General features: G+C 40.8%; 2 protein-coding genes and 4 pseudogenes across 6 annotated transcripts; 3 read left to right on the top strand and 3 right to left on the bottom strand.

Moving 5' to 3' along the window:
• The first annotated feature begins 19357 nt into the window (after positions 1-19357).
• LOC150021885 (ATP-dependent RNA helicase DDX18) lies at positions 19358-41017 on the top strand. 3 transcript variants are annotated; one of them, XR_016511384.1, is made up of 15 exons: positions 19358-19540; positions 22435-22812; positions 24868-25005; positions 26387-26522; positions 26905-27005; positions 27124-27323; positions 27417-27531; positions 30113-30252; positions 31154-31315; positions 31642-31794; positions 32459-32572; positions 36197-36253; positions 36785-36962; positions 38727-39396; positions 40196-41017. XR_016511384.1 is itself a non-coding variant. In XM_090279399.1 (14 exons), the coding sequence occupies exons 1-14, from the start codon at positions 19456-19458 to the stop codon at positions 38867-38869; spliced, it is 2100 nt and encodes a 699-aa protein (XP_090135525.1). In that variant the 5' UTR covers positions 19358-19455; the 3' UTR covers positions 38870-39437. The 3 variants fall into 3 exon arrangements, 2 of the variants coding, with proteins under 2 accessions (XP_090135525.1, XP_090135528.1); XM_090279399.1 differs by lacking the exon at positions 40196-41017 and having other exon boundaries at positions 38727-39437; XM_090279402.1 differs by lacking the exons at positions 36785-36962; positions 40196-41017 and having other exon boundaries at positions 38727-38781.
• Positions 41018-70638: 29621 nt separating this feature from the next.
• Positions 70639-85915, top strand: LOC150021884 (5-hydroxytryptamine receptor 5B-like; annotated as a pseudogene).
• Positions 85916-100568: 14653 nt separating this feature from the next.
• Positions 100569-204725, bottom strand: CCDC93 (CCC complex scaffolding subunit CCDC93). Of its 3 annotated transcripts, none has more exons than XM_090279390.1 (25): positions 204546-204725; positions 197649-197762; positions 196085-196179; positions 185685-185796; positions 181670-181768; positions 180826-180882; positions 173549-173649; positions 172920-172937; positions 161709-161745; positions 158679-158771; positions 158357-158407; positions 157437-157523; positions 136222-136338; positions 131008-131070; positions 126543-126616; positions 122474-122555; positions 121469-121543; positions 120172-120225; positions 118556-118618; positions 115747-115855; positions 111693-111775; positions 109679-109716; positions 108121-108205; positions 105382-105495; positions 100569-100670 (listed from the first exon to the last, which is right to left on the bottom strand). In XM_090279390.1, the coding sequence occupies exons 1-25, from the start codon at positions 204585-204587 to the stop codon at positions 100617-100619; spliced, it is 1917 nt and encodes a 638-aa protein (XP_090135516.1). In that variant the 5' UTR covers positions 204588-204725; the 3' UTR covers positions 100569-100616. The 3 variants fall into 3 exon arrangements, with proteins under 3 accessions (XP_090135516.1, XP_090135513.1, XP_090135519.1); XM_090279387.1 differs by having other exon boundaries at positions 136222-136335; positions 204546-204644; XM_090279393.1 differs by lacking the exon at positions 172920-172937.
• Positions 204726-228558: 23833 nt separating this feature from the next.
• Positions 228559-229291, bottom strand: LOC150021882 (RWD domain-containing protein 1 pseudogene; annotated as a pseudogene).
• A 39311-nt stretch (positions 229292-268602) lies between these two features.
• On the bottom strand, positions 268603-269002 carry LOC150021881 (noncompact myelin-associated protein pseudogene; annotated as a pseudogene).
• An 11421-nt stretch (positions 269003-280423) lies between these two features.
• Positions 280424-281863, top strand: LOC150021880 (uracil-DNA glycosylase pseudogene; annotated as a pseudogene).
• Positions 281864-288358: the final 6495 nt, after the last annotated feature.

Raw genomic sequence — 288358 nt, 5'->3', positions numbered from 1 at the left:
CAGCTTGCTAACTACAGATCTTAGGATTTGTCCGTTTCCATAATCATGTGAGCCAACTCCTTATAACAAATATCTTTCTGTATAAGAGATAGATAGATAGATATAGATAGATGACAGATAATGATGATAGATAGATAGATGATAGATAGGTAGATAGATGGATAAATGATAGACAGACAGATAAATAGGTAGGATCTCCTACTGGTTCTATTCCTCTGGATAAGCCTGACTAATACACTTTTTGACTCCAGGGTACATAAATCAGGCCCCACCAGGACAAAGGAGTCAAAAAAAAGACAGACACAGAGAGATGGGGACAGACAGAAAAAGATGCAGACAGTTACAGAGCAAAGACACACAGACAGAGGCAGGTAGAAAAAAATAGAATAGACAGGACAAAAATAGAGCAGACATGTAGGTGCATAGACATACATACAAACAGAGCCACCAACACAGACAAAGAAAGGAAAGGGGTGAGAAAAATATAGTATCTCATAATGCACTCTTATAGTTTCCTCATGGAGCTTTATTTCTCAATTTCAGGAAGCACTTCTGATAGGAAAACGTGCCCTTCATATTTTGATCACACCTCTGCCTGGTCAGAATCAGCTGTCAAAAATACCTGTCAGCAACCTACCTGAGTACAGTGCCCAGGAGGAAAGGATCAGCTCCAATACTTCACAGATACTCGGATACTAACCCGCAATCACACCCAAATCCTGACACCTACCTGGTCTTGCCTCACGTCAACAAAGCTGCCCACTAGAGTCACCTCAGACCTGACCCAAATGGACCAGTTAAATCAGAATTCCTAGGGCTAGAGCATTGTTATTTTTTACAAGCTCCTCAGAGGAACCAGGAAGCAAAGAGATCTGGCCATATGCCTAGGTTGCAGAGTTAAAACTTGAGAGCAATGCCAGTGGCCAGGTTCAGTGACACTTGTCACCTGGACACATGACAGTTAACACTTACAACCCAGGAGGTCTGTTTTCTATGTCACTTTCAAAGCATGGACCACAATAGTACGTTGTCACCCTTTGGTGCCAGACTCTCCAGATGTTGCCTTATTTAACCTCACAACACCCTGTGTCATATAGATACTATCTTTGTTTTCTCAGGTAATGAAACAAAGGTCAGAGATGTTAAACAGTTTGCCAAGATCAAATAGCCAGTACATGGCAGAGGCAGGATTTGTAACCAGATCCTCTGCTCTGCTGCACAGAAAACACACTGAGGGGAAGCTTTTGGTTTTATTCCCTCCTGCCCCATGCTGTCTCCCACACAGATGGTTCTGAGAATAAAAACCAGCACTGCCTTCTGTGTGGAGTACAAGCCACACACGGGAAGGCATCGAGGCTTCTGTCAGGGTGATTTTATTCTGGCCACGCAAACAGTACAATGCATGTCACTTCAGCCTGGTCTGAGAAAAGATACAATTAGAGGAACCGCCCACCAAAAGTAAGACAGTAGGCGAGCTTAAGCTTCTTCATTGAGTTTAATTAAGCTCACCAGAGAAGTAGACCACAGGGATTCTGCAGATTTTTCTCTGGTTTTATTTATATTATTCTTAATTCTAATTTAATAGAAAAATATTTTTCTCAAACGTACTCCATCAGCTCAGAGCTTTCTCTATATCTTAAGAAACAGCGCCATCTACTGATGCAGATCCCACCGTTCTTGTAAACCATGAAAAAAATAACTGTTTTTGATGCCTTAACTACAAACACTTTCCAAGACATGGCCCTCCTTTCCAGATATCTGTTCTGCACTTAAAACCATATATATTATTTTCTTTTATAGCCAAAAATTACAAATTGGTTTGAAATCACCCTAACACTTGTAAACATACGTCTCAAAAACAGAGTCCACAAATCAGGGCTTGATGAAGTGGGGCAGCCAGGTAGCAGGTGTTTAGATGTGAAGCCAGGAGGCCAAGGTGCCCTGCAGAGCAGTGACCACTCATGAAAATTTCCTCCTCTGCCTCAGGAACAATCAGATCCCAATTCTCCCTCCTCCTGAGGAGCCTGACTATTTCAGAATGGACAAAGGTGAGGCTGACTGAGATTTCACGTCTGGTGCCCCAGCAGATGGCAACAGCTGTCTCCCCAGGGTGCAGATGGTGACCAGCACAGGCCCTGGACAGCAATGTAACAATGGTGGAGGAGGACAGTACAGCTCAGTCTCCACCATTCCACACTTGACCATAGTTCGTTGACCCTTGATGTAGAACAATGAAAACTCTTGTGCACTGCAAGTAAAAATATCTGTACAACTACTTTGGAAAGTTGTTGCTATTATCTATTAAAATACAAGTACAAAGTATACTCATGCCAAACAGACATGCATATATGTGTGCAGACAGAGATATGCACAAGAATGTTCATAGGAGCATTATTCATAAAAGCCAAACTGAAAATGGCCATCAAATGCCCACCAGCATTAGGATAGAAAAATAAATGTTAATATATTCACATGAAGAAATTATTTATAGCAATGATCAAATGACCACCTCCTGTACCAGTGATGAATCTGATAGAGAATGCTGGGGAAAAAATACTGTATGACTTGATTAACATATGTATGTTTGCAAATAAAACTATAAAAAGAAGCAAGGGTTTTTATAGCATAAAAGTCAGGATAGGAGAAAGAAGTTAGATTTGGTGTTTGGAAGCAGACACTAGGATGCTCCTGAAATGCTGGCAATATTATATTTCTAGTACTGGGTAGTAGTAACACTGGGGTTTGTATTGTAATAAACCATGGACTGGCAAACCACACCTGTGGCCCAAATGTAATCTAGCACCTGTTTTTGTAAATAAAACTTTATTAAAATATAGCCCCATATTAGTTTGCATATTGTCTGTTTCTGTTTTTATGTTAACAACAGCAGACTTGAGTAGTTGTGACAGAAACCATATAGCCAACAAAGACTAATATATTTACCATCTGGTCTTTTTACACAAAATGTGTTGCCAATTCCTGTATTAAATCATTGAGCAGTACACTTCTATTTTATATATACACATACATTTATGTACATAGATGTACCGATATATAAATATGTTATATTTACATACATGCATGTTGTACTTTACAAGTTTAACTGTACATATATACATATATATATACAGAAAACTAGATTCCATGTTTAGCTCTGCCTCCTTCTTGATTTATAGACATTCAATGCACACAAAAATAATCAAATCAATTACCTTTAAGAAAATAAGCACCCTTTCCTTTAAGTAAACATATCAATTATAAAGACAAAATAAACTGCATTTGCCTTCTGAGCTGATTTTAGTCTCAATTTCCACATTTGCAAGAAAATGGATAATCGAACTTCACTCTACATACTTACATGATATATTTCTTAAAGATGTTTTAAAGACTGCAGAATGATACTTGAAGGCACTTTCGACAAGTGCCTTGCCAAATGTTGTCACTTCTCTTTTTGAGTTGTTCCTAGAAGATTGAACCCAGGTACCTATAAACACAACAAAATTCAACAAAGGAGAATTTTCAGTCAAGTTTTATTCACATAAGTAAGGCACATTCAGTCACACTTTATTTATTCAGTGATGTGGGGAAGGCAACCTTTCTGATATATTGAGTTTCTCTGCATGTAGTAATTCAACCATTCAACAAATATTTATTTAGAGCTTATCATGCCAAAACTTTTATTTTTACCATTTTAATGCAAATGTCCCTGAAACATTTTATATCTTCCCTGCCCTTTTCACAAAGAATGCTGAACATAATTTAGTATTTTCTTCATGAATCAGCCTCATTGTGGAACCACACTATAAAATGTTGACTTTCAAATACACATTTTAGCTGAGAAGGCCTTTTATAAAATGCGAACATACAAAATAGAAGAAAAGAAAAGTTGAAGTGAGAGATGGTGGTGTGGCTGAGTCCCACCCATGTGGCATCCCTGGAACAGCACAAAACCCTAAGGCTCCAGGCATCATCCTTAGAAACCACTGCTGCCATCATTAGAAACCACTCTCAAAGGCTGCTGAGAGATAGAGGACCACTCCTACACTCAGCAATTCTAAATTACGGTCCAAAACTGCTGTCGTTTTTAAAATCTGAATGTGTTTTATGGTATCCTTCTCAATGTGGGCAATCACTACCTGCAGCCTATTAATATGGCTCCCTGTATCTGCTCTCTCCTTCACCCACCCAGCCCCAACATCTGTGATTTCTGTAGAATGGAAGGTCAGTCACCAGTCTTCAGAACAGTGTGGGTAAATCAGGAGTCCAGAGACTTGCAGGGCTCAAGAGGCTCTTTCCTGAATAAAGGACATGAACTTTACATTCTAGACCTCATGTTATCCATCTTAACAGTCAAACATGTTTTTCTGTCCAACTTCAAAATTGCCAAATGTCTATTAGAAGTGAAGTGACCTCTAACAAGTAAGAAAATTATCTACCATCAAGGTGAGATTGAATTAGCGTTGTAAATGGTAATTCACTTTCTCAAATGAGGAACTAGTTTTAGAACCTTTAAGTCTAAGAACCATTATCTGCTAGTAAGTTTCAAATGCAAATATTTGGATTGACTTCTATACCTTTATATAGACTTTTATAAAATTCATATGCATAAGTACACACACATGAACACAAAATATGTGCTCTTCACTTAACTCCAACAGTCTTGGAGTGCACTGAGTAAAAGAAATTACCTCCAGACTGTTAAATCTATTCATCTTAGAATGGATATGTTCACCCCTGGCATTGTAGAGCCCTACTAATAGCAGTCATCCTACCAAATTGACATCATTTGCACTAGAGGCTCTTTCCCATTGGGTAAAAGAATGCATTAAATGCATTTATTAGAGAAAACCTAAGACATGGACATATGCAGTGCACAAGCAAACTGTAAGGGTACATGGAGTCAGTTATATCTAATTACCAGTTATAAAAATAAAGTCAATTCAATCACTTAATCCTGACAAGATATTCCCCCAGGGGCTGTAAGCAGTCTTCAAATTAAAGTTCAAGTTTATTTCACATCACAAAAACATTTGTCTATAAAGAAACTGTGGCGACCCAGCCAGGTGGCTCAGTTGGTTGGAACATCATCCCATACACCAAAAGATCGCAGGTTTGATTCAGGACACACACCTAGGCTGGGGGTTCAATGCCAGGTCAGGGTGTATACTGGAGGCAACTAATCAATGTTTCTCACATTGATGTTTCTTTCTCTCTCTCTCTCTCTCTCTCTCTCTTTCTCTCTCTCTCTCTCTTTCCCTCCTTCTCTCTCTCAAAAAAAATAAATAAATAAACATATTCTCAGGTAAGGATGTTAAAAAAGAGGAACTGTGGAGGTTGGAACCACAATTTTAAAGGAACTGAATGTAGTATTTGATTTCACATATATATTGGGTTGGTCAAAAAGTCCATATGGTTCTTTCTGTAAAATAAAAGATGCATTTTTCATTTTCACGAATAGCTTTATTGATTTGACTATTTTGAGTATGTCCACTATCTCCTACATGTATAACATTGGTTGTTCTCAATTAATGTCTCGATTTGATCAGTATCAATTTCAATTGGTCTACCTTACCATGAAGCATCGTCCAGCAAGAAATCTCTAGCACAAAGCTTTGCAAACCACTTTTGACATGTTCAGTCACAGCACCTTCTCCATACACTACACAAATCTTTTTTTTCTTTTGCGTTTCAGTTGCATTTTTGCCTTTCTTGAAATAATAAAGCATAATATGCAGAAAATGTTGTATTTTTCTTCCATCTTCAATATTAAAATGGCTACACAAAAATTCACCAATTTTGATGTTTTTTTCTTAAAAGCATGCTGATATGACAATTGTCATAATACAATCTAACAAAATTGTTTTGAATGAAGTCAAAGACAACTAAGGTTACTAGAGGCACCTTACAGAAAAACAAAACAAAACTTTTTGGCCAACCAATATAAGGTCTGAAATGTAGACAGAATCTTAAAGAAAATCTCTACTTACCAGATTTATCATGTTTGAATCTCTCCTGCCAATCCCTGCCAAATTTTTCAATTTTTACTAGAATATATTCATCTATTATTAAATATCTGCATTTGGTACAACTTTAATTTTGAATTCAATGTAGGTTTCAGTAAAACTATAAAGTTCTTCCTAATACTTGAGAATAATTATGCCTCAGGTAAGTAGTGTTAAACTACAGAAGTCAATTTAATAGGTAAGCAGATTAAACAGATATTTTTCACTTCTTCAAAATAATAGAGCCTTATGACCTATATTGCATTTTAAATAGTGTGAGTCCTTTCTCCCCAAATGAGATCATTGAAATAAAAAATGATAATTATTTTGAAACATGCATAATCTATTAGTACCTATCTAAATATGAGCAATATTTTGCTAAAATTTTAAATTATTATAAAAAATATTTTATGGTCACAAATCATATCACCATTGAACAATTAACAGTTGCCTTGTAGTTACCCCCAAGTAACTGTTAACATGAAAGTAATCTAGGGTTCTTGAAATAGAAAATCTAAAGAAAAATTTAAGACCAATCTAGCACAAAGAATGAACTGTTAGGAAAACCTACCACACAATAAGCACAGCCCTTGCAGACCCCCAGTTATTCTAGTTCAGTGAAAGAGTAAAGAAATATAGTTTACTTTTTATTTTTGCCTTTAAGAAGAAATGAACCTTTTTAAAAACTACATGAATATCAAATTTACATAAAACCTTAGCTCATCAAAAAACAAAAGCCAAGCATAAAAGATTATTCAACATTATAGTAAAAAATCAATAAAAACCCCAAACTACATCAAAGCCATTTCAGCAGCTGCTGCTACATTCTGGGTGAAAATGTCCATGGAGAAAGCTAAACTTTAAATAGGCACAAAGGCACCCCTCTAGTTTCCACTGGGGTATTTAATCTGCTGCACTCACTAAAAAAATTAAAAAAAAATAAAATAAAAGAAGACTATGGTCTTTGAAATCTGACAGAAAAGTTTTCAGGGCCCCCTGATGGTAATTTACAGACCTTGGAGTCATGAAAAATGACCATGAATCAAGTAAGCTCTGGCAGGTAAGGCTAAGACCTGGTTCTGAAAACTAGGATCTCCTCCACATAACTCTTAACATTTTTAGGGCATATATTTTATCTATTTCAACCACAGTTGAGTTATCTCTATATACATAGTCTCCTACAAAAGAAATACAGAAGTTTTTTTCTTACCTCTCTATGTGTTATAACAACAACAAAAAAGAACATTTAGTATCTTGTCACCTTCTTTGTCTCCCTCTTCAAATAATCTTAACCAAAAGCATATTGTACAACACTGTTGTTAGTGTTGTATAATACACACTTATAAATCTGCATGGAGCCCCTTATTCTTAGAACTGGCAAAGCATTGCTGTTGGCTTTAATCTTTTAAGTGTCAATATGTTGTTTAAAGTGGTGGATTTAACTGGATAGAAAAGAGTACAGTTAGTTGTCCCTCAGTATCCACAGGTGATTGACTACAGGACCAAATTCCACCATGGATAGAAAAATCTACAGATGCTCAAGTCCCTTATGTAAAATGGCATATCAATGTATACAGTCATCCCTCTACATCTAAAGATTCCCAACCACAGGTCAAAAATACTATTTTCAATCTGCCGTTTGTTGAATCCTTGTACATGAAACTAGGGGTTCAAGAGGGGTGGGGGTAGGGTTGTGGAGACAACTATATATAACTGATTTGCCTCAGAAACTACAACCCAAAAAAGAAGCTACTCAATGGCCTACGAAATTTGGAATGCTCTACCTAACCAGGTGAAATTGATCTAAAAACCACTGTTCTAAATCTACCCGAAAGGTAGATGGCCCAATTAGTAGAACATGAATTCACCAAAGAACTTGCTCTAAAGTACTCAATGCTTAGTTAAACATTATAATCAACTAGGAAGTGTTATCCAAAACATTAATTTAAAAGAATATATGCACTGATATCTTCATAGCAGCATTATTTACAATAGCCAAGAACTGAAAACAGCCCAAGTACCTGTCAATAGATGAGTGGTTAAAAAACCTGACTACTATATGACTGTTAAAAAAAAAAAAAGGAAATCTTACCTTTCATGAGAGCATGGGTGGATCTGGAGGCTATTTTGCTAAATAAAATAAGCCAGTCATCGTATCGTATCGGCAGCCGTCCGTCTCGAGAGACGATGGTGTAGCTTCTTAAGAGTCTATCTGCACTGCCGAGAATGGCTGTGCAGTCCGACTCGGGAGTGACATGGTATCTGTCTCCTCCCGTGTTGAATCGACATCTTGCGATGACGCTGGAGTGTCCTCTCCAGTGAAGCTGAAGCTACAGAGCCTGGGCGGGGTGATATGGAGGGTCTGCTGTTGCCCATGCAGCAGACCCCCCCTCTCTTCGCAGCTGAAGGGTCCAAGGGAAAGACGGAGTCAATACAGCTTGGCTTCAGGTGCGCCGCAGGAGTTGCCGGTGTTGACTACAACGTCAAACCGCCTTAGGGACTCCGGCTCCGGATTTTCTGTCGGGGTTTACTCCCTTAGCCTTTCCCCTGAAGAGGTATGCCGCAAGGCAGCGGAGGTTTTTTGGAGTCAGAGTTTTCCTTCTCTGATGTGCCCTAACTGGAAGGATCGAACCAGCGACACTTAGCTCGCAGGCCGACGCTCAATCCACTGAGCCAAACCAGCCAGGGTCAATACGATTAATAAATACACAATATAAAATATGCCCAGCATGCGCTGGACAGAGATGAGTAATTAATGCCTATGTGACAGATGAGATGGGCAATAAATACCATGATTTCAAAGAAAAAATTATTTCTATTTGAGCAACCATTAGTATTTCTTTTGGGCTATCCCAGGTCAAAATTTTCATGAAGAGTGCTTAAGAAATAACTTTTAAGGACAAATAGACTACTGTATTAAGTTATCAAAGAAAATGTGTCTTTTTGTCTCTTTTTTCCATAAATAATATTTTAACCTGAGGTGCATGTTAAGGCAAGGCTCGGGGCTCACAGGATGAAGCTTGGAGATCCCCCTAATATTGGGCCTAATTGTCCTTTCTTGATCCTGAAGGCACTGGGTCTCTTTGTCTTAGTGGTATCACTTTCCTTGCCTAAAACCAGGTATGTGATACCTGTTTCACTGCCTCCTTTCAATATGTGTGGAATACATAAGAACATATATTCCAATATTTCTGTGATCGGCAAGCCTGATGTTTGTGTCAGAAGACACCAAGCTGCCCCATCTCCATGCCCCATCCCCAGGAGGAAGGCCTTCACAGTTCTCCCTGAGCCTCTACTCTGGGAAGTTGATGGCCCAAGATTCCTTCCAGCCCTGGTATTCCGTGAATCCTTCTGGACACAATACCTCTGCCTTTCCTATTCCAGATCAGGTCCTCAGATCCCCTGTTTAGGAATATAAGTCAGACATTCTGGTGAATAGGACAAGTTGGTCTCCGCACATCTTTATATAAACCTAAGCAAGGAAACCTTTGGAAGTTTGCAGCAGACTGTTCTCTGTCATAGGGAGAATCAAGCCAGCTACTCATAAATTTCCTGTTGTTAGTATAATGTTTAACAAGATATATGAAGATACTCCTTTTGGCTTTTGATAACCATATGTTTTTCTCTGTCTTCTACAGACGGATATACAGCATCAGTTTGCAGCACAGGTTTCAAGAATTACAACCCTAGACCCTAGGCTAACACATTCTCTTTCCTTCGATACAGAAAGGTGATTTGGACTTGGCCATGTGTGTATTCCTCCCAATTAGCTGTATGAATGTGATTAAGTACTTCACCCAAAATTTCCTGTATGAAATACAGAAATTCTTCAATGAGATGATTTGCAATTTAATTAAACTTACTCAAAAGTGATTACATGAATGTATGAGAGCTCCATTTCCTTGTCCCTCCCCCAGCTCAAGGGCTTCCCCACTGTTATTGGCTTTAACTGGCTGTCTCTGTTCCCAGCTAACTCTCCTTTAGTTCTGGTCTATGCACATGAATAATAATAACAGTTGTCATTTTAAAAAAGCTAAGCAATAAGCTAGATGTTTTTAACATATGTAAACTCATTGAAACCTCACACAATTCCAAGAGTTGATTATTATTACTATATCCCTTCTGCAGATAAAAAATTAAGGCTAAAAAGAGGTAACTACTTGCCCAAAGTAACATAGACAGCAAATGACAGAGCTGGAATTCAAGCTTATATCTGTCTTACACCAAACCTAAGCCTTTAAACATTAAATTTAATTTTTCTCTTAGAATCAAAACATTTAGCATTTTATAGTTTTCAAACTGAATGTATGAGTGTAAAGGGTTATATATATGCATGTGTGTGTATATATATAATTTATGCATATATAAAATTTTATACATAATTTATATAGCATGTTAATTATATACTTATGTATATTATATATTACTTTTTATATTATTTAAGCATATGTCCTATGTTAGTATATATTATTCACATATGATGCTGTTCCAGATGAAACTTATTACTATCAAAAAACTCACCATCTCCATTGTATTCTCAATGAATACACATTTCTATAAGTGAGAGCTCTTCTTCCTTTAATTTAATTAAGCAGTAAATATTACCAATTTTATCTCCCTCCAAATATACCTTTAATTCATTCCTTTTTCCCATTCTCTCTGTCATTATTTTTTGCCATTAATTTACTGAATGTCTACTATGTGCTAGGCAGAGTTCTGGAACCCAAGGATAAACCTCTGTCTTTGAGTAGCTCATAGTGTACCAGAAAGAAAGATATTCAAGAGAATACACTACCATCCAGTGTGAAAGGAGCATCAGTAGAAATCATACCCAACACACAGGCAGTCCTGACGAGAGAGGGAGGGAGGGAGCAGCCCTAGAGGAGGGGGTTGAGGGTCAGCTTCCCAGAGTGGACAGCATTGAAGCTGAGTCTTGAAGGATGAGAAGGAGATTGACAGGTGGACAAGAGTGAATGAAGACAGGAAGGAGGGGAGGATGTTCTATGCACAGGAGGCCACATGCGGCCTGGGACAAGTACCAGGAAATCTCATCACTTTCTCCTTGGATTACCAAAATAGACACCAGCTGGTCTCAGTTCTCTTCCTCATCCAAGTCCACATGAACACTGCTGAGAAGTTCTTCAAAAGCATAACTTAGATCACCCCCAGCCCTTTTCAAGAGCCTATATTGTCATGAACATCAAATTATGTCCAGGCAGCAGCTTCTTATTTAAGGGCGTTATTATGATCTGTTTCCAGATTTCCTTACCCTCATGATTGCTTACCTCACTCCCCTCAAGAACTTCTGAGTCTGCTCCTTTGCTGATGGGAGGTTCAACCCTACCTTGCACCTTTATGATACTATTCCCCAACCAAATTCTACCTATGCTGCAGGCCAAATCCCTGTGACAAAAGTTCCTGGTCCTCCCTTACCTGCTCCAGCTGTCAAAACTTCTGGGAAATTGGTATCACCAACTGAGAATTTTATACAGGAAAACCCTTAGCTCAACTTAGCCCATCATTCTCATATGTCCATAGTTTCTTAAGCAGTGATCCATCCTTTCCTACCTTCACTCATTCAAGACATATTTGTGGATCATCTATTACATGTAATTATTCTCAAATACAATGGTCCCTACTCATGTTCTCTTCTGCCTTCCTCCTCTCTACCACAATCCTCCAAACTTTTTTTTCATGTACCTGTATTCTATCTAATACATCCCAAGCTTGAAATTTCAGAAGCATTTTTTACTCCTCTCTCTCTAACTCCCACATCCAATTGGTTCCCAGTTATGTTTATTCTTTCTCAGAAAATATATCTAACTCACTCTGTTCTAGCTCTATAACCTTCATAATGCCTCTGCTAAATTCCTGCAACAGCCACCTAATTGATCATCTCACCTACATTCCCTCCACTGTTGTTAGAGAGGACTTATCAAAACCTGGTATCAAACATTTATTGAGGGACTACTTAAATACTTAACTCCAAGTACTGTGCTGGGCATGCGAAGTCTAAAGAGAAGCAAAGATATCTTTGATTTTCCCCACAAGTGTGAGCATTTGAGGGTGGGTGCTTTGGCTAATTTAACTTTATATTGCCAGCACCTAGCCAATTACCTGGCATATCATCATTGATTAATCCACACCAGTTTGAAAGAATGAATGAATGAATGGAAAGTTCTAAGTGTGGGTGGTCTCTAAAGATGAATGAAATAATGTTCCCTTCTTCAAAAAGGTAAAATTAGCTGAGAAGTAAAGTATAATACAATTAGGTAGTTTGATTAAGTGCATAAAATTAGTTGGTGAAGAGTCAGCCTTCTCCATAGTTTTCACTGCAGTAAAATATCCAGGTAGACAATTGACATGTAGTATCTGCTTCCCTAAACTCATTCTCCAAAACTAGTCCATTTTCAAACATTCTTAAAGAAATAAGTTAACATGGTGGTTAAAACTACTTTGAAAAGACTATAATGTAAACCCCAACACTACCTTGGGAAAGTATGGGGTAATTAAGCATGGGGGGATTGGAGAGGGGAGATCTTGGGCTATACTTGTGTAAAATTTAAAAGTCAGTAAAAATAGCAAGTTATAAGCTAAGATATGAAAATTACCAGCTTCTGGAAAGTAGCCATTCCCCTTAGTTGTGCCTTCACACAGATTGCTTAGGAAATGGTAAAAATCATATTTCAGAAAATTCTCTACATGCAATGTGGTATCTTGGATAGGATCTTGGCAGGGGGAAGGATATTAGCAGAAAATCTGGTGAAATCTGTAGCTTATTTAATAGTAACTTACTAATATTAAGGTCTTAATTCTAACAATTGTCTATAGCTACACGAATTGTTAATGTAACATTAGGGGAAACTGGGTGAAGGATACTATCTTTGCAGTGGTTTTATAAATCTGAAATCATGCCAAATAAAAAGTGTATTAAAAATAAATCCCAATTCTGAAACTTATTTCTACAACATACTGGATAAGCAAGGGTCAGTCTGTGATTCAATCATCAGTGGTCAGACTGGGTGACTTAGGGGGAAAGTAGTCAAAGGAAGTTGTCTCTTAAAGTTCTCACCCTCCCCCAACTCCTTCCCATACTCAAGCCTCACTCCCCAAACCTGGCCCAGGGACAGGGCCTCTCTCCCCGGCACAGCTGCTCTGTGGTTCTGTTACTATTTAGTGGCATATTAGGTGTGTCTTTGCCCATCCTCAATTCATTGCATAGCTGACTTTGTCTCCACATCAGTACTTCCCACCCTGAGTAGCATGCTGCCCTGCCCTCCTATCCATCTCTCTGTTATATTACATCATCTTGTTTTAATGTCTTCTCAGCATTTAGGTCGACATAAAATTATCTTGTTCACTAACTTGTTGACCCGATTAATATCTGTCTCCCCCTCTCTAGGGAGTAAGCTCCCTGGAAACAAGGGCCTTGCTTGTCCTGTTCACTGCAGATCCCCAGCACCCAGAACAGTACCTGTCACACAATAGATATTCTTTTACAGTAATAAATGAGTATACTTTTTGAGAGAAAGGTTTCTGTTATATACTTCTGGACCCTCTCCAGCTCCTAGAACCACTGCAATAATTCAGGGAATTGTGGTGATGCTCCCTAAAATGATGTCTCATTGTCACATCCATCAGTTCACTGAGGAAGACATTTCTTAAGCACCTGCCATCTGCTTGGTACAGTGCAGAAATACAGAGAACCAAAGTCTGGTCCCAGAAAGTCAAGCCACAAAAAGTGAGCAACATTTCACTTGTTTACAGTAATATGGCACTTTTTAAGTTCATTAACATTATAGAGAGGTTAACCTAACAGAAAATAGCATTTGGAAATTCCCAGAAAATCACCTCAAAAGTCCTAAGGCAGTGATTGAACAGAATCAGTTATTTCTTCCTCAAATTATAAGGGGTTTGTGAAATAGACCGATGTCTTTTCCCGATGAAGTAAGATTTTATTTTGAATGAAAAGAAACTACTCATAAGTCTGCTTTTTATTCTATAAACACTTGTTCAAGGTTTAGGGATCTGAAACTGAAAGAATGGTATGGATAAGGCATAGTCCGTATTAAATTTAAATGTTTCTGGTAGGCAGATAAAAGGCAGCATGTCCATCCCTTGCTCTGACTGCTCATAGCTCTGCCTGTGCACAGTGGGTATCAAATGAAAGACTCCATTCCCAACCCCATCCATTCTCAGAGTAGGGTGTTTCCCAGTCATATGCTTCCCTTACCATTGCATAGTTTACCTTAATTGTTTATGTTCCTGTCTTCCCCGTGGAAGCCCTGGAAGCCCCATGAAGGTGAGTTGTGATGATCTTATCCACCATTCTATTCCCAGTACTTAGCACACACCTATCACATACTCCTAGCATAAATATGCTCAGAGAATAACTTCTAAATAAGTGAATAATTGGCAACTGAATGTATTCTGGGGCAGGACATGTCTGGAATGGGGAGCCCATGCAAGAAGTTATAAAGACTTAAACATACAGAATTCCCTCACTTATTATGGGTATTACGTTCTAGACACCACCACCCCCAACGAAGTAGGAATCTTACATTTATTCTACACTCTTAAACCTACATAGCTTTAACAACATACATATACAGTACCACAAAATCCCACAATATAGTGAAAAATCCACAATAAATAATTAAATATAATATTTTTTTAAATCCCGCGATACAGTGAGGCTGCGATAAGTGAACCACGATATAGAGAGGGACTATTGTATACTGAATAGGTAGATACTAAGATGGGTTGTAGCAGTGAGGGAAAATAGGGGTTTCAGAGGCATGTTATTAATTACTACTTTCCCAAACCTCCCATATATGTTCTGAAATACAATTTAATGATACTCACTAGTTTACCAGACTTGATCTTGGAAATTCTCTATTAAAATAACTCCTAGCCCCGATTTTGAGAGTTGATTCAAGGTTATCACCTCTCATTCCTCCCCTAAAAAAAAAAAAACAGAAAAACTGGCATCAGTAGCCTTACATGCAAGGTCTGTCCAGAAGGTACCCAGCCATGTACTATGAAAAATAGAGACATATATTGAAGAAGATACAAGACACAAGAAACATTGTACATAGGACAATGACTCCTCAGTCCCCTTCAAAGTAGGCACCTTGGAATCTCACAGTTTTCGGAAAAGCCATAGTTGCAGGGCACCAAATCTGGGCAGTAGTGGGGCTGAGTCACCTGCATGATTTGATGTTTCACTAAAAAAACTCCACAGAAGACATGATGCATGAGCAGGTGCATTGTCATGATGAATATGCCATCACCAGTTGCCCATAGCTGCAGCCTTCTGAATCATCTGAATAGTTTCTGCAGAGGAATGTTCAAGCTTAATGCAAAATTTGATGGAGATTCATTGCTTTATTCACTCAGTCATTTTGAATGTGACAGCCACACAGTACACAGGGTCACTCAACAATATCTACCATGCCCACTGACTAGTACAGTGAAGTTGTCATTGTTCACGCATGTGCATTCCAGTCAACTCTCCTTAGCTGTCAGGTTACATCAATAATGCACAAACCATTTTTGTTATATTAGCAATGTCTGGACTTTTCCTGGATGGACCTCATATAACTCTTGAAATACTATCAATACCTAAAATAAATCATTTTCATACACCTGAAGGGACCACCTTTCCTGGTCTAAACATCTTGAATACACTCAAACTCTGGGTTCTATGGTCTTACGGAAATGACTCTGCCAACCCTCACTATTAGCTGGAAAAGACCACATTCTAGAGAAGAGGGACTACTTTCCATTACTACTACCAAGGCATTCTGAGACCCACAAATTTAAGTTACAACAGAAAGGAAAATAATAATTTTGAGCACTTCCTATATGGAAGATATGCTAGTTGTTTCACCTAAGAGTACTGGATGTAAATTTCAAAGTCACATACTCAATGCTCATGTGGAATCACATGAATGTATGTACAGATAACTATAGATGTAGGTAGGTATTGTGTGTTCTTTGCTCTTTGGTGTGATAGGCAGTCAGGCGTGACCACAAGAGGAGGCAGACACAAGAGAGGCTCAGGATGTTAAAGATTACTATACTCACAGGTTGAAGAAACAGTAGTCACACCACGCCATGGGAAAGCACCAACATCTGTTAGGAGGCTGAAGGAACAGGATCAAGAGGAGAACAAAGGTCACAGCCTTTACTGGAGTTCCATTGGGAAAGTCAAAGTAGTGTTACCAAGCGAAGGCAGTTCTTTCACGTGGTGCCTCGGTGTAAAATCCAACAACTAGTGTTGGGGAAAACAGGTCTTTATTTACGATATTCCAACCTGGGGAGGGCAGTGAGCACTTCAGCTCAGAGCCCTGTTCTTCCACAGGATCCAGCACTTCCCTTGCTCCCCAAAAGACTATAAGCCAAAAACATGCCCAGAAGTTCCCCATCCCTTATCTGTCAGCTGTCTCCTTCAGGATCTGGGGTATTATGTCATCAGCCTCTGTATGACAGTCCAGGAAGACATGTGCCATGTTGCACTGAATCATGCATGGTTCTCTCTCTGCCCTTTCAAAGCCACAAGGACCTCTTCTCTCTGCAAACTGCGTGGTTCTCCTTTCCAAAATGGCTGCTGCCTTATTTTTAAATCCCTGACTGTGGCCTGTGATGCAGTGGGCAGGGTAATCAGTTCTGACCATTCACAGAATCTTGCACAGGCCCTGTATGCTCTCTCTTCAGCATTCCATAGTCAAAACCCTTCCCATCTCCTTGGGGCCTTGGAAGAACCAAAGCCATTTGCGTAACTAAGATACTAGCTACCAGCTATAGATATGCAAAGGTATCTTGAAAGCTTCTCTCTTCCTCCATCCCCCAACCGCAGGCTCTGGGGATTTTTTGAGGGGGACCTGCTCTATAACACTAGGGCAGGGTAAACAATTTAAATTAGATTGGCTAGTTGCTTAGTACCTGGCCCTAGAATGGTTAAAGCGGAAAAATATTGCCTCCTGTGAGAAATGTTCACAATAAAACACCAGGACACAGGACTTTAGCAGTAACAGAGGCAGTTGTTTATTCACAGATCTGCAGTTCTGGGCACAGCCAAAAAGCCAAATCAACAGTGCACGCCAACATACTGAGCAGGCCGCTTTTATCCTAATGTGCGTAAACCCTCCCTTCCTCTCTCCCCCTCCTTCTCCTTCTCTGTTTTTCCATGCTGGATACTCAGGAGTTACAATTTAATGTGATTAACTAAATTAGCTGAGGGTGATAGTTAACTTGGGGTGATCTGGTTATAGGTCCGTCTCCAGCTCTTCTTTGTAATTTCCCTATCTTGTTTGCTGGGCTGTCTAGCTACATTTTCCCATTTCCTGAATTTGGTGATAAATACCCACCCCCCACTTTGATCTCAGATATCCTTTGTCCTCAGAAGCATTTGTGGTGAGCTGCGGAATGCCCCTTTCCGAACTTGTAAGCGTGCTGATACTGTTAACTCTGGCTCAGAGATCCTGATTCAAGATTTAATTACATTTGTCCTTTGCTGCTAATTATTTTCTACTGGTTCGAGAGTCGCCATTTCCTTGCCCCTTACACTCCTGGTGTGCACAAGCCAGATAAAGAAAACATGGCCCTGGAGTGCAATTGGTTCAAAACCTCAGGAGTTTCCTGGGTGAAATATGAAATTGGCCTGTACACAGAGGGCAAGGAGAGATGGAAGAAAGAAGGAGACCACTCCAGATTGGTAGGTGGCAGGCTTACCAAGCAAGGGAACTAATTTACCAGGTTTGTCTTAGTTACCCGGAAAGTGCATCACCCGTCGGAATCTTAAAAGTTTATGAAGTGCCTTAATTGGGTTCAGTCATTTACATCATCCAGATGGTCTCACAACCCACTGCTCTCTCCACGATTCATCCTGGAAATGCCTCCTTCCACTGTGGAAATGTTGAGCAGAAATACATTCCACGGCAGTGGAGGGGATGAGGAGCTTCCAATTGCCTTCTTTCAGCTCCAGGGTCAACAGGTGGGTCAAGTTCTCTCAATGACTTCCTCCAACAATTGGTTAATTTGTATATCAAAGGCATGCTCCTGGCTGAGTCTTTCCCTATCTCTAAGAATTGGCTAGGCCTTGGAGGAAAATCTCCCATGAGGAAACATTTTTTTAGTAACAAAATATCATAATATACAAAAAATTAAAATATAAATAATACAATGTATACACATATATATTTAAACTGTTATCTATTTAAACTGTGATATATGTGTGTATATAGGTGCAGCTGCGTGTGTGTGTGTGCAGGCCAGTTTAAATTTGTGACTCACGTTTTAGCCTGCCTATTCATGAGCGATCTAGGCACATCACGATTTGTTTGTCTTTGTTTTCCAGCCCAATTCAATGTGATTTTTCAGTCAATTTATTCATCTTCTGTTTAAACTTCCCCCAAGTTCTCCCTCTCCCTCCCTATGATCATGCCTACTCCTCATCAGCTCTTGCCCTACCTCTCCAAGTACACAAATTAACGCAGGTTTCATTGACCCTTCTCATTATTGTTCAGCCCAAATTGGTTACTGCCAAGGAAAATTGGGGCAGCTTTTTAAAGATCAATATTAACTTCTTTAAGAACTGTCCCAATTTTTTTACAGTTGTAACTATTTTTTTAAATTAAACATTTTATACACCCCTCTCCCCACCCCCCCAAAACAGTAGATAAATAAAATAAAATAAGAGGCCCACTAGCTGGCCAAACTATAATTTCTGTTCTGGACTCCTAGAGAGTACATGGATGAGCTTTGTGGATTTATAAACCTGTTTTTCAAACTGCAGTCAACCCATTAATATCACAGTGATATAAATTTAAAGGCATAGTGATGCAAATTTTTAATGGCTCAGAATAGAATAATTAATGATAGAATGAATGGAATGGAAAGAAACATGAGTAAAACACAAGAGTAAGGGTGTTGCTTTGAGAAATGTTATATTTATGTGACCATGTGTACCAAGTGACATAGAAAGTGTATTTCTAAGGAGAGTGGACAAAAAAGTTTGTAAATATAATATAAAATTTGGACTTTATTCAATTTCCCTAATTGTCCAGGGTCCAAAGACAGCAAGTATATAAACTGGAGAGTCCCTAAGGGCCTTCACTGGGTTTTGTTTCTTGGGTCTCTTTGGGGGTTACTCAAATTCTGCCAGGACTCCCAATCGTTTCGATGCCCTGCCTGCCAGCTCTGCCACAAAGTGAATTCGGCCTCCACGCCCCCAGTGGGCGCTGCATACAATCTGGTCGCCAAGGGCAGCACGGCGCACGCGCCCGGAAGCGTTCCACCCGGGACATATTTCTCGGTACACAAGCGTTGAGCGTTTCCTGTGATGTATTACCTGTTGGCCGAGCTGCTCACGTGCTGCCCGAGAGGAAGGAACGTCATTGCCGAGACAAGAAGTCGAGCTGTGGCGCGGCTCTGAAGGCGATCCATCAATATGTTTCACCTACCGATGAAACTCCTGCGCAAGAAGATCGAGAAGCGGAACCTCAAATTGCGGCAGCGAAACCTAAAGCTACAGGGTGAGTGAGATCTGCTACGTTTCGTGGCGCCTCGGTCGCTGTGGGAGCCCACGCAAGAGCCGTGGCGCTCTTCGAATGTCACCGGGACTCCGGTGTGCCGCGAGCGGCGTCTCTTAGAGCACGTGTGTTTGTTGAGAGTGAAAAGACAGCCCGAGGCGTGTCCCGAGCCGGTGCCCACTCGGCTGTGGCCTTCCATCTGCCCGGACTTGCTGACCAGCCATTTCCACCTCTACTTCCCATTCTAACTCCCCCGCCACATTAAGGTCCCCCCTTCGTCTCCACCTCTCAACCCATTTCGAATCAGACACTTGAAACTAACTCCATGCAGTTTGCATTTACATTATATGTAATATTTAATGTCAATTTTTTTTTTCAAAAGAAGCTCATTGCAGAGGCGGATTTAACGGCAGGCGCACTGGGCGCCCGCCCTGGGCCCCGACTTCTGAAGGGCCCCGCAAAACCCAACTTTACACTTTTTCCTAATGACACCAAGTTTGGTTTCATATGTGCAATTTTAATTATGTACAAGTTTATAATCGGCAGTGAAACCTGATAGTATGTTCATTATTTCCTAAAATAATGAAAATTATTTTTATTATTTCATTACTACACTGCATACTATACGCATACTACACTGCATAGGCTTATCGCAGCGATAGGATCGTATTTGCTACTTCGTACTTACAAAGGTTCTGCAGTGCAGACTTAAGATATATGCAAATACGCAGGGATGTAAATTAGTTGGTGGATATGTACTTGTTTCATTTACGGTTTTAAAAATAGTTTTCTGTGCCTATAAATAAATATTCAGGTAAGTTGAAATTATATTAAAATAAAATTAATTCCTGTTGAAATTATATTAAGATAAAATGACTTCCTGTTACATCAGTGCCTGGGTTTTTGTAGTTTATGAATAATTTTTGAATTTTAATTAATCATTAATTTATTGCTCTATAACGAAAAATCTCTTCTCTAGTATTCTAATCATTCAGACTATTAAATTTTCTATTTTTTCATTGGTAACTGGAAAAACTTTGTGATTATTATGCTATTATTAATTATACATATATTCAAATTTTACTGGAAATAAAACATTAACGGTACATAATATTTTTTACTTATTTAAAAATATGGTTAACATGTATTTTTATTTTCCCTGTCTATATTTCTGAAGGGGCCCAATATTTTCTTTTGCCCCCAGGGCCTCAACCAACCTTAATCCGCCTCTAACTCATTGTCACCTTTTCACAAAGGTTTCCTGATACCGTTACCTTCCCCTACCCAAGTTCACTGGCTCTCTAATCCTGTTGCACTTACATATTTGCGATTCTGAAAGTGTCTTATGCAAGCACACTGAACAAGCACACTTAGAACGCAAAGCCTCTCTCCAGCCCTATCTTCCCATCACTTACAACTTGAGTTTCTAAATTCCTTAAGGGCTTCTACATATTTGTATCTTTCACAAAGACACATAAACAAGAATTTTACTTGAATGTCACCTTGCTTAACTAACTTCCTGACAGTAAGCCAGAGGCCTTGAAGATGTTCAGAGTAAGCGTTTTGGTCCTGTATAATAAGATGTAAACCCACAAAGGCAATTTTTGAGGTCTGATGCTTTACCCCTATAGGTTTTCAACAGAGATTAGTTTATTGGAAGAAGTCTTGGAGGAGTGGGGAGGTTTGTGGGTTTTAGAAATAATGTTTTTGAACTTCCCTTATATTTCCAATTACTAACTACTTTTTGGTAGTTGGTGGAATGATTAAAATAAAAGGTGGTGCTATCTTTTTCTATATATAAACATGGAAATTTGTAAAGACATTCTCAGGTAGTTTATATGAGAATTGGGTTAAGTGTATGGTTTCATCAACAATTTTCAGTTCACTAACATCTAGGAAAGTTGAGGGTAAAGGTTTTAAAGTTGTATTTACAGTAGTCCCTCTCTATATCACGGTTCACTTATCGCGGCCTCGCTGTATCACGGAATTTTAAAAAATATTTAATTATTTATTGCAGATTTTTTTGCTATATCACGGGATTTTGAGGTACTGTATATGTATGTTGTTAAATTACATAGGTTTAAGAGTGTAAAATATGTTTAAGAACATAAGTATAAAAGTGTGGAGAAGGTTAATAAGGGAGTGGGGAAGGTTAATAAGGGACTGGGAACGGTTTATAAGGTGTGGGAAGGGTTTATAAAGCCTTAAAATATATATAAATACTAAAATAAATGTCACGTTCCATCTTCACGGATTTTCACCTATCACGGGGTGGTCTAGAACATAATACCCACGATAAGTGAGGGAATAGTGTATATGAGAAGCAGTAGTTGTGTGAATAAGATGTAAGTTGTTTCTAATCTGTTAGTCACATATATATCAAATACCTAATATTAAAATGTATCTTTTGTAACTACCATTGTCTCACCCTAGCTGTTTAAATATTTACCCTCATAAAGTTTTCCTGTCATAGGCTTTAACTCAAGGACAAAGATGGTGGTTTTCTGAAGTAAGAAATACAGCTTTCCCTTTTCCAGCATTTTCCCTTAAAAGAAATTTACTTGTCCTGTAGTACAACATCATAAAATTGCAAATGGTGTTAATAATGAACAGCAAGCCCTCAGTTAACATCATTTTATTCAGTGGCGTTGGTTAGGAACTTAGCTCTCACTTATATCAATTAGCCTATGGTAAAATTGGTTTTGTTATACGTGGTTTCATTGCAGTTCCAGGAACCTATCAATGACATTAAGTGAGGACTTAAGTGTTTATGGAAGGGAAGTAAAAGCTAAGTCATTTCAGTTCTAGAAGCCACAGAATTTCTCATTTGGGATTACAATGTTTCTAAGTAAACTTCTTCTTTGTTACAATGTGGTTTGTGTCTGTTTTTTAAACAGGAGCCTGGAATGTGAGCCTTTCAGAAACTCAAAATGGAGATGTGTCTGAAGAAAGAGTAGGAAATGGAAAAATTAAAAAAACCTTAAAACAACCTATGAAGGAAGGCCTATCAGAAGACCAAAATGGAGCTACATCGGAAGAAATAGTGCGAAGTGGAAAAGTTAAAAAACCCATAAAGCAGTCTATGAATAAGGTCTTCACAGAAGCCCACAATGGAGACATATCCAAAAAAAAGGTGGAAAATGTACAAGTTAAAAAATCTCCCAAGGAATCTACCATATTAACCAATGGGGAAGCAGCAGTGCAGTCTCCCAAGTCAGAATTGAAGAAGAAGAAAAAGAAGAAAAAGAGAAAAATGGTGCATGATCATGGGTCTGGTAAGTACTTCATTTTTTAATTTAAGCTGTTTAATTTTCAGTTATTCCTCCTTTTCTTCCTTTTTCTATTATTATTGTGCCCACGTGACATTCAAGAAGTCCCTATATGCACTAGTATGTCAGAAACTAGGCTGGTAGCTAAAGGAAACATTGAGGGGGGTGGGTGTTAATTTAACTTTTCTCAAAATATTGGTCAATGTGTCATGCCTTTACATCCGCTAACAACCTTCAATAAAACCTCACACTTGAAGAAGAATCTCCTTAGACATCTAGAAATTTGCTGTTCTGTTGCTGGGCTTTTCGTGATAAACAGAACATACTGTGGCGTAGTATTTCCCTATTTACAAACAGAATTGTGGAATTATTGATACTAAAGAAATCCGGGCTGGTAGTAGAATCTACCTTATGTGACCTTTATGTATTCAGGGACTTGGCATTAATGATTCTTTTCACTTCTGTCTTTTTTGCCCCATTCCTTTTTTCCTACTATGAATTTCTTCCTTTTAAAAAGAGAATCAGTGATAATTTGAACATGCAAAGTGTACAGAATAGCAGTTAGCAAACTTTTTGATAAATAGAATATTAATTTCCAAATGAGTATTGGAGGGGTAGTGAAGTTTTCCTTTGGAAGATGATTGGATTTGAATAAGCTTAGGTGAAAGCAGAGGCACTTTAATTGAGATCTGAGCAAGCAGAGATTTCAAGGGGGGACAGAACAGAAGTCAGCAAACTATTCAGCCTTCCACCTATTTTTGTTAAAAAAACAAAACAAAACAAAACAAAAAAAACCTATTGAAATGCTGCAATACCCATTTGTTTACTTGGTTTTTGTGGTGACAAAGACCACATGGCCTGCAAAACCTAAAATGTTTATTATCTGGCCCTTTGAAGAAAAAGTTGCCAACACCTGGGCTAAAATTTTCTGATTATGTCTTATCTGAAATAAAGCTTTTGTTTAGAAAGAAGCTTTGAACTTTTCCAAACGTACACGGCTGTCTCCATGCTGCCTACGAACTGATACACTTGCAGGTTATGAAAAATTGCATAAACAAAAAGTGAAATAAGATAGAGAAAAGCATGAAGATAAGACATTACACTTTTTATTTAAGAGTGATTGTCATTCTGTACTAAAGTTATTAGTGCCTTTAGGTTTCTTTTTCTAAATAAGCCCAAGGAAGTGATTTATTTCTACTCTCAAACATTGAATTGCAGGGCTAGGGATTTTAAGGACTATTTTAAGGAAAATAGATAGGTCATGAAGACCGTATCCATGTTTTTTGAAAGTGTGGGTCTTGCAGGTTGACCGTTTCCCAGAAGGGTGGTAGTAAAGTCTTAAGGAAGAGGGCAGTTCTGGGCTACAGAGTCCTGAGTTCTGGTTTGAGGGAGGTCTGTTCTAGCCAGTATCACTGACTGCCATAAATTGATAAAAGTCCAGGATGGTAGTTAACCCATCTGACCCAAAGTAACATTGGAGAGTGTAATGAAAGCTGTCAATACAGAAGTAAAAAGCCAGAAGGCCTTACCTTTTCTTCCCTCACCACTTACATTCAAGGGACAGGCCAGTTTCTTTTATCCAGCTACATGGATTATTGCTTCTGCTTTATAGTCTTTATCTTTGCTGACAGGAAGATCCTTTGATGTTTCTGTGCATCTTTAAAACAAAATTAGCTTTTATAGAAAACATTTAATGGCATGGGAGGAAAATTAGTGCTTTGTTATGAGTTTTGTTTTGTTTTTTAATTAATGATATGCTTTCTTTTTCCCTCAGTGAAATATATAGAACTTGGTGCAATTAGAATACTTAAATTGTTTAGTTAGATTTTTTTTTTTTTAATGGTTACTTAAGAAAGTTTTGTTGGCAAATCTGGATGTCCTGCATTTTTTAATATAACTAAATCTTTAATTATGAAAAAAATTCTTAGCAAATTAAAACTGAAAATGTGTTAAGCTTTTAAAAATATGCCTCTTTTCATCATGCATCTTTTATTTTGTGATCTCATTTCGTATTTTTACTTCAAGAAAAAAAATGGGGTGTTTTGTTTTTTAAAACCAAAGATACCAAAAAAGCCAAAACTGAAGACAAAGGTGAATCTGAAGCAGGTGCCCAGGCTCCTAGAGAAACAGAAACCAGTATGGAGAAGCCAGTGGATGAAGAGGACAGTGAAGCGCCCTGCCTGCCCCTGGGGCTGACAGGTGACTCCAGCAAGGTTTCCAGATAGATCTTAAAAATGCCATATGTTTCTGGCTTATAAGATTTGAAGTTTCAATTGTGACTTTTACCTGGAAAAAGTAAGGATTGACCAGAAATGTTTTATATCTTAAGTGCTGCTTTTTATATTCCATATCGTGTGTCATAGTTTTTGTTGTTTCTTTCCTCTATTTTTTCTTTTTATTCCTAATAATATTTTAATAATGCACACTAACAGCTTCTGGGGTTCTTTGTTCCTTTGGTTTATTATTTTCTAAAGCTCATTCCATGTTGTAGTAGGAAAATCTTTGGCCAGAAATCTGGAGATTGGAGGTTTAATACTAGCTTAGTTACTAAGAAAGGAGGAGGAAGGAATTAGCATTATTGAAGAACCTGTGCCAGGTTAACCTCCTTTGGTCCTTGTTTCTATATCTGTAAAGTCAAGAGTTTAGACTAGAATTAGTTGCTCATAACCAAAAATGTCTGGGAGTTAGCTAAGTTGTTTGGTTTGGGTTTTTTGTTAAAATATTGAGGCTGAATGCCCAGACCAGCATAGTCAGAATTGCAAAGGTTACGGCAGTAGTTCTCCACCAGGGCAGTTTTACCCCAGGTAGAGTTGATGCTTCCCCTGCTGAAGAACTGCGCACCTGATATGTAGGTTCAATCCAGCATTCTGGCAGTGTCTGACACTGTTGTATTTTGGGAATGAAATTAACCACTCTTTTTTTTTTTTTTTTTTTTTTTAATTATTTATTTATTTATTTATTTGTTTGTTTACTTATTTATTTTTAGAGAGAGGGGAAAGGAGAGAGGGAGAGAAACATCACTGTGTGGTTGCCTCTCACTCGCGCCCCCAACTGGGGACCTGACATGCAACCTAGTCATCTGCTCTGACTGGGAATCAAACCAGCGACTCTTGGCTCGCAGGCCGACGCTCAATCCACTGAGTCACAGCAGCCAGGCCTTAACCACTCTTTTGATTGACTTCACACTTGGTTATTATTATTCTGATGGTTTTTTCTTTTAATTTCAGATTTCTTAAACATTTTATTTCTGAACTCTTGTCCCTGCCCCGACCCTTGGCATTTTCATTACATAACAAGTCCCTTGATTGTACCTCTTCTCCATCCCTCATTATTTTGTTATAGTATGGGCTCTGGACTTTAAATTACACCGCCATCAGCAGTGGAGAAATTTTTTAAGTATAGGGTCTTTTTCTTAATATTACATAGAAATGGTTGGGAATTAGTCTTAGTGGAAGAAGCTTTTGTAAGCTTGACTTCAACCCAGTAATGCTTTCAATCAGCAAAGCTAAGTTAGGCAACTCTAGCTATATCAACTATTAACAATGATAAATGTGCTAACAATAAACTGTCTTCCGTTTAGGAGCTTTTGAGGATACTTCATTTGCTTCCCTCTCTAATCTGGTCAATGAGAACACTCTGAAGGCAATAAAAGAAATGGGTTTTACAAACATGACTGAAATTCAACATAAAAGTATCAGACCACTTCTGGAAGGCAGGTATGATCTACATTGATTGATGTCTGACCATTAGTATCTCTATTTTTAGTGCCAGGAGTTTGGAAAAAAAATACCAGTATGTTCTGTTGATTTTGCACTGTGTTGGTTTACATATCCAACCAGCCTTTAAGGGCTTTAAATGATTTACTGATATTTGAAGGAAAGTGTTTATTTCTGTTTCATATTACTATTCTTACTTCTGATTTAAGTATTTTACCCAAGCGGTTGATTTCAGTGATAGAAAAGGTAGGAACTTTGTCTTTCTTAATGCTGCTCTATCCTGGAAGCCTAAAACCTATGTGATTGTGTCTGGTAGCTATTCAGTGAGTATTTGGTGAATGAGTAGACTGAGGGTCTCCTTCTTTCCCTTTTTCATATTCAGGGATCTTCTCGCAGCTGCAAAAACAGGAAGCGGCAAAACCCTGGCCTTTCTCATCCCTGCTGTGGAACTCATTGTTAAGTTAAAGTTTATGCCCAGGAATGGTAAGCCTTTGATCCGATTGTTTTCTGCCATTGTCTCACTAGAAGTTTATTGTAGCTTTTACGAACTTATGGTGATAATTAGTTTTCCTTTTACCATATATCATTTTTTCCTTTTTAGGAACAGGAGTTCTTATTCTCTCACCTACTAGGGAACTGGCCATGCAGACTTTTGGTGTTCTTAAAGAGCTGATGACACACCATGTTCACACATATGGATTAATAATGGGTGGCAGTAACAGATCTGCCGAAGCACAGAAACTCACTAATGGGATCAACATCATTGTGGCTACACCAGGCCGTCTCCTGGACCACATGCAGGTAAGAGAACACTAGTATGTAGTACCTGTCTCATTGTCTTGTGTGAAACAATCTTGACAACTAATAGTGTTTCTTTGTCCTTTGTCTTATTAGAATACTCCAGGGTTTATGTATAAAAACCTACAGTGTCTGGTTATTGATGAGGCTGATCGTATCTTGGATGTTGGGTTTGAAGAAGAATTAAAGCAAATTATTAAACTTCTGCCAAGTAAGTTGGTAGCATCTGCATGTGGTTTACAAAGTAGTTGTTAGAAGAAAGTGAGGGTTCTTTATGAAAAGTATTAATACCAGAATTTTAAATAGCAAGTAAAGTGGCTATGCCAATGAGCTTTAGAGGTAGTTTAGTAGGATGCAATATAAGCAATTCAGTGGGTTTTTCATTCTAGAGTCTTAACGAAAGTCAAACAGTCCAAACATATGTCTTAGTCCCATCAGCCCCCACCACCCCATCTTACTTTTTCTTCTGACATCTCCCAGGTTGCCATAGACTTGTTGCCCTCTATGTGATATTTAAGTTGTACATACCTTGATTATAGTACTTGTAACATTATAAACTGCTTATATCTGTAATAAGGCCATTATTATATTAATTATACAATTTGTTTTTTAATGCTTTGCTGAGATAATTGACATAGTCTGTACATATTTTAAATATATAATTTGATAAACTTTGTTGATGTTACACGTGTGAAACCATCATCACCTCTATATAGTGAATATCTCCATAACTCCCAAACATGTCTTCATACACCTTTGTAATCCCTCTCAGCCTCAGTAGGAGCAACCTTCACTTACCTCCAGCAGCTATTCACACACAAAGCTCTCTCTCTCAGGCAACTGTTGATCTGCTTTCTGTCACTGTAGATGAGTTTGCTTTTTCTAGAGATTTATAAAGTTGCTATGAACATTCATCTTGGGTACCGTTTGAGAAGTGGAATGGCTAGTGTACATTCAACTTCTACCATTTTACATTCCCATCAGCAGTGTACAGGAGTTCCAGTTCTGCCTATTAAGTCTTGAAATTAGGTGGCGTTAACTCCTTTGTTCTTTCAAACTTGTTCTGGCTATTCCTGTCCTTTGCGTTTCTATATAAATTTTAGAATCAGTTTGTCAGGTTCTCCCTTAAAATCTGATTGATTAGTATGTTCATGATAGATCATTGGTGGAAGACAGTATTGAGTCTGTTCAACCCATGAATAAGGTACATCACCAGTTAATAGCTCCTTGACTTCTTTCAACAGTGTTTATAGATTTTCAGAGTACAAGTTTTTTCACATCTTTTGTCAGCTTTATCCCTAAGTATTTCATTAAAATTTCAATTTCAAATTGTTTATTGTATGTACAGTATTCCCTCACTTACTGCGGGTATTATGTTCTAGAACCCTCCTGCCCCCCCGCGATAGGTGAAAATCTGCGAAGTAGGAACCTTATATTTATTTTAGTATTCATATATATTTTAAGGCTTTCTAAACCCTTCCCACACACTTGTAAACCGTTCCCAGTCCCTTATTAACCTTTCTGACTCCCTTATTAACCTTTTCCACGCTTTTATAAACACTACTTATGTTCTTAAACATATTCTACATGCTTAAACCTACATAACTTTAACAACATATGTATACAGTACCTCAAAATCCCACGATATAGCAAAAAATCCGCAATAATTAAATATAATATTTTTTTAAATCCCATGATATAGTGAGGCCACAATAAGTGAACCGCGATATAGAGAGGGCTACTGTACACATACAGTTGATTTTTGTGTATCTATCCTAAGTCTGGCAAGGTGATTATTTCTATGTCCAACTGGATTGTTCAGTATGACCCTTCAGATGAGGCTAGTCATGTCATATACAAATTTAAAAAGTAAATTAAGTTCACATAATATTTCTCCTGCCTAAGTGCACTGGTGAAAACCTCCAGTACAGTCTGAAGACTTCTTTATCTTATTACTAATTATTAGAGGGGAGTCTTATTCCTGATATTAGAAGGGAGAGTGTTCAGTCTTTCTCCATAAAGGATGATGTTAAGTGTAGGGTGTTTTTGTAGATGCCCCTCATCAGATTGAGGATGATCCCTTCTGTTTCTAGTTTGCTGAGATTTTTCAAATCAGAAGTAGATGTTAAATTTTGTCAAAAGCTTCTTCAGTGTCTGTTGAAATGATCAGATATTTTTTCTTCTTTAGTTTGTTAATATGGTGAATTATATTGGTTAATTTTCAAATGTCGAAGCAACCAACCCTGCATTCTTGGAATAAGCCCTACTTGGCTATGCATTATCCTTTTTGTATATCACTAGATTCAGTTTGCTAAAGTTGTGTTTAGAAATTTTGCATCTGCTCATGAGTCATTGTTGGGTTTTGGTATCAGGGTAATGGTGGGCTTCAAATAATAGGTTGGGAGTTAAATTCTCTTTAGTGTCTGGAGAGTTAGTGAAGAATTGGTGGTATTGTATTTCCCCCTTAAATGTTAGAACTCAACACTGGAGACTTTTGGGGATGGAGTTTTCTTTACATAAAGATTTTAAGTACAATTTCTTAAATAGATACAAGGCTGTCCAGGTTTTCTGGTTCTTCTTGAGTAAGCTTTAGCAGTTTATCTTTCAAGGAAATTGGCCATTTCATCTGAGTTGTCAAATTAAGATAAAGTTGCTCATGATATTTACTTAATATCTATAATGATATCACATCTCCCATTTTCAATAGTTCTACTTAGGAGCATTTGTAGTTGTGAAGCAGTTCTAAGGATTCCATGCAATATTTGGGTTATTTTTATGTGTATCTGTTTCAGCACGCAGGCAGACCATGCTCTTTTCTGCCACACAAACTCGAAAAGTTGAAGACCTGGCGAGGATTTCTCTGAAAAAGGAGCCACTGTATGTTGGTGTTGATGATGATAAAGCTAATGCAACAGTGGATGGTCTTGAGCAGGTACTTTCTGTCGGTGTCTTAAATGTTAAGGATTTTTTTTTTCCATTAGTATGCCCTTGTAATTCTTCGGAGTATGTGCCAGAAAGCAGGAGGGCTATTGAACTTTTAATTCAAATATAGTGAACTTGGGTATTGGGTCTCTGGCTCTCCTAGTATAACTTTTCTTGAACTTGAACTCTGAATAATATAATTAGCTGTCTGTACTGTCTCTTAATACCACTTGCCATGTAGGAAGCATTATGAACCACTACCGTTTATTGGTGCAGTAAAAAAGGAAATTTGTTGTTTTAATAATATCTTGTTCTAAGATGAGAAGTGAGTTAGAAGATGGAGAGACTGGTTTCAGGCATGTAGCTGTGGAAAATCAGAAATGAGGTGACAAAGATCCAAACTAGGTTGATTAAAAATAGAACTTTAAGATAGAGTCTTTGATGAATAAAGTATTTTCTGTAACAATTTAGCTTAAAAACTTTCATTGGTTTTTAGTTTTTAAAAATATATTTATCCAGCTTTGTTATCTTGTTTAGGGCTATGCACTGAAGCTATGGTTATTTGAGATCTTGTTATTAAAGACCTTTCAAAAAATGAATCATTGATAGATCTTGAGAGTTGCAGTTAGTAAAGGTGTTAATATATTATGGTTGCAAGAACTGTTGAGAACCAGTAATCTCAGTAATATGAAACGAATTTAGTGTCCAGTGATTACAGTCTGTTAAAGGAATCAAAAGAGCTTAAAAAAGTCTTATTTTAGGAATGCTTTGTTAGGATGATGGCATAGCTTTACTACAAGTAAAGCTTGACTGTGTGTGCAGTTTGTCAGTGCATTCATCAAATTATTGACTCATGCAGCCGAAAATATCCATTTGGTTACTTTGTATCTGTTCATTTGAACTATATCTAGGGATATGTTGTTTGTCCTTCTGAAAAGAGATTCCTCCTGCTCTTTACATTCCTTAAGAAGAACCGGAAGAAGAAATTAATGGTCTTCTTTTCATCTTGTATGTCTGTGAAGTACCACTACGAGTTGCTGAACTATATCGATTTGCCTGTCTTGGCCATTCATGTAAGTGATAATGAAGTTTATTAAAAACTGGTTGTGCTTATCAAGGTATACAGGTGGTGGGTGGTTGAGGTATTACTCTCCTCTAAACATAGGTTAGTCAACATTGGGTGATTGATCCTGTGTGCAGGGAGCTTTGCTGGGTGTTGAGGGATGAGAACCACAAAGGAATAAGAGACACCACCTACTTAGAAAAATAGGATGTAGGCCAGGGAATGAACTTGAAATAAAGTAGCTTCACAGCTCCACAATTTTGGGGTTCTACATCTAGACCTCCCCAAAACAGCCTCCAGTTTCCAGTTCTAATGGATGTTTTGATTTGATTCTAGGGGAGACAGAAGCAAAATAAGCGTACAACCACATTCTTCCAGTTTTGCAATGCAGATACAGGGATATTGTTGTGCACAGATGTGGCAGCTAGAGGGCTGGATATTCCTGAAGTTGACTGGATTGTTCAGTATGACCCTCCAGATGATCCCAAGGTAACTGGTATCTGCAGTTTCTCATAATGGTTTCATTAAGGAGCACACTTACTCTCCCGGTTCCCTGAGAAATACTACATTTCACATTCAAAGGTTTATTCCCTTAGTTATGCAAATCATATGTTATCGTACAATGACTTTTCAGTATTTCTCTGGTGCTGATAGTATTTAGGACTTTTGCAGGACCCAAAGGGTGTATGTAAAACGAATTGAGAGGCATCAGTGGAACTTAAACTAGGAATGTTATGTGCTTGCAATGATTTGTTAAGAGCAGCAGGTGTCAAATAAAATTTGCTTACAGAGATAGATAAGACTCTGTAGTATATGTAGTAAAATAAGTTAAGTATTTTCAACAAGTAATAGATTATATAAATTGTCAGCTGGCATTTAAACATGTTTCAGAAAGCCATTTGGAGGATGAAGCACACTTACTGATCATTTTATTAGATCATAGAGTTCATGTGAATAACATGTTCAGCTTTCCTTTGGCCTGGATATGGAGCATGAAGAAGGAATGATGGACTCAACTTTGGGAACAGCCCTAGGGGAGGGGCACCATCTCATAAAAGAGGTGCAAACACGCTTATGTCCAGTGCCACACAAGTCCTGGACGTGCAGTCTGTGGCAGTCAGTGTGTGAACCTAGTTCTCTCTCTCCACCTAAGGAATACATTCATCGTGTGGGAAGAACAGCCAGAGGCCTAAATGGAAGGGGGCATGCCTTGCTCATTTTACGCCCTGAAGAATTGGGTTTCCTTCGATACTTGAAACAGTCCAAGGTATAGATCTTTGCTTGGATAATCTTAAGTTGGAAACAATTTCCTCTTTGTGTAGAACTTTTTGGCCAGTGTGATGGCGTTCACTGTTTCTAGAAGTGTCTGAGGAATCATGATTTTATTGCAGTGCTATTAGAACCGTTGTTACAGAGGTAAACAAATGAGATTTCCTGTGGGTCTGGCCCAGAAATGTAAACAGAAAAGCTACCGATGTGGCTCAGTCCTTGAGCTCTGTGTCAGCAGTGCGTCTTGTGTTCTCTTCTCTCCTGTCCCGTCCCCTATACCGTTTGAAATCACGTCCATTCCTTTAAAACTCCATCACCCGTGATCATCTCTGCCTACTACTCCCCTCCCTACACTCTTCTCTGCATCTTTTTCTCCTGGTGTCTTTTCCTCTTACCATACCCAAAGCAGTGGGGAATCTTTATTCACCCCTTCCTCTTCTTCCTCTCCCTCATTCATCGACTCTGCTTTTCCTTCAGTCTCTCCCTTATAGTTAGCTCTTTACCATCTCAAGTCTTTCACTAAGAAAAATAACTTCAACCCTAACCCCATTCTCCCATCACCACCTCCAGTGTGGCTACTGCCTGTTACCTTTCTTCAGTCTGCCATTTTGAAAATGATTTCTATTTTCTCCATTTGTTTTCCACTCACCCAGTTGTCTACCCCATTCTGATCTGACTTTGGCTTCATTCTACCTCACCAAGTCTGAATTTCTTAGAATTGTAAGTGTCCTCTTTGTTGCTAGATGTTGTGAATATTTATCAGGCCTTATCTTCCCTGATAGCTGCCTCCTGTGGGCTTTCCCAGCACAGTCTTGCCAAGTGCATTTTCTTCCATACATCAACTAGGTGTAGTTCTCAGAAATGGTGCTGCACACTTTGCACATTTCCTTTCTTTCTTTCTTTTTTTTTTTTTATCTTTTATTGATTATGTCATTACAGTAGTCCCAATTTTTTTTCTCTTTGCTCCCCTCTGCCCAGTACCCTCCTTTCCTCCAGCAATCCCACCCCCTCCCCTTGGTTCATGTCCATGGGTCATGCATATAAGTTCTTTGGCTTGACCCTTTCCTATATTATTCTTAACTTCTTTCTATTTTGTACCAACCAAATATGCTTCTTAACCCCTGCACCATTCCCCATTCCTTCTCCTTCCCCCTCCCAGCTGATAACCCTCCACATGATCCCCATACCTATGATTCTGTTCCTATTCTGGTCTACTTAGTTGGATTTTGTTTTAATTTTTTAGATTCAGTTGTTGATAGTTGTGAGTTTCTTGTCATTTTAATTTTCATAGTTTTGATCTTCTTTTCCTTAAATAAGTCCCTTTAACATTTCATGTAATAATGGTGTGGTGATGATGAACTCCTTTAGCTTTACCTTGTCTGGGAAGCACTTTATTTCCCCTTCCATTCTGAATGATAGCTTTATTGGATAGAGTAATCTTGGGTGTAGGCCCTTGCTTTTCATCACATTTAATACTTCCTGCCAGTACTGTCTTGCCTACAAAGTTTCTTTGGAGAAATCGGCTGATAGTCTTATAGGCACCCCTTTGTAGGTAACTTTTCTTTTCTCTTGCTGCTTTTAAGATTCTCTTTATCTTGAACCTTTGGCATTTTAATTATGGTGTACCTTGGTATGGTCCTCTTTGGGTGTAGCTTGTTTGGGACTCTATGCTTCCTGGATTTGTATGTCTGTTTTCTTTGCCAGATTTGGGAAGTTTTCCTTCATTATTTTTTTACATAAGCTTTCAATTTCTTGCTCTTCCTCATCTCCTTCTGCCACTCCTATGATTCAGATTTTGGCACGTTTAAAGTTGTCCCAGAGGTTCTAAGCTTCTCATTTTTTTCAATTCTTGTTTCCTCATTCTATACTGATTGACTGTTTTTTTCTTCCTTATTTTCCAAATCATTGATTTGAACCCCAGTTTCCTTTCCGTCACCATTGGTTTTGTGTAGATTTTCCTTCGTTTCATTTAGCATAAACTTCACTTCTTCCCTTTTGCATTTGCCGTATTTAAGTATTGGTCAAGCCTGTGAGCATCTTTATCACTAGTGTTTTGAACTCTACGTCTGTTAGGTTGGCTCTCTCCTTATCTGTTAGGTTGGCTATCTCCTCATTGCTTAGTTCTCCCACTGAAACCTTGAGCCATTCCTTCTTTTGGGCCATACTTCTGTCTCCTCATCTTGACAGACTCCTGTGTTTGTTTGCCGCTGTGTCTTGGGTAGAGCTTTTGCTCCTGTTACATTGTAAGAGACGGAGCCTTAGGTATTTGTCAGTACGGGGCGACCCGTTTCACCACGTTGTGGCACTGTATGTGGGGGAGGGTCTGAGAGGGAACAATGCCACTTGCTCAGCACTCGCCCCTTTTCCATGCACTCATCCCACTTTCCGTATGGGACTGGCACCCTTCTAGCTGTTGCCCTGACCATCGTTCCCAGAGTGGCTGGGTCTGCAGACATTCTAGGACTGTGGGGACCCTTTAAACAAGGAGACTCTACTGAGAGACATGCAGTTTCTTCCTCCACCCCAACTCACGCTGGTTTGCACAGTCAGGAGCAATGAGGCTTTATTTTACCTGGCAATGGGACCGTAAGCTGTGCAGTCTGGTCTGGTGCTGGGAGCACTCCCCAGGTGTCCCTCTCACCTTTTTAAAATATGTGACTGCTCTTTCCACTGGCCTACTGCCACAACACCACATCCTCTCCGCCCCGGCTCTGCCCCTCCTACCTGTCTGGATGAGGATTTCTTCTTTTATGTCTTTGTTGGATTTCCTTGCAGCTTGATTTTCTGGAACTTCTTGTTGTCTCTAGTTTTGAGGTAGTTGTTTCCTTCTTAGTTGTGGAGAGAGACACAGCGTGTCTGTCTAGGCCTTCATATTGGCCGGAAGTTGCACATTTTCTATGAAATGCCCTTTTCCTGGTTCTCTGGATTGCCTCTGGTGTCAGGAAACTGTTGTCTTCTGGGAAGCCATCACTGACCCTCTGCCTTCCTTCATGTTCCTGCAGCAGAAGTGCTCATTGAGTTGTTGCCTCATCACTTATCTGTCTCCCCGTAAGACTGCAACCTCTCTGAGGGCAGGGCCCATGGCTTGGGTAGCTATCTCTCCTCTAACACCTAGCACAGACCTGGCACTCTTCAGTTATCTAGTAAGTAATGGCTGGTCAGAAACCCTTCCTGTAGGTGTCTGTGGTCCTCATGGCCTCTGGTGTCACAGGCAGTGTTGTGTCACGGCAGCTCTCCTGACTAGAAGCTTTGGGCTGCCTCATCACCAGAGAGATCCTCTTTAGAGAAAAGGGATCCATTGACTCATCTCTGTAAAATTCCTCACCTTCCTTTTAGGAAGGTTCTTCAGTCCAAGCTAAGTCCAGTTTGCAGAAGCAAGATAAAACTTTCCCATTGGCATTGAGAGGCAAGGGGGAGCAGATGTCTGTGCCAGGAAAATTCCATAGACAGGTTATCTTGTCACCTTTTCAACACTTTGTGACCTGCCCTGATATCATTGCTGCTTGGCTGCATTATGTCCCAGCTGCTTGTAGGAGTTGTCAGCTTTTCACATGCCGCCTCATCTGAAAATCTGAGTGCTGATCCATCCTAAGTTACTAATCTTCATACTTTTGTTTTCTAGGTTCCATTAAGTGAATTTGAGTTTTCCTGGTCAAAAATTTCTGACATTCAGTCTCAGGTTTGTTTGTTTATTTGTTTGATGACCTCAGCTTCATTCCAGCATTGCCTCTGTTGTGTTCCATTGTCAAGCATTGTCCTCTTGGTCTCTCTTTTTTTTTATTTATTTTTTAATCCTTACCCAAGGATATGTTTATTGATTTGGGAGAGAGAAACACCAATGTGAGAAACATCATTTGGTTGTCTCCTGTAAGCACCCCAACAAGAGATCAAACCTGCAGCCTTTTGGTTGACCAGATAACGCTCCAACCGAGCCGCACCGGCCAGGATGCATCTCCTTTTTTATTTAATGAGAAGTTTGGACTATGTGATCATTCACGTTTCTTGCTATGCTGATTACCACATTTCTATCTCTATGTTGTTTCAGGCCATACTGTACTGGAACTTCTTAATTAATCTTCCTGCAGCATGATTTTGCAAATGTTACAAAGCTTGGAACAAGTATATTGAGACAAGTGTTTTTGTAGGGTGGTTTTTCTAATATAAGTGAAATTTGCTGTGTTATTAAAACCAATGTTTATTTCCATTTCAGCTTGAAAAATTGATTGAAAAGAACTACTTCCTTCATAAGTCAGCCCAGGAAGCATATAAATCATACATTCGAGCATATGATTCCCATTCTCTGAAACAGATCTTTAATGTTAATAACTTAAATTTGCCTCAAGTTGCTCTGTCATTTGGTTTCAAGGTGCCTCCTTTTGTTGATCTGAGTATCCTTTTCTTTGTTGTTAGGACTTCAAGCAGGAATTAAGGGACAAAAGCTTGGCTGGGGCATTTGGGCTTAGCACTGGGTTGGTGTGTGCTCTGGCTGGGAACTGGAGGAATGGTATCCAGCTTGATCACTGCTTCTCAGGAGGCAGGGATTAGTTACAGGAGTGAGAACTACACGGACAAGACAGGTTATGACTTCGGCCTTAAAAAACAAAAAGGAATTGGCTAGCAGACAGAGCCAGACTACTGTACAATCCGAAGAAAAGCACAGAAGAGGGAAATTGCAAGGCTCCACTGTGTGAGGTCCTCAGGCTATTCCAAGGCTTTGTTGTTGGTGGAAGTCAGGCTCCTCCATGGGATTGTGAGAAAAACATTCTAAGAATCCATGCAGGAGACTATGGTGTGGAAGGATGGTTTATTTGTGTGGAAGGCTGCCCCTGTCTCTCCTCCCCATCCATCCCACCATGGAAAAAGGCCCACTGTGTCTCAGCGAGGCCAAAATAAAAGCCAGTCTCCAGAGTTTCTGCTTCATATTAAAGCTTAGTCTTTTGGAGCCCACACAGTCTATCCCAGGGCCCAGTAGCTGCTGGACCCACAAGGTCGTCGCATGCTCCTGGGGAAGAGAGTATATGAACAAACTGGACTAGTGTGGGTTCCCGAGTGGGGGAGAGGCTGAGCGAGAGAGCAAGTACACGTGAGCTTTGTTCCCCTGGGATTGTATTAGCCTGGGTTTGCGATGGATCAGGTGATTTTTCAGAAGAACCAATCAACTTCCCAAGCTTTCATGTTTTTTTTTTTTTTTTTTTTTTTTTTGATGGGTCCACCCCCTAGTTAGGCTTCACTGTGTGAGGTCCTCGGGTTGTTGGGAGACGTCACTCTGTGAGGTCTGTGGAGGAGCAGGATGCTTGAAAACTGAAAAAAGAAGATAGAACCTGTCAGAGGGCTTTTATCCTTTCAGAGCCGCTCATACAAGGAAGCTGCATAATCAGCAAAAGAAAACTTAAGTGCTACTTCAGATAAAAAGAAAAAGGAATATCTCCAGTTGATTCTGTTACACTTTATTAGTGCTTTGTTACCACATTTTTTTTAAATTTATTGATTGATTTGAGAGAGAGAAACTCTGATTTATTGATGCATTCATTGATTGCTGCTTGTATGTGTCCTGACGGGGAATCGAACCGTCAACCTTGGTGTATAAGGATGATGCTCTAACCGACTGAGCTACCCAGCCAGGGCCATTATCACATTTTCAACAGAAGAAACTGAAGCAGCTTAAGTGAGGTTTATTCAATAATGCTATGGTTTTTAACTCCCAAAAGAGAATTTGGGTTGCCAACCCATCATAGGCACTAAGTAAATGCCTACGTGTTGAATTATATGAAAATAGAACTCCACTTTTTTAAGCATTCCTGAATCAGCCTCAAACAGAAGTGAAAATCATTTGTTTTGACACAGGGAGTATTTTTTGTGTTCCTTTAAACTTGATGATGTACCTCCTGACTTCTTATAAGTACTTGTCTTGAGTTTCTTGTGTGGAGAAAATAATGACTGTTATACTGGACTTAAAATCAGCTGCTAATTTTAGTCCACAGTCACATGAACACTCCTGATTTTCTGAAAATATGTTGCATAGGCTAATGTTGGTGTTCGGGATGGGGGTGTGGTAAAGGGACAATTGTGTTCATACTGCTTGGTTCTCCATGTAGATGTTAGATTGAAGTTTTATCTTCATGTTGCTTGATTTCCTTAACATGCACCTTTAGATGTGAACAGCAATGAAGGCAAACTTAAAAAGAGAGGAGGTGGTGGTGGATTCGGCTACCAGAAAGCCAAGAAAGTTGAGAAATCCAAAATCTTCAAACACATCAACAAGAAGTCTTCCGACAGCAGGCAGTTCTCTCACTGAAGACATGCCTTCCCTTCATCTCCAAGAGCTTGTCCTGAAATGAATTTTTCTTAACAGAAGAATTTTTTTACTTTAATATTTGGACTGATCTAATGGGTATGAATTGACTAGGGTTGCAAGCACTGAGCGTTGATATTTCCAGCAAGTCTCTTTTATTTGGAGTTATAAAACAGTTCAGTTTTTCTTCATTTCCCAAGGACAAAGCAAGGCATCTTTTTGTTCTTTGTTGTGATTATAGTTTTTTCTCATTTGTCATTGTTTTAATTCTTTTTGTACCTTTCTTACTGGTGTCCGAATATTTTTGCAGCATGGACTGCTATAGTAACCTGCTGTGAACGGCAGGTGACCTAGTACACTGGACAGGAGGTGATGGTGGTGGTGACAGTGCAGGAAATTGTCTCGGTTTATTTTTTTGGTTTTTGTTGTTTGTTGGACCTTACTTGTAGTTCTTGACCCCTCCTGGAAATGCTGCCATGTAAAGGGGCAAAGAGCTTTTGGAAATACCTAAGAAGCACCTTCCATTAAAGGTATCATCGATTTTTATATATACCAGATTTTAAAACAACAAGCCTTGCCCAATTTATTGTTTTAGGAGCAAGAAATATGAGTATTATGATTTGAATAAAATTCCCCTAGCAGTTCTGTTTGGAATGGGGAGGGATCTGAGACTTCTGAGCCTACTTATACCACTGTAGGTACAGTAGTCACCTATTCTCCATGTGGTAATTTAACAAAGACCTTTAAAAAGAATAAGAGTCTTCATTCAGATTTGTTTCAGGTGATTTGGATTTTTGTGAACCCTTTCAACTCTGCAGAGTACTTAGAAGGCAAAACATCTTATTAAAAATAAATAAATAAATAAATATGCCTATTTCCAATCCATCAAACAAAATTTACAATAAAATTGAAAATGAACAGAGATCAGAAAGAGCAGAGTAAGTTTAGTAAGATGTGGTTTTTTTGTTGTAGGAGCCCTTGATTTATGTTTTATGTGTTTTGTATTTTAGCTCTAGTGTGTTTCATACCTAGAAAATGGTTATTACATTTTGTAACAATTTAAAACCAAAACTGCTAGCATCATGTTGCTGTTGTGCCAGTTAATATTTATAGATCTTGTTAAAATAAATGCACTGAGAACATCAAATGTAGAGGAAACAGTCTGATAAATAGCATTCCAGAAGGGAAAGAAAGGAGTGATATTCTGCAGCTGGGTTCAATCACTGTCTTTGTAGCTGGACCTGTCGTGGGTTTCAGACCTTGAATGCCAGACTCTGGTCATTTAATAACTGTTTCTTTATCCATAACTTTTTTTCCTTTTTGTTTCAGAAATAATCATGTTTCAGAAAATACACAAAAGGAAAGGGGAGAATATTTAATCACTGAACAGAAGTAAAGACTGAATATTTTGGTATATAACCTTCCAGTGTTTTATATATGTACTTTAAAATTTTTTATCAGAAGTGAAATCCTCTACCCACTATTTGTGACCAGCTTGTTTCAGAACATGTTATTTTCATCAATTTTGTGTTTCATTTATTAATATGCTTTGTTAACCTTGCTTGGTCTGCCTAGATTGGGGTTTTAGATACCTGATTGTCTCAGCATGTCTACGAAAAGGTAGAACGATTGTTCCTACTAAAAAAACAGCTAGGAACCTCCAGGCAACCAGACTTGACCAACCTGTTCAGGATTAAATGTGAGGGAGCCAGTACTAGAATTGTAGACAGGGTCAGGGCACCGCCATCTGCGAGGCTTGTTAGTGCAGGGAGAACTTAGCTTCCTGTGCTAAGAGCACAGCTGCTGGTGGCCCGTGTGGATCTGCTGACTTGGTGGGTGGGATTAAGTGGCTGTAGCCAGGAAGGTTGGCAGCGTGGGCAGGGAACCAAGCAGATCACTTTGGAACCTCTGGGCTGCAAACAATGATAAGTCATTACTACATTTAAATTTTATTTTGATCTTAGCAGACCTGGTTATTGTAACTAAAGCTGAATTTGGTACCCAAAAAAGGATCTTATTTATTCAGTTATATGTAATAGTTAAATGAATGGTCTAGAACCAGAATGCCTGCATTCAAATTCCAGCTGTGCCTCCTATTTTTCTGGTCCCGTTAAATAAGTAAAACAAAGTAATAAAACCTTTATAAGGCAGCATGAATTGAATGAGCTAAGTGCTTAGGACAGTGCCTGGCACAAAGTACCCTACCCATTATTAATACATGCATCCTACATGAAAAGTTTGCTGCCCAACAGTATCAGGTATGAGGACTCATCAAAAATCCTGAGCCAGTTTGGACCTTTGGAGTAGAAAGACTTCTGACAGTCTGGATCCCCTTAAATTCTGAAGAAAGTGCTCCAATCCTACAGCACCTTCCTAAGGCAACTGTCAAGTAGATTAATGCAGTTTCAAAGTGACTGATTTGTACTGAGTGTTGGGTGGAAGGATCAACACAGAGCACTTCAATAACCCTAAGTCGCCACAAATTAAAGGCCTCTTAGGTGTCAGCTGTGCACAGGACACAGGTGCCTCTGGTTGGGTTCTTCTTAGGAGCCTGGTTACAGTCTAGAGAAGATAGAAAGGTGCCATGAGCAATTGTAATGTGTTCCAAGTCATGATAGTTGCAGGCACATAGAAAAATCATCCAGCAATTTCTAAGACAGGAAAACTGCATCCTTGAATTCTGGTGGACTTTGGTGGATAAAAGAGTTGTGGAGCCCTGGCTGGTGTGGCTCAGAGGATTGAGCGCCAGCCCGTGAACCAAAGGGTCACTGGTTTGATTCCCAGTCAGGGCACATGTCTGGGTTGCGGGCCAGTTCCCCACTTGGGGGCACACAAAAGGCAACCACATACTGATGTCTCTCTCCCTCTTTCCCCTCCCTTCCCCTCTCTAAAAGTAAATAATTATTTTTTTAAGGTGATGGAACCTTCTCTGCCTACAGAACACAGGCTTCTGTCCTGGGGAGTAAGTTCCCAAGTTCCAGTTGTGCCAAAGAAGAAACAGATTTTTAAAGACTTACTTGCCCCATGTCCAGGAGATTCTGATTTAGGCCTTTGGCAGGGCACAGGAATCTGAATGATTCTCCTGCACAGCTAGGTTTAGAAACATCCAAACAGGAATCAGTACATACACAGACTCTTGCTAAACCGCTGAATGCTCCCATCTTGCAAAGTGAATATACTCAACCCAGAAATGGGTTAGGTAAGGTTAGTCATTCACCAACTAGGGTAGCTCAGAGGAAACACACGAACTCGGGCTTTCCAGAGGAAAACAGTTGTCTTAAGTGTCTTTTGCTTGAAAAAGCACAATGTAGGACAGTATAACCACCTGGCCCTCATGCTTCCTGCAGCCAGACAGATCCCCAAGCTCCCCCAACGGTGTTCCATTCAATTGGAATTCAGTTGATTGGGACTTCAGTTGATTGGTTTTGTCCCAGGAGATGAAATTGGTTTGCCTTGGCCACGTGTCTGCTAAGAAGGCCATTCTCCCCTCTAGGATTCATCTTCATCAATAAGGGGGATGGGAAATTGTTTAACTGGATGACCACAATAGTGAGCATTTTTTATTGTGTGGGCTCCCCAGCATCTAAACCTGTGTTTGGAAACCATGCTATTTAATTCCAGGTGAGTCACCAATATAACGTTCCATCAGAAAAGCTGAAAAGCCTCCTCTCCAGCCAAGACAGGGATGTGACCTGGGTTTGACCAGTCAGATAGATACCTGCCCCAGACGCTAAGTCAGATAGTAAGGGAGATAGAAGCAGGTGGCGGCTTCCTCCAACTTCCAAAGGCAGCTGCGGAGGAGCAGGGGTGATTCCAGCTGTGCTCGCAACCCACTCTGCCCAGCCAGCAGCAGTGCTTAACGCCAGAGTGACGGCTTGGGTGTGGTCCTGCCCATATTTCCGCCTGTTTTCCCAACTGAGTTCTCTAACCATCTTCTGTCAGTTCACTTGTCATTCAAAGTGTCTCTTTGTTGCTCAAAACTAAGAACCTCTAACATTCTACAACATTCAGACGGGGTTTCCCTCTATTGGTGGGTAAAATGTCCCGGTGGCTTCCCACCATACAGGTTCTCCTTCCCCAGAGCCTCCTGCTCCCCAAGCACAGGGGTAATGGTTGATTTACCATTTACCAGCGAGGTCAGGACTTGGAACCTGTAGGGCAAGGGTGTGTTGAAGGAAGAACAAGTGGCAAACTCACCACCTCCAGGGACAGATTCTGGTCTGGATCTGGAGAGTTTGGAGGCAGGAGAGAACCGGGGTCTTTGGCATTGCTCAGAACCTCCAGAGGAGTATCCGCTCTGGGAAAGGGCAGGGCTAATCGTCCTCTGACCTTCCACGGTCAGGCAGAGCTGTGAATCCTGACCCCATCACTTCCCTCGCTGTGCCTCCGTTTCCTCATCTACAGAACGGCAGCAAGTTAATAGGACCCGCAGGGTTAAATGCACTAATCCCCTAGAAACATCTTTAGCATAGAATTGGGAAGACAGCTCTCGGAATGACAACTATGATACAATTACCAAGAATGTCAGAAAAGTAGGAAGGAGGGTCAGAAACAAAATGATGTTTTCTATGACTTACCTTCTTTCTCACATTCTCTCCTCACCGTCAGAATGTCAAGGTTTCCGATACCTTAGGCCAAAACAGATCTCTGACGGAGTCTCACTGCTTCTGATTCCCAAATCTCCCAGCAGAGGGCCTCCAGCCAGGGCTGAGGAGGACCCTGCCAGGGGACCTGCGCTCCCACGGGGACCTTCACAGGGAGCCCTGGGGGCGGGGCGGGGGGGTGGACCGATCTTCATTTTGGTGGCAGAGAAGGGCTGTCGGGCTCCTTTCTCCAGCTGGACGAAAGGCTACCCAGGAGGGCAAGAGCAAGGACAAAGCTTTGCCAACCCCGTCATCGTCAGAATATGGGCTGAGGAGGACACGGAGAGATGAGTCTGACTCTGGCGAAGCCAGGCTCCCAACTGAGAGCTTTCCATACTTGAACTTTAAGCTTCCCAGCAGCCCTGGGAAGGACGGATAGTATCCCGACATTACAAAGAGGAAAGGGAAGCTCATTAGAGGGCCAATAATAGCTCATAAGTAAACTGCCTGGCCTGGAGGCCAGTGATCTTCTGCTCAGCCCCATAATAGGGCCTATTCCGTTTGGGGAGCAACTCCAGGCGGCTGAGGTAGGCCTTCCTCCTTTTCCCAGGAGGGAATGCTAGTGTCCTCCGATGCAGATGAGAGGATCAAGCGAGCACCTGGGCACCTGAGCCCTAATACAGTGCTGGCCGTGCTGGGCAAGGCCACAGAGGCTGGCTAGCAGCCCTGACGCTCCAGTAAATACGGCTACCTGGTGACTTTGAGTGAGGAAAATTAAAAAACTCCATGTGAACACTGGCCTCAACTTTGTTCAGAGAGCATGTAATTTGAGCATCTAATGAGAGGTGCAGGGGTGATTCTAATTCTATTCCAGAAGCTTAACTGTGAGACGGATATAAGATACATATGAGGGAACAGTGTACTAAAAGGAAAAAAATAACCATCTCCCAGAGCTAAGTGATTGAGGACAGCTTTGGGAAGGCTGAGCTTTGCAGGCTGCTTTAACTGGAGCAAAGTGGGTGAAGGGAGAAAACAAGGTGTTCAGGCAATGGGAGCAGCATGATCAAAGGCTAAGAGGAAGCAACTTGCAAAATAAGAATGGCACCCTCAACCTCACTGGACTGCTAGAAGGGTTCTGTGAACCAGTCTGGTAAAGCACTTCGGAAATAGCTGCTTTTGTCAGAGCATGGTGTCTGCTTTGGAAGGCAGTGAAAACTCCAGAGAAATGAGGTTAGAAAGCAGACCCACAAAGTTTCTGTTTGGTTTGCAATGGAGAGAAAGGAGATGTGATATCAATTTGCATTGAGATTCATTCTGGCTAACATTTAGGGTGGAGAGGATCGGGGTGAAAAGAGGTGGGGAAAATGGAATCAGAGAAGGAAAGAAGAACAGGTGTGAGAGACATCGTGACACTGCAGTGCTCCAGACATGACCACTGATTGCTGCTGGAATAAAGTTGGGTTGGTTTGAAGAATACAAGAGAATGTGAAGACCGTGATGGTGGGGTGGTGGAGAACAAGGTGGTCCCATTAGAAATACAAAGAAACTGATGTATAACCTTGAGCATGTAACTTTAACTGAATAGCTCACTTTCCTCCTAACACAAAATAATCCCTGCCTGGCGAGAAGACTGCAAGAATGAAACAGGTTGACAAAGCAGCTTTTGCATTGCCGGGACTAAACAAATGTTAGCCCCTTTGTCTGGCATTATGACAAATGCTGTCTTACATTGTCTTTTAATTATATCACGTGGCTAAGCTTTAGCTTATTGACCAGTTTATCAGTGCAGATACAAGTATTTTCAAAATCTCCAATTTAAGTTCCTTTTGTACTTCGTGCTATATCTGTCTCATGTTGCAACTTTTTCTTTCTGGTTTTTTTTTTTTTTTTTTTTTATGTCTCTCCATCTAGAACAGTGGTTATCAACTGAGGTCAATTTTGCCTCACGGGGGACATTTGGCAGTGTCTGGAGACATTTTTGGTTGTCATGACTGTGGGGAGGATACAACTGTCACTTTATGGAGCAAGGCTATGGTTGATGCTAACCATCCCACTACAAATTATCCAGCCCAAATGTCTATAGTGTCAAGGGAAACCTTGATCTAGTCAGTCCTTGAGTGCCTGGATAAGAAAAAACTAGACCAATGAGACTTTCCCAAGCATGATTTGAAATTTCAGGAGTCACAATATAATTATTGAAAAAGACAGAAGCTCATTAATTATAGTATCTTCATCCCAATAATATTGTCAAATATTCTTGTTTCACAAACCCTAGAGCTGCCTAGTCTCTGACTCCTCTAAACCTGGTTCTCAAGCCTTCACTTTGAGTCAGTGAGTTAGTTCTTTCCTTAAGTTAGCCACTTTCTATTACTTGCAACCGGAGTGCCTTAATGGAGAAGGGAAGGAAGAAGTAGAGGGAGAATAAGACAGATGGCCTAAAAGTAGGAGGAGAATCAAGACAATGAACTGATAGAGAAGCCATGGTAAACTTTTATCATTTTTTAAGGAAAGGTAAAAGTAGCAAGTATTCAATATGCTTTCTATTTGAGGATGTTAAAATAATGCTTGCTGTTCCCCAAAGTCTGTTTCTCCCTTCTTCCTCAGAGCCCCTGATGTTAACTAGGCACATGGGTACCCGGAATAAGATTACCTTGTTCAACCATCCTTGCTACTAAGTTCTGGCCAATGAGATTTCAGAGGAAGTAACGTGCAACTTCTGAAAAGTGGCCTAGAAATATGGGTCACATCCCTTGTGTATTTTCCTCATTTTGGTTATTTCCACCTTTCTGTCTGGAGTGTGAGGTGACATGGTAAACATGGTAACTTGCAAGCTAGAAGGAACTGGAGGACCTGGAGATTATACAACCACCATGTCACTGGACTCCCTACCTCCAAACTTTATTTATGTGACATAGAAATAAAGTTTTAATATTGTTTAACCCTTGTTATCTATGGTTGTGTTTGTGTGTGTGTGTGTGTGTGAGTCACTGCAGCCAGGCTTAATCCTAACTGATAATGAAGGTGGGGTAGGAAGGGTTTCCCTACAACACAGACTTCTGATGAAATGGCTGTGTACTTCCTCCTGGTTAAAGGTCTTTTTTCCTGTTCCCTGTGCCAAGTCATGGGCCTGAGACCCAGGATCTGCCATATGGATGCCCCACTCAGAACTTTGCATATGTAGTCATTGATATGAAGACAAAGGGCACTGAAGAGTCCTCTACAGCAGCCACATGGTATCCTGTGCAATGAGCAGTGATTTCCTGTTTAAAATTTAGTCCCTTGACTTTGGTTGGTAAACACATGCAAATGATGTATTATAGAATTGTATACCTGAAACCTATATAATTTTATTAACCAATGTCACCCCAATAAATTCAATGAAAAAGAAAAAATGGTTCTTGAACATGAATTGCCACCTTGTCTAGGCCAAGGGCTGCTGTAGGGTCCTGGGAAGGTGGTATTGATTGCCTTTTGTAGGAAAGAAGAGATTTAGGCATATCCTTGGGCAAAGGAGAGAGAGATTGAAGTAGGAAAAGAAAAAAATGAAAGTAGTTGATGAAGCAAAGCTCAGAGAAGGCTGGCAGGTGATTGAATGGGAATATGACACTTTCCTACTAAATCTCTTTCCTCCTCTAAAGAATACTTAAGCAGTGTTTGTTTCATAAGAGTATCCCCAGGCATCACTGACTTTAAGGTGTAAGGTAGCGTTCTAGCTCTCCTGGCAGGGCCTGGAACCCACATAATAGGTCAGGTTCTGGCTAGGACAGGCACACCTACAATATGTTGGGATCTATGTCAGGCAGAATAATGCTCCCACTACCACCACCATAATGATGCCCACATCCTAATCCCCAGAAACTGTAAATTAATTACCTGACAAAAGAGAATTTGTAGATGTGATTAAGTTAATGATCTTAAGAAGTTATACCACTTTTCAGGTATAACTGAGGCAGGTTTCAGGCCACTGCTGAGACAGCTGAGCTCCACATATCAGTGTGCTTGGTCATGCCGCTCTGATCTCCCTTGCCATTGGCTGCTAGAGACTCTTCCCTGCTGGACTGAGGACTTCACCTGCCCTGCTGCTCACCTGGCTCCAGAGATCCTTCCTTGCAAGATGCTGACAACTCCTCTGCCCACTGTCTCCTGGACCGCAGACTGGGACTCTGGGACTCAGGTTCATTATCCCCCATTGATTGCTCTGTGTGTGTGTGTGTGTGTGTGTGTGTGTGTTATAATTCTCTTAGATCAGCGGTTCTCAACCTGTGGGTCGTGACCCCTTTGGGGGTGGACCAACCCTTTCACAGGGGTCGCCTAAGACCATCGGGAAACACATATATAATTACATATTGTTTTTGTGATTAATCACTATGCTTTAGTTATGGTTGGGGGTCACCACAACATGAAGAACTGTATTAAAGGGTTGCGGCATTAGGAAGGTTGAGAACCACTGTCTTAGATTGTTAAAGTATGAGTAGGATATTAATGCATGTTGATGTTCTTCTTTGAGTGAAACTGCATCAATAAAAGCTGAGTGAACAGCATAGTTACTGTGTGTGACTCTTGTCTATTCCTTGGTGCTGGGCAGCTCAGCCAGCAGCTAGCCAAGTAATTGCCCTGCTGACTTACAGGAAAGACTGTATCACAAACATATGCTCATGACATGAGCTCAGTTTTTTAGTCCACCTTCCTTTTCCTCAATTGTAGACAATGGTTTCACATTCCAGAACAGGTTATGATAGCAATGTTCTCTGAGCAAGAGGTGAACTGAATTGCATTACAGAAGAAACACAGAAGAAAATATTAATAACAACGTGAGAAAGTCCAATCACTCCATAGAGCTCCAAGGCTGTTAAAACGCGAATGGATGAATTCCCCCATGATCAGAAAGTGCTGCCACCAGCTCATACAAAACACAGCATGGGAAGCTACAAGTTGCCACCCCCAGAACCCCCACCTCCTCATCTCCAAGTCACCGAAAAAGCTCAAGTGACAAAAGACAGAGGGAAACTGGGGGGTAAATATTGGAAAATCATATTTTAAAAGGGGCATTTTACAAAGCTCTCCTACAGGAATTCTAGAAAGATGGTGGCAGCAATGCTAGCATAATTTTTGGACTTTTGGGGATCCTCATATAAAAGTAGAGAAAATGGAGAGCAAAACTAAAAAGCCATAGGCAACAATTACAACAGAAGTAAGTGACAAAGCTTCTGCTTGAATCCTAAAATACAGGCAGATGGGAGAAAGCACCAAATCAGAAGGAGACCTGCTTATATATTGGCACAGCACAGGAGGAAATAATTCAGCAACTGATGGACCTACAAACAAAACAAGTCCCAAAATAACCAAGAGTGGGCCAGTTTGAGAAGAGCAGCTGAACCAGGAGGATTTTCCCACTCTATTACGAGTGAGAGCAAGAGGCCAGGCATAGGGTCTGAAGAGCTGGAGAAGTCCAGTCCCTTTGAACCCTTTTTCTGATAGTTAATATCAAGGTATATGTTATTATGTAATTTACATATCATACAATTCACCCATTTAAAGTGTTTTTACATATTCAGAGTTGTGTAACCATCACCACAATCAGTTTTATTTTTTTTATTTTTTATTTTTTTAATAAGTTATTTATTTGTTTTGTTTGTTTATTTATTTATTTTTAGAAAGAGGGGAAAGAAGAAAGAGAGAGAGAGAAACATCATTGTGTGGTTGCCTCTCACTCGCGCCCCCAACTGGGAACCTGATGTGCAACCTGGTCATGTGCCCTGACTGGGAATCAAACCAGCGACACTTGGCTCGCAGGTCAACACTCAATCCACTGAGCCACAGCAGCCAGCACAAACAGTTTTAGAACATTTCCACTTTCTCAGAGAAACCCTGTACCTATCGGTGTTGGCTCTCCATTTCTCCCACTCCAGCCACTGGTAACCACTATCTATGTTCAGTTTTTATAGATTTGCCTATCCTGAACCTTTCAAGCAAATGGAGTCATATAATATGAGGCTTTGTCCAGTGTATCCAGCACTACATAGGCCCCCACCCCTCAGTTATCAGATTAGTTATGAGAGATCACATTCACATAAGTTTTCTTATAGTATATTGTCATAATTATTCTATTTTACTATTAGTTATTGTTGTTAATTTCTTACTGTGCCAAATTTATAAATTAAATTAAACCTTATTGTAGATATGTATGCCTAGGGTTCGGGACTATCTACACTTTCAGGCATCCACTGGGGGTCTTGGAATATTTTACCTAGTGTCATCACAGACATCAAAACGTCACCACACATCACGTTACTCACATGTTTCTGGTGATGCTGGTTCAAACAAATCTACTGCGTTGCTATTGCATAAAAGTACAGCACATGCAATTAGGTACAGAATATAATACTTGATAACAAGTGACCATGTTACTGGTTTATGTATTTAGTATACATAATAGTAGGGAGTCCATAGGAGGACTTTGCAGAGGAATGGAAAGCAATGTAGGATGGGATTGATTGAGAAGCTGAATGCCCCCAGAGCCAATGGAAATAAAGAGGGCTAGCCCTTTGGCTCATGGGCTTTTCTAGCTCCTGAGCTGGCTCTCTCTCAAGCTCTGGCTCTGGCTCAGGTTCTCTGGCTCTCAGGCTCTTCTTCCTCAAGGATGCCTGGATGATTATGATGCAGCTGCCTGCACTTTCCAACAGAAGGTATTTCATATGGGAAGAAACTTGGCACAGCCTAAGGTCTGACTGGCCTGGCAGAGGGTGGCAAGTTTATTCTTTGGGTGTTCTGGAGGGAACTCCAGGCTCTGAGGCAGGAGCCTGCCATTCTTCCAAAATTGTGTAGCTTTTGTGTATTGTTGTTTTAGTTTGTAAACTAACCTTACAGAAACTAACGGGAGTGCTAGGAGAACTCAGGTGCTAGAGTTTAGCCTTAATCGATAGGCTTAAGGGATTAAAACTGTGACTTGAGAAGCTTAAGTGACTGTTTTTGAAAAAAACACTCCCGCCCTGGCTGGTGTGGCTCAGTGGGTTGAGTGCCAGCCTATAAACCAAAAGATCATCAGCTCGATTCCCAGTCAGGGCACATGCCTGGGTTGCGGGCCAGGTCCCCAGTTGGGGGTGTGCAAGAGGCAACTTATTTATGTATCTCTCACATACACATCAATGTTTCTTTCCCTCTCTTCCCTTCTCTCTAAAATGTGTCCTTTTTAAAAAATGACCAAAATGCAGTTAAAAAAAAAGAAAAAAGAAAAAGAAAAAAAAAAGACTCCTTTCCTTTATCACCAAACCTTTGCCTCTGGAATTTTGCCTAGAGGGTGGCAGCAGGCAAAGAGACCCCAACTGCTGTTCAGTTACATGCTCTTTCTACTTAATTTTTTTTTTTTTTGCTATAAAACTGTAAGCCATGTTATGCCAGAAGCAGCCTCACACATCTTATATTTGCCATGTCCCTCGATTGCATCATTTTCCCTTGATTTAATGTCATGTTTCTAAATTATAGCCATCCTAGTGGATATGCAATATCTCATGAGTTTGATTTGCTTTTCCCTTCTGACTAATGTCATTTAGCAACTCTTTATGTGCTTATTAGCCATTTGTATGCCTTCTTTGAAAAAATATCTACTTAGATTATTTGTCTTTCTTAAAATTGAGTTCTTTTAACCTGACCAGTGTGGCTCAGTTGGTTTGCTGCTGTACTGTAAATTGAAAGGTTGAGAGTTTGATTCCCTATCAGGACACCTGCTTGGGCTGTGGGTTTGGTCCCCGGTTGGGATGCATAAGTGAACCAGCTAGTTGATATTTCTTTCCATCCCTTCCTCCCTCCTCTCCCCATCTCTAAAAAGAAGTAAATAAAATCTTTAAAAAGTAAATAAAATAAAATTGAGTTCTTTTGTTGTTGTTTTGGGTTGAAAAGGTTCTGTATTTTGAATACTAAACTCATATCAAATATATGATTTATATCAATGCCTCTATCCCTCTCTATCTCCCTCCCTTCCCCTCTCTCTAAAAATAAAATAAATAAATAAAAATTTTTAAGAACGACAGTTTGAGAATTTCCAGAATTTGTCATGGAATCAATCACGGCAGGGTAATGGGTGGGTCTGATGGTTGTAATTTCCATAGCTCTGTATCATTTCACCCTCAATAAAAAACACTATAGTTCTGAAAATTCATATCTTGTCAAGGCATAAATGTTACTCAAAAAAGATATCTAGCAGCTCTTTTGACAGGATGAGTTCAACTGTCAAATTGCTGAGGAAACAGAAAAATCTCCACTGAACCATACAGGCATAATACAAGAGACTTGAAAAAGAAAAAAGCAGGAAAGCAAGAAAATACATGACAAGATCATCTGGGAAGTGAAAAACTATTTGGATTGAGAGTTTCATAAACCAGACTGAGAGCTCCTGTAAAGCAGCTTAAATCTAGTTGTCTTTTTATTAGTTTTTACTTTGTTCCTTTGTCCATGATTTAAATATTATTTATTTCCGAAACCATTTAAATAAAAAATACAATAAGACCATAAACAAAAGAAATAGAGCTATTTATTAAAATTATTATAAAGGAAGTGAAGAGAACTCTACACAAATAATTTCTGCAATTAAAATTAAATATGAACCACAGTGAGATACCCACTCACACCTACTAGCATGTTTATAGTCTTAAAAATGGAAAATAATAAATGTTGATGAAAATGGGGAGAAATTTTGTAAATCTCATACAATACTGGTAGGACATAAAATGGCTCACCTGCTGTGGAAAACAGTTTGGTGGTTCCTCAATGAGTTAAACAAAGAATTACCATATGGTCCAGCAATTCCACTCCTAGGTGTATATACCCAAAGGAGTTGAATACAGGGACTCAAATAGTCACTTGCATACCTATGTTCATAGCAACATTATTCACAATAGCCAAAAGGCGGAAACAATCCAAGTGTCTATCAACAGATAAACGGTTAAACAAATGTAATTTATACATTTCAGTAGAATATTATCCAGCTGTGAAAAGAAATGAGATGTTGTTATATGCCTTGCTGCCACCTCAGTCCAACCACCCTTCACTCCCCACTTGCGTCATTGGAGTTGCCACCCAACTGGTGTCCTTCCTCCGATTTAGTCCCGATGCTAACCTACCATATAAACTGCTGGTATAACAGTGCTCGCAAACACACACCCTGAGCGACAGGGTGGTGGCACAGGCCCTGGTGCCTTCTCTCAAGCTCCCATAGTAATGTGCTGACACCCCAGGAGGGAAAGTTCAACTTCAATGGGACAGTCAGTCAAGTTCATAAAACAGCTATACAGCTATATATGTGGTGAAACTGGATCACTGTTCTACTCTACAACAAAGTGAAAAATAGTAGATTTGTATTAAAATAAGTAAAATTAGTAGTGATTTTCAATTATTAGCATCAAGTATTATTATGAAATTTCTGCCCAACTGGCCCAGCAATAATTAGGGTCACCTATACATACATATGCTTCATGTATCCCTCTTCTTCTCCAATGTGCCCATTTGTCCCTCACCGTGTGTGGGTATTGGATGTCTCAGCCTGGCTGTCTTCCAAATCTGTATCTAACCACAATCTAGCTTATCCAAACCATATATCTAGCTCCTTCCCACACTCCAACAATGTCTGCTTTGCCCACATAAAAAACTATTTTACAAATTAGGAATGTTCATTATTCTCAAATCACTTGAGCAATTCCTTCTTCCTAAAGCACCCCGTGTTGTTTCTCCTCCTTTTCAAATTCTTTCAACTATTCCCAGCTCTTACTCAACGTCTTCCAAGAAGCCTCCCCTCACTACTCTTGCCCCATTGAAGTTTTCCCGTGAATGTGTTTTTTGAATGGTAACTTAGGACTCTTCATTAGTAATAATCTTGTATTGTTATCAACCTATTTAATGTGTATTTCTTTTGTCCATCAAGTTGTGTCTTCTGCATCCCACCTCTTCACAGCTGTTGCAAGTGGTGTTCCTTAGGACACGGTTGCTGAGTTGGAGGCTAGTGTATAGGAAGTTTATTGGTTGTGACTTAGGGGAAAACATCACTTTCAGGGGTGAATATGGAAGATTTGGACTGAATACGAATCTGAGCCATGAGTCAGTCTCAATAAAAGTCACAGCTAAGCCTGTGACTCATCTGAGTCTCACGTTGGGGAAAAGGGACCAAAACTATCTTCCATGTTGATCATGGCTGAGGGCTACTCCTAGAAGGGGCTGCCACCTTGGGCATGAGATTCCCTTAAGTGGAGGCAATTCCAGAAGAAGCTGGGGATGGAGGACTATTTGTGACAGTCTCCCCAGCAGGCAAGAGAACTAGTCCTTCAGTCTTAAAGGGGAAGTTGGGTGTCAGCGCTGATGGCTCAGAAAGAAATAAGGACAGAAATGGGGAGAAGGGAAAGAGTTCATCATGTTTACTTGTCAGGTCCTTTTTGGGGCAGAATGTGAGAAGGTGGTCCTCCCTCATTAGGGAGGCCCCTGCAAGGAGGCGAGAAGACCGCTGTGCAGAGCAGTGACCCTCCAGACCAAAGGGCACTGCTGGCTTCAGAATGTCAAGCTCCAGAATTCCCCTTCATTCTCCACTCAGTTGGGAAACAGAGTATCTGGCCTTGTCATTGTTCAGGAAGTATCTGGAGATACTGAAGAAAAAGTGGGCATGGAATAAAGAAAGAGAACCTTGCAAGTTCTCTGCTTTCTTTGTAACCCTTAAAAACCAAAAGAAAAATTTCATAAAAGAAATATAATCTGGCACACAACCTGTATTTTTAAAGTTTGCCTGAAGTGAGAGTATGCAGAGACCAGCCTTCTTGTAAAGCCCAGAAAAAAAGCTCAGACTTGGTGAGATGGAAGAGTGTGCAAATCAGAAATTTTGAACATCAGAGAAAGTCCATGGAGGAGGTGTGGTAATGACCATCTCCTACCCTCCACTGGGAATCCAATTTCAAGGAAGAGAAAGATGAAAACGATAGAAATGGGAGGAGAAAGCAGGGGGCAGAAAGTAGCACAATTGGAGTATTTCACTGGCTTCCAAATCCTGAAGTTTACTTATTGGCCATTAGCGCACCAGGGAAATAGAACCACCAAGGCTTTCCCTGCAGCTCAAGAGTCTAAATTAATCTCAGGACACTACCCACATCTTCCCAAGGAGCAATGAACACTCATGGCTTCCAGAAATCATAATACCTTTGGTCCCCAAGGATCTTGGGCAGAATTGGGGTTTTCATCCAGAAGTGAGTGAAGGCTTTTTCTTAGGATCTATACTTACACTCATGCCTCTTTCAAAATATTTTATGCTTTTCTCTAAAACTTTATATCTGAATTTCACCAACAAGGACAACTTGGTAGGGTATTCCTTTATGGCTCTCTATATTCATCCTATAAATGTTACATTAAACTTACCAGGTATCATCTTACCTTGATCTGTTTTTCTAATCTATTATTCTCTCAGTGAGGTATTTCCTAACTGACCTTTCCAAATTAAGAGCCTTGAAGTTCTTGGATTCATTTTTTTGTTGTTGTTGTTGTTGTGTTTAGTCCTTTTATCTTTTGCTCCTCTGGGTTTAGAAGTTATAATTGTCTGTCAGCCTAGGGCTGATGGTTCAGTTATAGAATCTAGAGCTAAAGTAATCAGTCCTTCCAGCTCAGAGCAGGGTGCAGGACGTCAGTGGGTGCAGGAGAAAGTGGGGGATTCCAGACTTTGTTATAGCCCTCCTTGCCAATTTTGTCTTCTTGTAAAAGGCTTAAAATTCAGAAATGGTTTGCTGAGACCCACACTGTCTCCAATGCAACTCTTCTGCCCTACCTTATTCTGCTTCTACTCCTGGTCTGATGAGGGGCCCAAAAAGTGGCAAGATGAATACAACTGGGGTAGAAACAGACCAGTAAGCCTGGAGAAGATTGGGCAGTGTCCTCAGCCACCCACCATGGATTCACCTTGGGATGTGACCTGTTCATGCAGGGTCATGGTGGCTATTGGATGGTATTTATTATCATCATTAACTCTGGAGTACTTTCAGCACATTCTTTGGGCTGGTGGTGTGCCTGACTCTGCAGATTCGTGAATAAACGCCTTGCTTTGCTGCTCAAGTCCTGTGTCCCGGTTTTTATTGTGAACATTTCTCACACAGTTGGATGAGAATGTTCCTCCCTGATGATTTTTGTTCAGATATGAGCAGTCATTAGTTATGGTGAAGTGAAAGAAGAATGTGTAGGAGTTTGAACAGAGAAGGCATGAAATACACTCTCTCTGGAAGTGGGAAAGTGAACTTACTCAGAAAATTCAGTAAGAGTGCCAGGAAAAGGCTTGTGGTCAAGAATTTAAACTGAAAGCCTCAGCCCTTGTTAAAGAAGGTAAATTGTTGGGTCCAACTAGAATGGGGTTTTACCAGGTGAGTGTAATGGAGAAAGAGGAAAACAAGAGTTGTGTTTGTAGGTGAACTTAACTTATAAACTGTGTGACACAAGTTATAAGAATGTGAGAGATATTGAAAAAGTCATATTTAATGGTTTGGAGGTTTTGACGAAGCAAAAGAATCAGTTACTATGATCAGACAGTTGGGTTTTTTAAAAAAAGATTTTTATAATTTTTACTTATTTTTAGCGACAGGGCAGGGAGGAAGAAGGAAGGAGGAGAAACATCAACTGGTTGCCTCTTGCATTCGGGATTCAAACCAGCGGACTTTCCGTTCGCAGACTGACGCTCAGAATCCACTGAGCCACACCAGCCAGGGCAGTTGGGATTATGAAATAGATTTTAGAGATGGAATACTTACTGGCGCCCTGGCTGGTTTGGCTCAGTGGATTGAGCGTCGGCCTGCGGGCTAAGTGTCGCTGGTTCGATCTTCCAGTCAGGGTACATCAGAGAAGGAAAACTCTGACTCCAAAAAACCTCCGCTGCCTTGCGGCATACCTCTTCAGGGGAAAGGCTAAGGGAGTAAACCCCGACAGAAAATCCGGAGCCGGAGTCCCTAAGGCGGTTTGACGTTGTAGTCAACACCGGCAACTCCTGCGGCGCACCTGAAGCCAAGCTGTATCGACTCCGTCTTTCCCTTGGACCCTTCAGCTGCGAAGAGAGGGGGGGTCTGCTGCATGGGCAACAGCAGACCCTCCATATTACCCTGCCCAGGCTCTGTAGCTTCAGCGTCATCGCAAGATGTCGATTCAACACGGGAGGAGACAGATACCATGTCACTCCCGAGTCGGACTGCACAGCCATTCTCGGCGGTGCAGATAAACTCTTAAGAAGCTACACCATCGTCTCTCGAGACTGACGGCTGCCGACGACGATGACTTTCAGCTCTAAAGAAAGGTCATTGCTAGAGGTTTTTGCTTTAGTGAGAAAAGAATAGTTGAGGGTTGAGGTTTGAATGCATGAGAAAAAAGAAAAACTACCTTTGGTCATACAAAAATAATAATAATAACAGCTGTGGAGGGAAAGAGAACCCATCTGATAATTTAAACTTCAGGAACAGCAGGAAGAACTCTATGGCATTCTCTCCCCCACAGCCCTGCAAACAAATTAGCTGCAGCACCCACCCAGGAAAAAAAGCCAATTATGCCTCACTGTTTTTTTGAACATGTTTTATTTCCACAAGCACCATCTTATTACTAACATTACTTTGGTAGTGGGTTGGAGAAAAGCCCATTACTCACCCATAAAAAAATTATTTCTGCCCACTTCCATTCTAAAGCAAAGCCACAGCAATGGAGAAGTTGGGATCAACAAGAAGCCCAGATCAATTTCCTCATGTGTGCAGCCTGAGAAGGACCATTAACCATCTCCAGCCCCAAATGGGACTCAACCTCTGGGTGGCTGAGGACCGATATTACAGTATAGGAGAGGAATATGCTTTTAATTGTTAAATTTCAATGTGAAACATAATTAAAGAAATGTGGTTAAATAGTTTTATAAAGGCAGATGACACTATGGCATGTGTTAATGTATAGAGATAACACATAGACTTATCTCCAGCTATAGATATAATGGGGTACCTGGTTGAGACTAGCCCATGTGTTTTCTAAAACCTTGATAGAGACAAGCAGTGGGTGTGAGGAGGAGGAACAACTACTTTAAAGCTGCAGGCAGATTTTTGGTTTCTCTGGAGGTGGAGGCTTGAATTTTGCCTCTGCTGGCAGGCATTTCTTTTGAGCATTCTGGTTACGACAGTCCTTTCTGGAACAGAGAGGTTCAGGGACCCATAGTCCCATTAAAAAGCACTGTATTATCACTGTCTGTGGAACGGTTCTCTGTTCCTTGAGGGGAAAAAATTCCTCTAAAAGTGCATTTAGGTTATTTTGTCCTTAATTTTCTTCACTTGTTCTTCAGAGGTGTGTCTGGGTGTGTCAGTGTGCACACATGAGTGTTCTTGGTCAGGAATTTAACTCTCTGTGGTTGGGAGCGAATACAGCTGGGGCAGTAGCAGGAAGGTGCCAAGAGGTGGCTTTGTTTCCCACTTCCTTCCTAAAGCTCACATCAGGCTTCACGCAGATTCAGATCCAACAACTCTGACCTCAGGGACTGGACCTACACTGTTTGGGGTTTCAGTATTGTTTAGGTGAGGGGTGGGACTAAGATAAGCCCTTAGGAGCTAATCTGGTGGGAACAGATATTGTGAGAGCTAGACACCCCAGAGACACTTGGGATGTGACGACTGAAGGATTGAGCTGGAGTGCAGGGAGGTGGGAAATACTCAAGCGCCCTCATGTGGAAGGAGGTGGTCAACCCTCGCAATGTGGTGATATGGGACAGCCCAATGGTTTTCCCTGTGGGAGTCCTTGTAAAGAACATCAGTTATCATGTGGGGAACTAAAATTGGGCACCGTACCAACGCTGAGGAACTTCCTCTAGGAAACCACAGGAGGGGAACCTGGTTGGACTAAGATTTCCTGTAGTTAGAGGTTCTCAAATACAGTGATTTTGACCCCAGGTGATATTTGGCAATGTCTGGAGACATGTTGGGTTATCACAACTAGGGGGCTGCTACTGGTATCAATTGGGTGGAGGTCAAAGATGCTGCTAAAGATCCTCCAATGCACAGGACAGTGAGTCACCATGACAAAGAATTATCTAGCCCAAAATGTCAATAGGGCTTAGGTTGAGAAACTCTGACCTAGATGGAGGTAATCAATGCATATTTAGATGTTCATATGCAAATATAATAAAAGATGAGTCTCAAAAATATTATTAACATTGATTTTAAGGAAAGGTTGTCTGGAAAAAAACAACACAACAAGATGTATATATGGAAGGTCTAGATTGTGTCAGGTTCTGGGGTCCCGGCAACCAACACTTCTTGTCCTCAGGGAATTTGTTCTGGTTGGGAGGGTAGACCCCTAAGAATCATGTACACTTCAGATCATAATTATAATAATAGCTCTTGTGAATTAATTCCTTTAATCATCTAAGCAACCCTGAGGTATATGCTACTATATTCCCATTTTGTAAGACATTGAGGCACATAAAGGTAAGCAGCTTAAACGAGGTCACACAGCTGAAAGACCCAGACTGACTTCTTTACAGCATTTAAACTTGCTCTCACAGTCAAATAGGCTTTAGAGATTACCTAGCTAAGTGGTTTTGGTAGCATAATATCATTTTTCTTGCTTCTTCCTTCATGTGTAGAATGCAGGTACTACAAGTGTCTCATAAGACTGTTGTGAAATAAAATGTATTAATTTATATAAGGTACTTAGGACAATGTTTGGCTTACAGTAAGGGTTAATAAGTTATTATATAACAAAAGTGATAGAGAATGGCTCAGAACCTATTTTAGACCAGTGGCTCTCAAAGTGTGGTCCCTGGACCAGCTGCATCCTGATGGAAACTTGTTAGAAATGCAAACACTTGGCCCACAGCTCAGACCTAACTCTGGGAATGGAGCCCAGCAATCTCTGTTTTTTGCAAGCTCTGAAGGTGACATACATCAAACTCTCAGAACTAATGAATTAGACATTCTGAGGTGGTACTGTTTTAACCTGCAACACAGGAGTTCTCAACTTTGTCCTAACTTCCCCCCTAACATATTTTTCCTCCAAGCTTTTTTTTTTTTTTTAATAATTTATTTGTTTGTTTCTTTATTTTATTTTATTTGAGAGAGAGGAAAGGAGAAAGAGAGGGAGAGAAACATCACTGTGTGGTTGCCTCTCACTCGCTCCCCCAACTGGGGACCTGACGTGCAACCTAGTAATGTGCCCTGACTGGGAATCGAACCAGTGACACTTGGCTCACAGGCCAACGCTCAATCCACTGAGCCACAGCAGCCAGGGCTTCCCCCAAGCTTTTTAAAACTATTTATATTTCTTTCCATCTTTTGGCTGTATCATGACTTCTACTTGGTTTCAAGATTAGCAGATCTCTTTTTCTCACCTTCTGTGATCAGATGTCTTCCCTGATATCTTTAAGCGCTCTCAACTGTTCTCCATCTTCAGTGAGCTGGCTCTTGGTTTTTCTTCATTACTTCATTCATTCATGCAGATTTACTGAGGTACACCAGGAACTGTGTAAATGCCGGGAGGAAGGTGTTAGAGGGTATTTTTCAGATATCCAGCCAGTAGGGTAATTAGCTGGACTTGGGTCCCGGAAACCGGACCCCTGTGGTTGCATGCTCTGACCAAGCAGAACAGGGAACTTAGCCTAACTGTTATTCCTTTCAGCAGTGACCTGTTCCTTTGAGCAATGACCTGGGGAACAGTGGAAGTTTTTTGTTTATACGAGCTGTGTTTCTGTCCAAGTTCCTGCACCTGCAGGAACAGGAATGCTTTATAAGCCCCCCAGACCCCAGGGTTGGGGCTGCTCAACTAAGTATGGCTTGTGGACAGGTGGACAGTTGCTGGCCAGCTAATAAAGGCTCTTTAAATTCTAATTTGGTTGTCTGTGACCGTTTGGTTCTCGCACTTGGTCCACAACAGAAGGGAAGGGGAGAAGCCCAGCTATATCCTCCGGGACCCTAACATTTAGTAGAAAAACAGAAGTGTGTCCATGTCCTAGGATTGGTATCAGGGGCCAGCCAAAGCAAGGGTACCAGCTGAGTCTGGGGGTAGGACAGAGGTGGGCATCAGGACCAGCTTCTCAAAGGAGGTAACACTTGGTTTGAGACTTGATGAACCAATAGAAAAGAGCCTGATAAAATGACATGAAAAATCATCTATAAGAAAACAAGAGAAATAATATCAAAGAATAAATGTTTTTAAATAACAAAAAGATAATCATGAGAAATACATGGAGTCGTTGTCGTCGGCAGCCGTCCGTCTCGAGAGACGATGGCGTAGCTTCCTGAGAGTCTATCTGCACCGCCGAGAATGGCTGTGCAGTCCGATTCGGGAGTGACAATCCCTGCCGCACTTGTTACAGGTGAAGGCAGATGGCCGTTGTTGCTGCTGTTGACGCTGCTTCCGCCTCGATCTTTTCTGAACCGCCTCCTCGTTGCGCACAGCCTCTGCACGTGACGTACCTTGCCTGACCGCGAGCCTCCAGGCTAGGCGGTCGTCTGCTTGAACTTCCCATGTGTTGAGATTGATGGAGCATTGTGTCATGTCCTTTTTGCAGATGTCTTTGAACCGCAGTTTTGGGCGCCCTGTCATCCTCTTGCCTTCTGCTAGCTCGCCGTAGAGGAGGTCTTTGGGGATACGGCCTGCATCCATTCTTTTGACATGGCCGAGCCACCTGAGGCGTCTCTCGCTAAGAACTGCATGCAAACTGCTCATATTGGCTCGCTTCAGCACCTCGGTGTTGGGGACCTTATCCTGCCAGGCGACATGCAGGACGCGTCGCAGGCACCTCATGTGGAAGCTGTTGAGTTTCCTTTCGTGCCTTGCGTAGGTGGTCCACGTCTCGCTGCCATAGAGGAGAGTGCTGAGTACGTAGGCTTGGTAGATGCGCAGTCTGGTTTTCTCAGTGAGGCTGGAATTGTTCCACGCTCGCCAGTTCAGTCTGGCCATAACTGTGGCTGCCCTGGCGATTCTCCGGTTGACCTCCAAGTCGACTGACAGAGAGCTCGAGATGGTGGACCCGAGGTAAGTGAAGTCGTTGACAACCTCCAGGGTGTATCTGTCGATGGTGATGCATGGGGGAGTCCCCGTGCCTTGAGCCATAACATTCGTCTTCGTCAGGCTGATGGCTAGTCCGAACTCCTTGCATGCGTGGGAAAGGCAAGTGACTAGCTGCTGGAGTCCCTCTTCGGAGTGTGATGTCAAAGCTGCGTCGTCGGCGAAGAGCATCTCACGGATGAGCACCTCTTTGACTTTGTTCTTGGCTCGTAGACGGGCCAGGTTGTAGAGCTTGCCATCGGATCTGGTGTGAATGAAGACACCCTCGCTGCAGTCCTTAAAGGCGTATTGGAGGAGCATGGAGAAGAAGATTCCGAACAGTGTAGGCGCGAGGACGCAGCCCTGCTTTACTCCGCTGCTGACTGGGAAGGCCTCAGAGGTTGCGCCGTTGTAGGACACCGTGCTGTGCATGTTGTCGTGAAAGGACATGACCACAGCAAGCAGATGTGGTGGACAGCCAATCTTCCATAGCAAGCTGAAGAGACCACTTCGACTGACCAGATCAAATGCCTTCGTGAGGTCAATAAGGGCGAGGTAGAGTGGTTTATGCTGCTCGTGACACTTCTCCTGCAGCTGGCGTAGGGAGAAGATCATGTCCACTGTTGATCGGCCAGCTCTGAAGCCACACTGGGACTCTGGGTAGATGCGGGAAGCAAGGGTCTGCAGGCGGGCTAGAGCGACCCGGGCGAATACTTTGCCGACGACGCTGAGGAGAGAGATGCCCCGGTAGTTGTTGCAGTCACTGCGGTCTCCTTTGTTCTTGTACATGGTGATAATGTTGGCGTCTCTCATATCCTGGGGGATGTAACCCTCCTTCCAGCAGAGACAGAGTAGATGGTGGAGCGGCTGTAGCAGGACTGGTTTCCCGCTCTTTAGGATTTCTGGAGGGATTCCGTCGCTTCCTGGTGCTTTCCCGCAAGCAAGGCAGTCGATGGCTTTGCCAAGCTCTGCCGCAGTAGGTGGGGTGTCTAGCTCCTCCATGACTGGTAGGTCTGGGATGGCTTTAAGAGCAGTGTCTGTTACGGTGTTCTTCGTTGCGTACAGCTCGAGGTAGTGCTCGGTCCACCGCCGCATTTGCTGTTCCTGGTCAGTGATGACCACACCTGTCTTGGACTTAAGGGGGGCGATCTTGGAGGGGATTGGGCCTGTTGCCTTCTTGATACCCTCATACATTCCTCGTGCGTTGCCTATATCGGCGGCTTCCTGAATGCTTCTGCACAGGTTTAGCCAATAGGTGTTGGCACAGTGGCGGGCGGTCTTCTGGACTTTGTTCCTGGCAGCCCGTAGAGCTTGAAGTGTACTGGGAGTGGGCGTGACCTTGTAAGCCAGTAGGGCCTTCCTCTTAGCCTCGATCACGGGTTCCATTTCTTCCCAGTGAGCCTCGTACCAGTCAGCGTTCTTCCGCTCTTTCTTCCCGTAAGCAATAATGGCAGAGTTGTATATGGCGTCGCGGAGACGTGGCCAATTGGATTCGATAATGTCATCTGCCGCCACTCCCTCGCCGAGTGCATCTTCCATCTTGTTGATGAATTGCTGGGTCTTAACTGGGTTGCTGGCACAACTGGTGTTGATGCGTGGGCGACCCTTCATCTTGGAGTGGTGCAACCTCTTCGGCATTATGCGCACCTTGCTTACCACGAGGGCATGGTCCGTGTCGCAGTCTGCAGTGTGGTAGCTGCGGGTGAGGAGGGTGCTGCCAATATCCGTTCTTCTGGTGATGACGAGGTCAAGCTGGTGCCAATGGCGGGAGCGGGGGTGCCTCCATGACACCTGGTGGATCTCTTTGCACTTGAAGAATGTGTTTGTCACGCACAGGTCGTGGTGACACAAAAGCTCAAGCAGTCGCTGACCATTCTCATTGATCTTTCCTCTCCCAAAGTTTCCAAGGCAGGTGGGCCAGGCCATGTGGTCTCTTTGGTACATGGAGTACCAAAGAGAAATAGAAAGATCAGCCAACTAACAATGATAGAAAGGTTCTACCTATGTTTTCTTTAAAAAGCAAAAATTGACAAACAAGGAGAGAATGAATAATAGTTCAGTCAATGCTAGGCACTTCCTGATCAATCTCTGCTGATGTCTTTATTTTCTTCTTTTGACTCCAAGTCTTTGCTCTTCCTCCCACCAGGCATGCCTCCCTCCTCCTCTTGCTCCACCTGTCAGTGAAAAATCCTCTCATCTAATGTTCAGGTCAAAAGCTGCCTCCCTCAAGAGGCGTTCTCAGTTCTCCTCATTACAGGTCATTTCTCTCCCCCAGCAAGATCAGCTGTTGGCACATGTGCTGCATTCTGGTTATCAGACAGATAGGGTTTGTCCTCTGGTAGATGAAAGGTTGTCCAGAATCAGAACAACATCTTACCTGCCTTTGTACCACCCTGTCTTGCACTCAGTAATCAGGACTGTGCCTGCCTCACTGGGCAGGATTACACCCATTGTGATGATGAGAAGACCAGCCACCACATCCTGTTACATCAGAGTTAAACTTTTAAATCTATGCATAAACTTTAATAACAGAAATAAAGGGCATCAAAGCAACTTATAATTATTGAGTAACTTAAGGACATTGATGGAGGCAAGATCAATGTGTTCTACTATATCAAAGGAAAAGTCAGTTAACAAAATGTAATAGAACAAATATGAAAAAAGGAATGTCAGAGAGAAAGGAGGTGACAACAACATTGATGAGACTGTGCTCTCCAATTATATGGAATATGATCAATATTAATAACATCAGTACCCAGATTCTTGTATAAAGTAATTAAAAGGGGATAAAAAGCTTATATATGGATATATAAATTATAAATCACCAAGTGGAAAAGTGCAGCCTTTTTAGTTACTTAAAAATACAAGTTAAAACAATTAAACTACATCATTATACACCAATGAAACATTTTTTCTAATGATAAAAAATTGAGAGATTTCCAGCCAAGATGGAGGCATAGACAGACACGCTGCATCTCCCTCCACAACTAAGAGGGAATACAACTACTTCAAAACTAGAAACAACCAGAAGTTCCAGAAAATCAAACTGCATGGAAGTCCAGCAAGCAAAGATATAAAGAAGAAATACTCATCAAGACAGGTAGGAGGGGCGGAGTCGGGGTGGAGAGGACATAGTGTGGTGGTGGCAGCAGTGGCTGCAGTGGCAGGCCAGCAGAAAGTGCAGTCTCATGTTTTAAAAAGTCAGGAGGAACACCAGGGGAGTGTTCTCAGCTCCTCACCAGACTGTTCAGCTCACGGTCCCAGCACTGGGGAAAATCAAGCCTCGTTGCTTATGACTGTGCAAACCAGTGGGGGCTGGGGTTGAAGCAGAAACTGCCAGTCTCTCAGCAGAGTCTGCTTGTTTAAAGGGCCCCACGGTCCTAGAACATCCATAGACCCACCCACTCTGGGAACAATGGCCAGAGCAACAGCTAGAGAGGTGCCAGTCCCATACAGAAGTGGGAGAAGTGCCAGGAAAAGGGGTGAGTGTGGGGCAAGCGGCATTGTTCCCTCTCAGACCCCTCCCCCCCATACAGTGCCACAACGTGGTGAAACAGGTCGCCCTGTACTGAGGAATCCCTAAGGCTCCGCCCCTTACAACATAACAGGGGAGACAGCGCTACCTACGATACAGAGGCAAACAAACCCAGGAGCCTGTCAAGATGAGGAGATAGAGAAGTATGGCCCAAAAGAAAGAACAAATCAAGGTTCCAGTAGGAGAAGTAAGTAACAAGGGGATAGCCAACCTAACAGATGAGGAGATAGTTAACCTAACAGACACAGAATTCAAAACACTGGTGATAAAGATACTCACAGGCTTGACAGATATGCTTGAGTACTGCAAATGCATAAGAGAGGAAGTGAAAGCTATGCTAAGTGAAATGAAGGAAAATCCACACAAAACCAATGGTGAAGGGAAGGAAACCAGGGTTCAAATTAATGATTTGGAACATAAAGAAGAAAAAACAGTCAACCAGAACAGAATGAAGAAACAAGAATTGAAAAAAATGAGGTGAGGCTTGGGAACTGACAACTTTAAACATGCCAACATCCAAATCATGGGGGTGCCAGAAAAAGAAGAGGAAGAGCAAGAAATTGAAAACTTATGTGAAAAAATAATGAAGGAAAATTTCCCAAATTTTGCGAAGGAAATAGACATACAAGTCCAGGAAGCACAGAGAGTCCTTGGTGAGCTGGACCCAGAGGGGACCACACCAGGATACATCATGATTAAAATGCCAAAGGTGAAAGATAAAGAAAGAGCCCTAAAAGCAGCAAGAGAGAAGCAGAGAGTTGCCTCCAAAGGGATGCCTATAAGACTATCAGTTGAGCTCTCAAAAGACACTTTGCAGATAAGAAGAGACTGGCAAGCAGTATTCAATGTGATGAAAAGCAACTTACAACCAAGATTACTCTATCCAGCATAGCTATCATTTAGAATGGAAGGGCAGATGAAGTGCTTCCTAGACAAGGTAAAGCTAAAAGAGTTCACCATCACCAAGCCATTATTATACGAAATGTCAAAAGGACTTACTTAAAAAAAAAGATCAAAACTATGAACACTAAAATGACAACAAACTCATGACTATCAACAACTGAATCTAAAAAATAAAAACAAAATCCAACTAAGCAAACCAGAACAGAAACAGAATCATAGGTATGGGGATCATTTGGAGGGTTATCAGCTGGGAGGGGAGAGGGGGAGAAATGGGGAAATGGTGCAGGGATTAAGAAGCATAATCGGTTGGTACAAAATAGACAGGGGGAAGTTAAGAATAATATAGGAAAGGGTGAAGACCAAGAACTTATATGCATGACCCATGGACATGAACTAAGTAGGGTGGGATTGCTGGAGGGAAGAGGGGTACTGGGCAGAGAGGAGCAAAGGGGGAAAAAACTGGAACTACTGTAACAACATAATCAATAAAATAAACTTAAATAAATTGATTTTGGTGAGGTTGCAGTCTTATTTCTCCAAAGCCAGGGCCAAGAGAACAGTGAATCCATGAAATCTGTCTGAGGTGTGATTAGGAAATATGTAAAAGGAACAATCACACTGTTCCCACATTTTAACTCATTTATTAAATTTGAGAGAATATGCATCAAGGAAATCATCCCAAAAGGGAAAACAAATTCTTCTAATCATAATGTTAAAAGTCAATGAACTGGATGCCTGTCAAGTACTGAACAGGGTAACTACTTGCAAACTGACAAGCTGTCCTGTTACTCTTTCATAGATGCTATCAGAGGACATGAGACACCTGGGCAGGAGCTGTAGCCAGAGTTCCATGTTTGTGCTGGTTCCCCATATTTTCTAAGTCCTGTGATAGTTTCAGAAAGGGCCCATGATGGCATGCACAGGCAGTGGACTATGTTATAAAAGAGGAACATTGAGCGTAGGAGATTCACCACTTCCATAGTAAGTGGAAGCCAGCTTACCCTTTGCCCAGGGGACAGGCTACCTCATTCTTTAAGGTAGGCCACTGCAAACACAACTTGGAGAAATTGCCTGGGTAATAAGCAGTCAGGGCCTGAATTCTCAGCATGCCACACACGCACATGCAGGAGTGCTCAGGACCCATGTCTCACCTCTCCCAATAATGCCTCATTTATTCATTCTGCAAGCCCGTTCAAATTTACTGAGTCACCTTCTATGTGATCGGAACAGAACTAGATATAAGGATATAGACAGCCATGAAAAATCCCCTGCTTGAGAAGAGCTTACATTTGAGTGGAGAAGGCAGGTAACAAAAAGGAATGAAATAAATAACATGATGCCACTCCTATAAAGTGTTGTGAAGACAACTAGGGAAGAATCGTCGTCGTCGGCAGCCGTCCGTCTCGAGAGACGATGGTGTAGCTTCTTAAGAGTCTATCTGCACCGCCGAGAATGGCTGTGCAGTCCGACTCGAGAGTGACATGGTAGTATCTGTCTCCTCCCGTGTTGAATCGACATCTTGCGATGACGCTGAAGCTACAGAGCCTGGGCAGGGTAATATGGAGGGTCTGCTGTTGCCCATGCAGCAGACCCCCCCTCTCTTCGCAGCTGAAGGGTCCAAGGGAAAGACGGAGTCAATACAGCTTGGCTTCAGGTGCGCCGCAGGAGTTGCCGGTGTTGACTACAACGTCAAACCGCCTTAGGGACTCTGGCTCTGGATTTTCTGTCGGGGTTTACTCCCTTAGCCTTTCCCCTGAAGAGGTATGCCGCAAGGCAGCGGAGGTTTTTTGGAGTCAGAGTTTTCCTTCTCTGATGTACCCTGACTGGAAGATCGAACCAGCGACACTTAGCTCGCAGGCCGACGCTCAATCCACTGAGCTAAACCAGCCAGGGCTTAGGGAAGAATAGAGGGATAGATAATGCACTGCCTTTAGATAGAGTGAAAGATTGTAGATCGAATGGTCAGGGAAGGCCTGAGAGGGTGACACTGGAGCAGAGACTGGAAAGAGGGAAGAGGGAACAGCACACACTGAAGCACTGAGAATGAAGCGTGCTCACCCTGTTCAAGGAACTGGGGACCAGGGACCCGAGTGGCCAGAGTGTGGTGAGCAGGCTGAGAGTCTGAATGAGGGTAGAGAAGCCCAAGAAGACTTGTAATTGGGACAATATAGTATTCTAAAATGACAAGCACACACACAGTTTATATAAAACAATTTCTATAAAAAAGTTAAATGAAAATAATCAAACTGAACTCCATGAACAAATAGAGACAGGAGGTCAGAAGAGCTGAGCTCCAGCTGTTGGTCACCAAGCAAGTCAACAAACCTCTTGTTTCTGCATCTACAGATGGCAATGATGCCTAAAAGGGGTGTGCATAAGGTCAAATGAATAAAACGTGTGAAAGTCTTTTCTTGTTACAAATATTTGAGAGATTAAAACTGTAAAAACATGACTTATCTCAAAAGGTCACAAGAGAACTGAATCTAAGGTTTAAACCAGAAGTTCAAAATAGTAGCAATAGTCATCATTTATTGAACACTACTCAACTCTGTTTTATAGTAATCTTCTGACAGGGGTAATTGTCCTCGTTTTTAAAATGAGGAAACTGGGTCTCAAAAAGCCAAAGTTGTTTAAAGTCTTTCACCTAATAAACAGTATAATATAAAAACTGTACCTATGAAGAGAACATATAGCAACACAAAAAGTGTTAAATCTGAAAAATTAAAAAAAATTATTTTAGGCATAAAAATGTATATGGTTAGGAGGAAAGACAGAAGAATAAAAGCATGCCATGCATCTGACTGGTGCAATGTGAATGCTTTTACATTTTTATATTATTTGCTCTTTTTATAATGTTTGTCCAATCAAATATGGAGAAAATTATTGTGACACTATTTCAAAGGCTAGTCACCATTTCCCTCTAAAGGATTGCCTTTGTCATGTCAGTTTCCTCAAAATCATCCAAAATATAGCTTTTTCCAAAAGCTGCTTCTTGGCATTTACACCCTGCATGTTGGTCACTTGCCATCTTGACCCCTGCCATTCACTCTCCTGCAGGTCCAACACTCCATTCATCTTGTCCAGAATCTACATTCCTCTATACTTCAGTGGGTATAAAGGCTTCTCTGACCCAACTTCCCCCATCTCTGTGATCCCTGAGTAGCTCATTATTTCAGATGTTTTTATCCATCATTTGACACTGTATTTTTATTGACTCGTTTGTATGTTACTTTTTATGTCCCATGAGTGTGCTATCAAGTCTTTGTAAGATCTGCCACACACAGTATGCAGAAAGCAGCAAGTACCTGAATGGATGAGGAAGGGACAATAAAGGAGAAGGACATTCTTGGAGTGTCCTTCCTGCAGGGTCCAGGTCTCCAAGGATTGCCCCAAGTGCCAGGGGTTGGGCTGCTCAAGTGAAGAAAACCCCTCCACCGCTGTAGCCTAGGGGTCTTTCCAGAAAGCCTCCCTCTCTGGGAGCTGACTCTCAGGAGTGCCCGGCTTAGCCTGCAGCTATTCCTTAGTAAGAAGCCAGTGGATGACTGCCTCTCTCCTGCCCTAACAAGAGAAGGGCCGGCTTGGGCTCAATGTGCTTTATCTTTCTGTTCTACTCCCAGGTACAGAAGTAATGCAACGGTTAGGCTGATTTAATTATGATTGAACTTTTTTTTTTTTTTTTAAGTTCTAATTGGTTTCTACCTTTGCCTAAGGGTCAACAAAAAATAATTCCAGCCTTAACCAGGAGATGAAGACCTGGAAGACATACAGTCAAGAATGTTAGCCACTGCAAAGGGAGCGGGGGTGGGAAGTGCCGCAGGGATATGACGGGGCATGTGGGGCATGTGAGAAATGGCGAAAAGCTTGTAACCACTGCCTCTTCCAGGCCTCTGCCTAACAGCTCAGAAGCCGCCTTCTTTCTGCGTGGAGCCGGAGAGTGAGCTACTCAAGGTACCAGAAAGCCCTTGCCAGGCAGACGTGCTGCGAATGAAGCCGCAGGATGGAGCCGGGTTCAGGAGCTTCCTGTTTTATATAGTCCGACACCTTAGTCTCCTATTTCAGGTTTATCCAGGACCCAGATTACTGAGAAGCAGAATGCATCTGTCTGGGAGAGGCCAGCCCCGGTTTCCTGAGTTACAATTGTGTCACCAGGCCCATCCGAGGTGTCCTTTTGTGAACATCCTCTGGAGCCAACCACAGTTACAGTGTCCCATGGGGCAGAGGCGGGGCGACCCGTGGAACAGTGTCAATACCTGGCTTCTGTTGGCAGCTTCTCTAGGCCACCTGCACCCCTGCCACCCGGGTTCAGCCCTGCTCCAACCGCCCCCAGGGTGCTTGCTGCTGGGGCATTTCTCCAAGCGACCCCTGTGCTCAGACACTTGGCTGCGTTCCGGGATTCCCAGCTCTAGGACAGCGGGTTGCCCTGGGGACACAGAGGAGAGGTAGGAGGGACTGGCACGCCGAGAGGAGCTGAACTCCAGAGGATCCCACTTTTATTTTCCTCCACTGAAAAAGAGAGCTCCAGGCAGAGGCGCCGAAGTGGGGCTGCGGCACAAGGAGGAACCAGGGTAGTGAGACCTGGATCGCTCGCTACACTCAGAGGCCCCTTCCACGTCCCCGCCCGCTGTCTGTGCCGAGACTCGGGCTGCACGTGTGTCCCCTTCAGGTGTGCGGAGATTCGGCGTGCAGCGCACCGAGAACATCACTAACCTCTCGGTGCCGCTGTTGGCGTCGTCCATCCCCTGGGACCCGAGGCCTGCAGCAGCGGCCCACGCACTGCAGTAGTCATTGGTCGACTCCGGGTGGCACCACCCAGACCAGCCGAGAGCCTCCCTTCTCCGTCTTCATGGTGCTGGTGGTGACGCTGCTGGTGCTGCAGATTGCGACCACATTTCTGTGGAAAATGTTGGTTCTGGTCACCATCCTGAGCGTCCGTGCCTTTCACCGTGTGCCGCATAACTTGGTGACTTCGACGGCCCTGTCGGACGTGCTAGTAGTGGCAGCGCTGGTGATGCCGCTTAGCCTGGTGAGCGAGAGCTGTCGGACGGCGACGTTGGTGGCTGGGCCGGCCCCTGTGCCACGTGTGGATCTCCTCTGACATGCTGTGCTGCATCGCCAGCGTCTGGGATGTGGCGGCCATCGTCCCGGACCGCTACTGGACCATCACTCGCCACCTGCAGTACAAGCTGCGCACCCGCTTTCGTGCTTCCGCGCTCCGGATCACGCTCACCTGAGCTCTCTCTGCACTCGTCGCCCTGGCCCCGCTGCTCTTTGGCTGGGGCGAGGCCTACGACACTGGGCCCCGTGCTGCCAGGTGAGCCAGGAGCCCTCCTACGCCAGTCTTTTAAACCTGCGTTGCCTTCTACCTGCCGCTTAGGGTGGTGCTGTTTGTCTATAGGAAGATCTACAAGTTGGCCAAGTTTCATTTCAGCCCGTGCCGCAAGGCTGTGCTGCCCTTGCTCGTCACGGTGCAGGTGAGGGGCAGGCTGCTCAGTGGGGGTTGGGGAAAGAGGACGCTGGAGGGAAAGGCAGCGGGGCGAAGGGAGAGTTGGCGGTGGAAGCTTGCGCAAGTGGGGCGCAGGCAGAAGCCCGGCCACTGCGCGCCTGGAGCGCAAGCGGAATTGGCCATCTGTTCACCTAAGTAGTACACGAATGAGGCTCGTACCTGCACCCCGTGCACATGCGAAGGGTTCGCCACTGCCTTCTTGATGCGCTGCGGCAAAGGGTTTCAGCACCTGCACACCCGGGCTGTTGCTGGCACCGCCGAACCACGTGGCAGAAGCGGGCTTGCAAGGGCGGTGTTTCCAGGTAGTGATGAGAGCATATCTGCTCAGCTGTCCCCGAGGTTGCTTTTCCCCTGGAACCAGCGAATGAATCCGCATGAATCCTACTGCTGCCAACTTCCTGGTCCTGGCTAGGCGAAGTGGCACTGCAGGGGGCTGGAATTCGTCCCGCAGATGAGTGAATGTCTGTGACCGTTCATCCCTTTCTGTCCATCGTCTGCAGTCCAGAGTCCACATTCCCTAACTCTATTGGCCAGTTCTTTGCCAAGGGGGAAGTGAGGATAAAAAAACAATCCAAGAGTCACTTTCGCCATCCCAACCTCAGTGCTGTCCTGCAGTGACTTTGGCAGGAAGTAGTACCATGAGTTTAAATCCCAGCTGGGGACACTGAGGCAGTTACCTCCTCTCTGTGGGTTTTGTTTCCTCATCTTTAAACAAGTTAATTCCTGAATCACCGGACTGTGGTGAGGATTACATGAGATAAAGACTGTGAATCTCCTAGCACAGTGCCTGGCACACGGGGGTGGGCAAAGCTGACTGGAGAAAGGAGGTAACAGAGCATTGCCTGGCATTATGCTGTGGACCCCAACATTACCCTGGAAGGGAATGAGGTGAAGAAATCTGCATTTGGCAGCACTTCTCTGGATTGTATTTAAAATCGAGGCTTTTTGCCTTTCAGCCAGGCCCAAATAGATGTTAGCTCCTCTCCCTGGAAGAGCCAAATTTTCCTTTTTGGGGGGGTGGGAGTGGTGGTGGTTGTGTGTGTGCGTCAGGCTCACAGTCTTGGATAATTACAGGACTTACTGCCCCTTTCCAGATACAATATATAGACCAGGGAAAGGGGTCATGACAGAGGACAGAAAGTGGGTAAGCGTTTGTTGTTAGTTTTGTTTTATTTTTGGTAAGTTTACTCAGCTACTTAGGCTATACTTAGGCTACTCAAATATATGTGTTTTTAAAAGGCAGACTTTTCCCCCCTTTCTAAATGGCAAAAGGATTTTGTAGCATAAACTAGGACTGTCAAGATTATAATTAGAAAGTGTTGTTATAGGAGAGCTTTATTCAGAATTAGTGATGTTCTTTGAAAGGTCCCTTGGAAATGCCTGGGGTGATTATAACTTGTCATCTGCTGAGGTAGGACTGACTTTTAATAGCTACATCAATCCAATGTGCACCCAGAGAAATCATAGTGAGATGGATGTCAGAAAGGCTTGCCAAGCCTGAGTTTAGTGTTCATTTTTGACAGACTTCATTCAGGCAGGTGATACAAAGACGTGACTAAACAAGAGCCTAGCCGATCATACTGGGTGGCCACTGGTAGGGGAGAAAGAGCTCTGTTAGGCAGGGGTGCTGCTGTTGTTTTGTGCTGTTATTCACTAGCAGTGGACCTGAGGCACGCCCCTTCCCCACTTTGGGCTGCAAGTTCTTTTCTCTAATACACAGTATTGGTCTAAGTCATGGCTTAGAGTCCTGAATCATATAATGCTGAGATTGTAGATGAGTTGGTCCCAGCAAGCTCTCACTCAAACTCCTGGGTGATGTTGCTGAGTTTATTTCATTCTCACTGGGGGAACAGAGTGGGTCTGGTGGCCCTCCTGTATAGCTCTCCTCTAGGCAGTAGCTCCCAGATCTGGGACACTTGTCATTTTTTAGCTCTGACACTTTGAACATGTGGCTTCCAAGATTGCTGTGGTGGTACAGTAGTCTCCACTTATCCATAGTTTTGTTTACCTTTGTGGTTTCAGTTACCTGAGGTCAATTGCAGTCTGAAAATACTAAGTGGAAAATTCCAGAAATAAACAATTCATAAGTTTTTAATTGTGTGTTGTTCTTAATAGCGTGATGAATTCTCAGGAGTCCACCTCATCCTTTTCTCCAGGGTCCCCATGCTTCCCTCCCATTAGTCACTTAGTAGCTGCCTCTCAGTATAGCAGCGCTTGTGGTAAGTCACCCTTATTTTACTTAGTAGTGGTCCAAAAGTGCAAGAGAAGTGATGCTAACAATTCAGATTTGACAAGGAGAAGCTGTAAAGTCCTTCCTTTTAGTGAAAAGGTGAGTATGGTAAGTCTCTACTTAATGATGTTAGTAGGTTCTGTGACTTTAAGCAAAAGGAATCCAATTTAACTGCAGGCTAATTCATACAAACAAGACTTAAGTTCCTACAGCATCTCATCAGTGTTATGATGAAACAGCATTGAAAGAAACAATGTTATTCAAGGACCTGCTATATAGGAAAAAAAGTCTCAGGCAGCCATTGGGGTTCTTGGAACATATCCCCTTCTGATAAGGGGGCGGCAGGCTACTGTAGAGCAGCTTTTAACTGCCTTGTCCCTGCAGGGGACACATGTCACTTCCATTCACAGTCCATTGACAAGTCACTGGCTGTGAAATCTAGGGGAACATAGTGCTCATTCTACATTAGATAAAACTAAGGCACCACAGATAGTTCATCCAAGACCATATACAGTTGTTGGGTGGAGAAGTTGAAGTTTGTACCAGACCTAAAATCACTGCTTTTTTCATTCATTTTTCATTAATTCATGCTGTCTCTGGCAACTGAACTCCTGAGCACTGCCCTGTGCTCACAGGATCTCACCTCCACAGCAGCGAGGCAATCATGGGAGCAGGGTCTCAAAACTAGACACACCAGCTCCCCTTTCCAGGAGAGCTGAACACCATGGAGCACAGCAGCACTGCCTGCTTTTCTAAGGAGACAGGTTAGCTCCTACCTGGCCCTCCTTTCATTCACCCTCTCAAGTATATCCTGCTGCCTCCAAAGCAACCCCCATGGGTTAGGATTGTTTCCTACTGCCCTGTGCCCTTCACTGGTTACAAGGGAAAAAAAGCCAACTCAATAGAGATTACTTATTTGGCTTTTAAAATAGGACTTCAACATCTTTTTTTTTTCTTTTCAATCATTTATTTGATTACTGTGCCCAAGTTGATACCAAAGCCTACTTATTCATTAGGCAAAGTAGGCCCACAATACTTTTAGGGGCTCATGGAAATGGTGTAACTTTATTTCTTTTAAAATTAGAAGAAAAATAAATGCGATACTGATGAATATGTAAAAATGAACCCAGTATCAGTTATATTAGTTTTTATAATAATATGGTCACAAAAGGTAATTTTTAATATTTTCTAATGGAGAAAGGGGCCCACAGAGGCAAGATGCCAAGGGCTTGTGAAGGTCATCATGCAGCCCTGGTCGACAGCCTTCATTCACTCACTCAATCAGTAAATGTGTTGGGAGACAGTGCACAGTGGTTAAGAGCATGGAATTTAGAAATGAGGAGACCTGGATTCAATTCTTTTTGTGCCACTTATTAGCACTTCAGCCAAATGACTTAATCTAAGTCTGCATATCCCTATTATTTTCATTATTTTTAAAAATTCAATCAATCGATTATTATTGTATTTCTCTTACTGCTGTTATTCACCATCCTAGGTGGATTAGTTATTTATTGCCTGTGTAACAGATTACCCCAAAGCTTATTGGCTTAAAACAGCAAACATATTTTAACTCACTGTTCTGTGGGTCAGGCATTGGGAATGGCATAGCTGGAGGGATCTAGTCCAAGGCCTCTTGTGGTCAGATGGAGCAGCAGTCACTTCAGGGCTTGACTGGGGCTGTAGATTGCTTCCAAGGTGGCTCAGTCACACATTGGTAGCAGGAGATCTCCACAGGGCTGCTTGAAGGTCATCACAACATAGCAGCTAGCTTCTTCCAACCCAAGAGAGTGAAGCAGGAGGACACTTGCAGCGCTTCTTGTAACCTAGTCTCAGAAGTTACATACAATTACTTCCCCTCTATTCTATTCATTGGAAGTAAGTCACTACCTTCAGCCCATACTCAGGGGAAGGGGAATTAGGCTCCACTTTTGGGAGAAGTGTCAATGAACTTGTGGACAGATTTTAACACTACAATGACAAATGAAGATGGTGTTCAAAATGAGTTGATTGACTTTTACTGACCTATGTATCAGGCAATGTGGTAACCTCAGCTTTTCAAAGAAGAGGCGAGCAAGGGTTCTGCTCCCCATGAATTAATTTTAGTAGACCACAATTACAGAAATATAAATGCAATAAAGTCTTATAGGTGCTATGCTAGAAGTCTGTACAGAGTACAGTGATGCTGAAAGACTGAATAGTGAATGGGAAAGCACTTTCTAAATTGTAAAAGGAAAAACAGATGTATAGGAATGAGCTACAGGGCTTATCATAACTTGGATCTGAGTTTTAGAAGATGTTATATTACAGAATATTTGGATCTCTAAGCCAACCCTCTATATTAACATTCACCATTGTAAGTAAGCGGTACATAAACCCTGAGCAACCTGAAGTCTGTATAGAGCTCTTTATATTTTGTAACTTATCCAATGTTTAGTTGTCATCTGGTTCACCCTGGCTGGTTTGGCTCAGTGGATTGAGCGTTGGCCTGCGAGCTAAGTGTCGCTGGTTCGATCTTCCAGTCAGGGCACATCAGAGAAGGAAAACTCTGATTCCAAAAAACCTCCGCTGCCTTGCGGCATACCTCTTCAGGGGAAAGGCTAAGGGAGTAAACCCCGACAGAAAATCCGGAGTCGGAGTCCCTAAGGCGGTTTGACGTTGTAGTCAACACCGGCAACTCCTGCGGCGCACCTGAAGCCAAGCTGTATTGACTCCGTCTTTCCCTTGGATCCTTCAGCTGCGAAGAGAGGGGGGGCCTGCTGCATGGGCAACAGCAGACCCTCCATATCACCCTGCCCAGGCTCTGTAGCTTCAGCTTCACTGGAGAGGACACTCCAGCGTCATCGCAAGATGTCGATTCAACACGGGAGGAGACAGATACCATGTCACTCCCGAGTCGGACTGCACAACCATTCTCGGCGGTGCAGATAGACTCCTAAGAAGCTACACCATCGTCTCTCGAGACAGACGGCTGCCTTGGCCTTGGTAGTTGTCATCTGGTCCACCCCCCAAACTAAGCAGCTGGTGGGCTTGTGGATGGAACTGCATGTGGGACCTGGGTTCAGTCAGAGCTCAGAATTGGGAAGAGGGTGATAAAAAATGACCATTCTTATTCTAATTCTCATTCTATTAAAAGAAGTTTGGGTTCAAACATTTTTCTATGCCAGACTACCAGGTTATTATAACTGTAAAAATTAATTTAATGAAACAAATTGTATTAATGATAAAAGAAAAAACATCTGGCTCATGGTTTGATTCTTTTAAGATTGGCACCTGTGCAGCATTATTTACAATAGGCAAGGTTTGGAAACAGCCCAAGTGCCCATCGGTAGAGATGAGTGGCTAAAATAGCTGTGATATATTTACACAATGGAATACTACTCAGCCATAAAAACAAAGGAAATCTCACCTTTTGCAACAGAATGGATGGACCCGGAGAGTATTGTGCTAAGTGAAATAAGCCAGTCAGAGAAAGACAAATACCATATGATGTCACTTATACGTGGACTCTAATGAACAAAATAAACTAACAGCCTTAGCCCCTGTCTGGATAGCTCAGTTTGTTGGAGTGTCATTCTGATATGCCAAGATTGCAGGTTTGATCTCTGGTCAGAGCACATACAAGAAGTAACCAATGAATACATAAGTAAGTGGAACAACAAATTGATATTTCTCTCTCTCTCTCCTATCAAAAATAAACTATCAAACAAAATAGAAACAGATTCATAGATACAGAGAATAGAATGACAGCTCTCAGAGGGGAAGGGGACTAGAGGCTGGGTGGAAAAGGTGAAGATATTAAGCAAAAATTAAGAAAATATATAACTCAAACTTCTAGCCAAGATGGAGGCCTAGACAGACATGCTGCATCTCCCTCCACAACTAAGAAAGAATACAACTACCTCAAAATAGAGACAACCAGAAGTTCCAGAAAACTAAGCTGCATGGAAGTCCAACAAACAAAGATATAAACAAGAAATACTCATCCAGACAGGTAGGATGGGTGGAGCCAGGGCAGAGAGGACACGGTGTGGTGGTGGCAGCAGCAGCTGCAGTGGCAGCAGCGACAGGCCAGCAGAAAGCACAGTAAAACATTTGAAAAAGTCAAGAGGGAAACCTGGGGAGCACTCCCAGCACCAGAACAGACCCCACAGTTCACGGTTCCAGTGCCAGGGACAATAAAGCCTTGTTGCTTATGACTGTGCAAACCAGTGGGGGTTGGGGTGCAAGTAGAAACTGCCAGTCTCTCAACAGAGTCCACTTGTTTAAAGGGTCCCCACAGTACTAGAATGTCTTCAGAGTGGGTACTCTGGGAACGATGGCCAGGACAACAGCTAGAGAGGTGCCAAGCCCATACAGAAAGTGGGAGAAGTGCCTGGAAAAGGGGCAAATGCTGAGCAAGCAGCATTGTTCCCTCCCCCACATACAGTGACACAACGTGGTGAAATGGGTTGCCTATACTGATGAATCCCTAAGGCTCCGCCCCTTGCATGTAACAGGTGCAACGGCTCTACCTAAAACACAGAGGCAAACAAACACAGGAGCCTGTCAAGATGAGGAGACAGAGAAGTATGACCCAAAAGTGGGAATGGATCAAGGTTCCAGTTGGAGAACTAAGCAATGAGGAGATAGCCAGCCTAACAGATGCAGAATTCAAAACACTGGTGATAAAGATGCTCACAGACTTGACAGATATGCTTAAGTATGGCAAACACATAAGGGAAGAAGCGAAGGCTGTGCTAAATGAAATGAAGGAAAATCCACACAAAACCAGTGGTGAAAAGAGGGAAACCAGGATTCAAGTCAATGATTTGGAATATAAGGAAAAAAAAACAAAAACAAACCAACAGTCAGTCAGTACAAAATGAGGAAACAAAAATTGAAAAAGATGAGGAGAAGCTCAGGAACCTCTGGGACAACTTAAACATGCCAGCGTCCGAATCATAGGGGTGCCAGAAGGAGAAGAGGAAGAGCAAGAAATTGAAAGCTTATGTGAAAAAATAATGAAGGAAAACTTCTCAAATTTTATAAAGGAAATAGACATACAAGTCCAGGAAGCACAGAGAGTCACAAACAAGCTAGAGTCAAAGAGGACCACATGAAGACACATCATAATTAATATGCCAAAGGTTCAAGATAAAGAGAGAATCTTAAAAGCAGCAAGAGAAAAGCAGAGAGTTAGCTACAAAGGGGTGCCTATAAGACTATCAGCTGATCTCTCCAAGGAAACTTTGCAGTCAAGAAGGGACTGGCAACAAGTATTCAATACAATGAAAAGCAAGGACCTACAACCAAGACTACTCTATTCAACAAAGCTATCATTTAGAATGGAAGGGCAGATGAAGTGCTTCCCAGACAAGGTAGAGCTAAAGCAGTTCATCATCACCAAGCCATTATTATATGAAATGTTAAAGAGTCTTATTTAAGAAAAGAAGATCAAAAATATGAACATTAAAATGACGACAAACTCACAACTACCAACAACTGAATCTAAAATTAAAAACAAAAACTAAGCAAACAACCAGAACAGTAACAGAATCATAGATGTGAGGATCATTTGCATGGTTATCAGCTGGAAAGGGGAAGGGGGAGAAATGGGGAAATGGTGCAGGGACTAAGAAGTGTAATTGGTTGGTACAAAATAGACAGGGGGAAGTTAAGAATAATATAGGAAAGGGTGAAGCCAAAGAACTTATATGCATAACCCATGGACATGAACTGGAGGGGGGGTGGGATTTCTGGAGGATAGGGGGGTACTGGGAAGAGAGGAGCAAAGGGAAAAGAGGTTGGGACTACTGTAACAACATAATTAATAAAATATACTTTAAAAAATATAACTCATAGACACTGACAATAGCTTGGTCATTACCAGAGGGAAAGGGGGGTTGGATACAGGTAGGAAAGGGTAAAGGGGGGATAAATGGTGATAGAAGGAGACTTAAATTGGGGTTGTGAATGCACAATACAATATACAGATGATGTATTATAGAACTGTATACCTGAAACCCATATAATTTTATTAACCAATGACACTGCAATAAATTAAATAAAAAAACAAACAAACAAACGATTGGCACCCAGTTGTCTAAGAGTGTGCAGAAGTTCTTGGATGTATCAAGGAGCATTTTCACTATACCTTCAGAAATATCCATGGCCCTATCTCTCTCAATAAACTTCTCCCTTGCTCCTCTTACATCACATCATTATGTTCATCCTGCCTCTTAACCTTTATGTACTTCCATTTCTCTTTTCTCTCTGATTGGACTGTTGGGGAAGAGTGTAGGGGGAGGAAGAGAAACAAAGGGGATGTAGACAAATGTGTAGGGTCTATGTGTTTTTACTGATGACATTGCAAAAAGCTATTTCTTAAATCCATGTAGTTCCTGGAGAAGACTGAGCTTCTTAGTAAAGAATGAGACTCAAACTCCATGTTTCTTAACTTTTTGGTAGGTGACAGAATTCTTTAGAAGTTGAAGAAAGCTTTGAATTTGCTGCACAGAAAGGTATCTAGGAGCTTGCCTGCCCAGTTTGCAGAGGGCACTCCCTGAAGGCCATTGCTGGAGAGTGATGCTCAGCTTTTCTTCCCCATTGGCTTTCCTGAGGGAGGGGGCCCACACTGCAGTAGTAATTGGGACTCTCAGAGGCAGCGCAGTGGTCCTTGGGGGGGCACATCAGAACACTGAGGCTGGACAATGCATACGCAAAAGGCAAAACCTCCCCTTTCTCCATTATACCATTCCTCTGCACCAAGAATCTCTGACCTGGGAATCTAGGGACCTGAAGGTAAGATCTCTTGCCTCAGCAGAGGACCTTCGATTGACATCCACTTATAAAGTGGATGTCAGACGATATTGCAGCTGAAAACACAGCCATAGCCTAACTTGATTACATTTTCCTCTTCTCAGCATTAACTCCAGTGGGTTCTTAGCTATTCTGTGGTAACAAAACTCCCAACAAAAATCCATGTTTTCTTCCCTGACTGGTGTGGCTCAGTGGATTGAGTGCTGGCCTACGAACCAAAGGGTCATTGGTTCTATTCTCAGTCAGGGCACATGCTTAGGTTGCAGGACAGAACCCCAGCTGGAGGTGTGCAAGAGGCAACCACACATTGATGTTTCTCTCTTCTCCTTCCCCTATCTCTAAAAATAAATAAATAAAATCTTTTTAAAAATCCAGATTTTCCAAATACAATAATAGCAATTATGCCTTATGTATAATCATACCCAAGAGCTTAGCAAAATTATAATCTGTTGTGCATATTATTGCACTGAAGGGAAAATTAATTTTCTTCAAGCCTAGCAGTATGCTGCTATTACTTTTTAAAATAAGAAAACTCCCTTATTTTATTTTCTTAGTTTATTTTGTACAAAAGTAGCAGCTGCGAAAATTTCCTTCTCTAGTTTGTCAGACAAGCTAGACAGTCTGTGTTTACTTTGAAGAGCTATTTTAGTTATCTCTTAAAGTGCCTTGGGAAAATGAGACTTGGATCTTAAGTTATTTCAGTGAACTTTGGACAAAGAGAATGGAGTCCCAGGTATTTTAAGTCCTGATCTGCCAAGCTTTGATTACACACAGGGAATTCCAGTTATAATCCAGATTGCCTTCAACCAGAATTAGAAATCCCTCAATGTCTGCTCTATCCCCTCAGACGTTGGAGGGTTTAATTAGCCAGTAGGATCAGTTCGGTTGTCCAGACACCATCTTTATAAATTAGTCTCACCATACTGGATGTCTGACCAGTGTGGTCACAGTGCAATCTGATGGGTTTCACAGTGGTTAGGAACCATTCTTCTTTCTGGTTTCCTTTTTTATTAGAATCTTTTATCTGACAACTTCCAAGGATTACAAATGTTTGTAGGTTCCTTCTGTGGCAGCTGGAATTTTTCTTAAAAAGAGAGGGAAGGAGACAGGGAGACATGAAGTTAACATTTATGAGGTCCTACTGTGTACTACTATATCATTGTAATCCTCACAGAAAACCTGATGCAAAAAAGGTTGTTCATGGTTAGAGATGTAGAAATGGGAGCTCAGATTGGAATCTTATCTAATTACTAACTTGATCTGAGCCTTGGTTTCCTTATTCCTTCCTTACATGGCTGCTGTTATAACTAAGATAGGGTGTGGAATCACCTAGCAAAGTACTAGACATATGTCCTTAAAGACCAAAGAGGAAAGATGGATAAACTCAGGAATGGCTTTGGAGCTGGTTGCTAGAGGCACTAGAAATTGCCCAGGAAGCCCTGGGTGGTGTGGCCTAGTGGACTGAGCACCAGCCTACAAACCAAAATGTCGCCAGTTCCATTCCCAGCCAGGACAGATGCCTGGGCTGGGCTGTGGACCAGGTACCTAATTGGTGGTGTGCAAGCAACCATTATCTGTCACACATTGATGTTTCTCTCCCTTTCTCCCTTCCTTCCTCTCTCTATAAAAAAGTAAAAAAAAAAAAAAAAAAAAAAAAAAAAATTAAATCTTAAAAAAAAAAGAAAGAAAATTGCCCAGGAAGCCACAGGTGACTATTCTGAGAGCATCTCAAGCATAAATATGATTTTTAAAACAGGTTTTGTGGGAATTCACTCAGATTGATCACTTTTACTTAAGGTGCAGAATAACATGTAGGGGGTCAAGTTTGACTTTCAGCTCTAACAGTAAGCAAGTCTGTGAGCTTGGACAGGTATTGAACCTCTCAGAGCATTTTCTCAACAGCAGAATAGAGATTATAATACCTCAAAGGTTTGGTTTGGGGATGAATGGGTCATCTATGACAAGAATTTAGCATAGTGTCTGTTTTACAGTAGCTTCTCAGGTGTTGTTCTTCATGTCTTTTGTTTTTCTATTGGATATTGCCTTTCAAACCAAAAAAAAAAACAAATGAGTCAGTCTCCTAGCACACCAGAGTCATCCCTGAATAATTTTCTTTAGTCTGTTTGTGAATCGATTCTGTTGTCTTTCAGCATTACTGCACAGGGCATAGCTGGCTCAGGTGAAAAGCTGTGAGTACAGGCTTCTCACGGACACTGTGGTGGAGCAAAGGTGGCTCTAAATGCTCCACTGGTGGAGGCCAGAGGGCGTTTCAAACCTATTTAGTCAGTAGACTTGCTCTTTCTGTTTCTCTTCCCCCAGGATTCTTTGAACTGAATTTGCCCCATTTCTTCACTTCAGTAGCATAGCTAAGATTTGGGACTTGCATTACCCAATAGAGGAACTCCAGTGTCTGGGAGTTCATTTATGTCAGCCAAGAAATGGCTGGCAAAAACGCAACATTAAGGAACTTAGTAAAAACAAATTACCCTCCATTTGCTTTCATACTCACATAATACTGAGTTGGTCAAAAAGTTCATTGGGTTTTTTCCCCTAAGATGGCTTTGGTAGCACTTAGCTCTTTAACTTCATTTGAAACAATTTTGTTAGATTGTATTGTGATAGCTGTCATATCAGTGTGCATTAAAAAACAAACAAACATCAAAATGGTGAATTTTTGTGTAACCATTTTAATATTGAAGATGGAAGACACGCAACATTTTTGGCATGTTATACTTTATTATGTCAAGAAAGGTAAAAACACAGCTGAAACACATGGTGTATGGAGAAGGTACTGTGACTGATCAAACATGTCAAAAGTGGTTTGTGAAATTTCGTGCGAGAGATTTTTCGCTGGGTGATGCTCCACAGTTGGTTAGAACAACTGAAGTTGATAGCAATTAAAGCGAGACATTAAGAACAGTCAATGTTATACAATGTGGGAGATAGCCAACATACTCAAAATATCTAGATCAAAATTACTGGTGAAAATGAAAAATGTATTCTTTTTTACAAAAATACTAAATGAACTTTTTAGTCAACCCAGTATTATTTCCTCTCAACATCAGGCTGTTAAATATTCATGGAGTGATTTCAGGATGCCAGATTTGATTTCTCACGCTTTCTTTAGTGACTTGATGGTGGTCTGCTGTGAGGGCACTGGTCAGTATTATTGGGAAAAGGTGACAGGCAGCTCCCTTGTGCTACAGGACTGGGAAAACTTGTGACAGCTCATTAAAGAGGGGGCTGTGGGTTACCCCGTGAGGGTGTTTGCCAAGCCAGGCCTTTAGGTGGGGTAGAGGCGGTGGGAGGAGGGAACATGCTGTTTGTTCTGCCCCTGGAATCACCTGCCTTTTCAACTTCTCTCCACATGGCAGGCACAAGATGCTGGATGAACACTCGCAAAGGAAGGAACTCTTCTTTGTCCACATCTTCATGACTTGTTTGAAGGCCGATTTAGTGTTTTTACAAGTAAATGAGCCAGAGTGGTGGGAGAAGCAGCAAAAGACCCCAAATTTGAAGGTAGTGTTAGAGCGAGGAGTCCTGGGTTTGCCTAAGTCAGGCCTCCTGGAAACTGTCCCCTCCCCTGACCCCACTTACATTTGGCCACCGTGATCCATGTGAGAGAAGACGGAAATGTGCGTGGACACCATGAAGTGCCCCATCATTTAGCTGTCCTGACAGTTGCTTCTAGTTGTGTCTAACAACTTGCCTGGAAGCCTCTTGCCTGTGTGTGTTTGGCAGCATTTGTGGCCATGTCTGGCAGTATTCTGGGAAGGAGAAATGCAGGTATGGACCATTCTATTGTAATGACCAATCATTAATTCAGCAGCTATTTCCGGGGTGCCTACCCAGTGCCAGGTGCTGTTGCCAGACAGGTATCAGAAAAGGGAGAAAGAACCACTGCTCTCCTTCAGCTTGAACTGATGTCACACCCATAATCACACAAGCTGCTGCAAAAGAGGAGAACACGGAACCAGAGATGTGATTGAGTTAAGGGGTCAGGAAGGCCACTCTGAGAGGCGTGGTGGCCAGAAAGCTGAGAGGTAAGTAGGAGTTAAACTGGATGATGGTGGTGACAGGTGGAGCATATGCTGGAAGCTCCTTAAATGGAAGCTAATTATTAGCACAAAAGCATTTATAATTTGTTTTTTAAAAGCTAGGCAATACAGAATTATCCCATAATTTACACTGAACCCATTTAGCACAGTAATTATACAACTTTTTTCAATTAATTTATGTTTACAGGCTACCTCTTCAGCCGTGAACTTGGTGAGGGGCAGGCCTGGGTCTGCTGTATGCTGAGTCCTAGTCTCAGGCCTAAGTCCACTCCATGAGTGTTGAGTTGGGGAGTGCATGGGCCAGAGGTTGTGCTGGGCCCCCAACACACATCTCCATAACAGCCTTAAGGCGGGAGGAGGCGACACTGGTCACCTTGCTTCATAGGTGAAGAAACAGTCTGCAGAGTTGGGACCCATGTCAAGGTGCCCCTGCTCTTAACTGCCGTCCTTCCTTTTTATATAGTATTATTTGACATTGTGAGAACCACTTCTCTCACTCTCTGAAGAACCTTCTGATCGTATTTTAACCTACAGTTTCAGGAACCTTTTCACCTAACATTTTTTGATGGATTATGGTCAAATGCAGCTTGAATCAGACTGCAGGGGGAGGTGGCGGCCAATACCGAAGTAGCGTCATGTCACTATACTTGCCCAGTGTATTTTATTTTTAATTCCATGTTTCCTTTGTTCCAGGTGAAGGAGTCACCTCAGGAGGTCGAGATGGTGTTCACAGTGTGTCACAGAGTGTCACCAAATGGTGGCCTTTCAGGCAAGCAGAGACTTGTGGCAGGAGCAAAAGAGGGCACCCCTGAGAGGAGTGTTAGCGCTGTGTTGGACCCCCTCTTCTTCCTGAAGAAGCTCATCAGCCCCCTCTGTGTCTACAGCCTGCCTCCCATCTGGAAAAGCATATTCCTGTGGCTTGGCTACTCCAATTCTTTTTTCAACCCCCTAATTTACACGCATTTAACAAGAACTACAATGCCTTCAAAAGCCTCTTCACCAAGCAGAGAGAAACTCAGTGCCTGGAATAACATCCACAGAGTTGTATTTCTTCCCTCCCCTAGTCCTCCTGGCGCCTTCCCTGCAGCTGAGTGTTAATGGCGCTGAGAGCACGGAACTGGGTCTGGCTGCAGAAGCACCGTGCCAAGGTCTCCAGCATGCAAATGTGTGGCAAGTCTGCAGTTCACCCTCTTTCCCTGTGTGGTAGACATTGCTAATCCATCATAGCACATTTCCCCTCTGGACAGGAACTAGGTTTCAGAATCCTTCCCCAACAGCACTTTAGGCAGTTACTGCTAATTGGTTAGAACTGATACAGATGTGATTTGCCTTTCCTTTGTCTAATACTACGTATACGTATTCCTCATACAGGTTCTCAGCACAGGGCTTGTTTGGTGGCCCACTCAGAAAACTGTCTCCTTTATAAAACAGCGCTTCCCTGAACCTTCTTCAACTCTTCTTCCCCAATTTCAAGGCAGAATGTTCTAATTTGCAGTATGAGGATCATCCAAATATTTTTTATTAAAAATGTGTTCAGTGAAACCCATTACCTATTGAATCAGACTTTCAAAAAAAAGTCTGGTGATTTATAGAAGTTCTCTAGAGACTTTTTTTGGGGGGGGTGTCAATGAGACTGCTGGATGCTTAGGTTGCTCTTTAGAACAAACGAATTGGCATTTCTGGGCAGGGGTGAGACCCATGTAGCAGTGCTTTTTAAAGCTCCTCAGGTGACTTCAGTGTGCAGCCAGCATAAAGAACCCTGGGTGAGGTGTTTTCTCTGCTTCTGTAGCAAAAGGGAGAGCAGCTGTGAAAACTTTTCCTATTACTTCCCCATATTGACTTGTATGTGTAATAAAAATACTTTTGAAACATTCACTTCTAGGCTCAGAATCAGTCATATGTGTGTGTATACAAATCTATCTATTCATCTGTATCTATCTATCTGTTCAACACACACACAATGAGACAGATGGGGAAAATGCCCGTTGTGGAACTCAGAAATAAATAACATCAATAAACCCCTCCAAAACTGCCATGGTGAATCTTGGCTTTCCTGATTTTATTAAATATATGTATGTACGAATCCAAGGGCCTGAACAAGGGAGACACCTGGACTAACCACCTGATTTTGCAGGTGGGCTGGATGTCTACTAATTAGGCTTTTTAATTTACATGAAAGAGTCCTCTCTACCACTGGTTCGCCTGGTGGCTGAAGTATAGAGCCATTCTTTAAGCTGACTGGACAATTTGGAGGAAGTGGGGCAGGTAGATGTATTATAATTCTCAAATGACCTTCTTAGTCATCCATCGTTGTGTTTTAAGGGCTATAGCTCAAGCTTCAGGCTACTGGAGATTTTCCCATCTTGGTTGAAAGACACCAGGTGTTAATGATTTTCTCCCCTATACCTCCTTTCCTAAAATACACAATTAGGAATAAATTTTAAGAGGACTACTTATTGACCACCATCTGTTGTACCAAGTACTGGCCATAAGTGGGTAAGATACCCATGTGTAAACCAATTCCTGGCAAAGAGAAATAGGATTTCTATGACTGTCTTAGAACAATTGTCATGATTCCTCTCCTAGGACACAGCCACCCAAACGGGACAAAATCAGAGTTCTGCTGGTTAGGAGCACCCACAGCTGGTTTCCACATAGGACAGTCATGGCTTCTGAAGACTGTTAATAGCTTCTCCTGGACCATGACTCAGAGGTACCACCTCTACACTTTCAACCCCAAAAGCCAGAAGAACACTGGCTGTGCTATGATCCTCATGAGACAGAGGCAACCATGCAGCAGCCTTAGTCTGTTCCCCGGGGGTGGCCACTTCACAGTCCTTTCCCTCCCTCCCCCTCCTCATTACCCTAACATATTCACCATCAGAGCAGGACCATCGCTGCTTCATCTCCCCAAAGCTGTTCTACCAGGAGAAGACAGCCCTTTTCACTCTCCTAGTCTTTTCACCTTCAAGACTCAAGAAATGCAGAGTTAAACTACTTTTGGTTCAAGGACTTTAAACTCCTAAGGAAAGAAGATTTGCTAAATGAGAATCTTTTGTCTTCTATTTTTAAAAAAGCCACATTAAAACTTAATTTTATTTTTTGAACAAATACATGTACATGGTACATAATTCAAATGGTATAAAAAGGTATATAGTGAAAAGTAATTCCCGCCCCTCTTCCCAGAGGGAACCAAAGCCACCAGGTTCCTGTGTATCCTCCCAGAAATATCCTAGGCATATGCACACACATATGCTTGGTGTACATTTGTGGGTATAGACAAAGATAAACACACACACACAGATATACCCCCAGACATATTTTTTCTCAATCCCCTTCCTCTTTTTATAAACAAACACTAGTGTACTATTAACTTCTTTCCCCCAAATTATCCACCCATCCATCCTGTGAACCATTCCATGAAAGGACATACAGAATGGCTCTGTTCTTTTACTATTCCATTGTATGGATTTACTGTAATTTACTTAACCATTGCCCTATGATGGTGATAGAGGCCAACTTTATGCTATTACAAACAATGCTATAGTGAAAATCCTGTTACACAGGAAAAATTGCTAGAAGTAGTATTGCTGGCTTGAAAGGTTTGTGCACTTGCACTTTTGAGAAATATTGTCTAACTGCCCTCCAGAGGCTGTAAAATTCATACTTCTGTCATGAGTGCTGCTTTCCACTTCTTGGTTTCATATGGCTGAGTCATTCAACCAGTCAAGTTACATTCAGATTCATGACATACTTTGGAGCCAGAACATATTTGTGATCTAATCTCTGACATTAGTGTGTTCCCTCCTCTCCCCCCCACCTACAAGGAGAGAAAAAAAATCTGTAAAAGGTAAATATGAAATCTCTTGACACTTTTTTCATCCCAATCTTCAAGGTCAGAGTATAACAAATACACTGTATGATTCTCTAAAGCTGCTCAATTAATTGTCTACCTGTTCTCAAACTAAGGATAAATTAGATGGAAGGTTAAAATCTAAACTTGGCTAGTATAGGGATTCAAAGTTGCAATTTGAAGCTATTTAATCCAACCAGAATTTCCTGATTCCCCAGGCCAGTCAGATGCTGGGAAGACTGTGGTGCATAATGCAGGCAAGGTCCCTGCTTGTGTTGCTCTTAAAACTCTGGAGGGCGGAGCAGGCAACAGCCCTCACAAGGGACTATGATCCAAACAGTTCCAGCAAGAGCCATCTAGACAGACAGCAGGGAAAGGGTAGAATGTGATTAGGTGGGTAGGCTGACACTGAATGAATCTGTACAAGTATGAGGTGGTCAGGGAAGACCACAACCTTGGCGGGAGAGTGATCCAGGTGTGGCAACAGCAAGGGCATTGGCCATGGACAGGTGTGAGCTTGGCTTGTTTGAGGAATTGACGTAGGCTGGCATGGAGAACCTAGAGTATCCCCATGTTTTCCAACAGGCTGCAGAACAGCTACTAAACCCTTTCTAATGTTTTTACATATTTATTTGTGAGGTCAGACCATGGTGATGTTTTTTTGTGTAGCATTTTTTAGCCTATTACCATGTGCTGTCTGAAGGAATGCTCTGAACTGGGGGATGCTGAAGATACATTGCACAAAGCATGTAATTTGGTGAGTGCCCAGCCACATAGACAGACAACAGGTGCCTCATTCTACTGGGCTCTTCACAGTACTGCTCTGTAGAAAGATGTGCTTTTACCTTGAGGCCAACACTGGCCATGAGTAAATTATAAAGCATGTCCTTAAAAGGATCTTCCTCAGAGTGCGTTTCAAGCCAATTATCTACACCTCAGACTTAGCCAAAGTAACAGTTAGAACTTATTGCTAGCACACGGAGGCAGGTGGACATAGCGCAGGGCACAGGCTACTCACCAATGGATATCCAGGCTGCTGGGCCTGAAAATGGTGGAGACTGTGGTGACTTGGGGTGGAGAGATGCTTAGAGGCCTTTTTAGCAACTTCTAACTATGTAATACCTAAGTGTTACAAGAGGCTTCATTTTTGTCCCTTCATTTTAGCCTTGGAGCAATCACCAACTAACTTCTGAATATGAAGAAGAAAGAGGATCTAAGAAGACTTTTGAAAGTAGCAATCTTGTAGATGACAGTTCTGAAGCAGACACTTTAAGGAGGCTTTCCAGCAAACCTGGCAATGATGATCCATGGCCTGCATCAGACAACGAAGATTCCAGTTTTGATACCAGGAATGTCGTGAACCCAAGCCTAGCAAAGCTGACTGCTATTCAGCAATACAAGAAAAACACAGAAGCAAAATACCCCATTGTAAAACCGGACACTAGGATCTTGTAAGAGGAAAATAATTTTCATAGTGAAAAGGAAGATGGGTTGAAACCTTCCCAACAAATAATAAAAGTCCAAGGCTTTTCTCATCTGCCTTTCCTTCAGCTTCTTTCATGTCTTTAGCAGCCATTGGTCTTACAAAGGAAGAAGCAACAAAGCTAGCAATTAGAAAACAACAAAATAGTATTGATATGACTGAAAGTGCTCCACAGAGCAAACAAATAATGGCATTTTTAACTTATGTTGATGGAGCACGCACACAAAAGAACAGAAATGATAAAAAGTCAGCATTAGGATTACAGGAAGATACAGAATCACTGTGGGATTCTGACAGCTTCTCTGCAAGTCTTCCATAGAAGTATGTTCATCATTTATCTACAGCTGAAGATAAAAGAGGAAAAATTTACTAAATGGCCAAATAGAAGATGCACTTTATATACCTTCTTGCATGAGTGGATCAAGAAACTTTAAGATGGCTAAAGGATGGCTAGAGAATGCAAGACATGTAGGACCAATGCCCCACAATGATTCTCCTGAAAAATATCCTCACTTAGAGACAAAGAAATAAGCCCTACATGAAAGAACATAAGAAATTTCCATTAACAGAACTAAATGAAATGGAGACAAGCAATTTAGCAGATACAAAATTCAAAACAATGGTTAAAAGGATGCTCAAGAAACTAAGAAGAATGGATGAACTCAGTAAGAAGTTAAAGAGAAAGTTAATATAAAAAAGGACAGACACCATAAAAACCAGGCAGAAATGAAGACTACAATATCTGAAATAAAAAATACATTGGAAGGAATTGTAACAGGGGATCCCCCTACCCCGGATATGGGGAGGGGTGGAAAAGCACGGAAGACAGCACAAGTGTGCATTGTCCCAGCAACCAGGATGATGTGTACGTGACGCAGCAAAAAGGGCACATATGGCTGGTGCCAAAAGCTAGGAAGGTGATTGAATGAGAGGGACATACCCTTCCATCTACTTCCACTGCTCAGGTGATTATGGGAAGTAGTCTTTAAAAGTGGAGTACACATGGAGACTTCCGGATAAGATGGAGGGCTAGAAAACACGTTCCGTCTCCCTCCACAACCAAGAAGGAATACATCTACTGCAAAACCAGAAATAACCAGAAGTTCCAGAAAATAAAGCTCCATGGAAGTCCAACGTATGAAGTTATAAAGAAATGGTGCTCAGCCAGATGCGTAAGGGTGAAGCTGGGGCGGAGAGGTCAAGCTGTGCTGGCGGCAGGGGCTTCAGCGACAGAGGTGGGACAGCAGTAAGCAGTAAGCACAGACACTCATATTTAAAAAGAGGCGAGAAACACCTGGGGAGCACCCCCAGCTGCAGACCAGACCCGTCAGCTCAAGATTCCAATGCCAGTGAAGACAGACCCCCGTAGTCTCAGACTGTGAAGGCCGGAGGGGGTGGGGATGGTGGAAGAAGCTCCTGGTCTCTCAGCGGAGAGTAAACGGCAAGAATCCATCTTGGACCCCCCCCACCCCCATACAAAACCACAGCATGGTGAGAAGGTTCGCCCAGTAGTGACAAGTGCACAGGGCTCCGCCCCCTGTAGCACAGGAGGTGTGACAGCCCTGCCCAGGAAGCAAAGGTAAACACAAAACTGTCAGGATGGCACAGATCATGATAGAGATCCCAATCGTGCAGCTGACCAGACAGCAAATATCTGATCTAATGGATCAGCAGATAGGATATCTTTCTGAGGCAAAGTTCAGACCTTTGGTTATACGAATGCTTACAGACATGACCGCAGATCTTAAACAAGATGGGGAAGGAATGAAGGCTAGTCCTGTTGAAATGAACAAAAAAACATGAAACTAGTGGTGAGGGCAAGAAAACCAGGGATTAAGTAAACAAATTGGAACACAGGGAAGGAACAGTCAACCAGTGCAGAAAGAGGAAACGAAAAGTGAGGAAAATGAGGAGAGGCTCAGAAACCTATGGGACAGCTATAAGTGGGCCAACATCTGAATCATAGGGTTGCCAGAAGGTGAAGAAGAAGAATAAGAAATTGAAAAATTATGTGAAAAAATAATGAAGCAGAACTTCCCTAACTTGGGGAAGGAAATAGACTTACAGGTCCAGGAAGCACAGTGTCCCCAAAAATCTGGACCCAGGGAGAACCACACCAAGACATATTATCATCAAAATGTCAAAAATTAAGGATAAAGAGAAAACCTTAGAAGCAGCAAGAGAGAAGAACAGAATTATGTATAAAGGGGTCCCAATAAGACTATCAGCTGATTTCTCAAAAAACAAAAACCCCAAAATCTCTGCAGTCAAGAAGGGACTGGCAAGAAATATTCAAAGTAATGAAAAGCAAAAACCTACAACCACCATTACTTTATCCAGCGAAGCTGTCATTCAGAAGAGAAGGGCAGAGGAAGTGCTTCCAGGACAAAGTAAAACTGAAGGAGTTCATCAGATCCAAACCACTGTTATACGAAATGTTAAAGGGACTTGTTTAGGACAAAGAGGATCAAAACTATGAACATTAAAATGAAAACTGTATCACAACAACCAACAACAGAAGCTAGGGAATCGAAACAAAGGCAAACTAAGTAGGCAACGAGAGTGGGAAAAGAATTATAGGTGTGGGGAACATATTGGGGGGAGGTCAGTGGGGAGGGGGAAGGGGGAAGGGGAAAAGGGAGGGAGATGGTCCAGAAATTAAGAAGCATAGTAGAAGGGAGTGGAGTAGATAGGAAGATGTTAAGAAGAACTATATGCACAACCAATGGGCATGGACTAAGGGGGGGGCAACTGGAGGGAAGGAGATCACTGGGTGGAGGAGAACAAAGGGAAAAGAAATTGGGATAACTGTAATAGCATAATTAATAAAGCATATTAAAAATAAATAAAAATTTAAAAAAATAGTAGAGTACACACAAACACCATGCATTTTTGTTTCCCCATCTGCTGCCTTGTGGGTCTTCAGCTGGGGGCTGAGATTACTGAGCTGGCAGGATTCCTCATGTCCCTGTCTGGGTGCTCCAGGACCTGCCTGGCTGGGAGTGCAGCAGGTTCCAGTCAGAGGGCAGGGAAGGAAGCTTGGGCCGGTGTGCTCAGGAAGTGTGGCTGGCGGGCAAGCCCTGTGTTCCTTCTCCAGATGGAAGGCCATAGTGGCTGCTGCCTGTCCATGGCCTACCCCAGTGCAGGCCTATCAGGTATGGACCCAGCAAAGGTGGGGGACAGGCCCTGCAGGCACTATGCTGTGGGGTGAGAGGGCAGAAGGCTTACGCTGGCATGTCCTTGGAGATGGCATAGCCAGGCAGCAAGCCCCACATCTCTTCCCCATGTGTGCAACCGTGGGAAGCCATGTGGCAGCCATGCGCTAGCTGCCTGTGTGCCCTTTCGGTGGGGGCAGGGGGCACCCATCAAGAAACCTCTTGTGTATATATTTTTAAAAATCCCTTTTCCTTTCCACCAGACTCTGTGTCTGGAGTTACTGCCTATGGGCAGTGAGTGGTAACACTTCACTAGTTGTCTGGTTACAGAAATCAACATTAGGTCAGATGAAGTAGAGGACTAAATCAGCAATTTGGAAGACAAGGTAGAAGAAAACACCTAAACACAGCAGCAAAAAAAGTAAAAATAAAAATGAGGAACCTTAGGGGTTACATCAAGTGTAACAACATCTGCTTTGTAGAAGTACTAGTAGGAGAAGAGAGAGAGCAAGGGATTGAGAACCTTTTTAAAGAAATGATGACCGAAAACTTCCTGAACCCTTTGGAGGTCGTGGCTGATCTGAGAGATACAAACTCTTTTCCTAACTATTGCAGGCAAGAAAGGACTGGCAAGAAGTATTCAAAGTGATGGGAAGCAAGGACCTACAATCAAGATTACTCTATTCAGTAAAGCAATGATTTAGAATGAAAAGGCAGATAAAGTGCTTCTCAGAACAAGGTAAAGCTAAAAGAGTTCACCATCATCAAGCCCTAATTATATGAAGTGTTAAAGGGACACGTTTAAGAAAAAAAAGAAGATCAAAACTATGAACAGTAAAATGACAACAAACTCACAACTATTAACAAATGAACAACACACAAAAAAAGAACAAAAACAAACTAAACAAAGAACCAGAACAGGAACAGAGCCATAGATATGGAGATCATATGGAGGGTTATCAGTGGGGAGGGGAATGGGGAGAATGGGGGAAGAGGTGCAGTGATCAAGAATATAACTCGTAAGTACAAAATAGATAGGGGATGTTAAGAATAGTAAAGGAAATGAAGAAGCCAAAGAACATATATGCATGACCCATGCACATGAACTAAGGAAGGTGGGGGACTGCTGGAGGGAAGGGAGGAACTGGGCAGAGGGGATGCAAAGGGGAAAAATTGGGACAACTGTAAGAGCATAATCAATAAAATATACTCACCCTCCTCCCCCCAATAATAATAAAATAAAAAATTGCCCTGGCTGGTGATCAGTTGGTTTGTTGCAGGTTGGATCCCTGGCCAGGGCACATACAAGAGGTCAAGCAATGGAACAGCAAAATGGGTGAATCGTGGAACAGCAAAATGATGTTCCTTTGTAAAAGTTGGCGAATGAAAAAATAAAACTGCACTTAGCTAAAAACAAAAAAAACAAAAAACAAGATCAATGAACCAAGAGCTAGTTCTTTGAAAAGATAAATAAGTTGGATAACCTCATCCAGACTTATCAAGAAGAAAAGGAGAAAGGATCCAAATAAATACAATCAGAAATTAAAAAGAAGTAACAATTGACACCACAAAAATATAAAGGATTATAAGAAATATTATGAAGAACTATACATCAACAAATTGGACAATCTGGAAGAAATGGATAAATTCCTAGAAATGTACAATCTCCCAAAACTGAAGAGCAAAACAAAAAATCTGAATAGACCAACTACAACTAATGAAATAGAAGCAGTAATGACAAAACTCCCAACAAACAAAAGTCCTAGACTGGATGGCCTCAAAGGTCACAGGCGAATTTTACCAAACATTCAGAGAAGAACTAACATGTATCCTTTTCAAACTATTTAAAAGAATTCAAGAGGATGGAAGGCTCCCAAGCTCATGTTATGAGGCTAGCATTGCCCTAATTCCAAAACCAGATAAAGACACTACAAAGGAAAAAAAATAAAAAGGCTAAAAACAGATGCAAAAATCCTCAACAAAGTATTAGCAAACCTAATTCAGCAATACATTAAAAAAAATCATAGAACATGATCAAGTGGGATTTATTTCTGGGATGCAGGTTGGTACAATATCCACATATCACTTAATGTGATGCACCACATAAACAAAATGAAGGATGAAAAACATGATCATATCAACAGATGCAAAAAAACCTTTGACAAAATCCAGCACCCATTTATGATAAAAACTCTCAGCAAAGTGGGAATAGAGGGAATATACCTCAATGTAATAAAGGTCACATTACGACAAACCAACAAGTCAGGAATGTCCACTTTCACCACTCTTATTCAACATAGTACTAGAAGTCCTAGCCACAGTCATCAGACAAGAACAAGAAATAAAAGGCATTCAAACTGGAAAGGAAGAAGTAAAACTGTCATTATTCGCAAATGACATGATACTGTATGTAGAAAACCATAAAGATTCTGTAATGAGGGGACCCACCCTGAAATGGGGGGGTGGGAAAGTGCCCAAGACAACGCATACATGCTTCTCCTCAGCAACCAGGACTGCCCATGATACAGAAAGGCTGGTGCCAAAAGCTAGGAAGGTGATTGGATGGGAGGGACATACTCTCCCAAGTACTTCCACTGCTGTGTGTCTTTAAAAGGTAGAGCACATGCAAACATAGCACTTCTGCACCTTCATTCGCCCTCTGGTGGGTCCTCAGCTGGGGCCTGAGTTTCCTGAGCCTAGGACCTATCTAGAGAGATTCTGAGTGCCCCCTGCCACAGTGCTCCAGGGCCTGTCTGTCCCAGAGTGTAGCAGGCTTTGGGTAGGAGGGCTGGGGGGAGACTCAGGGAGTTGGGCTCAGGGAGGCTTGGACCGGTGTACTCTGGGAGGCTCAGGCTGACAAGCCCCGCACTCCCTTCCCAGGTGCGAAACCGTGGTAGCTGCTGGTGCCCATAGACTATGCCAGTGCGGGCCAGTCGGCTACAGGTCCCGGTGCAGCTGGGGAGTCAGGCCCCGCGCACCTCCCTGAGCGCTTTGGGCCTGACCAGCAGCACTGCTGGTGCTGGGAGCAAGGCTGGTAAGAATGTGGCAGCAGGGGTGGAGGTGAGGAAATTTGGGTCCACAGGTCCCAGGAGGCTGCCTGGCCAGGTAACAAGCCCTGTGCCCCTCCCCCACACATGGAGCTGCAGAAAGTGGTGGCAGCAGTCATCCACCAGCAGCCTTCCTGCTCTTCAAGCAGCGGAGGTGGGGATGGGCATCAAGAAATCTATTGTCTATGAGTAAATAAAAATTCCATTTTCCTTTCCATCATACTCTGTCTCCAGTTATTGCCTATGGGCGGCAGGTGGTGGGACCCCACTAGTTTGGTTACAATTTCACCAAATAACTACAAGAACTAATAAATTAATTCAGTAAAGTAGTGGGATACATAATATTCAGAAATCGGTTCCCTTCATTCATGCTGATACCTGTATTAGTCATGAGTCTCTCAGGTGACAAAGGAGATTTGGTTTTTGAACAAATCGCTTCTTAAACAGTTTCCAGAATGATTTAAGTTCAAGAACTGAATTTCCACTGTCTATCTTCTTGGGCAAAGGGAACAAGAAAAACTAAATGAGACATCAAACTAAGAAGTTTTTGCATAGCAAAGGAAACCAAGAGAATTAAGTGGCATTTGCCAATGATACATCTGATAAGTTATTATCCAGAACTTATAAAGAACTCATAAGCAAGGATGTGAAGGAAACCCTACTGCACTGTTGGTGGGACTGCAGACTGGTGCAGCCACTGTGGAAAGCAGTATGGAACTTCCTCAAAACACTAAAAATGGAACTGCCTTTTGTCCACTTCTGGGAATATAACTGAAGAAATTTAAAACACTAATTTGACATATATGCACCTGTATGTTCACTGCAGTGCTATTTACAATAGGCAAGATATGGAAGCAACCCGACTGCCCATCAGTAGATGAGTGGATAAAAAAGTTGTGGTACATTTATACAATGGGTTATTACTCAGGCATATGAAAAAAACAAAATGTTACCATTTTTGACACCATGGAAGGACCTAGAGGGTATTACACTAAGTGAAGTAAGTGTGTTGGAGAAAGACAAATACTATATGATTTCACTTATATGTGGAATTAAAGAACAGAATAAACAAAATTGAAACAGACTGACAGTTGTCAGAGGGGAGGGGTGTTGGGGAATGGGATGAAAAAGGTGAAGGGAGTAAGAAGTCAAAATTGGTAATTATAAAATAGTCATGGGGATGTAAAGTACAGCATAGGGAATATAGTCAATATTTTAATAATTATATATGGTATCAGGTGGGTACTGGTAATATTGGGGGAAATATTTTAAAAGTATATAATTGTGTAACCACTATGCTGTACACCTGAACTAATACTAAATAACACTGAATGTAAATTATAATTGAAAAATAAAACTTAAAAAATTATTGCTAGAATGTCTCCTTCCCTCTTACACTGATCATCAGACACCCAGAGAGAGGGAAAGAGTAGGCTGGCTGAGATGATAGAAGGCCACTCCTACTGTCCAAAGTGTCCTTTTAGACAGGCTTGCTTTGGTCACTACAGAGGTGATGGGGTCACTGATGTTACAGCTTGAGGTCACTTTGTGAGGTAGTAAGAGGGCTGCCTGAGGCCTCCTCCATCTGCCTCTCCAACTTCAGGAGGTCCTGAGAGCCTCGGAAAGGCCTCCTATCTGGAATAGCCCCTCTGCCTTCTGGTTCAGCTGTCTGACTCAGTAGATGCTGGTAGGACCTGGCTACCCACAGAATACAGGCTGCAAACCAGAACCCAGTTAAAACGATATGCTCCAAACTTAGAATCTGCGCTCTCCATAAAAAAATGAAGCTGACCACTTCATGTCTAAATGTGGCAGCTCTTGAGCTTTTTGGGGCACCTTTCTCGAGTGTTATTAGCTGATTCCAGTGATCCACGAGAGACTGAACCTACACAAAAGATAAAGCATGTACCAAGTGTCTCCCAGATGCCTCCTCTAGTTTGTCCTGCTCACGGCAGCTCTGATTTTGGTTTAAACCCAAGAAGCTCCATGTATTCCACGAGACGTATGTGGGAGTAGGGTAGCTTCCCACGCAGAGGCTGGCAGAGAATCCTAGGGCATCAGTGACCAGCCATGGGAAGTCTGTCCCACTGCTGGACAGCTGCGTGCTTGCCAGGGAAACTTCATTCCTCCAGATGCAAACACTTCCCCCTTCTTTCTTAGCTCTGGAAAAGTGTGTGGGCTTGGCAGAACACCAAGCCATACTTGGTCTGAGCACACAGAAAGACATGGGTTCTGGGAGGAACCCCTTCCGGCTTCTGAAGTGATTGGGGCTGGGGCATCTCCTTAGCCTACAGAGCACACGTAATGTCCTGTTATTCAAAAAGGCACCACTACTATGTAGGTCATCTGTAGCAAACATGGAATTCTCCAGACTGGCTTCTGCTAATTCAAAATGTGTTCAAGGAATAGAAACTAATTTATTAGTAGTATTAGGCCTTGTAGATGACAAAAAGGGAAGAGATATCAACTGAGACCTCCCTGTACCAAAACTAAGCCAAATAAAATTCTTTAAAACATAGCTCAGCATAAATTCCCCACTTTAATTATGGGTTGCTTTGGATTAGTCATGTCATACATTTCCCAAAAACATAGAGAGATGGCCTAGCGTAACTGTAGAATGTCACCCACTACTCATCCTTACCACCTTTGAGCAAATATCCAAATAATCTCCTAACTCCTCAAAAAGCTGTTAATTAGGAAGTAGGTTAATGAACTTCTCAACAAGATGACAAGAGATGCTTCCCAGAACCTGAAATAACTTAAAAACAGACAAACTGCTGTTTTCTTCTTCTGCCCCCCAAGTTTCACCTGTTCTTTGGCAGTTTACTTCAACTTCACCAAGTCCTTTCAAAATCCACAAAAGACCATGGCCGAGGAACCAGCCTAAGTGGAGATGTCCGTAGCTCAGCTCCGGGAACAGCCACCCCGGGCATGCAGGCCTCTGGCCCTGGCACCTGGCACAGAAACCAACAGCTGCTGTTAATCCAGCATGAGGTTTTCTTATACATCAGTTGTGCTTCATCACATATTATTCATGAGGGAACTAAAAATGGTGACCTTCCTGTGATGGCAATGAATGACCCATTTGCCTAACATGGTTAAGCTTTTATATTTTATGGTCCAAACCTACTGACTCATATGTGTGCAAGGTTTATGCAGAATGAAGTGCAAACATCACACTGGGGCTTCCTGAACTTGACTCAGTTGCCAGATCCCTGGGCAACAGGACAAGAGGAGCTCTGTGTTTGGTATGGACTGTTCATTTCCAGAGGACAAAGTTAACTCTTCAGGCTTCCCTCCTAGGCCCTCCAAAGGCTGGTCACAGCTATCTTTCAGGACTAGTCTCTAAAGCCTTCAGATAAACTATAACAATAAGAAAAGGACAGAACGTAGTAATTGGTGGATGATTTAAACTCAACTCTCCCTGGAAATGTCCTGCTAAGTATTTCTCTCAGCCATGTAATTTTTAAAAATTGAGATGATTCTTAGAAGAGAAAATGCAGAGATTAGCCCATCCCGCACCCTTTTGAATTTTTTGTCATAGTCATGTCTTTATCCAAAATAGCCTTCCCACCTATCTGTGCCTAATAAAATGCTATGATGACCCATTCATATCTAGCCAAAATCCTGCCATCTTCACAGTCTCCTAGATTACTACACACCCCACTGCTCTTTCTCCTCCAACACCTCCTGAACTCTGGATACCTGCCCATTGTCTGCCACTCTGAGATTCATCACATACTGCCCTGGACTGCAGTGAATGGTGTGTCTCATCTCAGTGCTTACACCACTTGTCCAGAGTATAATGCACATGGAATGAGGGGGATGCACAAGACCATCCACATGTTGGCTATGAGTGAAATGAGAACTAGAGCATGATAAGGTGTCATTCTTATTTAAGTCATCAATATGAGGCCCTTGTTTTCAATTTTTGGTGAAATGAACTTGAGTAGTATGTAAGGATTAAACAGCAGACACAGAATTTTCTTTCTAATTAATACACTATGAAACCTGCTGGCAGGCATCACGAGAAGCCAGGAACACTCAAGTGAGATGGTCATTTAGCTCTAAAAGCCTTCGTTTACTAAAAAAACGTCTCAGGTCACCAAACTCTGTGGTCAGGTGGGCTGTATCTGTCCTGTGGCCCACTTGCTGGGTGCCTGACTGCAGGGACTGTGTTTGATACTTCTATCTTCACAATGCTTACTTGTCAATGGTTGTTCAATTAATATTTGCTGAACAAGTGAATTTCTCTTTATTCAGAGTCCATACAAATACAAGTGCCTTCATATGTGCAGTGTTATTAAAGGAATAAAAGTTGAATTGACACATAGAACAAATACTGCCCACATTTCTGCAGAGATGATGGGTGTTATCTAAGCCACAATATTTACACTGTCTGATTCCATCAACAACTACCAGTACAGAGATGGAATGGAAACCAACAGGAGAAAGAAAGTATCCAGGGTGTGGGAATCATTACACCTGCATTTCTCCACTGCAGTGTTCAGGACCATTTCACAATCTTGTAGCTGATATATGGTGTTCAAAAAAAAAAAAAAATCAATGACATACGATGATGGCCGGGAACTTTCAGGAGGCCTTGGCTTTCACCTTGGACAGTAGCACCTCGTTCTTGCGGCCCTCCTGGAGGAAAAGCAGAGAGAGGGTGTACAGATAAGTGGTGGCTACCTTAGCACCCATTCGAAGCTTACGTGGTCTTGTTGTTCTTTCCCTGAGTCCCACTGGAGACAACTTTTGACCAACTAACCCAGACTCCTAGCACATTGCCACCAGCGTATTGAAACCTCCTGGTAACATGTTGATCTTCAATATCAAAAGTTTTTAATGACATTCTCTGTCTGCACTGTCAGACTGAGAATAGGATGACAGGATTAGGCACTGTCACTCCAAAACACTTCATGAAACCTCTGAAACCTTCAAGGGGACAGAAGCTGAAAGCAGACACTTATGTACCAATCTTGGATTACTATCGAGAGGGAAGAAAAGGCAGGAAGGTCCTTGGAGACAGCCTAAGGAGCACAGAAGAAGCAGTAGAAAAGTTCCTACTCTTAACAATAGCGAAGGTTAAGAATATCCTTAACTTTTAAGAAAGACAAACTCACAGATGACATGATAAGAAATACACATTAAGGGACACGTCCTCCCCCTGAAGAATTAGCTGTATGGGATCTATTACTGTATATGCAGAGGATTATCACTGAGGGAGGTCACTGGCCCCTTCCCCTGTCTGTGGAACTGACATTCAGTGGTACAAGGTCACCTTTGCATTATTTTATATTCCCTTCATCAGACATCTTCAAAGGCTTCCCACTGTGTGTCTTCCTACCCACTTGTTCCGACTGGCCTCGAAAGCTCGGGATACATTCACCTGCTAGCAAAAATCTCCACCCCTTCCCTGGGTCACGACACAAGGAGCCCTGCTTTAAACTGAGAGGTGAAGGTGGTAGTGGGAACAGCCTGGAGAGGCTGAGCTTGAGGGCTCAGGCCTCCAGCAGCAATGCTTCCCTGGAGATTCATTTAGTGTGGAAGAAAAACTTCATTTCACTTTTGAACCTTCTGCAACCAAGACCCCCTGGCCCTCCGTGCTTCCAGTTTTCTGAAGGCCCTTTGCTCTTTCTGGCAGCATCATGGCTCATGGCTACAAAGACCCTGGTTTTACTAAAACAAATGTCAGTCTACCTGTACGGTTTACACTTATCTTTCACTCAGAGCTGGGGAACAGCTAGGCTCTTGGGGTGGGGGTAAGGCTGAATTCTTCTGTCAGAATCAAGGTGCTCCGATATTTTTGGAGCACATTTTTTTTGGAGGGGGATGTAGTTAATTTTTTCTGGGGGTAGGAAGAGGAAAAAGGTGAAGTTAAGTAACATTTATTATACTAGAAAAGTTAAGTATAAAGTTTTCCCTTTCAAAATCAGTTACTGAAATTTGTTTGGGAGAAAAAATCTTCTAGCCCTCTGCCTCCCCAAAGTGGGGGGCTGTGTATAAATGGAACAAGAACAGGTACATAGTCACACTGTTATAGTACTTTCTGTACTTCTGTGTATTTTTAAAAATTCCCACCAAAGACAAAAGAATACAATAATGAGTAAACTAGCTTCAATTGTCACATAACCTCACCTTTTAAACAAGGCAAAAATAACTCAGGCCCTGGCTGGTGTGGCTCCATGGATTGAGTGTTGGCCTGTGAACCAAAAGGTCACCGGTTTGATTCTCAGTCACAGCATATACCTGGGTTATGGGACCAGTTCCCAGTTGGGGGCATGTGAGAGGCAACCAATCTATGTATCCCTTGCACATCAATGTTTCTCTCTATCTCTTTCTACCTTCCTTCCCCCCAGCTTCTAAAAATAAATAAAATCTTAAAAACAAAAACAAAACAGATTGACACTGTTAAAAAAAAAAGCTAATGTTAAAAAATAAAATAAAAACAACTTGGAAGCATCAAAACACTCCTGAGGTAAGAGTCCCCAGCACTGAGACAATGCCTGATTTTTTTTCAGTAAAGATATCTACACTGTTGCCCGGTATGTGTGAGCACTGATTAAATTCTATGCACTCTACTAGAAACCTTTGGGTTACTATAGAATGATACTGTTTGCCCGAAGCAAATACAGAAAGAATCCTTTAGATATTTTTTCCTAGATGAAAAGGGAAACTGACTCCTTGCCTCTTTTCCTTTCCTGCTTAAAACCATAAGGGCCTACTATGTGCCAGATAGAGCGATTCAGTTCACTCAAGATTACATATGCTGAGACAGCTTCATTAATCAGTGCTAGGCTAGAATTTAAATCTTGCTTTGGTGACCTTGTGAGAGATTTTGGTTTAGAGACATAATTACTTGCTGTAATACTGCGATTAAGGTGATTTGTGATTTTAGAGTATGCATTGTTTCCCAGCAGACTTATTATTAGTCAACTTTCCCAGGGTGAGCGGGCCAATGGAATTTTAGAGACAACTCCATGTCTGAAATCAAAAAGTCTTGATATACCAGACGTGACTAGAAGCCAGGATAAGCCATGACATATGCCTATATGGAGCCCATGGGGCTTCACTGGTGCTCAATATGCAGCAAACCACATGCAATAAAGGGAACTATTTAAGGTGGCTGAAGACGATGTTCTGGACAATATCATTATGCTCTACATGAAGAGTAATTATTGCCCAGCACAAGTGCTAGGGGCCAGTATGTGGTGGGAATTCAGAACTCAGGAGCAAGAGACCCAGTGTGCAGGGGAGAGGCAGGCAAAGCAGGCAGGACAGAGAGGGTTCCGGGAGAAGGCAAGACCCTGGGATGAAAGTCCAACTTTTCAAACTGGTTTGGTACCACAAATGAGATCTAATTTGGAGCTGCAACATGTAAAATATCAGAATTACTCTGGTTGAAGGTATTGGGAAGCAGCAAGCATGGTACCATTGCCACCTGGGGTGGCCCCAAATGACCTCAGAGGAGTTTGTGGAAGAAAATTTAAGGTTTGGGAACAGACAGGTAGTTGTTAATTTAAAATTTTTTGCCAAGTAAAATGCTAACAAAAATGAAAGTACTATGCACTATGACCATTATTTTGAAAGAGACAGGCAATTTTAATGTCAAAAAACAAGAGGACATGCTATTTTTTAAAAAGTTGAGGTCTTTACTGAAAAAAATTTAGCTATCGAACATATTACAATTCTCCTCCCTTTTTTCCTAAGAACACTTAGGCATGGGCAAGAGCCTGGTCTATTGGGTCTTCCCTGGCTCTGAAGAGCACATCCTGGGTCTTTGCTGTGAGAAAGCTAAATCTGAGAAGGCGGGAACACAGAAATCTTGATGCTTAATATATCTGAAGGAACCATTTCCTTTGGAGGTCATCCTAAGCCTTCAGCCCTGAGAGCCTGTGGTTCAAGTATGAACTTTTCCATTTTGCTATTATTTGCTTTGATTTTGACAACATATACTTATCCTTCCCAACTTATTTGCTTTTTGTTTCTGCTATCAAAAGGGCAGTGCTGGCATGTCCAAGCAATATTTGAAATGTATTTCTTCTCTGGGCCTTCTCTGAGAGTTATTTGAATTTAAGAGAGAGAGAGAAAAAAAAAAAAAGAGTCTGTTTGTTCCCTGCCTGCTCCCTCATTGGCCCTTCTGAAACCTCAGCTCCAGCTCCTAGACCTGAACACCCCACCTGGTCACTCTCCCATGCTGCCTAGTCATAGGCCTGCAACCCGGCTGCTCCTTGGCTGAAGAACTCTTGCTCTGCCCCTGGCCAAGTCCTTACAAGACTGAAATACTTATTTGTTATTACTAATTTATTAGGGTTTCTATCTGTTTCTGTTTCCTCACTTGTTTCTGTCTCCCCAATCACAATATAAACTTCTTGACACAGGGACTAAGTCTACTTTACAACATGATATATCCCCAGGAGCATAGTAGGAGCTGGAAGAACATTTATTAAAAAGATAAAAGATTTTTGAAATGCCCATGTGTTGTGGCTCCAAGAAGTTAAATTACAAAATGGAGGAGAAGTAAAGAAGGAAAAGATGAAAAGATGGGGAAGGAAAGAAGGAAGGAAGGCAAGAAGGAAGGAAGGAAGGAAAAAGGAAAGGAAGGATGGTCTTAAAAATATACAAGAGCAAAATTATTAGTATGAAAATATTATTTTTATTCAGTAGACCAAACACCAGGCTACATCTTACCTTTAGTGCCTCTGTATTTTCAGCAGTCTCTAAACCCACTAAAACCACATGGATTTAGGTTAAAATGAAGAAGGAAATTCCTGGAAATAAAGCTGCTGAGATCCTGGGAAGTAACAAAATAGCCTCCTTTCTGAAATAGCTCTTAAATAAAGAACAAACACTTTTCTTTCTGGAACAATGGGAAGTAGCCCTGATCAAATGCAGGGAAGACAAGACCGGGACAAATGAAATTCAGTGACTGTCAGGTGTTACAGGTGCCAGACACAGTACTAGATGCCTTTGCTTCTGATCTAACCCAACAGATCCCACCAATGATGAAGGTGTGAAGGGACTGGATCACTGTGAGGTGCACAGCTGCTAGGTGCCCTTTGAAGTGGGCTGATTATGCCATTTTATGCATTTAATGTGCTTATTAAGTGTTAGGAAAATGAAAATAAAGATGTGATGTTTCTGGAACAATCAATTAGAGCTTCTAGATGTTCTCAGAACAACACAATGGTGACTAATCCAGATACCACACTTCACTGTCAAATTCCACTTCCAACTTGTTTCCCATCACAAATCCGTGGAAAACCAACCAAGTGCTCTGGTTTTTAAAGGCTCATGTGGAAGTGAACCTAAATCTCCCTGCAGCTTTATATAACTGGTCCAGCTACCCCCTTACCTCCTTGAACTCCTTCACAGTCTTAAAGTATAGCCTCTGTTTTTCCAGCAATTCCAGATACTGGTCATTTAACTGGTCTCTTCTCATTTTGTTCTCTTGCTTCTTCTTTTCCATCTGTTGAAACATTTTGGGAAATGGTAATGAAAAGGCATATTCAGACCAATGGCTGTTGGAAGCACCCAAAAGGCAACTATTACTAATAATTTTATTGATTTTCTTCCAGTATCTTCCTTCTTTACATAATTTTTGAAGTTGGTTTATTTATTGCATTATATTGTATAGGGGCTCTACTTACTATCTCCTATCATTGGGTATTAACTGTTTCCTTTTAATTTTTTTTTTTTTTGTGACTAAAAATAATTTACAATCAACTAGTCGGTGTTTCTCAACCAAGTGCTATTTTATTTTGCACCCCCAGAGGACATCAGGCAATGTCTGGAGAGAGTTTAGATTGCCACAACTGTGAGGACAGGGTGCTACTGGTATCTACTGTTGGAAGCCAGGGATGCTGCTAAACATCCTACAATGCACAGGACAGCCTCCTATATATATATCTCCAGGGAAACAGGAAGAATCCAAGGGAAAAACCCTAGTAAGTTCCTGTCGTTCTTACTTTTAGCAAGAGCAGCTCTCTGAGGAGAAGCATGGCAGGGTAGAAGGGTCACCACACTGAGACTTGGGTTGTGATAGGTTCATGGTTAGCCAGATGTTCTGTCCTCCACCCACCTCATACCTCAGATCATCAAGAAGGGACTCCATGAGTTCTCTGTAAAAGAGCCTGTCCCGTGTTGTTAAGTGCCTACATACAAGGCAAATACTACCTCATTTCAGCTCTCACCTATGTGGATGAAGTCTTGTCACTAGTGACACATTTTTTTCTCCTTTGACATCATTTTACTAAGTTATTAACGGAGATATTAACCCTTTGAGTGCCATGAGTAATTTGTGTGAGAAATGCCAGGCTATTTTGCTGAGAAATGCAGAGTTTATGAAAAATGTCTATAAAAACATTATTATAATAATTTGCTGAAAATTTCACGACATACAGTAAATACACTCTTCTTTTGTAAGCCGTGTTCTTTGATGCAATTTAGCAAAAGACTTATTGCATTAAAATTATTTTATTATAACAATTATTTTAGAAAAAATGAATTCTTTCCTTCAATACGTTTTTTGAAGTATAATATATGGCATAATATAAAACCTATGATTATAATTTGAAAAAACACATAGCAACATGGATAACAAGCAAGAAGTATGCCAAATATTGCATAAATTTTTGAAAAAAGAAAGAAAACTTCATAACGTCCAAAAAAAATGAACACAAATGGCATTCACACTAGAGACATATCAATAGATACAACAGTGAAAAAGTTTATAAACAAAAATGAAATGCAAAAACAATACAATAGCAAAAGCTTCCTTATCATTCATGCTGAAGAATTTTGACGATTATTGCAAAGATAAATGAAATTAAAAGGACCGTTTAAAATGTAAGTAAAAGTTATAATAGAATTAATATGTCAGTATTTGAACAAGCGTAAAAATTTGAAATTTGGATCAACATGAGGAAAAAGTTATATCAACATATAACCTGAGGTACAAAAAGAAAACAAAACATAAAATACAGATTATTCCATTGTTATTTATATTTATAGCCATCGAAAAAAGTCACTGGGAGCGTCGCTGGCATTTTTTGGGAAAATCTGTCAGTGTCACTCACAGCGACACTGGCACTGAAAGGGTTAGTATTTTTCTATAGGGAAAGGGATACAGAGAGATTTTGCCTTCAGTTCATCACTTGTGAGATGATATTATAGGCAGCCTGAATGTCTGTCTTTTGTGAGTGGGTTTTTATGATGACAGGTCCCACAGGCAACTCTTTCTTTCATTTATTTACATTCTGACATCACTTACTAGACCACTTTGCCCCCAACATCATCAGAGGAGATACCCTAAGCCCCCAGGTTTTAATGCTTTGCCTGAGGACTGCTTTCCTGTGAAACATTTTTGAAAAAGAACTGAAAGTAAGAGCCACTTGGAAGTACTGTACTAGTGAGGAATCGCCTGATTATGGTAGTAGGAAAATTCAGCTATGTCTAGCTTAGACAGCCAATGAGTCTGCTTAACTACGAAAAAAGCGCCCACATTCAGAGCCACAAAGCAAGGAAAATCCCATGCTGTTCAGAGACTGGATGATTCGCTGCAAAGTTTCCTCTGGAGCACCCACACCCCTTTTCAGTTCCTCAATTTTCAATCCTATCTTCCAAGGCATTCAATATCCTCTCACATCAGTAGAATTCAGTTCAGCAGTTATTTGCATTTTTTATAGGAGGCTCCTGAAAACTACAATGCTCTCAAGATCCTAAGGAATTAATCTCTAATGGCAGAGTGTCAGGAACCAAAGATTAGTGAGAAAGTGATTCTGGGCAAGAGAGGAAGTCTGCTGGTGAAAGCTGGTTTCCTCATCTGTAAAATGGGTATAACAGCCCTCACTTAAGGGGGTTTAAGGAGGCTTAGCACAGTGCTTGTCACTAAGTAGGTATTCAATCCGGGGGAGGTTTTGCTAAGAGCTGCCTTTGAACCACCCATGCAGGAAGCCCTGGGAGCTGGCCCTACCCACTGCGGAGACACTGAACCTGTGTCTTCAGGATTGAGAACAACCAGAAGAAGCTTGTTCTTCTCAGGGCCTTCTATCACCAATAATAAACCCGTGTTACACAAAAGACACCATCTAACCTTCATTCTACTTTGCTTAATTCCTTCTACGATCTGTTCCATCTGACGTAAAAACTGGTCCCGGGCAGCAGGGGAAGCCATGGCTCTGAAAGAAAAACCAGTGGAGGTGTGACCAGCACACAGTTGTGAGTAGGAAGGAGGCGCTGGTTATATAACTGAATATTAATCTTTACTTTTCCTACAAGTTTCTTCAGTAACACATATTTTCTTAAATCAAAATTAACTATCATTAAAATTAACAAAATCATTTTTTACTTTAAATGATAGTAGGTACTGCTTAAGAAATGATTAATAGACATATTCTGAGATTTTCCTAAAACCAAGCTGGGAAACCTGTTTCTGTTTCTGGAAGCTGCAGCTAAACAAGGAGATTCCCTGATGTCCTAAATCATTCCCCTTCACCTCCAGTTCTACAGAGGGAGTGAAGCCAGAAGGTCAGAGTGCACGTATACAAGGACTGAGAATTCGTTAAAAAAAATGACAACAGTACTCATCATAAAAACACTCAACCTGCAGGCTCTCTCAACTGTTAAGAAATAAAGATGAAGGCACCAGTTTTAGAAATGTCACAAGTTTCTAAGTCGCTAACTGATTCTTATCAGGGAGTTATAGGTGTTTTTAATTAGAAATGAAGCTTAAAATCTAGAGTTTGTATTCTGGTAAGATCTTAAGTTACTGATCACCTGTCAGGGGATAGCAGAGATTTGTGCTGGAAGGAAAAAAAGCCTGCTACATAGAAAGCAGGCCCTGGAGCTGCCTGGATAGTGGGTGGGACAATGGGCATGCATGCCTGGAGGCTGGTAGGATTCGGTGTGTAGGTGGACCTTGCCATCCAATTTTCAGAGAAAAAATTCATATCCGAATGAAGTTGTTTAGAGGATATACATTAATTTAAAAACAATGTCTACCACAAGATTTTAAACAATCGTTTACAAATTACAGAATTATTTCATTACCTGAATTTTAAAACATCTCTACCTCCTCAAGAACAAATGGTATTAATCTAATCTTAGCAAGACAAAAGTAATACACAAAGAGATTATAGTAATTACGCATAGTCAAGTTATCTGAAAGTTAACTTTTCCCTAAGATATTCCTTGGTGTTTTTTAACACATTGTATGCAGGCATTTTGTGCTGACACATCATGGTGGGGCGGGAGACCTTTTGAAATATGTACGTGGATTTTGTCGTTACGTAAAATCACTACAAATTGAAAACTACCTTGAATTTTATGAAACTTTGATTTTCTTAGAATGTACTTTTCATCGTTATTATGAAAAATAAAGGCACTCTATGCACAGTTTGCAAAAAATGTAATTTTCTGTGCCCACATACAATGTGTTAAATTCACGCTAATATAATGTTTTCATAAAAACTCAAGGATCGTGTAAAACAAGAAACATTTGCACTTAGTAAAAGCGTGAAAGTGTCAGAATCACATACACAGCACTAAGTCATGGTCAGTCACACTACTGTAATACCAAGGTGAGCCAATACCAAGTGCAGGGCACACTGTGGTACTGACAGGAGGAGGTCTGACAGTCCGACAGCACTTACTGTGAAAAGTTCTCATGAATTGAGTTCAGCAGGCTGATCTGAGAAAGAAAAAGAAGAAAAAACTATAAGCAAAAGATTGAAAGAACCCTGTGCTGCCTCAACTAGTGAAAGCCTGTCCTGATCTGGATAGCACTTCTGAAAGAGCACACTTTGTTTATGGAGCTAAAACTAGCATGGAAAAAAAAAACTGCAACATGTTCCTAGCCCCACAGTTTTTCCCCAGAGAATCTACCTTGACACCCCATGACCACAGGAATGCAGGAAGAGGGCTCCCCACAGGAAAGACACTAAGCTAATATCAGGGCTCTTTGGGCAAGCTGCCATCACTGCCCTTTCTACCTTGCAAACACTGCACTTTGCTTTAGGATTATCAGCTGAGAACAGGGTTAGTCAGGGCTGGGAGTGAGAACACTTTCCATCCTATTCCTTCCCACAACATATTTTTGCCAATGTAGTCAGCTGCTGGGTGGCTGAGAGGCTCCACAGAATGCATCACAGTATGCCCCTCTATCTACCCCAATGATACAGTCTAGGGCAGAGCTCTGAGTCACTAACATAACTTGTAAGCTCAGACAGGACTAAGCATTTACTATATTTGGACCTGAAGTTCACAGTCTGTAACATGGAAATGATATTCTTGTCCTATGACTCCACTGGGATCTTTGAAAGCTAAAATATCACAGGCATAAACAGATTTGGAATAAAATGCACAATTTATTTAAATGCAAAGTTATGTGTTAATATGGCTTAGAATTAAAAAGCCCCCACTCCCCTGCACAGTCCTAGTTTTTAAAAGAATGCAACTTCAGATATCACCAATGAAGGAAGGTCAATGGGTCCAGGCTTTTTCAGAAGGAGCTGGCCTGTCTCTAAATTAGGGTTGGCAAGTCTTTTGCATGCCATGGAGGAAGACCCCAGGGCCAGGAAGTGTAGCAGAGCTATCCCACCACAGGCAACCAACTCATCTATCCAAACATTGATCAAATGCCCATTATGTGCCCATCATTGTGTAAGGCCCTGGATACGAGAAACTGAGAGCTCAGCTCTCCTCAAGGAATGCCCCTGTAGGAGGAGGTTTATCTCATTTGATTAACAATAGGCAATAATGGTGACAATAATTACAGATGCCTCCATGTGGGTTCAGGTAAAAGATACATCTGTAATATTGTTCTTATTAAAGTGGCAATCAGTGCAGGTTACAAGGGGATAAAACGAAAACACATCTGTCAACCTCAAAGTGAGGGGGTAAGCAGGAACCAATATGAATTGAAAACCATCATGTGCAAGGAACTTCACATTTTTCTCATTCTGTCCCCATCAAAATCATCTGAAGCAGGTGTGACCCCATTTTCCTGGTGAGGACAATAAGGCCAGGCTACAATCCAAATCTGTCTGACTCAAAGCTCATGCTCTCAACACCACACTGTGCTGCTACTGTGAAGACCAGTACTGTTCTTTTTTTAAAAATGTAGTTGTATACTACACCCCAATTATTTGTCATCCAACCTGGGGGAGACATGAATCATAAATGGAGTTAACCTGAAAGTCAGAGAAATATGGAGGGGCTGTCAGTGCCATGTGAATCCCTTTTCACTTATGCTTTTTATGATCCTTCTAGTTCACACCTCTGTCTGCCACTGATAATTAAACAGACATTTCCCCATGTAAACTATGGCAAACTCATCATCCCCATTTCATTTAGCTGGTTCTTTCCTTTAAAACTCAAACTAAAGTGTCACCTGCTCCAGGCCCCCCTCCATATGCACCTCCTGCCCTTCCACTATGTTTCTTTCAATGATGGCATGTCTGGCATGCACCATGAGAGCCTCACTTCACTCCAGACAACATGAGCTCCCATGGAGTCTTGCACTTTCTGACTCTGTATACTAGCACTGGATGTACAACAGGCATTTCTGCTGAAAACTGAATGCATCAGTTCATTTGAACTTCAGGGGTCAAAAGCTCTAGTAGCTGCTCATCTGATTAAATATTTTCTTTTCAGAAAGGTTCTTACCTCTTTTTCCAAATAAACCTTTTTATCATCCAGGGTATTATACAGAGTGAAGAACTGCTTGGTTTCCTTATGCACTGCTGAAACTGTAAATGCAAAGAAATCAGCACATGGATCAAAAACGTATCACCACAACCCTAAGCACCGTCCCTCCCATAAAGCACCCTTATCACTAAAAGTTGGGCCTGTCGGGCTGGCACTATCGACCTGCAGTCTGGGCAGAAGCCCCACAGGGCACAAAAGCATGTGCAGAGCTGCTGTAGGTTGATGGCAGATAGCCAGTTGTAACTGATCTGGCCAGGAGGAGGGGCTACAGGAATCTCCCTGTCAGATGTGGGTTTCTCAGAGACCCTTCAGGTTAGGAACCCTGGAAAGAAGGTGGCAAGGATGATGAAGCCACCATGCAACCTCTTGTTTGTGTGGCTTCCTCCCTTCCCACACCCCCAAGAACAGGAGCCATAGCCTGCTCACTTTTGTAACTCCCATGGTAAGCACAGGCCTCTTCAGTAGACCCCCTAAAATACCTCCTAGACAAAGGGCAGTATATATGCCAAATGAATATGAATTCTCTTCCCATCCCTGTGCATGACTAAGGAGGCACTTATATACCAGGGCTCCCAACATCTTTACCTAGCAAATTACCCTGTATTTCTATCTACCTCCCCTTCTTCACTTTTCCCTACAGAAAAATGATTTACAAGGACATGGCCAAATTCCAGGCTGTGAGTGTGCCATGTTTACCAGAGAATGAGATCACTGAGATGAAAGCTTCCTACTCAAACTCATCCTTTGGTTCTGGCTGGGTATCTTGGCAGCCCCCCTCAACTAGCCCTGAGTTTACATGACCTCTGCACTGCTCTAAATTCCCATAATACACAGTCGCCCAGAAAGAGATGAAATCCCCAGACATGGGTTCACGGTCAGGCTTTGACCCTAAGCTGAGCACTTTTCACTGTAGCTGTAGCTCAAGACCCTGATGCATAATGGTTATCAGGTGCAGCATGGCCTATAGTGGGATCTGGTTTCCTGCTAAGGGCTCTGGCTTCCTGAAAAGCAGGTTCCCTCTGGAGCAGCATGACTGGGGCTGGGGGGGTAGTGGGGAGGCAGAGCAGGCCTGGGCAATTATGGTTTCCTTGGGCAACTGGTTCTTTAAACCAGTCACTTTTAACTTCTCTATCCAGTAATAACTGTGTTTCTCTCCAGCAGTGCAGCTCAAAGATAGGTGGAGGTCAGGGAAATTTGCTGAACATATTTGGTAACAGAAATTTAAAATCTGATACAAGTATTTTGATGTAACAGTAAAAAAAAAAAAAAAAAAAAAAAAAAAAAGTTCCCAACATCAAAATGTCTAATTTATATAAAAATCACACTATAACTACTCAATACAAAGTATTATTATTATTATTGCTAAACGCTTCAGAACAGTGGTACTAAATCCTGGATGAAAAAGGGAATCACCTGGGAAGCTTTAAAAGTCCATGACCAATTAAACAGGATTTTCTGGGGGCGGGGCCCAGATGATTACAATAGGTGGCCAATGTTGAAAATCACTGTTGTAAATCAACCAACCAACTTTTAGCTTTATTTTATTGCTCAGGAGGGTAGCTGTCACCCTTACTCCATCCAGCTCAAGGACTGTGTGGGGGATGCAGATATTTGATGATAATGTTTTTAAAAGATTTTATTTATTAAGATTTTATTTATTTATTTTCATAGAGGGGGTAGGGAGGGAGACACAGGGAGAGAAATATCGATTGGCTACCTCTCACACACCCCCAACTGGGGCCCTGGCCTGCAACCCAGGCATGTGCCCTGACTGGAATTGAACCAGTGACCTTTTGGTTTGCAGGCCAGCACTCAATCCACTGAGCCACACCAGCCAGGGATATTTATTTATTTTTAGAGAGGGAAAGGGAGGGAGAGAGAAAGGGAGAGAAACATGTTTTGGCTGCCTCTCACATACCCCCCACCCCCCCAACAGGGGACCGGGAATCGAACTGACCACCTTCCTTTTTGCAGGATGATGCCCAACCCACTGAGCCATACCAGTCAGGACTTGATAATAATTTAAGAGAAAATGATGTTGATATTCTGGTGCAAGAGATTAAAATGGCTTTGGTGTAAAAATGTCCTATCAAAATGATTTTAACATGTGAACTTTACTCTGTGAAATACACAAATACAAGATATTATTGCTTATTATTAAAAGCTTTCAAGTAGGCAGGGTAGAAAATTAAGAGAAAAGATTTAACTTAAAGGCAGAAACTATTTTCTGCTTAGAAACTGCCATTGTTGATACCTGACCCAGAGCATCCGAATCAAACATGTAGACTGTAATGCTCAGGCCTTGACTGCTGTGCTCAGTGGGTTGGGTGTCACTCTGCTGACTGAAAGGTTGCAGGTTCAATTCCAAGTCAGGGTACATGCGTAGGCCAGGTCCCCAGTTGGGGGCTTGCAAGAGGCAACCAGCTGATGTTTCTCTTGCATATTAATGTTTCTATCTCTTTCTCCCCACCTTTCCCTTGCTCTCTAAAAAAACCCAAAACAAAAAACCCCAAAACAAACAAACAACACACTATAATGCTCAGGATGGTGGGGGTAAGACATGTGAAAGAAAGCTTGATTCTGGACTCAAGTAAGGACAGCGCTCTAGACTGAACCAGGAAGATGCCCGAGAGGCCAAGATCTCCAGGCAAAGTCTGAGGTGGATTTTAAAGGAGAGTCTTGAGTGGGGACTGCAGGGCAATGGCAGCTGGACTTGGAGACCAGCCCACAGGCAACAACTCACACCCTCCTGAAAGGGTAAGGTCAGTTGGGACTGTGTCCCACATGATGCAAGACTTTATCAGAGCATTTAGGATTTTGAAGATTATCTGATGAGTTATGGAGAGTTATTAAATATTAGAGCTCTTAAAGAAAGAGTGTAAATGATCCAATTTGAGAAAGATCTGCCAGGCAAGAGTGCAGAGAAGGGACCAGACTCTGGGCAGTGGTGAGAAGGTAGCTACAGCAGAAGTCCCGAAGGAATGGAGCGGACAGAGCAGCATGAGCAGAGTGGACTTAGGGGCTCAACTTGGCTAGACAGTGATCCCAGTGACCCAGAAGAAAAACAGGATAGGGAGGCTGAATTCAGTTTTGTGCCAGTGGAGTTTGAGGCATCCATGGAACATGTAAAAGTGGGAGCCCAAAGGAAGTGGTGACGGTCCAGGACTTGTTTACAGAAGATAACTGAGCTGGTCTTGAAGGATTATGTCAGACAGAGGAGAAAGGGTCCCAGACACAGGTTGACGCCTCAGGTGTCAAGGGCTGGAGTGTGGACTCAGAGCGGGGTCCCTAGGGCAGCCGTTTAGACTGGAAAGAATAAGGAGAGAGGCTTGATTTAGAAGGCCCTGGGAGCTCCTGAAGACTTCCCAGCGGAGGGACACAAGGATGACAGACTCGCAGTAGAGGCTGCAGACCAGCTAACGGTCACTCAGCTGAGCTACAATGCACATAAGAACAGGTATGGCAGTAGCAGTGGGAACAGAGGCAATGACAGCTTCAAGGACCCCTCTGAGCCCAACGAGATGTGGTCACTGATGCACGCTGAGGGAGATCCACTCCTGAATTACTGGGTGAATATGATACTATTAAAAGCAAGGATCACATAAGCTATAAAGTTTGTAGAGGAGAAGGACAATGAGTGAGAACTGATTGAAAGATAATGGGGTCCCAATGTTCTGTGTAATGCTGGAAAGTGTATAGGGAGCTCAGTGGAGCCAAAAGGCTGATTGGGATGAGATCTGTTTCAAAACATTGCTCTATGAGAGCTCCACTAAACTGTTCATGGAGAAGGCAGCAAGAGCACCTCAGCGCTGCTCCTGGATTATGAGTTACCCACCAGGGCTACATGGAATTAATGCTGAGTGGCCTGACAATAAAAGTCCTTTACAGTGGTGACTTTCATGGACTGTGCTATCATGCATGCTGCACCATGAAGTGGGACAAAGCCCCTTGCCCCCTGTCCCCCCCAGGACCAGTCAAGTCACAAGAGCTCATTAGTGGCCAATGCACCTACTCTGGCGGTAGAGTTCAATAAACCTCTTCTGATACTGTATTAGCTCGGCTCGGCTGGGCACTTCATCAATCTTGCGATGCAAAATTGCTATTTCTCGATTTCTTCGAGCCTAAATGCAAAAGGGAGGAGACAACACTCTTTAGTAAAAGGCCTTACGTGTTCTCTGGGGGGCCAAAACATTTCCTGCCTCCCACCTGCCCTCAAATACAGACCCAAAATTCTGCTGTTGGCTTGAGGGCCCTATCTCAGATTCTGACTTTGCAATACATGAAGATAGTGTGGCAGCAAACTGGAACCACAGAAGGGACCAAATTAATGGATAAAAAAGGAGGATTCTGAATGGGATGGGCTATGCGGCCAGAGCCCCCAGCCATCCCGCCAGGCCCCAAAGGACTCTACAGGAGCCAATTCCATCAGCGCCAGATGCCACCTTGCTGCCTCCACACACATTCCAAATTCCTTCACCTGACTGAAAAACTTCCATGACTGACACCAAAAATACCTCTCTAGTATTTTCTCTTTACCATGGACTGGGGGTATATTGGCCAAAGTGGCTCACTGACTGCGTCCAGGGAGGCACGGCAGTGCGGTGTGGTGCAGGGGAGAGCACAGGGCTGAGGCAGGCAGCTCGGAGGGCCATCTTCCCCAGCGGGGGAGCTGCCTGAAGGAAGGTGCTCAGCGCCCACCATACACTTCCAGGCTCAGGACTAAGTGGGCTCTTGGTGCTGCCCTTCTTCTGTGCCTCCCTGTCCTCTGGCTCCCCATGACAGCTTTACTCACAATGGCATATATGGCTCTCTAAATCACTGGGGAAATATAAGCCTCCAAACGACAAACCCACCATCCACTCTGGTATGAGCATCCCCCCAAGGGTGCTCAGGCTCTGATGTCTGTTTTTATTTTTGCAATCTAAAAATACAATTAATTATTCATTCTTTTTACTGTAACTAACCTCTCCCTTTCTGCTGCCTCCTTTTCATCAGCATTTAAGTATGTCAAATCCTGCACTTCTTAAAAAAAGTGCTTCCTTAAACCCTGATTACATTTTTAGCCAACATCCCTTTTCCTCCTTTGAATAGCCAAACTTCCTGAGAGCCACATACCCCCTGTTCCTCTAACTCCTCACTCCCCTCCAGACACCCTTCACTCCACACTATAGGTGGCTTCTTCCAACACCCCACTAAAGCTGTCCTTGGCAATGTCACTGCACATCTTTTCTAGGTTACATCTAATGGGCAATTCTCAGATTCTAGCTTTCTTGACCTCCAGCAACATTTACCATTCTCTCTACTGAGCTCTTGCTCAGCTGTCAAGAGACCTTGGGCTCATGTTTTCCTCACCTTTTAGCTGCCTACTTGGTCTCAACCCATATCCATGATTCCTCCTTTCCCTTGGCCTCTTCTTAGAGGGTTTAGTCCCAGGACCTCTTCTTGGCCTGCATTTTCACAGCCTCGCTTATCACCTACCTAGGGCTGACACCTAATCTCATGCTCAGACTATGTTGACCATCAGACCCAACACCCATCACTTCTTGGACATTTCTACACAATTGAGTACCTCAACCTTTAAAAGCCCCAAATGGATCTCGTTAACACTCTTAGTCACACTCCCACCCCCTTTAGCCGTATTCTTTTTTCTTTAATGTTTTTTCTCAATGAATGATACAGGTATCCACCCTATTCCCCAAATCAAAAATCAAAGCACCATCCTTGACTCCTCTTTTTCTCTCACCCATCAGTCAGTTCCATCAGATATGGCTTCTCAGTCTCTCCCCTGCTGGTTCATTTCTGTCCATCCCCATTGATCCTGTCCTGGCTCAGGCCCTTAAGATTTTACTGCAGCTTCTCTCTAGCCAGTCTGAAGTTATACAGTTTGCAATATGCATATAAGCTCCCTTCTACTTTGATGTATATGGATGTGTCTCGTCAATATCTTGGTCTTCAAAGAGCAAGCCAGCTCCCAGAAAATGGGCCATCCCACTTATTATTCCTGGGACCTAATGCAACACTAAATATGCAATAATTACACAGCCAAAAAGATTCCAAATACACAGCTGTACTGTCCTGATTTTATTTAATTCTGTGTCTCACCCAAATTCAAACAAAGAGTTCAGCAAAATAAGGAGCCAGAGAAAAAACAGGATCCCACTGCCTGTCCCCTCACCTCCCCCCACCCCCCTCAGCCCTTTGACCATTCCCGCCAGAACCTGCCTTCCCTTCCCAGAGAACAGGAAGAAGGCCTGGACCAGAGTGCAGCACAAGTTAACTCCCGGCTTTGAGCTACCCTCAGCCAGATATTGGCAACGTAAGGGGTTTTACAATGCTATTTTGGCTCTATGTGAATGTAGCTGTGGAGCCAGCTTTAAAACCTTCCTCCCCCATAACTGATATCCTCACAAACTTCAAGGTTATCAGCCAAAACAGCTAAAATGGGCACTTAATTTTAAAGGAAAAGTATTAGATGAGAACACATGAACTTGAATGCTGGCTCTGGCACTTACCAGCTGCTTGATCTTGGTCAAGTACTTAATAGATTTGAATCAATTTCTTCATATAGAAAATGAGGCTAATACCTGTTCTCCACCAGGGTGGGGATCTAATCAAATAAGATGATAGTTAAAGCAACATACCAATGTGAGGCATTATTAGCAACACCTTAACCAATGAGTTACCCTCTAGAGAGAAGAGCAGCAACAAAAGCCTTAGTACCAAGTCTCTAGTTCTCAGAGACTGAAACTTCCCAGTTCGGCTATAGAACATTCATACCTAGCTAGATGGATTTACGTATTTTTATGCTTGTTTTTACTCACCTGTAGTAAACGGATCTTGTAAAGTTTCTCTTTCTCCATATTATATCGTCTGTCTAGGTCTTCCTAAAAATTGGAGAAGGATACAATTATCTGGGAATAGAAAACTTGCATTCTTTGATAAGGTCTTTTGAAATTGAATGCTTTTTATGTTTTCTCCCCCATTGCAAGGCCCCAAATTTCTTTTCTCAAATGGTTAAGTGTTAGGGTCTGGGTTCTGTGTCATATGAGACCTTTGACACCCTTTCACGTCCCTTTATAACAACTCTTCCTTCTTCTAAGATCCAGGCTGAATCCAGTGTTCTTAAGTAAAGTAGCCCCCAAATCTATTTGCCCCCCACTCCCTACACCAAAAACAATTGTGATTTAAAGAACCTACTGTCCTGTGCCTCTGTGTTAGAAGATGATACTGGTCTGCTTTCTATGTTTCTATTTGGAGTTGTACTGTCTAATACAATAGCCACTAGTCACACATGGCTACTTAAATTTACATTAAGCAAAAAAAAAAAAAAAAAATCAGTTTCTCAATTGCACTAGCCACATTTCAAGTGCTCAGTAGCCACATGTAGCTAGTGGCCACCATATTGAACAGTGTAGATACAGAACATTCCCACAACTGCAGAAAGTGCTTTTGGACAGAGCTGAATTAGAGAGACTAGCTGGCTCAGTGAACACAATGAATTAAGAGATATGGCTAGATGGCTTGCTGAGTTAGAGAAAGCCCCTTCCCCAAAGCATGCATACAGGAATGGGGGGTGGGGCAATGAGAACACTGAACACACACAGTATTCCTCCCAGGGCTCAGCTGCAGGCAAACTGTACACCCCCCCCTCTCCCCACTTCACCACAGGAGTCCTGAAGCTCACTCTCTAGGAGTTTCTAAGGGCACAAAGGGAAGAGAAAACCAAAAGAAGGCAAAATTTCAGAAGCTTTCCTGCTTCTCTCCTCTTCCTCCTCCTCTCCCTTTTCTCTTTCTCCTGCAGGTCTGCTGGAGTGCTGGAGTCCTGGGAATACTAGTTTAACTCAGGACAGGGGCAAGCAAACCACAGCCCAAGAGCCAAATCCTACAGCCATTGGGCCAAATCTGACTCTCTGCCTGTTTTTGTGAGTGAAGTTTTATTGGAACACAGGCACATCCTCTGATTTACATATTGACTACAACCACTATAGTGGAATTGGCTTACAAAGCTAAAAATATTTACTATTTGGCCCTTTACAGTTTGCTGACCCTGAAATGTAGTACCATAAATAGTTCTTTCCCTCTGCACTGCCCCCATCCCTCAGAGTCTATGGGTTGTGACCAGCATGTACGGCTATGCAAGCCCTCCCCTTCTCAGAGGAGACACCAGAGTAAAGACAGAACACCTGTATAAGGTGCTAGGAACCCTGACCCCCCCAACCACCCAGAATGGTGGCCTTCAGGGTCATCCCCAGTAAGATGCTGCCTCCGTCTGAGGGGCCAGGTGTGTAAAGTGGGACAATGCTCCTGACAGACCACAGATGAGGAGTGGCCATAGAGAAAATTAAAGTAGGCATGAGAAACTGTCATGGGAGAGTATAAAGCTGGTCACCACACCCTTAGGGAACACTGGCAGTCCTGACAATGGGTAGGTACTCACATTATGAGACATCACAGGGGTGAGAGCACCAGGTGGCTCTCCACTGGAGAAGGTCTGGAATGATAAACAGTAAGGAATAACTTCTGAGTGAGGTGAATGCGGCAGGGTCAGGGAACAGAAAGGGAACAGTCAGTTGTATATGAGCCCCAGATTTTAAATTGTTCTTAAATGTCTGTCAGTTACACAAGAATAAGCTAAACTTGTCTTTGAAAGTTATAATCCTTCTAATGAATTGCTGAGAAGAGAAATGGAATCCTAAAAGTTTATGATGTGTACAATCTCAGAAGGTGACTGGGCTGACAATTTGAGCCTCCAAGATTCAAAACGTTAGAAACAACTGGTGAGGCAGGCTGTGTGATCGTGTCCCAGGGCAACACTGCACTGCATGGGCAGCCTCTGCCACTCCCTCTTCTCCCCGGTGGGAACAGTCTGGCCTGGCTGAGATGACACAACCCCACCACGCCAGAGAGGCAGCATGTCCCTGCTGAGTGTGACAGTGTCCCTTTCAGTCCCTAAGTGAAGGGGGAGGGCACTTCTGCCGATTGGCTTGCACAAGTCTCCTTCCCTTCCCTGAGCTTCATGTTCCCCGTTTCTACCTGGGAGATGGTGCAATAGATGAGTTCTGAGGCCACGTTCAACTTCCATGCACAGTGGGGCTCAGAAAATAAGCTTTGAATCAAGTGTGAGAAGGGAAAACAAAACAGCAATCCTTAAAATCTCACTTGGTGAGAGAAATAGACTTTTTTTCTGTTACAATTTAACGCCTGATGGAGACCAAGTCTTGGTTCAGAGAGCCAGAGGTGCCCCTTAAGTCCAGAGAGCTTCTGCACTGCTGGAGCTCTAATTATTAACCCAGCACCGCTCCCGTTTCCTGTTCATTGCTCCCTTTTAAAGGCTGGGCATGGGGTCCCTAGGCAGGAGTGGAGGGTGAAATGAGTGAGCTGGTACCAAATTTAGGGAAGAATAGGGTGAGTGGAAAACAGCTCAGGTGGTTCCTGGAAACACCCCTTCCCTAAAGGAGGAAGAAGGAAGACTTGTAATCTCGTAATTCTTGTCTGGAGTGGCTCTCATCCATACCCTCTGCTGCCTTTTACCCACCAGAAGGAAGAGAAAGGAGGATGAAAATCTAAGAAAATTATGTGATGAAACCAGTTGAGAAATGTGCATTCAGAGGACCAGGTTAAGTTAAGTGCGTCCTTTTCAGACAGTCCTTTCACTGGTTAGTTCTCTGGAAATCTTTTCATGGTCTAAGTTATAACAGCACCTCATGGTTTGAGGACTCCTTCGGGGCTTTTACCTTTTCTTCTCCACCTGGTGCTGCTCTGTCAGCTTTCAGGTTTTCAATTTCTTGCTGTAGCCGTGTCATCTCCTCCTTTAAAAGTGATATAAATATTTATAATACCTGGATAAGCTAGAAACTGGGTATATTGCTCCAGAGTCTTATTTTCACATTTTGTGAGTTTATGGTAAAACAAAAAGTCTGTTAGGAACTAGCGGCCCTGATCTCCAATTTCCAGCCTGGGGAAGTTTTTCTCAGGAGGGCCACAGGCAGCTGTTCCTCAGTCAGAGGGGCCCATTCTTTGTAAAGGGCAGGGAGACATGCTGGAATCACTGGGGCATGAAGTAACTGGATGGCTTGGAGACTACTTCCAATTAACCATCTCTGCTTCCTCTCCTCCACAAGTCTGTCCACCTCTCTGGGTACCCTCTAGCCTGCAGACCTGCCTAACCAAGACCCTCCCTTCCACTTTCCAGTAAGCAAGATCCAGCTTCCTTATGGTTCCTGGGCCAGACTGGCCTCTCCTCCCTTGGAATGCACATAGAGCCAGCCTGGTCTCACTCCTGCCTCCTGCTAAGGTCATGGGCACTTGTGCACCCATCACCCCCTCTACTAGACAGTAAGTTCCCAGATGGTAGAAACTAGGGCTTACACACATGACAAACAGACATTCCAGACTTTTAGGACATCTCTGGTTTTACGTAATGCTATTCCTTTATATTTGGTAAGACTTCTATTTTAAATACATGTATAAATTAGGAAATGTTGTTTGTAGGACTATGGTCTCAATTTTGGGGGTTGGCACACACGATTACTAATCTGACTCACTTCTGGTGTCCAGAGAGGGACCTACCACAGTGTTCTTTCTATTCATCTTACACAACTGATGCATAACTTGAGTGATGAATCCATTACTTTCCTAACTTCATCTGGATAGGATGCCACAACAGGACAAGGGGAAGGAAAGCAAGAGATCTTACAAGAGTCCTGGTTTAATGTTTGTTGACAACAAGCAACACTTACTCGGCAATGTGCTTTAAACTCCTGTTCCTGGCTTTTCAAGCTTTCATTCATGGCTACAAGTGCTCTCAAGTTCTGCAGGATACTGAAGAGAAAAGACCAACAAATGACATATAGCAAATCATTATGGTTTTCTGAATCACAACTAAAACCAAGTCTCCAGCTAAAAAATGACCCTTTTTAAATTTCCTTTGTCTCTCCCAAGTGTCTAATGAGTTCTCCACAAATGATTAAGACTACCATTATTTAACTGACATTATGATTCATTTATATGCCAGAGTCCATCAGGCTACATCCAAACAAACTTTACAGAATCCAGAATTAAAATGTCAGCTGTAGAAACATCAATGAGTTTCAAGAGTACTGGATATAATTAATGATACCAATTACTCAATAGTACTCAAAGCACAGACAGTATGAAAAACTTTTAAATATCCATTCTGAAAAGAAAACATGTTGCCTAAGGTCATTAAACACACTAACTTGAAAATAAAAACGTCAAGTCTCTAATAGTACTTTCTTCCATATCATGACAGAAGGGTTTCTAATTATAAAGCCACGTAAACTGTGGGTACATCTTTGCTAAAAATGTCTATCAAACCCAGATATGCTCAAACTGTGCCTGAAGCTTTTTATGATTTTAAAATCTCATTCAAGTGAGCGACACTTAGATTTTACCACCCAGTTTGGTGACAAAATATCAAATGTAAGTGTTTCTTCTACAGGATTTAAATTTTCTGAAGATAGCTAATATAAAACGGAAAAAAAACAACAACCCAGCAGCTGCTTTTGAAAGAAAAGATTGCACCTTTACTCCCAATGAGACAGGGCTAAAGCAAGTGCTGTTAAAAACTGGTAACAACGTTTAAGATCTACAACTGTGTATTATAGATACACAGTTTCAAAAGAAACACAATTAAACTGAACCCTGAATTTTTCTAGTTTTCTTAAATATTTGATTACAATTTTCCAAACTTAATGTTGCATTTTTCTCCCATCTTTTGACTTGGAATTATTGATAATTACTGATGCAATGTAAGGCATATAGAATTTACCTGAGCACCTGATGACATCACCACAGATTTTCAAATTGCAGATAAGAAGGACCTATCAGGTTGTAACTGCTTGATTTCTTTCCAGCAAAAGAAAGTTTTAGCGTGACATCTACAAATCTTCTCCAACAAAAGCCTTACGGAATCAGAAACTGGTTTATAATTTGCTCTGATCATTAACCTTTGTTATTTCTTCTGTTTTCATAGGCATACCTCTTATTAAATAATTGATTGCTAGTTTACACAATATAGGTCTCACTTTGGGAGCCCATTTGCATCACCATTTCCTGAAATGAGGCTCAACAATTTAACTGAACTGACTTATTTGCAGGACTATAATTGAGTCAACGAAATAAGGAGGAATCTACCAACTTATCTTCTGGAATATAAACCTTTATTATTTAAAAGGGTGGGACGAAGGGGCCAAAGTTCTGCTACCTTGAAACTATTTTCCCTTTCCTACCCAAGAGGTTGAGACAGGAAAAAAACAAACAAACTAACAAACAAACAAACAATAAAAACCCACTTCAGTAAGAAGATGTTAAGATGCTCCTCTTAGCCTAATTTGTAGAAGTATGCTAAATGAGGCTTCAGGCAGGTGGCACACCTTCATCCAGCAAAGCCCCTCTAGCTTAATCTAGGATACTGTAAAGTATTGTAGGTCCCTTCCTCTATCACTTGTTTCTTACCTCTACTCAGATCTTTAGTTACTATAATTCTTTCTCATTTTTGGACCATGTCTTTTTAACCTTCTTGTCAAATTTATCACCTCTAAGACACAACAATTCCATACCAAGATGATGATGCTTTGGGGATTCCGGCCCATCCTCACTTTAGCAGAATCAGCCAACAGTCTTTGTTCCAGTCTGGATCATATTCCCTTGTCTCCCTTAGATCAGGCAGGGAGAGACTTCCATACCTTATGCAGGCAGGGACCACGACCCTTGTCAGCAGGAAGCAGTTACTGAAAACACACTATCTTTCCTCGTCACCCCTAAAAGATTTTACGGATGGAAGTCTCTGATCAAGGTATGAGGCAGGATAGTAAGCTAGGAAAATTCCTTGGCAAGTGGAATGGAAAAACTGAGACATAGTTGAATAAACCGGCTCAGTAATTTACAGCCATATACAGAAGGTCATCAGGGCGGAAAGCCTCAGATGCCTAGCAACCAGCAAAACTGGAGCCAGACCTCACCCCCAGGGTAGCCTCTCCTCCCCTGGCATATCACTGGTCACGTGATTTAGAACCCCCTTGACCTTTCATATCCTTGGTCATGCAGTTCAGACCCTTCCCCAACATTTCTTCCCTAGAGATAACAACTAGGCATCAGTTATATGAGGTCTGCCCAGAAGGTATCCTACCATGTGATATGAAAAACAAGGACATTTATTGAACAGGATACAAGATACAAGAAACACTGTACATAGGACAAGGATGCCTCAGTCCCCTTCAAAGCAGGCACTTTGGAACCTTGCACAGTCCCCCAATCACCATAAGCTGCCCTGTCATATTTTCCTGAATCTCATCGACAGTCTGAAATCTCTTCCCTTTCAAAGGTGATTTTAGTTTTGGGAAAAGCCAGTAGTTTCAGGGCACCAAATATGGACTGTACGGGGCTGAGTCACCTGGGTGATTTGATGTTTTGTCAAAAAACTCTGCACGAGATGTGATGCATGAGCAGGTGTGTTGTCATAATGAACCTGCCCATCACCAGTTGCCCATAGCTGAGGCCTTCTGAATCATCTGAATAGTTTCCACGGAGGCATGTTCAAGCTTAATGCAAAATCTGATGCATATTTGTTGCTCTGCTTGCTCAGTCATTTTGAATGCGATGGGCGCACAGTACACATGCTCACTCAATGGCGTCTACCAACCCCACTGACTAGTACAGCGAAGTCATCCTTGTTCACACATGTGCATTCCAGTCCACTCTCCTTGACTGCCAGATTACATCAATGTCATACAAACTGTTTTCATTACATTTACAATGGCTGGACTTTCCCTGGAGAGACCTTATATTTCAGCTCCAGGCCCAGAAAAACAGCAAAACCAGGCAGGCAATGCCAGGATGCCAGGACCAGGTGTGATGACGAATAACCCCCTGCCCTGGCACTGGCAAATTAGTGGAGACCATGACCCTGAAAAGATACACCTGGGAAAGCTGATGAATATTCTATTGAGATCCTCCCCAGAGACCTCCCCTAAAATTCACACATCTGGAAAGCAAATAAAACCCCTCAAGATGAAGAAGCCAGCATATGTCCTCCTTGGGGCATGCCCACTTGAATCTTCTTCCTCAAGTGAATTTTCTTTCTCCTAAACTCTAAGGGTCCCCATGAGACTTGCAAACAGGGAAGCAATGGACAGGGCCAGCTAGTCCTGGGCTAACCCCTTGAATCCACCTCCAAGGCTCCCTTTTCTCTGATTTTCCAGTGAGCTGACAGCAGCTCCACCTTGGCTCACTTCTTTCCCATGTTTCTAGAGAGTTGAAGCAGCACCGCCTAGGCTCTCCTGTTGCTTCTTCTAGCCTAACCCCTTCTTGTTTCACTGTCCCCAGCTTCAATAAATGTACTTTCAAAATTAAAAAATTTTGAATTAAAAGAAAAAAACAAAACCCTGGTAACAAAAAATTTTCATTAAAAAAAACTTGACTCCAGGGAGAATTGAGTATCTGGGCGATGAGGTGGGAGGGAGACTTTCCACCATTTGCCTTTTTGTACAGTGAATGCATTACTTAGTTTTTAAAAACTGAAAAGTGAAAAAACAGTTAAAACCCCAAAATATATTGCTTCTGATCTCCAGGGTAACTGGCAGGAGCAGGCAGCCCAAGCACATCTCAGCATGTGCCTGAGCAATGGGCACACGCTGGATACCACGTGAAATTAACTGACCTGTATGAAGACAAAATCAGGACCCCGGGCTTCTTAGTCCTGTGTTCCAACCAATTAAGCTACCAGGTACTGTGAAAGTTACTTTCTTTAAATAAAAAAAGAAACAAATACATGCTCAAACCTCTTACCTTGGATCAGCTTTAGATTCTATCTTCTCAAGGGCTGCCTGTTCCTTGTCCAGTTTCTCACTATAACTCTTCAACTGCAAGAGAGAATGGAGGCATTGTTGCTAGACATTTGGTAGTATAGAAGAGTGAGTGCTTCCACTCTCCTTCCCCTTGGTTCCACCTATACTGTACCCCACTTCTGACAGGTGAGCAAATGCACAAAATGTAGCTGTACACTGAGAAAATAAGTGGATGTGAAAAACAGGATGGAGATGGAAGCACAACACGGAAAGGTCAAAACCAGACCGTTCTTGGTGCATACTGCTGGTTAGTAAAACCTTGGCAACGACTTTCAATCACAGCAGCAAACGGGTAAAAAGTCAAAAGTAAAGTTGACAGCAAGTGCCTTTCAGTAGGAAGGGGGAAACAGAAGGAGTGGCTGTGAGAGAGAGAGACCTCGGTTTAAATTTCAGAATGCCGATATCGTGGCTATTAATGGACAAGATTAAATCTCCCATCTTCTTGAATCATTTCACCTCAATTTTCTGAGTCAGAGTAAGATTTAAAAAAAATATTTTAAAGAAACTTAAAAAATAAAGAATAAATTATAAAATGTACAGTTATGCCCTGACTGGTGTGGTTCAATGGGTTGGGCGTCGTCCTGCAGACCAAAAAGGTCACTGGTTCAATCCCCCATCAAGGCACATGCCTGGGTTGCAGACTGGGTCCCCACTTGGGGGTGCACAAGAGGCAACCAATCAATGTTTCTCTTACGCTCTTTCTCCCTTCCCCTCTTTCTAAAAATAAGTAAATTAATTTTTTTTAAAAAGTGCACAGTTATATTATACAATAGAATACTAAGCTGCTATTTAAAAAATGCAGTTTTTAATGATGATTTCTAATATCTACTGTTAAATGAAGAAAATAAGGTACAAAACCACAAGTATAATATGCTTCCAATTATTATAAAGAAATGCATACATTAAATGTATTTGAGAGGGGTCACTCCTGAAAAACAGAAATTATCTTCCTGAGGGCAGGCCCCTTGTAGTACATGCTTCCCTCGCTAGGTGAGTGTTCTAGGAACCCATCTATATCAGTGTACCAGCTGGTGATGTTGTGAGAGGCTGCATTCAGCTTCAGTCAATTTTTCTGAAGGCTCTTTCAATGTGTTTGCCCATTTCATGATGGGTGATTTATGAGCACACCTGCCCACACCCCACACTGAGTGTTCAGCAGTTTTTTACCAAAATGGCATGACCCCTATGCTCTACCCTCCCTATTCACCCAATCTCACCCAGAGTGACTTTTTTTTGTTTCTCCAGCTGAAAAAGTCCTCAAAGAGAAATGTTTTACGGATGTAAAAGAAGTGAAACAAAAAATGGCAGAAGCTCTAAAAGGCATCAAAATCAACAGGTTCAAAAACTATTTTGAGCAGTGGAAAAACATCTTGACAGGTGTATTGCATCAAATGGCAAGTACTTTGAAAGTGACTGAAGTTTAAACATGTAAGGATAAATACACGATTTTTTATAGATACATTCTGTTCCTTTGGGTCCTCCCTAGTACATGTATAAAAGAATATACATGTTACTTATATATGCATAAAGTACTTCTGGAAAGATCCTTAAGAAACTGGTTTACACTAGTTATCTCTGGAGAAGGAAACTGTGTGACTAAGTTACAGTAGTATACCCCTTGCAGTTTTTGAATTTTAAACCATGTGAATGTTACCTATTCAGAAAAACAAGTTAAAAAACGTACCAAGGGTTCTAGTTGAAAATAAGACCAAGCACAAGTAGCAGAAACCCCTTCTTGCCTCAATTCCTAAAAATCCAGACTATTATGTTGGAACAACAGACATGAAAGATGGCTAGCAGATAGGAATGGACCAAGGAGGCCTACTGTGTGGAATTAGCAGACACAGGAAGGACTGGGCCGCAGGGCTGGGATATGAATCATGATCAGCCAACTGGGGTAAGCCACATGGCCTGGCTCTTTCAATCCATAAGCTAATTCAAGAGCTGGTGCTTCAGTCACAGGGGTAGGGCAAGGCCCCAGAGAGTAGACAATACCCAGGAGAACTGGGGAGTTGCCCAACCCTGAATATTAGTTCCCATTGGCCCATCCCATCAAAGAGAAGGACCCACCCTTTCAGAACAATCACATGAAGCAGGCTGCATAAAATGCATACAGAATCCACAGTTAGTAACAGATAATTTGAGAATCAAAGATCAGGATACTATCAAGAATTATCAAACATCTGAAGAAAGATAAAACCATAAAAAAAGTGTATCAACTTAACATGAATTTTGATCTCAAGAAATAGTTTATAGGTCAAGAAAAATGGGACAATTAATGACCTTAGAGACAAGACAGGACACGCCATATATTAAAGAGGATTAAGCTCAAACATAGGAAAATAAAATTGTGATTGCTGAAATAAAAAGTGGACAGGTTAGAACCTGGCCAATACAGGGGCCAGACAGCCTGCTGGCCTTCCTGCAGTGGGGGCAGTCTGCCCCCAAGTGTCATGCAGTCATCTGCCTTCTACGTCCCAAACCCTGCTCTACTTTTCCTAAATTTATTGGAAAGATAGGTCTCCCCTGTTTTTCAGTGCCACTAGCTTATCCTGGAAGGACAGGTTTTGCTGAAATGGTAAAACCTGCAAATACTGGTGTAAAAGGGTTCAGTGTACTCATTTTGCCCAATCTTTGCCTAGAATAGGTAAGGAGGCTGAGGTAAACACAAAGGTCCTCTTATTCACGGGCCTGGTCTTTAGCATTCTGACTAAATTAGTCTTCTTCCTAAGTTATTTAGAACTAGGTTTTGTAGAGCTCCTCATTTTTGTAGATGGGAATTAGTTTGACTGTCCTACTAGTTAGCTCTCTGAGAGGTTTTTGGTGCCATACTGCCAGCTTGGCTCTCTGCATGACCTTTCTGCCTTAGTTTCCCTATCTGCAGAACAGAGATGATAATGGTGTGTTGTTAGGGCTGTTGTGAAGAGTCAACGGACTTATATACAAGTGATGTGCCCAGAGCACACTCAGCACATAGTAATGCTGGCTGCTATTATTATTTGAGATAGGAAGATTATTTATTACTGACTTAAATCAAACCTCTACCTTTCCAGCACCTGAAAGTGGCTCAACAAATACTTGACATAGTGTTCAGCACAAAAAGCCACTTAGGATTTATATCCGAAGGCATATATGCATTTTAGGAAACTGGTATCAAGATGTTTTGCCTTTAGACTTTTTCCAAATTGTTATACACAGACTGATCTATGACTTCACAAATTTCATGTGAGGGATTCTGCATCATTAAAAGTAAGACAGCAGAAATTCCACCCCAAGAGTTTGCCACCTAATCCATAAGGAATGTAGTCACAGAAGAGTGAAAAGAATGCTGATCTACCCTAACACAACACAGGCATCTTTAAAAAGAATTTTAAAAGAATTTACTCTAACTGCCCTTTTTAAACATTCTGACAATAATCAAAGAGATCAGTCCAGATCAGAATAAAAAATCTTGGTCAGGTTTCAGGTTTATAAGTGCTGCATGTTGCTATCAATATAAGAATTTTAAATGGCAGATTTCATATGAAATTTTTAAAAATGGGGACTAGTTTGGTTTCCGAGATGTCTTTGAAGATCAGTTCAGTTTCTACAAAGTCCAAAAAGTACTAGGTGGGGTGCTCACAGAGGCGCCCTTATAGAGTACAGCCATAGCCTGAGCTACAAAATCACAAGGAGAGCTCTTCTGACCCAGATGAGGGTAGTTTTATGGGAATGCAAAGGACAGAAATATCTCACTCTCCTCATGATAGAGCTGGCCATCAGAGATGTTTGCTTTGCTTGTCTGGTTTCCCAGGTAATCAGAAGTGGGAGGTAAGCAACACTAATGATGTGAGATGGTACACTCACAATCTGGATTAGGAATGAACCGTATGCTTCAAAATATACGAGTAAACTTCTTCTTCTTTAGAGACTTCTAGAGACCTCCTCCCCCACCCCACCTAGGCTTAATCAGTAATTTTGAACAGTAAATTATATCACTGTGACTCTCTCATATTATAAAGAGGAAGTGTCTCACTCATGAAATTCAGTATTTTGGAGCTATTCTACACCCTGCAGCTTGAGGAGCAGGGGCCATTCACTGTGAATGACCCTCCATGTTCTTGTGTGTGACCTGCCCCACCCCCCATTAGGCCTGCCTTTCTCAGGAAGCCCATTCTGACCCTTGCAGCCCACTCAGTGATGCCTCCCATCTAAATCACTGATGGGTTAGAACATGGAAGTATGGATAAACTGATGGCATGGGTCAGGCACTGTCATGTGATTGTCTCGTGCCCCCAAATGAACCTGAGCCCTGAGAAGGGAATCGTGACTCCTCCACACAGACTGATGGCACACAGCATTCCATTAACAGTGCAGGTCAAAAATGATTTTTAAAAAGGCCCACGGGAGGAGGACAATCTGCTCACCTCTGTCAACGTTTTCTTCATTTCATCGTACCTGGCTTGTAGGTTGGTATGATTTGCCTGTAGCTGTAAAGGAAAGATAGAAGACAGCTGCTCTTAATTCTTACAACTCAGATATAGGTGATATCCCCATTTCACAGACGAGAAAATGGATGCTCAGAAAGATTTAAACTGGGAAAATGTGGGAATTTTAGAAAAGTTGCCAACAATAAATGAAGAAAAACTCATATATAATTAGCATCAACTTCATATCAGGAGATATACTAGGTATTCGCATAAATTCTATCACTGAACCTTATGTTCAATGGAAGAAGACAATATCCTTATTTTACATTTGAAATATAAAGACTAAGAAAGGTTAAGTTACCCGACTAAAGCTTCATAACTTACAAAGCCTGGATTTAAATTCAGGTCTAACTTTTCTATATGGCTACAACTGCTTCAGTTAACCAACTTTCCCATTCACAGAATACAAACTGCACTTCGGCATTCAGGATTCCAGCATAGAATATGACTGATTAGCAAACAATGCAAGAAAGAAGAAAGGATTCAGGACTTCAACACTAAGAGAAAGAAAAAGAATTACTTTTATGTTGAAAGTTACATAACCTGTAAACTTACATCTCGAAAATGTCATTTCCCTTTTCCTTACTAAAAAGATATATAACATTGTGTTGTCTATGAACTTTTAGAAATCTGACCACATTCCATTAGAAGTTCAAAAGGTCTGTACGCTTCTGCTTTTGAAAAGGGAAAGTAACAGAAAAACCATCTTCAAACTATTTGTTACCTATGCATAAATTAACAATGAGAAATTTTATCGTACTGTCTAAAAATTAGGTCAAAATAACTTGCCCCATCCTTGGACCTGTAAGCAACTTACTGAGAATTAGGTCATCTTCAGAAATCATTACTCCTCAATCATACTTCCTATTACCAGTCTTCAGACTGATGAGTGGTTACACTTCAACAAGGCCTATGAGGAAGCCAGCTCAAGCAGAGAGCAGAGGTCACAAAGGAGGGAAGCCAGGTAGGCTCGGCTTCTCCCCTTTCACAGGGAGCCACCTGTGCAGTGACAGTTTTTATTAACCGATTTGTTTAATGGGAAGATGAGAGTATGTCTGGAGAAAGTTTTTCTTCTTTTTTTCCTCTTGAAATCCTAGTGATTTAACTCTTGACACTCTTTGGGGCTACAGGAAGGGGTCCTGGCATTTTCTCACCTGCTTCATCCACCAATCTGACATTTACCCAATACTCTGTTCAAATGAGGTGAGTGGGAGGAGACCACGAACATAACATAGTCCTTGCCCTCAAGGAATTGGACAAGTGGGGATTAAAGTAAAGAGCAGCAGCTGAGACAGGCCCAGGGGATGCCCAAGGAAACAGTCACCTGATTCATCAGGGAGTTTAAGGAAGGCTTCACCAACAGACTCACACTCAACAGCTGGTTCTTGGCAGGGAAGCAGATGTGTACTAAGAATGGAAGATTCATCTCTTCTGTTAACTAATTTAACTAATAAGAGTTTTCCTCTTCTCATCTGACTATTTTCTTAAACTGTCACAGTAGTGAGGCTTACTTTTCATATTGCTGTAATCCTCCATAATTCTCTTGCCTACATTTTCTTCTTCCTTAACCTTAACCTAAGACCTTCTCCAGGGTTCTTATCACCACAGGTGCATCATGGTTGCTTTTCCCCCGCATTATCTTGTAGGAAAAGTTCTTAAAGTTTCAATTCTTTCTTATACTATTGGTAAAAATGTAAATGGGTAAAATAATTGATGAATAATTTGACAGCTTTTCATAAAACTGAAAATGCATGTATTTTTTGACCTAGCAATTCCATTTCCTAAAATCTATCTTAAAGAAATAATAAATATTTGTAAAATATTTGCACAAAAATGATGGCATGAAGATATTCATGGTAGCATAAACTTGCAATTGGGGAAAAAATCTTGGAAAAACCTACATACCCATGAGTAGGGATCAGGTTAAGTTAATTACAGTACATATATACTATGTCGCACTATTAGAAAGAATGAGGTAAATCTATATGCTCAAATCTCGGTTCCACTGTTAACAAGCTGTGCGACCACAGACAAAATTACTTCCCTTCGCCGTGTCTCAGTTTCCTCATTTGTCACATGAGGACAATCTATGGCCATACCACCATGAACACACCTGATCTCGTCTGATCTCAGATGTAGGGTCAGGCCTGGCAAGTACTTGGGTGGGAGAGATTAGTAACAGTACCTTCTTCATAAAGATGTTGTGTGAACTGAGTTAATTAAACAACAACAAAAAAACACCTTGCAGTTACTCAGTAAAAAGTCCTTATATTAACCAATATTATTATTAAACTCAATCTGGTAACCAGACTACCTACTGTCCCCAGGTGAATGGGCATATATAAGTATATGTAAAGGTCTAGAAAATAAAGGCTGGCTCTAAGAAATGGAGCATTTTTATAATTTTTATTTTTATATAGTTCTATACTATATGGTTTATTTACAGTAAGCTTGTATGATTCCTATAATTTAAAAGGAAAGAAAGACCTGATTGAAGCACTTAAAAATTGAGAAAAATTGTGTTTAGTATACACACACACACACATACACACACACATTTTATGTTCTCTCATTGTGACTCACTATTCAGTGTGTACTAAGAAGTAAGTGTAATGTGGACCCACAGTGTCAGATGAGGTGGCCAGGGAGACAGCTGAGGAGAGAGAAAACAGAAGGAGCTAGAACTGAAGCTCTAGAGACCTGGATTTTACACAAAAAGCCTGTTATGATTGTTGTTTGTGGTCCCTGTGACTTCTGCCAGCATCAGACTATTAGAAGATGAAAAAATTCTGTAGACGAGTTAGCTGAGAGGTGAGCAAATTTTTGTATAAGGACAAATTTAGGGACAGTAACAAAGTTAAGAGGCTTCAGATTTCTTTTGATAGAACATTCCAAATTAAAATGGGTTTAGCAAGTTACCTAGGAAAAAAAGGCATATTCTTATAGCTCAAATAAAATGTTTATGAAAATGTTGATGTTCGTTTTAAGTCTTTATAAAACATTCACATATAAGCTTATCTGAAAACATTTGCATCTTCAGTTTCTTATATTTGCTATAAAGCTTTAGTTCATAAAAAGTCCATTCCTGTTTATATTTTCATTTCATCCTTGAAGCAATCTCTCTAGGCACATTTTTATCATCTGAGACCCCCAAACTCATATGTGCTATGTGACCCTAGGCAAATCCCTACGTCATTTCCCTCATCCAGCTGGCCTAGCTACATAGGCAGCAGTTATTGCATGTGCCGGTACCACTGCAATAATGATCACTGTCCTTTACTGACAGCCTGCTACATATTCAGCAGCATGCCTAAAAAATAATAGGTTCTTGGCAAACACTGGTTCAGAGAGGCTTGCCCTTTTAGTTGGACTAAGAATGTGCCAGAACTGCCCCCTGGAACAGGCAGAGTATTTCTTCTCTTCAAATTAAGACAGCAGTTAAAAGAAAACATCTACTCATGCTGAGACATTCTGGCTCATGGGGTCTGTAATATCCTCACAACTATCCTCCCTCATAGTATAAAGACATTCTGATGGATATAGCCTCATCCTTGATTCATGTCCATCTTGATTCTGTGATGAGGTCTTTTTGAACCAATTACTTTCAGGTTCTTTTCACTTGCAAGGATCAGGAATAAAGATTATATTTTCTGTGCTAAGAAATAAAATGCCTGAACAAATTATCAAATGAAAACCAATCACAGTCCACCTTCATATCATTGTTGGCTTATGATCCAGAGCATTTGGTAAAACCAACCTATTGTTTACTCAGCTGTGGTAGAACAAATTCTAATAGAACAAATTCAATCAAAGAAATTACTAGGCAGGACCATTTGATATAGTACTCTCTTTTGAATATGTGGGATCTGAAAAGATGAAAAATGTACAAGTTCAAAATGTCAACTGGCAGCCATTTTTGAAGTCAATTGTTGAAACCACCAGTGAACTGTTTCTTAAAAAGCCATATTTATCCCCATTTTCTTCTGCTACATGTGTGCATGCATTTTTCTAATTACGTCTTACTACCAAAGCATATAACAATACTTTGTCTTCTAATGACTGTTCCTGAGTCAAACTCCCTGACTTCCTCTTATGTCTACTTTTCAAGGTCTTTCTAAAGCAGTTGTGTCCATCATCAAGCATTACAAATGCCATCTCCTAAAGCTCTCTTAAAAATGATCTGGTTTCCTCTACTTCCCCTAGCAGCACTAGTCAAAGCCACCAAAAGCTCATGTCTATACTACTGGTTCAGCCTTAATGGTTCTCCCTGAACCCCTTCTCACCCAAATCCAATTAATTCATGTTCTCACAGCAAACAGGATGTTCTTTGAAACATGCAAAGCTGATCATGCTACTCTTTTATTTAAACCCTCCAATGGCTTCCACTGTCCTTAGCATGACCTAGGAGGGCTCTGCTGATCAGATATCTCACCATGGCTCTGCAGCCAAAACACAGAAACTGGCCAAAACCTTTTCTCTCCCAGGTCTTAGTTCAAGTTGTTGCACACTTACCATGCAGACTTCCTGCCCAGCCAGTACCTACTCATCTTTCCAGTTGCAGTCCTCTGTGACAAAGATTAGGTCAGGTCTCCATATCAATCACTCTCTCAGGTCTCTAGACTTCTCTTTCAAGCACTTATCACATCACAGCTCTAAGTGATGCATATACTTTGTCTAGTATGTCTCCCATTACTACCTTAAGATCCTTGAAAGGGGAGATGATCTTCATTCATCCCCATAGCCTAGTTTAGTTCCTAGCACACAGAAGTGCTAAGTAAATATTTGTGAATTAATAAATATTACTCTTGCCCTGTGATCTTCTTCTAGAATAGAGGTTGGCAAACTTTTTCTGTAAAGAGCCAGATAATAAATATTTTAGGCTCTGTAGGCCATGTGGTCTCCGCTGCACCTACTCAACTCTGCCACAGGAGCTTGGCAGCAGACAAAGAAAATATGTAAACATGGGTTTACACATATTCCAATAAAACTTTGTTTATAAAAACAAGTGGAGGCTGGGTTGGCATAATGGCCATAGTTTGCTGACCCCTATTCTGGAACCTCCTTTGACCATTTTACCACAAAGGTCTTAACTCTTTCCCCAATTTTTCACTTCTTGAACAATGGTTCCATTTTAATTGAAAAAACACCAACCTCTTCCAGATGTTTGGTCTTCTGCAGAATCTGCTTATTCAAGGAAATGACTTTCCGACGATGAAGCTGGGAGGTTCTAAATTTTTCTGGACTTTCTTCAGCTGATAGCTCAGACTGCTGTGGAAAATAGGGAGGGCAAATCCAAAGGATTTAATTAGTCCACCTTGGTTCATGTAAAAGAGACCCATTCCTGCTCAGTCTGGGGAGAGCACCACTGGCTCCTGTGCAAAACTCAGGCCTAGAGAATAAGGCTCAGCACAATGATCAATCCCTGTCAATGAACTGAATTCCTGGCAGCAAGAATGGCACATGCAGAAGTACAGGAATATAATATCAATGTAACTGTGATTATGTTGATATCATCTGGCAAAGGGCATTATCAAAGGGTCTTAAACAGAGCAATAACAGGGTCACATTCACATCTTCATATTGCCATTGTGGAGTTATCAAGAATGCTGAATTGATTCACTTTCATCAAAGTATTATAAGCATATAGTTAAAAAGTTTACCCATTCAGAAGTACTTACAATGAAAAACATTAGTCTCCCAGCTTATTTCACCCCATCTATGGGCTCTTTAACCATTTATTTCTCTGTTTCTGGTTTTCACAGAGCATAGATTTGAGAGGCATAAAAGTTGCTGACAAACGCTAGTAGGAGATTCCTGAAATTATAATACATGAGGAGGGGATGGAGAAGACAGATCGGGCAGGTCATAGAGACTGTAAGGAATGGAAGTAAGGGAGAGATTTCTGGATCAGGTGATGAGGTGAATGTAGCAACATTACCAAGAAATAAGGCAAAGAAGGAAGCAGCCTGGTGTAGATACTGAATACAAACACATGCCTCAAGACACCAACCAGTCCCAGGAAAAACAAACAACAAGGTTGACCCTGTTGCAATAGGTGTACTTAGAATACTCATTTGGATGATAATAGATATCTTCATGGAACATGAACAGATGAATGCCCATTATAACCACATTTCCTTTTTTACTGGAAGCATCCTAATTCCAAGCAAATCACTGATTTTAAGCCCAAGAACAACAAAAACAATTGGGTATTCGATTTTCCTAGTATAACAGTGATCATAGGCTTGAAAGTCCGGAAGATTTACCCATGGTGAAAAGAGATGGGAAAGTGAGGAGGAGAAGAAAGTAGATGGCAGTCATCATTTATTTTGGCTAAGGATTTCCCTGAATAAGAAAGTGGCATTAAGAGATGATGAGTTTTTGCTCCTTAACAACTCTGGAAGTAGGAAATAACCAGTAGGATGTGGCTGCATTAAGCAGGAAGGAACATCATTTTCTATCTTGTGAGCTGACAGACCGTAAAGGAAATAGAAAAACAAAGCATTTGGTTTTGTAACATATCTAGCCTTGAAACCTGGGATTTGGGGAAATGTCAACTAACATATTCCAACTTATCAGGATTTCTGGGAACTGAAGTTACCTTTTAAAGATGCAATTGGACACATCAAGATATCCACAGCCTGTAGTCTGGGAAAAGAGAACTGTTTCTGAAAATTATCTGAGTATCAAAAAGGGGAGGAAGAGGAAAGAGCAACCCCTCTCAATTTCCAAATCACCTGTCAGAAACAGAATTACAATCAACTAATTATCTCTGTTCTACTTTGACTGCATCACCCTGAACTGTGCTATTAAGTTGGCCACTTTTGTCTGCTATATTTAATAGCATTTTTCCTATAGATAATTTAGATTTGGTTATTAGCACCCAACTTGACTCTGATTTCTAAAGTATCACTGGAATATCCTCAAAGCATTTTACCTTACTAGCAGAATTATATAAGCCTTCTCAGGACTTATTAACATTTAAAACAGAATTAATTTCCCATCCACAAGAACTACCCCACATGGTATGTCCTTGTATTTGATGTTCAGATTATCTTGAGTACCCTGATCTCCTCCAGTTGCTTGTCTGGATTTGGACCAGACAAAGTTGTGGGCAGGTCTTGCCTCACCTCCCAGACCTCCTCCAGTCTTCAGGGGTGAGTACACACTCATTCAGCGCTATCCTGAATCTTGGGCATGGGTTGGATGATGTCTCCAACTCTTAGCATGTTTTCTGGCTGATTAACTGATTTTATGGACAACGTTCCAAGAGAATAAAAATTGTATTTCCCACCCAACTTCATACTCTCTTATCAGTGTACCTGGTACACATACAGCTTTGTTTTAAAACGATGACCTTTAACTTCACTTCCAAGAACTCTTCTTGGAGGGAAATCAGTAGGTATCTTAATGTCTGTATGTAAATATTTCCAGGACGGTCTATCTCTTTCTCTTTCTCTATCTGTCTATTTTTCGCTCTCTTTTATCTATCTATCTATCTATCTATCATCTATCTAGATTTAAACTTTTAGCCATGTGGTCTCACAAGACCCTTTCAGGGAATCTTCAAGGTCAAAGTCCTTTTCATAATAACATTAACATACCATGTTTTCATTCTCATTCTCATAATTTTATAGTGAAAATTTTCCAGATTTTACATGACATGTGATAATATCATTGCTGTGATGTTAATATGTAATGTATTTATTACTGTTATTTGTAAATGAATTAATACAAAAGCTATTGGGATCTCAGTAATTTAAAGAGTTTTAAAGGGTTCTGAAAGTAAAAATCTTGAGAACCACTACTTTTATCTAAGGGGCTTGACTCATTCGGGAATTTTGTATTGGTTCCAATCATTGTTTGGGACAGCCTCATCAGCACTGAGCTCCAATCAATGGAGAGGGCGCACCTACCATTTATACAACATCCAGAGGGGAAAGTTTTTTCTGATTCCACTCTTTTACTAGACAGGTGATTCAGAGAACCATAAAAACAGAGAGAAAATATTAGCAGTGCACAGAAAGCCTCCTGAAGTCTCTGTACAAATGTACTATTATATATATATCTCTGTAATAATAGTATGTATTCTCAGTAAACACAGACTTTCAAAATCCTTTCTCTGATTGCTAGGCAGCAATTCTCATTGTTCTTCGGAGTCCCTTAAATGTGTATCTGCAAAGCATTAATGTACACTAATATTGGAATAGTAAGCACCATTTCCATATCTGGCATTTCTCTAGCCCAATTAAAATGAATAATATGCACATGAACAGAACCATAGTACATATAAATTTGTGAGTTCCTCCATTTGCTTTTAAGTCTAGAGATGGTATTATGCAAACTGCTTTGTTTAATGGAAAGTTAAAAATCATTTATTCCAGAGTTAAACTGCAGAGTTCTTAACCTAATCAACAGAAAGCTAATTGCTCTATTTTGCAAACATACTTTTAATTAAGCAATCTAAGTTTTTCATTTCTTTCAAATACCCTCTACAAAGCCCAAAGTATGAGACTGATGAAAGCAGAAACAGGTCTTTAAAGCACTTATGTGTAGATGAGTGGATCAAAAAACTGTGGTACATTTACACAATGGAGTACTATGTAGCAGAAAGAAAGAAGGAACTTCTACCGTTTGCAACAACATGGATGGAACTAGAGAGAATTATGCTTAGCGAAATAAGCCAGGCAACGAAAGAAAAATACCTTATGCTATCACCTACTACAGGAAACTAATGAACAACACAAACAAATGAGCAAAATTGAACCAGAGGTATGTAAACAAGGAATAATCTAACAGTAACAAGGTGGGAGGCGGGAAGGAGAGAAGGTGGTAAGAAGGGGAAGGGTCTAGTCAAAGAACATGTATAAACGACCCACAGACATGGACAACTGGGTGGGGACTGAATGTGGGAGAAGGGGGCGGGGCAGGGTGCGGGGAAGCAAGAGGGGGAAAAAAGTGGGACAACTGTAATAGAAAAACAAACAAAAAAATTTTTAGAGGGGGAAAAAATGAAAATATAAACAATGGAAATGCAAGTTCAGTGAATATTAGAAGGACAAGGATTTTCCTTCACACTGTATATTTTCCTCCCTATCTGATCCCTCCAGAGTTTGTCATTCTAAAGAAGTAAGTAATGACATAAGGTTCTTTGCATAAAACTAATAAGACCAGTTATTAATAGAAGTCTTTTTGACCAAGACCTTGACAGGAATGTCATGCCTAAAGGAGACATGCTTGGGCTCTGATTTTTACCAAAAAGCCCTGAGGAACTGGGATTGACTTTCAAAGGTAATAAAAGCCCACGAGATAAAAGGCCTGGTACCTTGGTTGGTTGTGTGATCCACAGCAATCTTTCCAGGGAAGGAATGAAGGTTGTTTTCCTGAAAGATGGCTAGAAGGGACCTTAAGGCACAATGGAAAACCAGAAGGACTTGGAAAAGACAGGTGTGTACAGGCAAGGATGAATGCCAGGTATGTGGCTCAGCTTTTGTGCCCTGAAGGGCAGACTGAAGGTCAACCTAAATGTTCCTTGCTTAAGTTGTAGCAAAGCAGAACTAAAGATCGTAAGTGATCATTCGCTACTCTTGTTGTTTATGCAAAAGGACAGGATAAATTAAAAATGGACTTAATGCAGTCAGTCCCTTTAATGACAAGGAGGGTAATCTTAGGGAGAAAAATCATGATTCAAGGAAAATCACAATGATCAGTGGTAGACTATGAAGTAGTGCAGCTATCTGTCTTTAAAATTTCTTTTCATTTAAAATGTTTTCATTTGAAAGTTAAATTATGTCTGTGGTATCATCAAAGATGTTTAATTTACAGGCAAGAAGAATGTCAAATGCCTTGCAACTGGATGTCTTTCCAATAAGACGGTCCTACAGATTTAGAGACTTGTTTGTGGGTTATATTGCATAAATTAACATGTGTTTTCTGTTTTCAAAGGGCATAAGCCTATGATCTTATTACGTGAGTGACTGTCTGTACGTATAGGCCTCACCTAATCCTGTCTGCATCGCTGCCTCCTGAGACTCAATGGTTTGGCTGAATTAAGTGGCTGGGTTGGTGAAGAATGGGTGGTCTGTGGGCTTCACTTTAAAACTGGTTTCTCTTTTCTATCCCAATGGCTTGGACAGAAAGGGCCCAAAGGTCTGAGAGGGGGGAAACCTAAAATATTTCCCTCAGCCCAAACTAAGTACAGTGGGCAAAAGGGTTTTGGACAGGTGAGATGTGCCTGGCATACCTTCCTCCAGAGAAGCCCTATTTTTCCCTAATGTAGGACATTGAAAAATTAATACCTGCCTTTTGTCATCTAGTGGTTATGGACTGAATGATCTTTTAACCGTGTTGCCAAATCTGTTACCCCAGAATACAACAAGGATGCCAGCCTGTTAAACCAAGCACACTGTTGTCTGGGGACAGCCAACTGACCTGGAGTCTACACGATCCTTCCCCATGTGGGAAGGCCACCCTCCCATCCACACCCCCACTCTTATTAGGGATTTCTGGACCCAAGGGTAGGTAGGACGATGACCATGTCCAGCTTGAAGCAGCTAGAGGAGCTCGAGACGTTCGCCCATTGTCCTTTATAAGATTATAAAGGGTCTTAAGTGTGAGAGGGAGGGATTGTTATTTTTTATTGTTAAAATAATTAATTAACTATTTAAAAAAAAAGAAGAAGACTATATGAAAGGATGAAGCGGGAGAGCTTGTATGTACGACCCATGGGCATGGACTTGGCAGGGGAATTGCTGGGGCAGGGGGGTGTTGCTGGGCGGAGGGGAGTAAAGGGGAAAAAATTGGAACTATTTTAACAATATAATCAATAAAATATACTTAAAGAAAAAAAAAGCAATTATGTCTCATCTGACATTCTTTTCACTGAGAGTCACAGTGGGACAAACACTGAAAATGACCAAGTTGGATCCTGAAGGATGAGACAAAATTGTCCAGCTGGATAATAGGAAAGAGGGCTTTTCAGTGAATTCTTGACAGAAAAAATGTAAATCCTGGTGTAGTAAAGCAAAAGTCCCTGCAGCTCATGGTTTTGGGGATGGGGAAAGGAGATAGTACAGCTTTTAAGGTACTTTGCATATTGATGGCAAGTTGGTAACTAGATAATAGATGTGCTGCAGCCCAGGGCAAAAGGGGAATGATAGGCTTAAGATACTTTTATGCTGCCCCCAGGTAAAACGGCAGATGATAGGTTTAAGATAATTTTCATAACAATGACATATGGTATCCTGAACCAGCATTTAAAACAAGGGCAGGCAGCCATAAAAAGAAAAGAAGCCTAGGGTCTGAGAATGTATAGACAGGAATCGGCTGGGAGGTCTGGTGTATAGTGAGAGATGTAGCAGGCAGGCAACTTTGTAGGAGAGCTGGTACACCATGGGAGAGGGCCAGGCAGGCAGAGTGAGTATAGTAGAGAAGAGAAGTAGCCATGAGGAAGGAGCTGTGAGCCATAAGGGGATTCAGCCATGCTGCCTGTAGTAAAGTTAAAGTAGCAGCTATGCAGTTTATAGTTGAAGCTGGTCTACGATGAGAAGGAAGAAGCAGCTATGCAGTTTGTAGTCAGGAATTGACCATGAGTCATGGGCTAGTAGGAAAGCAGGCATGCTGCTGCTTTGACCATGCCTGCTCCAGCTGACTCCAAAGCCACTAAGGACTCTGTCTTGCAGACCCAGACTCTTGGAACTTGGGACAGATTGAAATGACACTCTCTTAGGACTTGTGCCTTTCCTGGACTTCACCATGATCCAGTTTAACATGGCACATGCTTTTCTGGACTATTATACAGAGGCTGATGACAATGTACCCCAGATCTTGAAGGAGAGAGCTGACAGATAAGGAATGGGGAACTATTGGGCTTGGTTTTGGTTTACAGCATTTTGGGGAGCTAGGGAAGTGCTGGGTCTCGTGGGAGAACAGGGCTCTGAGCTGAAGTGGAATACTGTAAATAAAAACTTGGTTGTCTCAACAGTAATTGTTGGATCATACACCAAGGTGTCACATGAATGAGCTCTGCTTTGCTCAGCAACACAGGGGCATATTAACTGATTTCAACTTGAAAAGTGCAACATCTCTCAAAAAATTACCAACCACGTGCAAATATTTCATTTGTGTTTACACTGGTGTGAAGATTATAGTACCAAACTAATTTTGTTCAACAATTTCAGATTAAGAACGTGCTTTCAAAACCATAACGTGGATTAGATGACTCTTAGTGCAGATTCAATGTTTTATAATAATTGACATATATTCACAACTTCCATTCTTAGGGGAATCAGATTTAAATGTCATTCAATATTAGCCCCATTCAAAATAGTAAATTCCTCAGAGAAACAAACAAACAAACAAAAAATGATTACTTTAGCTAAAACTATATACTTTCATAATTAAAGAGACCCAAAAGGTTATCTACATAAAAACCTTCTTTTTAATACAGGAATCTCTCCTATATCCCCTCCATCCCCAAAATACTGTCACTAAGCTGTCAATAATAAAGTTCCCTATCTCATGAGGGTGCCAGAAGTTCTCTACTGAACAGATGAACTTCAGTTACGGGCACCTCAGTAAACCCTCCTATTAAAAACAAAGAGAATATAAAATATTTATTTATTAAATCTTTTAAAAAATCTGTAAGTTAGCAAGAATGTAAGAAATCCTGGAAGGCCATAAAGTCAGTGAAAGTGGAAATCCAAGAAGGTATGTGTATCCATTGAAGTTGGCCTTTTTCTTGAGAATATTTGCCAAAACCAAGTAATCTCAACTTTTGATTTTTACAATTCAGCAACTATTGTGCATAACCCTTGACACACATGTAAGAGGACAAATATCTGCAATGAGATTTTGTAACAACAGATTTGCCCACATGTAGTTCTGCAATCTAAATTCACACACTACCTGGCTGGTCCCAAAACCCACAAGTCAAGACTCTGAGTACAATAGACTTGGGCTGGGGTGTCCCCAGCTGCTTGCCAGAAGCAAAAGCAAATCCTCTCTAGAAGAACAGAGCTTCAACTCTAGGCCTCAAAGAAATTCTATAGATAAATTTCCAAGAATTATGAACTCACAGTCAAAAATCAAAAGCACACACAAAGCCTAAGTATGCTGAGCAAAAGCCAGCAGAAACAGATGGCAAAATCAGGTCTGCAAAGATTCAAACAAGTACTTACCCATTCCTCCCTGAAGCAACAGAGGTTAAGTGTAATCACTCTTTCACAGTTCAATTTATCTTATCTAGAAGCATCACAGCTCTTTCCTCTCTCCTTTTCATAACAAGATGTCAATAACCTCCTCCACTTTAACTGTTATCATCCGGACATAGCCTAGCTTTTAAGTGACTTTTTCAAGTACTCTGGACGTAGTCTGAGAACAGCAGATAGGAAGCAACCCATTCATCTACTTTCTCTGATCTACACTCTGCTTCTATTAATGAAACTGGATACATAAACGTCCTTTTCAATACTCTTGAATCCCACTAATTGCAAAGACCCACATTCATATAACATCACTGAATCTAAGGCACAGCTCTGAGTCCCAAGATAAGAATGCACTTAACATTTAGGACATATGAAAAAAAAAAAAAAATTCCAAACCTCTCACTTTTATCCCCATGAGCTACTGTCAGGTTTAGATAGCATCCTCACCAAATCCTGAATTGGTACAACTGATTTTTCTGAAAGTAAATAAAAGTTCACATTTACCTTCTTTAAAAATGAATTTATCGGTTTGGGCTCATAATTTCAATCTGGTAATTTTGAATATTGGTTCTAGTCTCCAGTGTACTAGCCAATTCTTCTTTTCTATCTTTAAATTAAACGATGTTCAAATCTGACAAAAATAATTTCTATATCTTTATCCAAATTGATGAAGACCCTGAAAGGTATAGGCTGTGAGACTTGAGATAATTCTACCAGGTTGATAATTCATTAGCAATAGCATTCTCCTTGCTGTTAGTAAGTTACTGTGTATCTCATTAGTCACTCAGAATTTAAGAAATCTTGAAGCAATTCGGAAACACAAACATTTTTAGCATGATTTTCTCCAGATTTACTGGGTTCCTTATTCACTAAATTCTGCTTACAGCTTTAAATCTCTCTCCCCACCTTCCTTGGTTTAGTCCAACTAAACTCTGATCAGACCCTATTATGTGTGTGGCAGAGTGGGATTCACCAGATGTGGAAAAAACACAGATCTTACCACTGGACCTTCACAGTCTAGTTGGGAAAGCCTGATTCATTCATAAATAAAGGGGCTGTATCCTCCACCTTCTTCCCAACTCTAAATTGTGCCACAGATAGTTTTGAAAGCTCTTCTAAGTTCCTTCTTCTCCCTTTCTACCTTTCTTCTTTTAACAAATGTTTATGAAAACTCCATTATGTTAGGCACTGGTATATACACTGATGCCAGACCTCACTGATGGCAAACATTCTAGTCCTGGGAGACAGGCAGAGACAAAGGAAATGGTGCACTGTTAGCACTGCTATGAAAGAGACAAGAAGCTGATCCACGCATCACAGAGGAGCACCCATGACGGCTAGCACCTTCCTATTTTAAGAAGGAAGTCACCCTTCATGGCTGTTGGGTGAGTCTCCACAGTCTTCCAGTCATCCATCAGCCTCTACTGAGTACTGTTAGGCAACAGAGAAAGAGAGATGAAAGATGAAATCCTGGCCCCCCAGAAGTATACAGATTATGGATATCAATTGTCTAACACTTGTGACCTTATGTGAAGAAACAAGTCTAGAAGGAAGGGGTATAAAAATCCACCCCTGCTCTCCTCTCCTGATCCCAACCGAGGTTTTTCCATCTGTGGCCACAGCAGGAGCTTCCCAAGAGGTCAACTCCTCCTTTGCCTCACATTCTTGCTCCACTCCATATGTTAGTGCTGCTAGAAAAATGGTAAAAATTGCTTTTTGGGGTGTAGCCAAGATGATGGAATTAGAGATATTCACGTCTAAGCTTATTAGAAATCACCATGATTCCAGTTTAGGCCTGATTCTCTAGTAACATAGCCAGTACCTGCTGGTTGCTAAGCTTCCCATGACCTTCTGATCTAGGCAAGGTCTCTGGGGTGTAGTTATCTTTACTCAATCCAACGCCCTCTTAAACCACGCTTTTCCATTTCATCTCAAATGGGTACAATTTTAAAAAGTTGCCCATTCTGCCTAATTATTAATAGAAAAAAAGTTCAATATTACTATACCAACCACTTTTCCTTGGGTACATATGACATTTCAAATGGAAACACAGACCAAGTAACAACTGGCATCCACTTGAAATCACACGTTAGTTTTCTGTAATTTATCTTTTAACAGGTTGACTGAATCCCAACTGGGAGCTCCTCAGGACAGCATGCATGTCTTACTCATAACTCTATCCCTGCTCCTTCAACCTGACACTGTCTGGGACATAGCACACGCTCAGTAGATGTTTGCTGAAAGAAGAAATCATCCCATCTAGGGGGTCAATTCTGTCAGTTCTTTGGGAAAAAAAAAATCAAGCTGTAGACTTAAAATACCCCCACAGTAAACCAATTCTCTTTATAAATGATTGATAAGCCTTTATAACAGGAACTGAAAAAATAAAAACCAGGGCAGAGAAAAAAACAATAATAAGGCAGCTGCCTCAAAAGGGCAGATGAAATACAGTAGTTCCCAGACCCCCAGTGGATGCCTGAAACCACGCACTGTACCAAATCCTATATATACTATGATTTTTCCTGTACACACATATAATGTTTAATTTATAAATTAGGCACAGTAAGAGGCTAAGAACAGTAACTAATAATAAAATAGATCAATTATAACAATACTGTTATAGTACTGTTTCAAGGAACTAAAACCAAGGAGAGTGAAACCATATAAAACAATGGATTTATTTTTGTGTGTTTCATTGATTATGCTGTTACAGTTGTCCCAATTTCTTGTCCCTTTGCTCCCCTCCACCCAGCAACCGCCCTCCCTCCAGCAATCCCCCAACCACTTAGTCCATGTCCATGGGTCATGCATAAAGCTCTTCTCAACATCCCCCTGTCCATCCCCCACCCTCCTACTATGCTTAATTCCTGTACCATCTCCCTCCCTCACCCCTTTTCCCCCTCCCAGCTGACCTCCCCACACATGCTCCACATACCTATGATTTTGTTCCCACTCTGGTGGTCTGCTTAGTTTGCCTTTGTTTCCATTCCCTAGCTTCTGCTGTTGGTAGTGGTGATGCTGTTTTCTCTTTAATGTTCATAATTTTGATCTTCTTCTTAAATAAGTCCCTTTAACATTCCATATAATAATGGCCTGGTAATAATGAACTCCTTCAGCTTTACCTTGTCTGGGAAGCACTTTAACTGCCCTTCTATTCTGAATGACAGCTTTGCTGGATAGAGTCATCTTGGTTGTAGGGCCTTGCCTTCCATCACTTTGAATATTTCCTGCCAGTCCCTTCTTGCCTGCAGAGTTTCTTTTGAGAAATCAGCTGACAGTCTTATAGGTACCCCTTTGTAGGTAATTCTCCTCTTTTCTTTGGCTGCTTTTAAGTTTCTCTTCATCCTTAACCTTTGGCATTTTGATTATGATGTGTCTTGGTGTGGTCCTCCCTGGGTCTAGTTTGTTTGGGACTCTCTGTGCTTCCTGGACCCATATGTCTATTTCCTTCCCCAAATTAAGGATGTTTTCCTTCATTATTTTTTCACATAAGTTTTCAATTTCTTGCTCTCCCTCTTCACCTTCTGGCAACCCCATGATTCAGATTTTGGCATGTTTATAACTGTCACAGAGGTTTCTAAGCCTCTCCTCATTTTTTAAAATTCTCATTTCCTCCTTCTGTATTGGTGATGGTTTCTTCCTTATGTTCCAATTTGTTGATTTGAACCCTGGTTTCCTTTCCTTCCCTACTTGTTTTGTATGGATTTTCCTTCATTTCAGCCAGGACAGCCTTCATTCTTTCCCCGTCCTGTTTAATCTTTGTTGTCAGAGCTGTGAGCACCCTAATCACCGATGCCTTAAACTGTGCATGTGTTGTCTGTCTCCTCATCCGTTAGGCGTGCTATCTGCTCATTGCTTAGTTGTGCCACCAGGACCTTGATCTGCCCCTGCTTCTGGGCCATACTTCTCTGTCTCCTCATCTTTCTGTGTTTGCCTCTGTGATTTGGGTCGGGCTGTCACATCTCATAAGCTATAGAGAGCGGAGCTTTAGGTATTCATTAGTGCTGGCAACTATTTCACCTCATTTTGGCTCTGTGAGGGAGGGGTCTGAGAGGGAAAAGTGCTGGTTGCTGCCGCTTTTCCAGGTAATTCTCCCCCTTCCTGTATTAAAGCTGCCTCCTTTTTGAGATTGGTAGCTTCTTCCACCGCCCCAACCCCCACTTGCTTTCACATTCAGAAGCAATGTGGCTCTATCTTCCCCCGGTTCTAGAACTGCAAGCTACATGGTCTGGTTTGGGGCTGGGATCACTTCTCAGGTTTAAACAATATGATTGTGTTTTTCACCATGGCTACTGCTAGCAGCACCCGCCTGCCCACTGCCACGCTCCTGTGAGCCATGCTAGCCAGGCTGCTGCCAAGTACCACCCCCGCAGCTGCTGCACCTCTCCTCTTTCTCTCTGTCCCAGCTCTGCCCCTCCTAACTTTCTGATTATTACTTCTATATTTCATTGCTGAATTTCCCTGTAGTTTCGATTTTTTGGATTCCCTGGGTTTTTTAGTTTTGAAGTGGTTGTAAATTTTTTCTAAGCTGTGAAGAGACGCAGCCCGTGTATTTACACCTCCATCTTGCCGGGAAATCCCAAAACAGTGGATTCTTTTGGGTCAATTTCATTCAATTAAGACAGACAAATCTCCTGAGGACCTAGTATGAAAAAGGCTTATGGAGGTGCTGGCTGTCATGAGTGCCCAGAATTCTTTGGTTTCATAATAGCAATCCCTTCCTTTGGGGAATCACCATCTTGGACTCTCTCTCATTTTGGAGGAGCTGCTAATCAGAAGGCTGGTCATTTGGCCCCAACAACTAGCCCAGGAAGAAATATGTGACCTGAGTCATGTGAAACAGGACAGTCTTTCCTTAGGACTTTACACACAGATGTGGGGAGGATGCTGTCAGACTGGAACAATCTGTGGTGAGGCCTCCAAGGTGCTAACAGACAAATAGAAACAAAGTGAAGCAAGGGCAGAGATATAACAAGGCTGTTGGAGGATTCATGCTCCTTCCAGTTATGAGAGCTGATAAAGGCTCGCTTTTGCTTATACCAAAACTCATGGAAGAGTTTCCTATCACTTGCAGCCAACAGTACTATAAAGTACACTGTCCAGGTCAGTGAGTGACAGAAGTTAAGAGGCCATTTTCTCTGCTGCTTGTATGATAAAGTTAATCATGGTAGAGGGGAACAAAATCTACTCTAATCAAATGTGACTGTTTGCATTCTCCAGAGACTTTCTTCCCTTTGTGTTCTTATATTCACATCCCTGACTATCCCCTCATCATTACTTCTCTGTGGCTATACCCAGCTCTAATTACCTGAGATACCCTGGCTGCATCTGAAAGATATATTTTGAAACAGGGTATCGGCTACCAATTAACTGCCAAAGAATGGTCCTCAAAATCAAAAGGTGAAAAGCAATGGTGCTAGAGTTTCTTAATTGCTGAAGAAAATTTCCAAAACCTGTAAGAAAAAAAGTTCCTTACATAAATATGTCTCTTGATGACCCAAAATTCACCTCCTTATGAAAACACAATCAAGATGTTGACAGTTTTTTGGCTAGGATGTTACACTCTAGAGAGCTGCATAAGAATATTTTAATGTGCTATTTTCCAGTGATATAAAAGTCACTCACACATCCCAAACAGAAACTTCCATATCTTTCAACAGTGTAGGTGTGGCTGTGAGTGCCTGGGCTGCACCATTTCATTTTTACTTATTTCTGTAGTTAGTTCCCAGTATGACCTGGACTCTTCTCTCCACTAAGCCCAAGGTATGCAGTTGAATGGTGGGAGAATCTAAAGAGGTCCTGTCACCGCGAAGCTTGGAAGGAAGACACAAAGGATGGCAAAGGAGGCCTCCTCTTCCCCCTAAGGATGCTCCACCTCTCCAGGAGAGAGATTTCCTGTCAGACACTCCTATATGCAAACATGGAACTTACTAGACACATGATGCTAAACAAGTTACTTAACACCTCTGAACTTTAGTATCTTCATCTGAAAAATTGATATAATATCTCATGCAATATACTGAGCACTAATATGGTCAGGCTCTTGGTGAAGCTCTGAGGTTACAGAGAAATGTAGTCCACATACACATAAGCAGATAATCTCAACTGCGTAAAAGTCAGCACAACGATGCAAAAAGGTAGAGGATTATAAACAAGGAGACAACACACTGTATGGTATACAAAGTACTTGGCACATAGAAGGCACTCAGAGTAGATTCTTGATTCCCCAAGACAGATCTGTGCCACCAGATGAAAATGTTCTAAGATTCTGTCTCAGGGCAATGTTGACCAAGGAATGATTTGGTAAAAGTGGTCAAAACGGTGTACAGTTTAGTATGCAGCATTATGCAAAGTCCCTTCCAGTGACCCAGCACCTTCCCTGGCCTAACTGCCTTCCCTTCCTTCTGGCTCAAGTTAGCAAGGAATAGTACAATAGAAGTGTTTTTCAGGCAGTCAAGCTTTTTGGTTTACTGCAAACACAGCAATAGACTCTCCATCTCTATAAAAATGCATGCTAAGATGCAGTGGGCATATTAGATATCAACACCAAAGAGCAGTGGTGCCTCATCTAGCACATTCTTTTAAAATTAATTTTATTTATTATGCTATTAAAGATGTCCCAACTTTCCCCCCATTGCTTTCCTCAACCCAACACCACCCCCAACTCTCTCAAGCAATCCCCACACCATTGTCCATGTTCATGGGTCATGCGGAACAGTTCTTTGCTTACTCGATTTCCTATACTGTACTTTACATCCCCATGACTATTCTGTCACTACTTATTTGTACTTCTTAACCTGCTCACCTCTTCACTGATTCCCCTGCACTCCTCTCCCATCTGGCAACCATCAAAATGCTCTCCATATTCATGACACTGTCTCTATTCTTCTTGTATGCTTAAGTTTGTTTTTTTAGATTCAATTATTGATAGATATGTATTTATCGCCATTTTATTGTTCATAATTTTGATCTTCTTTTTCTTAAATAAACTCCTTTAACATTTCATATAATAATGGCTAGGTGATGATGAACTCCTTTAGTTTTTTTCCTACCTAGGAAGCTCTTTATCTGCCCTTTGATTCTAAATGATAGCTTTACCGGGTAGAGCAATCTGTGTACTGTAGGTTCCTGCTTTTCATGACTTTGCATATTTCTTGCCAACCCCTTCTACTTTGTAAAGTTTCTTTTGAGAAATCAGCTGACAGTCTTATAAGAGTTCCCCTGTAGGTCACTAATTGCTTGTCTTCCTGCTTTTAAGACTCTCTGTTTATCTTAACTTTTTAAAATTAATTTTTGTCATTTTAATTAAGATGTGTCTTGGAGTGGGCCTCTTTACATTCATCTTGTTTGGGACTCTGCCTCCTGGACTTGAAAGTGTATTTCCTTCTCCAAATTAGGGAAATTTTCTTTCATTACGTTTTCAAACAGGTTTCCAGTTTGTTGTTCTTTCTCTCTTCCTTCTGGCACCCCCATGATACAAATGTTAGAATGCTTAAAGTTGTCCCAGAGGTTGCTTATACTATCCTTGTTTTTTTGGTTTCTTTTTTCTATCTTGTTGCTCTGATTGGTTGTTTTCTGCTTCCTTATGTTCCAAATCACTGATTTGACTCTCGGTTTCCTCCACTCTACTGTTGTTTCCCTATAAATTGTTCTTTATTTCAATTAGTGTATCCTTTGTTTCTGACTGGATCTTTTTTTATGCTGTTGAGGTCCTCACTAAGTTCACTGAGCATCCTTAGAACTAGTGTTTTGAACTCTGCATCTGATAGATTGCTTATCTCCATTTAGTTTAGTTCTTTTTCTGGAGTTTTGATCAGTTCTTTCGTTTGGGCCATGTTTCTTTGTCTCCTCATTTTGGCAGCCTCCCTGTGTTTGTTTCTGTGTATTAGGTAGAGCTGCTATGACTCTTGTCTTCGTAGTGTGGCCTAATGTCACAGGTGTCCTGTTGAGTTCAGTGGCATAGCCTCCCCTCTTACCCAAAGCAGGGTATTCAGGGTGCACCCTTCGAGTGGGCTGAGTACCCTTTCCTCTTATAGTTGAGCCTTGATTGCTGATGGCAGGTCAATGGGAGAGATTTACCCAGGCCAGTTAACTGCAAGATTGGCTGTGACCACTGACCACCACCCTCCACCCTCCATGGATGATCAGCTATGCAGGGGCAGGGTGGTGGTATTCTGACGTGGTCTATAGCTATCCACGGAGTGAGCAGGCTCTGGGGTTTTCTAGGTGGCGCAGGCCAAGATAAACCTCAACTTGTGTTCTGTCCAGGGCTACCCTGTATGAGCTATAAAGCAATCTGAGATGACTGCTATTTATGCTGGGCTTGTCCAGCCAAAGTCAAGCTGTAAATCTAGGTCGGCAGCTTCTAATGCCCGGCCTGGGGTTACTTAGCAAGAGGTACAGGGGCTGGAGTTCTCTGAGGCTGGCTGTTACTTATTTAATAGGATTTAGGAAGTTGTGAAGCATGAGCTGAGACGAGCCATTCATATGAAAAAGTCATGGTTATCAGCTTGAGTGGAGTCGAAGGGGATCTCCAGGGTGGGGCAGATAATGTTAGCCAGGTTGGTGGAGCCTCAGGTAGGGCACTGGCCTGCAGGCTCTGTGCCTCTGTGGGGGAAGGGCTCAGAGAAAAGAAACTGGCCTCTGCTCGCCTTTCTTTCTGGGAGAAAGTTGTTCCCCCACTCCTGCCGTTATGCCAGAGACTTGTCCTCCCTGTATGCCACTGATGCCTTTCAAGCTGCCACCTCAATGTTGGAGCTCAGAGGGAGTGAGTCTGAGCAAGTCCATGTAGGTTCTTTAAGGGGAACTGCCTGCTTGGGACTCCAGAAGTTTCTTCCACCAACTCAGTACCTGCTAATTTTTGCAGACAGAAGTTATGGGGACTTAACTTCCTGGCACTGGAACCCTGGGCTGGGAGGCGATGTGGGGCTAGGATTCCTCACTCCTGATATCCCTCCCAAATTTTTATCCAGGACAGGTGGACATGGGACCAGCCCGTTCCATGTCTCCACCCCTTGTACCAGTCTGGATGGATTTGGTTTCTTTAATTCTGTAGTTGTCAGACTTTCTCTCAACTCAATTTCTGACAGTTCTGAGTCTCATCTAGCACATTCTAAGAAGGGTGTTACCCTTGGGAAACAAAGGGAGATGGTGCTTCTTTGCCAAGAGCCTACTGACACTCATGAATTACATATCTGGAAGCTTATTCATATTCCTCTTCCCTGATGCTTTACAGGAACCATATTGAGTTACATATCTCAGAAACTTGCTTTGAAATGTGTGAATTATTTATCATGTTATACTGTTATAAGAATTTTTGAACTTACCAATGAACGGGAAGTCTGCATATATATGTGTGTATATATACATATATATGTGTGTATATATATATGCGTATATATACGTGTGTGTGTGTGTGTGTGTGTGTGTGTGTGTTTTTTAACCTCATTTTTATATCCAAATGCTTGTTGACTTTCTAAATGCCTGTACCAGGAAGGCTGTTCAATTCATTCCTTGGTTACGAAATAATTTTCATACTTTCATTCTCCCAAAACTATTTTGTCTCTTTTCTTCACTACGCAAAAATCTATCCTGCTATAAGCCTAGTTTAGGTTTCTTTCAATGTACCACTGATAGCTTCCTTCCTGGGCTTTCCTCAGTCCCATCTCTACTTCCAACCATCTCACTACTGAGACTCTGAAGGTAGGAACATGAGTTTTAGATAAACTGTCAGTTCCTGGTTTAAGACGAATTTAAGGCAGTAAATTAAAGAGGAAAAAACACATTGTGGTAGACAATCCTAAAATGGCCCCATAATCTCTGCCTCCTAGTATTCAGGCCTTTGTGTAATACCTCCTGCTGAATGTGGGTGGGACCTGTGACTTGCTTCTACCAACAGAATAGAGCAAAGAATATGAAATGTATGTGATTGCATGTATATAACTATGTTACATGAAACTGTAAGGTGTCTTGTGAGGAAATATTCTCCCTTTATGGCTTTGATGAAACAGTTGACAATGTTGGGGAGGCCCACACGGCAAGGAACGGACGACAGCCTCCAGCTGACATCAAGCAAGAACTAAATGCTGCCAATAATCACAAGAGCTCAGAAGTAAATTCTTCTCCAGTTGAGCCTCAGATGAGACGGCAGCCTTAGGCAGTACCTCTACTGTGACCTAGTAAGGGTCTAAAACAAAGGACCCTGCTAAGCTGTACCCAACTGCTGACCCACACAAACTATGTGATAATAAATGCGTTGTTTTAAGCCCCTACATTTGTGATAATATTGTTATATAGCAATAGTAACTAGACAAAAAAAAAAAAAAAAAAAAAAGAGAGAGAGAGAGAGAGAGAGAGAGAGAGAGAGAGAGAGAGAGAAAAGCAGCACCTAAGCACCTGGTATCCAAGAGCTAACCTCAGCAAGGCCTTGGTGTTTACCATAAACAATTCCAAAAAACATCAACATCAGACAAGGTCATGAAGACAGGCAAAAAACATGACCATTCTGTAATTATGTCTGAACATGAACAAAAACCTGAACACTGCTCAAATAACCCAAATGACCAGACATCCCCCTATGTTGGCTAATATAAATACACAGCTTTAACCTTGATTCATTCCTTGTTGTATATATATGAGATTTATTTGGATGTCCATTCACTGAATTGCCCCTCCTTAAACCATCCAACACAGAGCAAAGCCCTACATTCTTGAACTTTCACCCAAATTACCTACAACAAGCCTAAATCCCATAACAAGTCTTTTCTCATGCCTCCTTATTGAGATGCTACATGATTCCCCATTGCTGTGTGGTCTCCTCTATAGAACCAGAAATAAACTCAACTTGTTCAAGTAGAGGTGTTTTCCTAGTAGTCTTTGGCCCTTCATTACTGATAGTATTTTATACTGTTACAACTTACTTATAAGGCAACACAGAGGAGTCATAACCCAATCACCAATTCCTAGGAAACGTTTTAGCAGAAAATATGTGCTCAGGTTTTACAACAGTATTATCTACATTTACAGATTTACCTTAAAAATCAAATAGGAAAATGTTTAATGAATTGTATTGTATCAGCACATGGATTATCTAGTATTGTGAGAAATGCTCACAATAAAAACCGGGACACAGGACTTGAGCAACAACGTGAGGTGTTTATTCACGACTCTACAGAGTTGGGCGCAGCCTCAGCCAGGAGAATGTGTGTGCAAAGTAGACAAAGAAAGCTGGTTTTATAGTAAAGTGCCCCACCCTAAAGTGAAATTGCCACCCTAAAGTGAAATTGATTAGCTCCCCCACCCCTTTCCTTCTTCCCTGTTTCTCCATTACTGGTTACTCCTGAGTTACAATCTGATACGATCATCTAAATGCCCCTATTGTGATTTGTAAATATGCTAATGCTGTCAATGCCCTTCTCAGAGATCCTCTAATTACATTTGCCCTTAGGATCCTTTAATTACATTTGCCCTTTGTTACTAATAACTTTCTGCTGGTTTGGGAGTCACTATTTCCTTGTTTCTTACAGTATTCACATAATCATGAAGGCTAAAACACAAAATATTTAGGGTTTGATGTGACAAGAAAATGCAGACTATAAAAATGCAAATAAAGGCTATCCATTAGTTGAATAGCTATAATGTACCAGCACTGTTTTAGGCAGTTTGGTCACATTTCATTTAATCTTCACAACACCCTGCCAGGAAAGTAATATTATTCCCATTTTGTAGATGAAGGTACTAGGGAAAGTAGAGGTTAAACAAATTAGCCATCATCACATAGCTGGGAGCAGAGGAGACGGTTCTACCTTTGACTACACTGTTCTACCTTTTAGATATAAATGATGACTGTAACTAGGTTACAACTCTGGTATCAGAAACAAACACTGGAAGACAATATGTAAATGTGAAATAAATGTGATATGGAATTAGGACTAAAAGCAATTTAATTTTAAAGATCATCATCTTTAATGCTATATGATCTACTTCATGCAAATAAAAAAAATCCAGCAATAAACTCTTGACCTCCAATTTTCTCTGAGAAGTTAAATTATATATGTCTTTGGAAAGAGACCTCTATAAAACTACTAATTTCACTCTTTTCTGGCTTTCTGAACGAGATAGTGAGTAAGCTGGTTTCAATTGTGTGGAGGGAAAGGTTCTGTTACCTCCCCAACAAGTCAATGCTTCTTAACATGGGTTTTCCAATCCAACTTTCTTACAATCCAAAGTGTCCTCTATTTCAATTTATAACATAGGAAAGGTGACAGTGGTCAAAGTGTCATCTGAGGTTTGCTCAGAAAAGGATTTAGGTTATCCTAAAAGTATACAACTACATCTTTAAGTCTCTGAGTTTTTAAAGTGGGAGATGACCACCTGCTGTGATATCCCTCCCTCAATTATATCATCTGTGTAATCACTTCAGAAGAATATTGCACAGGGGGTAAAGCAGAGCTAATTTTTTGTCAAGGCTTCTGAGATAGGGAAAGCAAATCTGGATGCTTCAAAAGACATGAACGTTTCAGGGGGACAGAATGAGTATGGCAGGGAAGAAAGGATGTGAAACAATGCCTTGTAAATCTGATTTTACTGATACTACACCTCAGCCAGACCAGAATCAGTTATGTGCAAAATGATTAATCACTGTCTCCCTGAGATATTCAAGGTCCTGCTGCCTATTCGCAGCATGAAAAAAAATCTAACACTGAAATATGACTTTCAGGCTTGTGTTCATTCTCATTCTATACTCTTTTAATAAAGTGGAACAAAAAATTTTGCCTTGAGCTTGGCTGAGTTATGGGGTTTATCTCCTAAGTGGCAAGGCTTCATTCCTCAGCCCAATCACCAAACTGAGCCCAAGTCATAAGAAGCCTAGTAGAGAAGGAAAAATGCATGTGCTGTACCTCAGGCATCGATTTATCAGATGCTATAATTGCTTTGAGAGACAGGTTTTCTCTTTATATTTATAGAAAAATAGGCACTACAAAGAAAATTAATTTAATTAATGGGCTAATGCTGATGGCTCTGTGAGACATGTGTGTTTTTTGACAAACGTAGCTGATAAATTACAACCTGTCTCCATCACTGCTGGAGGAGGATGTAAAGAAAAAGGACAATCCTTGGGGCATTACCCGAGGCAATGACTCCAGCTGAGCCCCTACATACCTTCTCTGCATACTCAGACACAATCTGCTTGATCTCAGCGGAGCAGAGTCCCACGATCTGGCCCACGGAGCTTGCGGTGAGACGGCTCTGCAATCACAGGTAGGGTGTGTTCTCAAGGCCATACCTCGTCTTTCACAGAATCAGAAAACCTAACACTGAGTACTATAACAAAATACATAATATTCCCAGGGGAGAAAATGATTTGGCTTTTGTTTATGTATTCGCTAACAAGGAAGGGAGAAAACAAGCTTCGGGACAAATGTGAAGCCACCTCTCCACCTCCTGAGACACTCGGCTAACTATGCCAGATTATCTTAAGACCTTAGGTACCTCTGGAAAATCATTCTTCATTCTTTATACTCCATCCCAAGGTCTCTCTTCCTAAACGTGATTACACAGATCCTGTAGGGAACTTTGAGGGCTTAGGACCCAGGGAAAAAAGAAGTACAAATGGGAGAAGAAAAGGAATCACAGAACTCCTAAAATATCTCTACCACAGGCCTTTCCTGCATCCCAAAGAAATGATCCTTTCAAAGTTCTTGTTTAAACATTCTGGAGATGCCTTGACTTCTGAGAAGACCAACTCTAAATTAGATATTCTATTTTCCACATAGGAAGGAAACAGAAAATTACGGTTCCTTTGGCATGCGGTGCAACTCATGGTCATGAAGAAGCAGAACTGAACCATGGCTTTCCTGCCAAGGCCCATAGGTGCTGTCCCAGCAGGGACATCCGGCCTTCACAGGGGTCCCTCAAGCCTTCCTCCTAGAGGTTCCCATGGATGGCAACACTATACAAAGCTTCCCCAAAGAAAGAGCCCTAGGAAACAGGAAACACTGAGTGCTGAAAAGACAGGCTAAGCGGGTTGGTTCCAAGTCCCCATCTCCACGCCACACCGTCCCCCACAACTCCCACCTCACCTCTTCATTTGCCATGGCAGTCATCTTGGTCATCAGTGACTGAATACGCTGCTAAGAGAGGAATACAGAGAAGTAGCAGTCAGTGGATCCAACCACGTAAGACTTCCACAGTATGTCTAAAGAGGTCGTTGCTTTACTTTATCTCATTTTATGGTCAGTCTCGTGAGAAGTGATAATAGGAAACTGGAGGGTGTGAAAGGTCAACTAACAGCAGCTGGCTGTGGGAAGCACTTGGCCATTCTGGAAAGCTGAGGGTGAAAGTGAAATTTCTCCCCAAATGATTTAAACAGAAACTTTCAGGGGACCTACACGGGCCACACACCTCTTCAGCAGCTCGAAGCTCATCTTCCTCATGAGCATCAGCTTTTTCTGCAGCCGAGAGCCCTGTGGGAAGTGCCGTTTTCTTGTCCTCAGCCTGGAAGGGAAGATGCAAAATTGGCTGAGCACTGGAGCTGGAGACTCAGTAGAGAAAGGACAATTATTACAAAGAGGTAGGAGTCTGTGAAAGAAAACACACAGATCTGGAGAGCTAAACCAGTCCCTGAGAAAGAACGGAGACTTCAGAGACCTGAGCTTCCATTCCAACTGCAGAGCAAGCAGGTTGAGCTTCAGACCCTGGCCAATGTCTCTCTCCATTACTAGACTGCTTGCTGATTAAATCCCTATGAAGTCGTTCACATTTGCCAGACTTATCTTTACATTTTGATAGGGTCTTTCCCCTACTTTAATGCCTTCAAGAACAGATCAATGCCTAAAGGAATGTTTTTTCCAAACTGCCAGTTGAAACCTATTAGTGGGACATGAAAATAATTTAGTTATGATGAGCATCTGAACAGATTAAATAAAAATAATAAAAAAGAACATAACATATCGGAGTGCTTTGCAGGTAGTCCAGGGTTAAGTACTGCTTTGTGAAACTTGATGTCAATAAAATTTGAAAATTTTATCCTAAAGGATAAAAATCTAAACTGCTTGATATGGTGATCAAGCTCCATATTCTGTATCCAGTCTCAGGCTCTAAATGTACCACACTATACTCAAGATATCTGAATTAACTACTATTCCTCAAACATGGGCTGGAAGTCTTTAGCTCTTGGTGTTAATTCCATCGCTGCCATCAATCAGCTGGGTGACCTCAGGCTTACCTTCTCTGGATATTAGGATCTCTCAGGGTTAAAAGGGAGGACTGGTCTCAAATACCCTTCTCAGACCATCCCGATTCTGGAATGCTTTTCTATAACAAGTCTACAACTGACCCTGGGGAACACCCTAGCTCCCAACTGCTGGGTATATCTATAGGGAACAAGACTTCCAGTTCAAATGTACCACCTGACATAAGAATGACAAGGCATGCCCAATGGGAATACTCTTTCAGGGGCATTTCATGATTTTTCCAATCATAATCAACCTGCCTTATTTCAGGATATAGCCATACACATAAACATTCTTTTCAGACTTAAATTACATATCAAATTAAATGTATGCATCAAATGTATGCCAGATGCCACACTGACATACTGAAATCCAAAAAATACCTTGTTTTCGAGGAAATGGTTGTTTAGTTGAGTGAAAACACAAAAGTGGAAAAAATGAAAAACAAGAAAACCAAAAAAAGATATGCTCAGTACATGACTCATACTAATGAAGTAATTAGAAGCTTACTATGTATTGTCAGGGCACATCAGAGAAGGAAAACTCTGATTCCAAAAAACCTCCGCTGCCTTGCGGCATACCTCTTCAGGGGAAAGGCTAAGGGAGTAAACCCCGACAGAAAATCTGGAGCCGGAGTCCCTAAGGCGGTTTGACATTGTAGTCAACACCGGCAACTCCTGCGGCGCACCTGAAGCCAAGCTGTATTGACTCCGTCTTTCCCTTGGATCCTTCAGCTGCGAAGAGAGGGGGGGTCTGCTGCATGGGCAACAGCAGACCCTCCATATCACCCTGCCCAGGCTCTGTAGCTTCATCGCAAGATGTCGATTCAACACGGGAGGAGAGAGATACCGTGTCACTCCCGAGTCGGACTGCACAGCCATTCTCGGCGGTGCAGATAGACTCTTAAGAAGCTACACCATCGTCTCTCGAGACGGACGGCTGCCAACGACTATGTATTGGATCATTCTGTGTCCTTATTTTAATCTTCACAACGATGTTGCAAGGTAGTACAATTATTGTCCCCACTTTATAGATGCTAGGAACTAAGGCACAATGGTTAAGCATACTATCCAAAGTCACGCAGAGAAGGGATGAAGTTAGGATTAGAAACCAGCCAGTCCGGCTGTAGAACACATGCCTTAATCGTGCCAGGGCCCTCCAGTGACCAAGACAACAAGTACCACACGAAGCAGAGGGAGGCTGGGGCCAGGGATGGCCTCCTGAAAGAAAAATTGAAGGATACAGAACCTAAATAGAGGGAAGGGTGGCAGGAGAACAATAGGAGGAGTGGTGTCCCATTCAAGAAACTCTGGGGGTCAGGTGAGGAATGAGAAAAAAAAGATTATTAATAGACTTCACACTGCAGGACTACTGTTCAAGAGGTCGTTGACTACTTTAGTTAGTACTTTATTATTTTAAAGGCAGTGGTTAAGATCACAGGCTTTGATGTCACACAGACCTGGATTCAGACTCTTATTATGGCACTTATGAAGCTGTGTGGTCTTGGTCAAATCACTGAGCCTCTCTGGGCTTCAGCTTTCTAACCTGAAACACAGGAATAAGTATCTTTCTTGTAGAATTGCTTAGATGAGTAAGTGAAAAAATACTCGTGGAGCTCTGAACAAAGGTCCTGGAACACAGTAAAGTTCTGGCACTGTAAGATTTGTATGCATGCCCTGCTTCTGGCATGAGGATCATTAATAAATACATAAATGAAGAAAAATCTTTGAGACTAATTTGTGAAGTCAGAAAAACCCATCTTGACTTACCTGATTTTTTCCACACTAGCTATCTTAATACAGGAGCAGGCCTATAATTTATGATCGTGTCCTATTTCACAGCCAGCATCCTCTTTGCACCTGTCTACAGTCTCTCTCACTTGATGAGAAATGTTCAGGGTCTTGGCAGTGGACTTTGCCTTCACACTTTTAGAATTATTAAGAGCCCACAGGATTGACCCAGGGGCCATGGCTTTCAATCACCAATCACTTCCAGCCCCAGATGAGGCTGCTGCTCCAGCTTCCCCAGCCTGGGGAGGCACATCTTTGCAGTCCTGGGTGGCCCAAGGACCACAGCCTGGTTGGCAGCAGCCCTACCTTCTCACCCCTGCTGGGCAGCCTGTCAGTGTCAGACAGAGACAAAAAGAGAGGGTCACTTCCATCTCTCAAATAGTCTCTCCCATTATATATGTTTTGCTTACCTTCTCTATTTTGCTCTGGTGGCTAAATCCATATTTCCTGCAGGCCACAAAAAAGGGGAGTTCAATTACTATTCAAAAATCACATAAAGGTAGTCAAATGCATTTTAGTTGGGTTTTTATATGAAAAGCGAATCTAGGCTATTTGATGACTGGAAAAAACACTTTAAGTATCTATACCGCAAACATATTTCACTGTTTTTGAATAAAGGGCCAGTGTCCCTATTTGCCATATAAATACTTAAGTGGCAACTCTCAGATAGGGCAGAATGCAACATTCTTTTAAAGCGCAATCATTGTTCTTTGAAGGAACTGCATTTCAGGTCCACAGTTTAAGCTAAGAGCCTTAAAATATCCGTATAGACAAATGTGAACGTGTTTGCTCAAGCTAAACATGCTCTCTAATATTGACTTTCACAACTCTAGTCCAGTCCATTTTTTTATTCTGAAGCATAACTAAAGCATTCTACCAATAAGGTGTTCACATCACCCAACTTTAATTTCAAAGAAATTCACAAATGAAATGTATTTTAGTTTAAATTAGTTTATTTCCTGGTTCTAATTAATATCTATTTTTTTAAAGCAAGTACAGCAATGCAAAAACCATTCAACCTAAAACAAAAAGCATGATGAAAAATACCCAACCTCACTTACCTTTAAATCAACCATTTAAGAAAAACAAAGTAAGTGCTCCAGCTCTGCTCTCACTCACGCCAGGCCTCACTTAATGTATCATGTGCTGGCCTCTGACCTGGTCTCCAGCCTCCAGTCTCAGTCTACTGCAACTCTTCTTCCCCATTCTTATCCAACTTCCCACTGGCCTGATCTGCACCAATCAACAGCAGACCTCTTCCCTCAGGACAAAACAGTACCTCCTGGGCACTCTCCTTAGGGCTTCCCTTCTATGGCCCTGACTAACAACCATTTATTTCACCTCCTCCTGCAGCTCACCTTACATGCTCTGGTGCATCCACTGCCTGAACAGAGAGCTTTGCACACACTGTGCTGTCTTCTCTCTTTCTACTTTCCTGTTCACTCCTCGCACCTCAGCTCCAAAGCCCTGGATGATTCATCCTTACATCAATACATGTTCCTCCACTTCCTAGATGGCAATCATGTCCTGCTACCTATTTGCATGTCTGCATCCTTCTACTGGAGGGCACTCATGCTACTTTTACATTTGCTATTTCCAAGGTATGTTGAATAAATATACTAGAACAAGTGAAAGAAAACACAGAAATCAAGAAGCCAAAAGTACCACCTGACCATGCAACAGATTGTCATATAATTGGAGAACCACAAAATTACTGCTGGGCACAACATGCCCATCTATTAGGCATAAATCTAAAGACTCAAAGTGCAGAGAGGAGAAGATGGCAGCTGAGTACGTGGAAGGAGAGCCCACTTGCTCATGCCCCTAGCACAGATTTTCAGCTGATCTTCCAACAAGTTACCTAATAATCAATGAAATCTTAGCTGAATGAATTTTTGAAGTAGTGCAAAGGAGGCTTTGCACCATCTGGTAAGAGATTTTATAAGTTGAAGGGGAGGTACCCTGTGTAAGGTGCCTGCAGCAGAGGAGAGAGGACAGAAAAACGCAGCTTAGTAGCTCCCACCTCTCCTGGAGCATGAGGGCCCGGTCCCACACAGGGAACCCCTACCCCTAATAGGAAGAGACTTGGGAGGATACACGGAGTCTGGGAGTTTCAGGCTGCACACACATAGCAAGCAGCGCATCTATAGTTGCAGCATCAACTGAGAGAGTTCAAGAGAGAAATTCTAGCTCCTAAGACTGTCTGAGGCACCAGCAGGCTTCGGCCAGACCTGACTGAGAAAGACTTTTTGCCTTTTGGGGAAGTGGAGGACATGGAGAACCAGGCAGTGGCTCAGAGCTGCAGTGTGGGTGTCACATAGGAACTTTTTTAAAAAGAGGAGACTGGGAGGCATGGCTGAGCAGGGGACTCATGCACACCCTCAGCTACCCTGCCAGCAAAGAGGCCAGATTCAAAGTGAAGTTCATGTCTGCTAAACTCAGCTGGCCAAGAAGAGTGGAAGGCTGCATGGCAAAAGGATTGTGGGGCCCTACCCAGAACAACTGGCAAGTGAGGGACTACACACAGAACAGAGGGTTTGGATCTGAGCACCCTGCAAGAGCAGTGAGCTGGGAACTGGACAGGCAGGAGCTGAGTGCCTGTATCTCTTTGCAGCTAGGTAGGGCCACTCAAACCAGAGTACAACTCTCTGGGAAGGGGAAAACATGCCCATCCCCCACCTGTAGGTATGCAAACTCCACAGAATAGTAAGACTAGACTCAAGAACCCACTCCTGGGTGCATATCCGCAGGGAAAAGAGAATCTCTAAAGGAGCCCTTTATGAACTTTTATCAGACATTATGTTGGTTCCTTCTCAGGCCCTATTCCACTGAAAACAGCAGAGCAGAGAGATTTGGGGCAGAGAGAGGTATTCAGGGCCCCGCCCAGCCTCGGCTCTCACACAGACCTGCCAACAACACAAAGCAGGAAAGAGCTGATCCTTTTACAGATTGGCCCCTCACATGAAACAGACAGCTAATTCATCAGAAACTATACCTTACTGAAAATAATTTGGGACAGACCAAGACATGTGGTGCTGGGGGTGGGGGGAACACACACCCACCATCCTCCATTAAGACTGAACAGCAGCTCCTGGGGGGTGATCCAGGGATCCCACCCTCCTGGTGGTACCAGAAACCCCCTCTGGAGGTAGGTGGAGGTGGTACAAGTAGTACTGTCAGACATGCTGTAGGACGTTAGATGAACCACTCCTGGGCCTTCTGCTGATAAAAAGCCAGTAGGGCAGAAGAGAGAGGACCAGCCAAGCCTGAAGGAAACAGCCACAGACTGTAGATCACGTGTAGCCTCGAAAAGGCTACCTAAAGTCAGACTGGGACACAAGCTGACATCAGGGACAGATCCTGAAGGAGAACACAGTAGGCCAACAAACACTAGACTCTGCTGAGATGAATTCTACCTTGTTCTTTCTTTTCCAATATTTGCGCTATTTTTGTCCTGCACAGGTTTTTAACATTTTTTGTCTTCAATTTTGTTCTTATTATTTCACTACTTTGTATTTTATTTTATACATATGTATATCTTATTTTATTATTTTTTAGTTCTCATTCCAATCTCATATTTTACTCTCCCCTTCTCTTACTCCACTTTGCCTTCATCTTTCTCTTTCTTATTATTGTTTTAAATTTTATTTTTTCCCTTTCTACACCTTGTTTCTATTCCTTATGCTTACTATTACTCTTCCCTCCACGCTCTCAAAACAATTTTTCTTTCCATTAGTCATCTCACATTCTTTTTCCCTTACTTATAATATCCTTATTGTCATTGCACCTTTATTAATATTTCCTCAGTTGTCATTGATATTGGGGTTGTTGCTGCATTTCTTTAATTTTATCCCTAGTTGTTCACTATTTTTTTTTAACTTTAAATCATTTTTCACTGTTCCCTGCCTCCATTTTGCCTTCCTCCTGCCCTGTCTTACTTTCATTTTAAATTTTATTTTCTCCCTTTTTTAGCCTGGTTTCTAATTCTTACATTTATTATCCCCCCCCCCACTCTCTCAAAATCATTTTTCTTTCCATTAGTCACCTCATATTCTTTTCTCCTTTTGTATAATATTCTTATTTTCTTTCCATCTTTATAAATCTGAGCTCATTTGTTGTTGATGTTGGGGTAGTGGTTGGAGGGTATTTTTGCTGGTGCGGGTTGTGATTGATGGGCTGTTTTGTTTTGTTCTGGCAGCACCTGTACAAGAACATAGAAGAAGTTGTAGGGGTTGTGATGCTCAGTCAGCCAGCCAGAGGGGAGAAACCTTCAATGAATGAGCCAACAACAACCAAAACCCAATTACAACAAACGAGCCCACATAAACTGCATAAAGGGCATCCCTGAAGTATCTATCTCAGGAGATCAAGAAGTCTGCATCACTGAGTCTCACAGGACTCCTACCACAGAAGGCCACCCCACGAAGAGAGGGAATCAAAGCAGATCGACATAATATGTAGAAACAAACAAAAAAGTTACATACAAAGCGGAGACAAAGAAACAACCACCAATTGAAAGGAAAGGAGGAATCCCCAGAAAAAGAGCTAAATGAAATTGAGGCAAGCAAATTATCAGACATAGGAGTTCAAAGTAATGGTTATAGGGATGCTAAAGGAAGTCAATGAGAACTACAAGGAACTACATCACCATGAAAAGGGACATAGAAACTATGTATGATAACCAGGAGGAAATGAAGAACACCATATCTGAAGTAAAGTGTACAACAGGAGGAATTAAAAGCAGGTTACATGGAGCAGATGATCGAATAAACAAGCTGGAAGACAAGGTAGAAAAAAATACCCAGTCAGAGCAACAAAATGAAAAAAAGACTCAAAAAGAACAAAGATAGTTTAAAGGAGCTGGAGGAAAACATAAAATGTAACAATATTTGCACTATAGGGATTCCAGAAGGAGCAGAAAAGGAGCAATGGATAGAAAACCTGTTTGAAAAAATAATGACAGAAAACATCCTTAACTTGGTGAGGGGAAAAGACATGCAAGCTCAGGAAGCACAGAGGGCCCCAATCAAGATGAACCCAAAGAGGCCCACTGCAAGACACATTGTAATAAAATGGCAAAATTTAAACACAAAGACAGAATTTAATGGCAGCAAGGGAGGAACAGCTAGTTATAGACAAGGGAGCTCTGATAAGGTTATCAGCTGATTTCTCAATAGAAACACTACAAGCCAAAAGGGAAAGACATGAAATAGTCCAAGTAATGAAAAGCAAAGTCCTGCAACCAAGACTACTCTACCCAGATTCTCATTTAAAATGGAAGGTGAAATGAGGAGCTTCCCAGACACCCCCCCATCAAAAAAGGCTAGAAGGGTACATCTCCATCAAACCATCATTGCAAGAAATGCTAAAAAGACTACTTTAAGAAGATGAAGAAAAAAAGGGGATGGGGGGACAAAGACACAAAGGAAAAAAAACAGAAATAAATAAGTACCTATCAATAATAACCTTAAATGTAAATGGATTAAATGCTCCAATCAAAAGACATATAGATTACAAAAAACACAATCTGTATACACATTGTCTACAAGAGACCAACCTCAGAACAAAAGATCTACATAGACTGAAAGTGAAGGAATGGAAAAAATATTTCAAGCAAATGGACATGATAAAAAAGCTGGGATAGCGATACTTACATCAAACAGAACAGACTTCAAAACAAAGGCCATAAAAAGAGACAAAGAAAGACATTTCATAAAAAGTAAGGGAACAATCCATCAAAAAGATATAACCCTGGTAAACACATATGTACCCAATATAGGAGCACCCAAATATATAAGGAAAATCTTGGGAAGAGTTCAAGGAGATAAATAGCAATACAGTCATTGCAGGGAATTTTAACACCTCACTGTCAACAATGGATAGATCGTTCAAACAAAATATCAACAAGGATATTGTGGCATAGAATGACACTCTAGATCAAATGGACTTAATTGATATTTACAGAGCATTTCACCCCAAATAATCAAAATATACATTTCCTTTAAAACGCACATGGCCCTGGCTGGTATGGTTCAGGAGACTGAGTGCTGGCCTGAGAACCAAAAGGTTATCAGTTTGATTCCCAGTCAGGGCACATGACTGGGTTGTGGGCCAGGCCCCCAGTTGGGGGTGTGTGAGAGGCAACCACACATTGATGTTTTTCTCCCACTCTTTCTCCCTCCCTTCCCCTCGCTCTAAAATTAAATACGTAAAATCTTTGAAAACTAAAATAAAATGCACATGGATCAATTTCAAAGATAGACCACATGGTAGGACACAAAACAAGCCTAAACAAATTCAAGAAAGTTAAAATTATATGAAGCATCTTCTCAGATCACAAATGCTTGAAATTGGAAACCAATAACAAGGAAAAAAACTCAAAAACATTCAAATTCATGGAGAATGAATAACATGCTATTAAATAATGAATGGGTTAACAATGAGATCAAGGAGGAAATCAAAAAGTACCTAGAAACATATGAAGATGAATAATCAACAACCCAAAACCTATGGGACACAGTGAAGGCCGTACTGAGAGGGAAATTCATAGCAATATGTACAGGCCTACCTAAAGAAGGTAAAACAATCTCAAACAACTTACTCCTACATCTAAAAGCACTAGAGGAACAACAACAAAAAGATCCCAGAGTGAGTAGAAAGAAGTAATCAAGATCAGAGCAGAATTAAATGACAGAGACTAAAAAAAAAAACAAAAAACAAAAAGCAATTCAAAGGATAAATTAATCTAGGAACTGGTTATTTGAAAAGATAAACAAAATTGACAAGCCTTTACCCAGACTCATCAAGAAAAAAAGAGAGGACCTAAATAAATAAAATCAGAAACAAAAAAGGAGAAATCACAACTGATACCACAGAAATACAAAGGATTGTAAAAAATTACTATGAACAACTATATGACAAGAAACTGGACAACATGGGTGAAATGGACAACTTCTAGAAACATATAATCTTCCAAAAGTGAAATTGAGAAGAAGCAGGAAGCCTGAAGAGACTGATAATAACTTAGTGAAATGAAAGCAGTAATAAAAAAACTGCTGGCACATGAAAGCCCCAGACCAGATGGCTTCACAGGCAAATTTTTACCAAACATTCAAAGAAGAACTAACTCCCATCCGTCTCAAACTACAGTACTCCAAAAAATCCAAGAAGAGGGAAGACTCCCAAACTCTTTCTATGAGGCCAGTATTATCTTAATTCCAAAACCAGGTGAAGACACAACAAAAAAGAAAACTACAGGCCAATATCACTAGTGAATATAGACGCTAAAATCCTCAACAAAATATTGGCAAACTGGATCCAGCAATACATTAAAAGGATCATACACTATCATCAAGTGGCACTCATTCCAGTGATGCGAGGATGGTATAATATTTGCAAATCAATAAATGTAATACACAACATAAACAAAATGAAAGAAAAATCACATGATCATGTAAATAGATGCTGAAAATGCATTTGATAAAGTACAAACCCATTTATGATGAAGACAACTCAGCAAAGTAGGAATAGTGTGAGCATACTTCAAGATAATAAAGGCCATATCCAAAAAACCTACTACCAATATCATACTCAATGGACAAAAAAGTTAAAAGCTTTTCCCTTAAGACCAGGAACAAGACAAGGCTGTCTGCTTTCACCAGTCTTATTCAACAAAATACTGGAAGTTTTAGCCACAGTGATCAAAGAGAAAAAGAAATAAAAGGCACCCAAATTGGTAAGGAGGAAATAAAATTTTCATTATTTGCAGACAACATGATCGTGTACATAGAAAACCCTATAGCCCACCAAAAAACTACTCGACCTACTACGTGATTTTCGCAAAGTATCAGGATACAGAATCAATATTCAGAAATTGATAGCATCTTTTATAGCAAAGTACAGCGACCGAGGTTAAAGTTGGAATATCTACCACATTCTGTAAAAGACTGATGGCAGAGCCTGTGAATTGGCTAAGCCAATATCTATTGCATCTTCCTAGTGGAGAGGCTGGAAAACAAAAAACTCTTATTTTCCATACTCCCTGGCATGGAGGATTCTGAATGCTAGATTCTACCAACTGGCTTCATTTGTTGGAGTTTTGACTGGTCATAAAGGATTCATTGTGCAGTGTGGACTGCAGCAGAAGTATAACCTGGTTTTGGGGCCAGTAGCTGTTACAGTGGCTTCCTGATTTTGGCAGAATTGGAGTGGTCTTTCTGTCAGCAGCTGCAGTATCAACTTCCCAATTCTGGAGAACAGCAGTATATCTGAAGGCCCAGTTCAGTGTGCTGCTTGGGAAAAGACCCTGGCTCAGCCTAGATTCCATGTTCTAAGCCTTCCTGTGGACCCCTGCAATCAATCATTCTGCTGAAACTAGCAGGAGGGTTTTGTGTTCTCAATTAGGGAATCTTGACCAGTTGAGGATCTTACCAAGTTTTTGCTCTTAGAAGTGTCTTTGTACCTTGAATATTTTTTTGTTTTCCAGGCTTCAGTCTGTGTAGACCCTAAGGGCAATCGACATATCCTCAGGCAGACAGCACTTACCTAAGTCTCTGGAATTTAATGGATTTTCCAAATAAAGCAGCACACTACTAAATCTGAGAAATTTAATTCCCAAGGAGAATTACACTACTGTGTCCTTAAAAAGGGAGGATCTGGGAAGACTTCTGAAGACTTCCAACCATCCAAAACTAGGCCAGGCTCCTGGCTGTGGGTTTTCATGTTTATACCACCAGTGCACTCACACAGGAGTATATAATTGTGTTATGTGGAATCTGCCTGGAAAGGAAGGTATCTGCTTCATTCACTTTTTACATTTTTAAGATTGAAATATAATTCACATAACATAAAATTCACCATTTTAAAGTATATATATTTCAGTGATTTTTAGTGTAGTCACTATTTTTGTGCAACTCTTACCACTACCTAATTCCAGAATAGTTTCACTGCCTCCAAAAGAAATCCATACCTATTAGCAGTTAGTACCATTTCTGTCTTTCTCCATCCCCTGGCAACCAATGATCTACTTCTGTCTCTATGGATTTGCCTATTCTAGACATTTCATATAAATGGAATCATACAGTATGTAGCCTTTTATGCCTAGCTTCTTTCATTTCGCTTGTTTCCAAGGTTCATCTATATTGTAGCACAAATCAGTACTTAATTCCTTTACACAAGTAAATAAAATCCTATTATGGATAACATTTTGTTTATCCATTCATCAGCTGGTGGAAATCTGGGTTGTTTTGTTTGGCAACTGTGAATAGTGCTGTTATGAATATTCATGTACAGCTTCATTCACTTTTGTATCCCCAGAACCTAGTACAGTGCCTGGCACATAGTTGGTACTTAATAAATGTTTGCTGAATGAAGAGTCCAATGGATTTTTCTGAAGGCTTCCTTCTCCATGTGACATGATGGTGATGTTTCCATAACAAAGAGCTTGTCTTCAATTGCCTAGTAATGCCTGCCTCATGGTGTGCACTACTCTTCCTCTTCCAATGTTGTTTAAGCTTCACCAAGAAAAGAACATTCCTTTATGGCCCATCATTCCTCCTGAAGAGCACAGGGATTTTCAATTTATTTCTACTACAAAAGCATTCAGTTCTCATTTATCATCCTGAGGTATGCTGCTCTATCCTACAACCTCTTTTTCCTCTTGCATAATCAGCCCTACCTTTTCCTCTCAAGAGTCAGCCTGATTTGCAGTACAATATGGTCAACTTGTTCCTATCTTTCCTTTGGTTAGCTCTGACTCACCACCTTTGCTGATGTCCTACACGGTCAGTATCAACAGAACTCCGGTCTGCTTACCTAGACCTAGTTCCTGGTCTTTAACATCAAGGATGTACATCTAAGAACAATGTAGTCCAAAACAAATATAACGAGAGCCACATATAAAAACTTTAATTAGTAGATTCATACACTCAAGTTATTCCAACAATAAGGAAATATTCTAATAACTAAGTCAAGCATGAGTTTTAAATTTTAAATATAACTTACTTAAAATTAAAATTCTGTTCTAAGCCATATTGGTTACATTTCAAGTGCTCAATAGCCATATGTGGCTAGTGGCTACCTTATTGGACATCATAGTTCTAGAAAACAAAGTAGCCTTCAAGAATAGTTGCCCCAAGGCAAATTAAGATACATCAAGATATCTGGAATCTGAACAAAACAGGAGCAAAAGAAAGCACTAAATACTAAGGACTGTAAACTCTGTTCTTTGTTCATTCAACAAGCATTTACTAAATACCTTCTATGAATATACATAGGCCTTATATGGGACACAGGTTGGGAGAGACATGTCATATTTCATTTCCTAAGTACAGAAAGACTTCAAGGCAACTCAAAATTAAGCCTCAAATAGTGTGGAATAGGCTAACTCCAGTGTTCTAGTGGTTGTGCTTCAAAATTCCACTTGCAAGTCAATTATACTGCATAAAAAAATGCATTTCCCCACAGTAGGAGTTTTATTTTGTGGTTAGGTGTTTAGGTTAGCTCCTAAAAAGTTGATTGGGGCCATAATAAAATTAAAATATTACAGAGTTGCAATTCTGTTTAAGTCTAAAATCAAAACCTGAGCCTTTTCTCCTTTCTCTAAAGAAACTCAAGCCAGATTCTGGCATCAAAATGCCTGCCCCCGCCACAATCATTCCTGAGGATCGGCAGGAATGTCCAGAATTTACCCAGACTTCACATGGTGACAACAACTATCATCTATGACACATGCAAAAGATCCAATGTGAAACTGAGAATTTCAAAACAAAATATTGAAATTTGTAGCATGGTCTCCATGAAGTGGACAATTTACTGAATTTCTGACTTCTTTTCAGCCCCAGGAACGTTGGAGTTTCCACGATAATGGAAAAACTGGAAGTAATAACAATACAAGCAAACAAAAGCCACAACATCCCCTAATACTCTGGTTCTGGAACAAGTCAACACAAATAGGTTTTCTCTCCAGCACTGGCTCTCCCAGAGTACAGGTTCACCTGCTCAATTACAGCTGGGGCTTAGCTGAGAAGACCCCATCACAGTGTCCAGGGCATGCAACCTGTTCAGTCGCAAAGGGCTCACACTGAGAAGTGCTCCATATCTGGTGGCTTTGCTGTCCTGAAATTCTTAATAATTAACCATTTTAATAATTCTTAACAAGGGACCCTGCATTTTCATTTTATACTGGGTGATGCAAATTACATAGTTGGTCTGATGATGCCTGACTTAGAATTCTGAGTTCAATTCACAGCAGCAACTAGTGAGCTGTGTAGGCTGCCATCACATTTGACTTAGGACCAGGACCAACAACATCCTTTGAATGAAACACACTTGTTTTCATTCTTAGGAAGGACCTGACCTCACACAACCCTCTCAAAAACACACACACAAAGTAGCAATAGTAATTCCATTTGAAAGATGGAATACTTCAGCCAGTTAAGGCTAGTATCCTTCTGGTTCTCTCCTCTTATTCCTAGAGGAGGAAGCCAACAGATCACTCAGGGAGATGTTAGTGGCAGTGCTGTTAGTTCCAGCCACCCAACAAGGGTTGAGTTATAAGGCAGAGCAGCACACAAGCAACTGCTCCCAGTATAAAGGAAAGAAGCACAAGGAGACATACTCACATCAAGGAATCAGTTACACTAAGTAGAAAATGCAGAACATAAATGAAGGTTAATATCCAGTGTCAAGCAAAACCTTCAGTGAGAATAAGTACTATGTGTTGTTTTAAGTAAAAACTGAGGACTTAAATAAGAATTGTTTTTTAAAAACTAGAGGTTTTTTAAGAAGTGACAAAACTACTTCTAAATTCTTCTCTTCCTAGTTAGGACAATTGTTCACAGGAAACCAAAACTATTATTCTAACACTTAAAGTAAAATTCTTGAAAACTCTCCCGTTTACCTGGAGATTTTATCAAATGGCAGAGACAGGAAGAGCAGACCACCCCCAGCCTTCACAAATGCCCCAAACTCCCAGCCCCTAAGGAGAACAGAACCAAGGCACACAGTTACACACATTTCTAGAGAGAAGTTTCAAAGATCAGGCCTCTACCACCATCAGGGAAACTACCCCCAGAAACTTGGGTAATTCAATACCAGAGGAAAGTTTCAGATGCTGGAAATCTTGGGTCCAAAATAGTAAACTCAACCAGGTAAAAAGCTAACTGAGTGAATCCCAATAAAGAAATTCAAAATAGTTTTTCTTTCCAACTGCTCTATAAAATAGACACTTTAGACTGGATCCCATTCATACCTGCCATATTCCAAAAGTGTAGCATGGACTCGAGATTCTTCATCGAGCAGCTCCTCTGCTCCCTGTTGGCGTTTGTATTTCCGACGGGGCTTATAAGCATCCTAAAAGTAGATGAGACAGAGGAGATACTGAGTGTGAGAAGGCTCTCCTCCTGAACTGGTTGCTGAATGCAAACAGGGGAATGTGTATTCCCCCATCACGACAGTGGGCACTCAGGGTGGCTGCTTTCAGTGACTCCGCTCCTCTGACTTTTACACAAGTAGAAAATATTTCCACCCAATCTACTGCTTGTCAACTTTATTGTAATTTTTTTTTGTCCTATATCATTTTAATATTTTATGCAGTTAAACTTATCAATCACTTTATAGCTTACTTCCTATTCCAGGGATTGTGAAAAAAAGTTCTTGTCTGTTGTTACTTTTACAGTTTATATTTAGCCTTTTCATTCATTCAGATTTTTTTCTTTGATATAGTGAATCTATATCTAGCTATTTTTTTTTCTGAATGGGAAATTAAGAATCTCAACACCATCAATTTAAGTCTATCCTTAGCCTGATTTGAAATACATACACACCCCTCCTAAACAAGTATATGGCACATAGTAGGTGCTCAATTAATATATTTAGGTTTTCACCTCCAGGTGACGTGGGTTGTCATTTTATCCCAAATAAATGTTCTTGACTGCCAAGCTGGCAGTCAAATAATACCTTAGTAAATTTGCTCAAGTAGACAGTTGTCTATGCAAGCAAGGTATTCTACTTGTATTTCCCAGGAACTTTTCCTCTCCATTGCCAGAGTTCACCATATTTCACCTTTACCTGGATATCACTAGGACAGGCATTACTATCAGTTTTCTCTAGATAGTGGCATTTTTATTCCAATTAGAATTGTTCCCCCCTTGATAATTCTGGTTAAGTTTATATTTTGTGCAAAAGGAATGGGACAGGGTCTAAGAAGAGGGTTGTTCTTATAGCTTGCTACCACAAATATTCCTTAGTTTGCTGCTGGTGTCTACATGAATAGAAAGCTATAAATAACATAAAACAGATACGGGGAAGTGAAAAATATAATTAATCCATATGATGTCAGTTACTGTGTATGCTTTCCACTGAACTCTACTATTATAGGTCTATAATTATAGCAGTACTATATAATTGAGCTTAACTATCTTCTATAGTTACCACTGATAAAGTTAATGACCCCACACAGGAAACTGGATTTTTCTAAAAAAAGGATTGACTCCAAAACAATAGCACACTGAAACCAATAGCGTAAGGACCTTTCATTCTGCCAAACAATGACAATGTTGGCCTTTATGTATTTATTCCTTATATTTTAAAGCACCTCATAAACATCTCGCATTTTGCAATTTATAAATACCTTGAGAGAGAGGCAAGGCAAATGATATTATCTCCTCTTTACTTTGTAAGAAGCAAAAATTAAATAATTTGTTCAGGATTGTTTGAAAAATATTAAGCCTGGCCCTAGGTACTCTGGCTGCTGGCCCCAAGGTTTTACCATTATACTAACTTGGTTCTGATGGACATTCTAGTTACCCATGAGCCGTTTCAGCTAAGCCCTCTCATGAGACTCACTATACAATCTGAGGCTGCCACAAAAATCATTACAATGATTTGGACCTAATAAGGACCTAAAAGTCAGTTCCTAGGCTAACCAAAAAGAACTATTGCTGAGTGACCCTTTAAAGCAACAGGAGTCAGGAACAATGTCTAGTCTGTTTCTGCCACTAATGAGCTGGAGGACCTTGGGAAAAGCGGTTTCATCATCAGGCTTGTTTCCTTATTTGTGAAATGAGAAGTGGATTAATAGGTCTTGAAGGAGACCTCATTCTTCATGTTCTTTTAATCCTATCAAGATACTGACTTGGTAACATGATTCCATCATTAATTTAAAGTTTGAGATTAAAAAAAAATACTCCATGCTTGACATGATTGTGCTCTTAAAAAGGTATGCAACATCAGCTTATCTTTGCCCTTAATAGGAGTAGCACTAGTAATGGCTATCATTTATTGAATGCTAGGTACATGGCAGGTATTCAATACTTGAGTGTGCTCCTGCCACCTGATGGCCATATCTTTTTCCTTGACGAGCTCCTAATTTGTTGAATTCCTGCCAGCTGGAGTGTTACTCTTTCACCTCAGCTCCTACAAGGCTGTCTAGCTCGCAGTGTGTCCTCAAATCAGTCTAAGTGAAGACATGGAGTCAGACAGGGTTTTTTAGACCTTAACCCATCGCTACCTGTCTGATTTGGGTCAAGTTATTTCACCTCTGTGCCTTTCCATCTGTAAAATAGGTATAAGCAGAGCTGTTGTAAGGAATAATTATTTAACAGAATCTGACACATAGTAAGGGCTTAGATACATACTTTTATATACAAATGTGTATACTACTAATAAAATGTACTAATATTTTACTTATGTTTCAACATTTAAACTTTTGTGGTGTATGGAAGAACATACCGGAGGAGTAATTTTAAACAACAGGGTCTCTTAGGTGATCTATTAAGTTCAGCAAAGTATTTCCTTTCAACTAGGCTGGAACTGCTAAGAAGTCTTTTTCCCCGTCCCTTCTATTCTCATATAAAATTCTAGGCATTACCAAAAATGCTCGATAAACAGTAAATGAATATATTTTGGGGCTTTGGGCAAAATTAATAGGTACTCTTCACTCAAGGTTAAGAATGAAGATCTCGCTGCACAGGACAGATACTTGAGGCACATGAACGGCTGCCAGCTCAGAAAAGGAGGAAGTAAGCTGTGCAACTGCTTACTGTACTGAGACAAATGAGTGACCGAAACATGGAAGTGGAAGGTGGTAAGGAGAGGTCTGCCCTGGGTGGCAATAGTTTCATTTTCTTATATCCTCTGAAATTACCACCTCCCTTCAAGTAGGCCTTCTATAATATAAAGCAGCTAGCTACTGTGTGATAAGGTGATATGGAGAAGTCAAGAAAGTAATATATTTCAAAGAAGAAAGCAGAAGTACTGGGACTAATCCCCAAGAGGAAGAAAACTGAGGTCAAAAGAGGGACAGCAACTCAATGTGACAAGCTCAAGTTACAGTTCCTGACAGCCTTTCTGCCTGGCAATCTGGTAAAAGGTACTAACAGCCTAGACATAAACTTTGACCCAATTCCACTTCATGGAATGTAACCTAAGAAAATAATTTAAAAGAAAAAATTTAGCCTCAAAACTAAGCTAATTAAATTAGTACCACACAATGAATAATCTACAGACACTAAAAATGCTAGGGAAGTATATTTATTGGCATGGAAAGATAGCCTAGCTTATATTGTTGAACAAAACAAGCCTGCACCAAAACAGATATACAGTATAATGTCGTTTGTCTTTTTTTGCACTTTCTAATTCTCTATAATGATATTCATAACTCTATATTTCCTTATTGGAACATCAGTGATTATCCCTGGCTGGTGGTATCATGGGTCATTTAGTCTTTGTACTTTTTCTCCATTTCCTAATTTTTATTAGTAGTACTAGCATAAAAGAAAAATAAGCCTTTTAAAAACAAAAAATAATACACCAAAAAAAAAAATGGATGTAAAAGGCTGAAACAGTCCTATAAGGTTGGCCAAAAACAAGAATAAGTTACCTGTTTTTGGAAAATATTAAAATGTTTATAATTTATTTTTTAAAAAGAGGTTATTTCTAAGGAAGAATAAATAAAAGCTTGTTGATGGAAGCACAGTGGTACATGTTAATTCATGAAAAAAGAAAATATGACTACACCACTCGTCAAACATTCTCCAGCTGGATAAAGGGTCTTCAAAGGGGACTAGTCACTGTAAATGCTCCCATAAATGACTGCTGAGGTCGTAGGGGAGTACTCAACCAGTTGGATATGTCTGAGTCTCTGGGACCCAGATGAATAACAGCCCAGAGTCTTAGAGTCAAGAACAGTACCACAAAATTGGTGCCAGGATATGTGGGAAATTGGAGAGCAGATATAAAGATGAAGAAAACTGGAGAAGTACCAACACTTGTTGCATTGAAGGAGTCAGGTGTACAATCAAAATCTGGCTGCCTCTTCCTAGATCTCCAACTATGTAGGGAAGTATTTGCCTTTCTGAGCTTCAACTTCCTAATTTAGGAAATACAAATAATAATATACAACTCACTGAATGTTGCTGAGGAGTTAATAAGACAATGCTTGTAAAATGCCTAGTTAGGTGCCAAGCACATAAAAGGCACTCAATTGATACATGGCTGCTGCACGCAATTTATATAAAAGGCTGGGTCTAGAAACTAGGAACCTGTATATTAGACCTATTTTAATCCTTAATTTACCATTCACAATTTAAATTTTGAGTTTTAGGCTTATCAATAAGGAAGGGGTAAGAAATACTGATGAAGCACCTGAAGGGAGAACTGAAGAAAGATTGAAGAAGAAAAGTCCCTCTTTAGAACCGAAGACTTCCAAAGAGCCACAACCCCTGATCATCTAAGAAAGATTCATTCCCTTTACTGAGGGAAGGATTCTCCTTGGGAAGAGTGACAACGAACAAACAGCAAGCTGCTCCATTTCTTACACGGACTCACAAGAAGCAGCTAGGGACATGCACTGCAGCCCTGGGGTGTCTTGTGAGTTTTTCAGACTCATTTCAAGGCTGCAAGGAAGCCCTTGCAGAGGTGGTAGGTGGCAGGGATAAAAGTGAATGACAATGGAGCTCAGCTAAGAAGCCTAAGAATCTGGAAGTGAGGGGTATTTCCAGCAGATAGGGAGAGAAGAAAATGAAATCGAGGGCCTGACTCTTGCCATATACAGAAATTCTTGGCTATTCCCGCCAAAAATGTATTGACAGCCAACTGAAAAGTAAGTTCACACATAAAAAAAAAGGAAATAAGCTAAGCAATACAGCCTACTATGCAATTTTTTTTTTTTTGCATTTCCCTTTATCTTGATATTATTTTCTAATCTGTCGAAAATATCTTTTTATCTAGAGACTCACAGCATATTGGTTTACTTCCTGGCGCCATCATCACCAATGTGACCTTGGACAACTTATATGACCTATCTGTGCCTCATTTTTCTGACCTGTTAAAAAAAAATACTACTTCACAGGGTTGCTGTGAGTTATACATTAATGCTTAGAACAGTATCTGGGTACTATGTATTTGTTACTACTATTATCTCCTTAAATTCTACGCAGTCACATTATCAAGAAGGGGATTTTTTAAAAAATTCTATTACAAATGAAAAAAAGAAATAATGTCTCTAGAGGCCTGAAATATTTAATAGTTACAGAGATGCCAGGCCCTCTTTCACTGTTATGATGATTGACAGATACAGTGGCCTTTTATTCTGCAAAATAGTGAGATTTACATGTGAAGATAATCAATAAAGCATTACAAAAATTTACTTGCATGTATTGTGTTTGAATAAGTAATACACAAACTTAGTACAAAATTCAAAGAGTGTTCCCCTCCTTCTACTGCCCCTGGCTCCCCAGCTCCTTGTATCAGAGGTAATGCTCGGTTCTTCTATCTTTCCAAAAATGAAGTATCATATATTTAAAACAAGGGAAAACCAACTGGTTATTATTTGTCATGACAAATACTGTTTGGCAGAATTTTTAATAGCTTAAAGACTACTGGTAAGTGAAAAAAGAAACTGCAAAATTATAGTTTAACTATAATTTTAACTCAGTATAAAAATACACATTAAAAACATAAAAGATATATGTCCAAACACCAACAGTGGCTGCTTCTGTATTGTGAGATTAAGGCTGATTTTCTTCCCCTGTATCTACCAACTTTAAAAAAAAAAACTTTAATGAAGTTCTAAACTGAACACCTATTTCATAACCAGGAAAAAATTACTTTGCTGTCATATTGTGTGCTCTTCTTCTTTCTTTTCTTAAAAAGATTTTTTTATAGTGGTACCTCGATACTCGTCATTAATTTGTTTCAGAACTCATGATGAGTGCCGAAACTGACAGATACCGTACAATGAATCATTTTCTCTTGCAGGGCTGCACTGTGACTCATCCAAGTTCTAGCGAGTGAGACGAGTCCCGAGCAAGTGGCAAGTGCTCTAACATTTTTTTCTCATCAAAATGCTACTCGTACAGAGTTTGATGAGTTCTGAAGCCACCAAGTACAGAGGTATGACTGTATTTATTTTTAGCGAGAGGGGGAGGGAGGGAGAAAGTGAAGGAGAGAAACATAGATGTGTGAGAGAAACATCCATCAGTTGCCTCCCGCACACACTGCAAATGGGGTCAGGGCCTGCAACCCAGGCATGTGCCCCGACTGGGAATCAACCAGCGACATTTAGCTTTACAGGATGATGCCCAACCAAGCCATACCAGTCACAGCACTCTTTTTCTTCTTATTGAATACTGCCACCAAATCTGAAAACAGGATCTGATTTCAGAGTGTAAGTACCTTAAAAATTTTCTACCCCTCCCATTTCCAAAATGGAATTGTGGAAAAGATACAAATTACAACTATAAAGTGAGAAAGACATTTTTTGTTTGCTTTAAATAAGCACTTCATGTCTTTCATTAACAAATGACGGTTACTCATTTCAGTTATCACCTTCAGAGATCACACACTTATTCTTAAAGTAAAAATCATGCAAAATAACACTACTATTACTTTTGGAAGATAATTTACACCCAGGCATTGAGGCTTCATTCCCATCAGCTCAGGCAGGAAGGCTGGAAAGTGAGGTGGGGGTGGGCTGACCAGGGTTCTGCTGGGCGCTGGCCCAGCGTGTTTTGAAAAAGTCCAAAGCTCTCCTCTGCCCCTTGCACTGGGGGAGTGGGTACATGCACACAGTCCCCCATTTAAGATACACTGTGTATGGTGACAAAAGGCCACTCCAGAGTGTCCTACGCAAAGCTCAGATTCTACACTGCCTCTCCATGGGGGTAGTGACCCAAATTTACTACTGTCAGTTCATCATCTGCTTATCTGCTTTTAATGGAGCTATTCAAAGTTACACCTGTCACTGGTACAAATGAGGAAGGGCTTTGGGATTGGAAAATTTCTCCCTTAAAACTGGAACTAAGGAAAATACAGGACAGTGGTTGTAGCATATTCTACTGGTGAAAGGTGGTGTTTAAATATGGGGCACATGAGACAGGGAGGGCTTCCCTCACCAGAGGTCAGCTCCTAGACAACCCCAGCAGACAGAAACCTCAGGGAGCAGTTTCGTGATTTAAATCAAAGCTCTATTTGGAGGCTGTGAAAACCTATGTTCTTTTACAGAAGAATAGAGGCAGGGAAACTTACTGAGAGGTCAACAACTGTCTTGATAGCCTTTTCTTTTCTCTTCACAAAATCATCATCCTGTAAGACAAAACACAGGGATTAAACAAATCTTGTGTGAAGATTGAAACTCAACTGAACTGCTCTGAAATCTGTCTTATAAACTGACTTCACATCATAACTTTGCCAGAAGAATTCTCAATTTTCTAACAAATTAAAATATATTCTGTATGGGAAAAGCTAGGGCCTCTGTAGATTGCTACTAAACAGACCCCTATAGTGTATAAGGAAAGGGGGAACCATAGAATGTAGTGGTGCAGACAAGTGTTCTCATTTCAAATCCTTATGAGCTCTGAAACCTCAGGCAAGTTACCTAACCTTTAAGCCTCAGTTTCTCCATCTATAAAATGGGACACTACCTATCTCAGGAAGCAGTTGAGAGGATTAAGGAGTAGAAGGCATGTGATATGCTGGGACTGAAATATAGTAAGAATATAATAATTATCAGCTATTGTTCTTGGGATTATTATTAAACTGTTAATATAGGAATGTCCTAAGAAGATAAGATGGTCTCTCGAAAAGCTTTATAGGACTATACAAAAATGTATTTGTGTTCCTGTACTTTAAATTCTGGACCAAGTATCAACATTGAGAAAAAAGGACAAAATTGTAGGGCTTTATACTCAGTGCCCATAGAAAGAGGCAGTTCTAATGAACCAAGAGGCCCCATTTCAATGCTGACCCTGCAGAGTCAAGAGATGCCAGGGATTGGGCATGGAGGGGAGCCTGCGCTTACTGAGCGCTTTCCCAGGGAGTCTCTAAGTGTGCACTCATAGTCTCAGCTGGACAAGAACAGTAGAAATCTCACCTCAGGGAGACTGTAGGTTTTCTGGAACTGGGATATAGAGTAGGAGCGGATGTAGTCACCCATCTCTTCTTTTGTTTCTATAGCTCGCTTCACCAGCCACTGGGGAATAAAGTTAGGACTGTGAGTAGGGATGACATATCACTGTGGTGAAGGCCAACTCAGCAATGGCACAACTGTGAACCCAAATCACCATATCTGAATGGACCAGGTGATAAACTATCAATATGTACTGTCCTATAGGCAAAGGCACTGACTGGACATCTGAGATGCTAAGATCCACTGGGACCTAGAGATGAGTAGCTTTGCAAAAGCTTTAAAGCCTCACCTTAGATCCTCAGGACTCAGTTTCTCTCTCTGTGTAAAGGAGAGGTGAGAATATCAGTTCCTTTCACCTTACAGAGCTGCTGTGGGAGTAAATGAAATCACAAGTACTGGAATGTTTTATAAATAGCTGAAGCATAACAGTAACAGAGCTATTCTCCACAACCATTTGGTTTTAGGCAAAGCTTAATGTAACTTTTTCCTGGGCTGCTTGCACCACAGACCAGATAATACCGTGTATAACTATTCATTTGAAAGATATAAAAAAAAAATCCTCCAAATATTCAGATTTGAGGATAGGGTATACTGAGTATATAGCCCTTGGCTTTAGGTTAGTTTGGTACTCGAAACATTTTCTCTCTTAATCCACACAACATTATGAAGTAGTTGGTGCCTGCTCTATTTTATAGAACCTGAGGCTCAGAGAGGCTATGTAATTTGCCCACTGATCCACAGCTAGCAAGCCACAAAGCTGTGAGTCACAACAAGAGGGGTGGGTCTTCAACGTCAGAAGACTGGTCATATGAGTTTGGTACAAATGTTTCCCAGTTCTACTGGGCTGATATGCAGAAGTAGCTGATATTCATTCCTCCCTACTTAAAACTCCTGTTAGTTAAAACACACACACACATACACACACAGACACACATCCACACCCCATAACATGCAGAAGATCCAGGTGCTCTCAGGGTAAGAATGAGACGAGCAAAAAAGAGCCTTCACTTTTCCACCCTGGCTTGTCATTCATTCCCTTTATTACTGAAGAACATTATGGAAAAGGATCCCAATTGTCAGGGTTGTCGTTCTTTCTCCAGAGAGAGCTATTACATCTCAAAAGCAGTTTTTGGACAGTAGTTATGTTTCCCTGAGAGCACAGCCACTCTTGGAAAAATTTAACTACCTAGGAAAGTAGACTCATGGCATACAACATACTATTCCCACAGGGCTGGAAAGAATGCTTGCTCATGGAGGGGGCCAGCTCAAGTAAAGGTCACATTTAGGAAGTTGCCCAAGATAGGGGTGACTGCAAATAACTATATGAGGAATATTCTTTTGTTGTTAATATCTTCCATTTACTTCCATCACTCCACTCCACCCCACCTCCAAGCAATGACCTCAGGCACTAAAATTCTGAAGTAGGGCAGGTCAGAAAGCATTCAGAATTACTCTAGCCCCTTACTTGCACCTCTACGCAACACCATAGCCCAGGACAACAACGGAGGCTGACTCTCACTCAACTCAATTTTACTCTGCTTTCCTTCAGATGGGGAGATCCAGTTTCTGGCCTTTCATACTTGTTTCCTGTTCAGATTTACCTCCACTAATCAGATCTATACTGAATTATTTGTCTGGATCCTGCAGAATGTGATCAGAGAAGGAAAGTAAAGCCTGCTGAGTCACAGGATTCCCTTAGGGTATTGATCACTCTGTTTTGCAGTTCCCAGCATGAAGGGCTATTGAGGGAACCTCTTGGATAACCAAGCTCTCCCACAGGTCCCAAGTATTCAAAAAAAATATTACTTCCCTCACGGGATTCATATGTCCTGCATGGGAGAAAAAGATGTGACCTAGAACCAACAGTGGCTGCAAGCTGGATTGTTTTTCTCTTGGCTGGCATTCAGAGAGTGTTGTTAAACAGCTTCACTAAACAGTGTGAACATAAGTAGTGAGCCTCTAGAAACACACAGACAACAAGTTCAGTGTATCCCAATTGATGGTCCATCACTGTTCTTAAATTGATCTCCAGCAAAACAGGAAAAGACAATAGACATGTGGTGATATTTTCATAATGCTAAAGGTATTAAATTTGAAGACCTATCCTTTATTCTGAGATTAGGGTTAAACGGCATTTCTTTTAGTAATGATGGTGACAGTGAGATAAAAACATCTTTGTATGGAAAAATACAGGTGCAATTGTCAGTCAATTGCTTTTAAATTTTACAAGTCTGTGAAATTAAGAAATCTGGTAACAACTAGCCTAAGCTCTCACAGCCAGACAGAAAGCCCTCCAGCGTTCTATCACAGAACAGAACCATTCATTCATAGATACTCAAAATACCTACACTACCTATAGAAGATCATTTCCCTTTCATCCCCTTCTCCTATCTGGACTAGATTTTTTGTCCTCCAAGTTCGAGCACAGGGTCGAATAAAGTCTAATCCAGGCTTTTGGGGAAAAGGCAACAACGTCACAGTGATGGTGTTGGAGGTTTCAGTAACAATTATCACAGGGCCCCTACTTCCTGTTTTCACAAAAAGAATTAAGTACCATTTCCCTGAATCAGACATAGAGTTTAACAAAGATACAAATCAAAGTTTGAGTAAAAGTCTTGCCCTCAAATTTACAAATTTCATGGTATTTGAAGTCTAACACAGTAAAGATTCCCAGTAGCAGTAATAACAACAAAACAACTATATAACACTTAAAAAGCACTTACTAAATGTGACAGTCCTTTGGCTAAGTGCTTTACATAGTAACTTAATTCTCATCCAATCAGGGAGGTACTATTATTATTTCCATTTCACAGATGAGAAGTTAAGTCTCCAGAGTCCATGCACCTACACTGTATAATCTTGACACAGAATTGACTTTTCTAGCAAGGGCTGCACATCTTTCTTCTTGGTGGCTATAGGAATCATGGAGTGAGGAAGTACAAGGCTTGAAGATTGAGAGGTTAGACTGAATATTTGCTTTCCTACTCTGCCTTTAAGCATATCAATTACCCTCTCTGAGTCTCACATTCCTGAGATGTTCAGAATGGGATTATAATAGACACTTCAAAGGCTCCATTAGGATTATACGCAAAGTACTGTTCACAATGCAGACAATGAAGGAGAACCTCTTTGCTCCTCCTCTTTTCAAGGTGCCTGGAGGGGAGGCACACAAGAACTGCAGAGAGTATAGGGAGCTGTACAGCACAAGCCACTTAATCTCAAAATCTTTGGGAAAAGCTGAGGTAGAGATAAGTCTCCCATTAGACATTTAGTCATCAAATAAGGGCTGAACGACCACAAAGTGCCAGACAGTCCATGAGGGGCTGGAGACACAACAAGGAGCAAGACAGCCATGGTGCTTGCCCTCATGAAGCTCACAGTATGATGGACAGATAAAAAACCACACACTTGAATATACATGGTACAAAACTATAGTGTGGAATGTTGCTGTGAAGAAAGGGAATGTGGCCATATGAGTGGATATAGCAAAGGAACCTGTCAGGAGAAGCTTCCTTGAGAAGGCTTGGAGGAACTGAGGTCTGAGGAATAAATATGAATTAAGCAGTTAAGAAGAAAAGAGCTTTCCAACCTGGGGAAAAGGCCCTGTGACAGGAGGAAGCATAATTACTATGAGAAGATCTAAAGTCAGACTAAAACAGAAAGAACAAAGAAAAGCAAGGAATGAGTCTGGAGAGGTCAGAAGCAACTAGAGCATGAGGGCCATGGAATCCTAGCTCTGCCAAAAAGACAATGAAAAGAAACGAATAAGGACATTCAAAGATCAGGTGAAAGTGTGAGACTAGGGAAGGTACAGTACTAGCAACCTTCTGAGGAGGACATCAGGAAACATCACCATGTTCTGCTGCCACCAAATCCATACCACACCCATTAGATCCAGAATCCAGGCCAGCTAGCTCAAGAGTCAGACACATTAGAGGAATTTGATGTTTAGAGGACAAAAAAGCACAGAGGCTCTCACCTGAACAACAGGAAATATGTGAATAAAATCCATCCCCTGGATCTGGTGAGGTTCTAGCTGGTGTGGACACTTCATCCTTGGCAGAACTGAGACAATTTTTTCTGATAGAGCTCTATTTGGAAAAAGAAACAAAGAAAGTGAGAATATACTAAGTGGCCCATAAGACATCTCTCAAGTCTTGGCAGCATCTTAGAAAAATCTGGTGCTTCTCAATGCCAGACCATGACCAAGTTTCTCCCAGCAAACTGCAAAATTAGAAAAAAATAAGCACAATTTAGATGTGTTTATACGTGCATTTAAGGCCACAGAACTGCCTTCATCCTTTATTCTAAGACTGTGTGCTTCCTACTTGTTTATATTATTTTCTTTCTTTATGAAATTATGGTGATGTTTAAGGTAGTAGGTATTGTTTTTTAACATCTTTACATGATAATATAAAAAGTTATCACTGCCCCACATTCTTTTATTATACTGACCCACTTTTTCCATAAGTCTGGGAACCACTAGGTTACACATTTTAAAAATTGTTGTAAATATCAGTCAGGCAAGACTTGTGCCCCATGCCCAAAATATTAAGACAAAACATGGGGTCTCAAGATCAAGAAAAAAATTGGGGTTCTCTACTCTGGTACAAAAGTATTTTTAAAATAGCCTTTAGTATTTTGATATGCCAAAATCAATGCTAGATTTGGGGGAACCATGTATCTTCATTCTTTTTTTCCAGAGAGAAATTCTTTGCTTCTCTTGAGGGACACTGACTTCCCTCCAACACCTAACTTCAGTCCACCTCCTAAATGTCTGGGAGTAGGAGGGGAGGAGTCAGTCCCGAAGTATTCTTCTATCTCAACCAGACAGTAGGCTCCTCCCCTCTGCTGGAGAAGTTTTTCTGTTCAATCTGGGCCTGGGTGGGTCCACTTTATGGCAGGAGTGGTAGAGGGACTTGTGTGCAAGTCCATTTCACCACAGATTTAAGCCTCCTTCCTTAATCAACTGATGATTGATCTTCAACTGTTTTCTCATATCCTAATTGAATCCAATTCAAGGGGAATGAATTAAGGTTATTTATGGTTCTGCTAAACCCCAAAGCCACGGTACACAGACTGGGGACATTAAAGGCATGGCCCTACAGGGTCATATGGAGAAATGGGAGCTTCTGGTTCAGAATACATGGGTCATTTAGATTATATCCCCATCTAAGACCCTTCTTTAAAAAAATCTTAGCCAGTTACAGCAAATACTGTGGCCTTGTTTATAAGTGCAGTATTTGCTAATAAATGAAGGCCCCGGCCAATGAGGCCACCAGGTCTTACAAGATGCTTCAAATTCAATAATTTTTGGGTCTACTGGAAGCAGTTCTTGTTCAGAGAAATCTTGTACATCTTTCATCTTTCTGCAGTTCCATAATCCTTCCCAGGAGAGACAGACACCCCTAAGACCAACATCTAACTCAGGCCTGGGTAAGAGAAATTATTATCTTATCTATGTTTCCTTAATAGGTTTCATCTTGCCAGTTTTGGTAGGAACTAAGTAATCTACTGACAAAAGCTAAACAGCTCCCCAGGGAATGGTCCGTGGAGAACATACTATGAAAACATTTATACACAGAAAGGAGCTAAACAAGGTGGGACCAAAGTTAAAACTGCTGAGGGAAACAGCCACACCCAGCTCTACTCATCTATATTATCAATGTCGTCTAATAGGTTAAGAATAAAAAATTTGGAGAGGGGAAGACTGATACCCTACTGTACACATTCACAGAAGACAGGAATATCCACTTCTCAGGAGGGAAGTATATAGGATGTGTGATTTATCCAAAAGGTCCAATATATGAAAGAAAATTGTCATGTGGCTCTCAGCCACTCCTGCAGCCCTTTCTGAGCAGCCTGTCTATGGGTCACATGTACTTTCTGCCATGAGATGAGAACCCTGACCCAGTAGGGAAACCTGTGATTGTCCAGCTCTTCCTGGGGCTCAAATTGGAATGCTTGGTAGGGATGTATTAGCAAAACCACTTGGCAAATATCTAAGGCTCTCTCTCTGATAAACTTTATTTTTTATTTTCATCTCCATCAGACTCCTATGCCTTGAAACTTGTGAGGGGAAGAAATGGGTGCTTAAGTGGCCCTGCTTCCCAGACTTCAAGCTTTGTGTCCTTGCTCCAGGCAGGTCTTAACTATTTATACGTGTGTAGTGCCACTTTTCCTCTCAGCTACATTTTGGTTCAGTAGCAGGAAAGCTCCCTCTAGTGGCTATAGGTCTGTAAGTTTGCATAGGGTGATTGACTGCCTATTATCATTGCGTAGCTTAAAAATGAAGCCAGATCCCCCAACAACAACCAGCCCAACCCTCTACCTTTAGACAAGGTTCTCCCTGGCCACTCCTCAAAGATGGCCTGCTCTCCCAGCTTGTAAAGGCCCTGAGGGAGGATGCTGCAGGTCAATTCAGGTTTATAATCCGCTTAAACCAGTCTCCCAGAAAAAAGTCAAGTCTTGGCAGCACATGGAAGCACCTGAAGGCACTAACACTGCTAGAAAGCAGGGGACGAAAGTCAAGGTTTCTTAGATAAACCCACCAGTCCCATCTGGCTTCCCCCTGGAGCTCAGGGTGAATTCTCTGACTTTTTGAAACAAAAGGAAACTGAGAACTGCAGAGGTCACCTGGCAGGGTTCCTGGTTTAAGATTTTAACATGCCCACGTGTCATTATAGGTGATTAGTTTGATTCTTTAGTTTTTAAGAGTGTTCAATGCACTTCTCTACTGCAAAACAGTTTAAAAGAGAGTGAATTAAACCTGGATTTAAATTCCAGTTCCCTCACCTACTCTGGGACTTTTGACAAGTCATGTGGTCCCCCTTTGGTCCAACACTCCTATCACAGAATGAAGGATAACCCCACTCCTGCCCATTCAAAGATTGTTGTGAAGGTTAAATAATAAAAAGCATGTGCAAGTACTCTACACACCGGTGCCTAGTAATGTTGTTAATATGAACTCAGTTATAAGCCTAAAATATCATTTATGGATCTCTGAGCACAAGACCCTATGGTAACAGGGCATTATGACAGGCTGGGATGGATGGCAGAAGCTCATGGAACCCTAAAGAAAGAAAGATAAAGGAGAATAAGGCCCCATTGGCACACAGATAATCATGCCCTCAGTAGACAAGTGCACTCCGCAGATAGTGCTGCCTGGCCACCCATCACGTCAGCTGGGATATGGTGGGGCACTGTAAATAGGTAGTTTTAGGCTACATTGCAGCTAACCAGAAACTTTTTAAAGAGCAACCCCAAACACAGAACACATTCCAAAACCAAACAGAAGACTTTTGGATAATTCAGTGCCCTGTGGCTATGCCATCTCTCCTACAGATAATAAAGACCCAACTGCCTGAAGAACTGCTAGGAATCTGACAGGTCTTTAATTCATGCAAATCTCTATCTCCAGCTTTGCCCACACTTACAGTTCATTGATATAAAATTAAAAGCTACACATTAAGTACTTACCAGAGAACATAATACATCTCCAATCCCTTAACCAAACTCTTTGGGGCCAAATGTGTTTTAGAATTCAGACTTTTTTAGATGTGTGTACCTTAGTGCACCTAAGAGGCTTACATATACGATGTATTACGTAGGACCCCAGTAAAATCTAGAACAGCACTCTAAAATCAAATTAAATAATATTTATGCAGCAAAACTTATGAATAGTGATATAACTGGGACCAGTAAAGAGTACAAATAGCTTTAAGTCAGTTCAGGTCATATTTTGCTTCCGTAAGTTTTGAACCCACACTTAAAAAGAAAAAGGAACATTTTCAGTGTTTTTTTTAGTTCAGATATATGGATGAAGGATTGAGAATCTATATTAAAAAACATATACTCCAATATCTATTAATAGTACTATCACTGATGGAAATGTATCATAACCTCCAAGGATACTAAGGTGAAAATGAACTAAGAACCACTGTAAAACTCCAAAAGAATTTATGGAGAAAACAAATGGTAAGACTAGACCAGAAAACATGCAACGAAAAGAAACCCCAGTATGTCAAGGTGCCACAAGTATAAAAAACAATCAGTTCAAACTGTAACAGAAAGAGGCTTCAATCAAGAGTGTCCTCAAGAAGACAGTGAATTCATGAGAGTATATAGACTAAGGGGCAGGCTGATCTTTGCTATGGGTAAAGGTATGTGCTTCTTTGTTAACAAGAAAAAAAGGCAATAAGACATTTTTTTAAAAAGCTATAAAGCAAATTACAGCTGGCCTTTGAACAATGTGGGGGTCTGGGGCACTGATGCCACACAGTTGAAAATATGAATATAACTACAGTTAGCCCTCTGCATCTGTGGCTCCCCAACTATGATAGAAAATACATAAAACATGCCTGATTTTCAGTGACTCATACAGGCCACCTAGCTCGGGCCAAATACTTCAGAATAATCCTTGACTTCCCTCTTAACTCACACCCTGAATCCAACCTGTCATGAAATCCTTAATATATCTAAAGTACCGAGAACAATGCTTCATCTCTGGTAAGAGCTCAATAAATATTTGCTGAGTCAGTGAATAAGTGAAGAGATTCCTTTTGATTGTGATATTTTAAATATTTTCTTTTAAACAGCACCATTATGGATCAAAAGATTACATTGTCTTTTCTCTGCTCCCATCACAATTCCTAGTTCTTATTGTAAACACTGTTTATAGATTTACTTTTAGAATCTACCTGTAGATAAAGCATGGACAAGTTAATCGCTATTATTGAAGAGACTATAAATATTATACCTCAAACATTATAAGAGTAATGTTATGATGGGAAATGGAGGCTAAAAGGTAAAAGGAAAAACAGAGATACTAAAATGTTTACCCTATGTACTTAGGAGACAGGAGAAACTATCTTATGTTAAATAGGGCAAGAAATAGAAGGTTAAATAGATTAAAATTATTGCAGTGATCACAGAAAAATGGGTACTAATGAAAAGACTAGAAGATGGAAGATGAATGTAGTGAGCAGTACAGGTGCGCTGATTTCCTCATTAGACACGAATAAAACAGAGTGTATACATAGTTGGAAATGCAGAAGTTACCACTCTGAAGAATCTAAAACCTAAACGGCTGAAGATGATTACTTCCAGGAAATTAAAAGTGGTATATAGAAAGCGAAGGGCTGGGGAGACAGCTGTATATTTTGCTTCCTTTGGTAGTATCTGAATTCTTTTTAACTTCATGTAATGCCTACATAATAAAAACAAACAAAAAGACAAAAATAAAAAGCTACCTCTCAATTTAGCCTGGCCAGCAGAGAGCAAAGCCACACACCTGGACTCCATTGCACTGCCTGCCAATGTAGGACTTTTCAGTACTGCTGGCAGAATATGATGCCACAGCCCCAGAGCAGCAGATATTAGGGCTGTAGAGACCCATTATTCATGGCTGGGCACTGATGGGAACAGTGTCACTGTGTTAAACAACAGGTACCCGTAGAGATGGTCTTAGTATTAAGGATTTTAGTGATTCTGAGGGACGAATTTTTCTTTTACTATATAGAAACTATGAATTGGGTCATTTACTGTGTTTTTCTTTTTGTTGTCTGCCAGAAAGCTCAGAGTAATCTGTAGCCCACCCTTAGGAAAACAAGGCATTTTGTGGTCCGTCACAAATGTGTTAGCCTCATCACCAACTCTGCCTTCTGAATCCACTGTTTTTCCCTTTCCCTTCCCTTCGCTTCGCTTCAACTTTCAGCTATTACTGCTTCATATGCATATTTGTAAACTATATTTAATCCACTGGGAAGTGTTTTATTTCCATGGGGAAGAGAATAAGGCTTCAAAAAAAAAAAAAAAAAAGCGAGTCACAGAATCATTCAGCTCTGAGATCACAAATCCCTCTTCTTCCAGAAAAGGGAACTGAGCCTTGCCTAAGATCACACAGCTACACAATGGCAGGGCTGGGAAAACTGAGGATCTCAAATGGTCTAATGAAATCACCAAGCCCCTGGTGGGCTATGGTAGACAAGCCAGGGTGTCCTTGTGTGAAATCTCTAGCAAGGAGCCCATGCCATCTCCAGAATGAAGCTCTTTCTTTCACAGAGGCAACAGGGAGGGAAAGAGTCTCCTTTTCTCACCCTATTTAACTTCCACTCAAATTAACTGCCATTAGAAAGAGATACACTAAGGAGTCTCTAGAAACATTGATCAAGAAAACGTATTAGAGCTGTTGAACAGAATTACTTATCAGGGAAATGTAAAGCTCAACCATAATGAGGTATCACCTCACACCTGTTACAATGGGTGTCATCAAGAAGACAAGATAGAACTTCTGGCCAACACAGAGGCATAGACAGACATGCTGCATCTCCCTCCACAATTAAGAAAAAATACCACTACCTCAAAACTAGAAACAACCAGAAGTTCCAGAAAATCAAACTGCATGGAAGTCCAACATAAAGATATAAGGAAGAAATACTCATCCAGACAGGTAGGAAGGGCGGAGCGGACGAGGTGTGGTGGTGCCAGCAGCAGCGGCAGCGGCAGGCCAGCGGAAAGCACAGTTACAAGTTTTCAAAAGTCAGGAGGGACACTGGGTAGCGTTCCCAGCTCCTTATCAGACCACACAGCTCACAGCCCCAGCACCGGGGAAAATCAAGCCTCATTGCTTCTGACTGTGCAAACCAGTGGGGGTTAGGGGGGAGGCAGAAATTGCCAGTCTCTCAGCAGAATCCGCTCGTTTAAAGGGCCTCCACAGTCCTAGAATGTCCGCAGACCCACCCACTATGGGAACGACAGCCAGGGCAACAGTTAGAGAGGCACCAGTCCCATACGGAAGTGGGAGAAGTGCCTGGAAAAGGGGTGAGTGCTGGGCAAGAGGCATTGTTCCCTCTCAGCCCCGCCCCCGCCCACATACAGCTCCACAACGTGATGAAACAGGTCGCCCTGTACTGATGAATCCCTAAGGCTCCACCCCTTGCAATGTAACAGGAGTGACAGCTCTGCCTGGGACACGGAGACAAACAAACACAGGAGCCTGTCAGGATGGGGAGACAGAGAAGTATGGCCCAAAGGAGGGAGCGGATTAGGGTTCCAGTGGGAGAACTAAGCAATGAGGAGACAGTCAACCTAACATATGCAGGATTCCAAACACTGGTGATAAAGATGGTCACAGACTTGACAGATATGCTTGAGTATGGCAAACGCATAAGAGAATAAGTGAAGGCTACGCTAAGTGAAACGAAAGAAAAGCCACACAAAACCAATGGTGAAAAGAAGAAAACCTGGGTTCAAATTGATGATATGGAACATAAGGAAGAAAAAAACAACCAGTGCAGAGTGAGGAGACAGGAGTTGGAAAAAATGAGGAGAGGCTTGGGAACCCCTGGGACAACTCTAAATGTGCCAACATCCAAATCATAGAGATGCCAGAAGAGGAAGAGCAAGAAATTGGGAACTTATGTGAAGAAATAATGGAAGAAAACATCCCAAATATTGCAAAGGGAATGGACATACAAGTCCAGGAAGCACGGAGAGTCCCAGGCAAGCTGGATCCAGAGGAGACCACACCAAGACACATGATGATTAAAATGCCAACGGTAAAAGATAAAGAAAGAATCCTAAAAGCAGCAAGAGAGAAACGGAAAGTTGCATACAAGAGGGTGCCTATAAGACTATCAGAATTAACAAAAGATATTGAACACGACGGCGAAGAAATGAAGGCTAGCCCTGCTTAAATGAATGAAAATACATACAAGACAAGTGGTGAGGAAACGAAAATCAGATATCAAATCAAGAAATTGGAACATAGGGAAGGAACAAACAGTCAACCAGTGCAGAAAGAGGAAACAAAAAGTGAGGAATATGAGGAGAGGCTCAGAAACCTCTGGGACAGCTATAAATGAACAAACATTAGAATTGTAGGTTTGCCAGACGGTGAATAAGAAGAACTAGAAATTGAAAAATTATGTGAAAAAATAATGAAGCAGAACTTCCCTAATTTGGTGAAGGAAATAGACTTACAGGTCCAGGAAGCACACAGAGTTCCAGAAAAACTAGACCCAGGGAGAACCACACCAAGACACATTATAATCAAAATATCAAAAATTAAGGATAAAGAGAGAACTTAAAAGCAGCAAGAGAGAAGAAGAGAATTATGTACAAAGGGGTTCCAATTAGACTATCAGCTGATTTCTCAAAGGAGACCCTGCAGGCAAGAAAGGACTGGCAAGAAATATTCAAAGTAATGAAAAGCAAAAACCTACGGCCACGAATACTCTATCCAGCAAAGCTGTCATTCAGAATAGAAGGGCAGAGAAAGTGCTTTCAGGACAAAGTAAAACTGAAGGAGTTCATTAGAGCCATACCACTGTTATATGAGATATTAAAGAAACTGGTTTAGAAGAAGGAGAATCAAAAGTATGAACATTAAAATGAAAACTGTACCACAACAACCAGCAACAGATGCTAGGAAATCAAAACAAAGGCAAACCAAGTAGGCAACGAGAGTATAAAAAGAATTATAAGTATGGGGAACATTTTGGGGGGAGGTCAGCGGAGAGGGGGAAGAGGGAAAAGGGATGGAAATAATGCAGGAATTAAGAAGCATAATAGGAGGGAATGGAGTAGACAGGAAGAGGTTGAGAAGAACTATATGCACAACCAATGGACGTGGACTAAAAGTGGGGGACAACTAGAGGGAGGGGAGTGACTGGGTGGAGGAGAGCAGATGGAAAAGAAATTTGGACAACTGTAACAGCATAATCAATAAAACAAATTAAAAAAAAAACTGTCAGCTGATTTCTCGAAGGACACTTTGCAGGCAAGAAGGGACTGGAAAGCAATATTCAATGTGATGGGAGGCAAGGACCTACAGCCAAGATTGCTCTATCCAGCAAAGCTATCGTTTAGAATGGAAGGGCATATGAAGTGCTTCCCAGACAAGGTAAAGTAAAAGAGTTCATCACCACCAAGCCATTATTATATAAAATGTTAAAGGGACTTATTTAAGAAAAATAAGATCAAGATCAAAACTATGAACATTAAAATGAAGACAAACTCACAACTATCAGCAACTAAATCTAAAAAATAAAAACAAAATCCAACTAAGCAAACCAGAATAGGAACAGAATCATAGGTATGGGGATCACTTTGTGGGTTAACAGCTGGGAGGAGGAAGGGTGAGAAATGGGGAAATGGTGCAGGGACTAAGCAGCATAATTGGTTGGTACAAAATAGTCAGGGGACACTTAAGAATAATATAGGAAAGGGTGCAGCCAAAGAACTATATGCATGACCCATGGACATGAACTAAGGAGGGCAGGATTGCTGGAGGGAAGCGGGGTACTGGGCAGAGGGGAGCAAAGGGGAAAGAAATTGGGACTATTGTAACAACATAATCAATAAAATATACTTTAAAAAAAGAGAGACAAAAGATAAGTGCTAGAGAAAAGGAAATCCTTGTGTACTGCTGGTGGGATTGTAAATTGTTCTAGCTGCTGTGGAAACTAGTATAGAGATTCCTCAAAAAATTAAAAGTACCATATAATCCAGAAATTCCATTTCTGGATATATATTAGAAGAAAACAAAATCACTATCTTGAAGGGATATCTGAACCCCCATATTCACAGCAGCATTATTTACAGTAGCCAAGACAATGGAAACAATCTAAGTGTTCATCAACAGATAAATAAATAAAGAAAACGCAGTATATATATAAAAAGAAGGAAATCTTGCTATTTGCAACAACATAGATAGACCTTGAGGGCATTGTGCTAAGTGAAATAAGTCAGACAAAGATAAATACTATGTATGGTCTCACTTAACCGAACTCATAGAAACAGAGAACAGATTGGTGGTTGGCAGAGGAGGGGGTGGGCAAAATAGGTAAAGTTGGTCAAAAGGTACAAAGTTACATTATAAGATAAATAAGTTCTGGGGATGTCATGTATAGCATGCCAACTGTTTTTATTTATACTACATTGTATATCTGAAAGTTACTAAACACTAGATATTTAAAATTCTTATTATAAGGGAAAAAATGTATACCCTTGTGACATGATGGATGTTTACTAAACTTACCGAGGTAGTCATTTCACAATACAGATATATACATCAAATCATTACGTTGTACACCTTAACCTAATATGATGTTATGTATCAATTATATCTAAATAAAACTGGAAAAGTTTTTTTTTAAAGTGTTAGAAGTATTAAAAGGTCTCTTATATGCTATCTGTGTGACCTTGGTTTCCTTCAGCCTATTTTTTAATCTACAAAACTGCAATGATACCTGTTGTAATGAAAATTAAAATAAAATATGTAAGATGTCTAGCACAAATTCTGACACACAGTCGATACTCAAAAGTTACTCTCTTCTTCCCTTTTAGACTCTTCCATGGCAAACCCTAACAACTTACATTTTTTGACCTATTGTAGAATTTTCCTGAAAGAGCAAATCAACGTCTACATCGAAGTTGCAAGTGGTTATGCACCAAGTCATTCCTCCTACCACCTGCAAGACAAAGAAAATATGTGTTTTCTCTTTCTAGTTTGGAGAGAGGGGAAGAAGTGAAAGATAGTTAAAATAGAAACATTTTTTACAGTCTCAACGAGCATACAAAATTATCTATTATTAGAGTATATATGTCCTGACTCTATCAGCTAAAATTCATCTAAAATAGCACTGTTGATGGAAATGTTCTGTATCTGCACTGTCCAATAAAGCAGCTGCTAGTCACATAAGGTTACTAAGCACTTGAAATGTGGCCAGTGTGACTAAAAAACTGATTTTTATTACTAAATGGACAAATCATGCATACTTTTTTTACTCTGAAAGAGATAGACATTAATTCATAGATGAGAAAAGTCTTAACCCAGTTTCAGGCAAGAGCAAGATTCCATGTATTTTATGGACCAGACATGTGAGTGGCAAAACTGACATTCTGTGGTTCATTACTTAATTTCCATACTTTTTTTTTTCACCTACCAAAAGGAGATGTGAATTCCTACTCTACTTTTCTCACAGGGTTTCTCTGAGATGCAAATGAGACTAAGTCTAAAAATCCATTTTGAAACAAAATCCTTTTTGGACACAGCTTGATGTTTTAAAAGAAAAAAAAAAGTGAATCTTACTCCTGGCTGTGCTGTAAACTCATGTGAGATGCCTAATAACATAAAGATTTCAGGTTCCAGTCCAGATCGAATTGACCAGAATTTCACTGGTGAGGCCTAGACATCTGTATTCTGAAACAACCCACAGTGATTCTATTATGTGCAGCCACGGCTTGTGGCCCACTGGAGAACTTTCTTCCACTAAGAAGCTTTCTTGGCCTGCCTTGTCTGACCTGGATGCTTCATTTCTGCATACAGTTCACTACAGTAGTACTTAATGCATCATGCCATTTATTATATGCATGTTGGTTTACCTGTCTCTCTTCCCTAGGCTATAGGGATTGGGCCCTTTGAGTACAGGGTGTCTGTCTTATCTCTGTGCCCTCAATACCTATTACTATGCCTTGTGCATAATAATTGTTCCAGGTTCTGCTGAATTAAACTTCACCCCACAGTGACTTCTCTCTCCTCCAAACTAAGCATTTACCATCCATTCATAGGAAATCTAGTAATTGTCTATGAGCCCACTGACTTAGGACAGCTTATTAACTCAGATTATTTTATTTTACATAAGTTTTATCTTCCCACCCAAACTGTAAATTCCTCAAAATGAGTAATTTCAATTGCTTACTTGCATTTCCCAAAGCTTTGTGCATAGAAAAGGAATTCAAAGTGTATCAACTGATATATTATTATTTTCTTTTAATAAGAAATTTGAACATTTCCATAATGAACATGAATAAAGGAGAAATGGAAACATACACTGAAAAAGTAAAAACACGATCTCTTTCCCTTCTCATGATTAATTAACCACACCATCCTGACCAAAAAAAAAAAAAAAGCCTAATGGTTAGAAACATTTCCTCTTACCTTATCGAAAGGTGACAAGCCTTTAATTCTTGCCCTGAAATATCCAGCTGCAACCAAGAGCTCCAGAATTTCATTCAATTTGACATTTTGTTCTTCATCTTCTCTTGTTTCTACCTAAAACAAAATGTGAAGGGCTGGTAAAAGCTACCTAGAATAAAGGGATGTCAGGTGTATCTCCTGATGCCACCACATTGCCAAGTGACATTGGCTGTATCACTGCAGTCATGAAGGACCATGGGCACACAGTGCTACCAGAGATTCACATAAGAGAGTCCCTAGTCCTCAACGAACTATTAATCATCATAGATTGGTGGGGGAAGAGGACACAGGTAGCATAGGAAGATTAAGGCACATTACCTCCCTGTTCTCTAACACTTGTTTTACTTGACAGGTTCTCAACTAGTTTATAAATTCCTTACAGACAGGAAAAAGGTGGTTTTTACTTTTTATTTTTAACCTCGTACTAATTTTGGTCCAAATTATTTTTAAAAGGGGTAAGAACAAAGAATTCAAATATGTATGCTTCTCTACACTTCTCTTTTTGATCTCTAAGGCAAATATAAAGAAGGTTTTCCAACCCAGAAATATTAAAGGGCCATAACTGCCTTATAACAGACCTGCCTTAAAAATAATAAATTCACAACTACCTCAAAACTAGAGACAACCAGAAGTTCCAGAAAACTGAGCTGCATGGAAATACAACAAATGAAGATCTGGAGAAGAAATACTCATCTACACAGGTAGTAGGGGTGGAGATGGGGCAGAGAGGACACAGTGTGGTGGCAGCAACAGCAACAGCAGTGGCAGGCCAGTGAAAAGCACAAACATTTTAAAAAGTCAGGAGGGACACCTGGGGAGCACTCCCAACATCAGATCAGACCGCACAGCTCACGGTCCCAGTGAGGGAAAAAATAAAGTCTCACTGCTTCTGACTGCAAACCAGTGGGAGTTAGGGCGGAGAAAGAAACTGCTGGTCTCTCAGCAGAGTCTGCTTGTTTAAAAGGCCCCCCCAATCCTAGAATGTCCGCAGATCCACCCACTCTGGGAACAACAGCCAGAGCAACAGCTAGAGAGGTGCCAACCCATACGGAAGTGGGAGAAGTGCCTGGAAAAGGGGCGAGTGCTGTTCCCTCTCAGAACCCCCCCCACACACAGCACCACAATGTGGTGAAATGGGTCGCCCTGTACTGACGAATACCTAAGGCTCCGCCCATTACAATGTAAACAGGTTCGACAGCTCTACCTAAGACATAGAGGCAAACAAACACAGGAGCCTGTCAAGTTGAGGAGACAGAGAAGTATGGTGCAAAAGAGGGAATGGATCAAGGTTCCAGTAGAAGAACTAAGCGATGAGGAGATAGCCAACCTAACAAACAAGGAGACAGCCAACCTAACAGATGCAGAGTTCAAAACACTGGTGATAAAGATGCTCACAGACTTGACAGATATCCTTAAGTATGACAAACATATAAGGGAAGAAGTAAAAGCTATGCTAAATAAAACGAAGGAAAATCCACACAAAACCTGTGGTGAAGGGAAGGAAACCGGAGTTTAAATCAATGATTTGGAACAATCAACCAGTACAGAATGAGGAAACAAGAATTGAAAAAAATGAGGAGAGGCTTAAGAACCTCTGGGACAATTTTAAACATGTCAACATCCGAACCATGAGGGTGCCAGAAGGAAAGAGGAAGAGCAAGAAATGGAAAACTTATGTGAGAAAAAAATGAAGAAAACTCCCAAATTTGGCAAAGGAAACAGACATACAAGTCTTGAAGCACAGAGAGTTCCAAACAAGCTAGACCCAAAAAGGACCACACCAAGACACATAATTAAAATGCCAAAGGTTCAAGATAAAGAGAGAATCTTAAAAGCAGCAAGAGAAAAGCAGAGGGTTTCCTACAAAGGGGTGCCTATAAGACTATCAGCTGATTTCTCAAAAGAAACTTTGTAGGCAAGAAGGGACTGACAAGAAGTACAGTAGTCCCTCTCTATATTGCGGTTCACTTAAAAATATTGTATTTAATTATTTATCACGGATTTTTCACTATATTGCAGGATTTTGCAGTACTGTATATGTATGTTAAAGTTACGTAGGTTTAAGAGTACAGAATACGTTTAAGAACATAAGTAGTGTTTATAAAAGTGTAGAAAAGGTTAATAAGGGAGTGGGAAAGGTTAATAAGGGACTGGAAATGGTTTATAAGTGTGTGGGAAGGGTTTATAAAGCCTTAAAATACATATAAATACTAAAATAAATGTAAGGTTCCCACTTCATGGATTTTCACCTATCGCGGGGAGTCTAGAATGTAATACCTGTGATAAGTGAGGGAATACTGTATTCAAGGTGATGAAAAGCAAGGACTTACAACCAAGATTACTCTATCCAGCAAAGCTATCATTTAGAATGGAGGGGCAGATAAAGTGCTTCTCAGACAAGGTAAAGCTTAAGGAACTCATCATCACCAAACTATTATTATATGAACATTAAAATGAAAACATACTCACAACTATCAACAACTGAATCTAAAAAATAAAAACAAAATCCAGCTAAGCAAACCAGAATAGAAATAGGATCATAGGTATGGGGATCACTTGGAGGGTTATCAGCTGGGAGGGAGAAGGGGAAAATGGGAAATGGTGCAGGGATTAAGCATCATTGGTTGGTACAAAATAGACATAGGGAAGTTATGAATAATATAGGAAAGGGTGAAGCCAAAGAACTTATATGCATGACCCATGGACATGAACTAAGTGGGGAGGGACTGCTGGAGGGAAGGGGGGTACTGGGCAGAGGGGAGCAAAGGGGAAAAAAAATTGGGACTACTGTAACAACATAATTAATAAAATATACTTAAAAAACAATAATAATAAATTCACATAATATATTTAAATAGACATTTAACAATTTTAGTTTATATTCTACCTTCATTCCCAGGTGTTTATTTACAAGTCAAACATAAATTTTCTAGTACTTTTGCCTCCATTTACGTTCATGAACTGTGTCTTTCCTCTCTTGCTTCATTGCAGAAAAAAACCAAACACCTGTTTATATAAAACAGCACCAAGGTATCCTGGTTCAAATCCTTGTACCCACCACTTTTTTTTTTTTTTTCCAAGGGAGGAACCATCTCTTTATTTTGAAACAATAGGTGGCCTCCTAGGGGCAGGAACGTGCTTCCGCCTGCACGGGGCCCAGTGCCTGACCCCACGGCATCTGTAGAGCTCAGATGCTTAGGATGTGCTTCAGAAAGCCTTCATAGTTGATGCAGCCATTGCTGTCCTCATGTCCTGCCAGAACCGTCTCCACCTCCTCTTCAGTCATTTTCTCTCCTGAGCCCCAGACACAACGTTTTAGCCCCTGCCTTCCCTCCCTCACTCACCAGCCAGCCCACACTATTCTGAACAGCACCTCTCACCACTTTTTCTTAAGTATATTTTATTGATTATGCTATTAGAGTTGTCTCGATTTTTTCCCCTTTGCTCCCCTCTGCCCAGTACCTCCCTTCCCTCCAGCAGTCCCCCCACCTTAGTTCATGTCCATGGGTCATGCATGTAAGTTCTTTGGCTTCTCCATTTCCTATACTATTATTAATGTCCCCCTGTTTATTTTGTACCTACCAGTTATGTTTCTTGATCCCTGCACCACTTCCCCCATTCTACCTCTTCCCATTGACTACTCCCTTACTCAACAATGCGCGTTAAATCTTCCTTTACAAAGGACCTCACATTAATCCTCCCTTTCCTTTTATTTACACTTCATGCCAGGACTTTTGCAATTGAATCTCAATCTTTCTTCTCTGTTAATTTGTCTTGCTTATTTATTTCTAAATTATAGCTTTCACATCATTATCTTTTTTAGCTCATCCCCTGGCCCTCATCATTAATGCATCACATACTGTCTATAAGACAAACTCCAAATGTCTTATAGTTTGGCATGCACATCTTTGGCGGCAACCTATCTTTCAGCTTCATCCTTCACCTCCCTGCCAAAGCAATCCAGACATGGATATGGCCAAACTAGACAAGCACTGTTCACACCCATCTCCTTCTCCAAACATTCTCTAATCATCCAGAAATTATCTTCAAATTATAGATCTTATCTGATGCCAAGCCTGACAAATACAGCCCAAAACGGTCATTTCTCTGCATTTTTATTCTATTTATAATCCATGTCATTCACACAATTAAGTAACAATCTCTTCTGAGTGACATGTCTGGTATTAATGAACATGTCTATCTTTCCAAAAAGATTATTATATTAGCTGGTTCAAGAGAGGACCCATACATTGTTCACCCATGTTCACTGCTCTGTTCTGAAACAGTATTAGACTTATTACAGAATGACATGTTCAATAATTGCATGAAGTGCATGACCTAAGCCAGTCATATATAAGCAAAAGTTTTCATAGTCATGACACTGATAATGGGAATTCAAGTTTATTTTGAAGTATAAACTGCCAGGAAAGGGAGTGTACATATTAACACACATTTAAACAAGGAATTATTAAAGTGACTATTAATCCAATTGGGGGGAGGGCAGGGGTGGTGGTGGTGGAGTTGACAACCATGTACCACTACTCATTTAACTTATCTCTCAAATGACCTTGGTCCAGCCTATCAAAATTCTGAAAGTTAGCATTCACTAGTTATTAGTGGACATGCAAAAATAAGGTAACATTAATTATTCACACCTGTTTCTTGGCAAGATATACAATGGGTGTAAACAGCTATAAGTGGGGAAACCTAAATAAAAGAGAAGGGTCAAGGCAGTTATGGGTCACAAAGACAGAGTAGAAAAGAAAAATAGGATAACACAAGTATCTTCTTAAAACTCCTGGAATGTAAAACAGAAAGCTTTCATTTGCTTAATCATCATTTATCATAAAAGTACTTCTAAGAAGAGGTCAGCATATCAGGGGAGGATCATTCCTGTCTCAACTTCTACCTAAGGAGCAGCCCATGAAGATGCATGGCCCGTGCTTCTCTACCACTCACCCCCAGAATTCAGAAGTACACTATCGCAACATAACCTGTGAAATAACTTTTGGGCACAAGACACTGATTGAATGGATAATGCTAGTAAGACTCCAAATTCATTTCACATATTAACACTGAAACAAAATGGAAAAGAGTGTGAAGAATGCCCTCTTGAAGCTGTAAAAAGCCACCAGGCTCGGTAATACATCCAATTTTTAAGAAACTAAAATTCTGGTGAAGACGAATGACTGTGAGCTTCTCAACCAGACACACTACATTTTCGATTGCCTTGTACTGTCGTTCATGTAAGCTGGAGAGCAGGGCCGAGTTCCAAGCTATCTTTCTATCCTCCACATACATACCATAAAGGGTTTTAAAAAACTGAAGTTAATGAGTTAACAGGACTAGTAACAGCTTAATGACACAGACTGTATGTACTGTTTCTTTTAACTAAAGTATAATAATTTAATTATATAGTCACCTTGTCTGCCTCCTAATCTGCAAGAACTGTCCTAGGCTTTTGGAAAAGTGACAAGATCTAGCCTCCTAGCAGTCAGAGAAGGGTTAAACAAAGGACACACAGGAGCAGGTTGCTTATTATTTATTTTAGAAAGATCCCCTTTGGTAGTGGGACATTGAACTGAAAGGATTTAAAGTAGAACCAGGGAGAGAAGAGTCTATAGCAGAAGCCCAGGAAAAAACTTCACGAGAGCCTGGAATAAGGAAGTGGAAACAAAGAAATGTCAAATAAAATATCACAGTACAGATCCTGGTATTCACAATTCCTGGCTCCATCAAAGCAACTTGTATGTAAGGTTTTCCCTAATACAAGGGTTCTGACAACCTTACACTAGTTAGGATTCCTAATAAAATGGACTTGCATTCTGGGAACGCCACACAAACTGACAGGTAAGTCTATCTCTCCATCTCTCTATCTCCGGCTTTTATGCACAAAACAGTGATCTCTCAATTAGAGAGTATTTGTGAGATGAAAGAACTGAGAGAAACAAGATTGGCCACAGGCAGCTCAGAGATCAGCCCCCTGCCAAAGGCCTGCTTCAGAAGCTTAGGACGGAGATAGAGGTGCCGCGTGGATTCCGTTTCTTTCAACAATCTAAAAAGCTAGACTAGTTTTCGAGTAAATCGACTAGAAGAAAGGGCAGATGTAAACCACCTAGCTAAGTGATATTTACAGTCCCACCGAATGTTAAAATCCGAAAACCACTTATTATCCTGTCCCTTAGCACCAAGTTAGTACTTAATAACTAACACCTCTGGAAGGAAAGGCACCCGTTATCTCCTAGGTAAGCAGCAACATTTCCGCCTGGTGCTGGCTCCTTCGGCCACACAGCACCACTGGACACCGCCACGAGCTAACCCCAAGCGTCCTCGAGCCGCTAGATCCCAGCGTAGGGGATATTTTAGGGGTGCCTTCCCTGCGAACACCAAGGCAGGCGATGGTGGTGGCCGCAAGGACCCCATGGGTCCCGCGAGGCTGCGGCAGACGCGAGGTCAATGTCTGCTGTACATCCCGAACCTGGACAGTCGCAAAGCAAGTCTCGTGACTCCTGGCGCAGCAGCTCCGGCCCTCCGGCCGAGCCTTATGGCGCCGAGGGTCCGCGTAAACTGCCCCGGAGCGCGGGAGAGGTGGGACCCTGCTCCCCCGGCACCTACGTCAGCCCTGGTGCATTTATTGGGCTGAGAAGGCGACCTCAGTCTTGAGACCCTGGAAGTGCTCAAATCAGTCCCCGCCCATGCAGGAGGAGGACCTGCTCAGGCCCAGCAGACCCGGCCTGTGCACACACCCAGGGAAGGGGGCGAGGCGCCGCAAAGGCAGTCCGGGCCCTCTCTACACGCAGACCACCTGGCTCAGCCTCTCTCAGGAACCCGACGTGTCAGGAAGAGGGGGTTCCTTACCTCTGGGACACCCTGGCCCTCTGGCCCCTTAGGCAACCCCATGATCCGCTGGACAGAAGTGCGGCAACACCGAGGCCTGCTGAGCGCAGGGAGGAAGCTGTCCCCGGCCACGAAGTTGCAACTGGGGTGGAGGGCAAGGGAGCTCCCGGGGTGGACTGCGGAGCGGAAACTTCGTCGGGGCGGGGCGGGCCGGGAGGCTCTGCCCCGCGGAGCATGCGCGCTGAAGCCGGAACGCGGCGCGTGCGTCTGCGCGAGGGCGGCCCCGGGGGCAGCGGAACAGGGAGAGTTAAGAGCTGAAGTCCGGCTGCGGAGGTTGACGTTCCGCGGGATCTTTCTGCTGGGGCTCTGCGTTTTCCTCCAAGGTGCTTTATAAAAGTGACTAGTCCTGTGTCTTGGGAAATTTTGCATTCTGGCTTCTGTCTCTGCTGCTCACCGACAGGACTCAAGTGGGTTCCGTTCTCTCTGCCAGCCGGACTTCTGAAGCCCCCTTGCTCCTAGGTCAAAAGTTCGAGCACTGATGAGCTTGGGGATTCCGGACTCAGGCCTGGTGCTAGCTCAGAATCGGTGTGTCCCCTGATAAATGAGCAAACTTCTCGATATATGGACCGGGAACCGAGCCCCGGAAAAAGGATTCTTTACGCCTGCAGCCTCACTAATATCTGAGTCAGTGCATCTTGTTCCCCTGGAAAATTCTTCTGGGGTAATGTTCCCCCACCATCCCCAGCTTCTGTTCTTCCTTAAGGGAAGGTCTCCGAGAATGTGACTCCAGTGTTGAAGTCATTTTTAGCGGCCACGTTACTTACATGATGCACTCGTTGTCTATCCCAGAGGATGGCAGCTATGTAAGAGTAGTCTTCCTGACCACAAACCACTGCACCCGCTCCATAATAGCTTCTCCAGCATATCTCCTTCTTCCTTTTTTTTTTTTGAAGTGATGAAGAGAGAGATGACTTGTGAAAATTTTTATTCTTCCCTCTCTGTGTGTGTTTGGGGAGGGGCAGGAGTGTGAGGCTGAGCTCCTTGAGATCAAAGAGGTTATGTGTGTGTTTCCTCTCTGCTTCCCTACTATCCTAAAAAGTGGGTATTCAGTAAATGTTTTACCTTGAAATTCTTCCCACCTTTTGTACTCCAGATTTAGGGAGTTTATCTGGACAAAAGAGATACCTCTGGAACCAGAGTACACACGTGGTTGGAAGGGTGCTGATAAAATTGTGTGCCATCACCCTCCAGTCCCCAATAATTAAAAAAAAAATTGATTATGAAAATTAAGGTGTTAAGGTGGGAATCCTTGTGTTAGTTTTATGTTTATTGAAAAATGAGGAAATAGAAGTAATCTCTTGATCTCACCCACTGTGAAGCCAATGGAACTCAATTTCTAAGGTGCCCACTCCCATAACTTCCCTAATGTGTTATTTTTGTAATCTTAAAATTGTCCTTTTCTGAAATAATACAGAATGAAGGAGAATGGAGGGTTGTAATCTGCAGCCACTGTTGGGTGACCAGCCAGGTATTGATGCCCACGGACAGGCAGCAAAATCTCACAGCAGGCAAGCCTCAATAGCTGTATATAAAGTAGCCCAGGGAATAGAGCCTGAAGAATAGAACTCAGGTAGACCAGCAATGTTCAATTCTTTTCATCTCGTGGCACACTTAAACTAATTACTAAAGTTCTGTAGCATACCAAAATAATATATTTTTTGGACAATCTAACAAAAAGGTAGGAATAATTTTGACTCATTCACACTGGACAGCTATTGTTGTGTTGGCTATTGTCATTTTTTTGTTTGACAATCCAAGCGAGAAGAGGTCAGTTGCCCTGACTGAACAGTCAGGTATTGCATCTTTTAAAAATTCTGTAGGCACATCAGTGTGCCCCTTACTGCACACCAGTTGAAAATTGGTGGGTTAGGATACACAGGAGTCCCCTCTTGTAAATACCTTTGTAATGTTTTAAATAAACATGAGTGGCTATCTTTCCCAGTAAGAAACTGTCCTGTTGTACAAGTGTGGGGCATTTACACAATAGAATACTATTTGGTGATAAAAAAAGAAAAATTTTACCTTTTGCAACAGTATGGATGGACCTGAAGAGCATTATGCCAAGTGAAACAGGCCAATCAGCGAAAGACAAATACTATATGATTTTACTCAGATGTGGAATCTAAGGAACAAACATATAACAAAGTAAAGACAGACTCATAGATGGAGAACAGATAATAAGCTAGTTAGAGGGGGCAGAAGTTAGGGGGTAGAGGGATTAAGCAAAAGGAAAAAGGACTCACAGACATGGACAATAGTATGATGATTACTGAGCGGAGGAGGGTATAAAGGGACTAAATGGTAATGGAAAAAATACAACAAAAATTGAATTTAGGCAGTAAAGTTCAGCCCGCAAATATAAAAAAAAAAAAAAAATTGAATTTAAAAAATTGTCCTGTTTTAACTGTCAGTATAAGATGACAGTAGCAGACTTGAGTTGACAGCATGTGTTTATTTGTTTGTTTAAGATCCTAGCAAAGCCTGGCTGCTGTGGCTCAGTGGATTGAGTGCTGGCCTGTGAGCCAAGTGTCGCTGGTTCAATTCCCAGTCAGCGCACATGACTAGGTTGCACGTTAGGTCCCCAGTTGGGGGCGCGAGTGAGAGGCAACCACACAGTGATGTTTCTCTCCCTCTCTTTCTTCTTTCCCCTCTGTCTAAAAATAAATAAATAAAGAAGTAAATAAATAAATAATTAAAAAAAAAATCCTAGCAAAAAAGCTCAATAATGCTTGAGTAGCCTACATTTCAGAGAGGAACCCTGCATAGCCTTGGAGACGATTTAGGTTTGTGAGGACTCTATTAAATAAATGCATCTCTCTACCTCTACCCTGGTTCAGAGTATCCACACACAGTTTGTCTCCCTAGTGGGATATTTGGGGATTAGGGATCATTCTGTCCCACCTCTGCATATCCAGTACAGAAGTATGCAACGTACTAAGTGCAAGATTCTTGGGACCCTCACAGATACTTTCTTTCCTGGGTAAAAGAGTATCACAGTATTGAGCTTCCTGTTATGATCACCCTTATCCTGAATAAAGTTTTCTATAAAGCCTCAATCATTCTGTCCTCATGTTTTTCCTGGTCCCTTTCCTCTGAGCTCTTGCTGTGACTGAGAAGGGGAATCTTGAAGTTTGAAGCAGAAAGGGACCTTAGGAGGCAGCGAGTGCGACTGTGGGTGTTTAGAAAGTAGAGTGACACAGTTTAGGTCACATGTCATGTTAGTGGCAGTGCTGGGACTACAATCCCAAATTTTTGATTTACAATGTCTTTATTCATCCATCATCCATCCATCCATCCATCCAACAAATATTCTGTGTTCCTTCTATATCATTGGCTCTCAAACTTGGCTGCATGTTGGAATCACTTGGGGAGCTTCAAAAGCTACAAATACCTGACTGAGCTCCACCCCCACCCCCAAGAGACTCATATTTAATTAGTCTAGTGAGAAACATAAATATTTATTTTTTCTTTGAAATATATTGTTTTATACACGAGATAGTGTATACTTTTTATATATAAATCAATGTGAGGGATATACAAGGTCTGTCTGGAAAAAGTCCAACCATTGTTAATATAACGAGAACAATTTGTGTGACAGCAATGTAACCTGACAGTCAAGGAGAATGGACTGGAATGCAGATGAGTAAACAATGACAACTTCACTGTACTGGTCAGTGGGGAAGATAGACAACATTGACTGAGCATGTGTACTGTGTGGCTATTGCATTCTAAATGACTGAGCAAGTAGAGCAATGAATCTGCATCCAATTTTGTGTTAAGCTTGAACATTCCTCTGTGGAAACTATTTGGATGATTCAGAAGGCTACAGCCCTGCGCAACTGGTGATTGGCAGCTTCATCATGACAAAGCACCCACTCATGCATCATGTCTCGTGCAGCATTTTTTGGCAAAACATCAAATCAGCCCAGATTTGGCACCCTGCGACCTCTGGATTTTCTGAACACTAAAATCACTTTTGAAAGGGAAGAGATTTTAGACCATCAGTTATATTCAGGAAAATACGACAGGGCAAGCTGATGGCAATTGGGAGAACTGTGTGAGGTCCCAAGGTGCCTACTTTGAAGAGAACTTAGGTGCCATTGTCCTGTGTACAATGTTTCTTGTATCTTGTATCTTCTTCAATAAATGTGTCTATTTTTTATATATCATGGCTGGACACCTTCTGAGCAGACCTTTATACCCTGGGTAACACAATAATGAACAGTGACCTCATTATTATAATATTTCTTTATAGAGCACAATGGCACACAAAACTTGAAGTTCATAAGCTAGGAGTCCTTAAATTAAATGAGTTCTTTGTGAAAATTCTTAATTGTATGGCAATCTATTCTCAAACAGTAAAATTTTACAGCACACTTCTTATTGGGGAAGTGGGGGTGAATTTTTAAAACTTCAGACGATTCCACTGTGCAGCCAATTTGAGAACCACTCTTCTCTGTGCTGGAGAATAGTTCCTGGCACTGGAGATACTGCAGTCAGCAAACCAGATGAGATAATTACTGACAGAAATTAAACATGGGGTAGAAATAAATGCTCTGCAGCGAAAAAACAAACAAACCAATTCTTTGTAGTGTCATACGGCACAACCGGAGTCAGAGGCTCTTTTAGATAAAGGGCTCTCAGATTTGAGGGGTACCTAAATCCTGAGAAGGTGCCATGGGACCACCTCAGGAAAAAGCACTTCAGGCAGAAGGACCATCTAGGGTAATCCGAACATCTTCCCTCTGCCTCTCCAGATCCACTCTCACCCCTCTCATCTTGCTTGCTTCTATACAAGGCTGGCCAGTAAGGGCTTCTTCAACAGGGACTGGTGTGTGAGCACCTAAGGTGTGAAGATCTGGGGTGTGGATCCTGAGGGAGGGGGACATCTAGGTTATGGGAGTTGGAGAGTAGACTCGCAATAGTAATTTGGCAAAATATATCAAGAACTTAAAAAACTATCTCTGGATTTGATAATTTCACTTTTAAGATTTATGTAGAAAGATCTTCATCACAATGTTATTTATGAGAGAAAATTTCAGATAGCCCACTCATCAATACTTTCACCAATATATCCCTCAGGGCAAGGAAAATAAAGGAAAGAATAAACAAATGGGACTACATCAAGTAAAAAAGCTTCTGCACGGCCAAAGAAAACATCATCAAAATGAAAAGGGAACCAACCATATAGAAAAATGGATTTGCCAATGATACCTCGGACAAGGGTTTGATACCTAAAATATATAAAGAACTCATATGCATGGCTGCTGTGGCTCAGTGAATAGAGCATTGGCCTGCGAGCCAAGTGTCGCTGGTTCAATTCCCAGTCAGGGCACATGACTAGGTTGCACGTCAAGTCCCCAGTTGGGGGTGCAAGTGAGAGGCAACCACACAATGATGTTTCTTTCTCTCTCTTTCTCCTTTCCCTCTCTCTAAAAACAAACAAACAAATAAGTTATATATAAAAAAAGAACTCAAATGACTCAACATCAGGATGACAAGCAATTCAGTTAAAAAATGGGCAAAGGACCTAAACAGACACTTTGCCAAGGAGGACATACAGAGGGCCCATAGGCATATGAAAGGATGCTCAACGTCACTATCCATCAGCGAGATGCAAATCAAAACCACAATGGTCAGAATGGCCATCATTAACAAATCAACAAACAACATGTGCTGGTGAGGACGTGGAGAAATGGGAACCCTAGTGCACTGTTGGTGGGAATGCAGACTGTTGCAGCCACTGTGGAAAACAGTATGGAATTTCCTCAAAAAACTAAAAATGGAACTGCCTTTTGATCCAGCAATTTCACTTCTGGAATTATACCCTAAGAATCCTGAAATCCCAATTCAAAAGAACTTAGGCACACCTATGTTCATAGCAGAGTTATTTACAACAGCCAAGATTCCCATCAGTAAATGATGGATCAAAAAACTATGGTACACTTACACAATGGAATATTATGCAGCAGAAAGAAAGAAGGAACTCCTACATTTTGCGACAGCATGAATGGAACTGGAGAGTATTATGCTAAGTGAAATAAGCTATGCAGGGGAATACAAATACCCTATGATCTTACCTATAGAGGAACCTAATGAACCAAACAAAAAGACAAGTAAAATAGAACCAGAAGCATGGGAACAAGAAACAGACTGACCTTGACCACAGGGGGTTGGGGGTGGGGTCTAGTCAAGGAACAGTTATAATGACCCATGGACATGGACAACATGGTGGGGATTGACTGTGGGAATGTGAATTGGGCAGGGAAGGGGAGAGCAAAGGGAGAAAATTGGGACAACTGTAATAGAAAAACAATTTTAAAAAAATTTTTTAAGCTAATACCGTAGCACTCCCTAGTCACTGAGTAAGTTTTTACAAATGTTCTGGGGGGCAAAGCGGCAAAATTAGTTTCTCAGGAAATATTCATTGAGTGCCTACTGTGGCCAAGCACTGAGAAGAGTTCTCATTGGGGGTGGAGAAATGATTCAGCATCCAAGGGGCATTTGGAGTTTTCACAGTGACTGGAAAGGGTTACCAATATTTAGCACCCCAATGTTATGGATATCAAGTGTCCTGCATTAACTTCAAGTCATAGGAATTGCTTTGCCAGAAGAATGTGGGACGATATGATATTGTACCAGTTTGGTGTCAAGAACCTTTTATTCTGTGTTTCCTTTACTTTCTTATGCTCCTTTCATCAACCATAGGAACATATCCAGGCAGCCACTGCATCCTCACCTAGGCCCTTGAATGAGAACCAGATGTGACAGAAAAGGGAGCAGATCAGAGAGCCAAACCCAGACAAACCCAACCAAGCCAGACCCACGAGTAGGATGTCAGTATTTGTTGTAAGCACTGAAATTTGGAATGCGTTTACTAAGCATTTTTATCATGGCATAACTTAACTTATACACTGAGTAAGAAAGAATTGTCCCTCCAGATGTCTTAATTCTCTGCCTGAAAAAACACTAGCTACAGAAAAGGAACAAAATGGAGCTGTGTGATGAACGTGTACAGTCAATAAATAATTATAACAAAAATTGTATGTATGTTGAAATAAGCGTCGTTAATGACAGTTAAAAGTAGAATGAGAATGATGAGCAGGAGCAATGATTTTGAATGGGAAGTCAGAGTTTCTACAAGGATGTAACATTTAAGACCTGAGGTCAAGTATGAATGAGACTCAGAGTAGGACTCAGTGTTTCAGGCTGAAAAACCTTTGTGAGCAGAGCAGGAATTGCTGGGTGGACCTGACCATTGGAGCACAGGGATCATGAAGTAGAGGGATCTGGCCCAGGCAGGACTGTGGGCACCAGGGAAAAGGGCTTGGATTTCACCTAAACACAGTGAGAGCAATCAGAGGGCTTAAAGAGAAATTATTTAGTAAAATGTTAGTCCTATGACTGGAGTCAATTCAGCCATTGACCTGTAGAAATGGACTTTGAGTTCCAAGTGTCCCTAGTGACAAGATTGCTCATGTGAAACTCCTACTGCCACTCATGATACAGGACCTTGGTAAATAGCAGAAATTGGAATTCAACACTTACACTGCCTGGCAAAGGAAGGAGGGAAACAATAACTCAGGGAATGCACTTTGAAATAATCTACATTTATAGAACATTATCCCAGGAATTACAATTTCATCAAGTGTCCATGTGAAACTAAATGAGAGAAAATTCAAAATTATTTTAGAATAATGAAATGATGTTTTTTTGGATCAATGGGAAAGACTTCTTAAATAACAATAAAGACACACTATGCTTTCAGTTTTGAAATCAAATGATGGAAATAATTTATAAATAAGATTCAGACATATGTTATAGAATATTTTACTTAAACATTTCTTGGTAAAGACAAACATTACTGCCATGTTTCTGGATTATTTTATCAGACATGTTAACATCAACAAAAATGTTCTAATTAGTCTACCTACAAACATTGGATTGGTCAAAAAGTTCGTGTGGTTTTTTCTGTAAAAGACTTTTCATTTTCACCAATAGCTTTATTGATTTTGATATTTTGAGTATGTCAGCTCTCTCCCACGTGGTATAAAAAAAGCAACATTCATAATTATTTTTCTAAGTGTACATTGAATGCTTATGAATATATAAATGTGCAGTAAAAGGGTGAAAGTATGCCTGGGAATTATGCTCATAATTCTGTTTTATGCTGGGGCTGGAGCAGAAAGGAGGACCCAAGAAGGTCAAATCTATGTGTAATGTTTTATTTCTTGAGGAAAGATGATCTAAGGTAATAATGATATGATATCAATACCTGATAAAGTTGGGTGACAAAGAGATGAGTGATTATAATATTGTTATTTTCTCCATATTTTAATTATTTTATAATGAAGATGTGTTGGCAATGAAATAAAAAAAAATACACTAAAATGAATTAGAGGACTCCTGACCAACATGGAGGCATAGGTAGACACACTGCATCTGCCTTCACAACTAAGAAGGAATACATGTACCTCAAAACTATAAAAAAACAAACAAACAGAAGTTCCAGAAAATTGAATTGAAGTCCAACAAAGAAATAAAGAAGAAATACTCATCCAGACAGGTAGGAGGGGCAGAGCTGAGCTGGGGAGGACGCAATGTGGCAGCACCACCAGTGGCGGCACTAGCACCGGCACCAGTGTCAGTGGTGGTGGCACCAGTAGTGGTGGCAGCACAGTGGCTGGTGTAAGCCAATGGACAGCGTGGTAACACAATGTAAGTCAGGAAGGAAACTTGAGGAGCTAACCCAGCCCCAGACCAGACCCGGAAGCTCACAGTTCCAGCACCGGGGGAAAATAAAGCCACATTGCTTTTGACTGTGAAAACCAGTGGGGGTTGAGGTAGCAGAAGAAACTGTTGGTCCCTCAGCAGAGTCAGTCTGTTTAGTGGAAAACGGGTGAGTCTAAGCAGGCAGCATTCTTCCCTCTCAGGCCCCTCCCTAACACACAGCACCACAACTTGGTGAAATAGGTCACCCCCGCACTGAAGAATGCCTAAGGCTCTGCTCCTTATAATGTAACAGGTGCAACAGCTCTACCTAAGACACAGACACAAACACAGGAGGCTGTTGAGTTGAGAAGACAAAGAACTATGGCCCAAAGGAGGGAGCAGATCAAGGTTCCAGTGGGAGAACTGAGTGATGAGGATATAGCCAACCTAACAGATGCACAATTCAAAAAGACTGGTGATAATGATGCTCACAGACTTGGCAGATAAGATTAAGGACAACAGGGAAGAAATGAATGCCATGCTAATGAAATGAAGGAAAATTCACATGAAACCAGTGGTGAAGTGAAAGTAACTAGTGTTCAAATCAATGATTTGGAACATAAGGAAGAAATAAACAGTCAACCAGGAAATAAGAATTGGAAAAAATGAGGAGGGGCTTAGGAACCTCTGAGACAACTTAAAAAATGCCAAATCCAAATCATAGGAGTGCCAGAAGGAGAAGAGGAAGAGTAAAAAATTGAAAACTTCTGTGAAAAAATAATGAAGGAAAACTTTTCTAATTTGGCAAAGGAAAGAGACATACAAGTTTAGGAAGAACAGAGTCCCAAACAAGCTAAATGCAAAGAGAACCACACCAAGACACATCATAATTAATATGCCAAAAGTTAAAGATAAAGAGAGAATCTTAAAAGCAGAAAGAGAAAAAAAGAGAGTTGCCTACAAAGGGGTTCCTTTAAGACTATCAGTTGATTTCTCAAAAGAAGCTTTGTAGGCAAGAACGGACTGGCAAGAAGTATTCAAAGTGATGAAAAGCAAGAACCTACAACCAAGAATGCTCTATCCAGCAAAGCTATCATTTAGAACGGAAGGGCAGATAAAGTGCTTCTCAGACAAGGTAAAGCTAAAGGAGTTTATCATCATTGCTAAGCCAGTATTATATGAAATGTTAAGGGATTTATTTAAGAAAAATATCAAAACTATAAACATTAAAATGACAACAAATTCACAACTATCAACAACAGAATCTAAAAATTAAAAACAAAAACAAACTAAGCAAACAGCCAAAACAGGAACAGAAACATAGGTATGGGTATCATTTAGAGGGGTATCAGCTGAGAGAGTGAAAGGTGAAAAGGGGGAAATAGTGCAGGGATTAAGAAATACAGTTGGTAGGCTCAGAATAGACAAGGGGATGTTAAGAACAGTACAGGAAAGGGTGAAGCCAAACCATTTATAGGCTTGACCCATAGACATGAACTAAGGGGGATGGGATTGCTGGAGGGTAAGGGGGTAATTGGGCAGAGGGAAACAAAGAGAAAAGAAATTGGGACAATTGTAACAGCATAATCAATAAAGTAAACTTAAAAAATGAATTAGAGGCAAGAAAGAAGGAACTGAGGGTATAGACTCCTCCGGTGGAGAAGTTTGACTATGAATTGAAGGAAAGAAAAATTATTTAGTAATTTGGTTAGGGGCACTGTGATTGATGAAAAGTTTTTTCCCTTTGGCTTTTTCTTTTTAAGATAAAAGACTTAAATATTTTTAAATTAAATTATAGGGAAGATGCCAGTCAAGGGACAAAGAAAAAAAAAAGATTGAAAATACAGACTTGAACCTTAGGGGCGTAGTTCTTAAAAATCTCCCTCAAATAGCAAAACAAAACATGTTTTATCCCCATAAATTGTCAGCTTTTCAAGAAAGGACAAGAGCTGTGTGTGGTTTATCTGCATGCTGAGTCTGCCTTGAACAACTGTACTATGGATGGATGGATGGATGGATGGATGGATGGTCGGATGGATGGATGGGTGGATGATTGATGGATCAATAAATGCATGGATGGGTGAAAGAATGAATGGATGGATAAGTGAAGGGGTGAAAAGTGTCAAATGTGGTAATATTCACATATTGTGTGTGTTAGAGTGGCCACAAGATGGTATATGTAACAGTCAATGATTCTCTTGAGAGAAGTTCAAATGGTAGCTACAAATTAAATTTCTCTCTTTATTTAAGTGGAAATTATGACTATTCTGTCATCTATTGATTTTCTATTTTGAATATCACTAGGCCAACTTAGTTTTTCCTGGAAAAGGAGCTCTTGGTACAAAAAAAAAAAAAGGTATAATTGCTCTGACTGAATACGTGTGTCCATCCTGAAATCCAAATATAATGATAGAAAAAGTATAATTCTCCAAGAACAAAGAGAATGAAAAAAAAAAGACAAAAATACTACTATAACTATTTTATTCAATTGGATATACTTATTAAGGTGCAAGCAGGAAGCCACCTGGTTTTCTTCCCATCCATCTTCTTTAAAGTTGCTTTGTTAGATTTTCCTTCTTCTCCACAGCTTGTGTAGATGCTAAGGCTCTTCTGGGCATTTTTGTAGACTAGAATAATCTAATTTTCAGGTATTAAAAAGTCCAGTCTAATCTAGTCTTTTATCTTTCATTCACTTCACACCTTTTCCCCTTCCTCACTTAGGTCTGACCTTGAACTTGAAAAATGGAAGTGAGGATATATGGTCTTTTTTCCTCTTTTTCATCACACTTCTTCCCCTATTTACCGATTTTTTTTTTACCATACCCCCACTGTCATGCCTAGGGACACTGGAATTAGAAGAGGAAGAAATTGTATTTGATTGGGCTGTTGAACCTACCATTGATACCTCTGTGTGGCAGGTGTTCCAAAGCTGACCCTTTTCGGTGGAGGTGCTTTGAAGGATTTTTTGTGTGTGCTGTCTTGTGGAACTTTGAACTTGCTCTGTTCTCCTCATGCTTAACTGCAGGGAGCACCATGCCCCTGACATCTCATAATGTTCTCTTAATTCTTCTCCTACCTTCTCCTGATACAAGCTCACTCTGCTAGTGCAGAACTCTTGAGTGGAGTTGTTCCAAACTCTCTTTTACTTTGCTGGTTTCCCACTTAGTTCTTGAAAAAACTCATGAATCTCTGCAAACTAACTATGGAAGTTTAGACCCTTTCCACTCTAGTTCCTTTGTTCTACATAGACATCTCCAGATGGCCCCCATGTTATTAGAAGGCACTAATTTCTTTGTCCCTAGGGCTGCAGCAGACCTACAGGCTTCTGCAGCTCAGTAGAAGCAGACTGGGGGTTGAGATGTTGTTCTCTACCCATGATGGCGAACCCATGGTATTGAGTGTGTTTCATGAAGCCTCCCCTTGTAACCACTTCAAATATTCATAATCTCACATGTAACTCTTTAAAAAAATGCAGACTCTGAAGAGTCTCTAGCCTTCTTCTTTATTTATTTATTTTTGCTTGCGTATTTATTTTTATATATGGGCTAGAGATGGGAGGTAGGCTAAGGACATGGGACTTGTCTTACTGTCTCATAGTGAGTCCTGTATGAATGGTCTAGCATCTTCCTTTGGAATATGGGGCTACATTACATTCTGGGCTTTGAGCCTCAGCCAACACTCCAAATTTATTTTTTTAAACTTGTATTAACAGCCTTGTATTTTATAATTACATAATTATAGATAATTACTAATTATAATTAATAATAATTAGAATATAAAAATTGAGTTCTTGAAAATTAAAAAACAATAGCTGAAATAAAAAATTCAATAAAAGAATTAGAAGAGAGAGCTAAGCAAACATCCAGAAGGTCAGACATCCAGTAGAAGACAATAGGAGATGGGATTTTCAAAGAAATAATACAGGTGTGTCCAAATTGAAAAGACCCTCCAAATACCATACATAATGGATGGGAAAATGATCCTCACCAAAGCACATTATACTAACATTTTAGAACATTAGGTAAGAAAAGAAGATGCTAACATTTAAAAGACCAGGTCAACAGGGACTTCTGGCCAAGATGGAGGCTAAGACGGACACGCTCGGTCTCCCTCTACAACTAGAAAGGAATACAACTACCTCAAAACAAAAGATAACTAGAAATTCCAGAAAACAAAACTACACAGAAGCCCAGCGTACGAAGCTATAAACCAGTGGCGCTCACCGGGCAGGTAAGAAGAGCGAAAGTGGGCGGTGCTGTTTGCGGTAGCACCAGTGACAGCGGCAGGGAGAACAGTCCTGGCTGCAGTTGAGCCCCAGCAGCTCCTGATCCCAACGCTGGGAAAAGCAGCCACTGCATTACCTTGGATGGTGAGGCCCAGAGGACAGGAGGACAGACCAAGTCTCCTAGCAGAGAATAATGGCAGGAATCCATCTTGGACCCCCGCCCCCACACAAAGTGCCACAGCGCCTCGAAATAGGTTGCAGATCGCCACTGGTCGCTGGGCAGTGACGACAAAGCGCCACAGCATGGCAAAAAAGGTTGCTGGACTGCCACCAGTTGCTGGGTAGTGACCATAAAGCACCACAGCGCCGCGAAAAAGGTTGCGGATCGCCAGCGGTTGCTGGGTAGTGACGACAAAGGGCCACAGCGCGGTGAAAAAGGTTGCAGATCGCTGCGGGTCACTGGGTTGTGACGAGTACACATGCTCTGCCCCCTATAGCCGGCCCAAGAAAGCAAAACTCAAATCTGTCAAAATGAGGCAGACAACTATAGAAATCCCGGTGGCGCAGCTCACCAAGGAACCAATGAAGAATATGACAGATGAACAAATAAGAAACCTGTCAGAGGCTCAGTTCAGAGCCATTGTTATTAGGTGGCTTACAGAATTAACAAAAGATTTGGAAAAAGACGAGAAAGGATTGAAAACCACTCATACTGAAAAAAAAAAAAAAAAAAAACACATATGAGAGAGATGGTGAGGAAATAAAATCCAGAGTTCAAATCAACAAACCAGAACATAGAGAAGGAACAAATAGTCAACCAGTGCGGAGAGAGGAAACAGGAAGCAAGGAAAGTGAGAAGAGCATCAGAAACCTCTGGGACAGCTATAAGAGATCGAATATAAGAATTATAGAATTGCCAGAGGGCGAAGAAGAAGAACTAGAAATTGAAAAATTAAGTGAAAATATAATGAAGCAGAACTTCCCAAACTTGGGGAAGGAAATAGACATACGGGTCCAGGAAGCACAGAGAGTTCCAGAAAAAACTGGACCCAGGGAGAACCACACCAAGACACATTATAATCAAAATGTCAAAAGTTAAAGATAAAGAGAGAATCTTAAAATCGGCAAGACAGAAGAAAAGAATCATGTACAAAGGGGTCACAATTAGACTATCAGCTGATTTCTCAAGGTAGACCATGCAGGCATGAAGGGACTGGCAAGAAATATTCAAAGTAATGAAAAGCAAAAACCTACAACCACAAATACTCTATCCAGCGAAATTGTCATTCAGAATAGAAGGGCAGAGAAAGTGCTTCCAGGACAAAATAAAACTAAAAGAGTTCATTAGATCCAAACCACTATTATATGAGATGTTAAAGGGACTGGTTTAGAAAAAGAAGGATCAAAACTATGAACACTAAAATGAAAACTGCAACACAAGAACCAACAACAGAAGCTAGGGAATTGAAACAAAGGCAAACTAAATAGGCAATGAGAGTGGAAAAAGAACTATAGGTATGGGGAACATATTGGGGGAAGGTCAGCAGGGAGGGGTAAGGGGGTAAGGGAGGGAGATGGTACAGGAATTAAGAAGCATAGTAGTAGGGAATGGAGTAGACAGGAAGAGGTTGAGAAGAACTATATGCACAACCAATGAACATGGACTAAAAGGGGGGGGACAACTGAAGGGAAGGGGACCACTGGGTGGAGGGGAGCAGAGGGAAGGGAAACTGGGATAACTATAACAGTATAATCAATAAAGCATATTTAAAAAATTGTGGGCACAATTGCATCACTCAATTGATAAAGTAAAAATAGGAAAGGTATAACTTCAGAATAAAGTACTACATTCATATATTAAAATAAAATAAATAATAAAAGACCAGGCCAGATGAGAAAAAGATGGCGGTGGAGTAGGCAGTGGTGTTGTCTGTTTGCTCCCATCATGGAAGGACTTGGAGTGCAAACACGGAGAGGAGTGAGTGAGTGCAGATTTTAGACAGCGCAAACAGGGAAGGGAGTGTGGGAGTGGTGTGAAGGAGGGATGAAAGTTCTGCCGTGCTCTCCAGGCTGAGTCGCTGGGCCTCCAAGACCAGCGCATCTGCCGTACTGCATCCAAAAGGGGCAGCTGCTGACCAGCTCATTAGCTGGGAGCTGCCTGGGGGCTTCCCCATGCCAAGGGTGCACCAACCAGCAAAGTCCCGCAGGGAGTCATCGAGAAGGTTTGGCTGAAACAGCTGGAGGTGTGGGAAGACAGTGAACAGCCCAGACTGTGAGAAACTGTATGAACTGAGTCTAGGTGGGAACTCCCTTGGCTACAACCCAGGGCTGAAAGCTCTGCACTCTGGGAGCTCACACCAGGGTCCCACCAAACAAAGGGGCAGATCAGAGCCACAGAGAGGGGCCCATACAGGAAAGCTGCATCGGAACTGCAGACTTGGTAGGGACTCCAGGAGGGAAGGTACTGCAGCTTGGAAATGGAGACAGGACTGGAGGTTGAGCAGAGATTACTGACAGGCGCACGCTGGCCCACCAACAGAACAATATTGCTAGACAAGCCTGAGGAGGGCTGAGGGCGCTGCAGGAGGGGACTCAACTAAGTGTGGCTCACAGCAGAGCAGTGGCAGGCCTACGAGTAAGAGACTAGCAATTCCAGAATCAAGCTGGATCTCCTCACAGCCAGCCAGCCAGAAAAGATTTGAAACCCATAGAACTTTGACCAGGGGCGGATCCAGAAAAAGAAGACTGCGCCCAAAGATTGAACTGAGTAAAAACTCTCCTTTTTTTTCTTTTTCTTTTCCTTCCCTTTTTTCTTTCTTTCTTTTTCTTTCCTTCCCCCCCTTTTTTCTCTCTCTCTTGTTTTCTTTCTCTCTCTTTCTTTTTTAAAAAAAATATTTCTTTAATCTGTTTCGTACCTTCTCTCCCTCTTGTCCTTTAATTTTTGTTTGTTTCTCTGTTTTGTTTATCCTCCCTCTCACACTAAACATATAGCATATAACTGCTATATAAACCAAATACTATACACTTCCACTTTCTCACTTCATTCTGCATTCTTCCCTCCCTTTTTAAACATACAATGTAAATATTACTTACTGTCTCACATAGCCTGGACCCTACTTGCTACAATTATTATTCTATCACCTTCCCTCTCAAAAATCATCTTTCTTTCATTTAAAACAACTCTCGAAGAGAGAAGATGGCGGAGGAGTGAGGGGAGGCTGCGCTTTCTGGCTCCCGAGACTCATCTGTAGTTTGGGCTAATTGCAGACAGAACATCTCAGTGAGCAGCTGGACACTGGCAGGAGTCGAGCCTTGGCACTGCTGGATTAGAGAAATCCATCTGGGAGTGACCTGTTTGGTGAGGATAGTGGAGGAAAAAGAGATGAGACAGGGTTTCTGACTGGGTTGGCTCTCCAGCTGTGGCTGGAAGTACACAAAGGCTTATTGGCGACCACAGGCTTCCCCAGAGAGGAATCGGGAGGAGAGCTGATCTCTGCCTGCTGGCAGAGCCAGGAGAGGACCAGATGACATTTGGCGCTGAGAGACAAGAAATAGCATACTGCTGTGCGTGTGAGAACGTAATTTTCATTTATATTTTTCTCCTGTGTACTGTGGAGAGGGGAGGAAAGTTTGGGGGTGATAGGACATTCTTGAGGAATGCAGGCGCAGAACTGTGCTTGCCCACTCCCCAACCCTCCCCTTGGGTAGCGCGGGTGCGCACAGAGAAGTGCCCTCATACACTGGCCCAGGCGCGCAACAAGGTCGCCAGCTGCGTGTCTGGGTGCCCCTTGGACACACCCCAACAGACAAAAGAACAGTGCCCCAACAAGCGAAGGGAGGGCCCACTGGGCACACAGAAGACCGTGCACAGACACCCCTGACCAGCTCCAGTGGCCACCGGGCTGGAGCACAGACCACTTGCGCGGTCTTTGTTCGTGCCCGCCCAGGCGGTGCGGGAACGGCAGGCGGCTGCGGCGAGGGAACAACAACTCACAGACGCTCACTTCCACCATGCACAAGTGTCTGGGGTCACGCCCAAAGGGGTGAGAGACTAACTTCCGGGGCGCAGCTTGTCAGGCCGGAGGCTAACGCGCAGGCCGCCTTGCATGGGCATGTGCGCACATGCACAAGCACCCGGGTCGGCTCCAAACAAGCGCCAAATCTGCAAAGATCAGGAACCTCTGGCTCGCCTCATTAGACCAGCTGTGGATCCAGGTAAAGAAGATGACACACAAAGGCTGAACTGAGTTAAAACTTTCCTTTTGTATATATATGTTTTTTAAATCTTTATTTCTATTTTAGTTTTTTTATTTGTATTTTATTTTATTTAAATTTTTTAAAATTTCTAAGTTTTAGTTTTAATTTTAATTTTAACTTTTATTTAAAAATTAAAAAAAAATAAACTGTCTCTTTAATTTGTTTCATACCATCTCTCCTTCTCATCCTTCCTCTTTAATTTTTGTTTATTTGTTTGTCTGTTTTGTTTAGCCTCCCTTTCACACTAAATAAATAGAATATAACTACTATATAAATCTAATACTATACAATTCCAATTTCTTACTATATTCTGCATTCTTCCCTCCTTTTCTTTTATTATTATTAACATACAATGTAAATATTACCTACTGTTTTGCATAGTCTCAACACTACTTGCTACTATTACTAATCTATCATCCCCTCTCTCAAAAATCATATTTTTCCTCTTTAAAAACAACTCTTATCTATTCTTCCTATAGTATAAAAGCCCTAACCTCTCTACATTTATATTAATACTGGCTCATTTGCTGACGATAGCAGGATAGAGGGTGGGAATATTTTTGAGGGTGTGGGTTTCCTGCCTGGGCTGTGTGTTTATGTTTTTAACAGCATCTCCACAAAAGAACTCAAGACAAAGTGGACAGGGTGACTCTCAATCAACTAGGCAGAGGGAAAATCCTACCAAAGAGCATCTGAAATATAACCAGACAGCATAAACAAACGACATACACGGTAACCCAAGAACATCAGGCTCAGAAGATCAAAGAGCCTGCACCACTGAAAATTCCAGATCTCCTATAAAGAATCTCATACCACAAAAGTGGAAAGTCAAAGCAGACAAACCCAAAAAACAAAAACAAACAAGAAGAATCCAACATGATAAGAGGCAGAAACAACCTCTCAATGAAAAGAAAAAAGGAATCCCCCAAAAGAGAGGTAGATGGAATAGACATAGCCCAAATGTCAGACATGGAATTCAAAACAATGGTGGTGAAGAAGCTCAATATACTCGACAACCTCAAAAACAACTATGACAACTTCCAAGGAAGTTACCAACAGCTCCAAGAAAATTACAAGGAACTTATGGAGAACTACAACAGCATAAAAAAGGACATAGAAACTATTAACAAGAACCAGGAAGTGAAGAATACAATCTCTGAACTGATAAATACAGTAGAATCACTCAAAAGCAGGCTAAACAAAGCAGAGGTTCGGATTAGTGAGTTAGAGGACAATGTAGAAAAAATTCCCAGACAGTACAACAAAATGAAAAAAGATGGAAAAAAATGAACAAGATGTAAGGGAATTACAGGATAGCATGAGGAAAAATAACATCCGAGTCATCGGAATAAAAGAGGGAGAAGAAAAAGAACTAGGAATAGAAAAGCTGATAGGAGAAATAATGACAGAAAATTTTCCCAACCTGATGAGAGAAAAAGTTATGCAAGTTCAAGAAGCACAGAGAGTCCCAATGAAGAGAAACCCCAAAAGGCCCACTCCAAGGCACATCATAATTAAAATGGCAACATTCAAAGATAAAGAGAGAGTCCTAAGAGCAACAAGAGAAAAACAGTAAATAACATACAAGGGAGCTCCAATAAGGCTGTCGATCAATTTCTCAACAGAAACCCTACAAGGCAGAAGGAAACGGTCAAAAACATTTCAAGCAATGAAAAACAAAGGCCTACAACCAAGAATACTCTACCCAGCAATGCTCTCTTTCAAAATGGAAGGTGAAATAAGGAGTTTCACAGACAAAGGAAGACTAAAGAATAAATTTCCACCAAATCAGCATTGCAAGAGATGCTAAAGGGAATGTTTTAAGAAAAAGAAGAAAAAAAAGAAAAAGGGAAAGAAACACAGATACAATGGGAAGTGAATAAATATATGTCAATAATAACCTTAAATGTAAATGGATTAAATGATCCAATTAAAAGACATAGAGTAACGGAATGGATAAGAAAACAAGACCCACATATTTGCTGTCTACAAGAAACACACCTCAAAACAAAAGATTTACATAGACAGAAAGTAAAGGGATGCAAAAAAGTATTCCAAGCAAATGGACATGAAAAAAAGCTGGGGTACCAATACTTATATCACAGAAAATGGATTTCACAGAAAGACCATAAAAAGAAACAAAGAAGGACATTTCATAATACTCAAGGGAACAATCCATCAAGAAGATATAACACTAATTAACATATATGCACCCAACATAGGAGCACCCAAATACATAAAGAAAATACTAGAAGACCACAAAAAGGATATTGACAGCAACACACTCATGGTAGGGGACTTTAGCACTCCATTATCAACAATAGACAGATCTTCGAAGCAAAGAAACACCAAGGATATACAGGCATTGAACAACACACTAAACCACATGGACTTAACTGATATATATATATAGAACTTTTCACCCAAAGAAGCAAAATATACATTCTTTTCAAATGCACATGGGACATTTTCAAAAATAGACCACATGATAGGACACAAAACAAGCCTCAACAAATTCAAGAAAATTAAAATTATATCAAGCACCTTTTCAGACCACAATGCCTTGAAACTAGAAATCAACCTCAAGGAAAAAAATCAAAGACATCCAAGGTCATGGAGAATAAATAACATGGTATTAAATAATCAATGGGTTAACAATGACATCAAGGAAGAAATCAAGAAATTTCTGGAAACTAATGATAATGAACACACAACAGCCCAAAACCTATGAGACACAGCAAAAGCAATCCTGAGAGGAAAGTTCATAGCAATACGGGCCTACCTGAAAATGATAAAAGAATCTCAAATAAAAAATTTAACCCTAAAGCTACAAGAACTAGAACAACAACAAGCAAAGCCCAGGGCTAGTAGAAGGAAGGAAATCATCAAGATCAGAGCAGAATTAAATGACATAGAGACCAAGCAAACAATTCAAAAATCAACAAAAGTAGGAGTTGGTTCTTTGAAAAAATAAACAAAATCGACAATCCTTTAGCCGGGCTCATCAAGAAAAAAAGAGAAAGGACCCAAATAAACGAAATCAGGAATGAAAGAGGAGAAATTACAACCAATACTAAAGAAAGGCAAAGAATTGTAAGAAACTACCATAATCAACTGTATGGCAAGAAACTTGACAACCTAGATGAAATGAAAAAATTTCTAGAAACATGTAATCTTCCAAAACTGAATCAAGAAGTAGAAAGCCTGAGCAGACCAATAACAAAGAGTGAAATTGAAACAGTAATCAAAAATCTCCCAGCACACAAACCAGTATTACCCTAATTCCAAAACTGGGTCAAGACACAACAAAGAAAGATAACTACAGGCCAATATCACTGATGAAATAGATGCTAAAATCCTCAGCAAAATATTGGCAAACAGGATTCAGCAACACATTAAAAAGATCACACACCACGATCAAGTGGGATTCATCCCAGGGATGTAAGAATGGTTTAATATTCACAAAACAATAAATGTAATACACCACCTAAACAAAATGAAAGACAAAAATCACATGATCATATCAATAGATGCAGAAAAAGTATTTGATAAAGTACAACACCCATTTATGATGAAAACTCTCAACAAAATTGGAATAGAGAGAGCATCCCTCAACATAATAAAGGCCATATATGAGAAACCTGAAGCCAACATGATACTCAATGGAGAAAAACTGAAAGCATTCCCCTGAGATCAGGAACAAGACATGGATATCCACTATCTCCACTTCTGTTCAGCATAGTGTTGGAAGTTCTAGCCACAGCAATCAGACAAGAAAAAGAAATAAAAGGCATCCAAATAGGGAAAGAGGAAGTAAAACTGTCATTATTTGCAGATGACATTATAGTATACATAAAAAATCCTATAGACTCCACTAAAAAACTACTTGACATAATAAGCAAATTTGGCAAAATAGCAGGGTACAAAATAAATATACAGAAATCTAAGGCATTTCTGTACACCAACAATAAAATATCAGAGATAGAAATTAAAAAAAAAAAGTCCCGTTTACTATAGCAACAAGAAAAATCAAGTACCTAGGAATAAATTTAACCAAAGAGATAAATGTCCTGTACTTGGAAAACTACATAACACTGGAGAAAGAAATTAAGGAAGATACAAATAAATGGAAGCAAATACCATGTTCATGAATGGAAAGAATCAACATCATTAAAATGTCCATACTACCCAAAGCATTTTATAGATTCAACGTAATCCCTATTAAAATACCAATGACATATTTCCCAGACCTAGAACAAATACTTCAAAAATTTATATGGAACCAAAAAAGACCCCGAATAGCAAAAGCAATCTTGAGACAGAAGAATACAGCAGGAGGAACCACAATACCAGACATCAAACTATACTACAAAGCTACTGTGATCAAAACAGTCTGGTACTGGCATTAAGAACAGACATATAGATCAATGGAACAGAATAGAGAATCCAGAAATAAACCCACCTCTATATGGTCAACTAATATTTGACAAAGGGGCAAGGAGCACATAATGGAGTGAGAAGAACCTCTTGAACAAATGGTGCTGGGACACCTGGACAGGGATGTGCAAGAAAATGAAACTAGACCACCAACTTACACCACACACGAGAATAAACTCAAGATGGATCAAAGACTTAAATGTAAGCTCTGGCACCATAAAAGTCCTAGAGGAAAACATACGCAAAAAAATTTCAAATATCCCACATAGCAATATTTTCACTGATACATCTCCTAAGGCAAGAGAAACAAAGGAAAAAATAAACCAATGGGACTATATCAAACTAAAGAGTTTCTTCTCAGCAAAATAAAACATTAGCAAGATGAAAAGGAAACCAACCATATGGGAAAACATATTTGCCAAAGGTACCTCAGACAAGGGATTGATTTCCAAAATATATAAAGAACGTACAGATCTCAACACCAAGAAGACAGACAGCCCAACTAAAAAATGAGCAAAGGACCTGGACAAACAGTTATCCAAGGAGGATAAAGAGAGGATCCATGAACACATGAAAGAATGCTCAACATCATTAGCCATCAGAGAGATGCAAATAAAAACCACAATGAGATACCACCTTACACCTGTCAGAATGGCCATCATCAACAAATCAACAAACAACAAATATGCTGGTGAGGATGTGGAGAAACAGGAACCCTACTGCACCCAACAGGTGGAAATGCAGACTGGTGCAGCCACTAGTTTAGTTTTTTTTTACCTCAAAAAACTAAAAATGGAACTGCCTTTTGAACCAGCGATTCCACTGCTAGGATTATACCCGAAAAATCCTAAAACCCTAATTCAAAAGAACTTATGCACCCCTATGTTCATAGCAGCACTGTTTATAATAGCTAAGTGCTGGAAACACTGTAGATGAGTGGATCAAAAAACTGTGGTACATTTACACAATGGAATACTATGCAGCAGAGAGAAAGAAGAAACTCCTGCCATTTGCAACAACATGGATGGAATAAGAGAGAATTATGCTTAGTGAAATAAGCCAGGCAAAGAAAGCGAAATACCATATGATATCACCCAATACAGGAAACTAAAGAGCAGCACAAACAAACGAACTAAATAGGCAAAGACTAGAATAGTAGTCAGTAGGGGGGAGGGGGAAGGGAGAGAAGGGGGATAAGTAAGGGAAGGGTCTAGTCAAGGAACGTATATGAATGACTCATGGACATGGACAACGGGGAGGGATATAATTGTGGGGGAAGGGATGGGCTGGGAGGGGGGAGCAATGGGGGAAAATGGGACAACTGTAATTGAATAACCAAAAAATAAAATTAAAAAAAAAACCCCAAAGGATAAAAGAAAAAAATAAAATAAAATAAAATACTAAGTCACATATTAAAGAAATGAAAATCAGAACAGCATTTCTTAAGAGCAATACCAGAAGCTAGAAACCAATGAATGAGTGCATTCAAAATTGTAAAAAGAAAAAAAGTATTTTAACCTAGAATTCTATAATTTTGTAAGATTTTAATCAACTAGGAGATAGAAGAAAATATATTTAAACATGCAAAATGTACTTGTTAGTTGTCTATACAACATCTGTTCTTTGCTTCTTTTCTAAGAGAACTTGTTTGGCTTAGAAACATGCTTAGTTAACTGGTACATTTCCCAGGCTGCCATACAGATTACTGGCAGACATGTGACCCAATTCTGAGAATAAAAAGTGACTGTTTTCTAGGAAAAATCCTTCAAAGTTGGTAAGACACAGCATACACATTGTTTGCCCTTTTCTGTTCTTGTCTTCTTGCCTAGAAAAGTGACATAAAGCTGGAGTTGTAGCAGCATTTTCCCAATATCTTTACAAGGTGTTTTTAACCTGTACACATTACTGTGAATTCCATGACTTTCCACTTTCTAGTTATGCTATCTCACCTTGAAATCTTCCCCTCACTAAACACAATATGTCCCCCCTTTGATCAAAGCTGCTGACTTAATATATCTTATTGGTGTCTGTTTTCCCAGTGCTAAGTGGAGTAGGTTTTGAACAAATCAATGAACCAGAGAGTGAAGAAACATCCTTCTCCTCTGTCTCCTTCCAAGACACACCCACCTTCCTTTAAGATTTCAGTCTTAATTCATACTTCATTTTTTTAATTTGAAATTTTAAGGTCAGTTTTAATGAGTTCATTGATGAAAGCTTTCAGAAGAATATTCTCTTAAAAAAATTTTTTTCTTAGAAAAAAAAAAAAAAAAGGAAAATCAACACCCTCTCAGCATAGCCACATATGCTGTGAAGTCAAGCATCTCTGCAGACATGGATGGTCCATCAATCAGTCAAGACACTCTCTGGGTCAGTAGGATTGTACTGTAGTCTGGATCATTCTCATCAACCTCCAGCTCCAAGCCATCCATTTCCTGGAACAAAGACCCATCTACCTTCACATTGTTTCCAGCATCCTCCAAGAACTGGATGTTAGATGTGTCAAGATTATAATCTGTTTCAAATAGCTGTTTCCCACTTAATTTATTTTTTCCTGCTTGTTCTTCTTTCATTTGTTTCTTTTTAATTTCCAAGAGTTCTGCATCAAACTTGGCTTTCCAATTTAAGAAATTCTCAATTGTAACAGGAGTGCCATGAAATAATTGCTTTTCAGCCTCTTCCACTTTTTTTCTTTTTGTTTCTTTTCTTCTTCTCTTCTAGTTTTTATTTGATCCAATATTTAATTTAATTTTTCTTGCACAGCTGTCACTAAAGTAAAGATCATCACTATATCGAGGTTTTCTTCTTCCTGTAATGCTGATAATTTTAAAATACTTGAGACATCATTATCTTCTAGATTTTCCTGGGAGAGTATTTCATAAAGAGGAGCTTCATCTGGGTATTTCTCATTATATGTAAACTTGAGGATAGCCTGGGCAGTTTCATCATTTTCTTCAACCTCAGACATCACAGTAATGGTGAAGGTGGGAGGATTTTCTGATAACACTGTAAAGCGGTCAGGGTAGATGGACTCCAGAGCCTCCAGCTGGCTGCGCTACTCCTTGCTGTAATCTGCCATTATGGTCCTCCCTGCTGCCATGGATTTCCCATATACCCAGGCAGTGTGCTGCAGTCAGGACCAGTTCATACTTTATTTTTCTCACCATCTCTTGCTCACAACTTCCATGATATCATCACCCATAGATCCTTCCAACCTCTGACCTCAATGTACCTTGACTTCCCATGAGATGAACTAAATGATTCACAAGTTCTGTTCCTTCTTGATCCTTATTTTCCTCTCCCACAATTATTTTATTGCCTCTCACTAGAAAAATTCCAATACTATGGAACTACCACCAGATTTATTTTATAATCTGAACAACACAGCCCCTGATTTAAAGACCAACTTATTAAAAATAGTCTGTAGACTTTAGGTTTCTCCTTCACAATCTAGTCCCAACACATCTTTCTTTCAGAAAATTGAAAATGTGCTCATTGTCCTAGGACCAGCTCCAATGCCACTTTCTTCCATGAAGCATTCTCTAGTGATTCAAGCAGAATTAGTCTCTGGAGCCTCTGTGACTATACAAACACTTTGCTATTATTTCCATTGTAGCATTTATTAGGACAGTGAATATTACCTGCTCATGTTCACTTGTTGGGAACCGCTCCTTCTGGTTTTGGGAATTGTAGCCCAAGCCGTGAGCCAGCCCCACCCACCTCCAGGGGAGGCCTTTAAGTCTCAGCAGAAAACTGAAAGATTGTGCGGCAGACAGGACCGAAGGCCACTCAGAGAGTTCCCATGGGAATTGGATTTAAAGAATGCATATTATGCTTTAGAGCTTGCTCCGCTTTTCTTATCTCTTAGTTAACTATAACTCTGTAGCTAAAAATGTATAAAGCCTTGCACCTGATGTCAGCATGGCATCAGAATGTTTAGCAGACCCTGACACAGACAGGTCACTATGTTCTCTATATTGATATCTGTAATCAGTAACTGTCAAAGGTAACCCAAGCATCTGAAAACTTATTAACAATTCGTAAGTCTTGACCTTGTATCTCCTGAATCCCCTCCTCAATAAAAGGCACAGGAGATGGAAGTTCTGTGCTCTTTTCCTCTAGAGAGATTAGCCACCTACCATTCCCCCCAGACAAGATACAGTGTCCTGGATAAATTTGTTCCACCATGGTCATGAAACTTCTTCTGGACAGGGAGTTTCCAACCAAGCTGGGGCATTGGAGGCAGATCATCAGCCTCAGCCCATGTTCACTCATTGAAGATGCTCCATTTATTTAATACTCACAGACTTGCCACACAGTGCCTAGCGTGTAGTATAATACATACTAAAAATTGTTAGATGAACTGAATTGAGATTCAGGAAGTTTTTCCTGACTGTGATTTAACTCTAGTGACATGTGCAAATAGCAAAGGGCAATGCATATCTACTCCCACAGGAACACTGCCTCATAATTATTTCAAAAAGTTTTTTATTTTATCAAAGAGCCTTAGAAACGACTCCTTTTCAAAGCTCTACCAAAGTATTATTTTTCTAATTAATTATTGCAGAGGGATAACTGTTGCATAAATCAATTTTCAACTTAGTTTGATCATGATCACTAATGAAATAAATTGGAGATCTGTAGCCCCAAAGAGAATGTTTTCAGATGAATAATATATTTTATTTGTCAGCAGTCCTCAGGCTCAATTTATAGTGAAATTAACTGAAAGTGGATTGAAAATAATTGTCAACTCATTGTCAGTCTGCATTTCTAAGGCCTTGAATAGATAGAATGACGAAAGGTAATTTCATTTTTCTTTGTAATTGCTTCTGAATAATACCAGAACTTTTGAAAGAGAGCACAACGCTGTGCATTTTGAAAATTGCAAGAAAATGCAAAGCTTGAGTTGAATACCAAAAGTTCTCAATATGTCAGATGCAAAAGAATTAACATTTCTAGGATTCTTTACAGTCTGTTCCACTAAAACTATCTACAACAGATAACATGATTTTAGACATGAAATATATATATAAAAAAAAAACTTTACATGTCAGCACTGAGAATTAGGATGGTGATCTGAGTTCAATTACTTTTATCAGAATTTCTGAAAGGGGTTAAAATGCAAAGCATTCTTCCCTTTTTAAATTTTAAAAATTATTTTCAATTATTTATACTAGTATCGTGTGTACAGCATAGCGGTCACACATTTATATAACTAAGGTGATTCCCCAATAAGTCTAGTATCCACCTGACATCATACATAGTTATTACAATATTATAGACTATATTCTTTATGCTGTACTTTACATAATCATTTGCAGAAATGGTGAAGGAAGAAACTCAACTTGGTGAAAGACAAAATTAAAGCAACAACCTCAGCTTTCTGTCATTTATTTACACCTATTCTCAAAGTGAATTAAGACAAAGGAGGTTATTGCATGCTGTAATGCCATAAATCACTGACTATTAAAATGTCCCCGAACACTGTATTGTCAGGCTTCAGATCACCATTCCCACAGTATGTTTTATGGAACAAAACTTTGATGTGTTAGTCTTGTTCACCCCACCAAAGGGGTTCAATAAGCTTGGAAATGCTGTATGTTGTTTCCATCTTTTAGAGAACTATAAGGCACATTAACATGAGTAATGCCTGGAGAAATTCTTCAGTAGAAAAACTGTATCTGGTCAAGTATTTCACAAAGGTATTTGCCTATAGATACCATTTGATACCTTGTGGAGCAGTGGTGTTTCCAGGGAAGCCTGTCTGAGCAGTGGTGCACTGGATGACTATGCTGGCTGGTTATGTGAAAGGATCTTGTCTGTACACTGAGATGTAGTCCATCCCCTAGCTTATAGCTGGGAGAGAAAGTACATGAATGATCCTGTGTGTATGCTAGACACTGACACAATGACAATGCTGTCTGGTGCAGAGTAGGCACGAAAAATGAGGAGAGATGTTATGGTCTATATTAATAGTGGATCCCCTAAATGCAAATTGGAATATTAAGTATTCTTACAGAGAGACCATCAGCTGTCAATCCATCCAGTAGAAAAACTGAATATCCACTCTTTTCTAAGTAATCTATGATGTGTCTCCTCTTTGAAACCCCCTCCAATAGGTCCCAGAGCTGAGTGCAATATTCTTTACATGGGCTACAAGTGGCTGTCCACTCTGGCCCAAGCCCACCTCCTCATGTTTTTCTCACATTGTTCCCTCTGTTGCTTTCTGTTCCCTAACTTTTCTGAAATTCTTTCAGATCTTCCAGGGGTCCAGCTTTTCTCACCTCAGTGCCTCCTACACATTTGTCTCTGTGAACCTCTCTTTGTCACTTCTGACTTTTGGGGGGATGTTGTCCTGTAATCTCCAGATCAGATCGGGTCCTCTTATGGAACACTGTAGTTTTACTTGGTAGCATTTAGTGCCAAAAGTTAATTATACGTGGGGGTATTTTTTTAACATTGTATTGGGATATGACATACACCCAGTAAACTGCCTCATCCTGAAGTGTGAATCCAAGGAAACACTACCCAGATCAAGCTATAGAATATTTACAATATCCCAGAAGGCTATGCCCCCTTCCACATAAATAATTCTCTTTTCTTTCTTCTTCTTCTTTTCTTTTTTTTTGGTTGTCATTTAAAAAATAATTTATTTGTTTATTTTTAGAGAGAAGGGAAGGGAGGGAGAAAGAGAGGGAGAGAAACATCGATGTGTGAGAGATACATTGATCAGTCACCTCTCGTGCACCCCCAACTGGGGACCTGGCCCACAACCCAAGCATGTGCCTTGACTGGGAATCAAACTGGTGACATTTCAGTTCACAGGTCAGCACTCAGTCCACTTAGCCATACCAGCCAGGGCAATTCTCTTTTTATAAGCAGAGGCTAATTTTCCTGTTCTTGACCTTCTTACATATGCTCACTATTTTGACTGTGGGATGGACCCACATTGTTGTATGTAGTAACATATTTTTTTATTGTTGTAACAGTCCACTGTGTGAATATACCACTGTTTATTTGTTCTGAATATTTTTCACTCTCTTCTTGTCTATACTGTAAACTTAATGAAGCTGCAGGGAATGTCCTTAAGCCTCATATGGTGCAAGGAACCATATACTTTGTGTTGAAAATTTTAGTGTTTTGGGTATTATTGGTGTTGGTGTTAATCCTTTTTATTAGCTAATGCAGTGCTCTCATTTATGGGTGAAGACTCAAAACCTGAAACATAAGAAAGTGATGCTAATGTTAAAACAAATCCTCAGATCCAAACATTTAGTTATGTAGCTGCACCCCAGGAAATGCCAGAATGCCAGCAAACCACCAGAAGCTAGGAAGAGGCAAAGAATGATTCTCCTACAGGTTTCAAAGGGAGCATGGCATGCTGGCAACTTGATCTTAGATTTTAGCCTTTGGAATTGTAAGACAATGAATTTCTGTTGATTTAAGACACCAAGCTTGTTATATTTTGTTTTATGGCAGCCTTGGGAAACTGATACAGGGCACAAGGAGAAAGAAACCACAGGTCTCCCCACTACCTTACTGGCTTATTACACCATTGTGGGGCACTTGACAATGCACGTCTCAGATCTCTCACTGCAGTGAGTGCAATTTTCCAAAGGCCCAGGTGCTGTGCTCTGATCCCTTATTGTATTTGCATCAGGGCCATACTCCCCAGGTTCCAGTGACTGAGCTAGGAGGGATATTTGAGATTCTTCTGGGTAGCTTTGACTTGAGGACTTCTTCCTTCATCTCCCTAATTTCCTTCATGGGCTAAGAAAAGGGGGCTGGGTGGCTGCAATTGGTGCTATTGGCACCTCAACCTCAATGATGTAACTGACCCATCAAAGCATTTGGAGCATTTTGCCATGAAACTGCACAGATGCATGATCCAGAATGCAGAGAGGCTGAAAATCTGTGGGTGCTGGAGAAACTGCCCTACACCACCAGGATGAGCCAGAGGATCAATGACAAGTTGGAGGGGGGCTGCAGATATGTCTGGAATCCTACACCAACATACAAAGCATAGTGGAGGTTTCTTCCTTTTCTCTCTCTTTAAACTTCACACAGATTTGTCTTTTCACCCTAACCCAGAACAACATAGGAAAGGGGATTCAGCTAAATGTAGGTCACACTTAGCTAAAGTGCCACAGTATCAACCACTATTGTTGGTACTCTGTTTTGTTTCTGCAGAGAAGCTCTTCCAGTGTTTTTTTGGGGGATGTATACACCTGACTACTGGTGTCCTGGTATAAGAGAGGAGACAAGAGGACTCTAGTCAGTAGCCAGTAGCTACTCTCTAACCCCTCAGCTTGGGGCCCAGAACCTCATCTGTGACCCTACTCTGCAAGGGGTTCTAGAATTAGGACACTGGTCCTTTCAGTGTCTCCAGAGAATAATGCTCTGATTATTATGGGAATCACAGGATTAGTGACCCAACAGTATAAGATGGGGGTGGGAGGATTAGGGATATGTCCAGTTGCTCTAACAGAGGCTTTCAGACGGTCTCCCTGTTGTCAGACTGGACCCTTACTTCTGCTCTTAAGCTGCCTGGTACCTCAGCCCCAAGGCTTGTAGAGTTATAGGTGGCAAACCAATGTCCACCATTTCCTCAGGTGGGCTCTGAGGTGTTACTGTTTCTCCCTCTTGTGAAGCCAGATTCCAGCCCTCCATCTTCCAAAAATTTGTTGACATTTTATATTAGCAGTTGCTCACTTTCATCCACTCTTGTCTCTCTTGTTCTCATCATGGTCCTTGCGGGTTGGACTTCTTAAAAAACATTTTCTTTCCATTTTAGTTGGGTCTCAGGAGGAAGCAGCAATCAGTATGGGTACTCAACCCACCGTGTTAAACACAAGGTTTTCCCATTCACTCTTTAACCCCCGTCCCCTGGCCTTATTTCCCACCACCCAATAAACTCCTGGAGTGAGCCTCCACTGACCTCCTAATTGCCAAGTCAATGCACTCTTTTCAATCCTCATCTTTTGGACCACTCTTCACTACATCATCACCATGGCTTCAATTACTATGTTTATATGATGGTTCATAAATCTATATCTTCATTTGTGTTAGGTCAGTCTTCCTTGTTACAAGTAACAGAAATCTGATTTAAGTTTGCTTAAGAATAAAAGGGAGAGTTATTAGCTCATTTATGTAACTGAGGACTCAGCCAAGATGCTCAAAAGCTGTACTCCCTTAGGAATTAGTTTCTCTATACATCTCAACTCTACTTCCCTCCACATTGACCTTGTTCTCAGACAGGCCGTCTCTACATGGTAACAAGTTGGCCACTGGATGCTCCATAATTTTGTTGTCCCCAGTGACTCAAGATTCCAGAGAAAGAGGATATCTCTTCCTGTAGCTGAGGTGAGATCCTTGTTGAGCATGTGGCTTTGCCATGCTGGCCTAGGGCCCCTCTCTGACCCCTGGTGGAGGAGGTAGGAGTCCACCTCACCTGAACTGCAGGGACCAAAAAGAACTGCAATGGCATAGGGAAGAAAAAGTGAGTTGCTGCAGGACAGGTGGGCTGGGAAAGGGGAGTTGAAGGCAAAGAGATATTGTGTTCCTTCTCTCAGTCTGATTGAGGAGTCTGGATCTGGGGCACCAGGGCTTTCATCCTGGCTCTATGGGCTTCCTATCCCTTGCCTGCAAAAAGAGGAGGCTGGACTCATAAGGTGCTCTAGTGACCATGGTCTTTATTTCAATTCTGTATATAATAGAATGTATAATGTAGAAGTTTTGAAGGTGTCTCTTGGTACAGTCTGAGAGTCAGGAGAACATGGTGTTTAAGAGTATGAGCTCTGGATTCAGACAGTCTGTGTGTGTTCATCTTCTTGGGATTGCTCCATGGGTGTGTGGCCTGTGCAGTCTCAGGGGACCCCATGTACAGAGAGCCTCATACTTTATTTGATGCTTTGCTGTCACTGTCTTGAAATTCATGATGGTCGTACCTTTTAATTTATGTTTTGTAAGTGAAGTCTGACAAGACGTTAGAGCATGCATGTGAGTAGAGAAGATGAGCTCAGTGTCCACTGTGTCCACTGTGCCTGTCACATCATTCCCTTAAAGAGTTCACAATGCCTCGGGAGCACAGAGGTCTAGTGAACCCACGATACTTGGGAGTTCAGTGAGACTCAAAATGCATACAAGGTAAGTGTGTTATGTCTGTGATTGACTTTCCATTTGAACCAGAACTTGCTTTGAATGCAGAAGGAAGGCAGTAGCATACTGAGAAACATGCATGACAGGGGACTCTACCAAATTCTTTCTTGTGTTATTTCCCTGTATTAGCCAATCACCTACACTGCAAATGATGACAGAGGGAAAGAGAATGATTATAATTCCTTTTACTTTCAGTTCTTTAGTTATCAAGCCAAAGGTAGAGGGTGTTGTTAAAATGTGCACATGTCAAGTGAAATAAAAACAACTGAGTTAGTTCTGTACAGCATTTCCACTGTTCTGGTAAGAGCAAAATACATTTATATAAAGGTATAAACTACGGAACAACAAATTGTGTAATTACGGCCATCTTGCATGAGTTAAATGCTCTTACATTTACATTTAAAGCTGACACTGCACAATATAAAAATGATAAAATTTATGCTAATAACTCAAAATTATCAACTTTTTTTTGCTTAGAATGACATTAAATAGCAAATTAAAAAATCATAATGAGTTCAGAGACAGATTAGGAAGAAAGGAAAAAGGTTTACATTTTGGTACCTTTAATGGTAATTTTTTCTGCTTTTGGAATAAGAGACCCCGTAAATTATGTAGCTAACTCTGCATCAGCAAATTACATGACTTCTCAGGGCCTTGGTTTCCTTAATTGGAAATGGGCACAAAAAGTGTCTCTACATTAGATTGTCTCAAAAATGAACAGTGTGTGGCACTCGGCAACCACTCAACAATCATGAGCTTTTATTTTAAAGATGAGTTAGTAAAAAATAAATCTGCAGGTGATTTGGTGATCAAACTTAAATTTCCTTCAAATATGATTTTTTATTTAAGTATGTTTTATTCATTATGTTGTTACAGTAGTCCCATTTTTTTTCTCTTTGCTCCCCTCTGCCCAGTATCCCCCTTCCCTCCAGCAATCCCACCCCCCTTAATTAATGTCCATGGGTCGTGCATATAAGATCTTTGGCTTCACCCTTTCTTATATTATTCTTAACTTCCCCCTGCCTATTTTGTACCAATCAATTATGCTTCTTAATTTCTGCATCATTTCCCCATTTCTCCCCTTTCCCCCTCCCAACTGATAACCCTCCAAATGATCCCCATATCTATGATTCTGTTCCTGTTCTGGTAGTTTGTTTAGTTGGATTTTGTTTTTGTTTTTTAGGTTCAGTTGTTGGTAGTGTGAGTTTGTTGTCATTTTAATGTTCATAATTTTGATCTTCTTTTCTTAAGTAAGTCCCTTTGACATTTTATATAATAATAGCTTGGTGATGATGAGCTCGCTCCTTCACCTTTACCTTCTCTGGGAAGCACTTCATCTGCCCTTCCATTCTAAATGATAGCTTTGCTGGATAGAGTAATCTTGGTTGTAAGTCCTTGCTTTTCATCACCTTGAATACTTCTTGCCCATCCCTTCTTGCCTGCAAAGTTTCTTTTGCAAAAATCAGCTGATAGTCTTATAGACACCCCTTTGTAGGTAACTCCCTGCTTTTCTCTTGCTACTTTTAAGATTCTCTCTTTATCTTGAACCTTTGACATTTTAATAATGATGAATCTTGGTGTGGTCCTTTTTAGGTCTAGATTGTTTGGGACTCTCTGTGCTTCCTAGACTTGTATGTCTATTTCTTTTGCCAAATTTAGGGAGTTTTCCTTCATTATTTTCTTACATAAGTTTTCAAATTCTTGCTCTTCCTCTTCTCCTTCTGGGACCCTTATGGTTCGGATGTCAGCATGTTTAAAGTTGCCCCAGAGGTTCCTAAGTATCTCCTCATTTTTTTCAACTCTTGTTTCCTCATTCTGTACTGGTTAACTATTTTTTTCTTCCTTATGTTCCAAATCATTGATTTGAACTCCGGTTTTCTTCCCTTCACCATCAGTTTTGTGTGGATTTTCCTTCATTTCATTTAGTATAGTCTTCACTTCTTCCCTTATGTGTTTGCCATACTTAAGCATATCTGTCAAGCCTGTGAGCATCTTTATCACCAGTGTTTTGAACTCGGTGTCTGTTAGGTTGGTTATCTCCTCATCACTTAGTTCTCCCACTGGAACCTTGATCCATTCCCACTTTTGGGCCATACTTCTATGTCTCTTCATCTTGACATGCTCCTGTTTTTGTTTGCCTCTCTGTCTTAAACAGAGCTGTTGCTCCTGTTACATGGTAAGGGGCAGAGCCTTAGGTATTTGTCAGTACAGGGTGACCTGTTTCACCACGTTGTGGCGCTGTGTGTGGGGGAGGGGTCTGAGAGAGAACAATGCCACTTGCTCAGCACTTTCCCCTTTTCCAGTCATTTCTCCAACTTCCATATGGTACTTGCACCTCTCTAGCTGTTGCCCTGACTGTTGTTCCAAGAGTGGGTGGGTCTGCGGACCTTCTAGGACCGTGGGGGCCCTTTAAACAAGTGGACTCTGCTGGGAGACTAGCAGTTGTTTCCTCTGCCCCAATGCACACTGGTTTGCATAGTCAAAAGCAATGAGGCTTGATTTTCCCTGGTGCTGGGACCATGAGCTGCGAGGTCTGGTTTGGTGCTGGGAGTGCTCCCCAGGTGTCCCTCCCGACTTTTTAAAACGTGTGACTGCACTTTCTGCCAGCCTGCCACTGCTGCCACTCCTGCTGCCACCACACCATGTCCTCTCCACCCTGGCTCCGCCCCTCTTACCTGTCTGGATGAGTATTTCTTCTTTATATTTTTGCTTGTTGGACTTCCATGCAGCTCTGTTTTCTGGAACTTCTGGTTGTCTCTAGTTTTGAGGTAGTTGTATTCTTTCTTAGTTGTGGAGGGAGATGCAGCATGTCTATCTAGGCCTCCATCTTGGCCGGAAGTGATCCAATTATGACTTTATGGAAACCAAGTTAATTAGCTAGTTTCTTGTCTTGTACTTTTCCTCTGTTGGCATAATAAGAATATTTCACTGTAATATGTTAATGGGCTCACTTAATTTACCATTTAGATAATGTCATTGAAATTAGTCAGCAGAAGAGCTTAGTCAGTGACAGGACAAATAAAGTCAAGAAAAATATTTTAGGGAGAGGACATTGTGGATCAAACTTTTTCAAACTCAAATAAAAGCTGTGCAGTAAGGATTAAGCTATTGTTCATATGAAAAACAAAAACAAGAAACAGAAAATGTTGTTTTCCATTTCCCAACGACAGATGGCGATGTCGCTAAGCAAATGGAGAACAATGTTCCTTACTAGAGAATTTCTGCGATCAAGTGTGAGGTAGCAAAGCTATAAACAACATATGGAAAACAATAAGTATTTTAACTAGGTGTAATAACTGAATATTGAATCTTTGTCTTCCACCTAACTCACAACAGTATTATGACAGCTATTTAATAAGTGATTGCAAAAGAATGATTATTTACAGTAATAATTAGAATAGCTTACATATTTATAATCATAAAGTGGTTTTCAAAAGTAGATGGATGCAAATGCAAAGCAAGGTACTGTTCTTCTGTTACAAGGATATTGTGGTGACTCTTTTAGGAAGATTTCTACTATCATTCCACACTGTCTGAATTTATTGAACAGGTGCCATTATGCATTTGTTTCATCAAGTTGCATTCCAGTGCAGAATATAAAATCATGTATGAGTATTTTTTAAAATATCCTCTGTTATACTTACTTGAAATTATGTACATAAGGGTAAACATGAAAACTTCCTTATGTGGAGAAATTCTTTACAAAGATCTGAATAATAGAAAAAACTCAAACCAAATATTGGACCAGAGGAATAGAGCTTCCCCCTTGAGTTTTGGTTTCCAGCATCTGATTCTCATATATAGAAACCAAACTATAAAGCAAGTGTATAAGTCCAAACTTCTTCCTCTCCTCCTTCTCATTCCATGTTTCAAATTTCTTTGAACTGCTTCATGTCTTCGGGATATAATGAAATCCCTTGCTCTGGAAGGAAGCCATGAAAGATAGATTTCAAGACCTTTTTCTTTTCTCTCTGCTAGTAGCAGAGCTAGTGCAGTTTACTTATTAGATGAGTCACCATGGATACTGATGCACTCAAGCCAAGTCTACCCGAGTGGAGGGAATTGGAGAGTTGAGGCAATTATCTTCATAATTTAAATAAACAAAGTCACCCTCATTTTTGTTTTGGTTACCTGAATTTTTGGGGTGAATGTCTAATTTTAGTTTTGAATTACTAGAGGTGGTGCTTGCTTCAACTCTCAATAAATTTGCTAGCAGAGTTCTGGACTTCTTTGCTCTGAAGCACTTTAAGAGCATTTACCAAAGGCAAATGTATTCATGTGCTCGCTGTTTCAACATCCCAAGCATTTCTGCCTAGCATTGGGTAAACAATGAGAATAACTCAGGTCTAGGATGAAATATTTATGAAGGGTAGACAATGTACAGACCTAGAAATGGTTGCTTTAGAGAAACCATATATATTCAATCAGACAAAGACATTCATAATACTATGTTTTTCCTAAAGATATGGCCTCCAACATGGCCATGTGTTTTTCCACTGGCCCCTGTCCAAGCCACAACCTGTATTGGCACTTCCAATTGGGATTTTATGGCTGGTCTTGGCTGACTCTCCTAATTCCCTTTCTTCAGGCCATGTCCCAATACAGTCAATGTGAAGTCCCCCATTTTATTGTCTGGAACTTAATGCTGATGAGCATTCTAAGGAGGTAGAAGAGCTTTGTAAGCATAAGGCATGACTGTTATTTCCAGGTAACAAGGCATCATATTATTGTTAGCTAATATCCATATTCAATGTCTTAATTATTTAACACCTTTTATCTGTAAGCCACTGCTGTCGTTAAGTCCAGAGAGAACCCTGGTGATGGTAATTGCTATAGTATGAGTCCCAAAATGACTATGATCTGCGTTTCTTATCATACTGTAAATATATGAAGACCGACTGAGGTTTTGCCACTGTGTTTTGCTCTGTGACTCAGCATTGAGAGCTCCTACGGTTACCTTATCTTTAATTTCTTCCCACTCTCATCAGCAGGAGATGGCCCTCTCATGTTCAGAGGTTGAGCATCTATCTGATTAGACAGTATTTTGTGGGCAGAAGGGCTATGTGACAGAAATGAACACTGGCAGTTGATGGACCTGGATTTGAATCTCATTCTTTCACTTCAGTTTTGTAATCCTTGTGAATATGGCTTATCTTCCTTGAACTTCAATTCTTGTTTCTGTGAAATAGAGATAATAATACGGATCTTGCAGAGTAGGGATTGAAAATAACTTATGTCAAGTATCTGCAATGAGGTTTGAGTTGTATGTTAGTCATTATTAGAACTGCTCTTCATGCAACAAGAGCAGATATTTTTCTTCTATTACTAGTATGCTTCATTCTTTTTTTCCCAACTTCACAGGACTTTATCCACCAGTACTTACTTTCTGAAGCTATTGGAGCCCAACACTGTAGGGAACACCAATGGCATGTACTGCTGTGATTCTGCCTTTAATGAATGGTTCTCTTGTTAAGAAAAAGCATTAAAAAGTAATAGTAACAATACCTAATATAGACTGAGAATTTAACTCTGTGTCATGCTTTGTGATGAATGCCTTACAAATTGGATCACATTTCATCATCACAATAATCCATGAAACAAACATTCTCATTGTCCTCTGTATTACACAGGTGAGGCAAGTGAGGCTCAGAGAGGTTAGGAGACTTGTCCGAAGTCAAGATCATGCAGCTAAATGTGGTAGAACTAGGACTTCATCTCAGGCCACCTGACTCTAGAACCTGAGCCTTTAACCACTCTTCTTATATAGTCATATGGGCAGCATTAAGTGGTACAAAAAGAGAGCAGTCCACTTTCAGAAGATGGAGAGATCCTCATAGGGTGGAATTCACCTGAAAGATTTTTTGGAGGAGAATACCTTTATCTGAGTCTCACAAGGCTATTTTTATTTATTTTATTTTATTATTGAATTATAATTGATATGTAATATTACATTAGTCTCAGGTATACAACATAGTGATTTTACATGTATATACACTACAAAATGATCACCACAATAAGACTGTTACCATACAAAGTTAATGCACCATTATTGACTATGTTCTCCCTGTTGTGCATTATATCCCCATGACTTTATTTATTTTCCATATGGAAGCTTGTGTCTTTCTTTTTAGATCCCACATATTAAGTGGGAGTAGCATTCCATTGTTTGTGTGTATGTGTGTGTCCACTCTTTATCCATTTATCCATTAATGGACACTTAGGTTGTTTGCATATCTTGGCTATTGTAAATAATGATATAATGAACATGGGGTGCATGTATCTTTTTGAGTTAGTGTTTTCATTTTCTTCAGATAGATACCCAGAACTGGAATTGCTGGATCATGTGGTAGTTTTATTGTTACTTTGTTAGGCACCTCTATACTGTTTTCCATAGCAGCTGCATCAATTTTCATTCCCAACAACAGTGCACAAGGCTTCCCTTTTCTTCACATCCTTACCAACACCACATAAGGCTATTTTATAAGGTAATAGTTTAAAAATTAAATAAATAAAAAGTAATAGTTAATGGTAAAATGTAACAATCACAAGAAGATGAATTAGAAGTTTCCCATGAAACCACATGTCCATCATTTTTCTTTCTGGGTTTATGCCAGGGACTGAATCTTCCCAAGTAATTCACTGCTGGTCAAGGTGTCCCCTGCATCCTGTAATCTCATTTCTCTTACATCAATCATTTGGACCTCATTGTTTAAAGAATCAAAGAATTTTTGTGCTGGAAGGGATGCCAGGAGTCCCATTGTAAGCTCCAGAAAGATGGTGTGAATTGCCCAAGACAACACAGCTGGCCCAGCTAGAAATCAGACTTCCTGACTACCACCACATGGGTCCTCTTTCACTTTGTGACATTGGGCCCCTGCCTTTTATGGCATCAGGGATGGGGGGCAGGGTATGTTTTACAAACATTCTTCCAGCTCCGTTTCAAGTGCTTAGTGTATGGTCTTGTTTAATACACATTTCCTCCCAGATACCTTTCTTCTCTCAATCAGGGCAGTATTTACCAAAAGATATTATTGGTCAGCCTCTATTTCCCTCAACAAAAGGACACTCTATTGTTTTGCTTACAAACAAATACAGTACACTGAGAGCTCCCTTTCTCCTACTGAAAAGTCATACTTCCCTTCAAACTGGAAGCAAGAAATGTTCACACACAAAATACTGAGGGCTCGATTAGATCTTAAAGTTGACCATACATCCTCTTCCTGCCACCCAATATATTATATGTTCAGTTGGAGACTCTTTGTTTTGAAATAATGTCTTTATTTAAAACAAAAATTCAGACTCCGGTTAAACAAATGCATAAACAGGTATCCGATTCCAAGTGACTTCTTCCAAAAGGCAGTCTCTTGCCGGCTGTCAGTTGGTCCCTGCTGAGTTGTTTGATGCATTCACTGCATTTTATATTACTTAATGTGGCTTATGTATCTGCCAATAAATCTGAAATACAGGTCACAGAATATGCAGCTCAAAGAAATCCATAAAGTAGTAAAGAGAGGCTTCACTAACTGCATCAGACTGCCAAAAACTGAGGTCATTTCCTCTTGCTAAAAATGTAGAGCTTCATAAATTATTTTTATCACCTCCAGAGCCAAGCAAACAGTTTTGCACAGATGCCAAAGGGGTCTCATTGCCTTTTTTTTCTCCTAAGCTGAAAATATTTTTCTCAAGTCTTCTCTGCAAAATGATTATGGATTTGTTATTCTAGAATTATTTACATCCATGTAAATCTAGAAACAGAAACACAATAGCATCTGGTCAGGGCCTTCAATGATAGTGACACAAGAGAAGATGCTTCTGACCTAGGTTTAATTACTCCCATGACTGGAAGTTGACATTGTTTCCTTTAAAACATTTTAAAGCAGATGTTAGGTATGCAGAGACAGTAAAAATGAGCAGCGAACATTCAGTGAAGAACTTTATAGAAAACACTACTGAATTAACTTACAGTACATTTGTTAAACATGAGCACCTCTAATAATGACATTTCATTTAACAATGCCCTTTGTCTTTTCAGTTCATCAGTTGCCTATTTCAGTAATGAACTGCAGTCATACCATTCTGATTTTCTCCTAATGTAAAGGCTCAGCTCACTTCACTGCCAGTGAAGCATGATGCTATTATTCAGTTCCTGGCTTAGGAAAAGAGCTATAGAATATACCACAATTCTAATTGGCTAACAAATATTAAACCTTATGATTGTTAAGGGCACCCAGTGATTCTGTTTAGCTTTTGATGGGTATAAGTAAAGTAAAGAAACGGAAATGGTTTGAAGGAAAAAAAAAGAGGTTGATGTGTATACTTTATGAGCGGTAACCGGAGTATCCATTGAAAAAATATGAGCACACATTATATTTAACAGCGCAAATGTTATCTTAATTCTTCATCAACAATTCATGCAGATAGTTTAATACCAAACATTTTAGGTAGAATTAACAATCTGTGAAACAGAAGGTTTAGCAAATGAGAGATGGAATTTGTTCTACCTGCAGCTGCAAGAGGAGGCAAATATAAGCTCCTGAAAGCTTGGGTCATGCATGAGACATTCTTTCTCTGCCAAGGAATTGCAGGCAGATTTGGAAAATATTATGGTTATTGTAGCCCTGATTTATACTTCCCATGGAAGGTAATGAAGCCTGTGTTCAAACTTATTTTTGTTCCTTTTGCAAATATTTCCTGAGAATGAAAGATAGGTGCCTTCCTTGTTTTCCTTTTTCCACGTGGCAGAATCCCCCAAAGCATCCCTCGCCTTTTGAGCTCATGAAAACATCTCATTAGTAAAAGCAGGATTCACCTCATCATAATCTTTCCCCAGCTGAGGCAAAGCTGCACAATTTACAATAGATCTTTGGAAAACTGCTCTTTACTGAGTGCTGCTGCATCTATAGATCTCTCTCAATTACCCACAGTAAATTTAGGCATTGTACAAGAGCAAATTTTACAGTCCATGAAGAGATGAAGTGAAATCTAGATGAAATTCATTGTGACAGATTCCCAGTTAGTGCTCTGATGTGTCTGTATTACAGAAGATAGACATTCTATTAGCATGGAAGCTCCCATAATGGACTGTGAATCATCTCAGGTAATAGAGATGCCAAGCAGAATGACTGAAAAGCACTATTGAATTCCATTAGAGCTCTTTGTTTTTAAATCAGTCATTTCTTGTGAATAACCAACTATACACTTCTTGACCCTACCACCAAGTAATAATTGTGGACTAATATTATAATACATTAATCTGAGTTACTGTGCAATTAGTGTTTCGGTTGTAGGCTGATTTGGGGTTTCCTAAATGCAAAGGCCTCCTCTGGACACTGGAACTTCTATTACAAATAGTCAGTTTCAGAAATGGGATTGTCCATGATCTCATTTTTAGTTCGGTCTCATCCTCACTGGAATTGTTCCTTGGACATATTGGATACAAGGATTTTATATTGTGACTTTGTGACTTCCTGCCTTTTTCCTTTAAAGATTTCCCCTGCACCAGATCAGACATCAAGGGCAAGATAATTATTACAGAGGTAAGTCTATAAGGAGATGCTTTTAAACAAGCCAGGCTGGCTAGTTTTTGTTATTGTTTTTTTTTTTAATCTTAAATGTGTAGTAAATCACTAGGAAAAGAAAGAGCATCACATTCTGCTGCATAAACAGCCCCACCTATTCTATCAATCAAATGTGATTGATCAGACTTAGTAATTACCTAGATAATTAGTACAGGGTTTAGGTTTGTACAGTAACCTGAAGCTTTCAGGATGCCCGCATACATACAGCAGATCATGTTATGTGAATTATTCTATTCAATTATAACATAAACATGAAGCCCTTAGAATAAACAACCTGAACAGCACACATTTCTTAATTCAATGCATTTGATAAAAATACAATAGCTTGTCATGAGGCAAAGTTTTTTTGGGGGGCCAAAAGTTCTGAAGTTAACATATATATATTGAAACAGAACAAATCTCTTCTTGTGTCTAGTGTCTTCCTCCTGATTTACAAGGCACGACAGAGGTCATTTTGAAAGGAGACTATGGTATCCAAAGAGCAAAAACATCAGTTAATTTGCCTCACTGTTCTCTCATAAATACCCAGGGGCAACTTTAAAAAGAGTTGACTTTACATCTTCTGTCTACAATCCTCTATTTTCACATTAGGATGTGAAAATAGATTATCCTCATCGCTGGAGGACCTGAGACTACTGCCTCAAACACGAGGCTCTCCCCTCAATGTTGTAATGACAGGTGTAAGATTAACTTTGTTAGGTGTCTAGTCACTCATGCAAACTAAATTAAATTAATGGAACAAATTTCTCTCATAATTAAGATAAAAATTCATGTCAGCTGTAACCTTGCTGTACACTAATTATATACAAATGATTTATCATCTGCTTCGCCCAGAATATTAATCCTTACCTCATTGATAACTGCAGCCAGTGTTAAGAGATGAGCGTTGATTAACTATGACAGATTGGGCAGCCACAGCCCTCAGTGCCGGCACAACCGGTGAAACCAATAACACTCAAGTACCTCTCCGTGTTTAAAATGCATTCCCATGGAAACAGATGCATGCTTAATGAAGGATACTGAGATTATTTTCAATAATGACTGATATTGGAACAGTGGGCAGAACTGATCAATAACAATTAACCACTTAGTCTGCTAAAGACATGGTTAGAGAAAGCAGGTTATTTACACATTAGCAGAACCTTATTCAAAAACAAGTACTCCATAATGTCTTTATGCTGTACTGTTTCTCTTCCTTCCTGGCTAGGAGGGGTTCTGTGGTGGAGGGATGGTAATGTGCCAAACGCCTTCCTGGCGTATGTATGTATGTATGTATTTATATTTATATCTTTATTGAATTTATTAGGGTAACATTGGTTAATATAATTATATAGGTTTCAGGTGTACAATTCTATAATACATCTTCTGTACATGATATTGTATGTTCATCACCCCAAGTCAAGTCTCTTTCCATCACCATTTGTTACCCTTTACCCTCTTGTACCTCCCTTGACCCCTTTTCCCTTTGGTAATCACCATACTGTTGTCTGTGTCTATGAGATTTGATTTTTTTTTTCTTAATCCCTTCACATTTTTCACCAAGTCCCCCAACTTCCCTCCACTCTGACAGCTGTCAGTCTGTTCTCTATATCTATGTATTTGTTTCTATTTTTGTTTTTTAGTTTATTTTGTTCATTAAATTCCACATATAAGTGAAATCATATGGTACTTACCTTTCTCTGACTGACTTATTTTACATAGCATAATACTCTCCAGGTCAATCTATGCTGTTGAAAAGGTAAGATTTTCTTTCTTTTTTTTCTTTTTCTTTTTCTTTTCTTTTTTTACAGCTGAGTAGTATTCCATTGTGTAAATGTACCACAGCTTTTTTATCCACTCATCTACTGATGGTCGCCCAATTAAAAAATGGGCAAAGGACCTGAATAGACACTTCTCCAAAGAGGACATACAGATGGCCAATAAACATATGAAAAGATGTTCAACATCACTAATCATCAGAGAGATGCAAATTAAAACAACAATGAGATATCACCTCACACCTGTTAGAATGGCTATCACCAATAAATGAACAAACAATAAGTACTGGTGAGGATGTGGAGAAAAGGGAACCCTAGTGCACTCTTGGTGGGAATGCAGACTGGTGTAGCCACTGTGCAAAACAGTGTGGAATTTCCTCAAAAAATTAAAAATGGAACTACCTATGACCCAGGGATTCCTGTCACCTCTTAGTGCCTCCTTATGAAATGAGTGGTTGATGTTGCAGTGGTTCTTTGGATGCTCTCAAAATAGCTGCCAAATGTATCAAGGGAAGTCCCAAAGCAACTGTGACCGTGAAACTAATATTGCTTTGTAGGGATTTGCTGTGATGGAAAACTTCACTGCCAAGGCGTAACTCAATTGTACAGAAAATTCTTTTGATCTTTTCTTGTATGCTCTTTTATTTAATTTTAAAGAGTTCGAGATGAGTTGTGCAGATATTTAAGGAAACCCTCTTCTTCAGACCCTTGTCATACTGTTTGGAAAGGATTTTAATAGCATAAATTTAATAACAGATATGGCTTTCAAAGCTATTTGGAAATTTGCACTTTTATTTTGTATTAATTTGAATCACCCCAGGAGTCAAGATCTTGTAATGCTAATTACTAATATAGACTCTCAGAATCCCTGCCCTGACAGTCAGCTTGGAGAAATCCCAACTCCCTGGGCCAAAATGTGTTAATAAAAAGTGATTAGCTACTTAGGCCAAGTCATATTATAATAATGCATTATATTTCCCTTGAATGGGTTACATGTATTCTCATTTCTCTGAATGAGGAAAATGGTTGAGAGTGATAAAAATCAAGCATTTTAACTGACATTGTTACTAAAAGAATCAAGCTCTTAAAAAAAAAAAAAAAGGAGAATGCTTCTTTCTCTACCCTGCTTAGATTTTAAGGCTCTAAAGCTGAAAATACAATTACACAGAAACCTACTCTGTATATTTGCCAGTCTAATTCATGTATTTGTTCTGTTATGCAGACCTATATGTAAACCTATGCTGGTAGCTAACGCCAACTTTAACATGCTGTGTGTGAGAAGTTTTAAGTTCAGGTGAAGAAAGAACATAATATTTTGTGTCTTTTAGCCCTGTGTGATGGATGTTCCCCACTTAAATCACCAGCCATGGGATATATGTGGCTGAAGCTCCATAGAGATGCTAATGAATTTTGGAACAACACTTATGTGGCTGAACAAAAATGGATCCTAAACACCCTTAGTCAAGCGCAGCAAACAAGAAATAGGCTGACACATTTCTATCAGGAAGGCAACCAGAATGTCAAACTCTTGAATGATATTGGGCCATCTCAGCTCTGTTTTATCATCTCAGTAAATAAATCTAGAGATGATAAACAACCATAAATACCTGTAAAAAATGCTCCATAAAAATCAAATTTTAACTGTACCCATGTATCCCTCCCGTATTACTCTCTCACCAAAAAACAAACCTTTTGCTAAATCTCTAGGTGGAGATAGAATTACATTTAACACAAAGATAGTGATGATATCTTTTTTTTTTTTCTACTACAGTGATTAGAGTATTGGAAGGAAATAAAATAACATTCTCAGAGTACAGGCTCATTAGTTTATTTAGCTGTCCTTATTGAAGTATCTTTATCATCTTTCCGAAAACAACATGATCGTATCCCAATGCTGAGGACTTCAATCCTTACTACAACGAAAGCAGTTATACTCCAAACCCTGGTTGGAAATGCAGTGGAGGCAATTTCCCTGTCGTCTGAACAACACAATTATTGGGAAGGTAATAAGATTACCCATGCTTTTGCTTCTCAAAATTATACCAAGGAACACCAACTGAATACTGTTTCTTATACATTCATCTTTAAAACAAATAAGGGACGTAAAAATATGCCGCTAAGCTAATAAGGATCATGAGATGGAGCTATAGATACTTTTTCTCACTTGCCTAATGAGCAAAGTGACAGACAGTGAAACAGTCCACACTTGAGTAATTCTCTAGTCATCAGCAACTGCAGAGGGGCCCCTCCTCCTAGAGCTTTGAGGGAATGGTTGGAAGATGTAATAAATAGACCTTGGCTCTGTTGGCCAGAATAAGTTATCACAAAGAGCGAGGTCTTGGGGTACACTCCCTGAGGAAATTTAAGTAGGGGAAAAAATGTTCATTTAAGGCATCTCCAGCCATACACTCAATTTAACACAAAATTAAATTAAATTAAAACAATGGAAAAAAGAATCTGCTCCTTATCAGGCCAGCTGCCTGACGGGGATGGGGAAGCTAAGAATCAGGAAGGCTATGACCTCTTCCCCACTGAGGTCTGAATGCAGTTTTTAAACAGCCTCCCCTTGTCTGGACCTCGCTCTCATGCAGGCTTCATTGCAGGGGAAAGAGGGGTCAGTGGCATAACAGTAAGTGCAGTCTAGGCTGTAGTGGATGGGGGTGGGTTGTGTATGTGTGTACATGTGCATTTGTGTGTGTAACAGACAGTTAAAACTGATGTTTTTACTGACTATTTTCAGGGCCCTCTGTGAGAACTAGGGGTGGCAGGGAGTATTCACAGAGGGGGGGAGGCTTGACTATCCACCACTTTTCCTGTTTGAGGCAAAGGGACTAAAACTTGCTTCTACAAACTAAATGCTGGGCCCTTTTTATCCTTATTTTATCCCCAGGCTGACATTGGAAGTCAGCTCTGTGCTATTTTAGCCATTTTACAGGGGAGCAAACTGTGCTAAGCAATTTGCTGAAGCTCAGATGACCAGTAAATGAAAGCACTAAGATTCAAATTTCAGTCTACCTGGCCCCAAAGCCCATGCTCTTTCCATTCAAAATCTCATCATTCTCCTCACAAGGAGACCGATGAAGGAGAAAAACTTAAAGGAGAAGCTAACCAGAGAAATGTAGGGAGTGAGTGCCCTTTTAAGCCATGAAAACTTGGCATAGAAAAATAATTATTTGACCCAGAGACTGAGATTTACAATTTTCTCATTTGAAGTATTTTATTTACTTTATGAAGACTGTCCCCAGTTTATGGAGAGTGAAACAGAGATCCAGAAAGTCTGGAAACTAACCATAGGCCATAGAGGTAGGAGGGATAAAGTCAGGACCAGACCAAGTTTCACTGGTCTCTTTTCCTGACACCACAGTCTCTCACTTGTCTGTGCATAGAAGATGGTTTGTTGATATGCAAGAACACCTAAAGCTGATGCAATGTGGTAGAAACAATGTCCTGGAAACTGTGATAAAAACTTTCTGTTGCTTATATGATGTTCGCTGAAAATCATTAGTAAGGAAGCAGTACTTGGAACTCTTCTGACTGGATTAGTGTTTGGGAAAACTGTATCAAAGGAGTTTTATTTTGTTTGCTTCAGGGAGCTGCTTTAAACCAACGAGGTCTGGACTGGTTAGAAGGAAGAAGACAAGTAATGCCTAAAATGTTGGATTCAGTCAAACAAAGGAGGTATGGTTTTGATCTTATAAGAATATTGGTTATTAACCTATTGGTGACCACTATTTGCTAAGTGAAATGCATACATTATCTCTAATCATAGGAGACACACTGAGGGTTTGTGTGTGTATGTGTGTAGGAGGCACAATTATTACTCTCATTTTACAAATGAGAAACCTGAAGCTCAAAATGGGGTGTTTCTTACTCATCACTGCCACTTTATCCCTGGGTCCTGGCAGTTGGTGTGACTCAAGGGCCAAAGCTCAACATGGTAGCTCCCAGGATACCAAATATCCAATATGTTCAGTCTTCAGCCATTTGTTTCAATGTCATTTGTATCACAAGTACATATGGCTTCAAACCTGTTTAAAATACTTAGCACATTCTGTATCTTTTTACCTTCCTGCTTTAATTACCACAATATCTTTGAAACTAGTGCAGGCAACTGGTTCTGACACTTAAAAGAGAGCCTGTTTTGCATGGGCCAGTGCTCCATCTTTTAGAGGTTTTTACTTTATTCCAATTTCTAATCATTTAGAGCATCACTAAAAGCCTTTCTCCTTTGCTTCCCATGCATGCTTAACCTAATTAACTATAAATGAGGAAAATGCTATTCACATTAAAAGAAAACATTAACCTATAAATTATCCCGCTCTTTCTGGTGAGGCTAAAGACCTCTTTAGAAGCCTGGTCGTCTGGGCAGACTCTTTGTTTCTGTCCTGCCCCACACTAGAATGGGCCACACTCTTCAGTTCATGGTGGCTCCCTTCCTCTGCATTGATTATAGTGCTATTATAACTTCTCAAATTTTCCCCCTTTGTGTTTTCTTAAATACTCTCAGGAAACCAGAATAGTAAAGTAGAAAACCTCTAAAATGCCCTCAGGACCCGCCTGGGATAGAAAAGTAGCAAGTTACATCCTAGACTTGTTTCCCAGTAAAGGAAATCCTGACCAACACCTGCCTCTAAAGACGGATTCAGCCATAGGAAGCCAGAAATATCTTGAAAGACCTTCAGTTCACAGAGTCCAAAATATTCTACCTCTGGTTGACCCCTTCTTCCCTCACCATGCTACCTTCCTTGGGAGCCACTGCATTAGATTGGTCAACACAAATGGGGAAAGGTCTTTTCAAAACTCTTGTTAGATGAAGTGCTCCAAAATGCATTAATCTGAAAGCCAAGATTAATTTATCAAATTAATCCTAGCTTTAACTTTTGAGAGCTGAGGGTAGGCCTCTGGCAGAACAGAGTATGAAGCAGGAAATTGGGTATGGGGTCTCTGCTGGTCATGCAGATCATTCCCAGGGGAAGCTGTTGGGGTAAGACCTTGAGCAGCTAATGAACTCAAGTGCCAGGGACAAAGCAGTGAGGACCAGAGGCAACAGTGCCCAAAGCAGAATTACCCATTCTTCAACTTTTATATTAGTTGTCCCTGCCTTTAAAACATATAGTATATTATGTTAGACAATTCTGAGGTTGTAGTAATGTGGAAAATGCAATTGGTATGAACAATTCTTGATTCTCTTTTCCATGACATCCTTGCTCCTGTTAGCCTTTGCTCTGGTTGCAGAGTTCATAACAAACCCCAGTTCATTCCCGTGGCACTGGAAGAAACCCTTATCTTTGAGGGTGTTAATAGAAGGTCCCTGCCCCAGGCTTGCTGTGGATTTATACCTCCATTCCTACTCTGGGCTCTGTGTGGTGGGACTGGTGGGGGCTGTGATCAGGCCACTGGGGGATACCTGAGTCGAAGCAGGCTTTATGTTTACATGTACAGTCAATTCTTGATTATCCATACCAATGGTCTGTGACCCAGGCTCAGGTAATCCCAAATAATCAACAGTTCAAAAGGAATTTCTATTTGATTTTGGAATATGCTCTGATTTTCCCAGCCGTAGAGCTCCTTCTTCCACTATACTTTTCTTGGTGGGATATTAAGAATCATTTATGTTCCTTTAGCTGGGCATTTGGTCTGAGCAATGGCTTGAAGTCAGTTTCGGATTGAAAATTTGCCTACTCCATAGACAAATGAGTCCCTTGCAGGCACTTGAATTTGACAGTATCATATATTGCATAAAGAATAATCTGTCGAGGCTAGTGTTTTTCATTCATTTATTCATTCATGCATTCAACTAACATGCATTGAGCTCCTACTGTGTTCTAGGCACTGTACTATGAATTAGAGATATAGAGATGAAAGATTGAGCCCCAGCTCTTGAAGGATAGACATTCTAGTGGTACTTAATGGAATAATTTCTAGCATCTTCCTTTGGACCTGAATGGGCCTACTGCATATTACTTATCACTTCCATTTTGCAGCTTAGTATCTATTCAAGCTTTAATTTGAGGAGTTTCAAAAACTGAAATCACAACTGGATAGGTGATTTCTGGGTAGGGCAGGGCCTCCCAGAGGCAGAAAGAACCCAGACTACCCAATTTTTTATGGATTTAGATTTACTAAAAATGAACAGATGCCAAAACATTGACACATATGTGGTAGATTTTTAAAGTTTACATTTTAAAAACCAATAGTTTGACACTAAAAATATAGTGTCAATATAACTATTTGGAGAGAATGCGAAAAGTCTAAATTTCAGGCCCTTTATGAATGTGATATCTGGCTTGTCTCCCTTTTATTCCCCACTCACACTTAACCTCTGCCAAGAAAAACTGGGGTGGGTGGGAGGGAGGTCTAAATGGGGCTGAGTGGAGTCATTTTCATGCCCAGAGGAACTTTGGTAAATATAAAGCAGTTGGTCCATGGCTCTGTGCCCTGGGGTCACAAGGAATAGTTCTAGCAGTGCAGACACATCTTAAACACTTTGACTCAAATGGGATCAAATCAATTTGTTTCTACAAAGTTGCCTGCTCCCATGGCATTGGAAGGATCCTGATGGAGTACCTGGCTACCAACTATCTCTTCCTGGTATTGTCCTCCTCTGGTACCCTCCACATATAGTTCTCTTCACAAAAAGCCCAAGGAAGATAAGGAACTTATGACGAGGCAAAAAAATTGGCATTCAAGTTTAGAGGTTGTCACTTATCTTATATTTTTTATGTTTGTGAAGGCAACACAGTAATGTGAACACTAAACAACCTTTGGTGACATTTCACTCATTTAAATTAGTTATGATGGGTATTGTATAATTAATTTTATCTTAACACCCATTGCTTATTAGTGATTTTGCAGGATTTCTCTACTGGAGAAGAACAGATACTGTGCATGCTATGAGGCATTTTCTCTCTGTGTCTTGTCCTCTACATGAGTGTTCATTGTTTGTTAATATTGTCACTCAGAATTATTAACTTTCACCTCCAAGATCCTGGGTCCCCTGTGAGTTCAGAAATGCAGAGTAGTTTCGAAGGTGCCTGAGATGGAAAAAAGCCTTGGGCTACTTTCACGGCTAATTTGGTGTATTTGAAATATCTGTCCAATAGCCAGGATTATGGCCTCAGCCCTGCTCTGAATCCTGTTCATATAACTTAGCCCTTTGCCTCCTGGCAGAAATAAGTGTCTCTCTCTCTCTCTTTTAAATTTCCTTCAGAGTTATCAATGTTTCATCACTAAAACCTCTTCTCCTTCGTCTCCTACTTCAAGCTTTATTTTCTATTTCCAACACCTAGTTCTCTTCATTTTCCCAACAGGAGTGACTCATGTAACAGATTAAAACTGAGATGTCCATGGTTGCTAAAAAGACATACAGAAGTCAATCCTTTAATACTCCTACTTTCCACAGTAGAATTTGTGGTTCAGAGACATTCTCTTGGTGTGTTTGTGTTTAAGGTTTGTAGGTAAAACCATGAGAATCACAGGTGGGAAACCAAAAGATCAATAGGAACAAGCTTGTGGTTGTGGTTGTGAAGAAGCAGAGGTTAAAGAAAGAAGATTCCATCAGCTCTGCTGGTTGGACAGCACAAAGTTAGTGCAAGCTTTTATGAAGTTGACGTCAAGGTCATTTTATAAAGAATGTGATGATTTGCTATCCTTTGATGGAAAAAAAACTTCATTGTTTGAATAGGAGATAGCATTTAGTAAGCATTTCTGATGCCAGGCATTATGTAAGTGCTTTTGCAACCGCATCTCAAGCAATTTTGACAATGCTATGACTAGAACTTTTAATAACACTTATTTTGTACAGCAGAGAAGCTTAGAATTAAACTTGGGTATGTATGACTAGATTTTCAGTGCTTGACCTTCACATGCTTATGGCACAGAACTCATCCCTAGGAGTTATCCTTAGAGCAGTAGGGACAGGATGACAGTCTAACATCCCTTTTCTTTAAATCTCATGATTGAAAGAAGGCAACTGGGATTAATACTACAGTCTGCTGCAGGTACATATTGTTGGATAACAAATCATCCAAAAACTTACCATTTTATGGCATCTTGTAATTTTGTGCTCAGAACCCAGGCAGGGCTAGGGCAGTTCTGCTCTGAGTAGCTTTGACTTAGGTTACTCAGTAGTATTCAGTTGGTGGGTGGGCTGGCTGAGAGGCTCCATGACCACTTCCATTGCATATCTGCCCCTTGGCGGGGATGAGTGGAAGGCTTGGTTTAGTTGAGACTAATCACAGACTGGTGGTCACACTTCTTATATGGCTGGCTACTCAGAGATTCCAGAGGGAACATTTCAAGATACAGAAAGTAGAAGCTTCCAATACGATAAGTACTGGGCCCAGAATTTGCACAGTATCACAATATTTATCAAAATATTGAAAGAGTTCATGCTCACTAACTATCCCATGCATTTTGTTTGTGTTCACCTCCAGGCTTTTCCCCCACTTTTCCCAAGTTCTCTGAAACTTATTTGTCCCCCTGAGGTCACCAAGAACCTTCTTGTAACCAAATTCAAATATTATTTTTTTCTATCTGTATTTTATGTAACTTCTCTGGAAAAGCTATTTTTCTCACCTTTTTTTTCTGAAACTCTCCTTGCTTTGGTCATTTATGGTAGCTTCTCTTCCTATGCTTTCTTTTTAAATGTTGGTGGGCCTCAGGTTCAGTCTTTTGACCTCTTGCCTTTGTTTTCTACCAGCGGCTCTCTACCAGGGACAATTTTGCTCCCCAGGGATTTTTGAAAATGTCTAGAGACAGTTTTAGATATCATAATTTGAGTGCTACTGGCATATAGTAGGCAGAGGCTAGGGGTGTTGCTAAATACCCTGCAATGCACAGGACATCCCCCCACAGCAACAAATTATCCAGCCCTGTCAATAGTGCTGAGATTTAAAAACCATGTGGTTTTAAAAAGATGGCACTGGAGAGAGGGTGAATCTTTCTAGCTTCCTCTTCTTGGGAAGCTATTTCCAAAAGAAGACTCCTTCTGGATGAACAACATGGCATAATGGGAGGGCAAGGGCTTTGTCGTTGAGGCATCTAGGATCAAATCCTAACTCTCTCAAAGTGAAGATCATAATTTCCACTTTGTGAAGTTGTCTTGATGTCCAAATCAGATTATCTATATAAAATACCAACCACAGAGTAGGTTCATACATATTAGCCCCTCCCTTTAAATTACATGACATAGCAGATATTACCCACAAGGCTGGGCTTAGTTCCCCATTTAATACTTAGGAGGTATCTACTACATAATAAAAGCTGACTAAATATTTGTAGGAGGAAGCATAAATAAACTAGCTATGTTACCTTTTTAAGAGATTGGCTGCCATGAAAACTCTCTAGCTAGAGGTGGTTTTCTTTCTTTTGTTCTTGCTGGAACAAGAATATAAGAGGTGAGTTTCATAACTCTAATTGAATTGTAGCCTAGTCCTATCAGTATAATAACCAGGGAGGCTTTAGGAGGCTAGGTCATTGGCTTGGCATGCAGCCCTCCAATAGAGGGCATGTAACTGTCTATAATAGAAGGCAATAAACATGAACAGCTTTATTGTCTTGTGGTCACAGCAAAAATAATAGAGGAGAAGAATACAGTCAGAGGCCTATATGATATCTCTTGGTCCTTAGTATTGCTACTAACTGTAAAAGGAAAGGTTTGCATGTTTGGTGGGTCTCTTTCCTTCTACCTTTTTGGTACCTATGAAGAAGGCATCAACATAACTTTTTATTGAGATTCAAAGAAAGAATTATGATTGAGACTACTCTTTTGGGACTTCATACAATGTGAATCATTGACAATTAACATCTCCTTGTATGCCCCTGTTTCATTCTGATTCATTTGTCATATGATCATCAATGTAAGCTTTTGGAAGCACAAATCTCATATGCTCTATCACTTATTTCCTATTCAACTCAATATAAAAACAAAATTTCATAACATGGCATATAAACTCCCATGTGGTTAGCCCTCTTCATCCTTTGCTATTTCTTCTTCAGACTTTAACTTCTTCTCTGGCTATACGTCAAAGCTCCCTCATAGAACTATGTATCTCTTCTTTATGGCCTTTGGCAAAGTTATACAATTGTTTATTTGTTAATGTCCCTCTATGATTAACATCAGTCTTTTTCTCATAAACTCTTTGCTCCATAACAGCACATATTGTGTTATGGATGCTTTCTATCATATCCCCAGAGCCAGTCACATAACAGTTGTTCAGTAAATACTTCTTAAATAAATGAGTAATTAAGCAAATAGATGATACCATTAGTGGAAATCACTTCCCCACTTCAGCCTAAGACCCAAACCCACTTTTTAAAAAAGATGTAACTACCACTTCTAAACCAAAGAAGACGTGAGACAGAAATAAAAGTTCATTGATGATGATGATGATGGTGATGGTGATGATAATATGTAATATTAATATGTAATTAAATACTAGAATAATGGTACTTAATAGTTAAGTCTTAGTATTTATTGAGTTCTTACTGTATGTCAGTTATTATGTAGCAAACTCAGATGGTGCTTTCATGCACTATCTTTTTCAATAGGTCCACAAATTAGGTACAATTATTTTCCCATTCTATAGATGAGACATTGTGGAAACTTAAGTAAATTGCTTGTGATGATAGAGCCAATAAGTTGCTGCTGATATAACACATATTTGAACCCAGGAGAGAATCCATAATTGTATAATTTTTTAAGACAAGAGCTTATATTTAGCTAGTGCATCAACCTGAGAGATAATATCTCTCAGAAAATGCTGCAGATACTACTAGATCTCCCAGCATCCATAGCGAACTGAACATCACTACATGTCACTGATTTAGATGCTGTGGGTACATTTTCTTAATCCTTAAAGCAATTCTACTGGTAGGTATTATCCTCGCTTTACAGGTAAGTTGACAAAAGTTCAGGTAGGAGGCAGAGGCAAGGAAAAGGGCAAAAGCATGTGGCATACATGAAAACTTTCCAGCTCCTAAAGCTTTTACAATATAATTTTCAAGTTGTATTTTAAAGGCAGGAAAACCTTTTGAATTCAGAATCAATAAACCTAGAATTTGTAACATTGAGACACTGAATTATAAACTTTTATAGCTGAAAAAGACCTGAGATATCACCTAATCTCAGCCCTTCATGGGACTCCTAATTGAGCTTAAAATTAGATAAATTTTAAGTATCTCAAAACTTATTTTACTCACATAATGTTATAATTTATAGGCCAATCACAACTTGCCATTTTAGAAGACCTACTCAATTTAAATGAATTAGTAGCCAGTTCAGTTCATTTATAACTATATTTGTATATAAGAAAAGTGTAATTCTTTTTTTTTCTTTTTTTAAGTATATTTTATTGATTATGTTGTTACAGTAGTTCCAATTTTTTCCCTTTGGCTCCCCTCTGCCCAGTACCCCTCTGCCCAGTACCCCCCTCTCCCACAGCAATCCCATCCTGCTTAGTTCATGTCCATGGGTCATGCATATAAGTTCTTTGGCTTCACCCTTTCTTATATTATTCTTAACTTCCTCCTGTCTATTTTATACCAGCTGATTATGTTTCTTAGTCCCTGCACCATTTCCCCATGTCTCCCCCTCCCCGCTTCCAGCTGATAACCCTCCAAATGATCCCCATACCTATGATTCTGTTCCTATTCTGGTTTTCTTAGTTGGATTCTGTTTTTATTTTTTAGGTTCAGTTGTTGATAGTTATGAGTTTGTTGTCATTTTAATGTTCATAGTTTTGATCTCCTTTTTCTTAAGTAAGTCCCTTTGACATTTCATATAATAATGGCTTGGTGATGACGAACTCCTTTAGCTTTCTCTTGTCTGGGAAGCACTTTATCTGCCCTTCCATTCTAAATGACAGTTTTGCTGGAAAGAGTAATTTTGGTTGTAGGTCCTTGCTTTTCATTACTTTGAATGCTTCTTGCCAGTCCCTTCCTTCCTGCAAAGTGTCCTCTGAGAAATCAGCCTATAGGCACCCCCCTGTAGGCAACTCTCCACCTCTCTCTTGCTGCCTTCAGTACTCTCTCTTTATCTTTCACCTTTGGCATCTCAATCATGATGTGTACTGGTGTGGTCCCCTCTGGGTCCAGCTCGCCCAGGACCCTCTGTATTTCCCAGACCTGTATGTCCATCTGCTTCGCACAATTTGGGAAGTTTTCCTCATTCTTTTCAATTCTTGCTTCCTCATTCTGCACTGGTTGACTATTTTTTTCTTCCTTATATTCCAGGTCATTGACTCGAATCCTGGTTTCCTTCTCTTCACCACTGGTTTTGGTGGATTTTCCTTCATTTCGCTTAGCATAGCCTTCACTTCTTCTCTAATGTGTTTGCCATACTCAAGCATATCTGTCAAGCTTGTGAGCATCTTTATCACCAGTGTTTTGAATTCTGCTTCTGTTAGGTTGTCTATCTCTTCATCTGTTAGGCTGGCTATCTCCTCGTCTCTCTAGTTCTCCCACCAGAACCTTGATCTCTTCCCCCTTTTGGGCCATACTTCTCTGTCTCCTCATGTTGACAGACTCCTGTGTTTATTTGCCTCCTCGTCCTAGGTAGAGCTATTGCTTCTGTTATGTTGTAAGGGGCGGAGCCTTAGGTATTCATCAGTACAGGGTGACCTGTTTCACCACATTGTGGTGCTATATGTGGGGGAGGGGTCCGAGAGGGAACAGTGCCACCTGCCCAGCACTCGCCCCTTTTCCAGGCACCTCTCCCACTTCCGCACCAGACTGGTGCCCCTCTAGCTGCTGTCCTGGTCGTCGTTCCCAGAGTGGGTGGGTCTGCGGATATTCCAGGACCAGGGGGGCCTTTAAACAAGTGGACTCTACTGAGATGGGAAGTTTCTGCCTCCACCTCAACCCCCACTGGTCTGTACAATCAGAAGCAATGAGGCTTGATTTTTCCTGGTGCTGGGACCATGGGCAGCAAGGTCCAGTGAGGAGCTGGGAATGCTCCCCAGGTGTCCCTCCTGACTTTTTAAAACGTTTGACTGTGCTTTCTGCTGGTTCGCTGCTGCTGCCACCACCCTGCATCCTCTCTGCCCTGGCTCTGCCCCTCCTACCTGTCTGGATGAGTATTTCTTCTTTATATCTTTGTTTGTTGGACTTCCATGCAGTTTGATTTTCTGGAACTCCTGGTTGTTTCTAGTTTTGAGGTAGTTGTATTTCTTCTTAGTTGTGGAGGGAGACACAACATGTCTGTCTACACCTCCATCTTGGCCGGAAGTCCAAAAGTGTAATCTTTATACATATTTTACATTTGTAATAGTTACTCATTTATTAGATAGGAGGTCACCAATATGGTTCCTCTTGTGGAGAAATGAAATGCAAATGAGATTTTTATCATTTGAAAATGTCTTACACCTGAGGCACACACATATTAGAAAAGAAAAGCACATTTCCAAAGTGAGATGGAGATGAAGGTCTCCCTTTCATCCTTCCCTCTCTATCTTCCTCCCTCCCTTCTTACCTCCCTTCTTCCTTCCCTTTTTCCCTTCTTATCCTTCTTCCTTCCCCCCTTCCCTTCCTCCTTCTTTCTCTTCCTCTCTTCTTTTTCTTTCTTTCTTTTAATCCTGTGCCACTGCTGCATTCTATTGTCTTGAACAAGTAAGTATAGATTATATTTTAAATCTTTTGTTCTCTGGTCTATTAGTAGGATCTCAATTGCTTCTGGTTCCCTAGTCCATTCAAAAGGAATAACTTGGGATAGAAAAGATGACATTATTGGTGAAATTGAAGGCTCACCTAAATTTACTTTAATGGGGGGCCCAAACTCCCCAGGGGGAAACGTCTGCAAAGATATCACTGGGAGCTCAGAGGAAAATATTATGTTCTAACCTTTTAAAAATTAATCCAACTATTAGCAGGGATCTCAACTGTATTTCATTCAGGCCATAATCCTAAAGGTAGAATGATTAAACCAAGACAAATGTAGTGTCATAAGCAAATGTCATGCCATAGATTTACCTACCAACAAGACATTGGCATGGTTCAGGTCAGAGGTTAATTAAAGACATCGAAAGGTCATTCTGTGATTAGCTGAAAGCAGAGCTTTAATAGGGCATCAGTCCGACCCACACTGACAGAAGATTTATGCCAGCCGCGATGACACCGCCACGAATCCTGCTGATAACAAGAGCTTCAATATTGGACTGAACAGAATGATGAATGGAGCACACATATCCCCACACTTCTCATTACAAGCTCTTTCACTCCTGGTGGCACTGAGAAGCATTTATTTACTGGGGTTTGAAGGTGTGGGACAGCAGAACAGTATATCTAATACTTTTAAATGTAGACTTGTGATATAAAAATGAAACAAGAGATAAGATTAGGTCTTTGAATAATTGCACAGCTTTTCTTCCAAGATTATATTCACTAGTACTAACATTATTTTTCCCCCTAATGTTCTTCTAGTGTGTGAGCAACTCAAGAAAATTAATTGTCTGAGGCAGAAGGTCAGAGGGAAAAAATTACCGATAAGCATTAAACATGCTATAAAATAGTACCTCACCATATTTTGCCTTCCATAGCCCTCAGTACATGAACAAAAGATAATATAAAGAAAAGGATATATACATTTCTCGTTATGCCATACTCAGGGTTGCTTAAATGCTATTCTTATGTGGATTTGATTAGGTAAAGGATCTAGAAAGCCAAATAAATGAAATATAAATAAATATCAAACAAACACCTTATAACATTATTCAGCTGAAAGCAAAATGTAAGAGAAACTAAAGCCCTGATGAATAACGTTTACTTTTCCATGAAACTCCTTTTCAACATGTTATATATTTATCAAACTACTAGAGTGTAAATTCTATGAATAAGTTCTATCATCTCTCAACCAGCAGACACCATGAAAATTGTAACTATAAAAACCTGTTATATTATAAAAAGGCTACTTTCTATAGATTCAAACACACCTGCTGCTGCAATTTCACAATAGAAAAATCAGACTCTTTCTGCTTGGGCCACCAACCAGGGCCAGACCAGGGAAAGATCACATCACATCTAACCCCAAGTCAGTCCTCACGTTTATTCAGAAAGAAGCACGAGTCAGCCTGAAAGGAAGTGGTGGAGCTGGAGGAGCTCTGAGAATTGTTCTTTCTTTTTTTTAGGCAATTGTATCTGTGGGTAGAGAACAAATTGTAAGTTAATTTACACAAACCAATAATTCAGCCCAGCACATGCAATCATGTGGAGCCATGAGAAATGCAGACATGCATGTGTCACCATGCACACAATATTAGGAATCACTTCTTGGCACTGAGCAAACTAAATAAGTATTCTGAGTGGCTGATTTAACCCCATCTGAGTGTATAAAAGCTGCTAATAATGAGGAAATTTTCTTGTTGATTTTTGAAAAGAGGCTTCTTTCATCACTTATAGCTTAGGGTTCTTGCTTGCCTTAACAAATGTTAGTCAGCAAAGTCTTCAGAACCGTTAAGAAAGATCTTCTTGTCTCTTTCAGTCTGATCCACCGGAGGCTCAGTTATATATGCAACCTTCAGCATTAAAACACTGGCCATGTCCTTCCTGGGACCATAGGTCTTAGCCAGGTCACTCATTCAACCAAGTGGCTATTAAGAAGATCAGCAGGATAGCCATCAGAGAATTGTATTGATCAATTTTTGGCAGTCCACATTCTGTCTGCTAGTATTTACAAAGCCCTTTAGTTGTGTGTGTGTGTGTGTGTTTTGCAACTATTTTGGGGTAGTTGGAACCAGTATATGGTAGACGAGGAAAGTATTAACATTATGTACTTGCATATAGAAAGGATAATATTTTCCAGGCTATCTGTAAGAAATATATGGCTGTCCCTCAGAAAAAAATTTAAAGCTAACCAATTTAAACAACCTATGCTCACTTCCCATGGCAAACCACAGGACTGAATGGCATGAAAATAATATAACATCTTTTACTCTCTCCTTTTTGGTACCAAAAACATCTTATGGAAAATTTGGATATATTGTGCTCTTTCAAAAAAATCACTAAAAAAAAAAAAAAAAAAAAAAAAAAATGATTAGCTAATGTTTATTTATAACCTATTTTGAGGTAGGTTTTACAAAGGATTCATAAAAAGTACAAATCAGGGGCTCTGCCCTCACGGGGCTTAAAAGCTTAAAAATCAAAAGATATACAAAACATGATAGTATGAATTGCAACACAAAGTAAGGCTATATGATAAGTACTGTGGAAATAGTATAGACCAGAGTTTGGCAAATTTTTCTGTGAAGGAAAGAGAATAATTATGTTAGATTTGCATGTTATATGGTCTCTGGCTCAACTACTCAATTTTGCTCTTGTAGGGAGAAAGGAGCTATTGACACAACATAAATGAAGGTGTGTGCATGGCCGTGTTTCAATAAAACTATTTAAAAAAATAGATGGCAGGCTGTATCTGGATGGAAGACCATGTTTTGCTGACTTCTGGTATAGATAATAAGTACTGTGGGTATCCAGATAAATAAGGGAGTATTACAGTGGGTAGAAAGGGAAGTCTTCATGCAGTAGAAGGAGAAAAGATTAGGAATGAGTTGAAGAGTGATAATCTTGGTGGAAACACAGTGTACACAAAAGCTATGTATAATAAGAAGGCTCTGTGTGGTTTCCTGTGTAGAAATAGAAGTAAAAGGACTTCTTCATGAAAGTACTCCAAGAGGAAAAGGCATTTTTCTTCTGACAATCAACTGCCAAAAGATTAAATGCACAAATCAGGTCTTGAGATGCATATTCCTAAAACCACAGAGCCTGATTTAGGTGTTTATCCCCTCCATCAGGCTATTTTTATAGCCCCTCCTTCTGCATGATTGGCATTGCAGGCTCCAGGGTGAAGTGATGTCAGATCACAGAAAGGGTAAAATTCATTGTATGAGTGTTTGGGATAATTCCTTTGCAATGTTTTTTTCTATGTTGTCAACAGTCACACACCAATCCAAATGACCTAGGTAGTTCTGAATATCTGTCTCTGATGATAAGAGTTCCTAGTTTAAGCCAAACCCTAAGTCAAATGGGTGACATTTGTTAAAATGTATTAACCAGAACACTAGTTCTGGCCAGATGATTCCAGAAAAAGAGGGTTTTGTGAAACAAACTATGCTTCCTCCTAGAAATTGACCTGGTACATTGCAAAATTAAAGGACATGAAAAGGCCTATTGCAAAGAAATTTGTTTAACTTGTATAACTATAAATTTCCTAAACATTTAACCACAGAACCCCTTTCTATGCAACATCTATGAACATTTCATAGCACCCATTTTGCAAAACAATGCTTTAGAGAAACAGATGTGAAAATAAATATTGCTAACAGTTTCAAGTTGTGGCTTCAAGTTAGCATGAAAGATAGGGGAGGCAGCGATGAGAGACAGAGATTTAAAAACTCAAATGACTCTTGAATGATATAAGTATATAGAGTGGAATTGTGACTTCTTATTTATTGTCTATTTAAAGTCTACCTGTTCCAAATTACTTGCAACATTCCAATTACATGTGAACAGGAGTACTAAAATGCTGAGATGGGAGAGCAGCAAATGGGAGCAGGATAGTTAAACTTATTTTAAATTATATTTTATTGATTATGCTCTTACATTTGTCCCAATATTTCCCCTCTGCCCCTACCCCCAGCAATGCCCACACTCTCAGGCAATCCTCAACACTGTTGTGCATGACTGAGTCATGCGTATAAGTTCTTTGGCTACTCCATTTCCTCTTCTGTGCTTACATCCCCATGGCTATTCTGTAACTACCTATTTGTACTTCTTAATCCCCTCATCTCTTCACCCATTCCCTCCACTCACCTCCCATCTAGCAACCATCAAAATGCTCTCTATATCCACGCTTCTGTCTTTGTTCTGGTTTATTTAGTTTATATTTTTAGATTCAATTGTTGATACATATGTATTTATTGCTATTTTATAGTTCATAGTTTTGATCTTCTTTTTCTTGAATAAGTTCTTTTAACATTTTATATAATAATGGTTTGGTGATGATGAACTCCTTTAGTGTTTTTCTTGTCTGGAAAGCTCTTTATCTGCCCTTTGATTCTAAATGATATCTTTACCAGGTGGAGCAATCTGTGTACTGTAGGTCCCTGCTTTTCATGACTTTGAATATTTCTTGCCAATCCCATCTAGCTTGCAAAGTTTTTTTTTGAGAAATCACCTGAGAGTCTTATGGGAATTCCTCTTTAGATAACTAATTGATTTCACCCTGCTGCTTTTAAGATTCTCTCTTTATCTTTTTTGTTTGTTTTTGTTTTTTCTTTTTCTTTGTTTTTTTTCTCTCTCTTTATCTTTAACCTTTGCCATTTTAACTGTGATGTGTCTTGGAGTGGGCCTCTTTGTAGCCATCTTGTTTGGGACTCTCTGTGCTTCCTGGACTCGTATGTCTATTTCCTTCACCAAATTAGAGAAGTTTCCTTTTATTATTTTTTCAAATAGATTCCTAATTTCTTGCTCTTTCTGTTCTCCTTCTGGTATCCCTATGATGTGAATGCTGGAATGCTTAAAGTTGTCCCAGAGGCTCCTTACACTATCCTCATTTTTTTGGATTCTTTTTTCTTCTTGTTGTTCTGATTGGTTGCTTTGTGCTTTCTTATGTTCCAAATCATTGATTAGATTCTTGGCTTCATCCACTCTACTGTTGCTTCCCTATAAATTGTTCTTTATTTTAATTAGTGAATACTTTGCTTCTGACAGGATCTTTTTTATGCTGTTAAGGCCTTCACTAAGTTCCTGGAGCATCTTTAGAACTAGTGTTTTGAACGCTGCATCTGATAGATTGCTTATCTCCATTTAGTTTTTTTTTTTTTTTTTCTGGAGCTTTAATCTGTTCTTTCATTTGGGCCATGTGTCTTTGTCTCCTCATTTTGGCAGCCTCCCTGTGTGTGTTTCTATGTATGAGGTAGAGCTTCTCTGACTCCCTGTCTTGATAGCATGGTCTAATATAATAGGTGTCCCATAGGGTCCAGAGGCAGAGCCTCCTCTTCATCTGAGCTGGGTACTCACAGTGAACCCTTCATGTGGACTGAGTACACCCTTCTCTTATAGTTGAGACTTGATTGCTGATGGCAGGTCAATGGAAGGATTTACACAGGCTGGTGAGCTGCAAGATCTGGCTATGACCACTGAACACCAACCTCCACCCTCCGTGGAGGATCAGCTGTACAGAGGCAGGGTGGTGGTGCTCTGACATGGTCTGTAGCTGCCCACTGGGTGTGTAGGTTTTGGGGTTTTTTGGGTCGTGCAGGCCAAGTTCTTCCCCCATCTGTGTTCTACCTGGCGCCACCCTACCTGAGCTATAAAACGATCCGAGATGGCTGCTATTTGTGCTTGGCTTCGAGGTTCCCAGTTGAAGCCAAGCTGTGAACCTAGGCTGGCTGCTGCTGGTACCTGGCCTGGGACCACTCAGCAAAAGTTACAGGGGCTGGAGACTATCTGAGGCTGCCTGTTGCTTGTTTCAGAGGATTTAGGGAGTTCTGAATCATGAGCCAAGACCAGTCATTCATGTGGAAAAGACACTGTTAACAGCTTGGGTGGCCCTATAAGTTGGGTGGGACAGATCCTTAGGAGATCTCCAGGGTGAGGGGCAGACCCTGTTAGCCAAGTTAATGAAGTCTCAGATATGGCACCTGCCTGTAGACTTTGTGGCTCTGTGGGGCAATGGTTCAGAAAAGGGACAATGGCCTCTACCTGCCTTTCTGTTTGGGAGAAAACTGTCCCTCAGCTCTTGCCCTGAGGCCAGATACTTCAGTTCCTCCCTGTATGTCACTGGTGCCCTTCAAGCTGCTATCCTTGTGCTGGAGCTCAGAGGGAATGAGTCTGAGTAAGTCTGTGTGCTTGTTCTTTAAGAGGAACTGCTTGGGACTCCAGAAGTTTCTTCCACCAACTCAATCTCTGCTGGTTTTTGCAGGCAGAAGTTATGGGGACTTAACTTCCTGGCACTGGAACCCTGGGATGGGAGACCTGGTGTGGGCCTAGGACTCTTTGCTCCCAGATTTTTATCCACCACCCATGGGTGTGGGAGCAGCACATTCTACATCTCTGCCCATCCTACCAGCCTGGATGGATATGGTTTCTTTAATTGTGTAGTTGTCCCATTTCCACTTAACTAGATTTTTGATGTTTCTGAGTGATGGTTGTTCTATATTTTAGTTGTAATTTTGATGTGGTTGTGTGAGGAGGCGAGCTGTGTTTACCTATGCTGCCATCTTGACTGGAATATTTAAACTTATTTTCTTCTTCTTTTTCCTTCTTGTTGACATTAAACTTCTGTCTCTGTTCCCTTCATCCATGTCCTTCTGGAGCCTTTTTTTGACTGAAAGCATGAAAATGATTGTCATCCTGAGCTATTCTTGGCTGGCAGAACTGAGCTTAGAGGGAAACAAATGTGTGATTAGCAAGTACACAAACATCCCCATCCAGGCCTAACTCCCCTTCTCTGTGGAGCAGAGGCAGAGCTGTGCAGAGGAGTGAAGCAACTAAGAATTCGGTTGCTGCATCTGGAGAATTTACTGGGAAATGCTGTGAAATTTGCTGCAAACAAGTCAAACTTTACAATTTAATTAAACATAATTTTCTGTTAAAGAGACACTGGTTAGCATTTTAAAGCATTTTCTTTTTTCCTATATGCTTCCTGGCCATCCCAATTTGGGGGGGGGGTGTGCGTAAGGTAGCAGCAGAAATATGGACATAGTGTGGGTGGGGCAGGGTAGGGCAGGATGGGGTTGGGAGTTGCCTGAAGAATCAGGAATTGCAGGAGATGCCCCTGTTGACCTAACTAGAAGGAACTCATAGTGAAGCTACCAGAGGAGAAATGTGCTTCTTGACTGGAGAAGGCTCTTCAGACAGTGGCCAAGATAGCACCAGTGGGGGTGGGGTGGGGGTGGGGGTGGTCACCGAGTCTCCATTTGGACATCATCAGGGCTGAAGGTCACAGTTGTAGAATATTGGCTGCTGCTCTTTGGGCCCTGTGCAGAAGGGGAGGCTGACTTGAGGCCCCGGAGCTCCAGCTCCTGCCTTGCTCTCATTTTCTGATTCACCGTCTTTGAGCACCAGCACTGGGTAATCAGCTTGAAAGGCACCAGTGGTATACAAGGAGGTTCTGAAGTGTCTGGCATTAAGGCGAGAACTGTTGTACTTCTTCAGCAAGAGCAGAACCATGGTGAAGATGATGATGACAACTACTGCGATGGCAGCAATGATGGCTCCAGAACTTTTATACAGGGAGTCTTCTTTGGTGGTCATGTTCAATGAGAAGAAGGTGGTAACTCCAGAAGGGGTGGCTGTAGTCATCTTGATCCTGCTCTGGTGAGTCCCACATGCTAGTCTGCAGCTTGCTCAGTCTCCAGGTCCCTAACTTTTATATATTGTATTGCTATCTAGTTTTGTCAGTTCATTCACTTCATAGGTATTTATTAAGGACCTAGTATTTAATAAGTACTGGCAAACTAACGAAGAGTAAGACATGACCCTTGCCTTTGAGAGGCTGTCAGTTAAGATGGAGAGAGTGTCACCAAAGCTAATAAATGCAATCAAATGTTATAGATGCTATAGGGAATCCAAGGGAAGCAGTTGTCAGTTCTACCATGAAATGCCAGGATAAGCTCCATGCAGGAAACCAAATCTAAAAAAATGAGCAAGTGGGCATGTACCAGATAGGCATTCACATCCTCCAGAAATATTTTGCTGGTTAGTTCCATGTGCAATTGGATGACCAGCAAACCCTTGAACCCATCTCACTCCTATACCATTTTGTTTTTGACAATATTGTATCATCAGAGATTTTCAAAGTGGAGCATGCGAACCCAGGGTGGGAGATGTTCAAGATGATCCACTAGAGTGTGAGCAAAATATGTCAGAACTCTAAAAATTTTATTTCATCCTTTTGAAATTTATATTCTTGAGTTTTATTATATACATACATATACCATTGTAGATGTTTGTTATTTATAAGCAAATATACATAAATATACATATAGTGGGGGTACATAGTACAAATTGTTTTTACTTATGGAGTTCAAGTTCAAAAAGCTTTGTAGATCACATGTATTCAATATTTATCTACAAGGTAATTGTAAATACCTAAGGTTTATCTCTTTATTCAATAATTATTCCTTAGAGTTTTCTTAGACTTTTTTTTTTTTTTTTTTTAGTAATTACACATTATTTTATGTCTCTACTATGTTCCAGGCTCTGTACTAGGCACTTGTATAAAGCACCTCAGTTAACTCTTAAAACAGTCCAAATGAGATTGAGATAACTATCCCAGTATATGATTGAAAAGCTGAGGAACAGAAATATAGTAATTTCCCCAGAATAAAAAGTGGCAGAGCCAGGATTGGAGTTAGATGTAGTACCATTTAAATGTCAATGTGTTGAGCAATTAACAACTGCCTTTTAAAAGTCAATGAAAATAAATTACTAATGAACTCTTTTTGTTTTATTAAAGGTGATAGAAATTAGGTATCTATAGACTTTTGCACTATTATTTTTCTATGATAATATGTATGCCTGTGAACAAAGTGAACTGTGATGCTTATTAGATTCCTAAGCCTTTATAATTGCATTTTATTTTTGAAAATCTCTTTGATCTTGAATTACTCATCATTGATAATTTACCATAAGAAAACATTTATTTAGTACTTACCATATGTCAGACACTAGAAAAAAAATCCAAATAACAGCAAGCCTCCAGTCAAGTTACTATTCAGGATAATAGCTAGTAAATAATGGAACCAAAATTTGAATCCAGGCAGTCTGACTTTGGCTTTAGAACCCATGTTGTTAACCATTAGGTTATATTCCCTCTCCGTAAAGGGGCATACAGTTGTCTGAACAAGAATGTTCATTGTAGTGTCTATAATAGTGAAAAACTGGAAGGAACCTAAATGTTCATCAACAATGCCATCATTGTATTACATTCCCCATGGTACATCCACGCGGAATGGAATACAATAAATGTTATGTAGCCAATAAAAATGCTAATTGTGTTGGTTGCTTAAGGCTGCCATAACAAATTACCACACACTTGGTGGTTTAAAACAACAGGAATTTATTCTTTCACTGTCCTGGAGGCCAGAGGTCCAAAATCAAGGTGTTACCAGTGTTAGAGTTTTTGAGTTCCCTAACATATGTTAAGAGAAAACTCCAGAGAAATTTCCAGACAGATTTTATTAAGTGTATGATCCAGCATAAGGGAGGTAGTACAGAGGAATGGAAGATCCTTTGAACTGGCTTGGGGGCTGGCTCTGCTTGGCTGCTTTTACAAGCTAGGGACAAAGTAGGCTGGGGACAAAGCTGGCCTGCTGAAAACGTGCGCTTTTTGAAAAAGGAAGACTTGGCAATTTTCCATTTTAGGGTCGGGTGACTTCCATTTCCAACTGCCGTTGCCGGGTAACTACTTCCCGCCTGTGCTGCGAGGGCAAGATGGTGGCCTGCTCATTACCACAACCCTAGGAAGATCCTATAGTGGTCAAACCTTGATCAACTGTGTGTGTGTGGGTCAACAGTTTAAGCAGGCTGTTAGAAGGGAGATAAAAAACAGCCACCTCTGTGTTTTTAAGTAGGGAGTGGAGAGGTGGTGACAATTTTGTGTTCGTTCTAGCGACCTGTTCTTCAGGTATTTTCCATTCTCAGTCCCAAGTCTCTGTGCTGTTTCAAAGATGTCAGCAGGGCCAAACTCCCTCTGGAGACTATAGAGGAGAATCCTTCCTTGCCTCCTTCAGCTTCTAGTGTCTCCAGGTGTTCCCTGGCTTGTAGCAGCATCACTTAAATCTCTATCTCATCTTCACATAGCCTTCTCTGTGTGTAAATCTTTTTCTCCTTTCCCTCTTGACAAACACTAGTCATTGGATTTAGGGCTCAGCCTAAATCCAGTATGATTTTATCTCTGGAGCCTTAAATTGTAAAGATATTATTTCCCAATAAGGTCACATTTTGAAGTTCTGGGTTGACATGAATTTTGGGGGGATACTGCTCAACTCACTACACTAATTTAAAAGTATACTTATTGAGATGCAAAATGAGATATTAACTAAAAATGCATTATAAAGTAGTATGCCTAGTATTTCATTTTTATTAAAAAAACATGTTAACGTGTGTATACATGCACAGAAAAATGTTTAGAACAGTAGAAAATGTTAATTATCCTGTGTAGCAGGATTATGGGTATTTTTTGCTTTTCTCTTTACTGTTTTCCATACTGTCTACATGTTTTGCTATGAAGAAAAAATAATCAGAAAATGATTTCTATTTATTTTTTTAAACAAATCTATATTTGACTTAGACTTTCCCAAACACTTCAGTGATAGAATATGAAACTCTATTGGCCTTATGCTTCTGATGTTTACAGAAAATCACTTAGGGGAAATTATTAGAAAGGATTTTTTTGTTTGTTTGTTTGTTTGCACAGAAAAAAAAAAGGTCTACTAGCTCTTTCCAGATTTCTAACCTTAATTTTTTTGTCGTTGCTTCCCCCCTACCCCAGTAATGACAAAAAGTCTCTAATTTTTTACCTCTTGGTTATGGTCATACACCTTTTTCTTCCATAGAACCTTCAGGTATCAGGCAAAGGGTTTTGAAAGTATTATACAGTGTAAGTCAATATCCCTTTAATTTTTCCATGTGCAAAACCTCATCTTCTCACCAATATTGTGACTCAAGGAAAAGACCGTGTCACATTTCCTTGTCTTCACATATTGTGATACTCTGTCAATGCTAAGAAAACATGTGGTTATCTGAAAACCTTTTTAAGATAAATGTTTAGTTCCCATAATTGCTTAATGTTTTATGAGAAATTAAAAGACTTTTTTCAGATTTACTACAAATCTGTTTATCTCAACATACTAGTTGTTGCTATGTTACTGTCAGCTACTTGAATGGAATGGTTTCTCTGCTTGCAATCTCGCAGTCAGAGTTCCAATCCCTTGGGATGTTCAGACTATTTTAGTCATCACCTTAGCAATTTAATGTTTTACAACATGAAAATACATTGGGAGGCTCTTAACCTTGAGAATAATATTGAGAATATTAACAGATCCATATAGCCAAATTTATTATGAGCTCCCTACAAGACTGAGAACTCTGAGGGTACAAATTGGGTTTCTTCCTTCTTGTACACCCCCTGCCTCATCTGGCCATAGCACTTGCTAAATGAGCTTGCTGGTGTAGTTTCCAAGACTCTAGACTTTTCATCAGCCTTATTAAAGTGAAGCTCAGAATATTCTTTTTTCCATCAGGGATGGGAAGGGACAGTGCTTGGCAGAGCACTAGGAGAAAAGGGGTTGGCAGATTCTTCTTACCCTGCTTCTGAGTATGTAAATTTGTCCCTGGGATGTAGGGCATGCAAGTGTCTTGGCTCTTAGCTCTGGGCACTCTTACTTTTAGGCTGTTATTTAGGGATGCAAGATGAGCGGTGGGAACAGTTTCCTCAGTGATTATAAAAGGATTAGATCAAGGAACTATCTAACCCACCCCAGTCATCAGTCAGTCAAAACATGGAGAACAACCTCTCTACCTCCATCCCCACCGCCCCCCAACCACTGACCATGCACAGTCTCTAGATGAACATGACCCCTGGGACCAGTAACCTACCACACAAACACCCGGACAATGTCTGTGAACTCCAGCACCTCTGGGAGGAGTGTTGTGATTGACTGTATTTATGTATTATTTGGTGAGAATGTAGTGATAGGGAGGCTGGGGATAGCCAGGACCAAATGCACTCAGGTTTTCTGGAAAGTGGGCACAAACACTGGGTCCCATCTTTTTTCCTGCAAAGACTGTGACGAGCCAGAGGAACCCGGGTTTAGTTTACACAGTGGGGCAGCTGCTGCCTCAATGCTAGGAGTAATTCCTTCAGTAGAGGTAGTAATGCAGATCTTAAAATGCCAAAGAAATGCTCTATCCCCTCCCTGACCACATAAAAGATTGGGAGTGCCAAAGCTAGTTGAGTGTTCATTTTGCGATTACTGGCATGACTGAACTTGGTATTGCTTCAGCAATTGAGTCTCAGAGAAAGGAGGGAACATTGGTTGAAAAGGAGTACAGATCATTGAGTGACTTCATCCATAAGAGTCTTCAGTGTAATATCAGGAGTAGAACATATCATCCTGCTAGAAGAATCAGAAAAGAAAGCAGCTGAGTCAGTTGAGATGCTGAATCACTGAACAACACTTTCTGCATAATTATTAGAGCAGGAAAGAAATGTCAATGTTGTTTGCAATATTTCTTGCTTCAAAAGAAGAGAAGCTAAAAACAATGATAAAGACAGATTAAAATTTTTGTTTCACATTTCCCAGTTGACACTGATAGATTCCTGTTTAAACACACACACACACACACACACACACACGTTTTCCAAAAATTAAAATAAAATCTTACTGCAAAAATGTATGGAGGGGAGAAAAGTAGCCTCATATTTGTGAGAAATATCAATCTTCAAAATCCATTATCCAAAGACCTTGTACATCAATACTTCATTTGAATTATGGAGCTGGGTTGTACCTTCATTTACATGGTATTTCCCAAAGTAGCCAGATAATATCAATATCTTGCACTTACACGATGATCATCTTCCCAGATGGTTTCATTAAAGTGTATGTTTTATGAGACCCACTTTCTGAAATGCGGTCATCTCTGAATGAGAATGATGCTCCTGGATAACTCGGGGCAAGGGAAAAACTGTGTTTTGCATTTATTCTGTCTTTTTATCATGATCATAAAGATCCTTAGTTAGCGTTTCCTGAGCATTTACGTGGGCAGAGCCCAAGACGAGTCTCTATGTGGTAATATAAGGAAGATTAAAAGGCGTGGTCCCAACCAACCAACACTTCAGTCTTTATTCAGAACAATTTTTCTGTTTAACAAATGTGAAAACTTGTGACCAGAGAAATTTAGAGAACTGGTGACGGTCAGGTAGTATTTACTTCTTCCAGAAAGAGTGGTTTTGATAATAACATCTAAAAATATGTAAAATATTTCAAAAATCTGTTTAAGTGGAAAGGTTAAGTCTTTGGTTTTAGTTGAAGAAAACATCAGTCCCATAAAAGGAAAATGAAGAAGGGCCCCTTATGTTGTCATAAAGATTTACTAATATTACTAAATACCTAGGACTGTGGTAATTGCGCTGGGGCAAAAAAAAAAAAAAAAAAAAAAAAAAGCAGGGTTCTAACTATGAAGAGCTTGGTTGACTTTGAAAGTAAACTACTGCCTATATGTGGTTATTTCAAGGGAACAGGAAATATGGGGACATAAAACTATTATGTTTTAAATATCAACAAGATCATACATCATGGTAGAAATCCCAACTCTAATACTGATCTGCTTGAAATTTGGGACCAGTCATTTTACTTACCTGAGCCTTAGATATCCCATTTGTTAATCAAGAGGATGAACTAGATAACCTCTAAGACAATTTTCTATTATATAGAATTCAGTTATTCTACTTAAATGCAAATATGGGATAATTTGGAACTAGAATTAGGGGAGTGATTGTCCTGATGCTTACTTAGCTTGGTGAAGAAAAGGAACAATATTTAAATCAAAGGTTTAGTAACCCTTTCTTAATATAATACTAGAGAATTTTCAACACATCATTTTACTGATCAAAATATATTGGATTCTATACTGTCAACCTTAAAAGGCTTCAGCCAATGTGTTAATCTGTTCTAGATTCTATATATATTTTTTCTTTCCTAAGCTGGGATCTTCTCCAGAGATGTCTAACTTGTGGTTTTCTCAGATGGTAATAAAATTTCTGAAGTTTTTAGTTAAAAGTAAAACTGTTTTCTACAAAACATTCTAAATTTCAAAAAACTTTCCCATAAAATGCAAGTGTTAGATTATATATTAAAATAATAAATGCTATAAGAATTCAGAGGGTAGTAACATCATAATCATTATAGGTAATCAGAAAAATTTCCAAGCAGAAACAGGGCTTAAAGTTTGGCTTTGGGGAAATTCCAGACTGAAATTGTTAGAGAAAGAGGCTTTTTAGTTTTAATGGTTTCTTACAAAGAGCAGGACTTCTCAAATGCAGGTCTAAGAACCATTCTGGTCCAGGTTGAAGTTTACAGATACATGAGTATTAAAAAAATTAAAGAGCAATATAGTAAGTATATCTGAAAACTAAATGTAAGCAATTTAAAGGACTGTTCTTTATTTTGAGACTGTGTCCTTCCTTTGTTTTACTGTTAAAACATCCTTTTATAAAACTATAGTGGTCATGGACAGTAGATATTTTTGAAGTAATGGCATCAAGTCTGGCCTCCATATTATTGATTTTCTCTTTGAAATTTTACTGGATCATGAAATTCAAAGATCCGGGCACCATCACATAGGTGATCATTTCTGATATTTGGCCTTTACTATAGCCCTCATCTATGTAGGCCGGAGGCCAAGTATAGCTTTCTAAAAGGGAAAGGAGCACTGCATTTTAGGGTTTTATTTTCCTGTTCTTGTGGCATTGTCACAGCAGTAAGTCGTGGTAAGGCTTAGCGGTGATGATGATAGAGGTAAGCTCAATATGCTGGACCTAGGACATAGTCCAGGTCTTTCAACAGTGATAGGACTCTGGAAAATGCCATCTGGTTTGTAGACTGTTACTTTACTTTAGAGCTACATGCCACGTTGCCAGCATAAGAGCTGCTAGCTCTTATCAAAATCTGTGCTTTGTATCGATTGAATAAAGAAACTCTTTCACAATACTTTCCCATTCTGTTGATGTGGAATGACTAGATCATTACATTTTTACTCTAGTACAGATATGCTCAGTTCCTTTCTCAGAAGCCAGTGCTGAGGATTTAAGTAATGTTTAACTCCTTGGACAGAGTGGTCCACCCCTCTAAGCTACCATGTAAATACTCACTTCCCTGTGGAGGAAATGTGTGGGCACATATTATGGTTTCATGTTTCTAAAGTTGCTCCCCATGTCTCCTGGCACCTTACTAAGGAGTATAAAGGAATTTTAATGGAGATACTAGAGATGATGCTATAAAAAAAGATAATGAGCTTTCTATATTTTAACAGGCAAATTTCATACATGTTTTTACTAGACTACTGTGATCTTTGAGTTAATACAAATATTTTAGAAACACAAACTCTGATTTTGTCTTTTTCATTTCATAGATAAAGGAAACTAAGGCCCAGATTAGGTAGTGACTAGCTCAAGGTCACCCAGCTACTTAGCTAAAGTGCCAGGCTTGAAGTTGATCTAGTGTTCTCTCTCCTACCTCCCTCCAATACCCCATTGGAATTGAAATCATTGCAATAGCCCCTGCCAAGTACTTAACAATGGATATTTGATGGTGGTCCTTTAAGTCTGCACCAGGGCGGTTTTCAGTTTTTCCCTTCATCAGCACAGGAAGGCAAGGACATTGTACTGACTCTAATATTTCATGCTTAGCTCTGGATTCCCTTGCTTTTATATTTCTGACTCTTCCCTCAGTTTCTTGTAGGGCTTTATGATTTAATTTAATTTCATCTTATGGCTGGCTTTGGTACCCAGAAGAGTGGTAATTTGTCCTTTAAATTATTCACCCAGGGGAGTCGGTGTTCTTAGAAAGCGCGGGGAGAGAATCTATAAGCTTCATCCCCTCAGAGGGATACATGACACACACTGAAACCTCACTCACTTGTTCTCTCTCCACAATACCTTATCTCCTGTGTTCAGCCCTGGTTCCTATAATACGTTGTATTTCTGTAGAGCTTCTCACATTAACAAATAAAGCAATTTACAGAGTATTTACACATTGACTAGTGACTAATTATATACCTGCAAACACTGCAATCATTCTGGACAAGCAGCATTTCTCTATGTTTGTTTCTCTGTAGGAAGGTGTCGTAGAGTTATTTGCAGAGAGAGATTTGAGGCAAGTCCTGGCTCTGACATTCAATTGTCTAATACAGGGGCAGTTTATATGACCTGGGATGTACCTCTGAACTTTGTAGTTCAGAACTGAACTAGGGGCTAGAAGGGTTACAAAAGAAGAGAAAAAATAGGGTGACCATGACACTAGATGGTCTTACTAAAATTGCTCATAAAACCAGGCGAAAATGTATGTAACAGTTCACAAACAACATGTGATATTATAAAGTCACCTGCCAGAGTGCTTGGTACAGATATACAGTTGATGTTTTATAAGAAGTGGAGTACAGAATAGAGGATTGTTGTAGTTTTCAGTTAAAAGGGTAAGAGATGAAAAATGTTAAGAGCTACTATTTAGTGAGTGCCTACTATGTGCTTAATTCTTTACATATATTATTGCACTTAATCCCACTGCCATCCCATTAAACACTTAAAATTTACTAAATTTTAAAGAAGTAACACAATGTTATTCAGATTACAGTATTCCCTCATTTATCATGGGTATTACATTCCAGACACACACACCCCACATGCGAAGTAGGAGCCTTACATTTATTCTACACTCTTAAACCTATGTAACTTTAACAACATACGTATACAGTATCGCAAAATTGCGCGATATGGCGAGAAATCCGCGATAAATAATTAAATATAATATTTTTAAAAATCACGAGATACAGTGAGGCCATGATAAGTGAACCATGATATGGTACTGATAGCTAGCAAGGGAGAATGGGGATTAAAACCCCAGTCTCTGTGACTCAGCCATGCCATTATCCTTCCCCACCCTAAGAAAGGTATGACAAGCACTAACAAGAGGCAAACACCTAATGTGTGTATGTGTAATGTAAAAGTGGGTTATGCAGACAGAATAAAAGAATTGGTAGCATTCCACTTACAGGGAAGCTAAAAAATGAATACGGTATTCTCAAAGTTTAATTTCTGGCAGTACAGTGGGGTGGAAGCACTGAAAGAGCTCCTAATAAACTGATATGGTTCAGATGAAGCTTTTGGATGAATTCAAACAGAAAGCAGACAAGCAATCATGTTCAAAGATAAAACAGCAATATAAACCTATAAGAATGTTAGATGTTAATGTCCAGAAGGAAGGAAGGTATATGAAAAATGTAAGTATATAAAAGAACTTGTACACTTACGTAGAGAAGGAAGAACAAGTAGCAAATACCTTTGTGCATGATGCCTGGGCTCTGTTTGCTGGGCTCCACTAATCAAGTGCTGTTTTAAAAGCTTGTCTGCAAACTAGGTCTCCTCTCTTTGAATCAGGGCAGACCTTAGTGGTCAGCTGACCAACAGAGTAGGGCAGAAGTGACTCCAAGTGACTTAAAGGTGATGCAGCTGCTACATGGTTTGATGCACAGCAGTGGATAACTAGAGCAAATACCTGGTGACAATGTCAGACTGAAGTGTATTACCGAAAGGGAAGAACCCATTTCCTGAGGTAGGACATTTATCATTGGGAGACCAAAGGAGTAGTACAAGGCTTAGGAGCAAAGAGAGAAGTCAAAGTATGAGAACTATCAGGTCTAAGGAAGGAAGTAAATTGAAAGATAAAAACAAATCATAGGGTCAAACTGGAAACAGGTCAGACAGACTGTGTACTGCAAGCATTCAGGACTGAAGTTATGAACAATACAAATGCAGGTGGTTTGGGATTTAACTGGTGAGTTATGCAGGCACATTTTCACAGGTTGCACAGAAATGTAATTAAAGTTTAAGAAGCCTGATACAATGTTAAAAGAGAAGAGGAGGAAAGTAGAACCCCTTAATTGCTTTAATTCCCATGGCTTTGTTTTTTCCAGCTGAACCATTGTCAGCAAGAGAAGGGCAGCACCAATGTTAGTTTTATAAAAATAGGGTACATTTCTTGGATGTTGAAAAGACTTGGGGGTAAAATAGAGGAACTCCTGTCAATAATTTTTGAACTGTCTTAATAATTAAGGGAGACTGAAAATTGCCAAATGTCTTATTCTAAAAACAAAGGTGAATCCTGTGAACTCTAGGAAATGAGCTTAATATCTGGGAAATCTTCTAGAACAAATCATTAAAGACATAATTTTCAAGCCAGCAAAGAAGTGAGCCAGTAAAGAAGTGTGCCAGAAAAGAAGTCAGCATAAGTTAGTGAAGAGAAAATGGTTAGTTTGAATTTCTATATCAATTTCCCAGTCTCTAATATCACTCTGAATATTAGCTAGGTGTATGGTAAACAAAGAGTTCTTTCTGGTGAGTGGCAGGCCTAGAGGGGAGGAGCGCCTGGTTGCAGGGCTTCTCCAGCGAAACGATCTTCTCCGCCCCATTTTACTACAAAACGGGTATTTGGGGGCAACGGCCTGGGTTTCCAGAGTTCGATTTTGCACCGACTTCCCCGGTGAAGCTGAAACACACGAATGGGTGTTCTCTGCAAGGGGCCTTTGGGTTGGGGGCTGTGAGAAACGCTCACAATAAAAACCAGGACACAGGACTTGAGCAGTAAAGCGAGGCCTTTATTCAAGAGTCTGCAGAGCCGGGTGCACCCACATAGCCAGGAGAATGTGCGCGCCAAATAGACAAAGGAACCTGGTTTTATAGTCTTAGCTTCCCCACCCTGAAATTGCCATTCTAAAGTGAGAGCGATTGGCTTCCCCGCCCTAACGCAACTAGTTTCCCCTCCCCTCTCCTCCTTCCCCGTTTCTCCATGACTGGATACTCCGGAGGTACAATCTAACGCGTTCATCTAAATGCCCCTATTGTGATTTGTGAATATGCTAATGCTGTCCACTCACTTCTCAGAGACCCTTTAATTACATTTGCCCTTTGTTACCAATGACTTTGCTACTGGTTTGGGAGTCACTATGACCTTGTTTCTAACAGGGCGGAGCCTACGAGCGCCTGGGAGAGGACCCCTGAAACTCTTGACCTGCTTCTGCAGGGACCACTTGCACGCCAGCCCGGCCAGGAAGGTCCGGGAGGAGCAGGAGGAGCCCGGCACACCGCCCTCATTGCCGCTGAGCCCCGAGCAGCTGGTCCGCATCTGGAAGAACAAGGCTGTGGCCTTGCTCAGACTCGCGGCTCGCAACGTGCCGGTGGGTTTCGGTGAAAGTTGGAAGAAGCAGCTCAGCAGAGAGTTCGGAAAACCGTATTTTATACAGCTAATGGGATTTGTTGCAGAAGAACGAAGACGTTACACTGTTTATCCACCCCCTCACCAAGTCTTCACCTGGACCCAAATGTGCGACATAAGAGACGTGAAGGTTGTCATCCTGGGACAGGGTCCATATCATGGACCCAATCAAGCTCATGGGCTCTGCTTTAGTGTTCAAAGGCCTGTTCCTCCTCCGCCCAGTTTGGAAAACATTTATAAAGAGCTGTCTACAGACATAGACGGTTTTGACCATCCTGGCCACGGCGACTTATCTGGGTGGGCCAAGCAAGGTGTTCTCCTACTCAACGCTGTCCTCACGGTGCAGGCGCACCAGGCCAACTCTCACAAGGAGAAAGGTTGGGAGCAGTTCACCGATGCGGTTGTGTCCTGGCTCAATCAGAACTCAAATGGCCTCGTCTTCTTGCTCTGGGGATCTTACGCTCAGAAGAAGGGCAGTGCCATTGACAGGAAGCGCCACCACGTGCTGCAGACCGCCCACCCCTCCCCGCTGTCGGTGTACAGAGGGTTCTTTGGATGCAGACATTTCTCTAAAACCAACAAGCTGCTACAGAAGTCTGGCAAGGAGCCCATCGACTGGAAGGATCTGTGACCCTGTACTGGGGGGTGTGGTGGTCTCCGGGCAGTTCTAGAAGTCTGTGACAACATCAGGTTGAGAAAATAATTCCACTAATGATTCGTAAACACTGCATACAGGGGAAGGTTTTGATAAAGCGGCCATGAGCCAGGCTGCCCAGGAGTGGCAGCTTTATCCAGACACATGACCACATGTCTGTCTTTGTGATGTGGCTTTGGCCTAGGATGTGCATCAAAGTTCTTGGAAGGGAAAGAAGGTCAAATACTCCAGACTCTCTTCCCCTCTGCTTTATTGTTAAAGATGGAGAGATAAGCACCTTTTTAGTATATAAGTCGCTGCTACTCATTTTTACCTGTAGGTTAAACTTTAGGTTTTAAGGTGTTGGGTGTTTTTATTAAGAAAGGCTCCCTTTGCACATCCTGGTGTTCCAGTTGGGGCCAGATTCCTCCTTGAAGGAAATAGGATTTTTTTTTTTTTTTTTGCCAGTTCCCAGAAATCAGGGATCAATTTCCTGATTGTAGCAGAGGTGAAAATTACTAAGGCACAGTCCTTGATGTGAGCATTAAAAAAAAAAAAAAAAAAAAAAGAGTTCTTTCTGGTGAAGGGATTTATATCAACCAAAAGGTGGGACTACCTCTAGAGCTCACCACAGGCCTCTGTGCTTGTGCCTGGCACCATATTACTCAAAATGTTTATTAAGGACTTGGAATAAGATTTTGATGGTATGATGGCATGCGGATGCAGGCTGAAGGTAACACAAAGCCAAGAGGGCTTGTCATTATGTTGAATGGTGGAATTTGTACCAAAAAGATCTTGATAGGTGGTAACTATGGACATGGTTTAAGAAGAAATTCAATAGAAAAATCATAAACCCTCTTATGTAGGCATCCACCCCTCAACCTCAGTGGAAAACATGGAAAAATCTAAACACTCCCAAATTCTACCCACAATTCTAAAAGAACAGGATAGAGAAAATGCAGTTTGTGCACATGAAAAGGATTTAAGAGTTGTTTAAATTTAACAACTCAATACAACTTGATAATGGGATGTTGCTGCCAAAAATGCTATGGTGATGAGATGTTGTGTTAAAAGGAGGATCCAGAACAAAGGACATGATGATGCACCTCTGTTTTCTCTGGAAGTGACTCTAGGGAGGGGATATTGACAGATTCAAGTATGTCTAGAAGAAAACAGCAATTATGGTCAGGGGGTCGAGCACTTGTCATATAGAAAATAACTAAAGAAAAGAGATATATTTAGCCAGGACAGGAATCTGTGGTGAGTGCAGAGTGGGAGAAAGATTAAAGAATTTTAAGGATTGTCACATAAAATGGAGTCAAAGCGTGGCTGCCATAATGGAGCTGAGTACAGTTGAACCCTAGGAAAACCTTTCTCATATCTGGAGCTATGTAAAGACAAAAATAGTTACCTCAAGAAGAAATGAATTCCTAATCTTGAAGGCGGCATTCAACAGAAATAGGAAGGTCATTTGTCAAGAAGAATATCAAAGTGATTAATAATACCCACATATTCCTTATAACAGAAAGTACTTTAATGATGAGGAAGTGAAGGCTCAGAGAAGTCAAGTGGTTTGCCCAGCAGATAACAGAGAGCAGACTCTGGAACCCAGATCTGCCTTATTCTATACAGCACATCCTTTTCCACTTCCCCAGCATTCCTAAAACAGAACCGAGCTCTAGGAGAGGACACTGTACAGGGGAGCTATGGGATCTACTTGAGCTTAAGTGTCTGATAAACCCTCTGAGACTATTAAGCATCACTAGGACTCTCCAGGCCATCGCTGAGCTATACTTATTGTTTCTCAGTTTGGAATGTCTTGTATGGCTCTATCATACTTCAGTACTATAATTTTATAAATCTAAGCTCTGCTTTTGAAATATCTTAAGTTCTTTTAATTCTCTCTAATCATTGTCAGAGCATTAATTCCTAGCTGTAAAAAAAAGCAATGCTTCTCAAATTCCAAAGAAATTAAATTTAAAATATTTCAAATAATTTACTTCTATGGAATATTTTTTTGTTAATTTTTGGCTAATCTGAGTCTCAGAAGAAATCTAACTTCAAGCCCTAGAGTTTCTATAAGTGTGCTTTATGTCTATTACATCAACTAGCCTTATACATATTTCTCTTGGAAAGTTTTAAACTATTTGATCTTTTGAGTCTTCCATTTATTATCAGATAAAATCCTCTGCTTTGTGAAATCTCTCTCTCTCTCTCTATACACACACACACACACAGAGTTGGAAAATCAGAGGAAATCCAATCTGAATTTCACAGAGCTGAACTGGCATGAGAGAAGTCTTTTAGAGAACAACTTTTCTTTACCTCAAATTGTGTGGGCCTCTGTAATAATAGCTAGTGTTGCCTCTTTATCCTTGGTCTCTATTATTGCCTCTCTGACAAATAGTTTATAGTCTATAATCTTTCCAGTTGTCTTATCACCTCTATGTTTTATACCTCAGGGACTTTGTCTTAGACTTGTTCTGCATTTGCTTGCTCATCCATGGTGACCTTGTTTGGGCATTGTTTAGTTTATTTGTTGCCTGATGATACATACCAAGCCTTACAGGGACCATTGACTTTATATACATTCAATTTATTGCCTTTAGTCATCACTACTTTCTTACAGACTCAAAAAGCATCCCACAAAGGGTGCACCAAGGTCACCCTTTAAAGGTGAATGCCCTTTTCACTGCCTTCTTCTTTCAGAGCTGTGGAGGTTCAACCTGCCTATTCCCCATCCAGCCCTCATTCTTTGGCCATGTCTGTTTTTTCTTTTTTCTGTAACCAGCATTGATCTTACTGGTAATCACAGATTGCAGCAATGCAACCATGAGAATTCAGGTTGGATTGCCTGCTTGTGACTAGACTGATTTATAAGCACCTGTGTCATTTCCCCCATCCTCTCTTTTTTCAGTTTGTTTGAATGTGGTATGTATAGAGTTTGTCATTGATTAAAAAATTAAAATCAATGACAGCCTCCGTTCCCATGCCATCCTCCCTCCCCTCGCCCGCCTGCAGCTGTCTGGGAGTTTCCCATGATAGTGGGGTACATCAACCTGAGCTCCGTTTGGCCTTGATCAGCCCTAGACTCACAGCTGCGAGATAACGACTGGATTCAATAGTTTCTTTTTTCTTCCCCCTATAAAACAGCCCCTCCTTCCCTAGGACCCCAGAGTCGGGCCATTCGCAGCACGGCTTCCTCCACGCTTGCTAATTCCCTCAAATAAACTTCTTTTGTTCTGCTCGCTGCGTCCTCATGGTTCTCTGAGCGACACTGTTCTTACAGTATGTATAGAGTTTGTCATTGATTAAAAAATTAACATCAGGTCAGTAATAGCAGAAAATATTTGACGAATTTATATCCAAGAAGATAAGCATCTCTATTAGAAAATCATTTCATATTTGTTAACCACTACTGAATGTTTGGGTGATCTCAGTATAAAGTTACAAGATGATAAATTATACTGAATATTCTGGGCATATTATCAAGGAAACGTATAAAAGCTTTATCTACAAATATACCAAGAATTACCCATTACCATCTCAGAGTCTGTTAAACTAATACAGCAGAAAATGTTTCATTTTACATGATCTAAAAGATTTAAGACATGGTCCTTTGGAGGAAAAAAAATCACTGGATTAGGAATTAAAATATCTTATATCTATTTTGATCCAAATACTAGTAAACCTTGGGCAAATCCTTCCTTTCTGTGAGCCTCTCTTGTCTACCTCACATCACTGACCAAAGATGTAAGACAATCCTGCACTTAAAGTAAAACGACAGCTTCCTTTCCCTGACGGAGTCTATTCATTCCTGGAATTAGCTGCTCCATGCACTTGCAGCCCAACAAGTAGGTTCTGTGTCCATTAAGAGTCTGTTGTGATTGTTGTCACTTGTATCCTTGTAATTACATAATGTAATACAAAATTTGTAAATTGATGAAATGAAAATATGAAAGGGAAGTTTTATGTTTATGACAAATAAGTAAAAAGCTATGGAGAGCTTAAGGTTAATGTTACAAAAGAAACATGCAGATGTATTAAATGTGAGCTAGATATTTGTGTAAGACTGGATATAACATTTAGAAGAGTTCAATTCACAGGCATTTTGGACCCTCTCAATCTAAGACCATTTTAAATAAAATGAAAGAGGAAGTTTTTGTATTTACTGTGGTGGGGTATGAATTCAGAATGCAAATTTGCCAGAGGGCCAGCTCATGGCTACATTTCCACAGGTACTTATTTTTTATCTTATTTTTCTCTGCTCTGATCATTGCCCACCATGAGAGCAGTATTACTTCATATTACTCTAATGGTGCTGTTCTCTGGGTCCCACCTTTTAAATTTGAGGACCCTGCATCTTAAATTTAGCAGGCCCAAAGATTTTTATATTTGTCTTGCCTGAAAAATATCTGTCAAAGCAAAATTTATTTTTTTAAGTATGTTTTATTGATTATGCTGTTACATTTGTCCCAATTTTTTCCCCTTTTCCCCATTCCGCCTGATACCCCCCTTCCGCTTGGTACTCCCCCTTCCCTCCAGCAATTCCCCACCCCTTAGTTCATGTCCATGGGTCGTGAATGTAAGTTCTTTGGCTTCTTAACAGCCCCCTGTCTATTTTGTACCAACCAATTATCCTTCCCCATCCCTTCAAAGCAGAATTTCAATATTTTCCAATCAGTAAAAATATCAGGGCAAGAGTGGCTTCCTTGCTATGTTTACTTCTCTAAGGTCCTACTTTCCCTTAGATTTTGGCTTGGCAATCCCTCTTTACTTTTTCAGCTCTTTGATGATACTTAAAATATATTCCAACAAATACTTTTGTTTTCAGCAGGAGGGTTTTTCTTTATCACCTGGCCCACATTACATGCTACAGACTTTCTACAGACCGCATACTCATGTTTTTTGCTGAAAAACCAAACTGTCTTTTGAATGGGCACATCCCTCTCGAAGATGTTGGTACCAGGTAAAACTTAGATTGCCCTAACTCAAACTTTTCCCCAAGTAAAACTAAAACTACTAGACTCCTTTGCATTACCTAATTCTGTCTCCAATATGCTAAAAGACCCTATAAATTTTAGGTGGCCTGATTGTTGTTAGGTAATGATTTCATTTCACTTCCATTTTTTAATCTTTTTTTTCTAAACTTGTCAGCATTTTGAGAAAGCTAAATTTATATAAATCATCTAATACAGTGCTTTCCAGTAAAACTTCATTTGATGATAGAAATGTCCTTGTTGGGCTCTCGAACACTTGATACGTGGCTAGTGTGACCAAGGAATTGAATTTTAAATTTATTTTGTTCTGATAAATTTAAATAGCTGCACATGGCTAGTGCCTGACATACTAGACAGTGCAGATTCTAAGAGAAGTTTATTTATGATACTTCAGGACAAATATTGGTTGTAGAGGCTTCATAAAAATACTTTTGTAACCATGGTAGAACCCCAAACACTAGACACAATCCTACTTATTTGGTTTTTGGTGTTTGTTGTCGTGTTCTGATGAGGGCATACATATAGTGAAGGACACAAAAAGTCAAGGAATTTTTCCTTTTTGATGTTACAGAGTGGATCATTTATTAATCTAGTCATCCCTCAAAAGCTATCACCTGAAAAATCTAACATATCCAAACACTTGGCACTGGACCTCCAAAGGAAAGCAAAGCAAGGTTCCTACTCTTGTGAAGTTTGCAGCCTAATTGGGGAAACACACAGTAAACAGTTAATATATAATTTTAAAATGAGACAAGTGCTACAAAGATGATGAATATTTTCTGAGTAAGGCATCCAAGTCCAAGATTCTTAGAAGCTTACTAAAGGCTTAGTAATCAACCCTTGGTCAATTATGTTAGTCTAACAACATCTCACTTCAACAAGGCAAACAAACTTCTGGGTGTTTGTATTAGCCAAGAGGTTTTTTTTGTTTGTTTTTTTTCATTTGTTTTCTAGCTTACCCTTTGGCTTATTCAGTTGGGAGACCAAACAACATGTAAGATTAATGGAAAAAACTTTTCTCTGAAGAGACAGATTGACCGAATCATTGATAATTTTGCCTATGAAAAAGACCTCAGAAATAATCTAGACCAATCCTTCATCTTGCAAATGAGGGAAAAAGCCTAAAAATTGAATTTATTGTACACGAATATGCACTTGCTGTCACAGCACCAGGTTTTAAGAATCCTTCACTAGTGTTCTATTGACCATATTACACCAACTTCAAAGTAATCCAAAGTAGTTCTGATTTCTCAAAGTTCTTAGTCAGTTTTTATTCTGGCATCAATTAATTTGAGATTTTTATGTTTCCATTAAGTTGTGATTCTTTTAAATTCCTCATCTATTCAGTATATAATCAGTCCAGATTTTTAATATTTATTTATTTACTTATTTATTTTTTACTGGTCATGTAAAAACCTGCAGGAGACATTTTAAGAGCAACAGGAAACATTAGAGAAAACAAGAAAGGTCATATAAAAACTTGCCTAGATGCATTTTGTTGCAATTTAATTTCTCCTTCAACTTCATAAATTAATGTACGGATAAAAAGGTCAGAAACATAAAAATCCATCTTATCATTTACTAGTTCAAAGCAAAAACAACAAAGGAATTTCAACAATTGACACTCCTTTGCAAAGCTTTGAAGCAATTAATCTAGGCCCAAATTTCATTTAAAACTTTGCTTAAAGCCATTGTAATCTGACCACAGCCATTCCACAGCACTGTGATAAGCATTCACCAGGTTAAGCCAGGTAACATGGTTTTCCTAGAAAGAACTTGAGAGGTCTACAGCAAAGTAGGGAAAGTACAGAACCTTACAACTTATGTATCAGGAGCACAAAAATATGGATGTGGTGAGATTACAATGGTCTTGAGGAAGGGAAAAAGGTAGAGTAAAGCCGAACGAACGCACAAAGGCACAGCCAGTCAGCACCGTCAGCGGGATAACCGGCGGCCTGCACTCCAGAGCTCCCCGTTTGGCTGCGAGGGGAGGGACGCGCTGACAGCTGCGCCCTCGGAAGGCTGTGCGTGT

Source organism: Furipterus horrens, unplaced genomic scaffold, assembly GCF_987537825.1.
Source record: "Furipterus horrens unplaced genomic scaffold, mFurHor1.1.pri manual_scaffold_1, whole genome shotgun sequence".
Lineage (NCBI taxonomy): Eukaryota > Metazoa > Chordata > Mammalia > Chiroptera > Furipteridae > Furipterus > Furipterus horrens.
This window is presented reverse-complemented; position numbering and strand designations above follow the sequence as displayed.

What these genes read in the sequence shown, in the direction of transcription:
- LOC150021885 (XM_090279399.1), top strand. Translation starts at nt 19,456, where the DNA reads ATGTTTCACCTACCGATGAAACTCCTGCGCAAGAAGATCGAGAAGCGG. An exon ending in GTCTCCTGGACCACATGCAG is followed by an intron (nt 27,324 to 27,416) that starts GTAAGAGAACAC and finishes TTGTCTTATTAG; the next exon opens with AATACTCCAGGGTTTATGTA. An exon ending in AATTATTAAACTTCTGCCAA is followed by an intron (nt 27,532 to 30,112) that starts GTAAGTTGGTAG and finishes TATCTGTTTCAG; the next exon opens with CACGCAGGCAGACCATGCTC.
- CCDC93 (XM_090279390.1), bottom strand. Translation starts at nt 204,587, where the DNA reads ATGGGGTTGCCTAAGGGGCCAGAGGGCCAGGGTGTCCCAGAG. An exon ending in AGACAGTTGTTGACCTCTCA is followed by an intron (nt 173,650 to 180,825) that starts GTAAGTTTCCCT and finishes ATCTACTTTTAG; the next exon opens with GATGCTTATAAGCCCCGTCG. An exon ending in AGCTTCGAGCTGCTGAAGAG is followed by an intron (nt 158,408 to 158,678) that starts GTGTGTGGCCCG and finishes TTCCTCTCTTAG; the next exon opens with CAGCGTATTCAGTCACTGAT.